The following is a 288,358-nucleotide window of genomic DNA, read 5'->3' as shown; positions in this document are numbered from 1 at the left end:
AAGGCCCGTGGTCAAGGCACATATGAAAAAGCAATCAATGAACAACTAAGGTGTTGCAACGTGCAATGTGAAAAACTAATGATTGATGCTTCTCATCTCTCTCCGTTCCTGTCTGTCTGTCCCTGTCTATCCCTCTCTCTGACTCACTCTCTGTCTCTGTAAAAAATAAATAAATAAATAAAAAATTTATAGAATAGATGAGTGAGGTTGAAATCATGTTGAAAGATAAAATTGTCAATAAATTAAAAAAAAAAAAATTTTACAATATGATGAAAACCTAAAATCTTGAATTGCAAAAAAACCTGTAGCTTACAGAGAAAAGTTAATGTCAGATTTGAGATCAGCACACTTGAATTAGGTAAGAACAAGTATTTTTGTGGATGCAACAAACATTTTGTTCCCCAGTGTTCAGCATATTTGATCAGCAATATATATTGTATATTAACCTATATATCAATATATAAATATGAAATTTAAAAATATATTTTCTTCATTTTTAAATTATTGAAGTTATTATATATGTATAAAACAGTTTATTTAATAAATAGGTATGTATGCATATAGAACTGCTTAAATGATCCAAGCTTTGTACAAATTATTCTAATAATCTTTATTATATGGGGTTTAAGTGTCTGTTTGTCGCCGATAGCTTATTGGTTGCTTGCATAACTGTACTAGCCAATGGGGTGAAGTTGCCATGGCATTCAAATAGTCCCGCCTTCTGGCATGCCACCTCACAAATTGAGGTTAAAGATTGGAGCAATTATTATGCTGTTAAGAAATCTTAACACCAGAAGGGGTCTTTGCAATGGTACAAGACTAGAGGTTCTCCAATTGAAAAATGTCATAATAGCTAAGTCTTTGACTGGCTCCTCTAAAGGTGAAATACATGTCATTCCAAGAATTGATTTGGCTCCATCTCAAACAGGGTTGCCGTTTCAATTGAGACGTAGACAATTTCCTGTAAAACTTGCCTTTGCTATGACCATCAATAAGTCTCAGGGCCAAACGCTTAAGCGTGTTGGCATTTTTTTTTACCTGAGCCTGCATTTGGACACGGTCAACTTTATATTGCCTGTTCAACAGTTTGTGAAAGAACGGACGTAAAATTAAAAATAATTGATGGTCCTCTGCAAGGCAAGCTTAAAAATGATGGAAAGATCTACACAAGAAATGTTGTGTACAAAGAGATCTTTGACATGTGATGAATTAACATTTTATTATTTAAATCACCTTTATTTATTGAGCTAGCTGTGGCTTTTAAGAAATGTACCGCCAGTGGTTTCCTTCATTGCACTCTACTTTAAGCAATTAAGCAAGTAGAAGGGGGAAACCCCATGGGGCAGTAAGCAAAGGGGCGTCCTCGCCGCCTGCCCTGGGTAATTCAGTTTGAATTAGCAGACACCTTCGCACAAATCATTTTAATTACAATTTGTAATATCTAGAACAGCGGTCATTTCGTATGACCGCCAGGCTTTCTAGTTTCTATATAATTTGTTTTGTTTTGTCAAATATTTGATGTTATCTTTCAATGAAGCTCTCACTAGCTAATTAATGTTCCAGTAGGAGCCATGATTTCATGGAAAAAATAGTATTAAACAACATTTCAATTGAACTGATTGTCATTAAGTGGCTTGTATCTAAATAAGTTTTCAATTTGTCTAAACACTCAGTGTTATTTATGGTGCAGGTTTTTTAGTTTCCATTGAATTAAAAGTGATTCTATTCAAAATATTTGTAATATATATGTGCACATATATATTACTTCATTGATTTTATCATGAGAGGAAGGGAGAGAGAGAGAAAGAGAAAGGAACATCAATCTGTTTCTGTGTGTGCGCTGACCAGTGATTGAACTGGCAACTGCTGTGCTTCGGGATGGAGCTTTACCAACTGCGCTACCTGGCCAGGGTTCTATTACTAAAGTTGTTGTTGTTGTTATTGTTTTTTGGGCAAATGTGTTTGTAAAATCTGTATTTTCTGATTTTGCTCACTTTTATTGTTAAAAATGGCTCGGCCCATGTGGGATGACTGATTACCTTCCTGCTTGGGAAGGGACTTGGTTATGCTAATGTGTACTGGAGAAGGGCTTTCGCACCAAAAATTTTAAAAGGAGGAGCTAGGAGGCCATTTTGGGAGAGAGGAGACATGGTCATAGAGAAGGCAGGGAGCAAGATGGTGGGGAGCTAAAGGGGAACTGAGGTGGGGCCTCTGATTCTAGGAAAACTCGAATGAGTCAGTAGCTTTGGGAGCCCTGAATGGAAAGGGAACTGTTTTCCCCCTGTGTGTATTTACACACATGCCGAGTACGAGGCTAGCAATAAAGAAAATGGCCCACCAGTTCTTGGCTCTGTTGTTTCATTATAATCTGTTTGAATCAGATGTGAACCTACATGTGCCAGGAGGCTGTGATGGTGGTCACGACTACTGGCCCTACATTGTTGATTTATTGATTTTAGAGAGAGATAGAGAGAGACAGACAAATATCGAATTGTTGTTCCACTTATTTAATCATTCATTGGTTGATTCTTGTATGTGCCTTGACTTGAGATCAAACCTGCGACCTTGGCACTTCAGGACAATGTTCTAACCAACTGAACTACCTGACCAGAACTAAAAATATTTTTATAATACTTAGATTTTTATATTATCAATATAGATATCATTAACAATCAAATAGAAATGACCATTTAAGACAAAGATAGTCCTTCAGGTCAGATGAAAGGTGGCAATTAAAGTATGATCACATGCCATTTTGTCTGGATTCAAATGCTGTCTTGTCACATACATTTTAAATAATTTTCTGTACTTCAATTTTCTTATTTGTAAACTATGGTTAATGAATTTCTTAAATAAGCTAATAGACTTTTAGAATATAACCTGACACATAGAAAATGCTATGTATTAGTAACATTTTTGTTAATAAAATTAATGTTAATATCTTATCGCTTTGCTCAGTGGATATTCAGTGAGTTTTAATGAATTCATCACACTAAATGGAGGTGACAGTGAAAAGTGGTACTTATTCTTCAGATCCTTGGCTACATACTGACCCCAAGAGCCTTTTCTTTTTCTTCGTTCTTCCTCCTCTTTGGGAAATATCTGCAGTGCCAGCAGAGGGTACAGAGCACTATCTATCCATGGCTACATTTACCCCTACTATGACTTGTCCAACTAAAGTTGCTCTCATTTTGCTTGGTGTCAATTACACAGAGGCTGCAGCTCCCATAACCAGTCCTATGAGGAACATTAATAGGACCTTACGCAGTGGGTCCCCTATGAGGACTCTAGGTCTTTGACACTGGAGTACTGGCATTATATCAGGGGCCTTCTCTTCTCCACTGGGCTTCCCATTCAACTCTTCACAGAGGTGGGGGTGGTGGGCACTTGGTGAAGATGTGGGCTAGACAATGGCTGCTAGATCCTAGCCTAGTAGTGATTGGCATGGACATCAACCAATCAGAAAAATCTCTGGCCACAGTCCTGAAGCAGGGGCATTAACCCTTTAGTTGCTTGACCCTAGGAAGCAACTTGAACTGAGAGGTTCCAAGGAAGGAGCCAGAATGGTCAGGGCTGCAAGGGAGAAAAGAGACTTGTGAGCTTAGGTCAGTGGTTCTTTACTTACAGTCAATGAAGTTAGTTGTTTTTGTTTTCGTAAACAATCATGCTTTCACAATAGTGCATAAGATGGCTTCATACAGAGGTAAACTGTGTTTGAGGATAACAGATATTAATTTACCTTCACAATCCTTTACCATACCTCAGACTATTGAGAAAAACCTGTATTACAGGAGATTTTTAAAAAAATTTTATTGATTTTAGAGAGAGAGAGAAAAATGGATTTGTTGTTCCACTTATTTATGCATTCATTGGTTGATTTTTATATATGCCCTGAGTGGGGATCGAACACACAACCTTGGCATATCAGGAGGACCTTTAAATCAAAAAAATATTTTAGAAGATTTCCACATGGGGCTTAGCCCTGGCCATGTAATCAATATTTTTATAGCTATTATTTTATTATTTATACTTTTAAAATTTATCAACTAAGAGTACAAAGTCTAACAGATATTCTTTTTTTTTTTTTAATTTTTTTGTTTTTGTGGGTTTTTTTTTTTTTTGTATTTTTCTAAAGTTGGAAATGGGGAGGCAGTCAGACAGACTCCTGCATGCGCCCGACCGGGATCCACCCAGCCTGCCCACAAGGGGACGATGCTCTGCCCATCTGGGGTGTCGCTCTGTTGCAACCAGAGCCATTCTAGCACCTGAGGCAGAGGCCACAGAGCCATCCCCAGCGCCCGGGCCAACTTTGCTCCAATGGAGTCTTGGCTGCAGGAGGGGAAGAGAGAGACAGAGGAAGGAGAGGGGGAGGGGTGGAGAAGCAGATGGGCCCTTCTCCTGTGTGCCCTGGCAGGGAATCAAACCCGGGACTCCTGCACGCCAGGCCAACACTCTACCACTGAGCCAACTGGCCAGGACCTCTAACAGATATTCTTTACCTGATTTTAGGCAAGAGGTGGAGACGTGATCTAACAGCTATTAAGCAAAGTTGCTCAAGGTTACAGAGTCCGGTTTTGGGGGAGTATATTTGCATATATGCAGTAGGAGAATGAATAATCTATGCAAATTCATTGCTTGAGGCTCCTTCTCTAAGGCAAATATCTTCTCACAGATATAAGAAACTAAAGCAGGCATGACCAATAGTTTTTGCTCTTGGGCCAGATTAGAAAGAAAATTTTTTTCACGGGCCTGATGAAATATTAAAATTAAAAAATGTTAAATACAAAAACGATTCGTTTAAGTAAACAAAATTTTATTATGTTATTTGTTTATGAATAAATGTGAGTGAAAAAAATTTTATACAATATTTTAATAAAAATATATTTTAATAAAAATGTAATTACATACCATATAAATACCAAACTATCGCAATTAATTGAAACAATATTTAATTAATAGAATGAGCTTGAAGGGGTTATATCACAAATAAAACAAGTATTTCATTTTACATACAGCCTGGACACTTTTTGGTTATCAACTGTAGCTATTTTTTATGCTACAATGCCACTTGATTCAGCACACTTGACCACAAAAGTAACAAATTGTTTGACCTTGGGTGCTCACTGGCAAACTCCGCCTAAAAGAATGTGGGTTTCACATCACCACTAAATGTCAAACAGTTCATATCAAGTACAGACGAGTACAAAAGTTGTAAATCTTTATAACGGAATTTTTTAAAAAAATAAATATCGCGAATCCATTCGACCAATTATTGGAAGTTAACCCTAGATTAGTCAACACGAAATTCTTTTCCGTGTATCACTATCTTCTTAAATATCTCAATTTCCAATAATCAAAGACGCTTCCGCTTCTGAGTAGCTGAGATCTTCAAGTAGCGGAGAATATTAAAAATTTAATCGCAGGCCTCATGAACTCATTACGTGGGCTGGATCTGGCCAGCAGGCCGTATGTTGGCCATGCCTGAACTAAAGTAAGATTCGCTGAGATTTCACTGTGGGTGGAATTCTATTTGGATGTCACCATCACCGCTGAGGATCTTTATCATTTAGTATGCAATTAGAAAAACAAAAAGCACTCTGGTTATTTCGACAAGAAAAGATTTACATAAAGGAATTATTGGTCAAACTTGTTGGGCATTCTGGAAAAGAAGAAAAGGTTACTCAATGAGTAGTAAGAACTACCATTGCTAAGTCGGAGGAGCAAAATCATTAAGCAGAAACCAAGGATGTGTACGACAAAGTTCTGCCTGAGCTACATACAGCCCAGGAGCCTGCAATCCTGGACTGCTGTGGGTCACTTAGCTTCCCTTGCTGCAGACATCTCTACTACTGTTTGTTGCCTCTGCCACCAATGTCATTGCTATCTCTATTCAGATCGCTATTTCAGTCTTTGTTGTTCCACTTGCTGTTCAATACCAGAGAAAACAAGTTCTATCTCCCCTCCACTTGTCTTTTAATTTCCCCTCATTGGCAGAATCTGACCACAAACCAGTTGATAAGTGTAGATTACAGAATCTAATCACTTTGCAATACACACAGCAGAGCAAATACCAGTAAATGTGAGAATGAGGGTTGAGAACAAGTAATAACCAACCTGAGGGTCGTAAGGCAGTTATACCACACAGACGCTAATGAGGTCGAGACACCTTGTCACCTTCCTTGGAACGTTCTCTGAGGAGACTCAGTAAAGCTGTAGAAACTGATTAAGAGTCTTCAGCCCTCAGACACTGAGGGGACTATTAAGGGACAAGGAAACTTCAGACAATTGAAGATTTCCACCTTTGAGCAAAGGATAAGGGATGAAAGCAGTATTGTAATGTTACTGAAAAGGAACTGGCTGAAGCAGGTTTGCCTTGGGCCAGCCTGTCATGTGTGAGTTCTTGTCTTGGGCTGAAAAGCTTTCACAACCCAGGTCCAGGAGATTTTGAGAGTACATTTATTAAAGCTATGGACAGTGAAACAAGGAGCTTAGGAGAGAAGAAGCAACAGGGGAGAGCCTAGGCGGGGCTGCTTTGGCCTCACTAGAAATGTTATGGGAAAGAAGTGAGCCAAGGCGGGGCTGCTGTCAGCTCACTGAGAGTCAGAGAAAAGGAGACTTGGGACGGGTTCAGAGTTTAGCCCCAGACGAGCTGCAGCTGTCTATTGCTGCCCTGGTCGCAAGTCTCAAGGGGACCCTTAGAGTTAAGGAGATGCACGCCTGTCAGGGAAGAAGAAGTAGAAGGGAAAGGCAAGGGTGTGCTCCCAGGAGGGAGAGTGCACCCTGAGCCCTTCCTTTTGAGGGTTTTAAAGGATCTCAACAGAATATTCATTAGCTTTTCCAGGTGTATCCTTTCTGGGTAGTGTTGTCCAGTGATTGGTTGGTACCAGAATCAATAGTCATTGAAGCTGGTCCTGATGTATGTAGCCTGCCTAGTTTTGCTGCTTTTTTGGGCTTGGTGCTGAAATACAACTGAAGCCTAGATGTTATCTCTAGGGAGGAAGAGGTCAGGCAGGGGGCTAAACCGCATGACCAGCCAGTTATATGCCAGGGGAGGAAAGGCCACCCTGAGGGCAAGGTCTAGCATTGGTTTTGCCGGTTGATAGGCACCCTGGGGCTCTCTGCCATGGTGACCTTCTGTATCTGGCTGTAAATTGCTCAGCCAGTTTGTTCAACTATCTTTCTCCATTTCCCCCAATCCACCTGCCAAAGAATTTCCCTAGCTTCTTACTGTCCTGCCTCAGTGTAATGCCAGTGGCCAAGGCCAGCCAGGTCCACGTTGGAGTCAGGCAGACAATAGAAATACAGCGGAGCCAGAAAAGCGTTGGGCCATTTCATTTAATAAAGTCTCACAATGACAGACAAGCACACAGGTTGGGGAAAACTGCCTCTCAGTCAAACAAACTGCAAAATGGCCCCTCACAGTGGAAGGCAGGCAATTCGCCATCCACAATCCCCCATCTCTAATCCCTCTCAAGTGCAAAGCACCTATAACCTTATATATAGCCTATGCACACGCGCCTCTGCCATGTGCTCACGCACTAATCAAGCAACATGCTTACAGCCAGTAAACCCGAGAGCAAGCCTAACACAGCTGCCCCACACTCAGTAAGTTCTAAGTACATATTGTTTTTATAAGTGAATTTATAGGGGGGAAAGGACATGGGGAAAGCTATAACCTTCTTCTCTTGGTATCCTAAAGTTTGTCTCACTGAAATTTTAAAAAAATGCAATCTTTATTAAAATTAAAGTGCACTAGACGTATTGTGATTATTTTTGCAGTGTATAGAAGTAGCAAGTCATTATGTCATACACCTGAAACTAATATCTGTCAATTATACCTCAATTAAAACACACACCAAAATCGGCCCTGGCCGGTTGGCTCAGTGGTAGAGCGTTGGCCTGGCGTGCAGGAGTCCCGGGTTCGATTCCCGGCCAGGGCACACAGGAGAAGCGCCCATCTGCTTCTCCACCCCTCCCCCTCTCCTTCCTCTCTGTCTCTCTCTTCCCCTCCCACAGCCAAGGCTCCGTTGGAGCAAAGTTGGCCCAGGCACTGAGGATGGCTCTGTCTGTAGGTGCTAGGATGGCTCTGGTTGCAACAGAGCAATGCTCCAGATGGGCAGAGCATCACCCCCTGGTGGGCATGCTGGGTGGATCCCGGTCGGGCGCATGTGGGAGTCTGTCTAACTGCCTCCCCATTTCCAACTTCAGAAAAATACAAAACAAAAAACAAAAACAACAACACACACACACACCAAAATCAAACAAATGAAGTACAATCTTGTCCAGATATGACAATTATATTTGAAACTTTAAAACATTATACCATTCATAATACAACAGCGTATATGTAGTGTATTGGGAAAACTGGTGGGTTAGGCTTGCTCTCGAGTTTACCGGCTGCAAGTACTTTGCTTGACTAGTGCGTGAGCACATGGCAGAGGCACGTGTGCGTAGCCTACGTAAGGCTTGCACTCAGCAGAGATTGCAGATGGCGGATTACTGATTGCCTGCCTGACACTATGAGAGGCCATTTTGCTGTTCATTTGTCTGTAGAAGCTGTTTTCCCCTGCCTGTTTGCTCCTCTGCCATTTCAAGACTTTATTAAATGGTAACGGCCCATGACTTCAGGGCTCCACAGTTCCTCTACCATCTGCCCAAATCCAATGTGGACCTGCCTGGCCTTGGCCACTGGCATTACAGAAAAAAATAAGGTATAATATCAAATACTAGCCCCTAATAGAAAGTTCCAAGGGTGGACACTATGGAAATTAATAAAGACCAACCAAATGAGAACAAACAAAGGTTATTTATTCAGAGCTTGCTATTGCAAATGTCAACCACCAGCACTTACGTTCTGGGCAGAAACTCAAAGATATATGCAAGGGTGTAGAAAAGCTCCATAGTGGAAAAAAGGGAAGGCTTCAAATAATGCCAGAATAAAGGCTTTTGGTATAGGGAAACTGTAGTTGGGCTATTGTAAGGCCAGAGGCCAAGGCCAGGGCAACTATCACAGCAGCCTTATGGCCCATGCAGGTTCTCATTGGATTCGGGCAGTCGGTAAAGAAACAACGGAGCCAAAAACTGATGGGCTGTCAGCTTTAATTCTAGCTTGCACCCGGTGGGCAAGTAAAAATACACACTGGGCTCCAAAACCCACTCACATTCAGCGCTCACAAAGCCACTGACTTATCCGAGTTTCCTAGAATCAAAGGTTTCTAGCTCACCAGCCTTATTCACCTCTGTTCCCCATCTCCTTCCTTATCCCAGATACAAACTCTACACAAACTGGCATCTCACTCAGCACTCCGCCATCTTGGCTGCTTCTCCTGGCCTACTCCACGTGGCCTCCTTCTGCTCTCTGCTCTGCTCTCTCCTCTAATGATAATCTCAGGAACCAAGAGCCCAAACTCTCGTTCTGCCCCCATTTTATATTGTAGCTTCACAATCTCTAATCCAATATACAAAATAGGGAAGTCACTTCTCTGAGGCATGATTGGATTGTACCACCTCACATCAAAAAGGGTGGGAAAGGCTTAATCCCAAAACCAAGCCCCAGGCTACAAGGATTCTCAACACACATTAATATCACCTGGGCGACGGCCTCACGTGGGCAGCGCCGTCTTTAACAAAGTGAGCATAATATATTTTATCTGCCCAACAGCTATCTATAAGTGGGACATTCAGAGTCATTGGTTGGGGATACATATATGACTTTTCTAATTGGTTCTAAGTTAAGCTTGAGGACAACAACCAAGGAAACTGTCAGTTATTAATCAAGCCTTGGCCATTTGAGGCTGGTTGTCACTGAGGTTATTGTTTGGTTTCCTGGACTATTACTAGAGATGGTGGTTATGGGGCAGCTGTGTAGGCTTGCTTGCAGGTTTACCAGTGTAAAGCCAGTATCCACGGCCACCATCACAGCTGCCTGGCTCATGCAGGTTCTCATTGGATTCAGACAGATGGTAATGAAACAACGGAGCCAAAAACTGGTGGGCCAACATCTTTAATCCTAGCTTGCACCCGGCGGGCAAGTAAAAACACACACTGGGCTCCAAAACCCATTCACTCAGTGCTCACAAAGCTACTACTTATCCGAGTTTCCTAGAATCAAAGGATTCTAGCTCACCAGACTTATTCACCTCTGTTCCCCATCTCCTTCCTTCTCCCTGCACAAACTTTGCACAAACTGGCTTTTCCTTCAGCACTCTGCCATCTTGGCTGCTTCTCCTGCCCTCCTCCACATGGCCTTTATCTGCTCTCCTCTCTGCTCTCTCCTCTAATGCTAATCTCAGGAACCGAAAGAGAGCAAGCTTCCGGTCTGCCCCACTTTATAGTGTAGAAATCAAAACCTTTAATCAAATATACAAAATAGGGAAGTCTCTAATACAAAGTCAGTTATCTGGGGCATGATGGGATTGTACCACCCCACATCAAAAAAAGGGTGGGAAAGGCTTAGTCCTAAAACTATACCCCAGGCTACAAGGATCCTGCCTGCCCACAGCCCGCCCCCAACACACATTAATATCACCTGGGCGACAGGCTTCCATGTGGGCAGTGCCATCTTTAACAAAGTGAGCATAATATATTTTGTCTACCCAACAACCGGCAACAAGCACTTTGCCTGATTAGTGCATGAGCACATGGCAGCATCATGTGTGTATGGCCTATGTAAGGCTATGGGTGCTTGCGCTCAGGGGGACTGCAGATGCATAGATTGCCTGCCTGCCACTGTGAGTGGCCATTTTGCTATTTGTTTGCCTGAGAGGTAATTTCCCCTGCCTATGTGCTTGTCCGCCATTGTGAGACTTGATTAAATGGAATGGCCCAACCCTTTCTGGCTCTGCAGTTTTTCTACCATCTGCTTGAATCCAGTGTGCACCTGCCTGGCCTCGGCCACCAGCATTACAGTGGTAGTCTGGCTTGTAGCCGTCTTTTTGAGCTGGTTATGATAAATAATAGATTGGTTTCCTGAGCAGGTTGCTTTATGTAGTGAGGAAAAATTTTCCCTCTACCCTGTTCGGTTCAGTGACTGAGCCCTGAGAATTAAGCTGACAAAATACCAATAAAGAGAAGAAAGCACATAAATTTTACTTGATTCTGTTTTTACATTTTAGGGGGACCTTCCTAGAGATGCGAAAACCCCAGAGAAGCAGTTAGATTCAGAGGCTGACAGGCTGTTTTAACCAACGGCTTTAAATTATGTTATGACTAGGCAAGGAAAGGGGTTTGGTTGGGTTTCTATGGGCAGTGAATTTTGGGAAAGTGACTATAAAATATATGAAAAAAATTAATGGAAGATAAGGGTTATTTTAGTAAGGTTTATTTGTGAAGACTCATCTTGGTGTTGATTCTCTGTCTTCGATGATTAGAATGTTCTCACTTCTTCCTGGTACCAAGAGGATACTTCTCTTATGGGAAATTTAGACCTGCTTTTAGGCAAAAAGGGGGAAGGAAAAAAGTTTCTTAATTGCCTTGAGCTCAAAATTATCAATATGCCCAAATGGCATATTAGGTGGCATGTTATAATCCCCTTCATGGGTGTGGGGCAGCTGTGTTAGGCTTGCTCACGGGGTTGCCAGCGGCAAGCACACTGCTTGATTAGTGTGTGAGCACCTGGCAGAGGTACATGTGCATAGTCTGTATAAGGCTATGGGTGCTTGTGCTAAGAGGGATGAGAGATTAGGGATTGCAGATGCATGTGTTGTAAGGTATCAAAAAGCTGCAAATTAATATTGATATTCTAGGAAGAAAAGGTCAGGCTTTTCTGTCCTTTCCTTGGAAAATGGAGGAAAAGGAATGTAGAAGTCTCCTGACTTACAATGACGACTAGGGTCATTTGGTTTTAGGTTCTCTGAAAGGATAAAAGTTAACTGAGAAACTTCTCCTATTTCAATAGGAGGCAGAATTTACATACCACCTTGTACTGATTGTACTTTCTTCCCCTTCTTGGAATCTTGAGAGTAAAGTACCTCTAGGCTAGTGAGGGAAGAGGAACCCTGAAAGATTTGTAAGTATCTTTGATTGTGTTACCTTGAAAGTCTTAATGTTTCTGTGTATCCCCTAGACAAATGTTATAATCTTGTTAATAATTGTGCCATAATGTCATGCTCTCCCCCACCCGCATGTGATCAAGGGTATATAAGCAGCCCCTAAACTATTTTTGGCACTGCACGATTTGGGCCCGATGCCCTGTTGGGCAGTGTTGGGCAGAAAAAATATATTATGCTCACTTTGTTAAAGATGGCGCTGCCCACGTGGATGCCATTGCCCAGGTGATATTAATGTGTGTCTCTGTGGGCTGTGGGCAGGCAGGATCCTTGTAGCCTGGGGCTTGGTTTTAGGATTAAGCCTTTCCCACCCACTTTGATGTGGGGTGCTACAATCCCATCATGCCCCAGATAAGTGACTTTGTATTAGAAACTTCCCTATTTTGTATATTGGATTAAAGGTTATGAATCTACACTATAAAGTGGGGGCAGACCGGGAGCTTACTTTCTCTTGGTTCCTGAGATTATCATTAGAGGAGAGAGCAGAGCAGAGAGCAGAGAGAGGCCACGTGGAGGAGGCCAGGAGAAGCAGCCAAGATGGCGGAGTGTTGAGTGAGAGGCCAGTTAGTGCAGAGTTTGTGCAGGGAGAAGGAAGGAGATGGGGAACAGAGGTGAATAAGTCTGGTGAGCTAGAAACCTTTGATTCTAGAAACCTCAGATAAGTCAGTAGCTTTGTGAGCACTGAATGTGACTGGGTTTTGGAGCCCAGTGTGTGTTTTTACTTGCCCGCCGGGTGCAAGCTAGGATTAAAGATGTTGGCCCATCAGTTTTTGGCTCCATTGTTTCTTTACCGACTGTCCGAATCCAATGCGAACCTGCGTGGGCCAGGCGGCTGTGATGCTGGCCATGGCCACTGGCTTTACAGGCAGATAAAATATATTATGCTCACTTTGTTAAAGATGGCACTGCCCACATGGAAGCCTGTCGCTCAGATGATATTAATGTGTGTTGGGGGCGGGCTGTGGGCAGGCAGGATCCTTATAGCCTTGGGCTTGGTTTTAGGACTAAGCCTTTCCCACCCTTTTTGATGTGGGGTGGTGCAATCCCATCATGCCTCAGATAATTGACTTTGTATTAGAGACTTTCCTATTTTGTATATTAGATTAAAGGTTTTGATTTCTGCACTATAAAGTGGGACAGAGCTGGAACTTGCTCTCTCTCGGTTCCTGAGATTAGCATTAGAGGAGAGAGCAGAGAAAGGAGAGCAGATAAAGGCCACGTGGAGGAGGCCAGGAGAGGCAGCCAAGATGGTGGAGTGCTGAGGGAGAAGCACTTTTTGCAGAGTTTGTGAAGAGAGAAGGAGATGGGGAACAAAGGAGAATGAAGCTGGTGAGCTAGAAATTTGATTCTAGGAAACTCGGATAAGTTAGTAGCTTTGTGAGCGCTGAATGAATGGGTTTTGGAGCCCAGTGTGTGGTTTTACTTGCCCGCTGGGTGCAAGCTGGATTAAAGGTAATGGCCCATCAGTTCTTGGCTCCATTGTTTCATTACCGACTGTCCGAATCTAATGCGAACCTTCATGGGCCAGGCGGCTGTGATGGTGGCCGTGGCTACTGGCCATACATGCTCCATGTCAGCCATATGCAGCCGGCATATTAATAAATCTCCTCCTTTAATAAAACTCTTCAAAATTTATCTGGACTGGGTGTCTCTACATAGACTCGATGAAGTAAGGGACAGTGCCTTTCAGAATCTGGGTGGAGTACTTTATAACACATGGATTGCCTGCCCGCCGCTGTGAAGGGGCATTTTGCAGTTTGTTTGCCTGAGAGGCAGTCTCCCCCATCTGTGCTTGTTTGCCATTGTGAGACTTTATTAAGTGAAATGGCCCAATGCTTTCTGGCTCCACACTTTCTCTAACATCTGCCTGAATTCAATATGAACCTGCCTGGCCTCAGCTACTGGCACTGCATCTGATACAGTGAGCAGGGTTCAGAGCAGATGGGTATGGAGCCGCTGACACCCTTGAAGGGTGAGGTAGAGGAGTAGTCTCTGTTCTCCAGCGTGTGGTTCCCTGTGGCTGTTCTTTTGGCGACTGTAGGGTGAGTGTTTTTTATAGCCCTGTGAGAGGAAACTGAGAGCTCTATGTGAAAGGTGGCCTGAGGTCAAAAGCTCCAGGGTGATCTGGGGACTGAGCAATAACAATGGCATGAGCTGGAACAGTCACTGGAGAAAAAGCTGCAGATCTGAGAATTACAAGTCAGACTTCAGGCTGAGAGCCAGCAATGGCATGAACTGGAGCCAGCTCTGGAGAGGGAGGCCAGCAAGGTCTGAGGGTTGTATTGTGAGGTGCAAGCTGAACACCAACAGTGCCTAGAACTCGAGCTGTCTCTGGAGAAGGAATTGTGGGTTTGCAAGTTGCAGTTTTCCCTGGAAACTGAACTTTGGCAGCGAGAGCTGTTGGAGAAAACAACTGCGGGTTCAGGAGCTTAAGCGTTGGGTTCAGGAGTTCTAGAGTCAGCTTCAGGCTGAGAGCCAGCAGCTGCAGGAGCCAAAGCAGGTATGGAAGACTGAGCTGCATTCTTGCTGGTAGAGCAGCTCCGAGTCAGAGGGAGCAGGCTTTTCTGATTCCTCCTCTTCTGAGGGGGAGGCTCAGGCTACAACTGCTGTCCATAGACTCAGAAACTGGCTGATAGTCACCAAGAAGGCAAAATCCCAGCAACAAAGAGTCCCACAGGGGCAATCACAACCTCCTTCCCAGATAGTGGAGCACTCTGTGGTCCAGCACTACACTCAGGCAGAGCTGATGGAGTTGGGGGTGAAATTCAGGCAGAAATCCACTGAGCCCCTGGTAGGCTTGCTGCGATTGTGGGGTATGTGGCCAGTACCCGAGGCCACCATCACTGCCGCCTGGTCTGTGAAGGTTTGCATTTGATTCGGACAGATGGTAATGAAACAACGGAGCCAAGAACTGGTGGGCCATTACCTTTAATCCTAGCTTGCACCCAGCAGACAAGAAATACACAAAGTGGGAAAACTTTTCTTTCCATTCAAGGTTCCCAAAGCCACTGACTTATCTGAGTTTCCTAGAATCAAGGGTTTCTACCTCACCAGCCTTATTCACCTCTGTTCCCCATCTCCTTCTTTTTACTCAGACTCTGCACAAACTGGCTTCTCCTTCAGTACTCCGCCATCTTGTCTGCTTCTCCTCTCCTCCATGTGGTCTTTCTCTGCTCTCCTCTAGCATAGGCTCCTCTGCCCCATTTTATAGTATAGAAATTAAAACCTTTAATCCAATATACAAACAAGGAAGTCTCTGATACAGTCACTTATCTGAGGCATAATGGGATTCCTCATGAGAGTGCACCACCCCACATCATGCAACAGTCAAGGGTGTGGGGAAAAGCTAACTCTTAGTATTAAAAGGGTGGGAAAGGCTTAGTCTTAAAACTAAGCTTTACCAGGGGTCCCCAAACTTTTTACACAGGGGACCAGTTCACTGTCCCTCAGACCATTGGAGGGCCGCCACATACAGTGCTCCTCTCACTGACCACCAATGAAAGAGGTGCCCCTTCTGGAAGTGTGGTAGGGGGCCGGATAAATGGCCTCAGGGGGCCGCATGTGGCCCGTGGGCCGTAGTTTGGGGAAGCCTGCTTAGGCTATAAGGACCCTGCCTGTTTACAGCCTGTTCCCCACACTCAATGCAAACTATAAGTGAGCAAACATATATATCATATTTACAAACTTATTTTACCAATATGGGGCAAAGGGATGAATGGTATCATGCTCTCTGGAGCAGAGGTGGAGAGGTTGGCCACTGTTGCAATGTGTTCCTCCTTGGGACAGTGTCTTCAGAGCTGTGGTGACAGCAGGGATGAGAGGGAAGGCCTGAGGCCCTTTGTGAACCTAGTTTTCTGTAATGGACTTTTACCTTGGTGACTTGCAGACAGTTGGGCTGTCTATCGTAGACTGACTCTTGAACTGCAACAAGAGGAGGGCACCAGCTCTCCTGTTAGATGGACATGCCACCTTTGGACAGTATGAGAGACCCTGATGGGGGGGCAGCTCCGCTGGACGCCCTCCTGCGCAGGGATGCTGCTCTCACCCAGTTGCAGAGATGCACCAAGGACATTTTTTTGTTTCAGTGGACATGGCCCTGGACTGTATAGGCCCCACACCAATGATGGGTGGCCTTGTTGGCACCATGGGGTGGGGAGTTGGAGGTAGGCCTCCCGTTAACTGCCTGGACAGAGTGCTTAGGGAGACAATGTGAAGGACACCTTTGTAATTGTAATTTTTGGGATATATGTAATGTACCTATTGTGAGGCAAGCAACCCTAAAGGGGTGGAATGTGCGGCAGTTATGTTAGGCTTGCTCACGGAATTATCAGCTGCAAGTATTTTGCTTGATTACAGTGCGTGAGCACCTGGCAGAGGCACATGTGCATATAAGGCTATGGGTGCTTGTGCTTGAGAGAGGTGAGAGATTGGGGATTGTGGATGGCGGATGGCAGATTGCCTGCCCACCACTCTGAGGGGCCATTTTGCTGTTTGTTTGTCTGAGAGGCAGTTTCCCTGCCTGTGTGCTTGTCCGTCATTGTGAGACTTGATTAAATGGAATGGCCTAATGCTTTCCGGCTCCGCAGTTTCTCTACCATCTGCCTGAATCCAATGTGAACCTGCCTGGCCTCAGCCACCGGCATTGCAGTGGGTCAGAATTTTTTGTTTGTTTGTTTGTTGTTTATGGCCTGGCCATTGTCCACTTGTATACTCAGCCTCTGAATTCCAAATTGCAGGTATAGAGTTCAAATTATACTTCTTCTAACATAGACAATTCTATTGAACTTGCCCCAGAATGAAGTGGTAGGAATTTACTTACCTCAGAATAAAGATTCTTCTGAGCAATACTCAACCACTTTGAATATTAATAGAAAGAAAGCAATGTAACCAATTAATTTTCCCTAAGATATAAAAAATATGATAGCCACTTTTAAATCCTTCAAGAGGTATTTGAATTTCCCAATACCTGACATGCCATATGCATTTCTAATAGGTAGTATTTCAAGCATGATAAAATGGAGAATTTTAGCCAATTATTTTTGTGTAGTCCCGTAACTTAAGCTGTTTTAGGACAGAATCTGTAGAAGCAGACCCTAAGCAAAAGATTTCAATGGAAGCAGTTTGAGAGGTGATCCTAGGAAGCATTGATAAGGGATTGGGGAAGTAAGACAGGGAAGAAGGAAGTCTAGACCAGTTACATTAATTAGCAAGTTACCAGTAGGGCAACTGAGGCTCAGTGGTACTATGAGCCTTAGGGAGTTGTCTTACGAGGGAGAGAAGAAGCTGGGTTATTGATCCTCTAACTCAGGGGTCCCCAAACTTTTTACACAGGGGGCCAGTTTACTGTCCCTCAGACCGTTGGAAGGCCAGAGTATAAAAAAAAACTATGAACAAATCCCTATGCACACTGCACATATCTTATTTTAAAGTAAAAAAACAAAATGGGAACAAATACAATATTTAAAATAAAGAACAAGTAAATTTAAATTATTTTTATTTATTTATTTATTTATTTTAGAGGAGAGAGAGAGAGAGAGAGAGAGAAGGGAGGAGCAAGGAGCTTCAACTCTCATACATGCCTTGACCAGGCAATCCCAGGGTTTTGAACTGGCAACCTCAGAGTTCCAGGTTGATGCTTTATCCACTGCGCCACCACAGGTCAGGCCAGAACAAGTAAATTTAAATCAACAAACTGACCAGTATTTCAATGGGAACTATGCTCCTCTCACTGACCACCAATGAAAGAGGTGCCCCGGAAGTGTGGCGGGGGGGGGGGAATAAATGTCCTCAGGGGGCCGCATGCGACCCGCAGGCCAGGCAGTAGTTTGGGGACCCCTGAGAGAGTTAGAGTCTAACTCTTCTCAGTCATTAGCTGAAGATTTCTCCCAAGGTTGTTAACTCCCCAGCACTTAGAATCTACTTTACACCTGGGCTGAGAAAAAAGCCATCAGGCAGTCATATGCTAGCAGTAGGAAACTATCTGCATGTAGAGAACAGTGCTATGGGGATATGAGCATGGTACTACCAGTGTCTTCCACACAGGCCAAGGAAACGAGGACTCAGCTCCCTACCAAGTACTGAGATCTAAGGAAATTTAAAAGTCCTCTGTAGTGAATCTCCATGATGCCTACCTTCTTTCACTCTTTCTTGTGGGTATGTATATATAGTAAATCTCAAATATGTACCATAGGTCTGACTTCATTTTCACTTTTACTCCAATATCAGGCTCTGACCTGTTCTTTTGTTTTTTCAGAATTGATTGTGGCTGGGTTTGGAAAAAAAAAATTATATGTCCCACAATAGAAAACAGTAAAGACAAAATCAAGTATTAAATAGCCTTTCCAGCAGATCTGATATCCTAAGAAGGACTAATCACTTTTGTCACTGTTCAGCCAGGAAAGCATAACTTGAATCAAATCATAAGGAAATATCAGACAAACCTCAATTGAGAAACATTTTAAACAATAGAACAGATTCTTCAAAAATGTCAATGCTATGAAGAGCAAAGAAAGACTAAGGAATTTTTCCCGATTGAAAGAGATTAAAACATAACAACTAAATGCAATATGTGATCTTGGACCTCATTCTCAAAGAAAACAAAGTATATGATTCTATGACTATGATTCATAGAATAAAATACCAATGTTAAATTTTTGAACCGGATACCTGTACAGTGGTTACATAAGGGACTATCCTTTTTCCTAGGAAATACATACTACAATGTTGAAACAAAGGGCCATAATGTATGCAAATGTGTCTATTCTCAAATGTGTCTTCTTTAAAGAGTTAAGTTATTTTAAAACTATTGAATTCAGGATGCTTTAATAAACATTGAGAATTACTGCTTCTCTTGGTGCACACACACACATAAGAATCAATTGTAACAACTTAGCCTGCAGTCTCTGCTTCAGTAGGCAATATGGCAAGGGCATGGCATTACTCTTTCCTCAGCTTTTAAATATAAAACAAAATAAGAAATGGACCCTAGCCCTTGCCTGAAGTGAAGCTCTACCTAACCAGGGGTTCTGCTTTGGGGGAGCTGAAGTGGAAATAGACAAACAGACTTGCAATAAAACTGATTCTTCCTATTAACTGAACCCTAGTACATATTGGCAATCTTTATTGACTGTTGCTCAAATAATATGGTTGTCTGATGAGGTAGCATGATCAACTTTCAGCATTAAAACAGCTAAAGCAAGAAGGGATAAGAATCAGAGCAGGTGCATATGTATTAAGGTGTAGTGGTTAAGCTCTTGGGTTCTTTCAGGTAGACTGGGTTATAAACTTGGCTTTACCACTGACTTGCTGCATGACAGTGAGAAATGCTACTTCCATAAACTTGGTTTCACATCTGTAAAATGGAGAAAATAATGTGCTACTGTCCTATGGTTCTTAGAAAGACTGAAGAGAATAATGTGATTCCATTGAGATTAATGTTGTCTACATATGTCTTAAAACCTAATGTATTAGTCAGGGTTCAGTGAGGGAATAGAGCTACTATATATATTATTGGACAAGGGACTAATTACGGAATTAGAACTTACACAACTGTGGGAGGAGCTGAGGAAGTAAAGATCCGGAAGGGGAAGTTGGAGGAACAGTCACTAAGCAATCCTCCTGAAGTAGTCTTACAAGTTGAAGCTTGCAAGGAAATCTAAGAAGCCAAGGATATTCATCAGCCAAAGTGGGCCTTTGAATGGGAAGCTCCCTGAGCACACTGTGGGAAGTAATGCCTCTGCATAGCTACAACCTCTGTGTCCACTCCATACCACTGCAGTGTCTGGTGGTGGGCCTGCGGCTGTTGTTGATTAGCGGAGCTTGCAGTTGGGAAGAAGAGCCTGGTGTAAAACAGTAGAAAGCAGACAAGCTGAACCCACTGAGCACCTTGGCATTTGCTCATCACCATGTGGGAGGATGAATACCTTCAGAGAGGCATGGCTGTTGTTTCACTTCTGCTTCTCAAATCATGAGCAAATTCCTCTGGTGAACTCTGACCCTGGAGTCATACAAGAAAGGGGATTATGGGAAACATATTTCCCCGATTAGCTAAATTGACAGCAGAACATCCCAGCGTATCCCAGATAATATTGGCTTTAAAAGTATAACTTCTTGGCCTGACCTGTGGTGGCGCAGTGGATAAAGCGTCAACCTGGAAACACTGAGGTTGCTGGTTCAAAACCCTGGCTTTCCTGGTCAAGGCACATATGGGAGTTGATGCTTCCTGCTCCTCCCCCTTCTCTCTCTCTCTCTCTCTCTCTCTCTCTCTCTCTCTCTCTATCATACCCCCTCCTCTCTAAAATGAATAAAAAAAAAAAAAGTATAACTTCTTTTTGCTAAAGAAGCCTAGAGGTAGTCATTCCACAGGGACAGGGGTCTAGCTCTTCAGATCTTTGTGCACTCTGACAGCAGGCAGCTTTTTTTCATTGTTTATGATGAGTAACGGAGCTCCAAAATTCATGTTCTCATTCTAGACAGCAGAAAGAGAAAAAAAGTAAAGTAGGGTTTGTCCATTCTTTATAGAAATACTTCCTGGAAAAGTCACATGGCGGAACAGGATGCTGGGAAATGTTATCCTTTCTTCAGGAAATCTTAAATTCAGCTAAAACTTAAGGAGAAAGCAGGTAGGGAACACATAGCTGTACTTGTTGCAGTTTACTCTCCACGGGTTCCTTTTTTCCTCAGTTATGCCTCCCTTTGAGACATAACTCCAAAGTGGCATCCAGTTACTGCATAAACTCAAAGTCCAGAAGTTCTGAGTGCTGTTCAGTCATCTTCACCATGACAGGATGGGATGTAGCTGCTCATAGTATGGAAACCCCAAAACTAAAAGTTATTTGCCCTACCTCCCCACTCATACTGAACATATAATATTGAAACAAGAATAGGATAACCTTAATTAAAATTCCAATTAGATAAAGGAATAAACAGAAAACTTTTACACAGTGCTCACTGGCACTGCTCCATGGAAATTATCAAACCCTGCTGGACAAACATTGTAAAGACTGCCTGGCTTGGGAGTGAAGTTTCTTAATTAGCCCATCAGACAACCCTTGGTTCTGCTCTCTGTGATGAACGCCTTCACTTACTATTGTTGTTATGAACTAAATTATGTCCCTCCAAAATTCACACACTGAAGCCCTAATCCCCAATGTGACTATATTTGGAGATAGCCATTATGTGTGTGATTAAGGTTAAATGAGGTCTAAAGGATAGCGGCTTAATCCAATATAGCTGGTGTTTTTAAAAGTAGAGAGAGAGAGGGACCAGAGGAAAGGCCATGTGAGACAGTAGCTGTCTACACTCCAAAGAGAGAGGCCTCAGGAGAAGCCAAACCCACTAACACCTTGACCCTGGGCTTCTAGCCTCCAGAACTGCGAGGAAATAAATTTCTGTTGTCTAAGCCACCTAGTCAGTGGTATTTTATTATGGCAGCCCTAGAAGACTAGTACAATCCTTATGGTTCCTAGCTTTGCTGTCTCAGAAGTTTCTCCATGCAGGCAATATAATTCTCTCAAATAGAAATTCCTTTTTATTTACCGTCAGCCAATTCCCTGTACTTAAATCACAGCCAAAGAGGCCCTGACCGGGTGTCTCAGTGGATAGAGCATCGTCCAGGCATACTGAGGTTGTGGGTTCAAACTCAGGTCAGGACACATACAAGAAGTAATCAATGCATGTGCAACAGAAATGGAACAACTAGGTGGAACAACAAGTTGTTGATTCTCTCTTTTCTCTTTCTGTTCTTCTTCCTCTCTCAAGTCAATGAAAAAAATTTCAAAAAGAATCACAGCCAAAGATCTTGGCTAAACAACATTTTTTAAAGCCTGAACACTGGTATTTTGCTTATTAGTTGTAGTATTCTTCCCAACTTCTCTCTCAATTTAATAGAGCTATCTAGAAGTCATTAAAGACAGGTTTGAGTAACTCGGTCAGGGAACATACAAGAAGGAACCAATAAACGCACAACTAAGTGGAACAACAAATGGATGTTTCTCTACCTCTCTCACTCTTTTCTCTAAAATAAATAAATAAAAATTAAAAAAAAACAAAACAGGGCTTGGGTGAGAAGAAAGAACCCTTAATCTACTCTTTGCCAGCTGGTTGATGCTTTTGTGTAAAGAGACACTAGTTTTATCTCCTGCTAAAGCTTCAGCGTTCTAGCCACTGTGCTTAAAATTAACTGCTTCAGTTAGGTGTGCAGAAGCAGTTTTCCTTTTCATCCCACAAAGGGCCAAATGATTAGCTTAGATTGTAGGCCTCAGACAGATAACAGCTCTTTTAGCAAAGATGTAGTCCCTTCCCTAGCTTTTTTTTTTTTTTTTTTTTTTTTTTTTTTGTATTTTTCTGAAGCTGGAAACGGGGAGAGACAGTCAGACAGACTCCCGCATGCGCCCGACCGGGATCCACCCGGCATGCCCACCAGGGGCGACCTCTGCTCACCAGGGGGTGATGCTCTGCCCCTCCGGGGCATCGCTCTGTTGCGACCAGAGCCACTCTAGCGCCTGGGGCAGAGGCCAAGGAGCCATCCCCAGCCCCCGGGCCATCTTTGCTCCAATGGAGCCTCGGCTGCGGGAGGGGAAGAGAGAGACAGAGAGGAAGGAAGGGGGGGTGGTGGAGAAGCAAATGGGCGCTTCTCCTATGTGCCCTGGCCGGGAATCGAACCCGGGTCCCCTGCACACCAGGCCGACGCTCTACCGCTGAGCCAACCGGCCAGGGCCTCCCTAGCTTTTTTATACTGCCTATCTTTAGCCTGTAAGGCTTTGCTGAAAGTGTCAAGAAGCCGCCAACACACACAAAAATCATTAACCTTTCCTATCATTTTCCCTAAAGCTACAGCTTTATTTAGCACATGGTCTGCTTTCAGCTAGGTGTGGGAATACAGCTGAATTGCTAAGGTATTAGGAAGAAGAGAGAAAAAGTGGTATGCCTGCTTTGGTTACACTGCCCACAAAAAGTACTCAGCAGCTGGAGTTGTGCCCTATAGGTAGAAAATTAGTTACTTGGCACAACTCCTGCCAGGGGAACTAGAAAATAAAGGCTTATTCCAGAGAACCAAGTGCCTAGCTAGATATTGAAAGTTTTATTGCTAAGGGGAAGCCAAGAATGGATATCTGGTGATAAATGGTAGTCTTGGCTATGGCATATAAATGATATAGCAGTGTGTGGGTCAAATAAGTTTGCAAATATGATGTATATGTCCGCTTGCTTATAGTTTGCATTGGGTGTGGGGGACAAGCTGTAAGCAGACAGGATTGTTATAGCCTGAGGCTTAGTTTTAAGACTAAGCTTTTCCCCACACCCTTGACTGTTGCATGATGTGGGGTGGTGCACTCTCATGAGGAATAAGTGGCTTTGTATTAGAGACTTCCTTGTTTGTATATTATATTAAAGGTTTTTATTTCTACACTATAAAACAGGGCAGAGGAGCCCATGTGGGAGGAGAGCAGAGAAAGGCCACATGAAGGAGAGGAGAAGCAGCCAAGATGGCGGAGTGCTGAAGGAAAAGCCAGTTTGTGCAGTTTGTGCAGAGAGAAGGAGAACAGAGATGAATAAGGCTGGTGAAGTAGAAACCTTTAATTCTAGGAAACTTGGATAAGTCAGTGGCTTTGGGAGCCCTGAATGGAAAGGGAAATGTTTTCCCACTGTGTGTATTTCTTGCCCGCCGGGTGCAAGCTAGGATTAAAGGTTATGGCCCACCAGTTCTTGGCTCCGTTGTTTCATTACTGTCTGTCCAAATCAAATGCAAACCTTCACGGGCCAGGTGGCTGTGATGGTGGCCATGGCTACTGGCTTTACATTTGGCATAGTCGGCAAGATTCGGTACAAATTGCTATAAAACTTCCACCACATTTAAGCGGTGGAGTAAAAGACTGACTGCTGTTATGATTCTCCATGGTTGTCCTTTTGTGGGCTATAGGCTGGCTGACTTTTACATCCATGCATAAGGAAACCAAGAGCTCTGTGGAAGAGGCTGCCTGGGACCTGCAAACCAAGCAGTGGAAGAATCTGGAGCAAACATGAGAGAAAGAAATGCCAACCCTGGAGATGAAGGAAGCACAGGAGGAGTCTGACCAGGTTCATGAAATTTGCTTAGAAATGGAGCAGCCACTGGAGAAAGAATCACAGGTTTGTGAGTTGCAAATTGCCCTGGATGTTGTGAAAAGCCACCAGTGTCAGGGCTGCAAGGCCCATGGAACAGAAGGGGGTGACGGCCCAGCACTCAAGCCCGGCAGTGGGAGCTGGTGTTTTCAGTTCCTCTTTGGAGGATGAGGAGAATCGGGCTGGAGTTGCAATCCACAGTCTCCATAAGATGAGAGCCCAGCAGCAAGGAGTACCTAATATGCCCCTGGTAGGTCAGCAATTTTGAGACATAGGGGTGAATGCCATCATGCTCTCCAAAGCAGAGATTGAAATGCTGACTGTCATTGCCACGTGCTCCTCTTTGGGACAGTGCAAGACCTGCCAGGATGGCAGGGATGAGGTGGGTGGCTGATTTCCTGGACTACAACCAGAGTGGGCACTGGCTCCTTTGTTGATGGACTTACAAATTTTGGACAATATGGAATACCCTGATGGGGGTGGGGGCGGCTTTACAGGAGGCCCTCCCCTGCCCCGGGAAGCTCTTCCCATGGCTAGAAAAAAGTCCGAGAACATTTTGTGCTTTTGACAAGTGCTTAAAGACTGGTAAAATATACCTTTATAATTATTAAAACTTTATAATTTATAATGTTATAATTTATATAATATGCCTAATTTCCTTGTGCATAAATACCTGTGCTTTAAATTGTAAAGTGAACAAAAGGGATGAAATGTGGGTCAAATAAGTTTGCAAATATGATGTATATGTTTGCACACTTATAGTTTGCATTGGGTATGAGGGACAGGCTATAAGCAGGCAGGGTCATTATAACCTAAAGCTTAGTTTTAAGACTAAGCTTTTCCCCACACTCTTGGCTGTCACATGATGTGGGGTGGTGTACTCTCATGAGAAATCCCATTATGCTTTAGATTAGTGGCTTTGTATCAGAGACTTCCTTGTTTGTATATTAGATTAAAGGTTTTGATGTCTATGCTATAAAATGGGCAGAGGAGCCCATGCTGGAGGAGAGCAGAGAAAAGCCACATGGAGGAGAGGAGAAGCAGCCAAGATGGTGGAGTGCTGAATGAGAAGCCAATTTGTGCAGAGTTTGTGCAGAGAGAAGGAGAACAGAGATGAATAAGGCTGGTGAGGTAGAAACCTTTAATTCTAGGAAGCTTGGATAAGTCAGTGGCTTTGGGAGCCTTGAATGGAAAGAAAAGTGTTTTCCCACTGTGTGTATTTCTTGCCTGCTGGGTGCAAGCTAGGATTAAAGCTAATGGCCCACCAGTTCTTGGCTCCATTGTTTCATTACCATCTGTTCGAATCAAATGCGAACCTGCACAGGCCAGGTGGCTGTGATGGTGGCCGTGGCTACTGGCTTTACACAGTGTTTATCATATAGTTGAAAACAATAACTGTTAATGATTATTTGTGTCAGAATGTGGCCCAGGGAAGACTCTATACAAGGTGCCTTGCTTCACTTTTATTAGGATAATTTTTTTCTTAACAGACTTTATTTTTAGAATAGTTTTAGGTTTGCAGCAAAAGAGAGCGGAAAGTACAGAGAGTTCCCATGTACCTCCTGCCCCCACACATTATAGTCTTCCCCACTGTCAGTGAATAATTTTATGCTCACTGTATAGAAGTGAAACCTAACATTCCACTTACTTTTTTTAAGTTTCTTTTTTTATTTATTCATTTTATAGAGGGGAGAGAGAGAGTGAGAGGGAGGGAAAGGGGGGAGGAGCAGGAAGCATCAACTCCCATATGTGCCCTGACCAGACAAGTGCAGGGTTTTGAACTGCCAAACTCAGCATTCCAGGTTGATGACTCATCTGCTGCATCACCACAGGTCAGGCCTACATTTCACTACTTAATATTCTTCAATTATCACCACCACAAAAAAGTCAACTGATATTCTGAATATGAAGCTGCCTCACTACAACTTGAAGAAATCTTAAGGTGCAAACTATATACATAAAGAAAACTGGCCTGACCAGGCAATAATGCAATGGATAGAGCGTCGGCCTGGGACACAGAGAACCCAGGTTTGAAAACCCAGGGGCACCAGCTTGAGTACAGGCTCATCCGGCTTGAGCATGGACTCACCAGCTTGAGCATGGGGTTGAGCTAGCTTGAGTCCAAGGTTGCTGGCTTGAACAAGGGGTCATTCTCTCTGCTGTATCTCCCTGGGCAAGGCACATATGAGAAAGCAATCAGTGAACAACTAAGGTGCTGCAGCAAAGAATTGATGCTTCTCATCTCTCTCCCTTCCTGCCTGTCTGCCTCTGTCTGTCCCTCTCTCTGTCTCTGCCTCTTATACTAAAAAAAAAAAAAAAAAAAAAAATAGAAAAACTGAAGTGGAATGTTAAGGAGTAAAACCAATGTTCTCTATACTTTCTTAAGTTAATATTATTAGCACATTTCATGAATGTTAAATAATAAAATCAAAGCACAGGTTAGTAATATATTTATTTGTACCTCTGAAGATATGTGCAGTGTAAATAAGTATATTCTGTATTATGCTGTTCTACTTGGAGAGCAAATAAAAGTCGATATTAATTTAATAACACAAATAACAGCATGTTTAACTTGGCTAAGTCTTTGCTAAAAAATATTTAGTGATTCTTTTTTTTTTTTTTAATTTTTATTTATTCATTTTAGAGAGGAGAGGGAGAGACAGAGAGAGAGAGAGAGAGAGAGAAAGGGGGAGGGGCTGGAAGCATCAACTCCCATATGTGCCTTGACAGGCAAGCCCAGGGTTTCGAACCGGCAACCTCAGCATTTCCAGGTCGATGCTTTATCCACTGCGCCACCACAGGTCAGGCCTATTTAGTGATTCTTAATTAATTACAATCACAGGTTAACATTTAGGGGGCCCTGGGAAGTATTCCGCTACTCACTACTCCACTCCTCAAATACTTTTCTCTTTGTCACTCGACATACAAAATTCCTTTGAAAAGAGGTCAAGCCTTTTATTTCATAAAGATTTTTTTTTAATTTTTTTTTGTTGTTGTTCATTTTAGAGAGGAGAGGGAGAGACAGAGAGAGAGAGAGAGAGAGAGAGAGAGAGAGAGAGAGAGAAGGGGGGGAGGAGCTGGAAGCATCAACTCCCATATGTGCCTTGACCAGGCAAGCCCAGGGTTTCGAACCGGCAACCTCAGCATTTCCAGGTCGATGCTTTATCCACTGCGCCACCACAGGTCAGGCCTATTTAGTGATTCTTAATTAATTACAATCACAGGTTAACATTTAGGGGGCCCTGGGAAGTATTCCGCTACTCACTACTCCACTCCTCAAATACTTTTCTCTTTGTCACTCGACATACAAAATTCCTTTGAAAAGAGGTCAAGCCTTTTATTTCATAAAGATTTTTTTTTAATTTTTTTTTGTTGTTGTTCATTTTAGAGAGGAGAGGGAGAGACAGAGAGAGAGAGAGAGAGAGAGAGAGAGAGAGAGAAGGGGGGGAGGAGCTGGAAGCATCAACTCCCATATGTGCCTTGACCAGGCAAGCCCAGGGTTTTGAACCGGCAACCTCAGCATTTCCAGGTCGACGCTTTATCCACTGCGCCACCACAGGTCAGGCAATTTCATAAAGATTTTAAAGAAAAAAATATATTATTATAGACCAAAGATAGAGACTTTGTGAACTCTAAGTAGGCTTTTGGAAATGAGGCTTGAGGGAGGAAAAATAGGATAGTCTTTGAAGTCAAAAGATTATAAACTATATCTGCCCATATTAGGGAAGTACATTCTTTGAGTGATGTCACTGAGTACTGATCTCCAGGTTTATCAGTTGAATAAGCACTAAGCTGGCTGGAAGTGACCTATTATGCGTTTGGTGCCCATCTCAGTCAGGATTATGGCCTCCAACTGCCTCTGCTGAGTAAGTGAGGTTCCCCTTTGGGATCAGAGTTCCTAGTTTTCATTTGACATGAATCAGCATTATTTTACTCAGTTGAGTCTGCATCTGGGTCACAAGCTAGATGCCTAGATCTATTAGATGAAGTTTTTTTAAAAAGTAAAAGATAAATGCAATTAAATCTGGATGTGGCAGACTTCAGTCAAGGTATAACTGATGGTAGATCCTGTCATATTTTTTTTGGAAGAGAGAAAAAAGAAATAAGAACTTCTAAAAAGTTCAATCCTTTAAATAGTAAGTGAGCCAATAGCAATTGTAGATCTGTGACAGTGAGTAAACAAAACCAAGTAGAAATAGGAAGCAGAAAGGACAGTCACTCTCCTATTAGAATATTAGGCATTCAAAGGCCCTGGCCCAATTAAGAGGCAGACCTGAAACGTGGAGATTGTGGTTCGATCCCCCCCTTGGGGCACATATGGGGAGCAGTCAATGAATGCACAACTAAGTGGGACAGCAAATGAATGCATCTCTCTCTTATTCTCCCTTCTTCTCTCTGTCTCTCCAAAAAAAAAAAAAAAAATCAATAGAGGAAGAACAAGAAGGAAGAGGAAGAGGAGGAGGAGGTGGTGGAGGAGGAGAAAAAGTAGAGAAGGAGAAGAAAGAAGAAGGAGACAAAAGAAGAAGGAAGAAGGAGGAGGAGGAGGAAAGAGGCATTCAATAAAAGCCATCTTTCCTGCAGGATGCTATGTTGCCTGAATTCTATCAATAACTTTCTCTTTACCTCTGAGTGTTTTTAGTGATTAAGAATCTATTTTTAAATTATAAATACATTAGGAAGAAATAACATTACTAGAAATTAGCTGAGGAGTGGGGAAATAAAAGATGTTGGAGAGTAGAGAAACTTGAAAGGGATGAAAATATTAGAAATACCAAATGTAAGCTTCACCCAACCCATAACTTTTCTGTACTTAAACTGCAATCTTGGATTACTAGATTTATTTTGCTATAATATGACACAAAACAATGTTTTCAAGTTGCTCAACTATCAGGTCCTACCCTTAATTTAGTATCAGATTAATTTCTTCAGTCACAGAGAACAAGGTCTTTTCTGACGTCAACCCAAGGAGATCCCTTTGTCTCAAAGGAAATTGCTCTTTGGGTTAGATAGTCAGAACCCCACTTCACTTCAGTTGGTGAAAAATTTCTTAAAACTAAATCTTCATATTACTGGGCAAAATTTTCCAAAATCAGCATTCTTTAATGCTCTTAATTTCAAATATATATATTTTTAATCAAGTGAGAGTCAGGGAGGCAGAGAGACAGACTCCTGTATGCGCCCTGAACAGGATCCACCCAGCAACCCCCATCTGGGGCTAATGTTCTACCCATTTGGGTCTGCTGCCCTGCTGCTTGGCAACTGAGCTATTTTAACACCTGAGGCGGGCCATGGATCCATCCTCAGCGCCCGGGGCCAACTTGCTTGAACCTTTGAAGCCATGGTTGCAGGAAGAGAAGAGAGAAAGAGAAGGGAGAGGGGAAGGGGTGGAGAAGCAGATGGTTGCTTCTCCTGTGTACCCTGACTGGGAATGGAACCAGGACTTCCACACACCCGCCTGGCTGAGGCTTTACTGCTGAGCCAACTGGCCAGGGTCAAGATTTTGTTTTTTTTTTTCTTACAAACTTTGTGCTTCAAATTTTAACTGCAACTGAGATTTTTTTTTCCTTCCACTCTTTCCAATAGAGGGTAGCTAGCTCAAAATCCCTTGGGCCTCCATTTTGCAAAAGGATTGTACCTGGACAAGGAAATGTTGTAGGGGTTCTAAAAGATGTAAATTACCACTTATACCAGGAAGATACCAGGATTTTATCTTCAGGTTCATTTATATCTAAATGTGGAGTAAAAGGATAGGGCAGGAAAACTACCCTTCTTCCTCCTTGGAGTAATAAAAGTAAGAGCGGGAACATTGTTTTCCACCTGGTATTTACTAAGTCAGAAACTAGGCTATTCTAAGATCACTGCAGCTTCCTTTTTATTTCTGTTATGGTTTTTCACACTAATTTAGTTCCTGGTACTGACAACAACAAAACTCCTGCAGAGAAAAAAATCCTGCTTCACCAGTTTGTCTTTTTAGCCTGACAGAAAGTGAGACATGGCAGCACCTGAAGGCAAGAAGAGAGGAGGGAGAGCAGGGGCTGGTCCCGAGACGGGGCCCTGTGCCAGGCGGCTCCTGTCCCGAGCAGGGCCCTGTGCGAGGCGGCTCCTGTCCCGAGGCAGGGCCCTGTGCCAGGCGGCTCCTGTCCCGAGCAGGGCCCTGTGCCAGGCGGCTCCTGTCCCGAGCAGGGCCCTGTGCCAGGCGGCTCCTGTCCCGAGACGGGGCCCTGTGCGAGGCGGCTCCTGTCCCGAGACGGGGCCCTGTGCGAGGCGGCTCCTGTGGCCCCAGTGAGTTCTCAACTAGTTTCACACGTTCTGAATTTACTTTTTTTTTTTTTTTTTAACATTTTTATAATTTATTGATTTGGAGAGAGAGAGCCTGACCAGGCGGTGGCACAGTGGATAGAGAGTCGGACTGGGATGCGGAAGACCCAGGTTTGAGACCCCGAGGTCGCCAGCTTGAGCTAGGGCTCATCTGGTTTGAGCAAAAGCTCACTAGCTTGAGCCCAACGTCGCTGGCTCAAGCAAGGGGTTACTCGGTCTGCTGAAGGCCCACGGTCAAGGCACATAAAAAATATATATATATGTGTGATTTGGAGAGAGAGAAACATTGACTTGTTGTTCCACTTATTTATGGATTCATTGTTTGATTCTTGTATGTGTCCTGACAGGAGATTGTACCCACAACCTTGGGGTACAGTAGGACAATGCTCTAACCAGCTGAGCTACCTGACCAGGGCCTGACTTTACTTTCTATGGTCATTTGTCTTATGTTTGCCTCCCAGAGCATGCTAAAGCATTCATGAAGTCGTTGGAGATGGAGATTCATAGTCAGTGATTGGCCTCCTCACTCAAACTGGGCCAACTAATCTATGGAGGATATGCTTTCTGATCCTAACAGTCTATTCCCAGAAGAAAAGAATTCTCTGTATTTAGAAGGGTGCTTAGCAACTTTCATTGTTTTATCCATTATCTTTTCATATTAGCAAGAGCTTCCTGGGGCTACAGACAGGAATGAGGGGAAAAACCCAACAAACTAAAAAGGATTAGCCTATTTCCCCTAGTATATATTTTGTACATGCAGATTCCCTTTTTATTTTTTTTACAGGCATCTATCTTTTATATAAAATACAACATAACTGATCTTTATTGTATAGTTTATATGTTTTATAGAGATTTTTTTTTTCCTGAAGTTGGAAATTGGGAGGCAGTCAGACAGACTCCCGCATGTGCCTGACCAGGATCCACCCGGCATACCCACCAGGGGGCGATGCTCTGCCCATCTGGGGCGTCGCTCTATTGCAACCAGGGCCACTCTAGCGCCTGAGGCAGAGGCCATAGAGCCATCCTCAACGCCTGGGCCAACCTTGCTCCAATGGAGCCTTGGCTGTGGGAGGGGAAGAGAGAGACAGAGAGGAAGGAGAGGGGGAGGGGTGGAGAAGCAGATGGGCGCTTCTGTGTGCCCTGGCCGGGAATCGAACCTGGGACTCCTGCACGCCAGGCCGATGCTCTACCACTGAGCCAACCGGCCAGGGCCTGTTTTATAGAGATTTTTAAAATGTTCTTGAAATAAGATACTAGCAAAGCCTCTAAGGTTTGATAATTAGTTCATTGGCATTCATTTATTAGATCACAAGAATCAACAATTTCAGACTATTCTGTGTGTGTGTGTGTGTGTGTGTGTGTGTGTGTGTGTGTGTGTATGACAAGACAGAGAGAAAGAGAGGAACAGATAGGGACAGACAGACAAGAAGGGAGAGAGATGAGAAGCATCAATTCTTCACTGTGGCTCCTTAGTTGTTCATTGATTGCTTTCTCATATGTGCCTTGACCAGAGGTCTACAGCAGAGCAAGTGACCCCTTGCTCAAGCCAGCGACCTTGAGCTTCAAGCCAGTGACTTTTGGGCTCAAGCCAGCGACCATGGGGTCTGATCCCACACTCAAGCCAGCAACCCCACGCTCAAGCCAGCAACCTCGGGGTTTTGAACCTGGGTCCTCTGTATCCCAGGCCTATCCATTGCGCAACCTATTGACAGGCTCAGACTATTCTTGATAGCAGGCTAGAAAGTGTTTTTAGTTTGTTGTTTTGTTATCATTATTTTAAATCTTCAAGCACAGTTACCATTTTCTTGTTTCAATTTGCTAACTTCAAGCAATAAATTAGCATATATTTCTCTAAACTACATTTTTTTTTTTAAGTGAGAAGCTGGGAAACACAGAGACATACTCCCACATGCACTGGACCGGGATCCACCTGAAAAGCCCCTGTGGGTCAATGCTCTGCCCATCTGGGGCTGTTGCTCCATTGCTCAGCAACTGAGCTATATTAGTGCATGAGGTGAGGCCATGAGCCATCTTCAGTGCCCAAGGCCAACTTGCTCTAAATGAGCCATGCTGTGGGAGGTGAAGAAAGAGATAGAGAAAAAGAGGAAGGAGAGGAGTGGAGAAGCAGATGGTTGCTTCTCCTGTGTGCCCTGACTAGGAATCGAACTCAGGGCATCAGTAAAGCCAGTAGCCATGGCCACCATCACAGCTGCCTGGCCAATGCAGGTTCGCATTGGATTTGGACAGATGGTAATGAAACAACGGAGCCAAGAACAGGTGGGCCATTAGCTTTAATCCTAGCTTGCACCCGGCAGGCAAGTGAAAACACACACTGGGCTCCAAAACCCACTCATTCAGTGCTCACAAAGCTACTGACTTATCTGAGATTCCTAGAATCAAAGGTTTCTAGCTCATCAGACTTATTCACCTCTGTTCCCCATCTCCTTCCTTCTCCCTGCACAAACTCTGCACAAACTGGCTTCTCTTTCAGCATTCTGCCATCTTGGCTGCTTCTCCTGGCCTCCTCCATGTGGCCTTTCTCTGCTCTCTTTTCTCTGCTCTCTCCTCTAATGCTAATCTCAGGAATCCAGAAAGCAAGCTCCCGGTCTGCCCCACTTTATAGTGTACAAATCAAAACCTTTAATCCAATATACAAACAAGGAAGTCTCTGATACAAAGTCACTTATCTTAGGCATAATGAGATTCCTCATGAGCATGAACCACCCCACATCATGCAATCAGTCAAGGGTATGGGGAAAAGCTTAGTCTTAAAACTAAACCTTAGGGAATAACCACCCTGCCTGCTTACAGCCTGTCCCCTACACCCAATGCAAACTATAAGCGAGTAAACATATCATATATATCATATGTATGGCCAGTAGCCAGGGCCACTATCACAGCCGCCTGGCCCATGCAGGTTCGCATTGGATTCGGACAGTCGGTAAAGAAACAACAGAGCCAAAAACTGGTGGGCCATCATCTTTAATTCTAGCTTGCACCCGGCGGGCAAGTAAAAAACACACACTGGGCTCCAAAACCCACTCACATTCAGTGCTCACAAAGCTACTGACTTATCTGAGTTTCCTAGAATCAAAGGTTTCTAGCTCACCAGACTTTATTCACCTCTGTTCCCCAACTCCTTCCTTCTGCACAAACTCTGCACTAACTGGCTTCTCACTCAACACTCCGCCATCTTGGCCGCTTCTCACATGGCCTTTTTCTGCTCTCCTCTCTCTAATGCTAATCTCAGGAACCAAAAGAGCAAGCTCCCGGTCTGCCCCCATTTTATAGTGTAGAAATCCAGACCTTTAATCCAATATACAAAATAGGGAAGTCTCTAATACAAAGTCACTTATCAGAGACATGATGGGATTGTACCACCCCACATCAAAAAGGGTGAGAAAGGCTTAGTCCTAAAACCAAGCCCCAGGCTACAAGGATCCTGCCTGACCACAGCCTGCCCCCAACACACATTAATATCACGTGGGCGACGGCTTCTGTGTGGGCATCGCCATCTTTAACAAAGTGAGCATAATATATTTTATCTGCCCAACATCATATTTATAAACTTATTTGACCAACATTCCAACCCTTTAGCTCGCTTCACAATCTAAAGCACAGGTAGTGAATTAGGCACATTACACAAATTACAACAACATGACAAATCATACAATTTCAACAATTACAAAGGTACACTTCACTAGTCTCTCAGCACTTTGCCAAAAGCGCAAAATGTCTTCTGACTTCTTTCTAGCCATGGGAAAAGCTCCCCAGAGCAGGGGAGTGCTTCTAGCAAAGCCGCCCCCCACCCCCATCAGGGTATTTCACACTGTCCCAAATCCATAAGTACATCCAACAAAGGAGCCAGTGCCCACTCTGGTTGTAGTCCAGGAAATCAGTCCAAGCAAATGGGGCCTCAGCCACACCCCTCATCCCTGCCATCCTGGCAAGTCTTACACTGTCCCAAAGAGGAGCACGTGGCAATGGCAGTCAGGATTTCCATCTCTGCTCCAGAGAGCATGATGGAATCCACCCCTATGTCCCCAAATTGCAGAACTACCAGGGACATAGCAAAAGTAGTCCTTGCTGCTGGGCTCTCATCTTCTGGAGACTGCGGATTGTAACTCCAACCCGATTCTCCTCATCCACCAAAGAGGAACTGGAAACACCAGCTCCCACTGCCGGAATCGAGCCCTGGGCCACTGCCCTCTTCTGCTCCACAGGCCTTGCGACCCCAGCTCTGTCCTCAGCCCCGGCCTCCCACCACTGCTGGCTCTCCACAATGTCCAGGGCAATCTGCAACTCATGAACCTGGAATTCCTTCTCCAGTGGCTGCTCCATTTCCAAGTGAATCTCATGAACCTGGTCGGCCTCTTCGGTGTTTGCTCCAGCTCCAGGGTTGGCATCTCTTTCTCCCACACTTGCTCCAGCTCCTTCCACTACTCAGTTTGCAGGTCCAGGGTAGCCTCTTCCACAGAGTTCTTGGTTTCCTCATGCATGGCTATAAAAGTCAGCCAGCCTATGGCCCCCAAAAAGACAGCCATAGGGAACCATAACAGCAGCCAGTCCTCTACTCCACCGCTCAAAGGTGGTGGCGGCTCCACATCGATCTATATTGAATCCTGCCACAGACTACGCCAAATTTAAAGCCAGTAGCCATGGCCACCATCACAGCCGCCTGGCCAATGCAGGTTCACATTAGATTCAGACAGACGGTAATAAAACAACGGAGCCAATAACTGGTGGGTCATCACCTTTCATTTTAGCTTGCACCCGGCAGGCAAATAAAAACATATACTGGGTGTTGGGCAAATAAAATAAATTATGCTCACATTGTTAAAGATGGCGCTGCTCACATGGAAGCCTGTCACCCAGGTGATTGCTTTGGGATGGGCATGATTGTATTAATGTGTGTTGGGGTAGGGCTTTCTCGCCAAAAGGTTTTAAAGGGAAGAGAAAGACTATACTTTCAGGGATCATTTCTATAGTTTGTTAAAGGGAAGAGAGATCACATTGTTCTGGGAGAAGAGTGATTATGTTCTAGAAGGAGCCCTTGCTGGGAGAGAGCAGAGATAGGAGAGAGCAGAGAAAGGCCATGTGGAGGAGAGGGGAAGCAGCCAAGATGGCAGAGTGCTGAAGGAGAAGCCAGTTAGTGCAGAGTTTGTGCAGAGAGAAGGAGATGGGAAACAGAGGTAAATAAGGCTGGTGAGGTAGACACCTTTGATTTTAGGACACTCGGATAAGTCAGTGGCTTTGGGAGCCCTGAATGGAAAGGGAAGTGTTTTCCCACTGAGTGTATTTCTTGCCCGCCGGGTGCAAGCTAGGATTAAGCTAATGGCCCACCAGTTCTTGGCCCTCTTGTTTCATTACTATCTGTTTGAATCAAATGCAAACCTGCATAGGCCAGGCGGCTGTGATGGTGGCCCTGGCTACTGGCTTTACACTGGACTCCAAAACCCACTGATTCAGTGCTCACAAAACTACTGACTTATCTGAGTTTTCTAGAATCAAAGGCTTCTAGCTCACTAGCCTTATTCACCTCTGTTTCCCATCTCCTTCTCTCTACACCAGGGGTCCTCAAACTTTTTACACAGGGGGCCAGTTCACTGTCCCTGAGATCGTTGGAGGGCCAGACTATAAAAAAAACTATGAACAAATCCCTATGCACACTGCACATATCTTATTTTATTTATTTATTTATTTATTTATTTATTTATTTATTTATTTATTTTTATTTACAGAGACAGAGAGAGAGTCAGAGAGAGGGATAGATAGGGACAGACAGACAGGAATGGAGAAAGATGAGAAGCATCAATCATCAGTTTTTCATTGCAACACCTTAGTTGTTCATTGATTGCTTTCTCATATGTGCCTTGACCGTGGAGCCACAGCACAGCGAGTAACCCCTTGCTCAAGCCAGCGACCTTGGGTCCAAGCTGGTGAGCTTTGCTCAAACCAGATGAGCCTGCGCTCAAACTGGCGACCTCAGGGATCTCGAATCTGGGTCCTCACAATCCCAGTCCGACGCTCTATCCACTGCACCGCCGTCTGGTCAGGCTACATATTTTAAACTAGAAAAACAAAACGGGAACAAATACAATATTTAAAATAAAGAAAAGTAAATTTAAATCAACAAACTGACCAGTATTTCAATGGGAACTATGCTTCTCTCACTGACCATCAATGAAAGAGGTGCCCCTTCTGGAAGTGTGGCGTGGGCTGGATAAATGGCCTCAGGGGGCTGCATGCGGCCCGTGGGTCATAGTTTGGGGACCCCTGCTCTACACAAACTCTGCACTAACTGGCTTCTCCTTCAACATTCCACCATCTGCTGCTTCTCCTGGCCTCCTTCATGTGGCCTTACTCTGCTCTCTTTTCTCTGCTCTCTCCTCTAATGCTAATCTCAGGAATCCAGAAAGCAAGCTCCTGGTCTGCCCCACTTTATGGTGAAGAAAACAAAACCTTTAATCCAATATACAAACAAGGAAGTCTCTGATACAAAGTCACTTATCTTAGGCATAATGGGATTCCTCATGAGAGTGCACCACCCCACATCATGCAATCAGTAAATGGTGTGGGGAAAAGCTTAGTGTTAAGAAGATCTTAGTATGAAAAGGTTGGGAAAGGCTTAGTCTTAAAACTAAGCCTTAGGCTATAATGACTTTGCCAGCTTACAGCCTGTCTCTCACACCCTATGCAAACTATAAGAGAGCAAACATATATATCATATTTACAAACTTATTTGACCTATACTTAGTCAAAGAGAAAAGTGAGTATCGCTAAATGATCAAATAATCCCAACATTATGACATTTCATTAAAAGTATATCCAGAAATCTTTGTTTATTCTGACAACTTAAGTGTTTCCACATACTATTAAACAATGATTCCTGTAAGAATGTTTCTCATATCTCTGTGTGAAAAACTTATCCTTTTTGTGAAAGATCAGCACCTATGCAGAGACAAGAAGAAGGGAAGCCCTGCTGTCTCAAAAGGTGAACCAACTCTTTGACCAAAGGATATCAGAACTGGTATTATCCAGTATCTCCAACGAGATTTTAAGCCATTTAGTATAGAAAACTTGTTTATCCTAGTTTAATATCACAAAGTTTATTATATATAAGAAGTAGTTTAGAAGCCCTAGCCAGTTGGCTCCATGGTAGAGCATCGGCCGGTGTATTGATGCTCTTGGTCAAATAAGTTTGTAAATATGATATATATGTTTGCTCTCTTATAGTTTGCATGGGGTGTGAGAGACAGGCTGTAAGCTGGCAAAGTCATTATAGCCTAAGGCTTAGTTTTAAGACTAAGCCTTTCCCAACCTTTTCATACTAAGATCTTCTTAACACTAAGCTTTTCCCCACACCATTCACTGATTGCATGATGTGGGGTGGTGCACTCTTATGAGGAATCTCCATTTATGCCTCAGATAAGTGGCTTTGTATCAGAGACTTCCTTATTTGTATACTGGCTTGAAGGTTTTGGTTTCTACACTATAAAATGGAGTAGACCAGGAGCATTGCAGAGGAGAAGCAGCCAAGATGTTGGAGTGCTAAAGGAGAAGCCAGTTTGTGCAGAGTTTGTACAGAGAGAAAGAGATGGGGTACAGAGGTGAATAAGGATGCTGAGGTAGAAACCTTTGATTTTAGGAAACTCGGATAAGTCAGTGGCTTTGGGAGCCCTGAATGGAAAGAGAAGTGGTTAGCCCTGTGTGTATTTCCTGCCCGCCAGGTGTGAGCTAAGGTGAAAGGTAATGGCCCACAAGTTCTTGGATGTGTTGTTTCATTACTGTCTGTCTGTAAAGCCAGGAGTCAGGGCCAGGGCCACTATCACAGCAGCCTTCTGGCCTATGCAGGTTCGCATTGGATTCGGACAGTCGGTAAAGAAACCATGGAGCCAAAAACTGGTGGGCCATAACCTTTAATCCTACCTTGCACCCGGCGGGCAAGTAAAAATACACACTGGGCTCCAAAACCCAGTCACACTCAGTGCTCACAAAGCCACTGACTTATCCGAGTTTCCTAGAATCAAAGGTTTCTAGCTCACCAACCTTATTCTCCTCAGTTCCCCATCTCCTTCCTTATCCCAGATACAAACTCTACACAGACTGGCATCTCACTCAGTACTCCGCCATCTTGGCTGCTTCTCCTGGCCTCCTCCACGTGGCCTCCTTCCGCTGCTGGCTCTACTTTCTCTGCTCTCTCATGCTAACCTCAGGAACCAAGAGCCCAAGCTCCCACTTCGTCCCCATTTTATAGTGTAGCAATCCAAACTCTTAATCCAATATACAAAACAGGGTAGTCTCTAATACAAAGTCACTTCTCTGAGGCATGATTGGATTGTACCGCCCTACAGCAAAAAGGGTAGGAAAGGCTTAATCCCAAAACCAAGCCCCAGGCTACAACAATTCTCAACAGACATTAATATCACCTGGGCAATGGCCTCTTGAACAAAGTGAGCATAATACATTTTATCTGCCCAACACTGTCCAAATCAAATGTGAACCTGCATGAGTCAGGTGGCTGTGATAGTGGCCATGGCTATTGGCTACATTAGGCTATTTTATAACTAATTTTTAAAAAAAATGTTTATTGTGTTGATTCCAGAGAGAAAATAAGGGAGAGAGAGGTCAGAGCAGTGACTGGGGATCGAACCAGCAACCTCTGTGCTGTAGGACAACACTCTTTAGCAACTGAGCTATGTAACCAGTTCGTATAAGTCTTTAGAGATCAAAGTTAATGTCTAGAAAACAAATAGCAGTATTTCCAGAGCCATGCAAATAAATTCTATCTGGGGGTATGACAACTCTTCTCTCAAGAGCCAATTTTGCATCTATTTGAAAATTCCTTTCAATATTCCTGATCAATAAATGTCTGTTGTTTGGATTCTCCTTTGGAACTGTTGTATCATCGTACTTGTTTCCTCACATTGATACATGTTATTTTCATATTTTTATGAGAATCATGACTTTATCATTAAAAATATTATTCTTTAATACTAGTAAATAAATCTACAAACTAACATGGGTAGATGAGATTATTTAGGCCCATTTTAAAGAAACCAAAGCAGGATGCATTAGGACCACATTAGGTCTGGAACAGGAACAAGAAAATCTTCAGGAGCTTAAAGTGGTTATTTCACCACCTTTTTCAATCTATGTGACCTTTTATCTCACTTCTCACCTTGCATTTGGTTCATTCTCTTCTCTTTCAGCAGATTGATTTTCTCTACTTTTTTGTGTACATGAGGGAAATACCCACTTAGGCCCAAAGTTACATTCAACAAAAATATGTTATGTATTTACTATGCCAGATACCTCTTGCTCCCACACCACCAACCGATTAACATTTAGTGTTCCCTTACCTATTCCTGGAAGAAAGAATCTTTTTTTCTTTTCAAATTATTAAAGAGAGTTTATTAAAAAGTTAGAGGTAGTAGAAGGACCCTTGGAGCTTAGGAGAGAGAAGGGCAGAGGTAACACACCTAGGAGAAAGAAGAGGCAGAAGGGAAAGGTGTAGGTGTGCTCCCAAGAGGGGAGTGTGCTGGAGGACAGAATCTTATTGGCTCAGCTAAGTCATATGTCCACACTAGTTGTATTTCCAGGGGGAAAAAATCACATAGTTCACTCATGTGGTAGAACAATCCTGAGAAAATAGCTGGATAAGAGCAGCCCAAGATGGCCGACTTGGAGGATCGGGTGTCGGATGAGGAGAAGAAAGGAGAGAGAAGAGAGACAGAGAGAGGAGACAAAGAGACACAGGGAGAGAAGGAGGAGGAGCAGGAAGCATCAACTCCCATATGTGCCTTGACCAGGCAAGCCTAGCGTTTTGAACCAGCAACCTCAGCATTTCCAGATGATTCTGGATCGCCTGTAGCTCCAAGAAGGTTGCTGAGGGCCAGTCAAAAGCAGTGACTCCCACTGGTCTTCGCCAGTTTCCGGCCTGTGAGTTCCAGGGCCGGTACATCCAGCGGCCAGATACAGAGCATCAGCTCAAGACCTAACAACCATAGTTAGAGTGGTATCTTAAGGAAAGGCTCCTCACACCTGACCCAGCTAAGGCAAAGAAAACGTTGTCACAGACAAGTAGCCCACAGCGGATTACAAACAGCTGAAGCCATCCCAGGAAGATTTAGAAATTACACAACTGAAAGCTGGAGTCAGACAACACCAACCCTATACTCAACTACACAAACAACATATTTGAAGGAGCAGTCTATATTGAGACAAAATGGGAAGACAGGGAAGTGCAATTCAAATGAATCAACTAGAGGAATTCCCAGAAAAAGAATTGAATGAAATGGAAATAACTAAAATGCCGGATGCAGAGTTTAGAATAATGATTGTGAGGATGCTCAAGGATCTTAGAGTAACCATGGATAGACAACATGAGCACCTAAACAATGAGCTATCTGACATCAAAAAGGACACTGAAATCATAAAAAAGGATCAGACAGAAATGATAAACACAATGGCAGAAATGAAGACTACACTACAAGGAATGAAAAGCAGGTGGGATGAAAAAGAGGATCGAATCAGCAATTTAGAGGACAAGATAAGCAAAAGCACGGAAGCAGAACAGCAAAAGAAAAAAAGGATCAAAATGTCTGAGAAAACTCGAACAGAGTTCTGTTACAATAGGAAGAGAAACAACATCTGCATCATAGGGGTTCCTGAAGGAGAGGAGAAAGAACAAGGGATAGAGAACCTGATTGAAGAAATCATAGCTGAAAATGTCCCGGAATTGATGCAGGAAAAAGTCACACAAGTTCAAGAAGCACAGAGAATCCCATTAAAAAGGAACCCAAATAAACCTAAACAAAGACACATCATAATTAAAAAACCAAAGCTAAGAAATAAAGAAAGAATACTAAAAGCTGCAAGAGAAAAGCAGTCAATCACCTACAAAGGAGACCCCAAAAGGATGACATCCGACTTCTCAACAAAAACACTTGAGGCAAGAAGGGAATGGCAAGAGATATTCAAATTAATGCAGAACAGTTTCCTACAACCAAGACTTCTTTATCCATCAAGGCTATCTTTTAAAATAGAAGGAGAAATAAAAAGCTTCCCATACAAAAATAAAAAAAAAACCCTCAAGGAATTTATTACAACCAAACCAATGATGTAAGAAGTGTTAACGGTCCTGTTGTAAACAGAACAAGGGTAAAGAGGAATGTAGATTTAAGATTTTAGAAATGCATCCAAATTGAAGAAGATTATTTGCTGATGATATGATATTGTACATAGAAAACCCTAAAGTCTCAGTAAAATAACTAGTTGACCTAATAAATGAATTCAGCAAGGTGGCAGGATATAAAATTAATATTCAAAAACCAGTGGCATTTTTATACACCAACAATGAACTGTCTGAAAGAGAAATTAAGAAAACAATCCCCCCCTCCCAAAAAAAGAAAACAATCCCCTTCACTACTGCAACAACAACAAAGAAAGTACCTAGATGTAAATTTATCCAAGGAGGTTAAAGACTTGTACTCAGAAAATTATAAAACATTGATAAGAGAAATCAAGGAAAATAATCGCATCAAAAATGGGCAAAAGAAATGAATAGACACTTCAAAGAGGACATTCAGATGGCCAATAGGCAAAAGAAAAAATGTTCAACATCACTAATCATTAGAGAAATACAAATTAAAACCACAATGAGATATCACCTCACACCAGTCAGAATGACAGATTAACAAAACAATAAGTGCTGGTGAGGATGTGGAGTAAAGGGAATCCTCCTGCACTGCTGGTGGGAATGCAGACTGGTGCAACCACTGTGGAAAATGGTATGGAGATTCCTCAAAAAATTAAAAATGGAACTGCCTTTTGACCCAGCCATCCCACTTTTATTATAGGAATATATCCCAAGGACACCAAATCATTGGTTCAAAAGAAGAAATGCATCCCCATGTTTATGGCAGCATTGTTTACAATAATGAAGATCTGGATACAGCCCAAGTGTCCTTCAGTGGACGAGTGGATTAAAAAGCTGTACTACATATACACATGGAGTACTATGGGGCCATGAAAAAGAAGAAAATGCTACCTTTTGCAACAACAGGGATGGACCTGGAAACTATTATGTTAAGTGACATAAGCCAGACAAGAAATACAAATATTATATGACTTCACTCATATGAGGAATCCAATGAACAATGTGAACTGAGGAACAGAATAGAGGCAGAGGAGGGATCAAAGGGACCAGTGGGCAAGCGGACAGAGGGAAAGGGGATGAGAGGAGATCAGAGAAGGGAAAGAGCTTGGTGAAATTATATATACATAACAGCATTATAGAGAGCAGAAGAGCAAATCCTGGAGGAAAGTGGGGAGGGTTTTGGGGGAGGGGGCAAGAAGAATGTTGAGGGGAATTCGAGGGTGTGGGAGGATGTATTCGGTGGGACACTTGAATCTATGTAAACACAATAAATTTAAATCAATAAAAAAATAAGAAATCAAAAAAAAAAAAAAAAGAAAATAGCTGGATAAAACAGACAAATTGCCTGACCTGTGGTGGCGCAATGGGATAGGGCATCGACCTGGAATGCTGAGGTTGCCGGTTTGAAACCCTGGGCTTGCCTGATCAAGGCACATATGGGAGTTGATGCTTCCTGCTCCTCCTCTCTCTCTCTCTCTCTCTCTCTCTCTCTCTCTATCTCTATCTCTCTCCTCTCTAAAAATGAAATAAATAAAGTCTTTAAAAAAAAAAAAAAAAAAAAAAAACAACAACAGACAAATTGATAGATAAAATAGCTACTCAGCCACCATCTTTCTTAAGCACAATGCAGGCCTAAAGGAGGAAGAAGGACTTGCCTATTCAGTAATCCTGCTCAGACCTCCCTTGGAGCTGAATGCTGATAAAAAAACAATTGGCTTAGGGCACACAAACAGAAGAAGGGATCTTGCAGCCGCCTTTGCCCGAGGCCCTTTGATGAATCCCTATAACTTCCCCGTCCCTCCCTCAGGGCCACACCCTTTGCTGGTCTCAGTCCAACTGCACCCATGTGTTTTTAAAATAAACTTTTTTTGAACCAGGAACTGCATTATTCCATACGTAGGTGGGACATAAAAGTGAGACTAAGAGACATTGATAAGAGTGTGGTGGTTACAGGGGGGGGGGGGGGGGGGGGGGAGAGGGAAAGGGGGAGGGGGAGGGGCACAAAGAAAACTAGATAGAAGGTGACAGAGGACAATCTGACTTTGGGTGATGGGTATGCAACATAATTGAACGACAAGATAACCTGGACATGATATCTTTGAATATATGTATCCTGATTTATTGATGTCACCCCATTAAAAAAATAAAATTATAATAAAAAAAAAAACCTTTTTTGGAACATACTAGCTTCAATGTTTTTGGTTAGGCCAGCCTTTTCTGCCTTTCACAAATGTGTTACACGTTTTCTCCATACATGAAATGTCAACTATTAACATAATAAAGTGTTAAATATATACATACTCTCTCTATTCCAACTGGAGTAAAATGTAATACAGGTCTTACATTAACCACCAGGAGTTAGTGCGGACCCCTCGGGTTAGGAGTTTAGTCTTCCCCAAACTTTAGTTGCCAGTTAAAGTTGCCAGCAGGTGGAGGTCTTCAATCCCCCAGCAGTTCTGACAGATGTGGCTACAAAATCAAGGGTTTCCATAACCCTCAGTTTTGATAATTCAGTAGAACAATTCAGGAAAATCCTGTGCTTATGATTAGTTTTAATATGGAGGATATAACTCAGGAACAGTCAAATGAAGGCATGAGTAGGGTGAGGTCTGGAAGGGAATGCAGAGCTTCTGTGCCCTCTCCTCATGAATTCCAGGGAAGTTATATGGAGCACATCAATGTGTTCACCAACCAGGAAGCTCTACTGCATTTCAATGTCCAGGGGTTTCATTAAGTAGTCATGACTGATTTAGTAAATCATCAATCAAATGATTAGACTCAATCTACGGCTCCCTTTGCCTTCCTAGAGGTCAGACTGGTTCCAAGTCCCAACCATCTAATTCTCTAATCACAAGCTTGGTCTTACTGGTGACCAGACCCCATCCTGAGGCTATCTAGAGGCCTACCCTAAGTCACTCTAATAGCATGACAAAGACATTTCTCTCTCTTGGGAAGTTCCAAGGGGTTTTGAAACTCTGCCAGGAATAAGGGACACTGTTGGGCAGATAAAATGTATTATGCTCACTTTGTTAAAGAGGCCGTTGCCCAGGTGATATTAATGTGTGTTGAGAATTGTTGTAGCCTGAGGCTTGGTTTTGGGATTAAGCCTTTCCTACCCTTTTTGATGTAGGGTGGTACAATCCAATCATGCCTCAGAGAAGTGACTTTGTATTAGAGACTACCCTATTTTGTATATTGGATTAAAGGTTGTGAAGCTACACTATAAAATGGGGGCAGAACGGGACTTGGCTCTTGGTTCCTGAGGTTAGCATGAGAGAGCGGAGAGAGTAGAGCCAGCAGCTAAAGGAGGCCACGTGGAGGAGGCCAGGAGAAGCAGCCAAGATGGCGGAGTGCTGAGTGAGATGCCAGTTTGTGTAGAGTTTGTATCTGGGATAAGGATGCAGATGGGGAACTGAGGAGAATAAGGTTGGTGAGCTAGAAACCTTTGATTCTAGGAAACTCGGATAAGTCAGTGGCTTTGTGAGCACTGAGTGTGACTGGGTTTTGGAGCCCAGTGTGTATTTTTACTTGCCCGCCGGGTGCAAGGTAGGATTAAAGGCTATGGCCCATCAGTTTTTGGCTCCGCTGTTTCTTTACCGACTGTCCGAATCCAATGCGAACCTGCATGGGCTGGGCTGCTCTGATGGTGGCTCTGGCCCTGATTACTGGCTTTACAGACACAGACAAGGTACATCTTTATTACAATATATCATAATTTATCTTTATTTAAGTTGTGTTAAATTATACAAGAGTCCAGGCACCCACTTCCCATAGCGGGTTACTGGCTGAGATAAAATGAGTGGGCTTTTAGGAATAAAAATTCTAAGAGCTCAGGAGAAGGAGAGGTAAAACAATCCAGATGGAAAAAGATTTTTGATCTATTTGTTTTATTTTTATTTATTTATTTTTTCATTTTTCTGAAGCTGGAAACGGGGAGAGACAGACTCCCGCATGCGCCCGACCGGGATCCACCTGGCACGCCCACCACGGGGCGATGCTCTGCCCACCAGGGGGCGATGCTCTGCCCATCCTGGGCGTCGCCATGTTGCGACCAGAGCCACTCTAGCGCCTGAGGCAGCGGCCACAGAGCCATCCCCATCACCGGGGCCATCTTTGCTCCAATGGAGCCTTGGCTGCTGGAGGGGAAGAGAGAAACAGAGAGGAAAGCGCGGCGGAGGGGTGGAGAAGCAAAATGGGCGCTTCTCCTGTGTGCCCTGGCCGGGAATCGAACCCTCTTTGTTTTAATATGATGTATTGGCAAAAAAAAATAAGTACAATATTTTGGTTTGATTAAAATGAGAGTTTGTATGGAAGATAAGGTGTGAAAGACACCTAGAATTCAGCAGCGAAGGATTGTGCATATCAGACTAATAACTTGAAAATTCATCCTGGTGATAGGAGGTTTTATAAGGAGGGGAGTAAATGTCATAAGGCAATAGTTTAGGAAGATCAGGCTGACAGCAGAATGTAGTCTGAACTAGAAGAGGAAAATTGGACAAGATATTAGGAAATATCAAAGTATAATTTTAAAACAGTATAACTTTAAATATGATTTTAGAAAGGAGGTAGGGGAAGTAGAAGAGGGAAAATAGGAGACAAATGGTGGTGGAAGGAGACTTGACTCGGGTTCCGAACACACAATATCATATACAGATGCTATATTATAGAATTGTACACCTGAAACCTATTTAATTTTATTAACCAATGTCACCCCAACAAATTCAATAAAATTTTTTTTTTAAATATGACTTTAATACAAACAGAGAATGAATATGTGTCAATGATTATTATTTAACTCATCCATGGGTTAGATAGTAAGCTACTTCAAAGGAGCATTAAAAGAATGGAGGATATATAATCATCCCTCTGAAAAAACATAAAAACATTTTCTTGGTTTAAGATAGAATTTTGTGGGTTATTTTTTCTATAGGAAAGATATCATTTGCATCTCTCTCTGAAAAAAAAAATTGTAACTTAATCTGCAACTTCATAAAGTCTGTGCTCTAATCAATAGTAAATATTAAGTTACACAAAAGTATATGCCCTAGAAAATTAAATAATTCTGGTTAGACATTAAAGAAACATGCAGTCATTTCTTGTCTTGTTTTTAAATTTTAGATAATATTTCTTGATAGTTCACCTTATAATCATAAAAAATTCTGAAGAGTAATCTTGATAACATAATTTTAAAAGCTGGGCTTGTAAATTATATTTCAACCTGATTCATTTATGTGCATGGTTTTCACAGATTAAGAATCATAGTGTTTCCTCACAGTAGCTTTGTCATACCAAATAAAATGAAATTTATTTTCTAATATGACACTGATCATGGCCCTAATCAGACAATTAATTTAACTGTATCTTGATAGAAAGTTGGGCAGAGTCTTATGGAATGTAATAAATTACTATTTTGGCATAAAAAATAATGAGACTCAGCAAAACTTTTTTTTTTTTTTTTTGATGGGCCATCACTTTTAATTCTAGCTTGCACCCGGCGGGCAAGTAAAAACACACACTGGGCTCCAAAACCCACTCACATTCAGTGCTCACAAAGCTACTGACTTATCCGAGTTTCCTAGAATCAAAGGTTTCTAGCTCACCAGACTTATTCACCTCTGTTCCCTATCTCCTTCCTTCTCCTTGCACAAACTCTGCACAAACTGGCTTCTCACTCAACACTCCACCATCTTGGCCGCTTCCCCTGGTCTCCTCCACGTGGCCTCTCTCTGCTCTCCTCTCTGCTCTCTCCTTTAATGATAATCTCAGGAACCAAGAGAGGTGCAAAAGTATTTTTTTAATGCTTCTGGGCCAGGGAGATTGAAATAACCATTTAAAGAATGTTTAATTTTAGTTTTTAAAAGCATGGTCTACTCAGGATTGGAGATAGAATTTGAAGAAAGAAAAAAGGTTTTTCTGATATATTCAACAGAAAACAGAACATCATGAGTGATACAGCAACACTGCCTCCAAAATAAATGTCCACTATTAGACCTTCATCAGCAGCTCACTCAGTTCTACATACAGTGTGTTCCACGAGATCTTGGGTTAGTGAATTTTCACAAGTCATGGTTTCTGTTCCAAAAATAATCCTGAAATCACAGTTCAGTCCTCTAATGTAGTCTGACAGGGTGTAAACAATACGGGTTTGGAAGCCTGTACCAATGAGTCTCTTCATTACAGTAATAGAGTACCTAGTAAACTCCTGTTCATGAGGTTCTGAGGCTGCTCTGTGCTGAAGACCCCATTTGTACATGTAGCACGTGGCAAAGCTTTTAGAAGCATAAGAGGAAAGTTAAAATCATATGCTGATATAATATCAAATGGCTTTAATTAATTAGTAACTCTAGCCAATAATATCAGAATGGAAAATAAAATTACTTATAAGATAAAATATAAAACAATTTTACTAAATATTTAGCAGTGTTTTCCTAAAACATGAATATTATCAGGAGCAGTGAGAACACTGACAAATCTTATTCCAGATAAAGTATATATAGTATCTGAAACATATTTATATTGTTAATATTTTATGTGTTCAAAATTAATCAAAGGTAAGGTGTTCAACATCACTACTCATCAGGAGAGTGTAAGTCAAAACCATAATGAGATATCACCTCTCATCTGTTAGAATGGGTACTGTCAAAAAGATAAAAGATAAGTGTTGCACGGATGTGGAGAAAGAAAACCCTTGTACATTGATGGTGGGAATGTAAATTAGCACAGCCATTAGGGAAAACAGTATGGAGGTTCTTCAAAAAAATTAAAAATATAACTACTATATGATCCAGCAGTCTTTTTTCTGGGTATCCAAAGAAAATAAAATCATCACTTTGTGCTCCCATATTCATTGTAGCATTATTCACAGTAACCAAAATATGGAAACAACCTAAGTGTCTGACAACAAAAAAATAAGGAAATATTCATACACACATATACGTTCACACACAAAAATGGACTATTAGCTTAAAAAAAAAAGCACATCATGCCATTTGTGACAACATGGATGAACCTAGAGGACATTATGCTAAGATATAGAAATAAGCCAGACACATAAAGAGAAATGTTGCACGATCTCACTTATATGTGGAATCCTAAAAGATCAAACTCACAATAGCAGAAAGTAAGAGCAGTGGTTATCAGGGGTGTGGAGGGGGAGGATGTGGGAAAATGTTAGTCAGAAGGTATAACAGTTATGTAGGATGAATTAATTCTAGAGAGATAAAATATCACATGGTGACTATAATCAATAATACTGGATTGCATACTTAAAATTTTCTGATATAGTAAATGTTATTCTTCACACATAAAGGTAACTATGTAAAGAGATGAATATGCTAATTATCTTGACTGGAGTAATTTTATTATGTATATGTACATGGAAACATCATGTTGTGCACCTTAAATATGTACAGTTCTTATTTTAAAATTCTTTTAAACAAAATTAGCCAAAAGAAAGTTACATTTCTGTATTGATTGAGAAGTTCTTCCTATGCACCTCTTTAAAAAGTGTTGAAACAATTACAAAATATAAAGCATAGCCAACATTTTTCATTTTTAGCTTTCTCTTTTAATGAGGTAAAAGAACAAATCTTTGTGATTGACAAGGGGCTTTCTAGGAAACCCCTAAGACAGTGTAAGTGTAAAAGACATTGTGAGATTTTTTTTAAAGATAAGATCATTGTGCCCGAGAAAAATTAATGATTATAATTTGGCTACCTATTAATCAAAGTCTTAATAAGGTAATTTAAAATAAACATAAAAGACAATACAATTGCAAAGAACCTTAGCTTTTTCAGAAGTGAGACACTAAAATATAAAAGCATAGCTCTGGTCGGGTAGTTTAGTTGGTGTCATCCCGATAAGCCAAAATTGTGGGTTCAATCTCTGGTCAGAGCACATGAAAGAATCAATCAATAAAAGCATAAATGGATAGAATAACAAATCTATGTTTCTGTTTCTCACTCTCTTTCTCTCCCTTCTTCACTCTCTAAAATTACTAAAGAAATTTTAAAAGTTAAAAGAAAAAAGCAGGCCTTATTGGTTGGCTCAGTGGTAGAGCATCGACCCAGCATGTGGATGTCCCAGGCTGAATTCTCAGGGAACACAGGAGATGCAACCAACTGCTTCTCCCCCTCCTCCTTCTCTCTCTCTCTCTCTCTCTCTGTCTTCCTCTCTTGCAGCCATAATTTGATTGATTCAAGTACGTTGACCCCAGGCGCTGAGGATGGCTCACCAAGCCTCTACCTCAGGCACTAAAAATTAGCTCAGTTGCAAGCATCAGCCCCAGATGGGCAGAGCATTCATACAAGACAGGGGGTTTTGGGTGGATCCTGTTTGGGGCACATACGGGAGTCTGTCTCTCTATCTCCTCTCCTCTCACTTAAAAAAAAAAAAGTATAGCACAAAGCACAGAACATCATTTTGATGAGATAACAAATCTCTCTTATTTGAGAAAAAGGTAAAAAGTAACTTTATTTTTTGCAGAAATAGAAAATTCATCCTAAAATTTACATAGATTCTTTTTTTTTTAAGTATTTTTTTAAGTCTTTATTTATTTATTTATTACAGAGACAGAGTGAGTCAGAGCGAGGGATAGACAGGGACAGACAGACAGGAACGGAGAGAGATGAGAAGCATCAATCATTAGTTTTCCATTGCATGTTGCAACACCTTAGTAGTTCATTGATGGCTTTCTCATATATGCCTTGACCGCGGGCCTTCAGCAGACTGAGTAACCCCTTGTTGGACTCAGCGACCTTGGGTTCAAGCTGGTAGGCTTTTTGCTCAAATCAGATGAGCCCACGCTCAAGCTAGTGACCTCGGGGTCTCGAACCTGGGTCCTCTGCATCCCAGTCCGACGCTCTATCCACTGCGCCACTGCCTGGTCAGGCTACATGGATTCTTAAGGTATCACAGTAGCCAAAACAAGCTTAAAAAGACAGAACAAAGTTGGAAGACACATACTTCCTGATTTCAAATTATTACAAAGCTACAGTAATCAAAACAGTGTGGTACTGGCATCAAGACAGACATACAGACTAATAAATAAAACAGAGAGTCTGGAAATAAATCCTCACATATATACACAAATGATTTTTGATAAGTATGCCGAGCTATTTAATAGGTAAAGAATAACTTTTCAACAAATGGTGCTGGGAAAACTGAATATCTATATGCAAAAGAATGAAGTTGGACATTACCGTACTGAAAAATTAACTCAAAAAAGATAAAAACCTGAGAGATAAAACTATAAGTCTCTTAGAAGAAAACATCAGGGAAAGGATTACATTGGATTTAGCAATAATTTAATTGACATACACCAAAAGCACAGATAACAAAAGAAAAAATAAATTGCACTGTATTAAAATTTAAAACTTCTATGCATCAAAAGAAACAATCAACAAAATGAAAAGGCAATCAATGGAATAGAAGAAAATATTTACAAATCATATATCTGATAAGGGGTAAAAATCCAGAATATATATACAGAACTCCTACAACTCAACAACGAAACAAATAATCCAACATCAGTTTCTGATATATCTCCCATACTCCATGACTCCCCACAAATAAATATGAATAATTGTTTACACTTACCTATGCTTGTATCATATGCAAAACTTAGTTTTAGCTGTTCTACTCAATTACAACTTAGTTATATGTTTTGAAGAATTTATTCTCTGGTCTACGTCAAGATCCTATGTCTTTCAGCATAGAACAGTGGTTAAAAGGCCTGCTTAACTCCTTGTAGCTCTATAATCTCAAAATGCATTAGCCCTTTGGCCTCACTTTCTTCACCTGGTTTTATGTTAAAAGGAAATACAAAATATTCCTTGAGAAAGAATGTTATCCCAGTTCTCCACCACCCCACCAAATTCATCAATCACTAGCCATCAGAAGTCAAATGGTAAGAGACAGTTATCCAGGTAATGGTTCTTACTGTATATAAGACTTACCTAAGGAACATGTTAAAGTCAAGATGCTTGGTCTGATTCTACAGAACTGAGATTAGCTCAGGAGTCTGCATTTTTACACAGACCTCTCAGGAAACTTTTATACATGTGGTCCTTAGAATACATTTTGAGAATACAGATTGAAAACAAGTTTTCCATACCAACTTGTATGCAGGCAGAAACCAAAATAGATCATTGGTAGTTACAGTATCGGGAGGATTTGGAGTTGGCCTGGCCCAAGTGGCAACTATTAAGAAAACAAAATGGGGTTACTTTAGTAATCCAGGAACAGCAGTTGCAGAGATTAACAGAAAAGCACCAGAAAATCAGGTACTGTAATAGGGGTGCTGCCAAAAGATGCTTGACTCCAGGTATCAATGGTTTTAGCTTAACAGCGGGATATGCAAGAAAAATTTGACAATCAGTTTAATATGTTGCTTAATGCATATTTTAGAGAAACTCTGGACCTAACAAAGACTGGTTTCAACCACAATAGTGAAATAATAGGCTTTCAGGCAGTTCTCTAACTTAAGTAAATTTATAAAACTAGAATATCTGAATGAATTAGAGATGAGGAACCCCACTGAAAAGAAACTATAACATCACACCCTGAAGGAAGGCAAATAGGAAAACTTTTTGCAGACTATTCGGTACTGACTGTGACCTGACATACTAAGTGCTTTGGTTCCAGGGCAGCACTAATTTGACTGCACTTAGAGATATCTTATAAGAGAACTCAGGTATGATTTAATGCACAGTTAGCCCAATTAGATTATGAACTCATCCAGAGGTTTTATATATTTATGTATTATAAAAAGTTTTCAATTGATTGATTTTAGATAGGCAGAGAGAGAAAGAGAGGAAGGGAGAGTGAGAAAGAGAGATAGAGGAAGAGACAACAAATTCATCTGTTGTTCCACTTAGTTACGCATTCATAGGTCACTTCTCGTATGTGTTCTAAGCCGGAATTGAACCTGCAACCTTGGTGTTTTGGGTAAACATTCTGATCACCTAAACTGACCAGCCAGTGTCTCATCCTGAGGTTTTAAATGGTCCTTGCTTAAAACACGATGGGTGATTAATTAGTTGGATGGTATGTCTCACACTGTGATTGTCAATCATCTTTGGCCTTGGTCTTCCTCAATGGGCCCATGAGCAAAGCAACAGTGATGGCAGTGAAGGAGGCCATTGTGAGTTTAACACCTACAGTGTGTCCATAAAGTCATGGTGCACTTTTGACCAGTCACAGGAAAGCAACAAAAGACAATAGAAATGTGAAATCTGCACCAAATAAAAGGAAAACTTTTTCTCCCAGTTTCATACCTATTCAGTGCAGTGCGATGTGGGCTCACGCACAGATTTTTTAGGGCTCCTTAGGTAGCTATCCCGTATAGCCTCTACAGACTTGTCACTGACTGATGGCCTACCAGAACGGGGTTTCTCCACCAAACTGCCGGTTTCCTTCAACTGCTTATCCCACCGAGTAATGTTATTCCTATGTGGTGGCACTTCATTATAAACGCGCCGATATTCACGTTGCACTTTGGTCATGGATTCAAATTTAGCGAGCCACAGAACACACTGAACTTTCCTCTGTACCATCCACATCTCCACTGGCATTGCCATGGGCTGCTCCGCTGTATACACGGTGTTACGTCATCATCTGCGCATGCACACATGCTGCCACATCATCCTACAGAAACTGGGAGGGTTTTCCTTTTATTTGGTGCAGATTTCACATTTCCATCATCTTTTGTTGCTTTCCTGTGACCAGTCAAAAGTGCACCATGACTTTACGGACACACTGTAGTTTTCACTTTACCATGGCTAATTCACCTGTTAGCATTGCTGAAGTTATAATTGGCAGCCACAGTGTTCAGTGAACAATTAAGAGAAAAATAGAGAGCCCATCCATACTTCAAGGGAAAAATTATTTACCTGATAAATAATTCAACTTCACTGGGCTCTTCCTGACATGTAGAAGACAATGCTTAGTTCTCACCTAGACTCCCTCTGTTGTATTCATTTCCATGGTTACAGGGTTATCATCTATACACTTATTGGATGTATTATGCACCACTATACCATTCGTCTATGTCTCGAAGCATTCTTCTTAGCAAAAGAAATGAGGCTGAAACTCAGAGTATTTATCATTATCATACTTTCCTGTGCCCACAAGTTGCTCTTATAAGGAAGTGGACAATTTTATTGAAAATTCAATTAGGGTTCTGCTTGCAGAATGTGTGATATATGTTCTGAACCAGTGACCAACATAATACTTTCTCTCCTATGGTAAGGAGTAAGGATCTAGGAGCCCAGCAGTGTACTTGAGAGTGGCATTTCTCATGATCACACCTAATACTTCACTTTTAGAATTTTCTCTTCTGAACCTGAAACCACAAACTTCAGCTCTCACTAACCAAAGAAAAGCTGGGATGTGGTAATAGCAGAAGTAAGTTTAAAGTAGAAATTGCTACCTGGCTATTTCAAACTCTGTATGCCACCAAATCAAGAAGCAGAAAAAGTAAGAACTTTAGCTAGACAATGGGTCATGATTATAAAGGAGACATGAGGAGTACAGTAAGAGCCTGACCAGGTGGTGGCATAGTGGATAGAGCATGGGCCCAGGATACGGAGTACTCAGGTTCAGAACCCAGAGTTTGCTGGTTTGAGCCTGGGCTCACTAGTTTGAGCATGGAGTGACCGGCTTGAGCACAGGGTCACAGGCTTGAGCGTGGGATTGTAGACATAACCCCATGGTCACTGTCTTGAACCCAAAGGTCCACTGGCTTGAAGCCCAAGGTCGCTGGCTTGAGGCCAAAGGCCAAAGGTCACTGGCTTGAATCCCAAGTTTGCTGGCTTGAGCACAAGGTTGATGGCTTGAGCAAGGGGTCATTGGCTCAGCTGGAGCTCCTCAGACAAGGCACATATGAGAGAACAATCAATGAACAACTAAGGTGCCTCACCAAAAAATTGATGCTTCTCATCTTTCCCTTAATGTCTATCTGTCTGTCTGTCTGTCTGTCTCTCTCACTCCCATAAAAAAAAATAGTATAGTAAGAATCCTAGGGAACTCTTGGGGTCATCTCCCATTACCATTGTCTAGAATGGCACCAGAGTACCAGAGACATACCTAGGCAGGATCACAAATGATTCATTGCCCTCAGAATTGAAGATTTGAGTCACTCCACTGGGGAGGTGGGGGTGAGTAGGTGTGGGATGAAAGGGAAGGGAGGAGTGGAATCATACAAGCTCAAGTGCTGCCAGAGGCAAGGAATACAATCTAGGTGAAGGGCGAATTAAGTCATAAATCATAAGTACTAGTTTCTGCCTTATTGCCAGTTACAGACATGAACTTTAGCCATAGCTGTAAAAAATTGTTATTTTTGTGTTTATTAATTACTAACTGTTCTTTTTAAAATTGATTTAAGAAAGAGAAAGAGAGAAACATCAATTTGTTGTTCCACTTATTTATGCATTCACTGGTTCATTCTGGTATGTGTCCTGACTGGGGATCAAACCCACAACCTTGGTGTGTCAGGACAATACTCTAACCAACTGAGCTACCTGGGCAGAGCCTAGGCACATGACTACTTCAAGTCTGCATTCCCTTCTCTCTCTTTAAGCTAGGTGTGTTCATATAACTGAGTTCTGACCAGTGGATTAGAAGCAGAAATATTGTTTGTCAAAGACTTTAAGTGGAAACAGGCAGACATACCATTTTACTTCCTTTTTTTCTTGCTGACTGCTCTTTATTTGAGAATATTCAATTCCTCCATATAGAATAAGATAAATGAGATATTTGAAACTCAAAGTTTTACACTTAGAAACTAGGTAAGCTACTGGCTTATGAGTTTTAGGTGAAATTCATAGAATGTGGTAACTATAGATATTGTGTAAACAAGTGACATGGGCAGAATTTATAAAATGTATAAATATAGAGTTTAAGTAAGTTAGTAACTTGTGTGACATGTTACAGTTACATATAATTAATGGAGTATATGACAGGACAAAATGCTATTTATAGGTAGAAAGGGGTAGAAATATCGAGTCACAAAGTACAGAACACGTATCTAGGCTGACAGCTGTGTCATCCCTAAATTGACTACTATAGTAGGCAGAATTTTTAAGTGCCCCCCCCCCCAAATTTCTGGCCCTGACTGTATACACATCTGCTCTTGTTATTCATTAAACACTAATTTAAGTGGTGTTGTGAAGATAGCTCGGTTGGTTAGAGCCATTGTCCTGAAGCTCAGACGTTGCTGGTTTGATACCCTGTCAGGGCACATACAGGAGCAGATCAATGTTCCTGTCTCTCACTCTCTCCCTTCCTCTCTAAAATAAATAAAATAAACATTAAATGGTATTGTGAAGGGATTTTTCAGATGTATTTAAGGTTACAAACCAGATGGCATTAAGGTAGCAAGACTATTCAGGTGAGCTTGACCTAACCACAAACTCTTTTAAATCTGAGTCTAGAGATCAGTGACAGAAAGCCAGAGATTCAAATCATGAGGAACTGATGTACCATTCCTGCCTTGAAGATGTAGGGGGCCGCATGACAAGGAATTTGACTAGCCTCTAGGAGCAAGGAAAAGCCCTTAGCTGACAGACAGTGAGGAAACAGTAGCCTCAGATCCTGCAGATTCAAGGAACTGAATGAATTTTATCAACAAGAAGAATGAGCTTGTAAGCAGATTTTTCCAGCATCTCAGAAAGAGCTCAACCCAGATGAATCTCGATTTTAGCCTTGTGATAACTTAAATAGAGAATCTGGTCATTCAGAGCCACACTTCAAATCTACAAAACTATCACGAAATAAATGGGTTATTGTTTTAAACTGCCAAATATGTTACATAGCAATTGGAACTAATACAGTTATGTATTAGTGATATTAATAATAGTCCCATTTTGGCCTCACATGTGCTTTACTCTACAAACATAGATAACACTGACAGTTGTTTAGTAGACTAATTAGGGAGCTACAATTTGTAGCAAGGCATACTCTTACTTATCTCTTATTAATAGAGCAAATAAGTGTACCGGTTCCAAACACTTTCTGTCTTCCAACCTGCCTTGCTCAAACTCTAGTTCTGCTCCTCACAATTACACCATCACAGAGGAGGATGGATGTGGTGGAGGGAAAAAGAGGATATGTGAGCACTGTGTATCCTAGGATTCCGGCAGTATGTACCTTCTACTTCTTATGCTATCACATTATTTCCTAAGTGTCTTAACCTTGGGAATTTTTCAGAAGTATTTTAGGTTGACTTTAAAATAGGAAGACTATCCAGGTGGGCCTGACCTAATTACAAAAACCCTTTAAATTATTCTATTTCTTTTTCCTTTTTCAATTGATTTAATAAGTTACATAACTGGAGCAGCTTTATTTGGTCTGCTGGCCTTTTACATGACCTCTGTGATAGCTTGCATGTTAGTATACTTAGAGGCTATTTTTGCATGAAGGTAATTTTCCACAAGACAAATGTACACATAATGGCACCCATCTAGGACCCAGGAGAGGAAAGATCCATGATGAGAATGAAGTACCTTGAAGATAGTGAGACAGGCCTTGGGAATAGAAAACACTTGGTGGCAAACAACAACAACCCCAAAACTAGGTGGCTCAGATGCCAAGTTAAGACCAGGTGGTCAGAAGGAATGCTACATAAGCACTCAAAGATGTTACCACCCCTATATTACCTTCTAAGAATGCAGAAGTAGCTGATCCTATCTCCTTTATAACCACCTACTCCTTAGCACATGGGGTCAGGAACCTATGGCTCGCAAGCCAGATGTGGCTCTTTTGATGGCTGCATCTGGCTCACAGACAAATCTTTAATAAAAATAATAATGTTAAAAATATAAAACATTCTCATGTATTACAATCCATTCATTTCCTACTGCTCATGTTCATGGTTGCTGGTGGCTAGAGCTAATCACAGCTGTCCTTCGGGACAACACCAAATTTTTATTGGATAATGTGTAACATACACGGGTCGTTGTACGGCTCTCACGGAATTACATTTTAAAATATGTGGCATTCATGGCTCTCTCAGCCAAAAAGGTTCTCGACCTCTGTCTAAGCCAGCAGTTCTCAACCTATGGGTTGCGACCCCGGCGGGGGGTCGAACGACCAAAACACAGGGGTCGCCTAAAGCCATGGGAAAATACATATTTATTATACAATACATTTTTAAATAAGATATGTATTTCCGATGGCTTTAGGCGACCCCTGTGTTTTGGTCGTTCGACCCCCCGCCAGGAGTCATGACCCACACGTTGAGAACCACTGGCCTAAGCAGATGTCAAAACTACTGTTCAACATGTGCAGTTGATCAGAGTTTGGCTGCTATATAGCCTTCCTGGGGTGGCAGTAATGAGAATCACCACTATCTTGCTCCCACAGCTGCAGGCACAGAGATACTTGGAAAGGAACCTAACAGAGAGGAGTCACTCAACCTTGAAATGGAAAATTCCGTAAGTCCATTTTTTTTTTAAGCTTGCCTTTTGGAGTAAGTTCCACCTTTTCACTCAAACCCACTTTATCCCCAGTTTACAAAAGCAGCCAAGCAGTGCCAGCCCCAGAGTCAGTTCAGAAGACCTTCATTTTCTCTATGCTCTCTCCTGTGTGCTAGAGCATAAGCTTGATAAAATGTGTCAGGAAATTTCTCGGGTTTCCTCTCTATTTTCTATGTTGGGGAACCCAAAAATCTCAATACCAATAATAATAGAAGGAGAAACAATTTAGAAGAAGCCTGACTTTCTTACAAAAGTAAGGGCTGTGATGGCCTTGAATTGTCTACCTCTGACTATTTCTTATGTTTGAGAGAAATAATCTCCTATCTTTTAAAAGTCAGTATTAAGAAAAAGGAAAAAAACTTATTATTGATTTTCTGTCACTCGCAGCTGAACATAACTATACTTGATGCATTAATGTTTCATGTTTCCTCTATTATTTCAAATAATTGGTTTTCAAAATGTGGTCCAAGGCTTATGAAAATGTTCAGAGCTATTTGTCGAAAATTTAGGGAAGGTCTATGGTGGGGTCTAAGAATCTGTACCAATGATAAGCCTCCTTGGCTATTCTACGCTACTCATATTTGTGGCACTGATCTGTTTGGAATGTTTGTGGTATTTACATTTAGAATTTAATCCAAAGACTAAAGAGTGGTGTTAGTCAAATAAGTTTGTATATATATGTTTGCTCGCTTATAGTTTGCATTGGGTGTGGGAGACAGGCTGTAAGGTGGCAAGGTCCTTATAGCCTAAGGCTTAGTTTTAAGACTAAGACTTTCCCACCCTTTTACTACTAAGATGTTTTCAACATCCTTCTAATATGTACTAAGATCTTCTCAAAACTAAACTTTTCCCCACACCCTTTACTGTTGTATGATGTGAGGTGGTGCACTCTTATGAGGAATCCCATTTATGCCTCAGATAAATGGCTTTGTATCAGAGACTTCCTTATTTGTATATTGGCTTAAAGGCTTTAATTTTCTACACTCTAAAATGAAGCAGATTGGGAGCTCTCACTCATTCTGTTACTGCCATTAGCATTGTTGAGGAGAGGCAGCCAGGATGGCAGAGTGCTGAAGGAGAAGTCAGTTTATGCAGAGTTTCTGCAAAGAGAAGGAGATGTGGAACAGAGGTGAATAAGGCTGGTAGGGCCTTTGAGTCTAGGAATACTCTGATGAGTCAGTGCCTTTGGGAGCCCTGACTGGAAAGGAAACTGTTTTCCCACTGTGTGTATTTACTCGCCCGCCAGGTGTGAGCTAGGATTAAAGGTAATGGCCCACCAGTTCTTGGCTCTGTTGTTTCATTACCATCTGTCCAAATCAAATGTGAACCTGCATGGCGCAGGTGACTGTGATGGTGGCCATGGCTACTGGCTCTACAAGTGGCAAGGATTAAATCTAGATAAATCCCCAAAGGAATATGATATATAAAATACATGGTAATTTTGGACTTAAGGGAAAAAACAACTTTGAAAATTATCCTTTGTACTAGTTTAGCATGGTTATTATTAAAAATCACCACAAATTTGGTGGCTTAAAACAACACGCATTTAGCCTGACCTGGCAGTGGCGCAGAGAATAGAGCATCTAACTGGGACACGGAGGATCCAGGTTAAAAACCCCGAGATCACCGGCTTGAGCACGGGCTCATCCAGCATGAGCATGGGCTCACCAGCTTGAGCATGGCGTCGCTAGCTTGAGTGTGGGATCATAAACATGACCCCATGGTTGCTGGCTTGAGCTCAATGGTCACTGGCTTGATGCCCAAGGTTGCTGGCTTGAGCCCAAGGTCACTGGCTTGAGCAAGGGGTCACTCTCTCTGCTGTAGCCCCTGATCAAGGCACATATAAGAAAACAATCAATGAGCCCTGGCCGGTTGGCTCAGTGGTAGAGCGTCGGCCTGGCGTGCAGAAGTCCCGGGTTCAATTCCCAGCCAGGGCACACAGGAGAAGCGCCCATCTGCTTCTCCACCCCTCCCCCTCTCCTTCCTCTCTGTCTCTCTCTTCCCCTCCCGCAGCGAGGCTCCACTGGAGCAAAGATGGCCTGGGCACTGGGGATGGTTCCTTGGCCTCTGCCCCAGGCGCTAGAGTGGCTCTGTTCACTGGAGGGGCAGAGCGTCACCCCTGGTGGGTGTGCCGGGTGGATCCCGATCGGGCACATGCGGGAGTCTGTCTGACTGTCTATTCCTGTTTCCAGCTTCAGAAAAATACAAAAAAAAAAACAAAACAAAAAACAAAACAAAAAAAAAGAAAACAATCAATGAATAAGCAATCAACAAACAACTAAGATTCCACAATGAAGAATTGATTCTTCTCATCTCTCTCCCTTTCTGTCTGTCCCTATCTGTCTCTCTCTCTGTCTCTTCCTCTGTCACAAAAACAAACAAATAAACAAACAAAAACCCCACATATTTATTTTCTCACAGTTCTGGATACCAGAAGTGCAAAATAAAAGTGTTGGCAGGGAGACACTCCTTCCAGAGTTTATCAGGGAGAATTGATTCCTTGCCTCTTTAAGCTTCTAGTGGCTCTTTCCAATTCCTTGGCAGTCCTTGGCTATTGGTCACATCGCTCTGAACTTTGCCTCTATTTTTGTATTGCTTCCTCCTTTGTGTGTCTTTCTAATTTCTTTCTGCCTCTTTCTGTAAGGATGCATGTGATTATAGTTAGGACTCATTCAAATAATCCAGAATAAACTTTTCCCTGAAGATTTTTAACTTAATCATATCTTTTGCCATAAAAGGTAATATTTACTTTTTGGCCATATAAGGCAGTATTTCCTGGGGCTGAGGATTAGGAAGTAAATATATCTTTTGGCAGAGGGGAGACTTTTTTTTCATTCTATGCACCTTAATATCACTTTTGGATAAAGTGCTTACTCCTATGTATTAAAACAGTTTGAATACATTTATAGCTTTTCTTTATTTTTATATAGTTTTTCTTGTGATCGATTATCTTTAGAATTATGAAGATATGTTTCCTGCATTAAATCTAAGATGTGAAATAAATTTGAACATTGATAATTACTCCATGAATTTATTATTTCATTAAGGGTTGTAAAATAATAATATTAATGTTAAAGTGTAAATCTGATCTTGTCACCCCTCTGCTTAAATTGTTTAAAGTGCCACATCCAAAGGACATAATAAAGTATTACTTTAGATCAATGATCTTCTACTAATGCTTTTCCCTAGAAGAATTTTCTATTTCTGGATACAAAGCTAGAGGTTGATATTACAGGACTTATCCAGAAAGCTACCACTGGGGAACAGAAAACTAACAGGTCTTTATGGAAGTTTTTTGCTGGAGGAACACAATTGAAGGTGTGAAGAGCAAAGATGCCAGTAAGAAAAGAGGAATAGAGAATATATTTTGACATGTAGTTTCCCATTAAAGGCTTTTGCTAAATTCTTAAATTGCACATTTTCAAGCTAATAACTACTGTAGAATGCTTTCAAGAATTAGAGAAGAGTGGTTTTGCAATCTTAAGATGCGGAAGAGATAAATATTATAATTTTGAACTTTCTGGAGGAGGGTTCAAGTTAACATGCCAAGCATTTAATTGAAAGCCCTAAAGAAGTGTACCTTGAGTGCAGAGGTAAAAACAAGGTTAGATAAAGAACCTTCCCTAAATGACAACCTATTTATTAATTGAGAACAATTTGTATCTTCAAAGCAAAAGAAAGGGTATGGAGCAAGGGGAAAAAACAGACAAACAAACAAAAAAACCAAATGGGTCTACATTGCCGCGGACCAGCGCAGCTCCAAATAACGGTGCGGAATTAAGGAAACACACTTTGTCAGAACAAAACCGATGGGACCGGGAGGACTCTTCAAACTGCCTGGCAGTATCTGAGTGCCTCACAGCCCCAGTTCGCTTTATTATATAGACCTATGCAAATCAAGGACCCTGATACAAAGTTGCATATCAAAGGCTAAGACAGAAACTCTCCCAAGGCAAAAACAGGATACATTAGTGAAATTTACAAACATCTGAAACAAACAAAGAGTCAGAGGAAGGGCATGTATATTGCTTCCTGCAACCCAAGGAAGGAAGTGGAGTGGGTGCAAATACTCAGCATCAAAGCCAAATATGGAGATAAAGGGGGGAGAACTTAGCCCCCTGCCAAGCCTCAAATCTATAATGGCTTTTTGCCATTAATGGTCCACAACACTACATCAAACTAAAGGCTTCAGCATAGCAAAGGAAACTTTCAACAAAATAAAAAGGCAATCTACTGATTGGGAGAATATATCTGCAAATGATATATCCAACAAGGAGTTGATATCCAAAATATATAAGAAACTCATACAACTCAATAAAAAACAACAAAGAAATACAGTTAAAAAATAGGCAGAGGAGACAAGATGGCGATGGAGTAGGAGGAAGTACCAATTTCCACCTCTCAGAACCAAAGTGGGTTACAAACTAATTTTAAGAACCATCATCTGGAAAAACCAACTTTGGACTAAACTAAGAGGACTCTTCAACCAAGGAACACTGAAGAAGCCACACTGAGACTGGTAGGAAAAGCAGAAATGTGGAGAGGGCTGCCCAGCTCCCCAGAGTGAACGGCAGCTGGGAGAGACTCCCATGGCAGGAAGTGAGTTTAGCTGAGAGGGGAGGGTCCCGAGTCCCAGGAACAAAGCCCCAGCCTGCAGCCCCAGAGCCTAGAAGAGGCATATGGACAGTATTTAGCTGGAAACAAGACAGGATACTGTTTGTGAGAAAGAGACTGATTTCTCAGACCCAGGATTCTTCTTAAAGGGACCGTGCAGAAAACCTCTTTCACAACCACTCACCCAGGGCTGTGGGCGACAGGGAGAGAGGAGAGGACCAGAGTAGCAGGAAGAGAGTGTAATCTAGGAGGCACAGGGAGAAACACTTTGAGGGACAGCCACCCTAACCCCTGGGACGAGTAACTCCCCAAATCTGAAGTGAATATTTCCCCTGGAAACAGCAATACCAGCAAAGGGAAGTAGGACACCAGCCAAACAAGCTCTCCCGCAGCGCTCAGAGAAGAGTCGCTTAAAGGAGGGAGCTTTCAGGACTACAGTAGTGAGTCTTAGGGTCTGAGCTGCAGCGCCCCCACCCACATGACTGAGGGCTCGCCCGAGGGCGGGGGACAGCGGGACGCAGAAGCACGGTTCTGTCAGCAAGGGTGGAAGCCAGCTGGCCACCACTGAGGCCCAGGTGTGAGCTTAGTCTTGCCCAGCTGGGGAGGAGGGGACGTGCAAAAGTGGTCAAGCCCAGCTGTGGGCTGCCTGCAATCCAGCCTGTGGGGGAAAGGGAGGAGCCCTGGAAGGGGCAGAGACCCACCCTTGAGCAAGGATGCAGGACCACAGCCTTGCACTGCCCGCAGAACCAAGGCTTGTGGCCTGACTTGGGAGCCAGCCCCTCCCGGGGGGGGGGGGTAGAGCCAAAAGCTCAGAACAGGTGGAGTCCGCTACTGAGCATGGGCACACAGTCTTGCCTGGCCCTTGGAGCCAAGGCTTGCAGCCATCCCATGAGCGGGCTCCTCCTACAGGGGCAGGGTGAAAGCCTGGAATCAGGTGGAGACCCGTAGCTGAGCAAAGGTGCTCACCCCTGCCCTCAGGGCCGAGCATAACACCACCTATGGGGGCGGGGCAAAGGCCAAGGCCACCGAGGCTTGTACACCCGAGCATGTGATCACAGCCACTCCTGTGAAGAAGAGGTGGAAACCAAAGCAACAGCCCCAGTGGGCAGGCACCAGCAACGCCCATACCCAAACACCCTAGGCAGCAACAGCAGAGGGGGTGGCGGGCCTGCAGGCAGACCACACCTAGGGAACACAGAGGCCACACCCAGTGGATTTCAGTGGCCAAAACCTTCTTTTACACAGACAAAATGAAAAGGCAGAGAAATGCAACACAAATGAATCAAGAGAAATCCCCAGAAAAGGACCTGAATGAGTCAGATATAACCAAATTACCAGATGCAGAGTTTAAAATAATGATTAATAGGATGCTCAAGGATATTAGAACAACAATAGATGGTCATTACAAACACCTAAATAAAGAGATAGCAAATATAAAAAAGGATATTGAAATAATAAAAAAGAATCAGTCAGAAATGACAAATACAATATCAGAAATCAAGAACACAATGAAAGGAATTAAAAGCAGGATAAATGAAGCTGAGAATTGAATCAATGAGTTAGAGGACAAGATAAATAAAGGCACAGAAGCAGAGCAGAAAAAAGAAAAGAGACTCAAAAAGTCTGAGGAAACTATAAGAGAGCTCTGTGACAACATGACGAGAAATAACATCCACATAATAGGGGTTCCTGAAGAACAAGAGAAAGAACAAGAAATAGAGACTTTGTTCAAACATATCATAGCAGAAAACTTCCCTCAATTAAGGCAGGAAAATGTCTCAAAATTTCAAGAAGCACAGAGAACTTCATTAAAGAGAAACCTAAAGAAATCTACACCAAGACACATCATAATTAAAATACCAAAGCTAAAGAGAAAATATTAAAAGCTGCTAGAGAAAAAAAGACTATCCTCTACAAAGGAGCCCTCATAAGGATGACTTCCGACTTCTCAACAGAAACACTTGAGGCCAGAAGGGAATGGCAAGAAATATTCAAAGTAATGCAGAACAAGAGCCTACAACCAAGACTACTTTATCCAGCAAGGCTATCGTTTAAAATTGAAGAAGAAATAAAAAGCTTTTCAGACAAAAAAAAAAAAATCAAGGAATTCACTACAACTAAACCAATGCTGCAAGAAATGTTAAGGGGCCTGTTGTAAACAGATCAAAGGAGAAAAAGAATACAGCAAAAGAGGAATACAGTTTTAAAGAATAAAATGGCAATAAACAACTACATATCAATAATAACCTTAAATGTAAATGGATTAAATGATCCCATCAAAAGACATAGGGTAGCTATGTGGATAAGAAAACAGAACCCATACATATGCTGTCTACAAGAGACACACCTTAAAACAAAATATGCACATAGGCTGAAGATAAAAGGATGGAAAAAATATTTCACACAAATGGAAATGAAAAAAAAAAGCTGGGTTAGTAATATTTGTATCAGACAAAATGGACTTTAAAACAAAGACTATATATAGTAAGAGATAAAGAAGGTCACTACATAATGACAAAGGGAGCAATCCAACAGGCAGATACAACCGTTATAAATATCTACACACCTAATATAGGAGCACCTAAATATATAAAGAAGACTTTGATGGATTTAAAGGGCAAGAACAACAGCAATACTATAATAGTAGGGGATTTCAATACCCCACTAACATCACTAGATAGATCCTCAACAAAGAAAATTAACAAGAAACAGCAGACTTAAAGGACACACTACATGAACTCAATTTAATACATATCTTCAGAACCTTTCACCCTAAAGCAGCAGAATATACATTCTTTTCAAGTGCTCATGGTACATTCTCTAGGATAGACCACATGTTAAAGCACAAAAGCGGTCTCAACAAATTTAAGAAGATTGAAATCATATCGAACACTTTCTCTGATCACAAAGGCATGAAACTAGAAATCAACAACAGAAAAACTGAAAAATACTAAAGCACTTGGAAACTAAATAGCATGTTATTAAATAACAAATGGGTTAACAATGAGATCAAAGAAAAAATAAAAAAATTCCTAGAAACGAATGATAATGAGCATACATCAACTCAAAATTTATGGGACACAGCAAAAGCAATCCTGAGAGGGAAGTTCATAGCATTACAGGCATACCTTATGAAGCTAGAAAAAGCTCAAATAAACAACTTGACCCTGCATCTAAAAGAACTAGAAAATAACAGCAAGTAAAGCCCAGAGCTAGTAGAAGGAAGGAAATAATAAAGATCAGAGCAGAAATAAATGACATAGAGGCTAAAGAAACAATACAGAGGATCAATGAAACCAGGAGCTGGTTCTTTGAAAAGGTAAACAAGATCAATGAACCTTTAACCAGACTCACCAAGAAAAAAAGAGAAGGGCTTAAATAAATAAAATCAGAAACGAGAGTGGAGAAATAACAACTGACACAACAGAAATACAAAATATTGTAAGAAAATATTATGAAGCACTGTACGCCAAAAAACTAGACAACCTAGATGAAATGAACAAATTTCTTGAAACATATAATCTTCCAAAAATTAATCTGGAAGAATCAGAAAACCTAAACAGACCAATTACAACAAATGAGATTGAAACAGTTATCAAAATCTCCCAAAAAAGAAAAGTCCTGGGCCTGATGGCTTCACAAGTGAATTCTACCAAATATTCAAAGAAGAACTAACTCCTATCTTTCTCAAGCTATTTCAAAAAATTCAAGAAGAAGGAAGATTTTCAAGCTCCTTTTATGAGGCGAGAATTATTCTGCCTGACCTGTGGTTGCGCAGTGGATAAAGCGTTGACCTAGAAATGCTGAGGTCGCCAGTTCAAAACCCTGGGCTTACCTGGTCAAGGCACATAAGGGAGTTGATGCTTCCAGCTCCTCCCCACCTTCTCTCTCTGTCTCTCTCTCCTCTCTCTCTCCCTCTCTGTCTCTCTCTCTCTCCCTTTCTCTCTCCTCTTTAAAATGAATAAATAAAATTAAAAAAAAAAAAGAAAGTAGTTTAAAAAAAAAAAAAGAAAAAAAAAAGAGAATTATTCTCATTCCAAAACCAGGCAAAGACAACAAAGAAAGAAAATTATAGGCCAATATCCCTGATGAATTTAGATGCTAAAATCCTCAACAAAACATTAGCAAACCAGATCCAGCAATATATGAAAAAATACCATACACCATGATCAAGTGGGATTTATTCTTGGGAGGCAAGGCTGGTACAATATTTGCAAATCAATCAATGTGATTCATCACATAAACAAAAGGGAGGAGAAAAACCACGTGATAATTTCAATAGATGCAGAAAAAGCATTTCATAAAATCCAGCACTCATTCATGATCAAAACTCTCAGCAAAGTGGGAATATAGCAAACATACCTCAACATGATAAAAGTCATCTATGACAAACCCACAGCCAACATCATACTCAATGTGCAAAAGTTAAAAGCAATCCCCTTAAGATTAGGAACAAGGCAGGGGTGCCCCCTTTCACCACTCTTATTTAACATAGTTCTGGAAGTCTTAGCCACAGCAATCAGACAAGAAAAAGAAATAAAAGGCATCCAAATTGGAAAAGAAGAAATAAAACTATCATTATTTGCAGATGATATGATATTGTATATAGAAAACCCTAAAGTCTCAGTCAAAAAACTACTGGACCTGATAAATGAATTCAGAAAGGTGGCAGGATATAAAATCAATACTCAGAAATCAGAGGCATTTTTATACACTAACAATGAACTGCCAGAAAGAGAAATTAAAGAAGCAATCCCCTTCACTATTGCAACAAAAAAAGTAAAGTACCTAAGAATAAATTTAACCAGGGAGATTAAAGACTTGTACTCGGAAAATTATAAAACCATTGATAAAAGAAATCAGGGAAGATACAACAAGTGGGAACATATACCATGCTCATGGTTAGGAAGAATAAACATCATTAAAATGTCTATATTACCCAAAGTAATTTATAAATTCAAAGCAATACCGATTAAAATACCAATGACTTACTTCAAAGATATAGATCACATATTCCAAAAATTTATATGGAACCAAAAGAGATAGCCTCAGCAATCTTGAAAAGGAAGAATAAAGTGGAAGGTATCACACTTCCAGATATCAAGTTATACTACAGGGCCATTACTCAAAACAGCCTGGTACTGGCATAAGAACAGGCATATAGCTCAATGGAACAGAACTGAGAACCCAGAAATAAACCCACACTTTTATGGACAACTGATATTTGACAAAGGAGGTAAGAGCTACATTGGAGTAAAGACAGCCTCTTCAACAAACAGTGTTGGGAAAGTTGGACAGCTACCTGCAAAAAAAATGAAACTAGACCACCAACTTACACCATTCACAAAAATCAACTCAAAATGGATAAAAGATTTAAATGTAGGCCGTGAAACCATAAGCATCTTAGAAGAATACATAGGCAGTAAGCTCTCTGACATCTCTCGCAGCAATATAGATATTTGCCGATTTATCTCCATGGGCAAGTGAAATAAAAGACAGGATAAAAAAAATGGGACTATACCAAACTAAAAAGCTTCTGCACAGCTAAAGACAATAAGAACAGAATAAAAAGACAAACTACACAATGGGAGATTATATTTGACAATACGTCTGATAAGGGGTTAATAACCAAAATTTATAAAGAACTTGTAAAACTCAATACCAGGAAGACAAACAATCCAATCCAAAAATGGGCAAAAAAAATGAATAGACACTTCTCCAAAGAGGACATACAGATGGCCAATAGGCATATGAAAAAATGTTCAACATCACTAATGATTAGAGAAATGCAAATTAAAACCACAATGAGATATCACCTCACACCAGTCAGAATGGCGCTTATCAGCAAAACAACACAGAATAAGTGCTGGCGAGGATGTGGAGAAAAGGGAACCCTCCTGCACTGCTGGTGGGAATGCAGACTGGTGCAGCCACTGTGAAAAAGAGTATGGAGATTCCTGAAGAAATTAAAAATCGAACTGCCTTTTGACCCAGCTATAACACTTTTAGGAATGTACCAAAGAACACCATAGCACTGTTTGAAAAGAAGAAATGCACCCCCACGTTTATGGCAGTATTGTTCACAGTAGCGAAGATCTGGAAAAAGTCTAAGTGTCCATCAGTGGACGAGTGGATTAAAAAGCTTTGGTACATATATACTATGGAATACTACTCAGCCATAAGAAATGATGGCATCGGATCATTTACAACAACATGGATGGACCTTGATAACATTATACTGAGCAAAATAAGTAAATCAGAAAAAAACTAAGAACTATATGATTCCATACATAGGTGGGACATAAAAATGAGACTCAGAGACATGGACAAGAGTGTGGGGGTTACGGGGTGGGGGGTAGGAGAGGGATGAGGTTGGGGGAGGGGAGGGGCACAAAGAAAACCAGTTAGAAGGTTACGGAAGACAACTGGACTTTCGGTGATGGGAGTGCAGCATAATCAAATGTCAAAATAACCTAGAGATGTTTTCTCTGAACATATGTACCTTGATTTATCAATGTCACTCCATTAAAATTAATTTTAAAAAATAAAAATAAAATAAAATGTCATGAGATCCCGATAAAAAAATAAGCAGAGGACATGAAAAGACATTTCTTCAAAGAAGACATACGAAAAGACACTCAACACTATTACTTATCGTGGAAATGCAAATCAAAACCACAAGATACTACCTTACAGCAGTTAGTATTGCTATTATCAAAAAGTCAATAAATAGCATGTGTTGGTAAGGATGGGGAGAAAAGGGAACACTTGTGCATTGTTGGTTGGACTAAAAACTAGTGCAGACTCTATGAAAAACAGTGTAGAGATTCCTCAAAAAACTAAAAATAGATATATAATATGAGCCATCAATTCCACTTCTGGTATTTACCCCCTAAAAATGAGAACACTAATTCAAAAAGATATATGCATGCCTATGTTCTTTGGAGCATTATTTATAATAGCGAAGATATGAAAGCAACATAGGTTTACATAGATAGATGAATGGATAAAGAAGATGTGGTGGTTGGCTCAGCGGTAGAGCGTCGGCCTAGCGTGCGGAGGACCCAGGTTCGATTCCCGGCCAGGGCACACAGGAGAAGCGCCCATTTGCTTCTCCACCCCTCCGCCGCGCCTTCCTCTCTGTCTCTCTCTTCCCCTCCCGCAGCCAAGGCTCCACTGGAGCAAAGATGGCCCGGGCGCTGGGGATGGCTCTGTGGCCTCTGCTCCAGGCGCTAGAGTGGCTCTGGTCGCAACATGGCGACGCCCAGGATGGGCAGAGCATCGCCCCCTGGTGGGCAGAGCGTCGCCCCTGGTGGGCATGCCGGGTGGATCCCGGTCGGGCGCATGCGGGAGTCTGTCTGACTGTCTCTCCCTGTTTCCAGCTTCAGAAAAATGCAAAAAAACCCCAAAAAAACAAAAAAACAAAAAAAAAAAGAAGATGTGGTATATATAAGGAGATTTTATATATATATACACATGTATATACATATATACACATACACACACAATAGACTATTATGCAGCAGTAAAAAAGAATAAAATCTTGCCTATTATGACAGCATGGATGTATCTAGAACAGGGGTCCCCAAACTACGGCCCGCGGGCCACATGCGGCCCCCTGAGGCCACTTATCAGGCCCTCGCCGCACTTCCAGAAGGGGCACCTCTTTCATTGGTGGTCAGTGAGAGGAATATAGTTCCCATTGAAATACTGGTCAGTTTGTTGATTTAAATTTACTTGTTCTTTATTTTAAATATTGTATTTGTTCCCATTTTGTTTTTTTTTACTTTAAAATAAGATATGTGCAGTGTGCATAGGGATTTGCTCATAGTTTTTTTTATAGTCTGGCCCTCCAACGGTCTAAGGGACAGTGAACTGGCCCCTGTGTGAAAAGTTTGGGGACCCCTGATCTAGAAGGTATTGTGCTAAGTGAAATAAGACAGGGAAAGACAAATATCATATGGTTTCACTTATATATGGAATCTAAAAACAAAACAAAAACAAACAAACAAAAAAGCACTCATAAAAACAGAGACCAAAGGGATAGTTACCAGAAGGGAAGGCGACATGGTAAAAAGGAGAAGGAGAATATATTCAACAATATTGTGATAAGTTTACATGGTAACAGATGATTACTAGAATCATTAATGCAGTCACACTGTAAGGTATAAAAATCACTATATTATACATGGAAAACAAATATAACCAATATGAGATTGTATGCCAAGTATACTTATATTAAAAAATTTTTTTTAAAGGAAGTGTAAATCTCTGGAGAAAAGTATACTGCTCACAAAAAGTAGGGAATATTTCAAAATGAATATGAAGCAATAAAATATCTCCTCATTTTTATTAGCAGTATATATCATCTAAAGATTTTACAGCTTCTATAAATGATATCTAGCATCTAATCAAGAATTACTAGGCATGCTAAGAGACAAGACCATAAAATAGATAAGTGAAGATAAAATAGATAGAGGAGAGAAACAGATCCACAAGTGATTCAAACATTGAAAACAGCACACAAGGACTTTAAAATGATATGTTCAAAAATATCAAGGTAGAGATGGACAAAAACCCATGAAAATGAAGAATTTAATCATAAAACAGGAATCTATATAAAGGAATCAAATGAAATTTCTAATCACAAACTCTAAAACACAATAACTGACCTTAACAACTCAATAGAGGGGTCTAACAGCAGTTAGCACAGACAATATTATTAGTGAACTAAAAATAAAAAATTCTTTGTAAAGTATGGAAAGAAGAAAAAGAATAAAAAATATAGAAAAGAGCATAAGAGTAATGTTGGCACAATGAAACTGCGCATCTAAATGCTATTCCAGCCTGACCAGGCAGTGGCACAGTGGATAGAACGTTGGACTGGGATGCGGAGGACCCAGGTTCGAGACCCTAACGTTGCCAGCTTGAGCGCAGGCTCATGTGGTTTGAGCAAGGCTCAACAGTTTGAACTAAAGGTTGCTGGCTTGAGCAAGGGGTTACTCGGTCTGCTGTAGCACCACGGTCAAGGCACATATGAGAAAGCAATCAATGAACAACTAAGGTGTCGCAACAAAAAACTAATAATTGATGCTTCTCATCTCTCTCTGTTCCTGTCTGTCCCTATCCCTCTCTCTGACTCTCTCTCTCTGTCTCTGTAAATAAGTAAATAAATAGTATTCCAGAAGAAGAGGAGAAATACTGTGTGGCAGAAGAAATATATAAAGAGATTAGTGGCAGAAGAAATATATAAAGAGATTAATGGCAAAGACTTTTTCAAAATTCTCTCAATCCCTTTCTTCTCTTTTTTTTTTCCTTTTTCTTGTGCTTCAGTTTGGATAATATATACAGACTTTTCTTCAAGTTTACTGATTTTTTATTCTATGTCTAGTTTGCTATTTAGCCTATGCAATAAATTCGTAATTTCAATTATTGTATCTTACTGTTCCAAAATGTCCATTTGCTTTTAAAAATATTTATTTTTATTATTTACATAAATTTTAACCTTTTTTTTATCTTTTTCTGTTTTCCTAGCACATTCATGATAGTAATTTAAAAGTCCTTGTCTTCCAATTTCAGTATCTGGGTCATTCTGTGGGTCTGCTTATAACGACTATATTTTCTCTTGATTACAGGACACATTTTCCTTTATATTTGTATGTCTTGTATTTTTTGTTGTATGTTGAACATTGTATAGTCAAAGACTAATGGGAATTGAAATACTATTTTGCCCCAGAATGTGCATATTTTTTTGTTGTCGGGAAGCTTGAAGGATAACTTTGATCCAATTAGACATTGTTCTTTATTGGGTTTGGAATGCAAGTTTATTTTGTTTGAGTTCACTTCAGATTTCAAACATTTTGAGGGTGACAGTTGGAGTTTTTTTTCTTTGTGTATAATGTACCCATTCTTCTAGTAGGACTTTTTAAAAAATTTTTCCCATTGATTTGAGAGAAAGAGAGATGAAGGAGGAGAGAGGAGGGTAAGAGAGGAAGAGAGAGAGAGAGAGAGAGAGGCATGAATTTATTCACTTAATTGTTCCGCTTAGTAGTGCACTCATTGGTTGCTTCTCTAATGTGCCCTAACCAAGGATTTGAGCCATGACCTCTGCATGCTGGGGTGACACTGTATCCATTGATCTACTTGGCCAGGTCCCCTCTAGCAGTACTTTGAGACTAAGCATTGTGAGACTAATTACATCTTACCTGGAAGCAGAATTCCTACAATGATTCTGCCCAAATTACCACAACCCATGTATTTACAGAATGCATTAATCATAATATTCCAAGGAATATTGCTTCCAACCAGGAACTAAGTTTACAGCAAATGAAATGTGGTTATATGTTCATCTCATAGAATTAACTAGTCTTGCCATATCCCCATCACCTAAAATAGCTATCCGAAATATATGGTAGAATGGTGTTATGATTTACATGCTAATTTATAAAGCACTTATTTTATTTTTAAAGCATTTATTTTACCTTCATTTATTACATTTCTGAAACTCTTCATTTCTTTATGTTGACCCATATTTCTGACCTATATAGTATTTTTCTCACTTAAGAACTTTAACATTTCTTGTAGAGTAGTTCTACTGGCAATGAATTGTCTCAGTTTTGATTTGTCTGAGGACATTTTTATATTGTCTTCAATTTTTTTTGTGTGTGTGTATTTTTCTGAAGCTGGAAATGGGGAGAGACAGTCAGACAGACTTCCGCATGCGCCTGACCGGGATCCACCCGGCACACCCACCAGGGGGCGATGCTCTGCCCCTTCGGGGTGTCGCTCTGCCACGACCAGAGCCACTCTAGCGCCTGGGGCAGAGGCCAAGGAGCCATCCCCAGCCCCCGGGCCATCTTTGCTCCAATGGAGCCTTGGCTGCAGGAGGGGAAGAGAGAGACAGAGAGGAAGGAGGAGGTGGGGGTGGAGAAGCAAATGGGCGCTTCTCCTATGTGCCCTGGCCGGGAATCGAACTCGGGTCCCCCACACGCCAGGCCGATGCTCTACCGCTGAGCCAACCAGCCAGGGCCTATATTGTCTTCAATTTTAAGGATACTTTTGCTGGGTATAGAATTATGGGTTGATTTTTTTTTTCTTTTCAGAACTTGAAAGATATCACTTTATTGTTTGCATAGATTTTTATGAGACATGTTATAATTTTAAGCCTTGTCCTTCTATAGGTAATGTATCTTTTTCTCCAGGTGCCTTCAATAATTTTGTTTGCAGATATTTGGTTTGCAGGTATATTAATGATATAACCAAGATCTGTGGTTTTGATATTTATTCTGCTTGGTGTTTGCTGAGTTTTGTTTTGTTTTGTTTTGTTTTTTAGTGAGTGAGAGAGATACAGAAGGAAGGACGAGAAGGGGAAGAGATGAAAAGCATCAAGTCATAGTTGCTTCACTTTAGTTGTTCATTGATTGCTTCTCATATGTGCCTTGACTGGGGCTCAAGTTGAGCTAGTGACCCCTTGCTCAAGCCAGTGATCTTGGGCTCGAGCCAGTGACCTTGGACTTCAAGCCAGTGACATTTGGGCTCAAGCCAGTAACCATGGATTATGTCAATGATCCCATGCTCAAGCCAGTGGCCTCAGGGTTATGAACCTGGGACCTCAGCATCCCAGGTCAATGTTCTAGTCACTGGACCACTACCAGTCAGGTATTTTTTGAGTTTCTTGAATCTGTGACTTACTGTAAATTTTTAAAAATGGCCATTATTTACTCAACTATTCTGCCTTGTTCTCCTTCTGGGAATCTAGTTATGCAATGTTATACCATTTGATACTGTCTCACATCTCTTGATATTCTGTTCTTTTTTTTAATTATTATTTTGCATTTTAGTTTGGTTAATTTTTTTTTTCATTTTATAACCTTATTTGTGTATCTGTGAACAGATGACCTCTACCCTAGTAGCATTAGCCAGTCTAGGTAATTTCTATTGATCTATCTTCAAAGTTTTTTATTCTTTGCTTACCTGTGTTGAGTCTACTAATTCAGTCAATACAGCATTTTTCATCTCCATTACTGTGTTTTTTATTTTGATCATCTGGGTTTGCGCTGCTTCCTAGGGAGAATCCGTCTCTTATAGCTCTTCCAGCCACATTCTGCTATTAATATTATTTTAAGAATTAAATAGTTTTAATAATAGGTGGTGGGTAAGGAAGGGCATTCTATAATGTTCAGATTAAGTCATAGCTTTAAGTGGGCATTATAAACTTAGGTCTTGAGGTCTGGACTTCATACGTGTTCCTGTCTCTGTTGGAGATGTAGTACTAGGCCTAGCATATCTTCTTGCTCCTCCTTTAGGAGTAAAGAATTTTTTTCTTTTTTTGTCCTACAATTTCTGTTGCTTTTTCCCTTTTAATTAATTTTTGTTTTTATTGATTGATTTTAGAGAGAGAAGAAGGGGGGGGGAGAGAGAAACATTGATTTGTGCATTCACTGCTTGATTCTTATATGTGCCCTGATGAAATTGAACCTGCAATCTTGGCATATCAGGATGATGCGCTAACCAATTGAGCTACCTGCCCAAGGCCTATTGCTTTTTCTACTGAAAATTATAGTGTTTGTTCCCTAGAGGAGAGAGGATAAAGGAGAGAAGAGAGATGGGCTTCAGCAGTGGCTGCTGTTTCCCTCACCCAGCCAGCATTATGAAGGAATTTTTCTCAGATTCTCCCCACTCTTCCTTGTGAGAGCTTGGTTGGATTCCTGGAGGTAATGCCTACAAGAGTCTGCAATGCTCTATGTATCTGTGTCCCTCTTATTTTAGTCCACATCTAGCTATTTGGCAAAATAGAAACCCTAGCTGCATCTTCTTACTGGAATATATGGCATCTGGAAGCATTGCCCAAAGTAAAGAAGTGGTCAGATCTTAGTTTTTCTCTGTTTCTCTCCAGGTTTCAGGCAGGATTTTTGCTCTGTAACTGCTATTCTCATATGGGGTCAAGGAGAGTCATGAATTTGTCCAGCTTATTTTTCTTGTTGTAAGGGCGACACTGTTTTCAGCTTTTTATACCTCTGAAGTCAAACTGGAAGCGAAGAATAGCCTTTTGAATGTTCAGATGTGGTGCCCATTGGATGGCAACATGCTGTGGGGCTGAATATGTTCTCCAGTTTGTAGTATATGCTCTGAGTCAGTGGCAAAACTAGGATTCATAATTCTCAGAATCAAGGGCTGGAAATGAGAGCACCTCCTTTTGTAATTACACTTAAGGTTACACTAGTACCTTTTTTTCTTATCTCACAACTTTGGGCTCTGCTGTTCTGGAGGTATTGGTTCTCAAAAGAAAAATGCTCCACAAATGGACACATTAATTTCATTTAAAAGGAAATTATCTGGCTTTCAGTGTAACTTGTGACAGTGAACCAACCAGCAAAGAGAAATTAGAGTACTGTATGGTGCAATTAATACTATTAAGGGGAAATTGGGTTATCGGTACATAATGACATAAAGAAAAGTATGTCTGGAACACAGAAGATACTCTGGGGATACCTCTCAGTACTCCCATCTTCTATGATAAAGATTAATAGAACACTACAACAAACCAATAAAGTCAGGATGACCATTAATTGCACATACCCTTCAGAAATAAAGGTTTGGATCATCCTATCAAGGTAAGGAAACAACCATTTGAAGGTAATGGTAACATGTAATGAGTAGTAGAGGGCAGTTATAAATACCATTTACCACCACACGATCAATTGTTATAAATACTATTTACAAACATGTGACCATTTTTATCCTATCCTAACACTTATTAGTGAGTCTTCCTTCACTGAACCCAGAATGATGCACTTCTTTACCAGAAAGAATAAGAATGACAGTGGAAAGATGAAACAACTATTGTGAACCACAGAAACTTTCATTAAAAAGTATTATGGACTGGCTGACTCTGTGCTTAACATCTATTATTCAACATCACAATCATACAGACAGATTCAAATTACCAGTCTTATTGTACCTTGGAAACTGAGTATGCTTTATTTTATTTTTTCTAAAAGAGTGTACTTTATTTTAAATTAGGGATAATAACCAGTACATATAATTCATTACAATTTATAAAAGCACCCATGATAGGGCCTAGCATACAATATATTAGTTTCCTTCATTCCTCCCCTTTCTAAAACTATTTCTTTGCTAAATATACACATATATTCATATTCTTCCTTAACATCCTGAAAAACTTGTTATTTTTCTCTAGTTTGTTACTTTCTATCTCTACAAACTTTAAATACAGGTCTCCTTTTATCAGCAAAAAATATTAATTGGGGTCTTATAGACTAGAACATCCTACTGATATGCCAAGGTAAAATGATGTGCCATTTATAGGTTAGAGTCAGGCATCTACACAGAACTTCTCAGCAATTAGTGCTGTCAGGCGGGTCTGGAGTAGCTGGAATCCCAGTTACCTTCATTCTCCCCAGACCATGAGCAGCCTCTTTCATCCACTACACTGTCCCATACAAAAGCAGTATCATCAATTAAATTTGTACTTTGACTGAAAACACTAATTCTACAAAGGGAAACTAGGGAGATTGATTTCTAGACTTAATTTAGTTTTCCAAAAGTCATTTTATCAATACTGATTGGACAAGACTTGCTGGAACATAAAAATTAGGTACAGGATGCTTTTATACTTTTTTTTTTAGACAATTAAATTTAGGGTGACAATACACAGATTTAGAGAAAATATCTCCACATTATTTGGACATTCGATTGTATTGTATACCCATCACTCAAAGTCAAATCATCCTCTGTCACCTTTTATTTGTCTCTTCTTATGCCCCTCCTTCTCTACCTTCTCCCTCTCCCCCCCATCCCCTCCCCCTAGTAACCACAACACTCTTATCTATGTCCATGAGTCTCAGTTTTATATCCCACCTATGTATGGAATCATAGAGTTCTTAGCTTTTTCTGATTTATTTATTTCACTCAGTATAATATTATTTGATACTCCTTTGATATAGCTCTTTTATTGAGGCCATTTTGTTGCTTTAAACATTTGGACTCTGCAATTGTATTCCAGATATTTTATAATTTATCTAATTATTCTATTTTCTACATCTCAATACACAGCTGTTAAGTAAGAGCATTGCTTAACATGTATAAAAGAAAAGAAGTAGAAAGGCTCTACTGTAAGAAATTTCTCCACCCAAAAGGGTAATTACTGCATACATAATTTATTGCAGCGCTGTCCTTTTCCTAGTGATTGTAGAAACTTAATGTTTGTTGATAGGTAGATATTTAATAGTTTCATTCTTTTATCCTATTGTCATATTTATCCTATTTGCTGAAATTATTAAAATTATTGCTTTTTATTTAAAAAATTATTCCTTTTTACTTCTACCAAGCTAATACATTCAGATAGTTTTAAAAATCCAATAGTGCTAACAGTCTTATAATAAAAATAGCACACTCTGCTACCCCTTCACTTGCTACTCCACCCCTTTCTACAAAACCACCCTCTAACAATTCTGAAGCTCTGCCTCTTATTTGGCTACATATTTCTAAGTGACAGTTATATACTCCCATCTCTTTGTTTACCCATTTATTTACTTACTATATGGTAGGTTAGGATTCATCTCATGCATACTCCATTCTTACAAACTATCCTTTTCTTCATTTTCTCAATATAGTTAAAACATTATAAACTCAACATCCAATATTTACATTATTTGAACTAGGTAAATATTACCAAATAGTATCCTGAAATTATATTTTCATTTTTCTCTACATCAATTTTCTTATGGATAGTAACTGCCCTGTTTTTCATGTTTGCTGTTCTTTTTACAAGGATTGTCTTCCCACACTCTCAAACATCCTCTAAAACAGGGGTCTCAAACTCACGGCCCGCCGAACAATTTTGTGTGGCCCACAGACTAATCCACGAAGTTCAAAATATTTTGGATAAAATTAAGTAAGCCTAGGGGCCTACTTGTATTTTTCATTTCTCTAGCATCCTAGCTAGATATTAGCTTAGTTAACAGCAGTTGTGATGCGAACTACAGTTTCTGGTCGTTTTGTGACACTGAGTAAACTGCATGTACGATTGTGCTTGTTGTACTGATTTTTTTTTTGTTTTCAACTGCAGTGAGAAAAGTGTTGCGTAACAGTTGCCTTTTGTAGACCTAGTGCAGCCCGGGGAAAGGCTGTGATCTTGCTCTGCGGCCCACATGCTGAGTTGAGTTTGAGACCCCTGCTCTAAAAGCTGTTTTTTACATGGTACAATGTATCAGATTATCTAAAATTCCATTATTTACCTCTGGAGATGTCTCTCAAACAGTCTCTCCTGTCCTGTTCCCATCACAACTGTTCTTTTCCTTTTTACTTACTCCCCCTCCCCATATTTTTCTTGTTACTATACTGAGATTTTCTTTTTCTTTCATTTTCTTTTTTTTTTTGGTTAATGTCCTCATTGTGGTAGATGACATTCTGGTTAACATTCCTGTGAAATTATATTTGAGAAGTGAAGTTTTAAAAAAATATTTTAAAATTTTCAATTACAATGTTATATTAGTTTCAGTTGTACAACATAGCCGTTTGACATTTATATAACTTATGAAATGATAACTCTGGTAAGTCTAGTACTCATCTGGCACCATACATGGTTACTACAATATTGTTGACTATATTGCTTATGCTGTACTTTACACCCATGTGAGTATTTTTTTAATCGGCAATTTGCACATCTTAATCTCTTCTACTTTAACACCTATTCCCCAAAACCCTTTCCCATCAGACAACCATCAAAATGTTCTCCCTATCTATGAGTCTGTTTCCATTTTGGTTGTTCATATATTTTGTTTTTTAGATTTCACATATAAGTGAAATTACGTGGCATACGTCCTTCTCTGTCTGACCCACCCCACCTACCCTTCAGGTCCATCCATGTTGCAGCAAATGGCAAGATTTCACTCCCTTTTGTGGCTAATATTCCACTGTATACATAGACTATTCCTTTTTTATCCATTTGTCCATTAATAGATAACAATGGTAGCTTTCATATCTTGGCTATTTGTAAACAATACTGCAATAGACATAGGGATACATTAGCCTTTTTGAATGTGTTTGAGTTTTCTTCAGATAAATACCTGGAAGTAGAGTTGCTGGGTTCTTCTTGTCACTTGTTAGCTTTTGTTTTAAAGTCTATTTTTGTCTGATATAAGTATTGCTACCCCAGATTTTTAAAATTTCCATTTGCATGAAATCTTTTTTTATCCCTTTACATTAAGTCTGTGTGTGTCTTTTGCTCTGAAGTGGGTCTCTTATAGACAGCATATGTATGGGTCACATTTTCTTCTCCATTGAGCCATCATATGCTTTCTTTTTTTTCTTTTTTTTTTTTTTACAGAGGCAGAGATAGACAGGGACAGACAGACAGGAACGAAGAGAGATGAGAAGCATCAATCATCAGTTTCTCGTTGCACCTTGCGACTTCTTAGTTGTTCATTGATTGCTTTCTCACATGTGCCTTGACTGTGGGCCTTCAGCAGACCAAGTAACCCCCTGCTGGAGCCAGCGACCTTGGGTCCAAGCTGGTGAGCTCTTTGCTCAAGCCAGATGAGCCCGCGCTCAAGCTGGAGACCTCGGGGTCTCAAACCTGGGTCCTTCCGCATCCCAGTTCGACGCTCCATCCACTGCGCCACCACCTGGTCAGGCGATCATCATATGCTTTCTGATTGGAGCACTGAATCCATTTACATTTAGAGTAATTATTGATAGTTATGCAATTTTTGCCATTTCATTACTCATGATTTTTGTCTTTGTTCTCCCTTTCAAAAATTTTTGTTTTATATTTATTGATTTTCTGGAGAGGAAGGAAGAGAGAGAAAAACAGAAAAATTGATATGTTCTTCTACTCATTTATGCATTTATTAGTTGATTCTTGTATGTGCCTTTATCAGGAATCAAACCCACAATCTTGATATATCAGGACAATGCTCTAAACCAGTGGTCCCCAACCTTTTTTGGGCCATGGACCAATTTAATGTCAGAAAATATTTTCATGGACTGGCCTTTAGGGTGGGATGGATAAATGTATCACGTGACCAAGACAATCATCAAGAGTGAGTCTTAGACGGATGTAACAGAGGGAATCTGGTCATTTTTAAATAAAACATCGTTCAGACTTAAATATAAATAAAACAGAAATAATGTAACTTATTTATTCTTTCTCTGCGGACTGGTACCAAATGGCCCATGGACCAGTACCGGTCTGCGGCCCCAGGGGTTGGGGAGCACTGCTCTAAACAACTAAGACACCCAGCTAGAGGTTTCTGCTTTCTTCTTGAAGAAATCCCTTTAATATTTCTTGAAATACCAGTTTGGTGATAATAAACTTCTTTAACTTTTTCTTATCTGAGAAGCTCTTTATCTGTCCTTCAATTCCAAATGACAGCTTTGCTGTGTAGCGTAATCTTGATTATAGATCCTTGCTTTTCAACATTTTGAATATTTCTTGCCACTCCCTTCTGGCCTGAAAAGTTTCTGTTGAGAAATTGGCTGACAGTCTCATGGGAGCTTTCTTGTGGGTAACTGTTTTTCTCTTGCTTCTTTTAAGAATCTTTCTTTGTCTATGTTGCATCCACCAAGCACGAGAACAAATGTCGGAGACTTTCAGGGGTTTAGATCTTACTTTATTGGCCAAGTTTAACCTGCACAGGGACGAACTCTCAAGGTGTCTGGAGACACCGTACCCACAAGGGGCTGCAAACGAGAGTTGTGCCTGGTGCTTACAACTAGGTCCTTATATAGCCTAAGTGAGCAAGCTATACAGAAGCAGATGTGGCAGTTAGCTATTCGCTAGGGAGGTCACGTGCAGCATAGCAACAGGAGAAGGGTATAGCTCAGTGGAGAATTTCAAACATAAACTTCTGATAAGGGTCTCTGACTCATAGAATGCAGGATGTTCACCCAACTTTGTGCTGAACTCTTTTTTCTTGGCCTCACAGGGACCTTGTCAGCACTTCCCTGTTCCTGTTTTTCTAAGAGTTAGACTCTGGCAGCCACAGCACACTTCCTTGAACCAAACAGTCTAGCCTTTGGCATTCTATTATTGTGTAACTTGGTGTGGGCCCCTTTGGGTTTATCTTGTTTGGAATTTTTTGTGTTTCCTGAACTTATATGTCTATTTCCTTCATCATGTTAGGAAACTTTTCTATTATTTCTTCAAATAGCTTTTCTTTTTAAAATTTTAATTAAATTTATTTATTTATTTATTGAAAGAGATGAGGTGAGAAGAATCAATTTGTAGCTGCTTTCACTGTAGTTGTACATTGATTGCTTCTCATACATGCCTTAACTGGAGCCAAGCCAGTGTCCCTTTGCTCAAGCTAGGGATCTTGAGCTTTCCATGCCAGCAACCTTTGGACTCGGACAGGTGAGTTTTGGGATCATGTGGACGATCCCCAGCTTAAGCCAGTGACCCCATGCTGACGAGCCCACACTCTGAGCCACTGACCTCAGGGTTTCTAACAAGCAACCTCAGCATTCCAGGTTGATGCTTTATCTTCTGTGGCACCACCAGTCAGGCTTATTGAGTTTATTGAAGAGACATTGGTTAATAAAATTATAGAGATTTCAGGTGCACTATTCTAAAATACATCATCTGTGTGTTACATTGTGTGTTAACCACCTCAAGTCAAGTTTCCTTCCATTACTATCTAAGCCCCCTCTACCCGCCTCCACCTCTATCACCCTGTTTCCCTCCTATAGTTCCCACACTGTTGTCTGTGCCTAGAAGTGTTTTTCTTTGCTTAATCCCTTCATCTTTTTCACTCAGCTTCCCAACCCCTATCCCTTCTGAAAGCTGTCAGTCTGTTCTTTTTATCTATGAGTCTGTTTCTATTTTGTCAGTTTATTTTGTCCATTAGATTTCACATACGAATAAGTAAAATCATATGGGACCTGTCTTTCCCTGACTGGCTTATTTCACTTAGTATATTATTCTCCAAGTCCATCCATGCTTTTTTGCCAAAGGTCAGATTTCCTTTTTTTACAACTGAGTAGTAGTCCATTGTATAAATGTTCCATGGCCTTTTTATCCAATCATCTATTGATGAGCACTTGGGCTGCTTCCAAATCTTGGCTATTGTAAATAATGCTGCAATGAACCTAAGGGTGCATATAGTCTTCTAAATTAGTGTTCCAGGTTTATTTGGATATATTCCCAGACGTGGAACTGCTGGGTCATAAGGCATTTCCATTTTTCATTTTTTGTTTGTTTGGTTTTTTTTTTTTTTTTCTAAAGTTGGAAACGGGGAGGCAGTCAGACAGACTCCCGCATACGCCTGACAGGGATCCACTCGGCATGCCCCCCAGGGGGCGATGCTCTGCCCATCTGGGGCGTTGCTCTGTTGCAACCAGAGCCATTCTAGCACCTGAGGCAGAGGCCATGGAGCCATCCTCAGCACCCGGGCCAACTTTGCTCCAATGGAGCCTTGGCTGTGGGAGGAGAAGAGAGAGACAGAGAGGAAGGAGAGGGGGAGGGGTGGAGAAGCAGATGGGCACTTCTCCTGTGTGCCCTGGCCGGGAATCAAACCCGGGACTCCTGCACGCCAGGCTGACGCACTACCACTGAGCCAACCGGCCAGGGCCTCCATTTTTTGTTTTTTGAGGTAACTACATACTAACCTGCACTAATCTGCATTCCCACCAACAGTGCACGAAGGTTTCCTTTTCTCCATATCCTTAACACCTGTGGTTTGTTGACTTATTGATAGCCATTCTTACTGGTGTGAGGTGATATCTCATTGTGGTTTAATTTGCATTTTTCTGATGATTAGTGATGTTGAGCATCTTTTCATAGGTCTATTAGCCACCTGCATGTCTTCTTTGGAGAAATGTCTATACAGGTTCTCTGCTTATTTCTTTTTTCTTTTCTTTTATTTTTTTTTAGTGAGAGAGAGACAGACAGACAGGAAGGGAGAGAGATGAGAAGCATTAATTCTTAGTTGTGGCACCTTAGTTGTTCATTGATTGTTTTCTCATATATGCCCTGACTGGGGCTCCAGCAGAACTAGTGACCCCTTGGGCTCAAGCCAGTGACCATAGGGTCATGTCTATGATTCCAAGCTCAAGCCAGCAACCCCACATTCAAGCTGGTAAGCCCATGCTCAAGCTGGCGATTTCAAGGTTTTGAACCTGGGCCTTCAGCATTCCAGGCTGATGCTCTATCTATCCACTGCACCACTGCCTGATCAGGCTTTTTGCTCATTTTTTAATTGGCAAATAGGTTTTAAATTTCTTGTGCTTTCTCTTCTCCTTCTGCTATCCCTATGAGGTGAAAGCTGGTACACTTGATATTGGCCACAAAGCCCCTTAAACTACCTTTATTTGGGTGGATTCTTCTTTTTTTTTCTTGCTGTTCTGATTGAACATTTTCTGCTACCTTGTCTTCCAAATAGCTGATTTGATCTTCTGCTTCATTTAATCTGCTGTTGATTTCCTTTAAGTATTCTTCATTTCAGTTATTGTATTATTTATATCTGACTGGTTCTTTTTAATGGTCTCTATCTCCATTTTTATATTTCCTATCTCTTTTTTGGATCATCTGATCTACCCCTAAGTTCATTGAGCACCCTTATAACCAGTATTTCTAACTGTGCATCTGGTAAATTGCTTGTCTCTATTTGTTTAGTTCTTTTTCTGGAGTTTTGTCCTGTTCTGTCATTTGGGACATGTTTCTTTGTCTCCTCATTTTGGTTGTTTCCCTGTATTTGTTCTCATGTATTAGGTAGAGCTGCTACATCTCCTGATCTTGGTAGAGTGGTCTTATAGTAGGTGCTCTAAGGAACCAGTGGCACAGTTCTCCTGGTCATTGAGCTGAGTACTCCAGGCATGTCCCCTGTGTGGGTTTTGTGCACCTACTATTGCATTTGAGCCTTGATTGCTGGTGGCACATCAGTTAGAGGGACTGATACTCAGGCTGATTGGCTGTAAGGACTTTCTATGAATACAGTGGTTGAGCTTCTTGTGTAGGGGCTGATTCTATGGTGTTTGATTCACTTTAGTGGGGCTCTGGTGCCTGCTAAGTCTTCCCTTTAGGTGTGTCATCTTCAGAGGTGTTCTGATGTAGTCTGAAGATGACCATTGGATGTGTTGGTTGGTGACACCCTTGGGAGGAGCTCCATGCAGGCTAAGGTCAGCCACTCCCTGTGCCTAGCCCAGGGTCATTTGGTATGAGCTACAAAGTGATTTGCAGATATTTGTTGCTTGTTGCTGGGCTTGGAGGTGCCAGGGGGGAGGGGCTAAGCTGTAAATGGAGGCTGGTTTAGAGATGGCCAACAGATACATGAAAAGGTATACTAATTACTATAAAGGTATACTAATTACGAACTTGGGTTAACCCACAAGTTCGGCGAGATTGGGTTTCAGGGTATCATCAGGACAGGGTGAACAGTGTTAGCCAGGTTGATGAAGATTCAGATATTGGGCAGCCTATCCTGCAGGCTGCCTTTTCATTTTGTTGATAATTTTGGAGTTGTGCAAAGACTTTTCAGTTTGATGTGGTCCCAGCTGTTTATTATTATTATTATTACTTTACTGTTCAAAATCATGTTTATTTATTTGTCTTTCCAATTTACATTCCCACCAACAGAGCATGGGGGTTCCCTTTTCTCTATATTTTTGCCAACACTTATTATTTTTTGTCTTTTTGATAATAGCCATTTTAATAGGTGTGAGATGATAGCTTATTGTAGTTTTGATTTGCATTTCTCCAGTGATTAGTAATTAGTATACCTTTTCATGTATCTGTTGGCCATCTCTATTCTTTGGTAAAAACTGTCTATTAAGATTGTCTAACCATTTTTAAATTTGATTGTTGTATTTTTTTGCTTTTAGTTTTTAATATAGTTTGGATATTAAAGCCCTTATCAAATATATGATTTGTAAATACTTTCTCCTATCCAGGCTTGGGCTAGTGTCAGGCTTGGGCTACTTTGGCAATAAGTACAGGCATGCTCAGGCTAGATGGTGCTTGTAGGGTTTGTGAACCATTGAAAGATATTAGTTAAATTCACAGCATGAGCCAAGACAGTCTTTTTACTGTAAAAGCTACTGGAAGTGGCTTGGGTTAACCCACAAGTTCGGTGAGATTGGGTTTCAGGGTATCATCAGGACAGGGTGAACAGTGTTAGCCAGGTTGATGAAGATTCAGATATGGAGCACGCCTGTGCCTGCATGGTGGGTGTGGAGGAGGGGTTCAACAGTGGTCAATGGGTTCTTCCAGTATTTCTCAGAGAAGGTTACCCCTCTAGTCCCTCCCCTGAATCTAGACAATTCAGTTTCTCTCAGTATATGTCTGTTGCTTTTTGAACTGCTGCTTACACTGGAGCTCAGAGTGAGGTCATACAGTATTTGATTTGTGTGACTTATTTCACTAACTAAAATGCCACCACCAAGGTCCATTCATATTGTCACATACAGAAAGATTTCATTCTTTTTATGGCTTATCAATATTCCATTTAGGTATATATACCACATACTATTTCCACATTCATTCACTGAAGACACTTAGTTTGCTTCCATGTCTTGGCTATTGTAAATAATGCTGCAATGTCCATGGGAGTGCATATATCTTTTGGATTTAGAGTTTGAATTTTCTTTGGATAAATACTTAGAAGTGGAATTACAGAATCATATGGTAGTTCTATTTTTAATTTTTTGAGTAACCTACATACTGTTTTCCAAAAATAGCTACACCAATTTACATTCCCACCAACAGAGCATGGGGGTTCCCTTTTCTCTATATTTTTGCCAACACTTATTATTTTTTGTCTTTTTGATAATAGCCATTTTAATAGGTGTGAGATGATAGCTTATTGTAGTTTTGATTTGCATTTCCCCAGTGATTAGTAATTAGTATACCTTTTCATGTATCTGTTGGCCATCTCTATTCTTTGGTAAAAACTGTCTATTAAGATTGTCTAACCATTTTTAAATTTGATTGTTGTATTTTTTTGCTTTTAGTTTTTTATATAGTTTGGATATTAAAGCCCTTATCAAATATATGATTTGTAAATACTTTCTCCTATCCTGCAGGCTGCCTTTTCATTTTGTTGATAATTTTGGAGTTGTGCAAAGACTTTTCAGTTTGATGTGGTCCCAGCTGTTTATTATTATTATTATTATTACTTTACTGTTCAAAATCATGTTTATTTATTTGGTTGTTTAACCGTTCTGTCCTCCTCTCCCCCAACCCCATCCCCACTCCAAGAATATAAGCTCCAAGAAAGCTGTGGTGTCTTTCCTGACATTCTGCAGATCTTGGCAAAGAGGGAGTTGGCTCTGGAAATTGCAATCCGTGGACACTTGACCCTGTTTTGCCAACTCCCTCTTCCCATGATCAGGTTCTTCCAGTTAATCTGCCTGCCCACAGTCACAGGAGGAGAAAGCTTTGAGCAAGCCCATGACTGTTCCCAGGCCAAAGACCTTAAAGGCACTGTGTTTGAGGGGCTCCCCTTGGCTTTAGGACCCCCTGGGGGCAGTGTGGCATGACTGAGGAGGATGCTAGAGCCACAGTCCCTCTGAAGAGTGGCAGGGTACCACTTGCCTAGGCAAGGCATCGTCCACCCAGAGGGCCTCCTAAGTCATATGGGGCTGGCTTTCCTCACAGAACAAGATAAAGGAAGTTGGAACTGGGGGCTTGGGGTGCCATTGTGGGTGCTGCCAGGGAAAGCTGTTTCCCATGAGCACAATTGATAACAAAAATTACATGAGGCCCTGGCCGGTTGGCTCAGTGGTAGAGCGTCGGCCTGGCGTGCAGAAGTCCCGGGTTTGATTCCCAGCCAGGGCACACAGGAGAAGCACCCATCTGCTTCTCCACCCCTCCCCCTCTCCTTCCTCTCTGTCTCTCTCTTCCCCTCCCGCAGCCGAGGCTCCACTGGAGCAAAGATGGCCTGGGTGCTGGGGATGGCTCCTCGGCCTCTGCACCAGGCGCTTGAGTGGCTCTGGTCGCAACAGAGCAACGCCCCGGAGGGGCAGCGCATCGCCCCCTGGTGGGCAGAGCATCGCCCCCTGGTGGGCGTGCCGGGTGGATCCCGGTCAGGCGCATGCAGGAGTCTGTCTGACTGTCTCTCCCCGTTTCCGGCTTCAGAAAAATACAGAAAAAACAAAAAAAAAAATTAGATGAGCTTCAGCCTTCTGATGGGCTGGCTTCCCACCTGAACTGATCTCCAGTTCTGTCTCAAGCCCCACAATGGTGGGGGTGGCTTTCTTGTTCCTGGGGTCTTCAGATGAGACCATTGTGCCATGGTGCCTGGCCTAGCATTAGCAGAAGGGCAGTTTTCAGCAGCCTCTTCCAGGATGTCCCACGTATTTATTTTTGCCCTTGCTGAATTGCTTTTGGTGTCAAGTCCAAAAAACCTCCGAACTATTGCTAAGACTGATGGCAAGAATCTCTCACCACTTATGTTCCCTTCTAGAAGTTTTATGGTTTCAGTTTTATGTTCAGGTCTTTAATCCATTTTGAGTTAATTTTTATGTATGGTCCTACACCATATGCATAATTTTGGTTCAGTTTCATCCCTTTGCATATGAGTGTCCAGATTTTCCAATACCATTTATTGAAGAGACTATTCTTTCCCCATTGCTTGTTATCTAGGCTTCTTTGTAATAATGAATTAAACATATAGGTGTGGGTTTATTTCTGGGTTTCCTAAACCAGTGTTCTTCAACTTTGTTCACTATTGTTTTATAATATTGAATGAACAGATCTTTCACTTCCTTAGTTAAGTTTTTTAGTATTTCATTCTTTTCAATATAACTCTAAATAAAATTATTTCCTTAATTTCTTTTTCTGATAGTTTGTTATTGGTATATAAAACTGCAACAGATTTTTTTCATATTTATTTTATATTCTGCACCTTTATTGAATTCATTTATTGCTTTGAACACTTTTTTGGTAAAGTCTTTAGGGTTTTGTATGTATAATATATGAAGTCATACACAAATACTGACAGTTTTACTTCCTTTTTTCTAAGTTGAATGCCTTTTATTCTTTTTAATTTTTATTTCTTAGCAATAGTTTGTTTGTTTTTTCAGACTTGACACCAAAAACAAAGCCAACAAAGGCAAAAATAAACACATGGGACATCCTGGAAGAGGCTGCTGAAAACTGCATTTCTGCCAATGCTAGGCCAGGCACCATGAAACAATGGTCTCATTTGAAGACCACAAGGACAATAAAACCACCCCCTCCATCATGGGGCTTGAGACAGACCTGGAGACCAGTTCAGGTGATAAGAAATAAAAGTTATAATTACTGTGGCTAGGACTTCTAATACTATGTAGAATAAAAATGTTGAGAGTGGGCATCTTAGTTTTGTTTTTGATTTTAGAGAAAAAGCTTTCAGATTTTCACCATTGATGATGTTAGCTATGGGTTTGTCATGCATGGCCTTCATTATATTAAGTTCCCTCTCTACCTATTTTGTTGAGATTTCACCATAAATTAATGCTTAATTAAAAAAAATTTTTCTGCATCAATTGTGATGACCACTTTATTTTTATCCTTCATTTTGTTAATATGGTATATCACATTGATTGATTTGCATCATCCTTATATCCCTAGAATAAATTCCACTTAATAATGGTGTGTGATCTTTCTAACTATATTGTTGAATAAGCTTTGCTAACATTTTGCTGAAGATTTTTGAATCTAAGCTCATCCAGGATATTGGCTTGTACTTATCTTTTGGTGTCCTTGTCAGGTTTCAGGTTAATGATGGTTTCCTAAAATGAATTTGGAAGTATTCCCCGCTCTTTTATTTAAAAAAATTTTTTGAGAAGAATTGATATTGGGGGGGAAAATGGCAACAGAGTAAGCAGATGTTACAACTTCCACCTCCCAGAACCAAAGTGGATTACAACTTAATTTAGGAGCAATCATCTTGAAAAACCAATTTTGGACTAAACTAAGAGGAATCTATAACCAAGCATCACTGAATGAACTACACTGAGCTGGTAGGAAAGGCAGAGATGCAGAAAGAGCTGCCCTATTCCCAGGAGGGAGTGGCGGCCTGGAGGGTCTCTCACAGTGGAGTGGGTTTCTGGGAGAAGAGTGGACCCTCAACCCTAGGACCGGAGCCCCAGCCTGGAGCCCCAGAGACTAGAGGAGTTGTATGAACAGTAGTTAGCTAAAAGAAGAGCCGGGTTACTGTTTGCAAGAGAGAGACAACAGAACTCTCAGACCCAGGTTTCATCTTAAAAGGTCTGCACAGAAAACTTTGTTCACAGCCACTTACCCAGGGCTCTGGGAGCAGAGAGCTGAGAGGACTGGAGTGGCAAGAGGAGAGTGTAATCTTGGAGGCACAGGGAGAGACTATGGGGAACAGCCACCCTGATCTCTGTACAGGGTCACTCCCCAAACCTAAAGTTCCCATTCTTCCTGGGAGAATCAAGCCAGCAAAGAGAAGCAATTACCCCACCCAACAGAGACTCTCCTGCTCCAGTCAGTGCACAGAGAAACATAGAAGCAGGGGGTGCATCAGGGACACAGGATTTGAGTGTTGAGGTCTGGGCTACATGCTCCCCCAATCTGCTGAGCACTCTCTGAAAAGCAGGAAGGCCCGGCTTTAAAGGCAGCCATGGCGCTTGGCCCATGCGGCAGTCAGGGGCAGAGCTCAGTGAGGCAGTCCATGCAGAAGTGGCAGGAGACAAAACCTGGAGAGGCCTCCCATGCAACCATAAGGGCAGAGCCCTGCAGGGCAAGGCGTCCCCAGCTCAGGCACAAGGTGGACCCCAGCAGGGTGAGGCATCCTGTGTGCACGCAGGAGGTGGGGCTTGGTGAGGGGTTCCGTGCACCGCAGGGCTGGAGCCAGGTGGCCCACATGGAGATGGCGAGGGCTGGAGCCCAGAGAATCTTCCCATGCACCTGCAGGTGACAGAGCCTGGAGAGGCAGCCCAAGCACCCACAGAGGGTGGAGCCCAGTCACCCATGCTGTGAAGGAGAGGGGTAGAGCCCAAAAGGCATCCCACATGCCCACAGGGGTGAAGCCCAGTGAGGCAAGGAGTCCCTGCACCCACAGAGCAGCCCGAGCTGCGGCCCGCGAGCCCGCACTAGTGCCTGAGTGCCTTAGGATGCAGAGGCATAGGGGGGCTGGCAGAAAGACCTCACATCAGGAATAGAGAGGCCACAAACATTGGCCAAGAGTAGATAAAAGCCAGACTAGGAGTGCAGCTGATAGTTACAACATCATCAGGGCTGAGCAGAGGCAGACGCAAATTCTGTATCACCTGTAGCTCCAAGAAGGTTGCTAAGGGCCAGTCAAAAGCAGTGACCCCACTGGTCTACACCAAGTTCCAGCCAGGGAGGTCCAGGGCTGGTACATCCAGTGGCCAGGTATGGAGAGCATCAGCTCAGGACCTAACAACAGTAGTTAGATTGGTATCTAGTCTATTCAGAGACAAAATGGGAAGACAGAGAAGTGCAATTCAAATGAATCAACAAGAGAAATCCCCAGAAAAAGAACTGAATGAAATAGAAATAAAAGAGATACCAGATGCAGAGTTTAGAATAATGATTGTTAGGATGCTCAAGGATCTTAAAGAAAAAATAGAAGACACAATGAGCACCTAAATAAAGAGATAACTGGCATCAAAAAGGACATTGAAATCATAAAAAAGAATCAGACAGAAATGACAAACACAAGATCAGAAATGAAGTTTACACTAGAAAGAATTAAAAGCAGGCTGGACAAAGCAGAGGATCAAATCAGAAAATTTAGAGGGCAAGATAAGCGAAAGTACAGAAGCAGAACAGCAAAAAAGAAAAGAGGATCCAAAAGTCTGAGGAAACTCTAAGAGGATCTAAAAGTCTGTTACAACATGAAGAGAAACAACATCCTCATAATAGGGGTTCCTGAAGGAGAAGAGAAAGAACAAGGGATAAAGAACCTGACTGAAGAAATCAGCTGAAAACTTCCCTAATGATGCAGGAAAAAGTCACACAAGTTCAAGAAGCACAGAGAATCCCCTTAAAATGGAACCCAAAAAGACCTACACCAAGACACATCATAATTAAAATACCAAAGCTAAGAGATAAAGATTTTTCTTTATCTGCAAGAGAAAATCAGTCAATCACTTACAAAGGAGCCCCAATAAGGATGACATCCAACTTCTCAACAGAAACAGTTTAGGCCAGAAGGGAATGGCAAGAAATATTCAAAGTAATGCAGAACAAGGACTTACAACCAAGACTTGTTTATTCAGCAAGACTGTCATTTAAAATTGAAGGAGAAATAAAAAGCTTCCCAGACCAAAAAAAAAAAAAAAAAAAAAAAAAAAATCAAGGAATTCATTACAACCAAACCAATGCTGCAAGAAATGTTAAGGGGCCTGTTGTAAACAGAACAAAGGGGAGTTGGAATCCAGTAAAAGAGGAATGTAGATTTAAAGAATAAAATGGCAATAAACAACTATATATCAATAATAACCTTAAATGTAAATGGATTAAATGCTCCAATCAAAAGACACAGGGTAGCTGCATGGATAAGAAAACAGGACCCATACATATGCTGTCTACAAGAGACCCACCTCAAAACAAAAGATACACATAGACTGAAAGTAAAGGTTGGAAAAAATATTTCATGCAAATGGAAATAAAAAAAAAAAGCTGGGGTAACAATACTTATATCTGACAAAATAGACTATAAAACAAAGGCTATACTAAGGGATAAAGAAGGTCACTACATAATGATAAAGGGAGCAATCCAACAGGAAGATATAACCATTATAAATATCTATGAACCTAATATAGAAACACCGAAAAATATAAAGCAGATTTTGATGGACATAAAGGGCAAGATCAACAGAAATACTATAATAGTAGGGGATTTCAATACCCCACTAATAGCACTGAATAGATCCTCAAGAAAGAAAATTAACAAAGAAACAGCAAGCAGACTTAAAGAACATACTAGATCAACTGGATTTAATAGATATCTTCAGAACCTTTCACCCCAAAGCAGCAGAATATACATTCTTTTAAGTGCTCATGGTACATTCTCTAGGATAGACCACATGTTAGGACACAAAATGAGTCTTAATAAATTTAAGAAGATTGAAATCATATCAAGCATCTTCTCAGATCACAATGGCATGAAACTGGAAATCAACTACAATAGAAAAACTGAAAAACACTCAAAGACTTGGAAACTAAATAGCATGTTATTAAATAATGAATGTGTTAACAATGCGATCAAGGAAGAAATAAAAAATTTCCTTGAAATAAATAAAAATGAACAAACAACAACTCAAAATTTATGGGACACTGTAAGAGCAGTCCTAAAAAGGAAGTTCATAGCATTACACAGGCATACCTTAAGAAGCTAGAAAAAGCTCAAATAAACAATTTAACCTTGCATCTAAAAGAACTAGAAAAAGAACAGCAAGTAAAGCCCAGAGGTAGTAGAAAGAAGGAAATAATAGATATCAGAGTGGAACTAAATGACATAGAGGCTAAGAAAACAATACAGAGAATCAATGAAACCAAGAGCTGGTTCTTTGAAAAGATAAAAAATTGATGAACCTTTAACTAGACTCACCAAGAAAAAAAGAGAGAGGAATTAAGTAAATAAAATTAGAAATGAGAGTGGAGAAGTAACAACTGACACAGCAGAAATACAAAGGATTGTAAGAATACTATGAAGAACTGTACGCCAAAAAAATTAGACAACCTAGGTGAAATGGACAAGTTCCTTGAAACATATAATCTTTCAAAAATTAATCTGGAAGAATCAGAGAACCTAAAAAGACAGATTACAACAAATGAGATCAAAACAGTTATCAAAAAACTCCCAGCAAACAAAAGTCCTGGGCCAGATGGCTTCAAAGGCTAATTCTACCAAATATTCAAAGAGAACTAACTCCTCTCCTCAAGCTATTTCAAAAATTTCAAGAGGAGGGAAAACTTTCAAGCTTCTTTTATGAGGCGAGCATAATTCTGATTCCAAAACCAGGCAATGACAATACAAAGAAAGAAAACTATAGGCCAATATCCCTGATGAATTTAGATGCTAAAATTCTCAACAAAATATTAGCAAACCAGATCCAGCAAAACATGAAAAAATCATACATCATGATCAAGTGGGATTTATACTGGGGAGGCAAGGCTGGTATAATATTTGCAAATCAATAGATGTGATTCATCATGTAAACAAAAAGAAGGAGAAAAACCACATGATAATTTCAATAGATGAAGAAAAAGCATTTCATAAAATTCAGCACCCATTTATGATCAAAACTCTCAGCAAAGTAGGAGTACAGGGAACATACCTCAACATTATAAAGGCCATCTATGACAAACCCACAGCCAACATCATACTCAATGGGCAAAAGTTAAAACAATATCCTTAAGATCAGGAACAAGGCAGGGGTGCCCCCTTTCACCACTCGTATTTAACATAGTTCTGGAAGTCCTAGCCACAGCAATCAGAAAGAAGAAGAAATAAAAGGCATCCAAATTGGAAAAGAAGAACTAAAACTCTCATTATTTGCTGATGATATAAAACTGTACATAGAAAACCCTAAAGTCTCAGTCAAAAAACTACTGGACCTGATAAATGAATTTAGCTAGGTGATAGGATATAAAATTAATATTCAGAAATCAGTGGCATTTTTATAAACTAAGAATAAACTGTCTGACAGAGAAATTTAGAAAACAGTCCCCTTCACTATTGCAACAACAAAAAATAAAGTACCTAGGAGTAAATTTAACCAAGGAGGTAAAAGACTTGTACTTGGAAAATTATAAAACATTGATAAAAGAAATCAAGAAAGATACAAACAAGTTGACGCATATACCGTATTCATGGATAGGAAGAATAAACATCATTAAAATGTCTATATTACCCAAAGCAATTTATAAATTCAATGCAATTACCATTAAAATACCAAGACATACTTCAAAGATATAGAACAAATACTACCAAAATTTATATGCAATCTGAAAAGAACACAAATAGCCTCAACAATCTTGAAAACAAAGAATAAAGTTGGAGGTATCACACTTCTTGATATCAAGTTATATTACAAGGCCATTGTACTCAAAACAGCTTGGTACTGGCATAAGAACACGCATATAGATCATTGGAACAGATCAGAGAACACTGAAATAAACCCATACCTTTATGGACAATCGATATTTGACAAAGGAGGTAAGAGCACACAATGGAGTAAAGACAGTCTCTTTAACAAATGGTGTTGGGAAAATTGGACAACTACCTTCAAAAAAATGAAACTAGACCACCAACTTACATCACTCATAAAAATAAACTCAAAATGGATAAAAGACTTAAATGTAAGCCAGGAAACCATAAGCATCTTAGAAGAAAACATAGGCAGTAAGCTCTTCGACACATCTTGCAGCAATATATTTGCTGATTTATCTCCACGGGCAAGTGAAATAAAGGACAGGATGAACAAGCGGGACTATATCAAACTAAACAGCTTTTGCACAGCTAAAGACAATATGAAAAAAAAATAAAAAGACAACACAATGGGAGAACATATTCGACAATATGTCTGATAAGGGGTTAATAACCAAAGTTTATAAAGAACTTGTAATACTCAACACCAGGAAGATAAACAATCCAATCAAAAATGGGTGAAAGAAATGAATAGACACTTCTCCAAAGAGGACATACAGATGGCCAATAGGCAGATGAAAAACTGTTCAACATCACTAGTCATTAGAGAAATGCAAATTAAAACCACAATGAGATACCACCTCACACCTGTGAGAATGGTGCTCATTAACAAAACAACACATAATAAGTGCTGGTGAGGATGTGAAGAAAAGGACCCTTCTGCACTGCTGGTGGGAATGCAGTCTGGTGCAGCCACTGTGGAAAACAGTATGGAGATTCCTCAAAAAGTTAAAAATGAAACTGCCTTTTGACTCAGCCACCCCACTCTTAGGAATATATCCCACGAACACCACATCACTGATTGAAAAAAAGAAATGGGCCTGACCTGTGGTAGCGCAGTGGATGGAGCGTCGACCTGGAAATGCTGAGGTCACCGGTTCGAAACCCTGGGCTTGCCTGGTCAAGGTACATATGGGAGTTGATGCTTCCAGCTCCTACCCCCTGTCTCTCTCTCCTCTCTAAAATGAATAAATAAAATAAAAATTAAAAAAAAAAAGTTTAAAAAAAAAAAAAAAAGAAAAGAAGAAATGCACCCCCATGTTTATGGCAGCATTGTTTACAATAGCCAAGATCTGGAAAAAGTCCAAGTGTCTGTCAGTGGACGAGTGGATTAAAAAGCAGTGGTACATATACACAATGGAATACTAGGGGGCCATGAAAAAGAAGAAAATCTTACCTTTTGTGACAACATGAATAAACCTGGAAACTATTATGTTAAGTGAAATAAGCCAGGCAGAGAAAGAAAAATATCATATGACTTGACTCATTTGAGGAATCCAATGAACAATGTGAACTGAGGAATGGAATAGAGACAGAGGTGAAATCAAAGAGACCAGAAGAAAAGGGGACAGAGGGAAAGGGGATGATAGGAGGGGATCAGAGAAGGAAAAGAGATTGGTGAAATTATATGGACATAACACAGCGTTATAGAGAGCAGAAAAACAAATACTGGAGGGAAGGGGAGAGGGCATTGGGGGGAGGGGGGTAAGAGGGATGTTCAGGGGATCATGGGGGAGGGGGATCCATTCAGAGGGACACTAAAATCTATGTAAACACAATAAATTAAAATCAATAAAAAAGAATTGATATTAATTCATCTTTATATGTTTAGCAGAATTCACAGGCAAAGCTGTCTGGTTCTAGACTTTTGCTGTTGGGAGGTTTTGATTACTATACTTCGATCTCCTTACTAGCAATTGGTGTTCAGATTTTCTATTTTTTCATGCTTCAGTTCTAGTAGGTTGTATGTTTCTAGTAATTTATCAATTTCTTCTAGATTGTCCAACCTGTTGCCATATAATTATATGAGGTAGTGTCTTATGATTCTTTGTATTTCTGCAGTATGAGTTATAACAACTTTTCTTTCATTATTGATTTCATTTATTTGAGTGCTCTATTTCTTCATGAGTCTAGCTAAATGTGTATCAATTTTTTTCAAGAAACTGGCTTTTAACTTCTATGTTCTTTCCTGTTGCCTTTTTAGTCTTTATTTCATTTATCTCCACTCTGATATTTGTTATTTCCTTCCTTCTTGCTAACTTTGGGCATTGTTTGGTTATATTTTCTAGTTCCTTTAAGTATAAAGTTAGGCCTGACCAGGTGGTTGCACAGTGGATAGAGTGTCATACTGGGATGCAAGGACCCAGGTTTGAAACCTCAAGGTCGCCGGCTTGAGCATAGGCTCATTCAGCTTGAGTGTGGTCTCACCAGCTTGAGCGTGGGGTTGCTGGCTTGACTGTGGGATCATAGACATGACTCCATAGTCACTGGCTTGAGTCCAAAGGTCACTGGCTTGAAGCCCAAGGTTGCTGGCTTGAGCCCAAAGTCGCTGGCTTGAACAAGGGGTCACTTGCTCTGCTGTAGCCCCAGGTCATTGAGAAAGCAATCAATGAACAACTAAGGAGCTGCAACGAAGAATTGATGCTTCTCACCTGTCTCCCTTTTTGCCTGTCTGTCCTTATCTGTCCCTCTCTCTGACTTTCTCTGTTAAAAAATAAATAAACCATATAAAGTTAGGTTGTTTGATGCTTTTCTTGTTTCTTGGTGAAGGCATTTATTGCTCTTAGAATTGTCGTGGCTGCACCCCAAATGCTTTGATTTGTTGTAATTCTATTTTCATTTGTTTCAAAGTATTTTTAAATTTCTCTTTTGATTTCTCCCTTGACCCACTTGTTCAGGAATCAAATATTTTTATTAGAATGCAATCATTTACAAGTCTAGAATTTAATGTAATTTAGTTAATTTTCAAAATAAATATTATAATTTTTTGTGTTACATAAACATCTACATGTATGGTATCCAAATATAAGAGTAACATGGATGATTTAATATTTCAAAAATTTTCCCCAAAACTTTATATATAAATGTAGAGAATGCTGCAATAAGTTCTGAGTACCCACAGAAACATAAACTAGAACATGCAAACAAACAAGATAATGGAGGCTTAATACTACTGGGAAATGACTTTATTTTGCAAAACTCTATTGAATCTGTACTAATAGAGAAGAAGAATCTGAGTTTACTTTTTCTTAAGTGAGTTATCTTGCTGCTCAAAATTTACATACTAAATTGAGGGTGTATCTCAAACTTCACAGCATTCTGATATTTGCTTTTTCAGGACACAGAGCAAGATATATGGGAGATTCTCATAAACCTTTGAATAATACTGGAACAGATGTTTAAGGTTGTAGTTCCCATTATAGTAGTGCTGAGTGTCAGATTCTGAATGACACACTGTTTCCAAGCTTACTTTGTTTGTTGGTAGAATTTATTTCCTTATGGCTACACAATTGATAACCCTAGCTTTTTTGCTGGCTATTGGCTGAAGTCTACCTTCAGTTCCTAGAAGCTATCCAAAATTCTATAGGTCTTTTGTATTGATAGTATCTTTCCACATCAGCTTCTTCAACATGGATGCTTAGTTCATCAAGCCAGCAAGGAGAATCTCTATCTTCAGTGAAGGCTCAGTTCCTTATTATTTATTTACTTATTATTATTATTTTAAAAATTGGACTTATGGGGTGACATTTGTTAATTAAATTCCATAGGTTTCAGCTGTACCATTCCATAATACACCATCTGTGCACTGCATTGCACACAGTTTATCACCCCAAGTTTCCCTCCATCACCATTTATTTTTTCCTACCTATTCCCAGCCTGTTTTCCCTCCCATAATTACCACAAGGACTTTGTGTTTATGAGCTTTTTTGTTTGATTGGTTTTTTTTTTTGCTTAATCATTTTACCTTTTTCATTCAGTCCCAACCCCATTCTCTGGCCAATTTCTTTTTTTAAAGGGCTTTTTCTAGATTAAGTCAGATTTACCCTAAATAATCTCCCTTTTTGTTAACACAAAAATGGTTTATTTGGGGCTTTAATTACACCTGTAAAATCCATTCACCTTTGCCATATTTATTGGCTAGAAGGAAGTCATAGGTTCTATCCACGTTCAAAGAAAGAGGATTATACAGGGTGCGAACACAAAGGGGTGAAGATCATCTCAGAAGTCTGTTTACCTAAGGTGACCAACTTTTTTACAATGAAAAGGAGGACAAAAATAAATTGAAGAAAACAATATCATAAATAAAAGAAACATTTTACTCATTGCAACAATAGTATGTTATAATATAATAAATGCATAATAAAACATTTGTAATGTTTTATATTATAATTATGCTCACATGCCTATTAATTTTTAATAATTGTAAGAAAAAAGTTCTAATTTAGTAAAACTAAATATCAAACAAAACCACTAATTTGGAGTGCTATTTGGTTGTATTTATCATTTTCTAATTAAAAAACATCTGTTTTATGCAACTATTTAATCAAAATACATTATTAATAGATATAATTTGAGGTTAGATTTCCACTTTAAAACTCAAATTTCAGAAAAATACTTGTAAATAAAATTATACATATTTGGAAATTATTAAATAGATAATGAATTAAGAAAATGTGAATTGTGCTTACCTGTCTATGATTGAATATTCACTGAGAAAGAAATAATCGTGAGTTTACAATGTTGTATGTACCACGTCATGTTTCAGTAATAAGTAAACAAAGCCGTTTGCGCACTTGGCATATAGTGTGCTCTCTCAAGGTCTGTCATGCAGAGAGCATGCATCTCCTAATTGCATCTTGCCTCACTGAACTGATCCTTTACGAATGGTCATGTCAAATACAAATACGTCACATCACATGCAGTGGATCAACTCTGCATCCATCAAATATAGATATTTACAGATTAGTTTTCAAATATCAAAAAGGAGGACATGTAGGAGGACACTTTTTGAGGGAGAACGGAACTTATAAAAGAAGGACTGTCCTCCCTGAAGGAGGTCGATTGATCACCTTAGTTTACCACACTTCCTATCCCCAAAAGTTGTTTCTTGAATTTTTCCAAGTTTGCTTACCTAACATGTCAGTATACTTTTCTGCAAATTAAAAAAATAATAATACAAATTATCAGATAACATTTAATTCATATTCTTTCTTAAAGGCAGCGTAGAATGTTCAGATAGAAACTGCTTGCCTGACCAGGCAGTGACACAATGGATAGAGTGGCAGACTGGGATGGGAGATCCAGGTACAAAACCCTGAAGTTGCTAGCTTCAGCGTGGGTTCATCTGGTTTGAGTGCTGGCTCATCAGCTTGAATGTGGGATCATAGACATGATCCTATGGGTGCTGGCTTGAGCCTAAAGGTCACTGGCTTGAAGCCCAAGGTCGCTGGTTTGAAGCCCAAGGTCGCTGGCTTGAGCCTAAGGTCACTGGTTTGAGCAAGGAATCACTCGCTCTGCTGTAGTACCCATGGTCAAGGTAATGTAAGGCAGTAGGCACAGCCACCATCAGAGCTGCCTGGCCTGGGCAGGTTTGCATTTGATTCAGACAGACAGTAATGAAACAATGGAGTCAAGAACTGGTGGGCCATTAGTTTTAATCCTAGCTTGCACTCAGCGGGCGAGAAATACACACAGTGGGAAAACACTTCCTTTTCCATTCAGAGCTCCCAAAGCCACTGACTCATCTGAATTTCTTAGAATCAAAGGTTTCTACCTCACCAGACTTATTCACCTCTGTTCCCCATCTCCTTCTTTCTACACAAACTGACTTCTCCTTCAGCACTTCGCCATCTTGCTGCCTCTCCTCTCCTCCACGTGGCCTTTCTCTGCCCTCCTTCAGCATGGGCTCCTCTGCCCCATTTTATAGTGTAGAAATCAAAACCTTTAATCCAATATACAAACAAGGAAGTTTTTGATACAAAGTCACTTATCTGAGGCATAATTGGATTCCTCATGAGAGTGCACCACCCCACATCATGCAACAGTCAAGGGTGTGGGGAAAAGCTTAGTGTTGAGAAGATCTTAGTATTAAAAGGATGGGAAAGGATTAGTCTTAAAACTAAGCCTTAGGCTATAAGGACCTTGCCATCTTACAACCTGTCTCCCACACCCAATGCAAACTATAAGCGAGCAAACATATATATTTACAAACTTATTTGATCAACAGTACCCATGAGAATGCAATCAATGAACAATTAAGGAGCTCCAACAAAGAATTCATGCTTCTCATTTCTCTCCCTTTCTGTCTGTTTCTATCTGTCCCTGTCTCTGACTTTCTCTGTCTCTGTCAAAAAAGAAACAAGAAACTGCTCAAGCTGAGCTCTGTACAATGAATATGCTGACAAGTACTGCTACTACTGTTATTACAACTACTATTATTCCTATGATTACTATTACCTAACACGTACGGAAATATTATTATATAACCAGTATTGCTTGAAGTTTTACCAGAATTTAATTTTCATAAAAATTTTTCCTGATAAAAGTTATTTTTATCATCCCCATTTTACATTTCAGGAGCCATCTGCAGAGAATTTTAGAACATGCAGCAAGTAAGAAGCAGAGACAAAATTCAAATTTAGGTAGTAAGTCTTCAAGTACTATGCTAGGCTTTCTCTATATTATAGTTTTTAGAACTTTCAGTTTTCCTTTTCAGTTGTTCCTTTTTTGAGTTTAGGCTTTTTTTCAATAGTTCTATTTTCCTTGTTAACTTTCTGCTCAATTGCTAGAACTGAAAATCATTTATTTATGTTTATTATTTTAGGTGTCTTTGCTTTTTCAAAAATTGTTTTCTGTTAGAAGTATTGAGATCTATTTTTACTCCAGCATCTTTTTCTAGAAGCATATTTAGTCTGTGTAAATAAGGCCACAATGATGAATAAGATGTGGAAATCCTTCAGTACTATTGGTAAAAAGTTGCCCCACACCTGAATACTACTCCCACCACCGAGTATGCGTCAGTCCCTGGCTGGAGAACTCTTGGATCTTTCCACAATCCTCCAACTAGATTAACATCTAACAAAGTAGAGTTATTTATTTATTTATTTTTGGTGACAGAGAGAGAGAGACAGAGAGAGGGACAGATAGGTATAGACAGGAAAGGAGACAGATGAAAAGCATCAATTATTCATTGCAGCTCTTTAGTTGTTCATTGACTGCTTTCTCATATGTGCCTTGACTGGGGGTCTACAGCAGAGTAAGTGACCCCTTGCTCAAGCCAGCGACCTTGGGCTCAAGCCAGCAACCATGGGGTCATGTCTATGATCCCACGCTCAAGCCAGCGATCCCACACTCAAACCAGGTGAGCCTGTACGTTAGCCGGCAACCTTGAGTTTTCGCACCTATGTCCTCTGCGTCCCAGTTTGACAATTTATCCACTGTGCCACTGCCTGGTCAGGCTGTATTATATTTCTTTCATGCTTAGTGTCTGTGTCTACATAGTAAAGATCTCATGATATTTATCTGTATATATGATTCCCCTTAGGAGTCAGTGTCATTTCCTCTGGGCATTTCCAGTGCTTAGAATAGTGTGTGAATACTATAGTAGATACTATACTTTTGAATGAAACAAATTCATCAGTTAGAATCTAACTGTTAGATCAAATCAGCTGGTAGAATGACTATAAATGGTTGAGGATATTTGGGGATTTTCAAATAAAATAAAACTGTCTAGTTTGAGTCTTAGGAATGCAAGTCTAAAATAAGCATATCTAAGAACATTAATCAATTGTTGAGTTTTAATGCTGAATTATTCTTTTTTGCCATTAGCCAAGACAATTGAGAATAAAGTGTTATAAAAATGATTCCTTTTTATTAGCTATAGAGGAATGCAATGGAAAACCTAATGGACTCTATTCTAATTCCATTTCTCTTATTATAGAGTGGAACTTTTAATATCAATATTAATATTTATAATTTAATGAACATTTATTTTATAACTGGCCACCTAGGAACTAAATAAATTATAACATATGTTATAATTGAGCCTCTAAATTAAATAAAATCTTTTTAAGACTTTATTCATTTTAGAGAGAAGAGAGATGAGAGAAAAAGAGAGAGAGAGAAGTGGGGAGGAGCAGGAAGCATCAACTTCCTTATGTGCCTTGACCAGGCAAGCCCAGAGTTTTGAACTGGTGACCTGTGTTCCAAGTCAACGCTTTATGCACTGTACCACCACAGGTCAAGCTCTAATTGAGCCTCTATTTTAAATTTATTGAACACCTCTGTACTATGTTCCATGATACGTACTTTATAAAGCTTAGCAATTCAGCAATGCAATCTAATTGTATTATTTCCTGACTTAAACCTTTTAAGCGATTCCTCATTGCTTTCACAATAAAGTTCAATTTTTTAGTAAGAAGTCTATGAAATCAGTTCTCACATCAATTATCATCTCCTCTAGAAAGGCATTGATTATTCTCCAAGTCTGGGTTAGGTGATCCTCCTAAAAGCCAGTCATTATCAACTAATTTGAGAGGCCACAATTATAAAAATAAGTATTAACCACTTTGCACTAATTTCTTATTACTTACAAACATTTCCTGTTTACTTTTCTGTTTCCTCCACCGTAATACAGATTTCTTGAGGATAGGCACCTAAAATAAGTGTGATTCTTAAATAAATATTAAACAAATAGATTAAGGGAGAAAGTACATTAAAATTTAATAACCATACCTTATGATCTATTTGTCAGGCTCTTCTTGCTTTACAAAACACATTTACTTTTATCCTATCATTCATTCCTCCCAACTGATTTTAACTATAGGCATTATCACCATTTTAGATGTGAAAAAACTGAGTACCACACTTATTCCAAGTAACAGGCAGGTTACCTGAACAAATTGGATGTGAACCCAGACGTCCCAGCAGAGTAGTACCTTCCACTACATCCCACTGGCTTAAGTGTTGTCTCCCAATGTAAAATTGAATAAGAGGATTGCAAATTTTGGTGGAAGTGTATGATTAAGTGCTTTCTCTGGCACAGAACAACTAAAAGAAAAAATGTTTTCCTCATTATCTCATTATTTATACAGTTTAAAGCATATTTTGTGAATTTTTAATATAAATAATGAAAAATCAACATACTCTAGCCTGTTTCAAAAATCTTTCCCACAGCTCTTTTAACTCTCACCTACTTTTTTCCTCCCTTCCTTTTTTTTGTAAGGCTCATAGAGGGCGCTCACAAAGTGGAACTCATTGGTGGAGGGAAGTTAGGCTGAAAAACACACCTCACACTGCAACTGAAAGGCGCAGCGCCACCACCTCAGACGGCCTCTTTTCCAGGCAGGAGGCGGGGCCAATTTCCCTCATTCAAATAAAACTCCGGCGATTTGCATGGGGGCCAGCCATTCCGTAAGCCTATTGGCTGATAGCACAGAGGGCGTGGCCATCATTACATCATATAACCCCGCCCACAATAATTTGCATAATGGCCTCGCGCGTGCAAGGGAGAAGCGGGTTTGTTTTTGAATCTGCGGCGGCGGCGGCGGCGGCGGCTGCGCGGCGACTGAAGCGCGCTAGTCTGAGGCGACAGCATTGGGTTCGGCTGCGCGGCACGGCGCTGTGAAAAGGAACTTTTCTTCCTCCCTCATCTTTCGCTTGGAAAGGTATGTGTGCATCCTAGGAGTGTTATAATCATATTTTCTTAAATTACTATTGTATTTTTTGAGTCAAGACCGCATTATGGCGGCTGCGGGAGTTGTGTTTGCGCGTGCGCGGTTGCGGAGCTGCGGCCGGCGTTGCATGGGAGCACGTGATATTGCGGGGTCGGGCTCTAGCTGCAGTTGTGCAGCCAGCGGGGCGGTGGCTGCGCAAGCGCAATATTCATTTTCAAGATCTAATGTTCTTGTTGGACGCCATTTGGGTTCTAGATTTAATTTTTCTCTTTCTTGAGGGGTTTCATTTTCTGAGCCTCAAATTCTCACATTTTTCAAGAATAACGTTTCTTTTATGTTGTACTTTTATGCCGACCTCAAACTGTTTTCTTATATTTATCCGGGTCTCTGAGAAACTGTGCATTTAATTTTCTGTAAAAGTGATTGTGACAAGGTTCTCGATTATAATTTCACTTTTAGAATTTTGTTGGATTGGAGTTTATATTTAGGACGATGAAGATCAGCACCTAGTGGTGTTCTCACAGGAAGTGCATTTACTGGAACTGCATATTTGCAAATAAATTTTTAACCCTGTTGTTACCAGTACTGTTATCATGAAATGTTTACAAGATAGAAATGACTTAAGTTTTGGAAGTATGGGGGGAGGGGCATTGGAAAGACCTATATAGTGGTGTTTTTTTAACAAAATCTCGATCTCCTTGGGTATTTAGTTTTAGAAAATATTTGATCCTAAGTCAGTGAAGTTTTAATTTTAGTTAGCCTGTGTACCTCTGATCATACATGCCTCTGAATTTTGCATTTTTTCAGCCTCTGTTTACTTGTCCACACTGCTTCAGTTAGATCATTTCTGTTGCTCTCGTAAAATTATTTTCTTAGCATTATGTTATGATATATAAAATATAAAACTTGATAAGTTTTGCTGATAAAGAATATTTAAAGAACTTCCAACTACACTGAGGCATTAATGAAAAAATGAAGTGAACCATCAATAAAATCAGTTGATTTACCAACCCCCTCCAAAACAAAAAACCTGTTCATGTACATGTGCATAAAATATAATCACTTGATTTTTAAAATTGTAAGTGCATTCCTGGTTTTACTGTCTTAAAGAAAGTATAAGTATGTTATTGATTATTTTAGTCTAAAAATGGTAGTGTCACTATATTTAAATCTTATATAACACCCCTGAGGAAGGTTTATATGATTTTATATCATTCTACCATTGTGCATGTTATTTTTTACTGGTCTAAAAACTTATAAATGGTTTTCATAAACTTCATCTGTGATTTATATATAAAACAACTAGTTTCTTGGTAAGTTTAAATCAGTCCCCAGTCAAATGAACTGGCTATTGCTTTGTAATCTTGGTTGCTTTGTGGATGTTTTGATTACTTAATACAAATACCACTAGTAATAAAGAAGATGTAGTTGAAAGGAATGCTTGTAGTTGGTGGATTAAAAAAAAAAACATATGAGAGAGAATGGAGTGTAGGAAAAATTTTTTTTTTTTAAACAGGAAGTTTGTCCTGAGCTTCTGGACAATCTTACACAGAAATATATTTAGAGGGCAGTTGTGCCATCTTCTCTTTTATGCTTCTGGGGTGGTTTATCCAGCAAACATCTCCCCCACCTCCTTTGACATTTTCTCTGGTGTTTTAGTAGTTAAAAATGTGTTGTATTTTCTGTATGTGTATATGTATGTGTAGGAAAGAACTTTGATCTTAGGGCACGGTACACTTTGCATTTCCAGAAACGTGAACTATTTTATATATTCAAGCTAATGTTTTCATTTGAGTATACATACTATTGCCTCTTAAATTAATGTTGAAGATAGTAAAGAGGTATTGAGAACACTGAGGAACATAATGAACAATGTAAGTATTTATTGGTAGGACAGTTTTGTTGTCTAGTTTCTGAGAAAGGCACATATAGTTCTATAAAGTTTAAGATTAATGAGTTGTCAGAACATCCACTGTATCTTCATTGACTCTGTCAGTACAAACTTGTTTTGAAATTTTACTTTGATAGTTATGATAGTATGATAGTTTGATAGTTATGATGCAGCAGATATGAATAATAAAAGTAAGTTACTCCAGGAATGAATAAAAGTTACTGAGGTTATTTTCAATCTTTTTAGTTTTGTGAATTTTAAGCATTATAGAATTGAGTTCAGCAAAAAAGTTTTGATTAAGCACTTCATTCAATTTAGCGAACTTTTAGTACATCCCTGTAAATCAGGGGTAGTCAACCTTTTTATACCTACCGCCCACTTTTGTATCTCTGTTAGTAGTAAAATTTTCTAATCGCCCACTGGTTCTACAGTAATGGTGATTTATAAAGTAGGAAAGCAACTTTACTTTATAATTTATAAAGCAGAGTTACAGCAGGTTAAAGCATATAATAATAATTACCAAGTACTTTATGTAGGGTTTTCGCTAACTTTGGCAGAATAAATCTTTATAAAACAACTTACTATAGTTAAGTCTGTCTTTTTATTTATACTTTGGTTGCTCCGCTACCACCCACCATGAAAGCTGGAATGCCCACTAGTGGCAGTAGGGACCAGGTTGACTACCACTGCTGTAAATAGTTAAAATGCTAAACTAAGCACTGCATTTAATTCAGTGGTTTATTTTATTTACTTGTGTAACTGTCCATTAAGGTTGCTTCATTAAAGCTAATGGTTTTTTTAGGTACCTGCAAGGTATTTAATACTTCTTTTTTTAATTGATTTTATTGGGGTGACTCTGGTTAACATAGTTAAATAGCTTTCAGGTACCCAGTTCTACAGCATATCTCCATTCAGCATATTCTGTGTTCACCCCCACCAAAGATAATTTTTTAAAATAAAAAACATGTTTGGGCCTGACCAGGCAGTGGCGCAGTGAATAGAGCGTCGGACTAGGATGCGGAGGATCCAGGTTCGAAACCCCGAGGTCGCCAGTTTGAGTGCGGTCTCATCTGGTGTGAGCAAAGCTCACCAGCTTGGACCCAAGGTCACTGGCTCAAGCAAGGGGTCACTTGGTCTGCTGTAGCCCCAGGTCAAGGCACATATGAGAAAGCAATCAATGAACAACTAAGGAGTCCCAACGAAAAACTGATGACTGATGCTTCTCATCTCTCTCTGTTCCTGTCTATCTGTCCCTATCTATATCCCTCTCTCTGACTCTCGCTCTGTCTCTGTAAAAAACAAAAAAACATGTTTGGTTTTGCCATAAACTATTAAAATTGTCTTTTTTATTTTTAATTTTAATGGATGATAAAGATATTAAAAATATACTGCTCACAAAAATTAGGGGATCAGGGAACGTGCAGATACTCCAGTACTTTCAGTCTGTTGTATAGTGCATTTTTGCCAATGAAATAAGTTGTTTTTGCATCTCATTTGCATAATTGAACAACTTTCTTTGACTTGTTTGCTTTTCTGATGTTCTTAATAAAAAAAAATCAAATGCTTCGTTTTCATCACTTCATAGTCATTTTGAAATATCCCCCAATTTTTGTGAGCAGTATATTTTACTTAATATAGCACAATGCTCTTAAAATGTGATTTTTGTGAACTTTCTGCGGGCGATCAATTTATCAGTAATACAGTAGTTGATCAATAATATTGATCTGTTTTTAATTGGATCATAATCTTATTTTTGCTCTTTTAACTTAGTGTTATCTACGGCTATTTCCCCATTTTATTCTTTTTTAAAAATTGCTTTGAGAGAGAGAGAGGGAAGAAAAGAGATCTATTTATTGTTCTACTTATTTATGCATTCATTGGTTGATTCTTACATGTGCCTTGATCAGGGATTGAACCTGCAACCTTGGTGTATTGAGATAGAATGCTAACTAAGTTAGCTACCAGCCAGGGCCTATAATTTTTTAGAATGTGTTTTTTAATGATTATATTATACTGTGAAAATGTCCCAAATTATCAAATATTCTTCAAATATGTATTTAAATGACTATATAATATTATCTCTATTAAGAGTGTTCAGTGACTTATAGTGGGGAAAACAGCTGTGTTAGGCTTGCTTGCTGATTTATCAGCTGCAAGCACTGTCTGGTTAGTGCGTGAGCATGTGGCAGTGCCATGTGTGTATAGTCTATGTAGGGCAGTGGTGCTTTCCCTTGGGGTGATTCTCCCAGATCACTCTCCCACTACTACCAGGTGAGGTTTTTCTGATCCTTTTCCCTTCGCTGGGGAAAGCAGGTTTTCTTTTGGGTATTTGCTCTTCCATCTTTGCGAGCCTTCACTAAATGGGTACGGCCCTACACTTTCCAGCTCCGCAGTCTGCCTGAATTCAATGGCCTCAACTACCAGTATTGCACTTACTAAATAATTTTTTTTCTTCACCATTTTGCTAGTTGCCCATTCTCCATTGTAAACAATGCTAGAGTGAACATCTTTGTGCATGAATCATGATCTACATCTTGTAATATTTCTTTGAAACTACTGTCTCAAAGGGCTTTTAAAGTAATTTACAAAATTGATATAAAGTTAGTTTTTTTGAACAGCATTTCCCATACGACCATCAGTTTGTTGGTTGAAAAATAGTATCTCATTAACTTCCTTTTTTCTATAATTAGTGAACTTGAACTTTTTAATGTTTAATATATATGCAGTTTTCTCTTTTTTTGTGTACTAGCTGTGTGAGGGTTTTTGTATATTTTTTTGTGGTAGGTATTTTTATTTGTAACAGCTATTTCTAGGTATTTGTTTTTGCTTTTCATATTTTGTGCATTTTTTTAGTTTATTTTTTAAATTGCTCATGGTTTTATATATTGAAAAATGTTACCTTTTACATAGTCAAATTTACTGGTTTTTTATTTGTGATTTTTTTCCAGGATTTCTCTGCCTAGAAAATACTACCCGTTGTGATACGAACTAAATGTTCATCTATTTTGTTTACTTTTTTCTAGATATTTTAATGGTCTTAACAAGAAAATACATTTTAATATATATGGAGTTTATTTTGATGTATTGTATGAAGAAGGGTTGTTGGTTCTATTTTTTCCCCCAAATATCTAGTTTTCTTAGAATTTTGTGTTGGTAATCTATCTTTTTTTTATTGCTTTGAGTTTTTTATTTTACTTTATTTTTTTATTAAGTGAAAGACAGGGAGGCAGAAAGACAGACTCCCACATGTACCCAAACCGGGATCTACCTGCCAAGCCCCCATCAGGCAATACTCTGCCCATCTGGGGCCATTGCTCCATTGCTCAGCAACGAAGCTATTTTAGTGCCTGAGGTGAGGTTATGGAGCCATCCTCAGTGCCCAGGCCAACATATTTGAATCAATCCAGCGTGGCTGTGGGAGAAGAGAGAAGGGAGAGGGGGAGGGGTGGAGAAGCAGATGGTTGTTTTTCCTGTGTGCCCTGGCTGGTAATCAAACCTGGGGCATCCACATGTGGGTCCAACGCTCTACCACTGAGCCAGTTGACTAGGGCCGCTTTGAGTTGTTTTGATCTTTCATTTTATTTTTTTATTTTTTTAATTTTTCTGAAATGAGAAGCTGGGAGGCAGAGAGATAGACTGCATGCGCCGGACCGGGATCCACCCAGCCAGCTCACCAAGGAGCGGTGCTCTGCCCACCTGGGGTGTTGCTCTGTTGCAACCAGAGCCATCCTCAGCACCCGGGCCAACTTGGTTCCAGTGGAGCCTTGGCTGCCGGAGGGGAAGAGAGAGTTAGAAAGGAGAGGAGGAAGGGTGGAGAAGCAGATGGTTGCTTTTCCTGTGTGCCCTGACCAGGAATCGAACCCAGGACTTCCACACGCCAGGCTGACGCTCTACCACTGAGCAAGAGGGCCAGGGCCAAGTTCTTTTGATCTTAACAGGTTTGTGCTATCAGTTCTGCTTTATTTACTTGCGATATTTAACTTGGTGTACATTGGCCTTGGGGTTCTATAGATAGGCTTAAATAGTTCCTTGTATTCTAATATTATTTGAGCGTGTATATGTACATGTTTTTCTGGGGAAAGAGTTATAGTGTTTATTAGCTTCACCCAGGTATATGTAATATAAAATCTAAAAGCAGGTTAACAACCTCTGTATCTGTGCCTTTTTCATGTAGCAGTACTGAATTGTTTTATTTACTGTAGTGTTATAAACTGTGTAAATGTATACTTATGATTCCTTTTCACAATTTTTTAAGCTAGTCTGTTCTGTTTTTTTGCGAACAAACCATAGATTCATTTGATTAAATTATTTATATTTTTAACTAAAATTATTTTTAGTTTGGTTAAATTTTTAAAAGCCAACCAATTCGAAGTTTTCTTTAAAATTGCATTAAATCTAAATGGAAGTGAGTTAAAATCTTTATAGTGTTTGTTTTTCTTTATTCATGAATGATTTACATCCTGCAGATTCCCAAAAATTTTATTGCTTCTAGGAAGTCTGCTAAAATTTGTCATATCTGTTACTTTTCATTTACTGTTACTGGTTTTGTAATGCTAATGCAGTGTTAATAGGAATGAAATAATAGAGTATATAGGATTACATTTTAATTTCAAAGTTTTTTAAATTGATATTTTTATAGAGAAGGGGGAGAGAGAGAGACATGAATTTGTTGTTCTACTTATTTATGCATTCATTGGTTGATTCTTGTTTGTGCCTCTAACCAGTTGAGCTGCTTGCCAACCAGGACCTACATTTTTATTTTTATCTGCTTTAAGACGTGGTGACATGAAAATAGTGCAAATATGAAGTTAATAGGAAAAATAGGTTTTTTTAGATAAAATGTCCTATAATACTTGAAACTGAAAATTTTCTTTGGTTATGTAGTTTTATTTTTTAAATAACCTCTTTTTTATTAGGTTTTTAAAATTTATTGATTGATTTTGAGAGAGGGAAGGGCGCGACAAAGATGGGGAGAAGCAGGAAACATCAAGTCGGAGTTGCTTCTTGTATGTGCCTTGACTGGGAAAGCCTGAGATTTCAAGCTGGTGATCTCAGCATTCCAGGTCAATGCTTTATCCACTGCGCTCTCACCGGTCAGGCCATAGAAATTTTTTTTAATGGAAGAATTTTGAAAAGTTATTTATTTTCTAGTCAGGATAGAACCTAATGTTATAATAAAGTAAAAAATTTTGTTTTTGTTTTTTGGTAACATTAAGGTATTTCCTTATAAGGATGCTTCTGTGTTATTAGTTTAAATTCATTTGCCATTAAAGCTACTATTTGTACTGATGTCAGTGAAGTGTATAAATCTTGATTAATAGTTATTTATTTCAGTTGCAATTCTAATTTATCATTTTCATAATGGTTGTAAGAAAGAATGTCAGGTTATTTCTAAAATATTTTTATTGAACTAGTTAAACTTAGAATTGATGAAAAGAAAATAAGGAAGATAGAAATCAAGTGGTAAAATACTGTTGGCTTTAGGAATTTAAATCTATGAAATGGGTAGAGATTGTAAGATATTGTTAGCTTCTCTTAAACATTTTTTTTAAGTGAGAAATTCCCATCTTGGATCTTTTTAAAGAAAATCTATTGCAGAAGTTTTTATATTTTACTGTTTTTGTGTGATTGTTGGGCAGATAAAATATGTTATGCTCACTTTGTTAAAGATGGCGCTGCCCACGTGGAAGCCCGTCTCCCAGGTGATAATATTGGTTGCCTTTCTTGCTTGAGATGGACATGATTATGTTAATATGTGTTGGGGGAGGGCTTTCACGCCTAAAGATTTTAAATTTTTATTTTTTATTTTATTTTATTTATTCATTTTTAGAGAGGAGAGAGGGGGTGGGGAGAGAGAGGAGAGAGAGACAGAGAGAGAGAGAAGGGGGGAGGAGCTGGAAGCATCAACTCCCATATGTGCCTTGACCAGGCAAGCCCGGGGTTTCGAACCGGAGACCTCAGCATTTCCAGGTCGACGCTTTATCCACTGCGCCACCACAGGTCAGGTCCACGCCTAAAGATTTTAAAAGGAAGAGAGATCACGTTGTTCCGAGAGAAGAGTGATTACGTTCTAGGAGAGGCCCATGCTGTTGGAGAGCAGAGAAAGGCCACATGGAGGAGGCCAGGCGAAGCAGCCAAGATGGCGGAGTGCTGAGGGAGAAGCCAGTTTGTGCAGAGAGAAGGAGATGGGGAACAGAGGTGAATAGTCTGGTGAGCTAGAAACCTTTGATTCTAGGAAACTCGGATAAGTCAGTAGCTTTGTGAGCACTGAATGAGTGGGGTTTGGAGCCCATTGTGGGTTTTTACTTGCCTGCCGAGTGCAAGCTAGGATTAAAGATGATGGCCCATCAGTTCTTGGCTCCGTTGTTTCATTACCGACTGTCTGAATCCAATGTGAACCTGCATGACCTGCATGGGCCATGCGGCTGTGATGGTGGCCATGGCTACTGGCTTTACAGTGATCTTTGCCTGGATGTGAAAAATTTTGCTAGTTCTGACAAATGATACTTGTTTTTTTCAGGTTTTAATAGATGAGAACTAGCAAATTTGGGACAGGAGAAGTGCTACTAGAGAAATATATATGGATAGTGACAAGAAATGATGGCTAGCATCTTGATAGTATAGGAGTATGAGACTTCAAGTGTAAGAAGCAAGAATTTAAAATCTTAGTTTTGAAGTTATTTACTTCAGGAATCAGTATTCCTAGAGCTGAATCGGTATTTATTATGCAATCATTATGTAATCATTATAAAATCAGTCATCATTATGGTAATTGACCATCTCATTAATGATTCTGAATTACAGAGAATATTTAGTTAAGTTTAACTTTTTCAGGAAGGGAAAGAAGTATATGATTTAGTTTAAAAAGATTTCTGTTACAATATTTTCAATTTTGAGGTATGTGAAAAATTCATATATTGGCATACCTAGTTTTCAAGGGAGTCCTGTGCAGAAAGAATTTTGAGGGTAAAGGTTCCTAACAGTTGCGGGGCATGTTATATCAATAGTTAGAAATTAAGGTGATATGTTAACAGTAGTTACATAATAGATGACAGAAATACTAAGTAGCTTATTGTCCCTGTCAGTTCCCAAGTGTATGTAGAAATGACATATTAGAGGAGTTTCTCTTTTTAAAATTCTTGCTTATTTGATCTCGCTGTGTTCTTTTGAGAATCCAAAACTTTAAAAATTACTTCACAATGTTCTTTCTCAGATTGTCTTACAGCAGGAGTCCCCAAACTTTTTACACAGGGGACCAGTTCACTGTCCCTCAGACCGCTGGAGGGCTGGACTATAAAAAAAACTATGAACAAATCCCTATGCACACTGCACGTATCTTATTTTAAAGTAAAAAAACAAAACGGGAACAAATACAATATTTAAAATAAAGAACAAGTAAATTTAAATCAACAAACTGACCAGTATTTCAGTGGGAACTATGCTCCTCTCACTGACCATCAATGAAAGAGGGGCCGGATAAATGGCCTCAGGGGGCCGCAGTTTGGGGACCCCTGTCTTACAGTGTACAGGGTAAATTCAGTGGTTTCTCCTGTCATGTTTGTTCTGTATAGAAAAATAAATTCCACAAAATTAAACTTTGTTTATATATTCTTCAAGTTGCAGGGTGGAAACCATTTTGTAATGGATACAGAGTATGAGTTCTGGGCAGCAGTTTCCAGTTTTTAAGTTTTGCAAAATGAGACCAGGGTACTAGAGCTTATTTCTGAAATGTAAATGTTTTCAGTTTGGAATTTTTATCATTTGCATTTTTGAGTCTTATTATAAGATACTGATTCAGGAATTTCTTTGACCACTTTCCAAAATGAGTGGCAGGCTTAGATCTATGGGTATAGTTGATAGTGCTTCTGAGACAGTCTTTGTATTTAAAAAAATATATATTTTATTTATTGATTTGAGAGAGAGAGATCTATTTGTTGTTTCACTCATTTATGCATTCATTGGTTGATTCTTGTATGTGCCCTAAGGTTGAACTCACAACCTTAGAATATTGAACAATGCTCTAATTTACTGGTCAGCGAACTGCGTCTGGCAAGCCACATGCAGCTCTTTGGCTCCTTGAGGGTGGCTCTTCCACAAAACACCACGTGCGGGCGCTACCTTAATACGGAATGTACCTACCTATATATAATAGTTTAAGTTTAAAAAATTTGGCTTTGAAAAGAAATTTCAATTGTTGTACTGTTCATATTTGGCTCTGTTGACTAATGAGTTTGCCGACCACTGCTCTAACTAACTGAATAAACCAGCCAGGGATCCCTGACAGTCTTGACAGTTGAACCTATGTAAACATGGAAGTCTGGGAAATGAATATGACGTATTAACTTTACCATCAGAGATGTTTACTTTTTTATGTCTGCAGTTTTTCATTGTGGGAGTAGTATAAAATGTTTTGTGTTATTTTTTGTTTTTTTAAGTTTTTTATTTTTATTTTTTACAGAGACAGAGAGAGAGTCAGAGAGAAGGATAGACAGGGATAGACAGGAACAGAGAGATGAGAAGCATCAGTCATTAGTTTTTAGTTGCTCATTGCGACACCTCAGTTGTTCATTGATTGCTTTCTCATATGTGCCTTGACCGCGGGCCTTCAGCAGACAGAGTAACCCCTTGCTCAAGCCAGCAACCTTTGGTCCAAGCTGGTGACCTCAGGGTCTTGAACCTGGGTCCTCCGCATCTCAGTCCAACTCTCTATCCACTGCGCCACCGCCTGGTCAGGCTTATTTTTTATTTAATAGCTAGTTTAAAAAAATATATTTTTTTCCCTTTTGAGAGAGAAGGGGAGGAAGAGAAGACTTATCAATTTGTTCCACTGTATTCATACATTCACTGGTTACTGTAATTCTTTTATGTGCCTTGATGGGGGATCAAATCTGCAGCCTTGATGTATTGAGGCAATGCTCCAACCAACTGAGTTACCTGGCCAGGGCATGTTTTCCTTTCTTTGAAGTTTGTCCAGCCTTTGCTACTTTGGGGCACTATTGTCTTAGTGGGTAACTAGGCATTATGGTTATAGCACTCTATGGCGCTTTTACATTCTAATAAGAAGTTTAAATTGTATGTTAGAATATTGATTCTCAGAATTGACAGAACTGTAAAAGGAACTCTCTTTGAGTCAGCAATTCTCAAAGATAATATCTTCCATTTTTTAGAAAGGTAAACCTCAGAGGTGGAAAGAAACTCGGCTGTTTTGAGGATGAGGATGAAAAATAGTAAAATAATAATGACTTCACTGCTTCAGCTCATTCTCAGCTAAAGTGCTAGAGTTTAGGACTGTATCTGCCCTGGGAAGTGTAGTACATGTACTTGACTAAAATTAGTAAATTTTAAAAATGGAGAGAAATGGATAGAGAACATCTAGCATTTTCTGCTACAAAAGGAAGGTAGAGAAGTAATCTAAGTAATTTGTAATTTGATAGTGAAAACTTTTTTTGTTTCAAAAATTAAATTTAGTTATAACTCTGTATACCTTCCTTTGAAATGAAATTTTGAGAGCTTCATATTCATGATTTCTGGCTTATGATCTAGTTATTATAAGTATCTTATTTGGTAGTATTCTTACTCTTTTCTTCTTGCCTTTGAAAACAAATCATGATTAATTTCACAAGAATTAAAATTTTAGTTTGTTTTAAAACTTACTGTAATATATTTTTTAAAGACTTGATTTAATCATTTTAGAGAGGAGAGAATGAGAGATAGAGAAGGGAGGAGCAGGAAGCATATGTGCCTTGACCAGGTGTTGGGCAGATAAAATATATTATGCTCACTTTGTTAAAGATGGCGCTGCCCACGTGGAGGCCATCACCCAGGTGATATTAATGTGTGTTGGGGGCGGACTGTGGGCAGGCAGGATTCTTGTAGCCTGGGGCTTGGTTTTGGGATTAAGCCTTTCTCACCCTTTTTGATGTGGGGTGGTACAATCCCATCATGCCCCGGATAAGTGACTTTGTATTAGAGACTTCCCTATTTTGTATATTGGATTAAAGGTTTGGATTTCTACACTATAAAATAGGGGCAGAACGGGAACTTGCTCTCTTGGTTCCTGAGATTAATATTAGAGGAGAGAGCAGAGAGGAGAGCAGAGAGAGGCCATGTGGAGTAGGCCAGGAGAAGCAGCCAAGATGGCGGAGTGTTGAGTGAGAAGCCAGTTTGGGCAGAGTTTGTGCAGGGAGAAGGAAGGAGATGGGGAACAGAGGTGAATAAGTCTGGTGAGCTAGAAACCTTTGATTCTAGGAAACTCGGGTAAGTCAGTAGCTTTGTGAGCACTGAATGTGAGTGGGTTTTGGAGCCCAGTGTGTGTTTTTACTTGCCCGCTGGGTGCAAGCTAGGATTAAAAATGATGGCCCACCAGTTTTTGGCTCTGTTGTTTCTTTACCGACTGTCCGAATCCAATGCGAACCTGCATGGTCCAGACGGCTGCTATGATGGTAGCCCTGCCTACTGGTTTTACACCAGGCAAGCCCAGGTTTTTGAACTGGCAACCTCAGCATTCCAGGTTGACGCTTTATCCACTGCGCCACCACAGGTCAGGCCTACTGTAATATTTTTGAGCCTTCCCAGTTAACTTGCTTATTTTAAAAGGATGAAGAACAGTAGGTAAAATGTGTAACATTTGTTTGGATTGCCTGTTTTAGTCTCAAAATTGAGTATGTGTTTTTTTTGCATTATCTTTTGTTATTTCTTTTTTTCTTTTGTATTTTTCTGAAGTTGGAAAAGGGGAGGCAGTCAGACTCCCGCATGCGCCCGACCTGGATCCACCCGGCACGCCCACCAGGGGGCGATGCTCTGCCCATTTGGGGCATCTCTCTGTTGCAACCAAAGCCATCCTCAGCGCCCAGGCCAACTTTGCTCCAATGGAGTCTTGGCTGCCGGAGGAGAAGAGAGAGACAGAGAGGAAGGAGAGTGGGAGGGGTGGAGAAGCAGATGGGCGCTTCTCCTGTGTGCCCTGGCCAGGAATTATTTCTTTTTTTTATAACTATATATTTATGTAATGTACATTTTCAAGATGAAAAACAGTGATTTCTTTTTTTCTTTTGAAAGAGAGACAGGAAGGGAGAGAGAGAGGGAGGAGGAGATGAGAAGCATCAACTCCTTGCTTCACTTTAATTGTTCATTGAAGGTCTCATGTACATACATGCCTTGATGGAGGTGGGGGACTCCAGCCAAGCCAGTGATGTTGGCCTAAAGCAAGCCAATTTGGGCTCAAGCCAGTGACCCTGTGCTCAAGTAGGTGAGCCCATGCTCAAGCCAGCAACCTTGGGGGTTTCAAACTTGGGACCTCAGCATCCCAGGTCAGTGCTCTATCCACTGTGCCATCACCAGGCATAATTTTGTGTTTTAAGTTTGTATAATTCTCTCCTCTTCAGACTTTTTTTTTTTAATTTTTAAATTAAATTTTATTTTTTTTACAGAGACAGAGAGTCAGAAAGAGGGATAGACAGGGACAGACAGACAGGAACGGAGAGATGAGAAGCATCAATTATTAGTTTTTCATTGAACTTTGCGACAACTTAGTTGTTCATTGATTGCTTTCTCATATGTGCCTTGACTGCGGGCCTTCAGCAGACCGAGTAACCCTTTGCTGGAGCCAGCGACCTTGGGTTCAAGCTGGTGGGCTTTTTGCTCAAACCAGATGAGCCGGCGCTCAAGCTGGCGACCTCAGGGTCTCAAACCTGGGTCCTCTGCATCCCAGTCAGATGCTCTATCCACTGTGCCACAGCCTGGTCAGGCCCCTTCAAACTTACTTTAAGTGATTTAAAAGTTGGAAGCTAGCCTGACCTGTGGTGGTGCAGTGTATAAAGCGCCAACCTGGAATGCTGAGGTCCCAGTTTGAAACCCTGGGCTGTGTGTTCAAGGCACACATGGGAGTTGATGCTTCTTGCTCCTCCCCCCTTCTCTCTCTCTTTCTCACTCTGTCTCTCTCTTCTCTCTAAACTGGATAAATAAAATCTAAAAATAAAATAAAAGTTGGAAGATAAAAAATAAACGAGGAAAGAAAGAATAAAAGACAAAGTATTTTCCTAAAACCAGTTAATAGTATAGTGACGTGGGAAATACAATAATTTTGTACTGGACCTAGGCAATTAGAATCTTCCAGCAGTATTTCTTACATTTGGTGATTCCATCTACCTGCCAGGGTTATTATTAGGATTAAAAGAGATTAGACATGTAAAATGCTTAGCACTTGTTTCCACCCATTTTTCTTATCTGGCTTCAATGAATTGGTGAATCAGTCAGGCATGACTGCTAGGAGACAGCGCTATGCAGTTATAGGGAGCCAGCAGTGCAAGATACGTATATAGAAAATGACAATGTTCTTGATTACTGGAGCTAGAATTTAAATGTATTTATAAAGCAATTTAGAAAAGTAGATTTGATAATACCACTCACAAGTAGGAAAAATAAGCATTTAGAAAATTAGTATATTTGTAAAGATTTGAAAGAGAGTCCAGCTTTAGGACTGATTCATTAAAAATGGTGTTGGGTTTTTTTTTCTTTTAAGCAGCAGTGAGTTGGCTTTATTTGTTTTTGTTTTGTTTTTGCTATTTCATTCTATTTTTGACCAAAGCTTCTCTTTTAGTAGTTTATTATGGAAAATTGTTACACTAAAAAGAAAAGGTCAGGGAACATGTATAAATTGCTAAAAAATTAAACAAAAAGACTGAATGTTTAAAAAACTCCCAAAGAATTAAAGAATTAAGGTTTCTTTTTTTACCTTTTAAAATACTGTACTTATTACTTTATTTTAAAGAAAAAAATGAAAGAGAAACAACATGGATTTGTTGTTCCACTAATTGATGCATTCATTGGTTGACTCTTGTATGTGCTCTGACTGGGGATACAAGCCGAAACCTTGGCTTATCAGGATGATAATCTAACCAACTGGCTACCCGGCCATGGCACCCCAAAGTATTTAAAGAATAGAAACCTTATAAGGTTACTAAGTTCAGTAAGTTTACAGTAAGTCTCTTCATGGTGAAAAAGCATCTGTCGGAGCCCACCTGCTTCTCAAGGGATGGTTTAGGCGATGAGATTCCCAAGGTGAAGAAAGCACAAGGAGCCGGAAGAATATGAGACATGCTGCAATGCTTTACAGGTATTGATTGACTTACGACCTATGCAACTTACGACTATTCGACTTTACGACCACAGTCACTAGCCACGACTGCTCCGCATCTGGCAGTGCAAGCATTGCCCAGCTGGGCATACGACAGTGTGGATACGACAGTATGGACCAGCTTCCGGCAGCACTACCATCTCCGCGTGCACCATTTCAACTGTTATCCCAGACTCGGTACAGCAATTTGTGTTTTGTGTCTGAATATTTTTCATCAAACCCCTCCCAAGTTGTCTACCAAGAGGAAATTGTCTTTGTCTTTGACTTAAAAGATTTTTATAACATCATTTCACAGTACTGTACATATAGCCTACTCAACTTACGACCAAATCGTGTTAAGACCGATCTGTTGGAACCAATCGTGGTCGTAAGTCGAGCACTAGCTGTATTCCTAGCATAACAGGGCCTGAGTGGTAGATATAGTGCGCAGGGATAGTAGTGGCATGGTGCCAACATTACAGTAGTGCAAGGGGTAGAGAGATGATGTCATGGCTTACATAGTAGTAGTTGCTGAATCAGGCAGCCCAGAAAGGCGTGGGAGCTGGATGGCTTCTGCAGTCCATGTTATTAACCAGAGCCTAGATCCTGGATCTTACAGTCATTTCCCCACAGCATCTATTTTTCACATTAATTATTTATCTTCAAGGTTTGTCAAATTTTTTTCAGACAACCATCATTGCCAAAGTTAGAGATAATGTTTATTTGAGTTACTATATACACATAGAATTGTCCCTTTATTTTTGCTTTTATTCTGTTTTCTTGTTTTTGTTGTCTTTTATTAATTTCAGGACGCAAAGTTCTTCCTCTCCCTTTATTTACCTTCCAGCAACAGGACTTGCTGGATGTGCTCACTCAAAATTGAGGCAAAACTTGCCTGGCCAGTGTTGGCACAGTAAATGAGGCGTGGACCTAAACACTGAGGTCACTGGTTAGAAACCACGAGGACGCTGGCTCTTGACTAGAGACTTGTCACCATGAGGTTTCTGGCTTGAGCAAGGAGACACTGCGATGGCCCTGGTCTAGGTACATATGAGAAGATTAATATGCATCTAAAATGAAAGCAATTACAAGTTGATGCTTCTCACCCTCTCTCCCCCTTCCTGACTCTCTTTTTCTCTCTCAAAAACAAAAACATTGCGGTAAAACAAAGTTTCAGTTTTCTCCATAACCTTTTCTGTGGCCAAGTACCTGTCTCTTAAGACACAGATTTAACCATATGTTTGTTTAATAATTTTTGGATTCTTTATTTTGGTGTTTTGTTTGACCATTTTCTTTACATAGGTCAAATGAGGTATTTATATAGAAAGAATCTTCCCTGTTATCTGGTTAACAACATTATATCCATTTGATACGATGTTTAAGAGTTAACTTCTGTCTAGATGTTCTATAAAATATAATAATTAACTTATATACTTTATCTGCTTGATTACAAGGTCAAGAACCAAAAGCCACATATTTTCCTAAATGTGTTTTTACCAGCAATACTTAAAACTATAGAGTTATCATGGTTTCCTAAGATTCCCACATTTGTTAATGTTTGTTGTCAGAAAGTGATAATGTTTATTCGTATTAAAGCTGAGAATCCATAAGTTATAGGAGAAGATACCACTAAATTTATTTCCTGTGAAGACTTGCTAGCCATCTTTTTTACAGTTGAGATATAGCCCTTGTTTCCTGTCATGCCTAATTAAAAGAGATGTTTTTAAAGGTCACATTTCTCTTGTCATGGTTACAAATTTGATTTAGCCAATTTTATTTAGGTAGGATAGAAAACAGATTCTCATTGAAACTATGTGAACTGGTCATGAAAAGTAAAGAGACTCAGTTATCATACTTTATATAATACTTATTGTTTTTTTAAGTATTTTTTAGACAAGGCTAATAAATATATTCAATGATTTTATACAAAATTGTTCTTAAAATATTCTGGTGGTTTATTAACATAACCTATATTAAGATCTTTCATAGGATATTTCTCCCCTAGAATTCTGAGTATATGAAATCAAGATATTATTTAAATTACTATTTATATAAAGCATATCTTAATTAAGAGCTAAATAGAGATTAAAAAGAAAGTGTTTTATGACCATTAAAAATAAAATATTAACCACAATTAAATCACTTCATTTAATTCTAGGTAATTCTTATTTTACTGATCTAGGGTTAAATAATCTATTTAGCACAAAATTATCTGCATTGGATTAACAGAATCATGGAAATTGTGACCCATTCTCTTTACACAGTTATGACAGATACACAATTCATGAAGATAATGTGACTTTATATCAGGACACCTGTACCCATGAGTATATCTTATATATAATAATAGATAAGATGATTTGGCATGTCTTTTTCTAAGGCCTCTCGATCTTTACTTAGAAGACATTTTTCCCCTTAGTTATAGTGGCAGCAGACATATTGATTTTATTTTTATTTCTTGAGTCTCATTGCTCCAGTCTAGCCTAGTTGCTCTCTACATCTTATATACCACTGTCATCTTTAGAATTTTATTCACTATTGTGGGAATTTCCTTCACTTCTCTTCTGTGCAAAACCCTTGTGTCATGTCTTTTTCTTGACTACTACTGTCATTAGGTGGAGGTGACCATATTGTCTAGTAACTTTTTGAGACAGAGTTATGGGAGGTATATTTTTGGAAACTATGTGTCTGAAAGTCATCCTATATTTTTATGCTTGATAGTTTGGCTAGGTATAGAAATCTAGGTTAGAGATCACTTTTCTTAAGAATTTTAAAGGCATCTTGCTTCTGTTACTACTGAGAAATATGAAGCCATTCTGATTTCTGATTTCCCTCTCTATAGAAACTTGTAGAATCTGTTATTAGGCCCCAGTATTCTGAAAATTTATCACTGGCTGCCATTCACCAGGTCCTTTCAGTTTGGTAATTCTTGCCTGAAATTTTTTCTTAAATGATTTCATTGGTGATATCTTCTTGCCATTCTGTCATTCCATTGTGAATTTTTGTTGGGTACTCCAATTTTTTTTATGTTTTTTTCTCGCATTTACAACTTTTTTTTGTTTGTTTTTTGCTCAGATTTCTTCAGCTTTATCATTTAGTTCTTCTATTGAGTTTTTAATTTTTTATCATGTTCTTAATTTGTTTTTCATTCCTTGCTTACAGTACTGTATTCTATTCTTGACCCATGCATGCAACATCTTTTCTTATTTGTGGGTATTAATGGTTTTTTGAAGTTTTCCTGAATAGTCTAGTCTAGCTTTGTGTTTTTTTAAATTTATTTTTATTTTTAGTTTTCTTCTTTGTCTGACTACATAATATGTTGTGGAAGATTTAAAAATGATTAGAATATTTAAACTTGTCAGTTTTGAACTTCAGTGTAGGCTGATCTGAGTGGGCTGTTTTTAGAGAGCTCCCAGGATCTTAAGGTCTTGTATGTTGGGCTTGTTAGATACTGGTAGAGAATAGTCTTCAATGTTCATACATAGAGACACAAAGTCTGATTGCCAGCATCATAGGAGATAAACTGAACAAGAGGACTATGCATCTCGGCACTCTAGCAGTCAGTACTCTCTTATTGGCGTGTTGATTTCATTTTAACTATAAATGTTATTTTCAGACTTTTTCTAGGATTGGGGAGAGCAAGTATTCAGTGGAATATGATAAGGGCATTTGGAGTATCTTATTGTTACACAAACAACTTTCGCTAGTTTTGTTTTTCTTTACGCACACAATTCTACTGTTTGCTCCCTTCACCTCAATTTCCAAAGATACCTAGTTCTTCTAGTTCCTATGTGTTTTGAAGCTCCTGCTATGTGAATCAAATTGGTTCATTTAAAAAATATATTTATTTATTTCTAATTTTATTTATTGATTTGAGAGAGAGAAGAAGGAGAGTGACAGAAACATCGATTTGTTGTTCCACTTATTTATGCATTCATTAGTTGATTCTTGTATGTGCCGTAACCAGGGATCAGGCCTGCAACCTTGGCATGTCAGGACAATACTAGCCAACTGAGCTACCCCAGCCAGGGTCAAATGGGTTTGTTTTAACTTGTCCTCAGTGCAGCTTTGAATATGGTGTTTTAGGAGCTGTTAAGTTAGTCACCAGTGGTTCTGCTTATTATTTCCCAGTTCTTATTTACTTTTCTTCCTGTTCTTGAGGATTTATGCTTCAAATATATTTCTTTAGTGTAGTGTTAATGGGATTTGAGGGAGTTAGATGAGATGTTTTTCAGCTTACCATCTTAATATCTTTCTAATGTGTTTTTTTAAATATGTATGATATTAATTTTTGTTAATTAAAATACATTAATTAAATAAATGAAAAGTGTTTTAACTTCATACCCAACACAGTGAAACCTTTTATATAGATTCTATGGAATTTGTAACATACAAAAAATTTTCTAATCATGTGATGTATATAATATATAAAAATTCTAGTAATTGACTAAAAAAACAGTATAGTAATCTTCTAGTTCTTGTCATTTGCTACTTGTATGACCTCTGACAAATGATTAAATTCTCTGGTCATGAAAATTTGAGATTATAGGACTATTATTTTACATGGTCATTATGAGTCAAATGAAAAAATTATGTGAAAAGTGCTAGTTTTTATTCAGGAAAAGCTAAAACATAAGGTAATTTTGGACATTTTTATTTTCTTTACCAAGTGAGAGAAGGAGAAATAGAGAGACAGACTCCCACATGCACCCTGAGCAGGATCCACCTGGCAACCCCGTCTGTGGCCAGTACTCTGCCCATTTGGGCTATGCTTGCAACTGAACTATTTTTAGAACCGGAGGCAGAGGCTCCCAGAGCCACCTTCTGTGCCTGCGGCCAGTGCACTCAAACCAATTAAGCAGTGGCTGTGGGAGAGAAAGAGTGAAAGAAGGGGGAGGGATGAAGAAGCAGATGGTAGCGTCTCCTGTGTGCCCTGACTGGGAATCAAATCTGAAATATCCACACAGCAGGTGCCGCTCTACCACTTAGCCAACTGGCCAGGGCCAGTCCTTTTTTTTTTTTTTTTCCGTGACATAGGCAGAGAGAGAGAGACTGAGAGAGGGACAGACAGACAGGAAGGGGGAGAGATGAGAAACATCAGTTCTTCGTTGTATCTCCTTAGGCTCCTTAGTTGTTCATTGATTGCTTTCTCACATGTGCCTTGATGGCAAGGGTGTGGGCACAGCAGAGCAAGTGACCCCTTGCTCAAGCCAGCGACCTTGGGCTTCAAGCCAGTGACCTTTGGGTTCAGACCAATGACCATGAAGTCATGTTTATGATCCCACGCTCAAACCAGCTCAACCCCACGGTCAAGCTGGTGAGCCTGTGTCAAGCTGTATGAACCTGCGCTCAAGCCTTATGAACCCGCGCTCAAGCCAGTGACCTCAGAGTTTCGAACCTGGATCCTCCATGTCCCAGTTCGATGCTCTATCCACTGTGCCATTGCCTGGTCAAGCCAATCATGGATATTTTAACTAACATTAGAAATAGCTTCTAAATAGGTTTTGCTTTTACAACTATACAGTGTTTGAGTTTATTATGATTTACCCTATCTGAAAGAAATTTCTTATAATTATGTAATTAAGCTATGTTTTTTATTAGTATATTAAAAGTTAAAGGATAGAGAATATTGATATATAATTTTCTAGACTTTTTTTAGAGTTCAACTCATCTAAGCACAGCACCTCCTATGTAATGATTATAAATACACTAAAAACTGAAAAATGCTGTACAAAAAGTTTTTTTTCATCTTGGGTTTGAAGTGCAGAAGTTTTTAGGCCAAGACTAAAAAGTTAGTTAACTTATTTATTTTTTTTTTTAATTTTTTTTTTTTTGTATTTTTCTGAAGCTGGAAACGGGGAGAGACAGTCAGACAGACTCCCGCATGCGCCCGACCGGGATCCACCTGGCACGCCCACCAGGGGGCGTCGCTCTGCCACGACCAGAGCCCCTCTAGCGCCTGGGGCAGAGGCCAAGGAGCCATCCCCAGCGCCCGGGCCATCTTTGCTCCAATGGAGCCTTGGCTGCAGGAGGGGAAGAGAGAGACAGAGAGGAAGGGGGGAGGGTGGAGAAGCAAATGGGCGCCTCTCCTATGTGCCCTGGCCGGGAATCGAACCTGGGTCCTCTGCACGCCAGGCCGACGCTCTACCGCTGAGCCAACCGGCCAGGGCCTAGTTAACTTATTTATTAGTTGATTTATTCTTCTTCCTACAATGTAAGAGTTCAGATCTTAAATATGAAGGTTTAAAAGATAACAGTTTTCTGAGATATTTGTGGTAGAAGTGAAAACACTGGGAATGCTTTAACTCACCATCTATTGAGTAAATAGACTGTTCCACACTAATGAAGTAAATGGAAAATGAATTAAGATGTGATTTCTTGTCCTTTAGAGACATATATAAATATATAAGTAATGAAATATGGTCTTATGATGGTATGTATAAAAGATCTAGAGAGCCTGACCAGGCGGTGGCGCAGTGGATAGAGCGTCGGACTGGGATGCAGAGGACCCAGGTTCAAGACCCCGAGGTCGCCAGCTTGAGTGTGGGCTCATCTGGTTTGAGGAAAAGCCCACCAGCTTGAACCCAAGGTCTCTGGCTCCAGCAAGGGTTTACTTGGTCTGCTGAAGGCCTGCGGTCAAGGCACATATGAGAAAGCAATCAATGAACTAAGGTGTTGCAACGTGCAGTGAAAAACTAATGATTGATGCTTCTCATCCCTCTTCGTTCCTGTCTGTCTATCCCTCTCTCTGACTCATTTTCTGTCTCTGTAAAAAAAAAAAAAAAAAAAAAGATCTAGAGAGAGCAATTACACCTGGTTTGGGGATGGACATAATGAGAAGAAAGAGTAAGGAAAGGATTGTCAGTGATAAGATTATATAGGTTGGATCATGACTAGAATATGTGAGGGTGCGTTACATAATTTAAATCTTTGTGGAACAGACTTCTAAAAGAATATGCTTCCTCAATATCAGAAATTATTCATTAGGTAGCTCTAAGTGTTTTGGCTTTTTGTCTCCTCATTAACCCAAGTCACATTCCACTACTATGATAATGTGTATTCTGTTCAGATATTTCCCGGTTTGCCAGTGTTTTGTTTTAAAAAGAGATTTGAGCCACCTCTGAGAATCGGTTATATTTTTGAAGAATTAATATGGTTTGGGTCAAGTACAATTTTTTTAAAATAAAGTACTTAAAGTAGTTTTTATATGTTATTCCGTTTGCTTCCTGGAGAATAAATTTTAAGCTAAGTGTTTTCTTTAACTTTTATTATAGAAAATGTCAAATGTATAAAGAAATAGAATGAAATAAGGTGCTTTCTGTGCCCGTCACTGAGCTTGAACAATCATCAATTTATAGGGTCAGCCTCCTTTACCTCTACCCCAACTGCCTCCTTCTCCTTTTTACCATGTTTTAATAAATACCTACATCAAGTGGTGAATAGAGACAGGATAGCACAGGGCAGCTAAATTTTAGGAGGGCAGACCAAGAAGAGAAAAGGAAGAGGTCGATTTTCCTCAGAGATGTGAGCTATCCAGCATACAGGTTCTCTGCTTTGTCTTTCAGTTTTCTTGATGGGTAGGTTACTGCCAAGACACATTTGTTGGGATCACTCTCAAATTTGTCCTGTTAATATACCTACTTTCAGACTGAATTTTACCCTTCTGTTCCTGTTTCCTCCCCCCAGGGACATCCATATTCTTTATATTTATTTGCTTTTCATTTACATTAAAATTCTGGATGTCTGTGGCAGGGCATGACATTTAATTTGCCCTGGGACCAAACACTTATTTGGAGATGTCTTTTTGACCATCTGGATTACAGAAATTGGTTTTTGTCTTTATGGCAGATTAATCAAAAAAAGCTTTTTTGCCATCATAGCTCTAATGACTCTAGTCCCTCCCCAGCAGTTAAATTATTGTCAAGATTCAAATTTTTTATTGTAAGCTTTAACCAGTCTGCTAGTTTTGAGCACTTTGGAGCTTAGCTTCTGGGAAAAATCTTTAATTAGTCTTCTAAAAATGCAAATTAACTATCAGGATTTAAATAATAGAATTTTCCAGAAATTATAAAAATTGAAATTCTTTTGTGATAAAAGTAGTATAAAAGATTTTTTAAAAAGGCCTTGAGCAGAGTTTGACTTTTTTTTTTTTTTCTGGATTGAAATGGAAGCTTTCTTTCAAGCGAATTCCCTGATGTTTGCTGTGTGTGATTTGGCTCCATCTCTGTAACTGCTAATATGTGGCGTGGACTTCCAGCTGTCTGGGATCTGGATGTGGCCAAAGTCTGTATTGCAAGTCCGGATTCACAGGCATTATGTTACAAATCTGGTTTCCTGCCTTCTCTGTTTCTGTGTCCTGAGTAGCTGCATTGTTTGTTGCAGTATATGCATTGGCTGTTGTCCGTGTTCAGTTTCCTGCAGGCTGACAAAGTGGGAGGGGCTTTGTCTGATACATAACTGAGTTCACTGTGTGAGTTCTTGAGTGCACATTGCAGCCATCTTAATTACACTTTAGTGCAACTGAGACAGTGCAGCTGTCTCAAAATGGCTGCTAACCTAGTCTTTGTAGCTGCTTAGGCAGCAACTATGCCAGTGTGGAGAATTGTCACATGCATCAGAACAGAGGTAAGAACCAGTTACTCTTTATTTTTGAAGATTTTAATTGAGAAACATTTGAATTTTACTGAGTTTGTAGGAAGGTGAACTTAGAGCTTGCTTGCTAGGAAGTTGAAATATTTGCTGACAGAACCTTTAAGCGTCTATTATGGAAACAGTGTATAGGGTGGTGAGGTCAAAGGTTAAATTCCTGTAATTTCTCACCATTTTATGTTCTGTCATTGCCAGAACATTTGATCACCTAGTAGTGTTTTTCTGGCTCTAATTAACTTTATATTCCTTCTTTGTTGGATATTTTAGTTTGCTTGATATTTGTAGGAATTAATAACAATGTATTAATCTGAATATATTTTTAAAAAGCTGTAATTAAACCTTGTTTTGCACAAAGTGCAATTTTTCTTGACGTGTGTGTTTTGAAGGTATTGTTTGGTAGCTTTCTGGAAAGAATGTTAATCTCTGGATATAAATTATAGTTACAGAAAGAACATTTTTTTGTAACATTGTTAAAGACTTTTTCTTTTTTGTGCTGTGGGTTCCAATCCTTTCTCATTATGCTGCCTCCTCCTGGCTGTCTAATTCTTTCACGTTTTTAATGGTGCCAACTTTGTATCCTAATTGCTTTTTGCTTAAATTGGCATTCTGATGCAGATTTTGAATTTAGAAATTAGTTCACTTCTAGGTCTGGATATCCCTTTTCTTTATAGCTATGTATTCTAATACAACAAAGCTTAAGTAAGTACTCAAGTATTTTAGTTAATTGAGTAATTATTGATGTTCACTTTGTGATCCTGTGGTATATTTAAAAATCAGTAATATAACTCAATAATTTTAAGTTCAGTTTCAAAATTTTAAAAAAATTTTCTTAATGTTCTTAAGTAGAAACATTTATTGATATCGTAAGTCCACAGTGACCCAAAAAGGTAGAAGAAATTCTTATTCATGTAATATTTCAGATAGAGCAGTTATATTATTAGCATTAATGTATAAATTGTAGCACTTTAATTTTTTTTCTAAATGGGACAGTACTTTTCTCTAGCTTTGTTTGATACAATATTATGAATATATCCCTGACTAATCTGACATAGAACAGTAAGTTTTGAATTTTCTAAATACAGCAACTTTTGCACATTAAATTCTTATGAAGGCTACTGGTATATAAAAGGGGTACATGTTATTTTTGTGTACAACACTTATTATAAGTTTGTTAATAAGATGAGAACATTAGGTTATAGTGAAAATAAAAGTTTGAAACCAGATCACATGTGACAATTATGATCTTATATTAGTGTCAGGATCTAGGTTGCTTATTTGTAAAGCTCCAGGTTCTAAGGGATTGGAATTCAGATTTGAGAGTATTCTAGTATTCTAACACAAATATATATTATTTATGTTCTTTTTTGATTTTCTTAAAAGTAGAGTATTATATCTATATTTATACAATTTAACAGTATAAAAATGCTGCTTTACCACAAAATTGTGTTTATACCTATTCTTAGCTTTTTAAAAAAAAATAAATTGGTTTTTTCTAACTTGATCAGTTTTCAGTGGCCTAAAATGTTTGGAGTCACTCATTCCATCAATATTTTATCACTTTTATTTCACTTTCATTAACTAATTACTTTGTGACGTTGTTGGGAATCTTTTACGTAATGTGGTAGAATCTCATAATCTGAACATTACTTTATGTAGGTCTCCTAAAAGAGAAAAGAAGAAATTCAATACGTCTGAGAGATTCTAATCATCCTGCCTTTCAGTAAGGTTGTACCCTGCACTGAGTACGACGACCTAGGAAAGTGCAGGTGCAGGGACTTTCACTACTGCTTCTCTAGATCCTTTCTTATGTCTCTTATAGTACGAACAACTCATTGTATTTTGAAATTTTCAACAATACAAGCTATTTAATTGTTTTGATATTCTTTACTGCTGGAGAAAAACTGTCTAGGTTAAAATTATTGATCAATTTATGTCAACCTTCAGAGTAGGACCTCAGGGAAATTTTAAAGATGCACTCTTTTTTGCCTTCCATTGTGGACTATTAAATCTACCTTCACTTTTCACAGGATGACTCCCCTGAATATTACTTGTACACAGGGAAAAACCAGCACTCTTGGTAATTCAGAATTTTTTTTTCAGTGCCATGTTGTCATTTTGCAACTATGATCCTAAACTACGCCCTACTGGGATTGTTACTTTGGGGATTAGTCACAGTCTCTAATTTTCTATGCTGAATTCAAAGTTATTTATTATGTTGAGTAACTGAGGGCATAATAAATTTGGGATCTGGATAATTGAGATTTTATGTTACTTTTATTTCTTGTCCTCCTCATGTGTTTACCCTTTTCCTTTCATTAATATAGACCTTTAAGGGAAATGTTGAGGTAGTGGAAAGAACATTGACCAAGAGTTCAAACCTAAATATAAATTCTAGTTTTGCTAACTTTTTTTTACATTGACCAACATATTTCATTTTCTGATGCTTGTTTCCTCATTTATAAGATGGGGGAAATTCCTATTTGGCAAGGATATGCTGAAGATCAGTTTATATAAATTTTCTGACTAGGACCAGGAAATAGTCCACAAATAGCTGGCATGCTAATTTTCTAATAATATTTAAATATTTTTCAATTTATTTGCTTCTCAGATGTCATATGCTTTATCAGATGCAATTGGCTCAGGGAATGTGATATGTTTAAAAAGTATAGGATATTTCTTGTATAAGATGCTCAGAAGCAAGATGTGCTAACTAACATAAGTATATCGAGTTAGTAATATGATATATTCACTACTGGGCACCATTCTGTTGAATAACTTAGCCAGTATAGAATGTTGGCATTACACAGAGGAGTAGGAAAAATGCTTCGCTTCTAATATGGCTGAGTTCTCCAAATATATACGGTGAGAAAAATATTTCTGTAAAGAGATGACTTGAATTCAGGGCCTATTGTTTTCTATATTTAAGTACAGATGAGAATCTTAACAGTGTAGTTAGTTCTTTCAGTGGCCACAAACTGGCAGCCAACAGACTTATTTTATTTTATCCATTAGACACTGTCCTATTTCTCTAGTTGTTTAGAATTAAAGCTGTACGATTTTACACAAATGTGTAGATGTCTCATTTCTTGAAAAATAGAAGATTAAGCAGTGCTAGAAATGTGCTTCTACTTCAGAAAAATAATTTACAGTTGAGTAGTTACTGGCCCTTTCAGATGGGGCCTAGTGTCCTTACATCTCTGGTCCTCTTCTCTTCATTAATTATTCACATTACCTGCCAGGCCCTTAAGCTCCTCCTTTTAAATCCCTATCCTACTTTTTAACAGATTGTTGGTAGTCTTTAAAATCTAAAATACAGCTTCCAACCCAGCAGAAAGTAAAATAGGTAAAATCTAGCCTACTTTAGTTAATAGGAGAGATACCATATGTAAAACCAGTTTATTCTTTAATAGGAGATATGGTACATTTGCTAACCTTTAGCCTTGTGCTAATTTTTATATTGGAGTGCAATTGGCTGATTGAAAGAGATGCAGTGACATCAGCAAGAAAAGAGTAAAGAAATACTAATTAGAAACACATAACTACTTTGAGGGTCTTTTAATATTTTATCTTTTCTTTAAATGTTATTACTTTGTTAAAGTCATCACTGTTTATCAACTTGATGTTCTTAATGATAATAGTAAATAAGAAAAAGTTAAATTATATTCACAATATGCAGTTTGCTGAATAGATAAATGAAATGTATTTTATAAAAGATTTTTGCCTGAATTGGTTGAGCTTTAAGATTTTAGCACTTAAAATAAGTAAGTTCCTAATAGAAAGTTTTCTTCACTGGACCAAATCATTTCAGAGGCTATTATATACTTATTTTTGTTAAAAGTTTGCATCTATTTACATAGCATTCACTATTTCAGCTGTGTGAATAAAAACTACCTTAATGATCCGTGGAACATGATAGTTTATAACCATGATCTGATGTGAATGAATTCAACATTTTTCAGAGTGAAAGTCAGCTTCTTAGCATTCATGTAATGCCACGATAGTGGTAACTCTAGGAAAGAGCTAAAAGAATGTTATTTTTTGGGAAGTGGTTTTCAGATTAAGAGAGAAAACTTTAGTGAAAACTGAAAAAGAAGTTTAATTTACCCAGAAAACATTGACTCCTGCTTTCCTACACTCCCAAAAGAGAAAATGATTTGGGAGAAAGCTTAAAGTCTATTCAAATAAGGGATTTAAAAAAAAATTGCTCAGGTTAGAATATTCACAAAGTGTTTCTTGTTAGTAATTTGTAACAATCTGTTATTAGTCATTAATGTGTGAATATGGAAATGATGAAAACAGTGCTCACTGACTCAGTCTGTCTTTGAGTTTAATGAAAGAGTGAGTTTAACACCAGAGAGAAGACTGAGGAGTCTCTTCTGCATTTGCCTAGGGGCTTCTGCCTTTTGAACTGAAGTAAACCAGACTCTGCTGGTGCCTTTCCTTTGCAGACATGGAACTATCATGGCATGCAAAGTAGAAAGTATTAGGATAGAAGTCAGGAATCAAATTTTTTTTTAAATTCTGGTACTGTTAAGTAAATGTATTGTTTTGGAAAATTATTTATGTTCTTAATGCCATTCCTTGATCGGGGATACAGTTTACCATGCAGAGTTGCTATTGGGATTTAAATGAGCAGAACAAATACAAAGCACCCAGTGCAGTGTGTAGCACAAGTTCAGTTATGAGTAAATATTGGTTGCTTTTTCCTCCAAGGTTCTCTCCAGCACAGATTTTTTTCTTTTTCTGTGCTCCCCCCCCCCCCCCCAAGTCATTATATAGAAAAGGATCTTTAGGGAGAGGAGCCTGGCTGATTTACAGTACAAAGGCCAGAGAGCAAGGTGTTTAAATTTCAAAGTGAAGACTCTAAAGAGCCCAAAGGGGGCAGACAACACAAGAATACAAGAATTATTTGTACTAAGGTAGAATGATAGAGTGAAAACAAAAATGGACTGTGAATTGATCAATTGATTCAACAGATTTAACAAAGGTTTAGTATGCACATATTATTTGCCAGGCACTGTTTTTCATGGTTGGAATACAAAATTCCTGTTCAATGAGTTTATATAGGGCCAGGGGACATGTGAAGACAGTAATTATAAAAAAGGTTAAAATGCTGAGGGGTTGAGAATGCTGGGGGTAGAGTGGACTAGGCAGCCAGTAGCCAGATGAGCACCAGTCATGTTTGTCCTTGTCCTTTCCATCTGCTGCTGATGGAGTGCAGTCCTGACAAGACAAAGTAGTTATTTGAGGAAATCAGTTACTGCTTATCAAGGATAACCCAAGTAACCCTTAGGGTTACCCACTTATTAGAAGTCTACCAATTTCTTTTGTTATATCATTCCCCTAATTTACCATTCCCCTAATTTTAAACCAGTTTCATTTTCTTTAAGACGACTGAAATATTTAAAAATAAGGAGCATATTTGGATAACTCCTAGTTAGCGTGGGAAGTACTTTTCACTTTACTATCGTTTTAGATGTGGCTCTGACCTAGTGACTGGATTATTATTTAACAATAACATTTAATGTATTTATACTCAATAAGTGGGAAAATAGAAGTGGAGATACAGAATTACTTATTAGTTGGCCATAAAATAATATTTAAAAATTTTTAAGGGACGTTATATATAATGACTCAATTCTTGCCCAGTCAGACAGATCTAGCCAATTAAAACAATACATAAAAGTTAACATGCTTGAGTTTGATATTGAGCATATGCTTTAATATTATTAACTAGTGGTAAATATGAATTATTTAACCAACGTAATAGTGATACCTGAAGATGCATTGTCTTATTATTTGGTGAAACATAAAGCACTGTGGTTCTAAAAGCCGATCTACTTAATTGTCATGAAATGATTAGTTAAAATTTGAAAGGTAGCTGTGGAATAAAATGCGGACAGCTTTTAGCTAATGTAAGTTATAATTTTTATTTTTAATGATTGTTAAAAATAGCCATCATTGGATTTATGTAATAATATTTGTCATGTCACAAACTAAGGGTTTTGAATATTTTGGGGGGTTAAACATTATTGGTGTGGTGGAATAGAATGTCAAGTTATATAAGAATTATAAATTGATATTTTTTTATTACCTGGATTTGAATCAGAAATATAACTAGATACATTCTAGAACCTGTTAGTGCCTGTAGGGAACGAATGGGGGAGGGTTTACTCAGCAGTATTCTTTGGTTTGGTCATGAAATGAGGTCTGCTTTATGTAAATCAGCCTTACTGGCGCCAGCTAGCTGTAACTGCAGTCTGCCTGTGGTAAGGCAGCAAATAATATGTGTCATGGATTTTCTGTTTGGAGTGTATAAGAATTCAGCCTTTTGGACTGAAAGAACAGAGTTGATACACTAGCATAGGAGCACTGAGACCTCCATAGTTGACACATGAATATGTGGAATAGTGAGAAGCTGTAGCAACCCTTTTAATTTTTAGTTCTGCTTTTATAGATTTATGCCTATTGATACTATTGGGTAATATGTGGGAGGTACTTCACTGCACACAGTTGCTGCAGACCTAATAGTTGGCAGCATAGAAAGCAGTACAAAAGAATTCCGATTCTAGACATCTTCACTTGCAACAGTCCTGTGGAAAAATGTACTTTGTGTGTTCTGTGAGCTTCATACTGTCTGACATCTTTTTTGGCTTTTGTGGTTAAAAGGATGTTTGCTGCACAAACTACACAACAGATGTGAACCACTGTTTGTTTGAAAGGAATTTTCATATGTAGCCAATCTACTGTATTCCTGTTTTTCTTATGAATATGAACCAAACAAGGAATTTAGGTTCAAGAAGGCTGATCTAGAAATCTGCATTAGCTTTTAATGTTTATACAAATGAACTAAGTAGCAGTGGTTTACAGAAGAGGAAATCCTTTTCAAATATCAAGCTGCCCACAGGTAAGAGATTCAGGTCCTTTTTATGTAATCTCCTCCTCCCCTCCCCCTCCCCCCTATTCCCTCAGGCCTTATATCTCTGTTACCACTGGGAAGTTTTTTCTGTTTTAGTTTTAGTAATACTAGGATTGGTGGGCTGTTTAGTGTTTATTTTTAGGAGATATTGAATGCCATATTTGAATTTGGTCTTTAAAAAAATGATTTCTATGTTCTAATTTTCCTCATGTTTGAACTGAAGTGAACTTAACAGAAGGCTTCATATATGACTATTACTCATTCATATAGTATGTTTATATTACATAGAAATCAGTTTTAGATCCCTTTTCATTACAGTCCTGTTACTGTGTTCTAAATTGTAGTGACACCAACTGGTACATAGAGAGAGATGACATTTTTGACCTTTAACTATAAAGTTTTAGTGTAAACGTACCACTTTGAATTCATTATCAAAATCAGATTGCTTGTGTTTTCACAGGTGGTTCGTTGGTATTCATTACATAATGTATATATTTATACATATAACATGGTCAAGTTTTCCAATACCACCTTTATCATTTCCATATATTTAAAATTATCACCATTTTAACAAAGTGAATTTAAGAGCCTAAAACTAAGAAATGTATTTGTATTAATTTAAAATTCAATTGAACCTAATATTTTATTCCTTAAGCTAGATGAAGGGTATACAGGCATTTGCTATATTTTTCTTTTTTTGTATGCATGAAAAATTGCTTACAAATATCTCATTGAAATAAAGTACTATATAAAATAAAGAATATCTAATCATTACTGTAAAAATATGAAGATCTATATAAAGATATGTGGGTATGATGGTGCATCAGTGTCAGTATGACCATGATAAAATATATTACTGATTGATACAATAATTTTGGGGTAGTGAGTATGGGGAGGTGAGGAATTAGGATGAAGTGAAGAATGGTAGTGAGGCTAGCTTAGAGAAGTGGAGGAAGAAAGGAATTATATTAGGCAGTTCTCTACTCTCTGGCCCCATCTATAGAAGTTATGCAACAGGCTCCTTCTATAACCTGAAGTGTTAGTTTTAGGTGGGACTTCCAGTTCTCTTGCTTCTGAAAGTCAATTGGTCATTTATTAGTACATGGTTGAGAAAATAAAAGCTAGAGCCTAGCTGTGAAGAAGCCACACTTGTATTCCAAGGGCACAGACTGTTTTCTATTGCCTTTTGATATGTTGCTCAAGCTTTTAAATTGTTTATAATATATGTTCTTTTAAACTATAAAAATTTGTATGCTTCTATATGTATTTTTTTCTTAGTAAACAATTTCACTACAATTGGGGAAATGGTGGTAATTGATAATTTTGATTAATGTGCTTGAGGATAGATGGAGAGAAGATCATGCGTCTCTTGGTATGGAGAACACACAGATCTAAAACAGTTGGAATATGTTTTCAGATTTCTCTTGAGTCATTGTTTGGGAGAATGTTGGGTTGGCAAGATAGTTGAGGTGGAGTAACTGGTTTTTATATACAGGTAAAAAGTCAAGAAGTTGTTAGACCAAAACAGAGGAATTTATTGAGTGCTACTGGAATTGGGAGTCATAAAAAAGAACAACGGTGAGGGAAAAATAAGACAGTGGAGTATTGTGTATATAAATAAAGCTAAAAGCATGAAAGACAGTGATAAAAATATAAGCATAAAGATGTATATAATCTTTGAAACTAAAGTTGAGTGTGAATGATTCTAAAATCTGGGGGATAAAATCTGAGTTTTTAGTTTTTGTCTACCTCTTAGGCAACAAAATTTATTTAGTAAGCATTATAGAATTACAGAATCTTCTATGTGAAATGGACCTAAGTGGTCAAGTAGTTCAGACATCGCACCTTGTCCTGGAATCTACTGTTTGGTATTCCTGACAGGTAATTATCTACTTTCTGCTTTAGCGTTTCTTTTCTTTTCTTTTTTTTAAGTGAGAGATACAGAGAGAGATACAGACAGAGGGACAGATGGGGACAGACAGGAAGAGAGAGAAAGGCAAGAAGCATCAGCTGGTAGTTGTTGCACTTTAGTTGTTCATTGATTGCTTTTTCATGTGCCTTGATAGGGTTGGGAGGGTGGCTGCAGCCGAGCCAGTGACCCCTTGCTCAAGCCAGAGACCTTGGGCTTCAGTCCAGCAACCTTTGAGCACAAGCCAGAGATTGTGGGGTCATGTCTATGATTCTGTGCTCAAGCTAGTGACCTCGGGATTTCAAACCTGGGTCTTCTGTGTCCCAGGCTGATGCTCTATCCCAGGGGTGATCAATCTCTTTATACCTGCCGCCCACTTTTGTATCTCTGTTAGTAAAATTTTCTAACCACCCACCGGTTCCACAGTAATGATGATTTATAAAGTAGGGTAGTAACTTTACTTTATAAAATTTATAAAGCAGAGTTACAGCAAGTTAAAGCATATAATAATAATCACTTACCAGGTATTTTTATGTTGGATTTTCGCTAAGTTTGGCAGAATAAATCTTTATAAAACAACTTACTATAGTTAAATCTATTTTTTTACTTACACTTTGGTTGCTCCACTACCGCCCACCATGAAAGCTAGAATGCCCATTAGTGGGCAGTAGGGACCAGGTTGACTACCACTGTACCCACTGCAACACTGCCTGGTCATACTGCTTTAGCATTTCTAATGACAGAAGGGAGCATCTCTAATTTCATAAGAGAGTTCCTTCTTTTGTTGAACATCTGGACAAATTAACATTTACGGTATTTATTTTAAGACAAAGTTGGGCTTTCATTGTGTTTGTTTCTGCTCCTCTACCACATGTATCTGTCTCTCTTGATGTGTATCACTTTTACATGACATGTGCACTAAAGAAAGCCATTAAAAACTCCCTTGTGTTTTCTAGGCTAAATATCCTCCATTTTCCTATTTCTTATGCAACATGTTCTAGTTCATTCTTTAGCCTGGTCATCCTCTCATTTGACCTACTGTTTTTAAAAGTCCCTTTTTACCTCTGATGCTTAGAACTATAAATGTAATACTAGAATATGGCCCTCTTCTCTGTGTACTTCTGTTCTGCCGTTTAACTTTGCACTGACATTTTTGGCAGCCACCTATCACTGTTGAATTTTATTGTTTGCAATAAATTAAAAAATCCCTCAGTCTTTTTTACTTATTTAATATACTTGGATATTTGAGTCAAGTATATTAACTTATTATTATATCTCGTAATTTCTAATATTGCTTATTGTGCTAGCTTTAGATTCTTCTTGCTAAATTTCCCCCCTTTTAGTAGTCAAAACTGGCTGCTGGTTTCAATGATTGCTTGCTGTTTTGAGTTTTCCCTCATAATTTTTTGCTTTTATTGTAATTCCTTGCTTTGGGTTTATACCTTTGCTTCTTTACTTAAGAGTTTGTGCTTTTTATTAACGTATGTATTGTGTGTTTTCCTTTAAGTATCATTTTTGTTTAATTCCTGAGGTTGTATTGTTAATACTTTGTTGTTACTTCACTTATTTAATCCATAATCTAAAAGATTTTTAAAAATTTATATAGGAGGTAGTTTTCCTCTCATTTTATTGCTTACATAACTTGATTATGTTATCACCATTGTGGGGCCTTGTGATTTTTTTTTTGTCTTTGCATTTATTAATTCCTTATCACCACATGAATGCTCAGTATTAATGTATGTTGGATGTATTTATGAAAACATATTCTGGGTTTGTTACATATACAATTCTATTTTTCTAGCATTTTGAGAAATACATTCTTTTTTTTTCTTTCTTGTGGCAGAGACAGAATCAGAGAGGACAGACAGACAGAAAGGGAGAGAGATGAGAAACATCAATTCTTCGTTGTGGCACCTTAGTTCTTCATTGATGGATTTCTCATATGTGCCTTGACCAGGGTGGCGGGGGACTACAGCAGATCGAGCGACCCCTTGCTCAAGCCAGTGACCTTGGGCTCAAGCTGGTGCTCAAACCAGATGAGCCCGTGTTCAAGTTGGTGACCTCTGGGGGTCTCGAACCTGGGTCCTCCACATCCCAGTCCAACGCTCTATCCACTGCGCCACCGCTTGGTCAGGCGGCGAGAAATGCCTTCTTTATATTACTTTTGTTTTCTTCATCTGTAGGTTTAGGAGGAAGTGTGTTAATCTCTAATTGTGGATTTGTTAGTTTTTTTCTTGAAATTCTTAAACTGTTTTTGCTTTATGTGATTTGAAGTGACATTATTTAGGTGTATCAAAGATACATTTCTTGTGGGTTCTACCTTTTATCAATTAGAAATATCTTTTTTTTTGTTCCATTACTTGTTTTTCAATTTGGACTCGTTTTTGTATATTATAGAGGTTTTATATGTATACATTAAAATTAGCAATTACCCAGTGTATACTCTCCATCTCTTAATTTTTAGCCTTTCTATGCTATTTTATTTTAAGGCATGTCACTTGTTGATAGTACATACCTGTTATCTTACCCAGCTTGAAACCTGTTAATTTTACACTGATATATTTTTTTTTAATTTTTGCCCCATATTCCACATCTCCTAAATTTCCATTTTGTAATTGGGATTTTAATTTCAGAATATTTACTTTAAAGATGGTGAATCATTAATTATTTCAACCTGCCCATGAGCTTTGATTGTTTTGGGGGCATTACTATTTCCCTTATTTGAGTTTCTTCTTAGGGTCTTTGCTATCTTGTATCGGTAGTGTATCTGTAAAATTACATTTGAAATCGTCTGTTCCCTTAGTCTTTGCCAGAATATCTTTATTTCTCTATCCTTATTGACTGCTAGTTTTTCTGACAATAAAATTCTAGGCAAAAAATAACTTTTCCTTGAACTTTGAGGATAGTTTATTTTAACAGTCAGTATTGCTGAAGAGAAGTCTGATGTCAGTTTAATTCTTACTTCTTTGTAGTTAAAATTTTTTTACCCTAAGTCATTAGCATTTCTCATACTTTTTTTCTGTTTAACACATTATATCCAGGAGCTAAAAACTATAATATTTTTGCTTGTTTTAAGTTAGTCTGTTTTGGTAATCAGTAGGCACATACTATGGAAAATATATATATTTAGCTCTGTGAAAAGTTTTTTTATTTTCTGTTATCCTTTTTTTCTCAGTTCTTTCTTTCTAAAGCTCCTCTGGAGTGAAAGTTGCTGCTCCTGGGTATGTCCTCTTGTCTGTTGGCTTTTTTGTTTTTCCTTTGTGTAGTATTTTGAAAGAACATTTGTTCTTGATTAACTTAGGTTCTTCAATTGTGTCCATGCAGCTTATATTTTGAATTTCTAAGATTTCAGGTTGATTTCTTTTTATATTTTGCTTGTTCTTATGGGGGAAATAACATCTCATACCCTTTGAGTATATTTGATATACTGTTTTAAAATGTCTTCTATTCATTCTGTTACCAATTAACTAGTTTTTTGTTTGTGAGATTTGGCACCTAATTTTATTTCTAAAAAATGCATTCTTGATTGTACTCTTTTGTATTTGAGATTTCCTATTTTACCTTGGGTGGATGCTGACATAGTGGGTTGTCTCTCATCCAAGTACTAAGCAGGCCTGACCCTGCTTAGCTTCAGACATCAGAAGAGATCTGGCGCGATCAGGGTGATGGGGCCATAGACTGACTCAGGTGATTGTGGAGGGCGGGCAGGTAGTACTTGTTGTTCATGGGTATGCTTGGAATTTGTTTTGGGGATGGTAACCTTTTCTCCCTGTCTCTTTTGGAGCTTAGTGTCTGTGAGGGTCACTATCCTATCCACGTACATGAGTGCTGCCCTGGCTTAGCCTTAGCATGGATTGGGAAAAGTTGAATGAGCTTAAATTAAGATACAAATTACTATATAAATGTATTTGCATTGTAAAAATTGAAACTGGTACATCAAGTTTAAGTGAAAGTGTGTATTTATATTCTCTTCTTCACCCCTAGTGAACTGCGATAACTAACTAGTTTGGCATTTATCCTTCCATACTTTCAAGTATCACTTGAATACCTATATAAATGTTTAGAAATAGAAATTATTTTGTTTTAAAACATGGTAAGAACTGGAAACATTTATTGACCGCTTATGTATGTATTTAAGTACTTTCTATTTATTTTCTCATTTAATTCTAACATTCTTGTGAGAGCAAGCATTATTATAGTCTCAGTTTTATAGATGATGATACTGAGACAAGGAGAGTATAAATATCTTAGACAAGTAACTTAATTAGGAACTGATAGTACTAGTTATTCGTAAAGGTATGTCTGGCTCCAGTGTTTGCACTCTGAGTTATACAGCTGCTGTGTTGTACAGTTAAATTCATGTCCATGGGAAAGATGTACCACATTCTTCTTAGTATCTTTTACTATTTAGTGTGGACGCTCTAGTACTTTTAAAAAACTATTAGTGATGGCCTGACCTGTGGAACGCTGAGGTCGCCGGTTCGAAACCCTGGTCTTGCCTGGTCAAGGCACATATGGGAGTTGATGCTTCCTGCTCCTCCCCCTTTCTCTTTCTCTTTCTCTCCTCTCTAAAAATGAATAAATTAAAATCTAAAAAAAAAAAACTGAAGAAAACTATTAGTGATGGCTGTTAAATTTGTTTGTCTGCTATTGCAGTAGTTAATCCTGATATGTTACCTTTTGAAACATGTTAGTTATCTTAAGATAGATATTTCAAAGTGTCTTTGGTGTGTCAAAGTGATACACAGTTCCTACCTATTTACTCTTGAAAGTGGTTATGGCATTGAAATCTCCTACTGATAGTGTATGCGACTACTCATTCCTGTGTATTGTTGCTAACTATATAGTTGCCAATCTGTCCTATAAAAATATTTTTTTTTTGCTTTTTCTTTCCCTGGTTATTAGTGAGACAGAACTATATATTGTTTTATGAATTGCCTGTTTATGTTAATTTTTCTTTTGAAATGTTTGTCTTTTTTATTCACTTAATAGATGTTCTTTTTTATTTTGGATACTAATCCTGTATTACTATGCTTTTATTCGATTATGTCTCAAAATTTGTGGTTACTTGTACTACTTTCTATGCTTTGAAATTGATATTTTTTTCTATATTGAGTCTTTTGTTCAACACAGCTCTAATATTTTCATACCTTTGAATTTTTTCATATATGTAATGATTTTAGATACCTCTCTCTACTATTCTGAATTAGATGTTTTCTTCTTTATATCTTCTGACTGAGCTCTTACTGCTTTGGTCAGAATATCTAGAATAATGTTGGATGTAGTATTATACTTTTTGTTTTGCCCTTAATGAAAATGCTTATGGTGTTTTACCACTCAAAATGAAGTTTCCTATTGATTTGAAGTCATTATCAGTTTAAGGAGCAATCTTTATGTTCTTAATTTTTATTTTTTATCAATGGATGGATGAGTGTTGAACCATATTGAGTGCCTTTTCAATTTATGTTGAAAAATGCCAGTTAATTTTTGTAACTGTTTAGAGTTGTTAATAAATATCTGAGTATGCTTAACTTTTTATAAAGGTGTTTAAAATTGAAAAACTACAATTTGAATTATGAGATTTATCTTTTCTTTTACTAGTTAACCAGACATGGAAATAAAAAAATTTGAAGAAAATGTAGTTTTTTGTCTCTTGGCCTAAAAGATCCAGGATAGAAAGTATGTTATTTCTCACAGATTGCTCTTCTAGTATCTGTAAGAACTATTTATTCGAGTCCATTGTTATGCTATTAATAGTGATGTGGCTAATCATAATGTCTTAGCTTTTCCAGTAGAATAGCTTCAGAGTCAACATTAAAAGGATGATAAATTTAGGAGAGGAATATAATAAATATTTATAAATACAAAGTAAGGTTCCTCATTTGAATTTGTGAACCCATGCAAGAGCTCGATGACTTAAGGTATTTATAATTGTATTTTGGGGGTATTTTTTCTTTTCCCCTCCCCCTTTCTTTTTTTCTTTTTTAAATTCTGGAGGCACTAGGCTCAGTGAAATATTTTCATGTGGCATAAAGCCAGATTTCCAATAACCCTGAACTCAGCATGTTGCTGTTGCTTAGCAACTACTTGTGAAGTGTTGTGGATATAACTGAATTATAAATAGAGTTTTGAGCAGAAGTGCAATTGAAATTGAGATTGGAAAGAAAAGCATACTCTTTTTTCCCCCTTCCATTTGAATTTGAGTGATTGTTCATGCACAATTTTCAGAACTCTGGTTCACAAAAATTGGTAGTAAGTACTAACTCTATCAAGAAGACAATTAGGGCTCTGTAGAGGTCTTATTTGTAATTACACATTTGAAAGTGTGTTTATTTATTTATTTATTTGTTTTTATTTAGGACTAAACAATCTGTATTGCAGAATGTCAGTTAATAGAAAATAGAGTTTCTTATTTTCATGGTCATTCATGGAGAAAGATACCGATACATTGTACTACTGTTTATATTTCTCTTCCACATTTATATTAAAGTTTACATGCAGTAACACTTTAATTAATGTTAGTCTATATTTTTGTACTTTTGTTCACATTGGTTTTTAGAGGGTCTTAAAAATTATACTAAATTGTGATAATTTGATAAATATTGAATACATGAACATACCAATCTATCTACCATTCCTCAGTTTAGCAGGGTATTTTTGAGTGGAATTTATTAAATTTTTAGATAAGAATCAAAACAAATGATCCTTTCAGGTCTTTTAATAAAAGTTCCATTTATTCCAGATGGAAGACTTTAGATCTAAAGCTGTTAAATGATTTGCCTAGACCAAACCCCCCAAGCTGTGGTAGCCTCTCTTATTATACATATCTAGAAGCTCTTTTTCTTTTTGCACTCATATTTCATCAGTTTACACAAAATTAATTGTATTCTGTAATTTATAATAAAAATGTACAAGTAAATTCAGTGACATACACAACTAATATGAATAGGTTTAATGCAAGCAGAGGAATATGAGATCTCAGTGTATTATCAGTGTATTATTCACTGATCAGTCAATATGTTTAACAAATAGAGAACAGTGGTTCATTTGGTATGATGGTTAGGACAGTAGTTAAGAAAGTTTCCAAAGTGTAATTTTTCTTTTGGTCAGATCCCTGCAGAATTTTTATGTTCTAAAGGAAAAAATAGTGATACTTCTTGTTTTTTTGGATAATGGAACTTATTTTCTTATAATACAGCATATATTTTTTGATATTAGCTTCTGACAACCCAACCTGTGAAACTAAAATCTTAGGAACATTTGTCAGAAACAAATTGGTTGTGTTCTTATGCGATGTTTGCCAGGAAAATTTTAGAATGGGAATATAATTTTTCTTCTTTGGCTCCCTGGGGAAGAACTGGTCTGTGAATTTCAACTGAAGAAAGATACAGATTTATAAATAGAATTAGCTCAAAAAATTTTGGCAAATATAATTTCAATTAGGTCTACAAGGAGGAATAATATACCAGCAGTCTTGCTACAGAAGAGAAAAATAGTAAGAAAATATAGGTACAAAGAGGAATTTGAGTTTCTTCCAGAATATGAAAGAAGATTAGTGTTCTTCCTTTAGTTATAGTTGTTATTAAAATTAGACTTCTGTTCATGTAGGTTAGGGACATGGGACATCTGACTCTCAGCTGACATTTTGAACTCCTGTGGATTCTTAGGGGAGAGCTTAAAGAAGGAAGAGAGAATGGAGAGATGGAAGGTGAAGTTTCTGGAACTACTGAAACTTCTAGAGGGCATTTTATTTTCTGTACTAGTTGTTAATACAAAGGTGCTATTAATTATTCAATCCATCCAAAATTTAAATGAATATGTGATAAGGTGGGTGACTACTTTAAATAATGTTTTGCAGACACATTCTGTACTTTTTTCGGTACTTTTAAGTAAAACTGGTTGGTATAAGTAAAAATGGAAAGAATTATAACTGCTTTAAGTAGTACCTAAGAAAATATGAAGTGTTAAGACATATATTTAAAGTGATATTTGACTTACATATCTGGAATTGTAAAGTAATTTTTCCCACTTGTAGTCCCTTGTTATAAAATTTCACCCATTTGTGTATTCTTCACCACTGTCTGTAACTCAGGTTAATTCATATAACTTTCCTACATGATAAGATCATAAGTTTATTCAGATAAGTAAACAATCTCTGTATATAAGTTTTTTTTTAATTCAGTGAGAGGAGGGAGGCAGAGATATACTCCCACATGTGCCTGACTGGCATCCACCCAGCAAGCCCAGTAGGGGGCAGTGCTCTGCCCATCTGGGGCATTGTTCCATTGCTTAGCAACTGAGCTCATAGCGCTTGAGGTAGAGGCCATGGAGCTATCCTCAGCGCCCAGGGCCAACTCATTCCCGTCAATCCATGGCTACAGGAGGAGAAGAGAGGGAGGGTTGGAGAAACAGATGGGCACTTCTCTGTGCCCTAACCGGGAATCAAACCCAGGACATCCACATACTAGGCTGATGCTCTACCACTGAGCTAGCTGGCCAGCACCCTGTATATAAGATTTAAGTTATCTTAAAGTTGTGAATACAGCCTGGCCTATGGTGACACAATGGATAAAGCGTCGACCTGGAATGCTGAGGTCTCTGGTTCAAAGCCTTGGGCTTGCCTAGGTCAGGGCACATATGACAGCCAATCAACAACTAAAGTGAAGCAACTATGAGTTGATACTTCTCATTCCCTGCCCCCTGTAAAATCGATAAATAAAATCTTTAAAAAGAAAAAAAGATGTGAATACAATACAATTCTAGTTAGATTCTGGATATCCAAGTCACATATCAATATAACATTAAGAGTAATTTAGACAATAAGCTAAGTTACTTTTCATCAGAACAGTGTCTAAAATAACAGTATGTTTCAAAAAGTTTTAAAATCTAGCTATCTTTAAATGTTGATTAAAAGGATTGTTACCCAGTGGATTGCTTATTTGATTTTTCTCCATTCTTCACTGGAGCTCTTTTTGTTACTTAAAACTGTCTGCATTCCTGTCTGTTTTAAAGGTATTGTTTCTAAGCTTTGAATGATTAAATAAGTCCTTTATATATAATTTTCATAATTAAAATTTTAAACTTTCCTACTATTGAGTATAAAATTCATTTTGTATTTTGGATAACCGTTATCAAAGAAAACATTTTAAATTTAATTTACCATTTCATTAAAACAAATTGATGGATGTTGTTGTAAGAAAGGCATAGGCCATGTGCTTTGATTTAATTTTCTAACCAACATTTTATTTTAGTAGTTATACTTTAAATTCTTGAAATTATGAAAAATTTTATTTTTCTTTCCTTTTTTCCCCTCCCCTGATTTGGTCATTTCTTACTGGCTTATAATCTTCATAGTTACTACATTAGACTACACATTGTTTGCCTCAGTAATTTGTTTTACTCACTGACAAATTATTTTAATTTGATTGAGAAAATAATTATGAATGCCTATGTATAGAAGACACTACTGTATACTGTAACAAGTTTGTGTTAAAAATACAGGCATAATCCTCACCTATTTAAAGATCTGCTGTGATAAATTACTTAGTCTTTGTATTTTTAATGCACAGGAGTCTTTTACATGTAACTCAGATTTCCAAATAATTGCAGGGAAAAAGTACTAGAAAAAATGGCAGTGCTGTTCTGATTTTGAGAGATTTCAGATATTAGTGATACTAGAACTGTAATTAAAGTACCTCATTCTCCTGAAAAAAGAAAAATGCTTAAATGTTTATGTACATACACATACATATGCATGTATAAAATAATATGGACAGTGGCGTGTAACTTGAAAGTGCCTACTTACTTAGCTTAACATTCATTTTTCTTTAATTGCCACTTAGTCACAAAAGATATGAAGTTAATAGTTTAGATGAAATGCAAAGCACATTTTTTCCCCCTAAGAAAATAAGAGTATGCAAAGGTTGCCAGTTCGATCCCCTGTCAGGGAACAGCTCCACATTCCTGTCTCTGTCTTTCTCTCCCAGCCTCTCTCAAAAAAAAAAAAAAGAAAAAAAGAAAGAAAAGAAAAAGAAAATAGAGTGTTTTTGCTGGTAGTTTTGCTCTCATAGTCACATCTATTCTGGGATTTATACTAGCATATTGTTTCTATTTTTAGGCTGTTGCCAGGCAGATTTAAAATCTTTCCTCTTATGGTTGTTCAATTTCTAGCTTTCTGATTGGTTATAAGAGCCTGCTTTCTTTAGCCAACCACAGTGACTATGCAAATTGTATTTCAGTTTTTGTTGCTGTGAGAGAACAGATAAGATGGCTTCAGGGGGCTCCATTTGGGGTATGTTTATTATTTAAAGAAGATTTTCATCATTATGTAGTTATAAGCAAAAGTAGACATCTTTTAACTGTTTTATTTTTTGAAATATGAAATCAAACTGTTTAAACAAGTTTTAGAAAGGCTGAAAAATGCCTCTCATGTCATATTTAATTTTAATGATGCTATGTATTGCACTGTCAGAGGCAGCATTCTGTATAAATGGGCATATGTTTTTATTTTTTGTTAGGAGCTAGGGATCCTGACTCCCCAAAGATAGGTTGTCTTTTGTGTGTAAACTTACTGTATATGAACATGCCAGCATGTTAGTTTACAATTTTGTCAAAAATAGTCGATTACTAACTTTGCTTCCTAAAAGAATAATTTAGTTTTCTCATTTAAAAGTTATTTTAGAAGTTATATATGTAGAATGCATCATTCTTTAACCAATATTTACTGTGTATATTATATGCCACACTTATAGCTCATTAATACTATGTCAGAATACTTTATTTTTTTTTTGTTGATTTCTGAATCACATCATAATAATATCAATGTATCTTAAATGGTTCTGTAAACACAACTTTAGACACTTAAAATGTATTAATCTTAAACTAGGTACATTATGATCAGTGCCAAAATATTTTAATAAAGAATATATTTAAGTATAGGTACTAAAGTACATTTATTATAATTATTTCTAAAGAGATGCATTTAAATTACTAGCAAGTATGGTAGCCAGATAAATCACATGAATAAAAACAATATTGGGACCCTGGCCAGTTGGCTCAGCGGTAGAGCACCGGCCCGGTGTGTGGAAGGCCCAGGTTTGATTCCTGGTCAAGGCACACAGGAGAAGCGCCCATCTGCTTCTCCACCCCTCCCCCTCTCCTTCCTCTCTATCTCTTCACTTCCCACAGCCAAGGCTCCATTGGAGCAAAGTTGGCCTGGGCACTGAGGACAGCTTGGTGGTCTCTGCCTCAGACTCCAGAATGGCTCTGGCCGCAATGGTGCAATGCCCTAGATGGGCAGAGCATTGCCCCCTGGTGGGTATGCCCAGTGGATCCTGATTGGGAACATGTGGGAGTTTGACTGCCTCTCCGCTTCTAGCTTCAGAAAAATAAAAAAATAACCCAAAACAAATAATATTGGTAAAAATGTGACTAAGCCATATGTAACTACAGAAAGTTGTGAGTATATCTCACTTTAAAATCAATTTGGCAACATTAATTACATATGAAACCTTTGGTTATAGTGCCAGTTTATAATAGAAAAGAATGCTTCTGTTTCACTTAAGGCTGCCTAGTCCTTCTGGTAAAAGATAGTTAATTGCATTTTCTGTGTGTAGATAACATTAATATAAGAACGTATAGTGTTCATCTGCACCATTTAGCACTGTTTTTTTGTTGATAAAATTTGTTGTGTTCTATATGAGTATCTCATGCCCATTGCTACAATCCTGTGAGATAGCATACTATAGAATTATGTCCCATTTAGGACAAGGGAAAAGAGTAACTATCTTACCTAAGATGAGTATGTAGAAAACAAGACTGCTGTTACTGTACATGTATTCCTTTTATCACTGTTACAAGTACAGATGTACTTGTTGGTCTAGAAATGTAAACTCCCTGAGTATGAATCAGTACTCCGTTCTCTTGGTATAGTTCTATATTTCTGCTATTCCTTTTTTAGAAAAATAACGGGTTTATTGAGATCCCGTACAATTCACCTGTTTAAAGTGTAAAATTCAGTGGTTTGAGAAAACATTCAGAGTTGTGCATCACTGCAGTTAATTTTATAACATTATTAGCCCATAAAGAAAAACTGCCCTTTAGCAGCCACTCTCCATTTCTTTTCCAACCCCCCAACCTTAGGCAGCTACTAATGTGCTTTCTGTCTTCATAAATCTGCCTTAGAAATTATATTAAATGACTTCATTTTCAAAGAGAGAGAAGTTGTTTGTGGCAAATATTATACAGTTGTTATTGCTGATAAGAATAGAACAATCCCCCCCTCCCCAAAGAAGAGAACACCCATGGTAGCAAAATTTAAAAGCTGAAATGCATAAGAAGGGTGCTGATGCTAGTAAAAACAGCTTCATGCGGAACTGAGTGTCTGTCTGGTTGACCTTACTAAGTTAAAATTATTATCTGTGTAATGAAATGCATGATAGCAGCATGGTTATTGATGTTTTAATTCTGATCATTTGTAAATTTGAAATTATACAGATTGTCATTTAAACAAGGGAAGAATATGCCTTGGTATAGTGTATGGCATATAACTGTTCCTTGATAAGTGTCAGTTAAAAACATGGCCTTGTGTAACTTGACTCATTGTCAGCATAGATGATAGTTGGGAGTTTGGTAAGTGAGACAAGCTAGAAGGTAGGTCCCTAATGAATAATTGGCTAATTTTTCTCAGAGGATGTCATTTGATAAATGTATTTTAAAATGGCCTTTTTTTTTTTTTTTTTGATCAGGCCAATTCATTTTAATTTGCCTATATAACAGAATAATCCCATAATCCCAAAAATATGCTTGGAGAAGTGATTTTAAGGTCTCTTGAATTTTTTCATGTAGATTAACCTAGGATTTCTTAAAACAAAGTAATGAGGACAAGAAATTAGTATAACCATTCTGCTTTTGATATAACCAAAACTTCAAGAGCATGATTTGCTCCTGTCTTGTCCAGGGAATTGTTGATAAAGCAAACTCTATTTCCTTCATTGTTGATTATTCTGAAAAATTTAGTTAGGGGAAATTCCATTACACATTTTGATACCCAGGTAATATTAGTTGATGACAGGCAAACGGGTTATTTGTTGAAATGTAAATATCAGGATCACTCAATACTCAACTGAATTTCTGAGTTCCCTGGGTCCTCAAGTAAATATTGCTACTGCTTTGTGAGTGACTAGAAAAGAGAACATCCATAAAGCAAGAGAACATGGAAACATGATGAAACAGAAGTAGGGAAAGTAGTGATTGTGTTTTACACACATTTTAGAAAAATATTTATTAACAGATGATATATCCAGTGTATAAGATAAAAATTTGGAAGTCTGTATACTAAATTTGAACAACCAAGTGTCAAAGTTGATGAACCCCATTGTATTATCAGGTTCACCAGTCTCATTAATGGGCCATAAACAGTAAATCAGATTATTAACATTTATTGTGCAATACACTGATTATTCTTTAGTGTTTTATTTTCAGGACTATTGCAATATTCTCAAAGTTGAGAGCTGCAAAATAAAATCACACAGTTCTTAACTAACAACTTTAAAAATCTAATAGTTATATATCTAAAGAGTTTAGAAATGTCAGTATGAAGTGATTAAGAATAGGCCATTATTAGTCAGGTCTGTTAACTAATATGTATTAAGCCATTTAATGAAAACCCAGATTTGAATAAGAATTATTTTTATTCATAATAATGTTATACCAGTGTCAGCAACATGAATGGAGTGCCTGTGTAAAAGACATAGTGTCAAGTCCACTTAAATGATTTTGCTTAACATTTTGTAAGTTTTTGCTAAGTTTTATTTGTATACTTCACAGGTATCCATACCTTTGAGTTAGTATAGTATTTGTATGTGTGTGCATTTTGAACCATTAGTCCTACCTAGTACTTCCTATTGTTTTGTCATTTAGGCTGCTTGGAAAGCAGTAGTACAGACTGTGTTGTTTATTTAATTAAAAATACTACTTCAGAACTGTTATTCAGACATAGAATCTGGGCGTATGTTACAAATACGTTTCAATGTCATTTTTCATATATATTTTTTGCACTATTTGGATTCATGGTTAAATACTTGCCCGCATCTGCTTCCCCTGTTGCTGGGCAAACTTCTGGAGCTTATATCTGATTGGTTTTAGGCCACAAGGCTTTGAGCCAATCAGACAGTGAATTTCTGGTCTCTCACAGGACTGAAGCATTGAAGCAGCTGCTGATTTATTTTGCCTATGTGGAGATTATGTAAACTAAGAGTATGGCTCCAGCAAGCTCCCTCTTGGGTATGTTTTGAAAAATGACAAGGTTCATCTGTAACTGAAGGAGAAAAAAATGAGGTTTTCTAAGAAAATTTGACAATGAATTTAAGAAATAATCTTAGGATGGATTTCCTATTTTTATTTTGCAATTGTACTTTTAAAGAATGTAGAATTATATAATATATGAAAAAAATCCCTTTAATTTACATGAATGTTTATTTACTGTATAATCTACACATTTGCTTTATTGCTTCCAAAGGGGGGAGCTTATATAACCTTTTTGTAACCTGCTGTGAAAGGCAGTTAGGAAAGAATTCTCTGCTTACAACATTTAATATAACACAATATAAATTACCAAGAAGAAGACCTCTACAGTGCAGTACATAACAAACATTATAATACTGTATCTTTAGTAAACCTTTGAGTCCAGAACACCATTGAATTTTGGAATTGGAAAGCTCAAACAGCATGATAGGTGGGTATGAAAATAATCTTGTGGATTTTAGGATTTGCTGGTTTTTTAGTTATAGATGTTTTATAAATGTTAATGACTGTATTTTTATAAATAAATTTACATTTGAATTTTGCAGGTTCTAACCCGTTGTGTCGAAAAGTATGCTCTTGTTATGTATTGTCCATGTTTGACTCTGCCTGGGTAGGGAATTGATTTGTATTTCTGGAAACATTCATGAACATTTAAAAGGAAGATAAAATAGCATAGAATGTGTAAATCTTATTTATTTATAGGGTATATTTAATGTATTTTATGTGTATTTAGGATTTTGTGCACTCATGTTCTAGATTACTTATATCAGACAAAGAAAAAGAACCTCACTGAAGTATTGCAGGTCCAGATTTTAACTATGTTTCTCTGACCTTATTGTCTGTCTCCTGTTGCTGGGCAGAAATCAGAATGCTGGCTACTGATTGGCCGAGTTTGTGAGCAGCTCTTGAACAGCCACTTAAATTCTTGAGCTTTCTGAGCAGGCAGATTGTAGGCTAAGACATTACAGCTTTTGGAAATACTTCCCTTTGTTGTTTCATAGCTGTGATCTCTTTGCTAGAAAGAAGAGTGAAAGGAGTGGGTGGAGGGGGATGAAGCAGAGAAGAAAATTAAAAGAAGAGGCTTATTGGGCTTTCCTTAAAAATAATTGACCCAAAATTTGAAAAATAATTCCAAGCCATAGAGACTTATTTGCAGGTAACACACCCTTCTTGGTTATTTAAATATAAATTCCTTTGGTGAAGGTGAAACTCCTCTTAATGCTATTCTAAAAAAATTGTTAGTGATGGTATTTCCCCAGAGTTTTTGAAGCTAAATATATGTAAGGTCTTAAAACCATTTTTAATACTATCTTTTTCATGGAAATGTATTTTCCTTCAAAACATTTTTGTTTTTACTGCCTTCCTCCTGAAAAATATTTTTAGCAGAAAGTTCATCACATTTTACATATTTACTTATAGATATGGCAGTCATTTTCTACTGTCAAGCATAAATACTTTTTCCTGGGAAGATGAATTACAGACATGTGAGAGCTTCATGATTGTAGTGTTACCGCCTAAAAAAAGTAGTATTTCTTTTGTAGAATAGTTTTGTGAATGGCTACTCAATTACAGATGACGGTATTTAAAATAATCCTTAGAAATGTTTTGCTCCGGTAATACAGCCAAGGAGACTTGTTTGCAGGTAACACACCATTCTTTAATGTGTGTCTTTCTTAAATATACTTTGCTTATGCAAAATAGATTTTTAAAAACCTACTGCTGATTGGTTTGGCCAGATATGGCTGAACTAGTTTGAACTGGTTGTTCATGCTACTTACTTCCTTAATGCTTTGTGTGTTTTTCATTATACTTAGAACCCATGAAAGATCTGGTAAATGGCTGTAGTGTGCTCCCTTGTGGGTATAGATGGTAATTATTCTGTAATTCTTTGTATAGTACTTTATTATTTCTGAATTGAATGGCAATTTTGGTGATAAACCCAGCTTGCTTTGATTATATTTATTTTTATTAAATGTTATTTGGTGGTGGCAATTTATTAAATGTTATTTGGTGCTGATGTTTGCATGTTGGATTTTCTAATATACAAAATAAAAGTATTTAAGAGAAATTTGTCTCTGATTATCTAGTTTATGCCTTGAAACATTCTGAATATACATAGACAATTAAAATAGTTTTGAGTGCTTACTGCATTCTAAGTGCTTAATGTATAAAATCTGATTTAATCATCACCACAGCCTCTTTTGCAAGTACTGATACTCCCTTTTTAAGGTAGCTGACACTAAAAATTGAAATGTTAGGTAACTTACCCTGTGTCAAATGGAAGAGCTGGAGTTCAAATCCATGTTTCTCTGTCTGCAAAATTTGTGTCCTTGAATGGGGTTACTAGAAATTATGAAAATACACTTTTTTTTTAGAGGAATGCTTGCTTTTAATGCTAACTATTCATATAACGAACAAGAAATGTGGATATTATGAGTTCAGAGTCCAAAAGAATTACAGTTTAGTATTTGAAAATATTTAAGGGGTAACTGTATTCCTTATATTATAAATTTAGTTATTTTGTATCTTCTTAGTCAGCAGAGAAAATAACTACAAAATTTACATTGTATCTTTGCAGTAAATTTTTTCAGTTAGTGTAAGTTTGGAATGGGTAGTGGATGGAAAAAAAAGTTTAAATTTTAGACTGCTGTTAATCCTTAAAATAGCACCTATGATCATTTTGTATTCAAGTTTCTGTTCAGTTGTAAGATAATTTTTCTGAAGCGTTTGATTCATTTCCATAATTTAAATTAAAAGGCTAGGAACTAATTTTCTTTTTATTTATTTTTTATTTTTTTGTATTTTTCTGAAGTTGGAAACGGGGAGGCAGTCAGACAGGAGGAACTAATTTTCTTTTTTTTTTCTTTTTTTATTTATTTTATTTATTTATTCATTTTAGGGGAGGGGAGGAGCAGGAAGCATCAACTCCCATATGTGCCTTGACCAGTCAAGCCCGGGGTTTTGAACCAGCAACCTAAGTGTTCCAGGTAGACATTTTATCCACTGCGTCACCACAGGCCAGGCCGGAACTAATTTTCTTAATGTGACCAAACGAATGCAAAATGTATCACAAACTAAAGTACTGTGACTGTGACAAAGTGGTAGGTTCTCAAGTTGTATTGGCCTCCAGCAAACCCGTTAGGCCATCGTTGAACACCAGGAATACACCTGTAATTGAATAAACTGGGTTTATTGTTTGTTGCTTTGAGGGAAAATGTTTACCATGGGGAAATTGTGAGGCACCTTAATAAGAGGGTATTAGTAAACAAAAAAATCTAGTACTGTGTAGCAGTGGTCTCCAACCTTTTTTGGGCCACGAACCGGTTTAATGTCAGAAAATATTTTCACGGACCAGCCTTTAGGGTGGGACGGATAAATGGACAAAATAAAATTATGTGACCGGCATAAAAACTGTGGTATTTTAAAATATAACTGTTGAACTTACGAGACAAGTGTCAAGAGTGAGTCTTAGACGGATGTAACAGAGGGAATCTGGTCATTTTTAAAAAATAAAACATCATTCAGACTTAAATATAAATAAAACGGAAATAATGTAAGTTATTTATTCTTTCTCTGCGGACTGGTACCGGTCCACGGACCAGTGGTTGGGGACCACTGCTGTATAGGATTTGATCTTTGGTTGGGTTATTTTGAGGAGGGTTTGAGGAAATAAGAATTTTACTCTGGAATGGGTGGTGTCAGGAAGTGGGGCTATTCTGTGCTTGGGTATCTCAGTGAATGTTATCTATGGTGAGGACAGACTATTGTGAGGTTAATAATAAAGCTGCAATTGATAAAGTAGCCATCGCTTATTTTTAGCCAGAGAGGGAGATGGTTGGTATTTTATGGGTTGCATGGTGACCTTAGTTAATTTGAATGTAACGATGATTTCATGTCCAACAGAGGAACAATGAGGCTTAGCTGTAAGCATCAAGTCAGTTATATAATAACATTAAAGCCTACCTATGAGCCTCACATAAGTTCTAATACCTCAGAGGCTGCTTTTTTTTCTTTTTTAACTAAAAGAAGTGGTTTTTTCCTTTACCAATCATTTCTACTAAGTAATAGAATGTGAAAGCATTATTCTTGCCCCCTGTACATCTTAGTCTTTAAAGGTATTTTGTTTTATTCCACTATAAACTGGTGACATTGTCTTTCTCTTAGGACCACTTCCTTGCACTAGCCAGAAATAGCATCATTATCTTGGTTCTGATTTTATTTTACCATCAAGTATTTTGTAGTTTTATTTTGTAGATAACCTTTATTAGACTTGAGTTATTTCTGAAAGTTTTAATTATCAGTCAGTGTTGAATTTTGTCAAATGAATGAATATTCTGTATGTGTTGAGATATTTTACCCTCTATTCTCTTTATGTGATGAATCACGTTGCTTTTTTCCCCTTAAATAACAGGTGTCTCTTAGTTTTGGAGGCTAGAAGTTTGAAATCAAGGTGGTGGCAGGACAATGCTCCCCTTGAAGGAGCTAGGGAAGGATCTATTCAGTTGCTCCTAGCTGTGGCTTGTAGTAGCCTAACTACAATTTTCACATGGTGTTCTTCTATGTTTATGTCTCTGTACAAAACTTCCCCTTTTTATAAGAGCACTGATCATATTGGATTAGGACTCATGCTAATGCTAATGACATTATTTTAACTTGGATATCTCTGCAAAGACCCTATCCAAATAAGGTCACATTCTGAGATACTGGTGGTTAGGGCTTTAATTTTTATCAAGTGGACACTTAGGTTGGGCCTGAAAAAAAAAGCACATCAATGCTTTATGACTCACTTGTTATCTGTGTTGCTTGGTTTTTGAATATGAAACTAACCTTCTTGTTTTTAAATGAGTTTCACTTGGTCATAATGTATTACTTTTTAAAGAAACATACTTCTAAATAACTCACAGATTAAAGAAATTAGAAAATATTTGAACAGAACAACAATGAAAACATAACATTAAAATGATATGCAGCTAAAGCAGTGCTTAGAGGGAAATTTATAGCTTTACACACATACCTTACAAAAAGGAAAGATTGAAAAGTAATGATTGATATTCAACCTATTGAGGAACTGCCAGATTGTTTTCCAAACCAGCTGCACCATTTTACAACTCCATCACTATTGTTTGAGAGCTCCAATTGTTCACACCCTTGCCAATACTTGTTTTTCTCTTTGTAGCTAGCCAGCCAGCAGTGTGTGAAGTATTATATCATAGTGGTTTTCATTTTAATTTCTCTGATGACTAAGGATGTTGAGCCTCTTTTCATATTTATTATCATTGGCTTATTGATTATTTGTATGCCTTTTAGAGAATTGTCTGTTTCTAAATGCTCCCCACCCCCTTTTTTTTTAGCAAGCAAGAGAAGGGGACAGACTGGAAGGGAGAGCGATGAGAGCGTCAACTCATACTTGTGTCACCTTAGTTCATTGATTGCTTTCTCGTGTGTGCCTTGACCAAGGGGCTCCAGCTGAGCCAGCGACCACACACTCAAGCCAGAGATCCCAGGGTTTCCAACCTGGGACCTCAGTGTACCAGGCCAACGCTCTATCCATTGTGCCACCACCTGGTCAGGCCTTTACCTATTTTTAAATTGGATTTTTTTGTTGTTATTCTAGATCAGCGGTCCCCAACCTTTTTTGGGCCACGGACCGGTTTAATGTCAGAAAATATTTTCACGGACCAGCCTTTAGGGTGGGACAGATAAATGTATCACGTGACCGAGACAAGTGTCCTGAGTGAGTCTTAGATGGATGTAACAGAGGGAATCTGGTCATTTTTAAAAAGTAAAACATCGTTCAGACTTAAATATAAATAAAATGGAAATAATGTAAGTTATTTATTCTTTCTCTGCGGACAGGTACCAAATAGCCCATGGACCGGTACTGGTCCACAGTCCGGGGGTTGGGGACCACTGTTCTAGATGCAAGTTATCTCATCAGATAAATTATTTGCAAATATATGATTTTTGCTCCCCACCCCTCTATTTTACTCACAATAGAGTATTTCCCTCTATTGTGTGAGTTGTCTTTTCACTTTCTTGATGGCAGTCTCTTATTAACCCTTTGAGTAGTGAGGTTTTTGTTAACCCTTTGAGTGAGGATGTACATGAACATTCGTACTACTCAAAGGACTAATATATTTATAGTTCTGTTAATTTAGTATGCTTGGTTACAAGTATAATCTTATGTGTTTTTTAATTTTTGTCCTTTCTTCATCTCTTTACTTCTTTCCCATTTCCCTATTTCTGTTCTCTTACACTTTTATTTTTCTCCATCTACTTTTTGACTTTTATTTACTTCCTTAAGCTTTTTGTATTACCATCAACTGAAAATGAAAACTAAAAACTAGTCACTTTTTTCTAATACTGATAATTGATCTTTTGTGGACTGTATACCTATTGTCAATTTTACAGGACATAAATATATAAATTAATACACAGCAAGGATTATTATGCTTTCTATAGGTCATTATTTCAAACTTACTTGAAGTGCTGCTTTTTATAGATCAGTTTGCAGTAGTCTATAATTAGGTGTCTTCTGTTTCAATTAGTAAACTCTCTCTCTCTCTCTCTTTTTTTTTTAAAGATTCAAAATGGATAGTATAGAAGAACCTCAGAAAAAAGTCTTTAAGGCTCGAAAAACAATGAGAGTAAGTGATCGTCAGCAACTGGAAGCTGTGTACAAGGTCAAAGAAGAACTGTTGAAAACTGATGTCAAACTGTTAAATGGCAATCATGAAAATGGAGATTTGGACCCAACCTCACCTTTGGAAAATATGGATTATATTAATGACAAGGATGAGGTGAATGGCATTGATGAACTTTCTTTTAACCCTGAAAAAAGTAAATCAGAATGGAAAGAAACACCTTGTACCTTAAATATTAATGTAAAAAAGAAGCCAGATGATGATTTAAAGTGTGAACCTTTGTCTCCTAGTAATATAACTCCTGAACTAACCTCTATACTGACCACTGAACCAGCTCCTGGTGATCCAGATTCAGGTGATCTGGCTATTGGAGCTCTTCCAGCCTCTGGAGATCTGGCCTCTGAAGTATTAACCTCTGGTAATCCCACCTCTGATGAGTCTGCCTCTGGTGATCCTGTCTCTAGTGATCCTGTCTCAGCTGAATCGGTCTCTGAGGAGCCGGTCTCTGGTGAGATGGTCTCTGGTGAGTTGGTTTCTGCTGAGACAGCCTCTGGTGAGGAAGTCTCTGGTGAGCTGGTCTCTTGTGATCTGGTCTCTGATGAACCCGTCTCTGGTGAACTGGTGTCCAGTGAACCTGTCTCTGATGAACTAGTCCCCAGTGAACCAGTCCCTGGTAAACCGGTCTCCAATGAAGCAGTCTCCAGTGATCTGGCCACTGATAATTCAGCCTCTGATGATTTAGCCTCTGGAACACTGGCCTCTGATGATCCGGGTTCTGATGATCTGGCTTCTGGTGACCCAGCCTCTGATGATATGTCTTCTGGTGATCTGGCCTCTGCTGATTCAGTCTCTGATGAACTGACTTCTCATAAACCAACCTCTGAATCCACTTTTGATCCCACCTTTGAATCAAGTTCTGTACCCATTTGTGAGCCAGTTCTCAATACTGACAGTACGGAGCCTTGTAGCAATAAAGGCGATGATTTTCTTGAGAGAAATGGGGATGATGAAAAATTAGATGACATTTTTTCATTTGATGAGAAAAATAAAGCTGATAATAATATTGATGCTGATGAAGAAATTTTAGAAGAAGGTGATACAATTATTTGTTCAGATCTACCTCCTGAAAATGAAAAGAAGGCAGAGGAAGATGATGTCACAGAACCTGCTCTTGGAGAAGAGGCTATATCTAGCAGTATAGAAATCAACCAAAGTGAAAAGAATGAAGATGAAAATTCTTCAGACTTCGCAGAAGCCATTAGTGAAAATATTATAAAAGATAACAAAAATGAGAGTATCTTAGAAAATACAGACTCTATGGAGACAGATGAAATTATTCCTATTTTGGAAAAGCTTGCACCTGCTGAAGATGAACTTACTTGCTTTTCTAAAACTTGTCTTCTTCCCATCAATGAAACAAATCCAGATTTAGAAGAGAAGATGGAAAGTTCTTTTGGTTCACCATCTAAACAAGAAAGTAGTGAGAGTTTGCCAAAAGAAGCCTTTTTGGTCCTTTCTGATGAAGAGGATATTTCAGGTGAAAAAGATGAGTCTGAAATTATACCACAAAATGAGATATGCTCTCCAGGTTAGCATATTTTTTAAATTTTTGATTAACTTTAATAAACTGTTTGATAAAACATTCTCATAAAGATTTAAAGATTTTCCTTTAGTTGCAGAGAAAGTTGAGAATGATGGTGGCTAGGGTGATCTCTTGATTGATTCTTAATTTCACAGAATTCAGAATGACAAAATATTCACTCTGAGTGGCATTGTGTGAAGAGCTTAGTAGGGAGATAGAAGAAAATATGGCCCTTGCCTGTAAAGTATAGTCTAATAAGAGAGATGGGATGGACAGACATAACACCGAGAGTTAACAGTTTAAAGTCAGTGCATAATTGATCCAAGTCCCAGCAATTGTTCTTGCTATCCCTGAGCAAACAACTTAAAATATAAAAACCTACTAGTTTATTTGATTCAAGTGCTGCAAATCACATTTAATAATTAATTTTCCCATTGACATCTGATTTTTTTAACATTCTTTGGGGAATGACATCATCATTGCTGAAAGCCAAAAACCTTGAAGCCTAGTTATCTGTTTGATAAAGACCATCACCCCTGTGCTTCCTTAGACCTCTTGATTTTTACCTGACCTCCTCTCTTCCCTCTCATCTTCTGAATGATCTCTCTATAACCCAAATCTCTAAAGAAAAGAGAGAAAACGAGAAAAATCCTACTTTGATTTCATGGTCAGATTCAAATATTCCTAGATGAAACTTTCTCAGTTCCTTTCAGAAGGGCATGAGCACCTTTATGTTCTTATTGTATCGCATTCTGTTAGAGCTCTCAGAGAAGTGACCTCATAGCATGAAGCACAGCATCTGGTTTCTAGTTTTTCAAAGAATGAAAACATGAGGCTGGAAATATCACATTACCAATAATACCATATTTTATCTATTTTTTGCAGTTTAGAAACTTTATATATTTAATGGACACGTATTTCATTATCAATAAATTATCTGTTCATCTCCTTTGCCCATTCTTCTAATGAATGTATTGTCTTTAATTAATCTATAGGAAGTTTTTGTTTTGTTTTAAATGTTCTCAGAGTCAGGAATCTAAGGCAATCTGTGGCCTGTAGGCCTTTTCTGTTTTTGTCAATAAAGTTTTATTGGAACCTAATCAGACTCATTTGTTTACATATAAAAAGTTTGCCAACCCCTGATCCAAAGCAACAGTTTTGTCCACATTTCCTTGGAGTTAAGTTCTACAAAGGGTAAATCTGAAAATGGGAAATTGAACTCCATGATATAAATTCTGACTTCTAATCCTCTAATTAACTTGCTTTTTCTACCTTTATTTAATGGATTCTTATTAAAATAACAGTTACCAGATAGATATTAAACATCTTTATCTCAGCTCTTTCCCAAAGATTTTAGGATTACTAAAATTACAAGATGAGTTATCTGCTCCTAGTGAGCTTTCCGTCTAGTCTGATTGAAAGAATACCACACTGTATATTAAAACACAGCAACTTATAATTACCAGAGGAATTATAGCAGAAACTATCTGCTATATAAATGAAGACAGATTTCACCTAAGCATTTCAGATGAGTTTCAGAAGTCTCAGGCACTACTTGAAGTTATATATAAAAATATACGTGCATGGGCCTTTGGTTATTACTCTGGGTTGAAGCTGGTGCTCTCGGATTCTCTTGAGACTCTGGGAACAAAAATATTATAGAAATATAGGGCCCTATTTCTTTCTGTAGAATACGTTAATAGCATTTTTCTTATCCAGAGTTCTTTCCGTTAAATAAATCTCAAGTATAAGTTTTAATTCTGTGTGTTCTAAAATCCTAATGAGTATTTTGATTTAAGTGTTGAGAAGCCAGTCATACCCTTTAAGCATGTTTGGAAAATGGAAATTGTGTAGTAGGAAGAGGTTTTTGAGAAAAAAGAAGGAACCTTAAACTAAGCTTGATACATCTGTAAAACAAGAAGGAGCTAACACATGTGTAGAAGAGGCAGACCAAACCAGGACAGTTGGCTCTGCTGCGTTCTGGATTATCTGGCTGCAGCGAGCGATACCCCAACTGGAGTTATAACTAATTTTGTTCTTTGGGTGGCATGACAATTTGGTAAATAAAGATTATTGTCTCCCATCCAAGTACTAACCAGGCCCGACCCTGCTTAGCTCCTGAGATCAAACGAGATCGGACATGTTCAGGGTGGTATGGCTGTAGACAATAAAGACTACGTTAACCTCTATTTCTTACAACCCAGTTACTCTGTGTTTCTGAAAACTCTGGGGACTAGGAAACTCGGGAGTCGTCATTTTCAGAATTAAAGTCAAGATTTGGGAAACGCTAAGCTATATAGAAAAAATGCTTTGTAATAAGTTTGCAGTCTACAAGGGAGCAAACCAAATTTTCATTTAATTGAAACGTGTTGAGGAATGAGATCTTAAAAACATTTCTAATGAGCATAGGCTAGTAATGGGAAAGTTAATAGTCTAATACTCATTTATTTTAAAGTTTAAAAATAGTTTTTGTGTCTTTATATATACTGTGCTAGCTTTGTTTTATTTAGTTATGTTTTACTATAGTCACATTTTACAGCTTTATGTTTTATCTTAGTGTGGAGAATATATTTGCTAGTGCCTTAATTGGTTCTTCAGTGATCCTAGTCTCAGCCTATTTTCACCTAAAAGTTCTTTTAAGTTTTGTTAACCGTGACTTTCTACCATCGGGGCTTTTGCTATTAAAACCATGTTGTTTGGATAAGAAATGCCGTATCAAAAATTTTATGTAGTGCTATATACCTTGTGATTTTTTGGTTGCAGAATGTAATGAAACAAACATGCCTTATTGAAGCCACTGGGGAGCTAGTTGCAGTGATGAAAGGGGAATAAAATAGAAACCCAAACGTATTCATGATTTGTTCTTGTCCCCCATTTAATGATTAAGTTAATTGATGAGATACAGATTGATTGGCCAGTGGCTATTTCTGGTACCTCTGGAATTTGTTGTAGTAATGCAAATTATGTAGACATTTTTTAGCAATATTTAGCACTTTTAAATTGTTATATTTTAAATGCCTTTTGTGAAAATAACAACCTTTCTGAACATTACTTTGCTCATCTGTATTCAGATAAGGTGCCAAGAAACTATAAAACTTAGCATTAGCAATGCCGTTTTAAAGAGGACAAGTCAGGGCTCTTACCGCCTCCTTTCTGTGAAGAAAGGAAAGAGAAGAATGCAGGAAGAAGGGCTTGCAAGGGCAACTGGGTCAGCTAAGTCATAATGTAGCTACAGAGCAAGGAAGATGGAATTTACCCGGGAATCTCTTCACTTCTCTTTTCTTAAAAGCCTTTAGGGTGTAGCAATGTTCTCCTTTTGATAGGTCCTATAGATAAATGTTACAAGGCAGTAAAATTCAGTGAGCTTGTTAATGAGATTAATGACTTTTGTACCATGCTCCCCTCCTCTCAAGCCCAGCCATTATATAATTTAGTCTTTAAAAAGGGGCCTCAGAGCTGTGGTAGGGACTGCAGGATTTGGGTTTGCCCTAACCCCCTGTAGTCGCTGGTCCATAAACTCCTCAAAAATTCATCTGGACTTGGTGTCTTTATGGAACTCGCTGGTCACTTGACAACAGTATTACTGTAAAAATACTGTTTATAGTGTAAGATTATATTTGAAGATATGGAGTAATATATGTTAAGCACCTCACTTAGTTGTTGGCACTTGTATCACAGTAGCTATTAGTCTTAAGTAAAACTTCCATTATAGCTTTTCCATTCCTCTTTTATGAACTATCATAATCGTTGAATAACAATGATTCAAGCTGTCTGGTCAAAATATTAGGTGTTTTGACTTGTAGTTTGCCAGTAATTTATAATTGTCACTACTGCTATTTTAGTTTTAGTAATTGAATGTAAGGTATCTAAGTGCTTTATGGTAGCTGTTTAATCTATAACAGTAAATTACTAAAGAAGAGTGTTTTAAAATAATCCATACCATTAGTTTTTTTCCATGTTAATAATTTATTGTGAATTGGCAGAAACATTTAAAAGTGGACTTGGTTATTCACCTCTACCAGTTAATGCTTTTTCCCCAAATTTTACATTTTGAAACTCTGATTTTGTAAAAAATTATTAACTGGATAGTTACACAAAAAGTGTAAATTATAATGTGCTGTTATGAATTCTAATGGAAGTAAAAGTTCCTTTTCTTTTTTTGTTACTGAAGTAGAAAATAATGAAAAGGACAGGAAACCAGAGGAAGAAGAGCAAGTTATACAAGAAGATGAAAAACCTGAGAAAAGTAAGCATGTACACAACATAACTGAACTAGTTTAAAAAATAGTAAATCATTGATTCTACTTTTAAGACAGAGAATATAATTTTCTGTCCATGAGATAATTATAAAATTTTGCAATTTAAGTAAGCCACCATTAAATCATTTTGTTGATGGCTAACCCAAGGATCTTTGAAAGTACTCGTTATTTTATAAACTTAGTATTTTATTTTCTTTATACTTTTAATTGTTCCGCAAGAAAAATTTAAGCTTAATATTTTGTCAGGTACTATATGAATATCTTGAAATTGTTTTAGATTTTATGTGTAAAGCATGGGACTATAAGACTATGTCTGGGGTGATATAACATGTTTCTTGGTCTACTTAAAGTTCTTAAGCTTCATGGGAAAAGGAAATGATGGACTGAGTGTCACTAGGTTTCTAGGAAGATCACTTGACCAGAAGTCAGGAAACCGAAAACCTGATACCTCTCTCCCTGGCATACTGTTCTTCATGTATGACTCTTAAGTTTGATTGTAAGAGAAGTCATAGAGTAGACCTGGTTTTAACAAATAGGCATGTAGAATTGATATCGAGTGAAGTAGAGAGAGATAGGTATGGTAACATAAGGGCATTTGCCTTTATTAAGTGTGAAGACTTAGTGTTTTTAATTTCTATGTATTGAAAAAGAAAACATAAAATTTGCTTATAGTCTCATGAATGTTGCCATTATTTGTAATAGAAATTTTGTAAGTGAAGATCTTTGAATATATCTGTTTTTTTTACCAAATTTACTTTTACGGCAAAGAATTAAATAAAGCTGTGTACAGTTGTTACGAATCTGACATGAGAGTAAATACTGCATTTTGTCAGAGAATTAATGTTCACTATAAAATTTAGCAAAGGAAAGGAACATGAACTGATTGCTTTATAGATGATATTTCATTTTTAGGTGACTCTGCATTTTATTTATTTATTTATTTACTTTTTAGAGAGAGGATAGAGAAAGAGAAGTGGATGGTGGGAAGCAGCAACTCATAGTAGTTGCTTCTCGTATGTGCCTTGACCAGGCAAGCCCTGGGTTTTAAACCAGCAACCTCAGCGTTCCAGGTCAATGCTTTCTCCACTGTGCCGCCATGGGTCAGGCATGCTTCTCCATCTTAATACAAAGATTTCAAGCATAGCATATTCTGTGCTTACATTTTACATTCCTTAGTCATTAGGAAGTTCTTTCTTAGCATATTGAAAATAATAAGTTTAAAACTAAAAGCTATCTGTGTACTTTTCTTAATCAAAAATAATTTATAAAATGATTGAAAATGCTATTGTGATAGCTAGAAATAATGTTTCTGAGGATGGTGAATAAACATTAAAGTCTATAATAAAAAACACTTGACTGACAATTATGCTTTTTTGTTCTCAGTTGAATTTTCCAGAAGAAAACGTTCTAAATCAGAGGATATGGATAATGTACAGTCCAAACGCCGTCGATATATGGAGGAAGAATATGAGGCAGAATTTCAAGTAAAGATTACAGCCAAAGGAGATATTAACCAGAAGCTACAAAAGGTGTCATAGATTATAACTTAAAAATCATCTTAAGTAAAAGGCACCACCATCTTTATTCTTCTAGATTTTTGAAATTTTTCTATATTTTTCATATGAAAAGAGAACTTGAAGAAAGTATTGAACTTATTATCCTTAATAATTTAATTTTAAAATTTCTTTTTTAATGCCACATTTTTTAGATATGGTAGTAATTATCAAATTGGAAGAGAGATGTGATGATGCCTGTTACTTGTTTTAGTAACAAAACTGAATATTAGTTTTCAGATTTTATTCTTTTATATTGAACTTTTTTCTAATAGAAACATTAGAGTCTTATATGTTAATTTTTTAAAAAAATTTTATTCAGTGAAAGGAGGGACTTTCACAAGTACTCTGACAGGGATCCACTTGGCAAGCCCACTAGGGGACAGTGCTCTGCCCATCTGGGGCCACTGCTCCATTGCTCAGCAGCTGAGTTCTTCTTAGCATTTGAGGTGGAGGCAATAGAACCATTCTCAGCACTCGAGGCCAACTTGTTCCAATCAAGCAATGGCTGCAGGAGAGGAAGAGAGAGAGAGGGAGGGAGAGGGATGAAGAAGCAGATGGGTGCTTCTCCTCTGTACCCTGACCAGGACTCAGACCCAGAAAATCCAGATGCCGGGCTGACGCTCTACAACTGAACCAACCGCCCAGGATATGTTAATATTTTAATCTTTATAATAAGCTGGTTTCATGGTTATAATGTCCTATATTCTAAAAATCTTTATGTATTACTATTAAAAATGGTAGAGACAAGGCTTTCAAAGGACTAGAGAGAAAGGGAGTATTTTAAGTATGGATTTTGAACCACCACCCACCACTGCTCCATCTGCTAAACTAGGCATAGAACTGAAAATATGTAGTATTTATATTTTTCAAAATGTTTTCACTAATGTTTATGACAAATTCCTTTTTTAAGAGAATATGAAACTAAGGTGAAAATAATTTTTGATGTCTTACCAATTTAATAATAAAATTATAGATAATCTAAGTTTTAGACCAGTATTCTTCCACTAAGATATGGTATAAATATTCACACTAGAAGAAGGAATAGTGAGGCAGTAAAAACCAGTGGCTTTTGTTTTTCCAATATTTTGGTCATATGGAAATAAATAATGTTTATTACTATTTCTTGTAAAGCTTTTGGAAATGTGAAGATAGTTATGTGTAAGAATTTTGAAAACTTTATGTGTACTGAGAATTTTTTTTTTTCTTTTTTTTGAGAGAGAGGTAGGGAGAGAGAGACAATTTGCTCCTGTATGTGCCCTGACCAGGGAATCAAACTGGCAACTTCCGTGCTCCGGGTCGATGCTCCAAGCAACTGAGCTATCTGTCCAGGGCTTTGATTTTTTAGAGAGACAGAGAGAGGAAGGGGGGAGAGAAAGGGGAGGGGGCAGCAAAGCATTTGTTTTTCCACTCTGTGCATTTTTTTGATTGCTTCCTGTGTGTACCCTGACCCGGGATCAAACCTGCAACTGTGTTGTTTTGGGACAACACTCTTAACTCACTGAGCTAACCAATCAGGGTCAGAATTTGCTCTTCTTGAACAGTGTCATTCAAGTGTGGTCCATGGACATGCACCATGTGTCCTCTTTGTTAGGAGTCCATGAGGAGATAAATATGGAAATTGTAAGTGGACATTTAAAATTGTTTCATAGAAATTTTATAGTGCAGTGGCATTCTTGATGTTTCACAACAATATCATCTGGGACAGATAAAAAATTTAAAAATATGGTTCTTTTAACTGGTTTCTTTTAAATTATGATTGAGTATAGGAGAAAAAATATTAAAATTTCCATTTTAAATTATTTGTCAATTTCACCATCTGGAAAATTTCTGTTTTGCATATATTCTTCTTTGTGGTAGATATTATATATGTAGAAGTGGTGGAGGCTTTCAGCAGATAGCGTTGTGTTATGGATGCCAGCATGCTTTTTTCATTGTCTGTTGTACATTAGTACTTAAGAATTCAGCTGCTTGCTGAAATGTTTTCTTTACTGTAACAAAGAACTATTTATTTCTTTAGGTTGTACAGTGGTTGCTGGAAGAAAAACTGTGTGCACTACAGTGTGCTGTATTTGACAAGACTTTGGCAGAATTAAAAACACGAGTGGAAAAGATCGAATGTAACAAGAGGCATAAAACAGTTCTTACTGAACTACAGGTTTGTACACTGACTTGAATTGTATACCCATTTTATAACTTATTTTTTATAGTACGGTTTTTGAAATTGACAATACAATACATTTAACTTGCAAATTTTAGAAGTAAGAGGAGCCTCTACTAGTTTCCTAGGGCTGCCATAAATTGGTACTATAGCCTGGGTGGCTTGGACAACAGAAACATATTGTCTTACCATTCTGGAGGCTGAAAGTCCTAGACTGAGGTGTAGGCAGGATTGGTTTTTTCTGAGGGCTGTGAGGAAGAATCTGTTCCATGTGTCTCCTGGTTTCTGATGGTTTGTTTACTGACAGTCTTGGGTGTTCCTTGCCTTATAAACGCATCACCCTGATCCCTGGCTTCATCTGCACGTGGCGCTTTTCCTGTGAGTGTCTGTGTCTGAATCTCCGCTTTTTACAACGATACTAGTCATATTGGATTGGGGCCCACCCTACACCAGTATGACCCCATCTAAACTATCTCTGCAACTACTCTATTTCCAAATAAGATCATCTTCTGAGATACTCGTGGTTCAGATGTCAATATGTGAGCTTTTGAGACACACAGTGTAGCCGATAACACAGCTTCAGAAATTATGTAACTTAGTGGCTCTTTAAATGTTTTTTAGTCACTGAAGAAAGGCTGAAACTGTTTCATATGTCATGCATAAAATATAATATTTGTTGTAATATATTATTGTATATTAATCCACTTCCTGCCATGTTTTAAAGATGTTAGATTTCTAATATGTATTAATAATTAGTACTTTTGTTTTTTATTAAATATAGTTATATATTAACATACAGTGTCAGAACTTCTAATTGGTTGAAACGAGCACATGATAACATGCTGTAGTGATCCATTTTATTCCAACACTAAAAAAACTGGAAGTTTTTATTGGTTTATTCAGTCATAAGTGAATGTGTGGCTTCTGTTAGGCTATCAGAAATATGAGAATAGTCTACAGATGCTGAGTTGCAAACCACTTTTAGAGGCTTATTTTACAAATGAGGTAAAAGTGCTCCATGAAAATACAGTCACTGTTTCCCACTTATAAAAACAATTGCAAGCAAATATGACTAGAATTTATGTATTATATTTTTTAAACTAAAAGTTATTTTCTTGGTTTTGTATTGTTAATTTTGTTTGAAATGAAACTTTATTTTTAGTAAGATCTTTGTAGTAATTATGTAATGCACTATTTAGAATAACACTTATCCTGTTTCCTACCTTTAACAGGTCTTTCTATTATTAAACTTAATTTACTACTACTGTTGAGAATTTTGAATTAGAAGTTGAAAATGTCTAAAGATTTAATTAAGAATAATTTAATTTCATTCATGTTTTTTTTAGTCCAACGGCTACCACTATGATTTTATATATATATATATTTTTTTTTATTTTATTTTTTATTTTTTTGTATTTTTTTGAAGCTGGAAACGGGGAGAGACAGTCAGACAGACTCCCGCATGTGCCCGACCGGGATCCACCCGGCACGCCCACCAGGGGCGACGCTCTGCCCACCAGGGGGCGATGCTCTGCTCCTCCGGGGCGTCGCTCTGCCGTGACCAGAGCCACTCTAGCACCTGGGGCAGAGGCCAAGGAGCCATCCCCAGCGCCCGGGCCATCTTTGCTCCAATGGAGCTTTAGCTTCGGAAGGGGAAGAGAGAGACAGAGAGGAAGGAGGGGGAAGGTGGAGAAGCAAATGGGCACCTCTCCTATGTGCCCTGGCCGGGAATCGAACCTGGGTCCCCCGCACGCCAGGCCGACGCTCTACTGCTGAGCCAACCGGCCAGGGCCTGATTTTATAATTTTAAAACCTGAAATTTTTACTTCTATATTCTCACTTAAGGTACAGATCTCTTGACATTTAATATAAAGCTTTGCACTTGGATGTTACTTTGTAACCTCAGTATCTGAATCTAACCCCAAACCATTCTTTTCTTCTGTTAAGAAATCTCCCTTATTCAACAATTCTTGAGTTCTTGGAAAAATCGAGGAATATCTTTCCTTTGTTCTTCTTATCGACAGTTTTTGAATTTTTGGAAACTGATTTCTCTCTATCATTTCTCATGTACAGTGAATTGCCAAATTATAACTTTTATTTCTTTTTAAAAAAATTAAATATATTGGTGTGACATTGGTTAATAGGATTGTATATGTTTCAAATTACAACATTTTTATTTATTGTAAAAGGCTGTCTTTTGCTTCCTCTTAGTTTACACAAGGCCATTGTTACCTATTTCCTTAATTGCCCTTTAAGTTCTTGCTGGTCCTTCCCAAGCATTATCCTCATCTTTCTAAAATACTGCTGGTTTCATTGCCCTATGTATTTCTCAGTTGTGTATTATTTGAAATCAGTATTCATTTTCTGACTTTTTTTTGTATTTTTTCGAAGTTAGAAGTGGGGTGGCAGTCAGACTTCCGCATGTGCCTGACCAGGATCCACCTGGCATGCCCACCAGAAGGCGATGCTCTGCCCATCTGGGTCATTGCTCCATTGCAGCTGGAACCATTCTAGCACCTGAGGCAGAGACCATGGAGTGTCCTCAGCTCCTGGGTCAACTTTGCTCCAGTAGAGCCTTGGCTTCGGGAGAAGAGAGAGAGAGAGAGAGGGGGGGGGGGGGGAAGGAGAGAGGGAAGGGTGGAGAAGCAAATGGGCGCTTCTCCTGTGTGCCCTGATCAGGAATTGAACCTGGGACTTTCACATGCCAGACCAACACTCTACCGCTGAGCCAACTAGCCGAAGCCTTCATTTTCTGATTTTCAATTGATCTAGTTTTAGATCTACTTTTTCTAATACCAAGCTTCACCACTGCCCTATAGAATATCAGTGTTCATAATATTTTTGATGTTAGACTTCCAACTTTAAATTATTTCTCTCATTCACTAATGGAATTCACTAAGCCCAGCTTAATTTCTGGCTCTTCCTGTGTTGTTCTGATATTTAGTTTTTCTGGGAGTAAAATTCAGATAAAAACTTTTAAAGTTTACAATTCGGTGGCATTTAGTACATTCACATTGTTATGTAACTATCATTTCTATCTAGTTCCAAAACATTTTCATCATGTCAAAAGAAAACTTGTGCTCATGACACAGTCACTGCCCATTTCCCCTTCTCCCTAGCCCTGGACAACCACTATAGTCTGTCTACTTTTTGTCTTCTCGATTTACCTACTCTGCATATTTTGTATGAAGAGAATCATACAATAGTGAACTTTTGTGTCTGGTCTCATTCTCTTATGTTTTCAAGGTTCATGAGCATTATAGCATCTCAGTACCACTCTTTTATTTTATTTTTTTGAGAGAGGGAAAGAGAGAGGGTGAGAAGCTTCAACTTGTAGGTACTTTTACTTTAGTTGTGCATTGATTGCTTCCGAGAGAGGAAGGCGAGAGAGTGAGAAGCAACAACTCATAGTTGCTTTCACTTTAATTCTACATTGAGCTTCTTGTACATGCCTTGACGGAGACCATGCTAGTGTTCCCTTGCTCAAGTCAGTGACCTTGGTCCTTTCATGTTAGTGACTTTTGGCCTTAAGCTGGCAAGCTTTGGGATCATGTGGACAATTCCCTTACTCAAGCCAGCAATCCTACACTGACAAGCCAGCGCTCAGAGCCAGTGACCTTGGGGTTTCGAGCTAATGATCTCAGTGGTCCAGGTCGATGCTTTATCCACTGCACCACCACCGGTTTGGCTGTACCATATATTTTATGACTAAATAATATTTACTTATATTTGTATACTATTGAAAATATTTGTTGTATATTTTTGAAAATAAGTGGGTATTAATTTAAGATGTTAAGTGTAATCCCCAGAGTAACCACTAAGAAAAAAACAAATCTATTCTGTATAGGTATGTATAATATAATATAATATATATATATATATAAAATGGACACACACACATGTCTTGTTTATGCATTCTTCCACAGTGGTTGTTTCTACCTTTTAGATACTTTGGCTAGTGCTGCTGTGAGCATTCATGCACAACTGTTTATTTGAATATGTTTTCAAATCTTTTGGGCATATACCTAGGTATGAATTATAGGTTGTATAGTAATTCTTTGTTTAACTTATTGAAGAACTACTCAGTGGTTTTCCAGAGCTCCTACCCCATTTACATTCCTATCTGTAGGTGTAAGGATTTGCCTACTTTGCTAAACAAGGCCCAATGTGTCTGAATTCCAAAAGTGGTGTGACTTATATTTAAATAGCTACCATTATGCAATTATCAAGAAATTACAGATGTGCCCTAAGGAAGGAACCAAAAGCAAATGAAATAGTAATAAAAAATATAACAATAGAATATAACTTTCCCAAACTATAAACAAAAATGAATGTTTATAAAGTTTTTAAAAAATCTCATAGAGTATTTGCCAAAATAGAGACCCAATCTTGGACATATGATGGTAGATAGTTTGAATTACAACTTTGAAAAAATTGTACAGTTTTGTAGATTAAAAGAACAGAAGGGCTGTTCTTTGATTGCTTTTTAGAATATTAAATGCTAAAAGACAGTAAGTCACTGTTCAAACTTTGGTTCTTTTCTTTGCTAGTAGTTTAATTTTTTTTTTTTTTTATTTCTTCTGAAGCTGGAAACGGGGAGAGACAGTCAGACAGACTCCCGCATGCGCCCGACCGGATCCACCCGGCACGCCCACCAGGGGCGATGCTCTGCCCACCAGGGTGCGATGCTCTGCCCCTCCGGGGCGTTGCCCTGCAGTGACCAGAGCCACTCTAGCGCCTGGGGCAGAGGCCAAGGAGCCATCCCCAGCGCCCGGGCCATCCTTGCTCCAATGGAGCCTAGACTGCGGGAGGGGAAGAGAGAGACAGAGAGGAAGGAAGGGGGGGGGTGGAGAAGCAAATGGGTGCTTCTCCTATGTGCCCTGGCCGGGAATCGAACCCGGGTCCCCCGCACGCCAGGCCGAGGCTCCACCCCTGAGCCAACCGGCCAGGGCCACTAGTTTAATTTTTTTATGTGAAGAATATTTTTTTGAAAAGTGAATACTGCACATATTTATGATATGAAAATGAAGTCCTTCTGTTTATATTCTCCCTCATTGTTTGCCAACCCTAGACTCTAGAGCAGGGGTCTCAAACTCAACTCAGCATGTGGGCCGCAGAGCAAGATCACAGCCATTCGGCGGGCCGCACTAGGTCTACAAAAGGCAACTGTTACGCAACACTTTTCTCACTGCAGTTGAAAACAAAAAAAAATCAGTACAACAAGCACAATCGTACATGCAGTTTACTCAGTGTCACAAAACGACCAGAAACTGTAGTTCGCATCACAACTGCTGTTAACTAAGCTAATATCTAGCTAGGATGCTAGAGAAATGAAAAATACAAGTAGGCCCCTAGGCTTACTTAATTTTATCCAAAATATTTTGAACTTCGTGGATTAGTCTGCGGGCCGCACAAAATTGTTCGGCGGGCCGCATGCGGCCCGTGGGCCGCGAGTTTGAGACCCCTGCTCTAGAGGTAACTACTTTTGTTGTTCTAGACCTTCTCTCATATATAACGAGTACAAAAGGATTTTTAAATTTTTCATTTTTAAGTAAAAACAATATAGTAATACTATACATACTATGCAATTTATAGAATACCAACCAAATAGCCTGACTACAGAAAAAAATAAATGATTCTTACATAAATTGGGGTACAAAACCACCTTTCCATATAGCTTTCTTGGAAAAATTACTTGAAATAATTTAGTCACAAAAAAAGTAAATCTGTATTGAGACTATAAAATTATGCTGTATATCCTAGTGTTAATATTTATAAATAAGTCCTGAAGAAAATATTTATCTTGGGAATTATAGGTGATTGATTGCCTAAGCTTTATCAGTGGACTTAAACACATTGGAAGTTTTTGGGGTCTCCTTTAGAAGTGACCACTTTTTGAAAGAAACTTTAGAAATAAGTAATACCATTTTTTTTTATGATACGATATGCTTATATTAGATAAAGGGAATGTTTTGTAGGAGCTCTTCCCTAGGCAGGGCTCATGGATACACTCAAGTTTATTTTATAATTTTTGAAAGTATATTTAACATTAAATGGCACTGATAGTAAAGTTAAAAAGATTGAATATCACATCTATCCCTTTGTATAAGACTTAAAGGAAATACGAAGAAAATATGCATGTGGTGATGTGATAATTTTTCTATTTTTTTGTTTCTATTCAGTTTTTATTTTTCAGACTTCTTGAAATATGTATTTGGGCAAAATATGTGACCAGGCAGTTTATTTAAGCAGTACAAATGATTAATAAAATAATGTCACTGAAAAATATTATCACTAACAAGGTAACACTTTTGTCAGATTATTAAAGAGTAACAAAATGTGAAATTAAATGTTTCAAAGAGTAATATTGTGAGTTTCCATATAACTGTATTGAAAGTACAAATTAGCAAAGCCTTCCTGAAAAACATTTACACAAGGATCTTAAAAATATACTCTGACTCAGAAATGCTGCCTCTGTGAATTGCCTAAGGAAATAAACTGAAAGAACAAAATTATTAATTGTAATGTTATTTGTAGCAGTACATTGAGAAACATTGACATATCTACCAGCAAAGTGGTATATATATATGATTTAATATATATTGTACAAATATATACAAAATCAATGGTGTATATTAATTCAGTAGAATACAGTGGTCCCTCATCTATCGCAGGGGTTAGGTTCCAGAACCCCCCATGATAGGGGAAAATCCGCAAAGTAGCGACCTTATATTTATTTTATTGTTTATATATATTTTAAGGCTTTATAAACCCTCCCTACACTCTTATAAACCTTTCTCACAGTTATTTTACCACACAAATAATCAAAATAATAAATATAAATACCTATATACCACAAAATCCTGCAATACAGCGAAAAATACACGATACAAAATTAGATATATATAATTTTTAAATTCGTGATACAGTGAGACCACAAAAAGTGAACCGCGATATGACGAGGGATGACTGTATACCCATACGCACAATTAGCAAGGGATCTTTATGACTTACAGATATGCTTAGTATTACTTATTATTAATGCTACATACTCCTCTGTGAGAAAGTAATGTGTGGTTACAACTGCATTGAAAAAAGTCATACATATTTAGAAATGTACTGACTGGTTCGTGAGCAAACATCCATCGTTCTGGGGGGAAAAAGCTAATCTTTGAAAATTAAGAGTGTTTACCTGTGGGTATTAATTTCAAGGGTAATTTTAGTTTTCATTATGATTTCTCTATTTTCAAAACATTTTACAATTAGGTTGCTTTATTATTATTATTATTGTTATTCTTAGCTATCTTTTGAGGATCCTGTTATCTGTGAATTTTTTGTTATGTATGCATGGGTTCCATTTTAATGCCATAATTTTACTTACTTTGTTTCATTTTTGCTTTTTTTAGGCCAAGATAGCTAGGTTAACCAAACGCTTTGGAGCAGCCAAAGAAGATCTTAAGAAAAGACAAGAAGTAAGAATTTCTCTTCTTGAACAATTAACATTTAACTTTAAGTGATAACCTCAGGAAATGCTGAGTTAGGAGGAGACTCTTCTTTTATTAGAGGAATGAAATGTGCTTTCATACTCTGTACTTCCTGCACATTGCTTCTGGCACTGCAATTCTAAAACTAATTATTAACCCTTTTCATGTTTTGACATATTGATTAATTTTATGTGATGGCATTCTATGCACCTTTGAAATGATGTCTTTGGGATTTATCTTACCATGTTTCTTTCTTTTTGCATTCTTGCCGGCATCCTAGTCTAGACTCTTATCCTTTCCTCCAGAGTGTATTAAGTATTCCGCTGCCTCCAGCTGCCCTGTTCTCCCCTTCCTTTCTGACGCTGGGTAGCACAGCATGAGCCCTAGTTTCTAGCTTAGCTTTGCTTTTTGTTGTTTCCTTAGTTATGTTGTAGTACATATATTTAATATAGCATTTGTGTGTTACTTTATAGTTTTCAGTTGAATTTCTTTCTCTTCTTCTTGACTTTTTCTCCATTTTACATTTTTTTATATCTAGATAATTCCATTTTCTGCCACATGATAATTGCCAATAATAATTATTTCAGTAATAATCACTATTCCTATGGGATTTTTCTGTCTTAATTTATTTTCATATCTTCTTTACTTGACTTTAAAAAAATTATTGTGTAATAAAGGTAGTCACACAGAAAATCACAACAATACATAGTTATACATGGACTTCTATGAACCAACCTTTCACCCAGCTTTTCCCAGTGAATAAATGTTCATACACACACACACACACACACACACACACACACAGCCCCCCCCATTTTTCACTCCATAAGACGCACATGACCATAAGACGTATCTAGGGTTTTAAGGAGGAAAATAAGGAAAAAATATATTCTAAACCAAATGCTGTGTTAAAATATTTAATAAAATACCATATTTTTTGCTCCATAATACACACGGGCATTTTCCCCTCCACTTTTGGGGGGAAAAGGTGCATCTTATGGAGCAAAAAATACAGTAACTGCAGTATATCAAAACAAGGAACTGATACCATTATCTAAATTAGTTTATAGATCTTACCAGTTTTCACCACTTTTTACATGAATTCATTGTATGTGCATGTGCTTGTAGTTCTTAATAATTTGATCCTGTGTGTAGATTTTTATATAATCCCACAAAAATATATAGAACTGTTTATCAGTGTAAAGGCAGGCACTCTCATGCTGTCCTTTTACAGTTTCAACCTTAAACTGTCCCACCCACCAAACTCCCTGTCCTCTGGCAACTAATTATTTGTTCTCCATCTCTTAAGTTGTTTTTTATTTTTTATTTATTTTATTTGTTTAATTTTTTTATTAAAAATTTATAAAACTCTTCATTTTAAATAGGTGAAACTACATAACAGAATTTACCATTTTTAGTTCTATAGTTCAGTAGTATTTTCTATATTAACATTGTTGTATAACAGATCTCTAGAACTTTTCCATCTTGCAAAACTGAAACTCTGTACCCATAGAACAACAGCTCCCTTTTTTCCCTCTACATAAACCCTGGGAACCATCATTCCACTTTCTATTTCCATGATTTTGACTACGTTAGAAATCCTCTAAGTGAAATCATACAATATCTATATTCTGTGTGATTGGCTTATTTCACTCAGCATAATGTCCTCAAGGTATATCTATGTTGTAGCATGGACAGGATTTTCTTCTTTAAGGCTGAATAATATTTCATTCTATGTATATACCACATTTTCTTTACTCATTTATTGGTGGATATTTGGTCTGCTTTCATCTCCTGGTTCTTATGAATATGCTGTAGTGAACATTGGTGTGCCAGATACCTCTTTGAATTCCTGGTTTCAAGTCTTTTGGACTTGAAATATCCAGAGGTGATATTGTTAGATCATATGGTAATTCTACTCAGAATTTTTTGAGACGCCTCCATAGTGGCTAAACCATTTTATGTTCCCACCAGCCAGGCACAGATGATCCAGTTTCTCCACATCCTTGTCAACACTTGTTATTTTCTGTTTTTGTGAGTATGGCTATCCTAATGGATGTCAGGATGTATCTCATTATGGTTTGTTTTGCATTTCTCTAATGATGTTCAGCATCTTTTCTTATGTTGAGCATTTTGCATATCTTCTTTGGAGAAATGTCTGTTCGGGTCCTTTGCCCGTTTTTAAATTAGGTTACTTTTTTATAATTAAGTTGTAGGAGTTCTTTATATATTTGGGATATTAACCTCTTATTAGATATATGATTTCCAATTATTTTCTCCCCTTCTGTAGGGTTTTTTTTTTCATTCTGTTGATTATTACCATTGATGTGCAATAGTTTTTAAGTTGCATGTAATCTTTGTCTATTTTTGCTTTTGTTGAGTGTGCTTTTGATGTTATATCTAAGAAGTTATTGCCAAATCCAACATCATGAGTGCTTTTCTCCTGTTTCCTCTAGGAATTTTATAGTTTTAGATCTTATGTTTCAGTCTTTAATGCATTTTGAATTAATTTTTGTGTATTATGTAATGACTTGATGGCATATTTTGCATTCGGATATCCAGTTTTTACATCATTTGTTGAAAGACTGTCCAACACTGTGTAGCCTTAACACCTTTGTCAAAAGATCATTTGACCAAATACATGAGTTTATTTTTCGGCTCTCTGTTCTGTTCCATATGTCTGTATGTCTGTCTTTATGCTAGTACCACACTATTTTGATTCCTGTACCTTTGTAACATATCTTGAAACCAAGAAGTATGAAATCTCCAACGTTTTTCAAGATTGTTTTAGCCGTTCAGGGTCCCTTGAGATTTCATATGAATTTTAGGTTACTTTTATCTATTTCTGCAAAAGAATTTTCTTTGGGATTTTGTTAAGGATTACATTGAAACTTTCATCACTTTGGGTGGGTTAGCCATTTTAACAATATTAAGTCTTCTGATCCATGAACATGGGATATTTTTCTATGTATCTGTGTCTTTAATTTCTTTCAACAGTGTTTTTGCAATTTTCATTGTAAAGGTTTTTTGCCTTCTTGGTTAAATTTACTTTTTAAGTATTTTATTTTCTTTGATCATATGGTAATAGAATTATTTTTTTACTTTTTTAGATTGTTCATTGTTAGTATATAAAAATACAGCTAATTTTTGTGTGTTGATTTTTCTACCCTGCAACATTGCTGAATTTATTGGTTTGAACATTTTCTTGTGTGTGGACTCTTTAAGGTTTTCTAAATATAAGATCAAGTCATCTGCATACAGATAATTTGACTGCTCTTTATTTCTTTTTCTTGCTTCATTGCTTAACAATGCCTTTCCAGTATCATGTTGAACAGAAGTTGGTGAGGGTAGGCTATTTTGCTTTATTCCTGATAGAGGAAAAGCTTTCATTAATTCACCATTTGAGTATGAGCTTCTGGATTTCTGTTTATTCCATTTTAAAGTTTTTATCTCTTTGTTAGTGTTCTCATTTACTTCATGCATCATCTCCCTAATTTCATTTAGTTTTCTGTTAATGTTGATTTAAAAAATTTTTTTGTTAGGTAATTATACGTCTTTGTTTCTTTAGGGTCAGTTGTTAGAAATTTATTTCTTTGATTGGGTTGTGTTTTTTTGTTTCTTTGTATTTCTAGTTCTCTTTTACTAAAATTTGGGTATTTGATGAAATAGCCACTTCTCCTGTCTTTTCCAAGTATCTTTGTACTGAGGAAGACCTTCACTAATCAACCCAGGCAAATAATCTGGAGTCTGTCAAACCTTTTCTAGAGTTGCATCATCTCATGTGTTTCTACTTAGGAGTTCACCCTGGTATCTGTCTTCCATATTGCAGTGTTGGTTTTCTTTTTCTTTTTTTTTTTTTATTTTCTGAAGTTCGAAGCAGGGAGGCAGTCAGACTCCCACATGCGCCTGACTGGATCCACTTGGCATGCCCACCAGGGGACAATGCTCGGCCCATCTGAGGCATTGCTTCTTTGTGGCTGGAGCCATTCTAGCATCTGAGGTAGAGGGTATGGAGCCGTCCCCAGTGCTTGAGCCAGCTTTGGTCCAGTGGAGCCTTGGCTGCAGGAGGGGAAGAGAGAGATAAAGAGGAAAGAGAAGGGGAAAGATGGGGAAGGAGATTGGTGCTTCTCCTGTGTGCCCTGACTGGGAATCGAACCCAGGACTTCCACACACCAGGCCAATGCCTGGCCACTGAGCCAACTGGCCAGGGCTACAATGTTGGTTTTATAAGCCATGGTTTTGGAAATCCACCCGCTGTCTGTACTGTAATTTTTTTGTTGCTGTACCAAGCTGCAGCTTTTGTTCTCATCTGGACCCTAGACATTCAGTGTGTGCCACTTCCTTCAGGTTAGGTGGGACAGAAACCAGTTCCTTGGGAAATACCCCCTAAAGCCTGACTATTAACATGCAATTTCACTCTATCTTGAATTAAAAGCTACAAGTAGGGGAATTTTCTCTTGATTGTGCCACATTGTGTTAGGAGGAGGGGGTTGGGTTATGGTGGGTAAGGCCAGTAGACCTTACTACCCACTCTAGTGTACCTTTTCTTGGTCTTGCTTTTCCTTAGAGTTCTATAACCTGTCAACTATTTCTAGGGTTCTCACAAGGGACATTTGGACTCTATATTGTTAAGTCATTATCTCCATAAGGGATAGAAGGTATAGGGCTTTTTAGTCTGCCATTTTGCTGACATGCCAAACTGTAGTGCTTAAGGTCTTCTAATGACCATATACTGTATTCTAAGCCAGTTGCATTTATTACTTTATTGTGCTTTTACTGCTCTTTTTTCTGTTTTTCTTTCTGAAATGTTCTTTACCTTCATCTTAACTATTTTGAGTAGGCTGATTACTCAAAGCCCTATTTAAAGATACATTTCTTTCCCCAAAAGCTTTTTTTGGGAAAAAGAAAGTTTTTGACTTTGGGTGATGGACAAACAATGCAATATACAGATTACATATCCTAGAAATGCACACTTGAACCCTATATGATCCTATTAACCAATGTCATCCCAATAAATTTAATGAAAAAACGTTTTTCCATTTATACTACACTGTTGTTTTAATTTGCTTCCTATTTGTTTGAAATGTCTTTGTGTCCACAGGCAGATTTTAAACACTTTTAGAACAGTTTATTTTACTTTTCTCTGTTCTGTATTTATATACACAACTAGTACAGTGCTATACTGGTTGTTTAAAATATCCCTTTTTTTTTCTATAAAAAATGACATTTTCTGTTGAGAAGGGAAGAGTGATTAGTGGTATCTGTTGTGATCTTAAGCACTTACACTTTTGGTTTAACATGTATTATTATTACACTTAAGTCTTGATTGGAGTTATTTTGTTTTTCTCAATTTAAGAAATAAATGATAATAGTGTCATTACTGATGGAGGCCCAAGTAATGGTAATTAATATGTAGATATAGTTTCATTTCTGTATTCTCGTTTTTTGGAAAAAAAGGCTAAAATTACTTAACTTCAGAATTGAGACATATTTATGAAGTCACCCAGCAGTAAGTGGTCATTTTTAAACAAAAGTTGTAAAAATATATTTTTTTGAGAGAGAAAAATACAGTGAGAGACAGAAAAGGAGAGTAATAAGAAGCATCAACTCATAGTTGTATCACTTTAGTTCATTGATTGCTTCTCATACATGTCTAGATTGGAGGTGGAGGATTTTCAGCTAAACTAGCAACCTGGGGATCATGTCAATGATCTGATGCTCAGGCTGGCAACCTTGGGGTTTTGAACCTCGGACCTCAGCATCCCAGGTCAACATTCTGTCCCCTCAGCCACCACCAGTCAAGCTAAAACTTGTACAAATAACTTTGATCTTAGACCTAAGATGACAATTGATAATCCATTGCTTCTGAGGAAGAATAAATTTATACGTTGTTGAGTTTCTGATGCCTAGTGTTGTGTATGTGGACATTCAGTAGATGTTTACTGTATGATTGTGTCTGGTTCATTATTTGTTTTCTTTTTTTTTTTTCTGAAGTTGGAAACGGTGAGGCAGTCAGACAGACTCCCGCATGCGCCCAACCAGGATCCACCCGGCATGCCCACCAGGGGGCGATGCTCTGCCCATCTGGGGCGCTGCTCTGCTGCAACCAGAGCCATTCTAGCACCTGAGGCAGAGGCCATAGAGCCATCCTCAGCGCCCGGGCCAACTTTGCTCCAATGGAGCCTTGGCTGCGGGAGGGGAAGAGAGAGACAGAGAGGAAGGAGAGGGGGAGGGGGTGGAGAAGCAGATGGGTGCTTCTCCTGTGTGCCCTGGCCGGGAATCGAAACCAAGGACTGCTGCATGCCAGGCCGATGCTCTACCACTGAGCCAACGGCCAGGGCTCATTATTTGTATTTTTATTGTTAACATTTATTGAACCCTTACAGCATGTAAGCCATTTTTATATTCTTTATTTACTCATCTCAAAAAACTGAGGTATAACAATTATTGTATTCATCTTTCATATGATAAGCAGTTATTTCAGTTGTGCTTAAGACAATAAATGACAACTCTAAGGTTCAGATACTTAGCTCAGTTATTAATATTTTTCATTGTATTATAGAAGAAACAAATAATAATTGATAAAGTACTTCAAAGTCTTATTTTTAAAGATTTGGGGCCCTGGTCAGTTGGCTCAGTGGTAGAGCGTTGGCCTGGCGTATGGATATCCCAGGTTCAGTTCCCAGTTGGCACACAGGAGAAGTGACCATCGGCTTCTGCATGCCCCCCCACCCCCTTCTCTCACTCTTTCTGTTCTCATCCTGCAGCCAAGGCTCCACTGGAGCAAGTTGGCTCAGGCACTGAGGATAGCACCATGGACTCACCTCATGTGCTAAAATGGCTCCGGTTGCAATGGAGCAATGGCTCCAGATGGGCAGAGCATTGCCCCCTAGTGGGCTTGCTGGGTGGATCCCAGTAGGGTACATGTGGGAGTCTGTCTCTCTGCCTCCCTGCTTCTCACTTAAGAAACACACACACACACACACACACACACTACAAAAAAAGATTTGTTGTATATTGTGTTTTATTTTACCTTGGTATTTTTCTCCCTCAGAATCCACCAAACCCTCCTGTGCCTGTATCACCAGGAAAATCTGTAGTTGATGTCAATAGCAATAACAATGTGCCCTACAGGTGAGAATAATAAACAATCTATTTGTCAAGCTTTTAGTTTTTATATTCCCCTGTTTTTCTGACTTACTTTTTTTTTAATTTAAATTGGTTAAACTAAAAACAAAAAACAATTTACTCATTTCTCCCACTTTCCAATCCCGACCTTTGGCAACCACCAATCTGTCTCTGCGAGTTAAAAAAAAAATTTTTTTTAACTTTCACATATAAGAGAGATCATACAGTATTTGTCTTTCTCTCACTAATTTTTCTTAGCATAATGTACTCAATAGCCATCCATGTTAGTACATATAGGAAGATTTTATTCTTTCTAATGACTAAATAATATTCCTGAGTGTGAGCACGCACACGCACACATGTATGTACAATAGAAGAGCTTTTTTATCCCGTTCATTCATGGAAGTACATGTAGGTTGTTTTTATATCTTGGTTATTCTGCATAATTCTGCAATGAAAATGAGGGTGCATATATCTTTTCTAATTAATGTTTTTGTTTTCTTCAAATAAATATCCAGACATATAATTGCTGGATCATATGGTAGTTCTATTTTTAATTTTTTGCAGAAACGTCTTACTATTTTCCATAGTGGCTGCCCCAGTTTATATTTTTACCAACAGTGTATAAACAAGTCTGTCAAGTTTTTAGGAGAAAAACGGTCTGATTTTACTTTGCAGAAACATCTTGAAATCTAATCTTATTTATCTGTTTAGAGATACGTGTTTGGTATACTGGATTAAGTGTATTTCCTTATTTTTTGCTTTGTTATAGTTGTTCATCTGTGGATATTGCTTTTGCTAACTTATTATAACGCTTTCTTTAGCCATTGTAGATTTCCTTAACCACTTGTACTAAATAATACTCTCTCAAGTAATTGAGAAACGCTTTGGTCAGGGGTGATTAAAGCTAATGTCTGCAGATATTAGGACCTACATTTGTTTTTTTGGTGAAAGTATTGAGGACATTAGAATATAAGAGGAAGACCTCCCTGATGCAATTGATCTCCCGTCTTTCACCCCAGCATTCTGTGTGTTAGCTTTCCCTCAGTGCATCTACTTGCAGCTTAGGGCTGCAACCCCTAAGTCTGACCACTCTTTTTTCCTATTGGCCACTGCTTTATCTATCTAATTGATGTTCCTCAGAATGGCATATCGATGACTGACTATTAGTGTGCATGTATATTTCATAGAAATGCAGGTACAGTGAGACAGTTGCTGGAGTCCAAAAGAAATGTAAGCGAGAGCACACCGTCATCCTTTCAAACTCCTGTGAATACAGGTAATAATATTCTTTCACTGAAATACATTTTCTTAGTAACTGAAGACTTTGGTTTTCTTTTCATATTCTTTTGAGGATGAATTTAGCATATAGATCTAAAATTGGGTGCTAAGTATAAAATTTTATTTGAACATTGAGATTACACATATGCTTGGAAATAAAGAATTGAAATGCCTACTATAGTGGTTCTCAAACATTCTGTTCACCAAATCCCTGTATAATCTTTAAAATTTATTACGAATCTCAAAGTTTTTATGTCAGTTGATATTTATTAAAAATTAAAACAATCTTTAAATGTTTGCTTTTTCATTAAAAAATAATTTACCCATATTATATAACATAAATAACATGTTTTAATAAAAAATAGCTATGTTCTAAGCTTAAAAAACGTGAAAAGAGTATAAATTTCTCTTATGTCTCACTTAAAACATTGAGATGGCCTATGAAATCTGGATTCTTATATCAATATCTGCAGTCTGTTGTAATTTGTTGTTTTGGTTGAAATATGGAAAGAAAATTAACAGCCTCATACAAATACGTAGTTGGAAAAAGGCTAGCCCTTTTAAAGAATTGTGGATATTTCCTTTGAAAGTCAAGTTTATTAAACTCTGAAACCATGCTAGTGAACTTTTCTAACTTTTTAATTAAAATCCATTTATCTGTCTTACACTTAGACCTTTTACTAATACCATTCATTAATCATCTGGAAAATGCTCACTAACTTAATTCTTCCAAATATTGTCACAACTCATTAATAATTTTAATTACATTAATTTTTTCATTATTGATTCTCCTCCGAATTTTTAAAGATTTAGGAAGTTGCCATGCTCTCAGTGGCAGATAAAATTTTTTCCAAAGTTCTAACTTTTGTTTTTAATAGTCAAATTTTATTATTGCCAATAAATGCTGTTGGTTCTTCTCTTTGAAGTGGCTGCCTTACTTGATTTACTTTCAAGAAATGATTTGCCACATACCAATGTGAGTAGCCACAGTATGTCTCTAAGGCACCCTTTAAAGTAAAAATGGACTTCCATAAGAAGCTGTTAGCTCAGCCTACAGCTCCGTCATACCAGCCCTTTTCTTGAGCCAGCATCCTACTCCGGCATGCAGCAGTAATGCTTGATGTGTACTTCCTATTTCTTCACTCAAAATTTTAAGACCTGTACTCAATGGTTGAGATTTATTAAAATTAATATTTATTATGTTATCGTAGACATTAAGTGGAACTAATTTTGTTTGCTTTTTACTATAAACACATGATTGTAAAAAATGTAGTGCTAGTTTGGTACTATTACATTGATTTTTGTACTGAAGCCTCAAGTTTTACTCAACATTGCTTTTATTCCGTCAGCACAAATAACTAATGGTGTAAAAGTTAAGTAATGTTTTATTATTATTATGAAAATAATTTTGACATTGCTAGCTCCTGAAAGGGTCTCAGTTATCCCCAGGGGTTCTTCTGGATCACACTTAGCGAATTGCTGCTCTTGTGTGCCTGTGGTTTTGGAAGAAACACTACAAATCAATGAGAAAGAAACTTGGTTATCTATTTCAAACCTGTTTAAATGAGAATAAACACGAACCAAAATTTAACCCTGGTGACCATCATTTTGTTTTTATCTGGTCTGTGGGATTAGCTCCCGTGGTTCACCTCCCATCTCCACTCTGCTCTCCTATATCACAGAATGTCGATAGAGGGTCAGCACAGGCAGCTTTCTCTCTCAAGTTCCTCTCCCAGGCAATTCAATACAAGTCCATCTACAGATCAGGTCTCACCTGGTCCAAATGGTAACCTATGTGACCAAGTTTACTTATTATTCATTAATAGTGATGGCACTTAGTAGATTTTCTGTTTGAGTTTATATATTGCCAGTGTCCTAAAGCATTTGTAAATTTTTAGTGTAGTTTCAAAAATATCTATACAATCTTACCAGATTTTCAGTGATATTAGTTTTTTCCAGTTACTCTGAAGTGATGATAGTGATTTTCAGAAACTTTTGATAATGAGATAGCAGTCTTTCATATTAATCATAAACCCTGTGATGTTTTCATAATGTACCAATCAAAGATGCAAAAATGTTTCTACAAATTTAATTCTAAGAAGTTCAAGAATACAAATCTGGAAAAAACTTTATTATAATGGACTTGACTGTATCTACTACAATGCATTAAGTTTGTTTTGTGCTTTATTATCCTGGCTAGTAAATGGAGATAGCCATTAAAACTGAGACTTTTTTCTTTCTGTAGTGTCTTCAGCCAATCATGTCACTCCAACAGTTGTCAGCAGTCAGCCTAAATTACAGACTCCAGTGACTTCAGCTTCTCTGACAGCAACATCAGTTCTTCCTGCACCCAACACAGCTACAGTAGTTGCTACTACTCAGGTGCCTAGTGGAAATCCCCAACCTACAATCTCTTTACAGTCTTTACCAGTGATTTTGCACGTACCTGTTGCAGTATCCTCCCAGCCTCAGCTCCTACAGAGCCATCCGGGGACTATAGTGACTAATCAACCATCTGGCAACGTTGAATTCATTTCTGTACAGAGCCCACCTACAGTGAGTGGTCTTACCAAAAATCCAGTATCCTTGCCATCCTTGCCATCCTTGCCAAACCCCACTAAACCAAACAGCGTTCCTTCTGTACCCACTTCTAGTATTCAGAGGAACTCTCCTGCCAGTGCTGCACCATTAGGGACCACACTTGCTGTACAGGCTGTTCCAACAGCACATTCTATTGTACAAGCCACAAGGACTTCTCTACCCACAGTAGGCCCATCAGGACTCTACAGCTCATCAAATAACCGAGGTCCTATACAGATGAAAATTCCAATTTCTGCTTTTAGTACTTCATCTCCTGCAGAACAGAGCAGCACTAGCACCCCAAGAATTGGTAAGTCATTGTGCAGGTTTAATAGAAATGAAAGCGTTTTAAAGACTTATGGATAATTGAAGTTTTGTGTTTGTGGAAGTGGTTAGTAATTTTGGAAGGACAGAGTAAATACAATGTCCTGGAGTCTGTTTTTAGTAAGTTTTTAGTTACATAGGAAATGATATTATTAAAACGAGATTTGAGACAGTTTATTTTGAGTAAGAAGTTAGCATTTGTATTTATGTTTTAGGAATTTTTATAATCTGGGTGAATTTTTAATTTAGACTTTGCAACAAGAATTATGAATTACTTTTATAATACATTTGCCAAGAATATCTGAATAGAACAAATTTATTTTAAAGTATTCATTTGACATAATTATATGCTTATAAGAGGAAAATACAAATCACTTGTTCCCTATCCATATGGAAAAATCCTTTTTGTATTCATCACTTACATATTCCAAATTTTTGAATAGCTTAACAATAGGTTCTGCCCTCTAATTTACTACAAAGTGATTGCTTTGTTTTCTCTGTTGTATATTTTCCCCTGTCACATACGACATGATTGTTTGTATATATCTATGTACTTTGAAGTATTGCAAAAAGGGGAGCTTGACTGTATCTGCTTTTAAAATTTGTTAAGTCTTCCTTGTTCTTAGGAAACAAACATTTGGTGTACATTTTTTTTCAGTTAAGTTGACATTCAGTGTTTTTTATATTAATTTCAGGTATGGCATAGTGGTTAGACATTTGTATAACTTAAGAAGTGATTCCATCTCTAAGTCTAGTACTCCACCTGGCACTATACATAGTTATTACAATATTATTGACTATACCATCTGCTATACTTTGCATCCCTGTGACTATTTGTAACTACCAGTTTGTATTTTTTTTTCTGTTGATTGGGTGGGGGGAGAGGGAGAGAGAGAGAAGCATCAACTCATTGCTCCATTTAGTTGTGCACCCATTAATTGCTTCTCATATATACCCAGGCCAGGGCTCAAACTGGCTACCTCAGGGTTGAGCAGGTGGCCTCAGGATCAAGTTGGCAATTCCGGGATCAAGCCAGTGACCTCAGTACTGCAGGATGATGCTCAATCCACTGTGCCACTGGCCAGGGCCAATCTATATTTCTTCATCCCTTACCATTTTCAACCCAGACTCTAAAACCTCCTCTCATCTGGCCACCATTAGTATGTTCTCTGTATTTATGAGTCTCTTTCCTGTTTAGTTTGTTTTTTTCTTTAGATTCCACATATGAAATGAGTGAAATCATATGGTATTTGTCTTTCTCTGTCTAACTTATTTCACTTAGCATAATACCCTCTAGGTCCATCCATGTTGCTGCAGATGATATGGTTTCATTCTTTTATATGGCTGAGTAATACTCCATTATGTCTATGTGCTATATCTTCTTTATCCAGTCTTAATGGATGTGTAGGGTGCTTCTGTATCTTGGCTACTATAAATAATGCTGCAGTGAACATAGGGATGATATATATATATATCTTTTCAAATTTATGCTTTGAATTTCTTCACATAAATACCCAGAAGTGGAATTAGTATGTTGTAAGGTAGCTCCATTTTTATTTTTTTGAGGAAACTCCATACTGTATGCCACTGTGGTTGCACCAGTTGCATTTTCACCAACAGTGCACAAGGATTCCCTTTTTTCCACATCTTTGCTAACACTATTTGTTGATTTAGTGATGATAGCCATTCTGGTAAGTGTGAGGTGATACCTCATTATAGTTTTAACTTGCATTTCACTGATCTTTAGTGATGTTGAGCATCTTATATGTCTGGCCATCTCTATATCCTCTTTGGAGAAATTTCTATTCAGGTCCTCTGCCTATTTTTTAATTGGGTTGTTTGAGGATATTTTTTTCTTTTTGGTGTATGAGTTTGTGTGTGAGTTATAAAAGTTTAATAAATTTTGCATATTAAACACATCGAATATATCATTGGTGAATCTCCTCTTTTAATTAGTACATTGCTGTTTTGTTTTGTTGATGGTTTCCTTTGCTTGCAAAACCTTTTTAGTTTGAGATAGTAGCCCCATTGTTTTCTTTCTCTTTTGTTTCCCTTGCCTGAAGTTTTATGGTTTGGGGTCTTACATTTAAGTTTTTAATACATTTTGAGTTTATTCTTGTATTTGTTATATAAAGATGGTCTGTGGTTCCATTTTTTGCATGTAGCTATCCAGTTTTTTCAATATATAGAGCCTTTTAAAAACATTTCACATGTGGCCATTAGAAGTATACTTGCCCTCTGAGTACATTTCTCATACAGAATAGTGTTGGTATTTCATAGAGTAGTTGAGAGAGTAGTAAATGAGTGGCAGATCAAATAATGTTGGACTGAATCTTAATATCACCCTCATATAATTAACATCTGGGATGTGAGAGCAAATCTGAATTTTTTTTTAAATTTTTATTTAGACAATTAAATTTAGCAGAGAGACTTTGGTCAACTAGAGTACATAGCTTTTGGGCAAATACTATATCTCCACATCATTTGGGTGTCAATTATGTTGTATATCCATCGCCCAAAGTCAGATCATCCTCCATCACTTTATATTTGTCCCTTTTTATGTCCCTCCCCTCGTCCCCCTCCTTATCCCCCCTCACCTTCCCCCTGGTAACCACTGCACTCCTACTTATGTCCATGAGTCTCAGTTTTGTGTTCCACCTATGTATGGAATCATACAGTTCTTAGTTTTTTCTGATTTACCGTATTTCCCCATGTATAAGATGCACCTTTTATTTTTGGGGAGGTTTTTGATAGTTGTTTCTGTTTCTCCCTGCTTATGGGTCTATTTAAGCTTTTCACTTCTTGATGATTCAGTCTAGGAAGATTGTATAGTTCTAGGAATTTGTCCATTTCTTCTAGATTGTTGAATTTGGCTGCATATACTTTTTCATAGTATTCTACAATAATCCTTTATATATCTATGATATCTGGTCATTTCTTCTCTTTCATTTCAGGTTTTGTTTATACAAGTCCTTTCTTTTTTTTCCTTAGTGAGTCTTACCTAGGGTTTGTCAATTTTATTGATCTTTTCAAAGAACCAGCTCTTTGTTGTATTAATTTTTTCTATAGTTTTTCTGTTCTCTATTTTTTTTCTGCTTTAATTTTTATTATTTCCTTTCTTCTGCTGGTTTTGCATTGCCTTTGTTCTTCTTTTTCTAGTTCCTTAAGATGTGATATTAAGTTGTTTACTTGGGCTCTCTCTTGTTTTTAGATATAAGCCTGTAATGATAATGAACTTCCCTCTTATTACTGCTTTTGCTGCATCCCAGATATTCTAATGTGTCGTGTTGTCATTTTCATTTGTCTATATATATCTTTTGATCTCTGCTTTTATTTCATTTTTGACCTAGTCATTTTTTTAGAAGTATGTTGTTTAATTTCCACAGTTTTGTGGGTTTGTTTACTTCTTTTTTGCAGTTGAATTCTAGTTTTAAAGCTGGATGGTCAGAGAATATGGTTGGTATAATTTCAGTTTTTCTGAATATGTTGATGTTAGCATTGTGGCCCAACATATGGTCTATTCTTGAGAGTGTTTCGTGTACACTGGAGAAAAATGTATACTCTTGACGTTCTGGGATGAAATGTCCTGTAGATGTCTATTATATCCATTTGTTCTAGTGTTTTATTTAAAGCCAATATATCTTGATTGATTTTCTGTTTGGATGAATGATCTAGAACCATTAGTGGTGTATTGAGATCTCCAGGTATGATTATATTTTTGTCGGTTTCCATTTTTAGATCAGTTAGTAGATGTCTTATATATTTTGGTGCTCCCTGGTTTTGTGCATATATATTAAGAAGTGTTATGTCTTCTTGATACAGTGTCTCCTTTATCATTATGAAATGACCATCTTTATCTCTGGTTACCTTTGTTGTCTTGTAGTCAGCATTGTCAGATATGAGTATGGCTACACCTCCTTTTCTTTGGATATAATTTGCTTGGAGAATCGTTTTTCAACCTTTCACTTTGAATCTATTTTTATCCTTGTAGTTTAGATGTATCTCTTGAAGGAAGCATACAGTTGGGTTTTGCTTTTTGATCCAATCTGCTACTCTGTTCTTCCTTACTGGTGAGTTCAACCCATTTACATTTAATGTAATTATTGACACTTGAGAGTTTCCTATTGCCATTTTATATATTGCTTTCTAATAGCTCTGTGTCTTGTTTAGCTCTTCTTTTTGATTTTTCTGTCATTTCTTTTTGTTTGGTGGTATTCCATATTTCTTTCTTCTGTTCTTTTTTTAAGCTATGTGTTTCAGTAGTGGCATTTTCAGGGGTAGTTACCATTAGGTTATTAAAAGAAAAACTATCATATTCATTAGAGTCCATTATCTCATGAGTGCTTCTGCACTCCATTCTCCTTTGCTACTGCGGATCTTTATCCTCTCCCCTTTTATGTTATTGTTGTCACAGATTATCCTTGTTTTTATTGTGGTCTTGTTGGAGCTTTTACTTGTAGTTTTGTTTTCTTCTTTGTATCTGGTTGGATAACCTCCTTTAGTATTTCCTGCAGTGGAGGTTTTCTGGCGATAAATTTCCTCAGCTTCTCTATGTCTGTAAATGTTTTTATTTCCCCTTCATATTTGAAGGATAGCTTTGATGGATATAGTATTCTTGGCTAGTAGTTCCTCTCTTTCAGTACTTTAAATGTTGAGGTCCACTCTTCTGGCTTGTCAACTTTCTGCTGAGAAATCTGATGATAGCCTAATGGCTTTATATGTTAATATTATTCTTCTCCCTAGCTGCCTTGAGCATTCTTTCTTAGTCACTGATTTGTGATAATTTCATTATGATGTGCCTTGGATTAGGTCTGTTTGGGTTGAGGTAATTTGGTGTTCTGTTTACATCTTGGATTCAAGGCTTTCTTTCCATAGACTTGGGAAGTTCTCATTAATTATTTTTTTGAATATGTTCTCCATTCCCTTTTCGCTCTCCTCTTCTGATATACCCATTATTTTTATATTGCTGCTTTTTTGTGTGTGGCAGAGACAGAGAGAGTCAGAGAGAGGGACAGACAGGAAGGGAGAGATGAGAAACATCAATTCTTTGTTGCGGCTCCTTAGTTGTTCATTGATTGATTTCTCATATGTGCCTTGACCGGGAGGCTACAGCAGACTGAGTGACTCCTTGCTTGAGCCAGCGACCTTGGGCTCAAGCTGGTGAGCCTTGCTCAAACTAGATGAGCCCGCAGTCAAGCTGGCGACCTCGGGGTCTCAAACCTGGGTCTTCCACGTCCCAGTCTGACGCTCTATCCACTGCACCACCGCCTGGTCAGGCTTATATTGCTTTTTCTGATGGAGTCAGACAATTCTTATAGGGCTTTCTCATTTTTTAAAGTTTGTGAGTCTTTCTCTTCTCTCTTTAGTGTCTCTAGTTGCCTGTCTTTACTGTTACTAATTCTCTCCTCTGTCTGGCCTGTTCTATTAGCTAAGCTTGTTACCTCATTTTTCAGTTTATGTATTGAGTTTTCATCTCTGTCTGGTTCTTTTTTATAGTTTTAGTTTCCTTGGTGAAGCACTCTTTTTCATTAAATTGTTTTTTGAGCTTACTAAATTGCCTTTCCGTGTTTTTTTTGTATCTCATTGAGTGTTTTTAGAACTTTAATTTTGAATTCTCTGTCATTTAGCTCCAAGGTTTCTATGTAATTGAAATTGTTTTCTGGAGATTTTTCATCTCTCTGAGCTATATCTCTGTGTTGTGTATCCACAATATTTTCTTTTTTCCTTGATGGTGTTTAAGAGTGGTATTATTAATAACATTAACAAGAGATAAAAATATAAAACTAAAAATTAAAAAAAATACAGTGAAAAAAATGAAAATTCTTTAAAAAATGATACGTAGAACAAACACTACAGAGAATAAAGAGCTGGAACTGAGAAAATATGAAAATAAGGAAAAATGAAGTAAAAAAAACCAAGCAAAACGCCACAAAGAAAAGTATGATTTCAAAATATAATTTGACAAAAAATGACATTCAGATGAGAGAAAAAAAAAAGGAAGAGAAAAAAATATAAACGAGAAAGTGTCAGAAGTGAAACCCTCACAAAAAATAAGAATAAACAATATAACAATTTCGGATAATGAAGTTCCATGCAAAAAAGGAAAGAAGAATAAATGAGAAAAAAAAAATTTTTTTTTCAGTTTGAGAGGTAACTTTTTCCAGCAGGTAGTGCTATACTACAAGTTTTGCCTCTTGAGATTCTAGGGCAGAGTTCTGCTGATGCATTGCTGTCCTAATGATATAGGCAGGGCGGCAGTCGCTTTGGTAGGAAGCGCTTGTTGTTAGGGCTTTGCAGTTATATGGCTGAAGCAATGACCTTCTCAAGTCTTCTGGCTCCTCTCTCCATTTCTCAACAGAGCAGGGGATCAAACACCTGGCACCTATGTCTCTCATAGGAGCAAGCCGCCCAGAGACTCAGCTGTGGGGAATTCCCTACCGCTACTATTCAAGTGACCAATTTGAGACTTGGGATACTGAGGGAGATACAAGTGGGGCCCTCCTCTAATACCACTCAAAGTGCAGTCCTGCGCAGGGCAGGCATGCCACGAGAAGTGGACGTGCCAGCTTCGGGACGGGGTGGGGGGCAGATTTCAGATCAAGCATGCCCCTGTGTCACGCAGGCCAAACTCTATGGGCCTTGCAGCGCCCCGCTGTCGGATCCCCACAGGCTATTCCCTGGTGGATCTCAAGAGCGTGCTGCAGGCTATTTTTGTGTGCCCAGCATCTGCCATCGCAGATAGAGCCCTGCGATGCAGGCAGATGCCAGGAATAGCCGTGTTCCTGCTCTTGTTTGCCTGCCTGTCTTAATTCAGCTCTTTCCCCTCTGCCCCTCATTCTCTCCACTTCCCTCCCTCAGATCAGTGAGGAAAGAGAAAAACTGTCCTTTGGCTTTTTCCTCCATGAGTGGATTCTATCTTTGGCCCACCATCGCACCTAGCATACTTATATTTGGTGTGTGTATATTTTTGGTGCTCCTGGGGTTTTTTCCCTGCATATAGTTGTTGGGTTTGTTGAAATTTCAAGGAGGGAGATGGGGAGTATCTCTCACGCCGCCATTTTTCTGATGTCCGAATCTGAAATTTTATATAAAAATAAAGTTATTAATATTAGTACTTAAAATGAAATGTTTGCATAGTACAGTAACAATATCTCTTAGCATTACCTGCTACGGCATTATTCCTTAAACTCTAATTTGCATTTGCAGCACTGAAATACACTTTTAACTATTGGTGAATTTTTAAATAAATCAAGTGGAAGATGACTTAGCATGGACTTTTTTTTTTTTAGCGTGAACTTTTTTTATGTAATTTTGTAGTTTTCCCTTTTTATGAAATATTGGGCCTAAGTTGACTTTGTTTTTAATTCATAGTCACAAGATAAAATATATTCTTAAATATAGAACTTTTTCTGGAAGACTATGGCCTTAAAGGAAACAGGTAACTCACATATTTTGTTTAATGTTATGAATGCCAGTACCCTAAATACTTCTGTAAATATCAGAATTATAATACATTTTATTATTCTGTTCTCTTAAAATTTTTATGAACAGCCTGACTGGTGGTGATGCAGCGGGACCCAGGTTTGCACCCCAAGGTCACTGACTTGAGCACAACCTCATCTGGCTTTAGCACAAGCTCACCAGCTTGAGCGCAGGGTCGCTGGCTTGAGCCCAAGGTTGCTGGCTTGATCATGGGGTCACTGGCTCAGCTGGCACACCCCAGTCAAGGCACATATGAGAAACAATCAGTGCACAATGACGAGTTGATGCTTCTCATCTCTCTTCCTGTCTCTCTCTCTCTCTTTCTCTCTCTCTCTCTTGCTGATTTAAAAAAAAACAAAACTTTTTTATGAGCCGTTTTTGACATAAGGGGAATATTTTCCCAAAAGTTATCTAGCTAATGCACTCTTCTTATGTTATCAGTGTCAGTCTTTTTGCATTTATTTACTTGACGTTTTAAGTGATTTTTACATAAAAATTTCACAATCATAAATTAGTACATTTTATTTTTGTGATAGTCTACATTTATACTTACATGTAAAATTTTCTGTTAACATATTTATTTTAAACATTTATATTGCATTAATATATAAAGTATATTGAGATATTCATCTCAAGTTCTATTTAGAATGTTCATATATATTTGAAAAAATTATTAGATATTATCCATAGATGTGAATGATAGCTTTGTTTGTATGTCACTCATAATGTTAATTAGAATGAAATCCTATGAGATGGTATGTTCTGTGATCATCCATAATTTCAGGCATATCATAAATGACATTAATGTAGGCATTTAACTATTTAGGCTTTCCATAACCTAAGCTGAAGCCAAAAGGCAAGTTTTGGCTTAATATGAAGGTTGAAGCCAAACTTTAACACATATAAAATGTGATAAAAATTAAAAAAATTTTAAATCCTGTGGGTGTTATTGACTTAATGATGACATATGCTATCTAACCAGATTGCATGCATTTGTATGCATTTTATTATAGGTTGTATATCCTCATAGAGTATGTCAGTATTTTCTGTTTATAGTAAAGTAAAAATCATCATAGAGACTACTTAGAAATTTAGGGTTTAAATTATAGTTCATGTAGGGGAGTAAAGAGGGACAAATATATATTCCATAAAGGTGGTATATAAAAACAGACTCAGGGACATAGATAAAAGTGAAATGGTTACCTGGGGAGAGGGGAGTAAAGGAGGACATATATATGGTGATGGGCACACAATGCAATCAACATTTCAGATGCTATGGTGATGTTCACCTGAAACCTATGTGCTCTTACTGATCAATGTCACTCATTAAATTTAATTTAAAAAAAATTTATAGCTCTTGTCAGTCATTCATGAAATACTGAATGCCTGTACTGTTCTAAGTCCTGCAGATAACACCACAATCTACAAAATATTCTCTTTTCTCAGGAAGTTCATAATCAAGTAGGAAACTTGGCTCTTAAATAAGTAATTATAAATTAAAATAAGTAGTTATAAATATGTTGAATTAGATATGCAGGTGGTTTTTGTTTGCTTTAGAGAGAGAGAGAAACAGGAAGGAAGAGAGAGGGCGAGAAGCATCAACTCGTAGTTGCTTTCACTGTAGTTGTACATTGATTGTTTCTTGTACATGCCTTGATCAGGGTGAGCCAGTGTTTCCTTGCACAAGCCAGCAACCTTGACTTTTTTATGCCAGTGATCATGCTGGTGAGCTTTGGGTTCATGTAAACAATCCCCTGCTCAAGCCAGCGACCATGTGCTGATGAGCTTGTGCTCAGAGCCAGCAACCTTGGGGTTTCAAACTGGCGACCTCAGAGTTTCAGGGTTGATGGACATCCATGACCACTGGCTGCAGTGAAGGGAATGATTTCTATTAGAGGGGATACAAATAGAGTATGGGAGACCAACTGGGAGACTATTGTGATCTAGGTGGGAGATAATGTGAAAATAATTTAAAAGTTTTGCATTCCACTCATTTTCATAACAGCAGTTGTCCAGCGTACCTACTAAGGGTCACTACTAATTGGCAGTCCTATAAAACCCTTTTATGATTATTGTCAAAAATGCAATGTTGGTTAAAAATAAAAATAATGAGCTAGAGATATTCCAAAATGATAAAAGGATTTTGAGGTATGAAATTTTTTATTTCATACCTAATTTATGGATTGATAGATTAATTTTATAACTTGTTTACTTTTAGAAGTCATCTAAAGTAGATTATTATAGTAAAAGTAAACAAAAAGATACAGTGAAACTGTAAAATGTTACATTAACAGTGAAGAAAGTCTGTAACAAGAAGGCAGGGGAGTATTAATTGAAAATCTAAATTGCAGAATAGTATTATAGTTCCTTGAATAATTAACTCTTGGCCTTGAGACAGTTAGGTCAGAGAATCATGCTGGATAACAAAACTCTATAGTTATTTTAAAAATGTATGTTTGTGTGTGCATGTATAAATATATATAAACATTTTATTTAGCAGTCTAAATATTTTCTGAGTGTTGAATTTTTTGTATGAGGATATTTCAACAGGAAATAAAAATTAAGTTCCCTCCTTTGCTTTACTAAAGTTGTCTTTTTTATATTTACTTAAAAATGAACAGGAGTTTCAGATCTAAAAGAACGTAGTAAATTACTGGCGTTTTATACTGTCATCAGTGTATTTTAATATTTTGCCATGTAGGATGAGTAGTAACCAGGGGGTCATTTTTTATTTAAATAGTATTTTAGGAACTCCATAATCCAACAGAACAGTTGCTGATTCACTATAAATGAAGTTAAAGATATTTTTTAAAAATAAATAATATATATTTTTACATTCTTTGTACATATCATAAGAACTAAAATAATTCAGATAGGGTAGGGAAAAATGTAAGAGCCTCTCTTTTTTTTTTTTTCTTTTTTTAATTTTCCTAGCCTAGAAAAACCTTTTCTAACAGGTGTTTATTCTGATTTTTTAATTTACAGGTGTGTGTGTGTGTGTGTGTGTGTGTGTGTATGTATGCAAGTACCTAGTACTATCTCCTATTTCGTTTTTTTAACATAAATGATTTACAGTTGTCCTTTACCATATTGCGGTTCACTTTTCGCGGGCTCACTGTATTGTGGATTTTAAAATTGTATGTATTTCATTTTGTATTGCAGATTTTTCTCTGTATGGCGGGGTATTTCATTTTGTATTGCGGATTTTTCTCTGTATGGCGGGCTTTTGCAGTATTTAGATATTTTTAGATATTATTTTAATTGTTTTTGCGGTACAATAAGCATTTTCTAGCCTAAAAAATTGTAAACAATATAAGAAATATATTAAAAATGTTAATAAAACATATTAAAAGAATATTAAATTGAAATAAAATACGTAGCATATAGCAGATGAGTAGACAAAGACTCACACATATGGAAAACACAGCTACGGCCGCTTCAGCTTGAGCTAGTTTGCCCACATGAGATCATACATGGCACACTATTGGCTGATGGATGGGAAGCAACCAAGCAGAGCACTGTGTTCTGTACATAGAAGTAATAAAATAAATATAAGGTCGCTACTTCACAAATTTTCACCTATCACAGGGGGTTCCGGAACCTAACCCCCGTGATAGACAAAGGACCACTGTACTGTATGTGCTTCTGAAGATCTGCAAATGAAAGAAGTGCCATATTTTAATGTAATATTTTATCTACAGAAACAAGGATGGAAAGTTTGAACATTAGAAAACTACTATTAATGTAATTTTCACTAAGGAGAAAAAAGTAAAGTAACTATCTACTTTTTACCTCAGTAGAGTAACTATTTCTAATAAACTTACTATATTTTTGCCATGTCATCAATTTTTTCTAAGGGTGTATTTTGGAAGAATACTACTTTATTTAACTGTTCACTCATGTTAGGACATTTAAGTTATGCACATCTTAAATTATTTCTCTAATGTATTTCTTAGGATAAGAGTTAAGATTTCTGGGTCAATAGGTATGTAAACTTTACGTGTATCTGTTGTGAATTTGCCCTTTTGAAGGACATTGTGGCAGTGTCCTATGAGGGAGTTCATTTACAAGTGTGACAGGTTGACAGACAAAAAAGAAATTGGAAAAAATTACATGCATTGTTGTATATAAAGCAGCCCACACTTTCACAGTTTTTGGTGCTTTTAAAAATGGCTGACTTTTTTTGTGTGTGTGTGTTTTGTTTTGTTTTTGACTCCTCAGAAAACCAGACAAACAAAACAATAGATACATCTGTTAATAAGAAAGCGGCTGATAGCACATCACAGGTAAGATTTTTCTTGTCTTAAATTAAAATTCTAATTATAATTGACAAGAGGATTTTCATCAGTATTCTTTAATACAATAAAAAATATTTTAAGTGTGTTCTTTATAATTCTTCAAAGATTTTTAAACAGCTTCTCTGTAATATTTTACAAGAAATTAATTTTTTTGCTTAATAATTCTTAGAGATAATATTAGTATATTATATTAACTAACTGCTTGGTTTCCATAATTGACAGTCTAGTTGTTTGCCTTCATAAATTGTAAAGAGTCAGTCTGTACTTGCAGTTTCCTTCTGCCCATCTTTTTCAGGGTCTCACTTCCTGCCTGCCTTCCTCCTCCCTCACACACACTCCCAGCATATGTTGCAGAAGCACCCTTTAGTTTCTTCAGAGCTGATCAGAAGTAGCTTTTTAGAAAGAAAATCTTGGTCCTTCCTTTCTTCCTTCCTCCCTCCCTTCCTCCCTCCCTCCCTCTCTCCCTCTCTCCCACGAGAGAGAGACAGACAGACAGACAGACAGACACAGGCAGGCAGGGAGAGATGAGAAACATCAGTTCTTCATTGCAGCACTTGAGTTGTTCATTGATTGCTTTTCATATGTGCCTTGATGGGGGCTTTGGCTGAGCCAGTGACCCCTTGCTCAAGGCAGTGACGTTGGGCTCAAGCCAGAGACCTTGGGATCATCGGTGACCCCGCACTCAAGCTGGCAACCTCTGTGTTTCATATCTGGGTCCTAAGCGTCCCATGCCAATGCTCTATCCACTGCGCCACTGCCTGATCAGGCAGTTTCATCTAAATTTTGTTTCTATGTGCTACTTTTGCTTTATTTTGTGTTAGTCTTTTGTGTTTTTTTTGTTTTGCCTTTTTAAATATCTTACCTTAATATTTTAAGAATTTTACCTTAATTCTCTTTCCTATCTGTTTCTGTTTTTGAGTTTCTACTTCTTAATTGAACATTTATTAATATATTTTCTTTAATTCCTTGAACATATTTTTAACAGCAACTTTGCTGTCTTTGCTAAATTCAACATCTGGCTTTTTACTTGGACTAATTTTTCATTAACTATCTTTTGTCTTCAGTTAGATTTTACTTTACTGGTCTTTGCATTTTCTTTAATTATTTTTTATAAATTTAATATTTAGTAAATTTTGAAAAGTAGATCTTAGAAGTATTTGTAGTAGCCGGATTCTGTTACATTCTCTGAAATTTAAGTATTTTTTATATAGGGGTTCCTTGGGTTACTACACAGTTCCATTCCTACTTCAGTGACGTAACCCAAATTTTAGTGTAAGTCAAAACACACCTTAGCCTAAGTCACTTATCTATGCTAACACAGTTGTAAAATCATAATCTAAAAACACAACTAAGCCACAGAGAAAGAAATACTGCATATTCTTCCACTGTGCACAGCCAAACTAGTTCATCCACGTGGTCAGTAAGTATAATGCTAACAGCATAAACTGAAGCACTAATGTCTTAGTTTTTTTTAGTTTTTATGGGAGTGAGCATCATAAACTTGAAATGTTGTATGTCAAGACTATCGTAACCCAAAGACCTACTGTGTTGGATTTTACAGATTTGTATTGTTTGTTAACAAGTCATTTTCTATGAAGTCATTGTCGTAAACAGATTTATAATTATAGGACTCAGAATTGATATCATTTTGGGATTGGGCCTGAATTTTCTAACCTCAAGGTATTATTTTCCTTAACTTCATGAAATTTGAGTTTTGCAGAGGAAAACTTTATTCTAGTTAATCTGAAGTGTATAGTATATCATAAAACAATTATGATTAACATGGTCATGCATCACTTAACAACTGAGAGACCTTCTGAAAAATGCATCAGTAGGGGACTTCATCGTTATGTGAACATCACAGAGTACACTTTTATGTACCTGGATGGTCTAGCCTATTACATATCTAGGTTGTATGGTGTCTCCTATTGCTCCTAGATTAGAAGCCTGTACAGCATTTTGTTATACAAAACAACAAAGAAAATGTTGCAGTCATTGAACCAGGCTATTCAATTATCCTCATTTCTTCTCAGTATTATTTCATTTTCTCTTTATGTTTGCCAAAGTTTCTTTTGCAAATGAAAACATTTTGTTTTTCAGAGTGGAAAAGTCACAAGCAGTGATTCAGGTGGTGTCATTGATCTCACAATGGATGATGAAGAGAGTGGAGCTTCACAAGGTATTTAAGTATAAGTAATCATACTAAGTGATGCTTTGATATCATTTTTTTCTCAATCCAATATAATATTCAGTGAAGACAGTTTATGCTCGTGTATTTGTATTCTTTCTAGAATGAGAATTTTTTAGATTAGAATTACAAAATGAAAATCAAATCTTGAGTGAATGTGTAAAGACAGAGAAAAACAGTAACTAGGAGACTAAGTTATGGAACACCTCTCTTTTTATGTTATTTCAATTGATCCTTACAAAAACCCTGTAATGCCCATTTTAGACTTGAGAGTAGATTCATGAAGTACAAGTACTAGTAAGGGAAGTAGGAATTCAACCTATGTCTTCTACATGGTGTCCGTGTGTGTGTGTGTGTGTGTGTGTTAAGGTGGGTACTTTGAAGTATATATACATTTAATTTTGATTATTTGAATTAATTTCACTTAGTATTATTTACTTAAATTTCATTTATTGATTTTAGAGAGAAGAAGGAAGGAAGAGAGAGAAACAGGAACATCAATCTTTTCCTGTATGTGCCCTGAATGGGGATCAAACCAGTAACCTCTATGCTTCAGGACAATGCTCTAACCAACTGAGCTATCCAACCAGGGCTCCTTTAGTGTTATTTTAATAGAAATGAAAGTAATGTTAAAAAGCGTGCACACTCAAAATCCTCACTATTATTTTGAGTTATTATATATATTTAACATCATCCAAAATATATATATTTATTTATTTATTTTTCTGAAGTGAGAAATAAGGAGGCAGAGAGACAGACTCCCATGTGTGCCTGACCGGATCCACCAAGCATGCCCACCAGGGGGCGATGCTCTGCCCATCTGGGGCGTTGCTCAGCTCCAACCAGAGCCATTCTAGTGCCTAAGGCCGAGGCCATGGAGCCATCCTCAGCGCCCCGGTCAACTTTGCTCCTGTGGGGCCTTGGCTGAAGGAGGAGAAGAGAGAGAGAGAAAGGAGAGGGGGAAGGGTGGAGAAGCAGATGGACGCTTCTGTGTGCCCTGGCTGGGAATTGAACTTGGGACATCCACACGCTGGGCCGATGCTCTACCACTGAGCCAACCGGCCAGGGCCTTGAGTTATAATATTTAAATATAATATTGGATAAGATATTAACTAATATTTCAAATTATTCTTTTGTACTGTTAATAGACATTCTATGAGTAAAATGTTTTATGTTTAAATATGCTTGGAAAATGCTTTACTAAACAAAATTGTTTTTTTCTTAAGGCAGACTTCTCTGAGCCTTGACTCAGCTAATTTATAATTCTCAAAAAAATGGTTCAAGATATAAAGTATTTCTCAAATTTATTTGATTGTACGATATAACTTTGTTTACAGACATATCTGTAAAACTCTGTGGTAATAATTATGTGATGCATGTGGAAAATCCAGTATGATTAGGGTACTAAGTTAATTATTACTTTATGCCCTGGCTGGATAACTCAGTTGGCTAGAGCATCATCCAAAAGCATAGAGCTTGTTGCCAGTTCGATCCCCAGTCAGGGCACATACAGAAACAGATCGATGTTCCTGTCTCTCTCTTGCTCCCTTTCTCTCTCTAAAATCAATAAAATAAACATTAAAAAATACTTTTTTAAAAATTATTATCTTAAAAACATTAAATTTTAAAAATCCTAAATATTTAAAGCATTGTATTTTAATAAGGAACATAGTTCTTTTGGTTTTAGGAAAACAAAATTAAATAACTACAATTGATTATGAGACAGTAAAGTTAGTTATTTTTGGTAAAATTGGAAGATTTTACTATCAGTGCTCTTGCCGTTTCTCTCTAGCATTTCTGCCTTACGAGGTCTCTCCATTGTTTCCTTTTCTGTACCTTACATCTTATTCTAAAGTGCATTGATCTCTGTCAGCACCCCATTAAATGTTTACTTGCTGAAGTTTTTAACTTTATTTAGATTTTAGAATTCTACAGGACAGAATTCAGTGGGGATCACTTTGGATAGAAAAGCTTTCGGTTTACACTCTTTGTATTATACCATATAGTGGTGCCTATTTTCAAGAGCTTTTTCTGAGATGCAGATATTAATTTCATAAACATTTTTTGAGATAGATGCTCTATATGTATTTTATTTTATTATTACGACTATTTTTTTAAAGTGAGAATAGGGGAGATACAGAGACAATCCTGCATGCACCCCGACCAGGATCCACCTGGCAACGCCAATCTGGGGCCGATGCTTTGCCCATCTAGCACTGCTGGCAACTGAGTTCTTTTTAGTACCTGAGGCAGAGGCTCCACTGAGCCATCCTCAGCACCCAGGCCAGTGTGCTCAAATCAGTCGAGCCATAACTGTGGGAGGGGAAGAGAGAAAGAGGAAGGGAAAAGGGGAGAAGCAGATAGATGGTCGCCTCTCCTGTGCGCCCTGACCCCACATGCTGGGTCAACACTCTACTGTTGAGCCAACCAGCCAGGGTCTATTTTATTATTTTTTAAATTTATTGTGTTAACATGGTTTCAAACATCTCACTTAATATAACAGCCTCTACACACCACATATTTGTATTTTATTTAAAGACTAGGTAATGTAAATGAACAGGTATCTGAGCTATTAAGCAAAACAATGTAAACAACTAAAGAGTATTTGGAATTCAAGATCTCTGATGAAAAACTCATCATTTTATACGTATTTGTGTAGGAAAATGTTCTTGATATAACTACATAGATATATAGGCATATATTAATGTAGGAAATAAAATTATTCTAATTGACATGGTATTGAATTCAGAAAAAGAATTATTTCATAAAATACAAACAAAACATAAAATTGTATTTCTGTACATGTGAATTAGAATCTGTGATAGACTTGGTTTTCAAATTGGTAAATACACAATTAAAATAGAAAAAAGTTGTTCTCTGAGTGATAAATGTGACTTAGTGACAAGCAAAACTAAAATTAGCCCATCAAGGAAAAACCTGTATTTTTAATTTATATCTACCTATAATTATAATGTCTCATTTTTAATTTACAGACACTAAAAAGCTAAATCACACTCCTGTGTCAGCTGTGGGTTCTTCTCAGGCTGTGTCTCGACCATTGCAGCCCATCCAGCCAGCACCAACTCTTCAGCCGTCTGGGGTGCCAACAAGTGGACCGTCTCAAACAACAATACATTTACTACCTACAGGTAAGTTTACTGAATCGTTGAACTGAAGCTTTAGTTTTGTCTACAGTGAAATATGACTACGGAATCAAGTAGGAAGATTAGACAGAAAATTCTCATTGTTATGTGTTTTTGAATGTAATGTACCTTAGTTTTCCTGACTGTCTTAAGTAGCAGCACTTACATAGAATGGCTATATAGAAGACTTAAACTATAAGCCTTTGTCATCTGCCAGTGTAAATAACAGAAATGAATACCATTCTCTGGAAGGGATGGGTGTAATGACTCATTCTGATTATATACTACTCACAAAAATTAGGCGATATTTCAAAAATGAATATGAAGCTATAAAATATCCCCTAATTTCTGTGAGCAGTATGTATAATCTTTGTAATTAACTTATAAAATAAGAACTTTAAAATAATTCTTAACTTGAACTGGTTTTAACTGACCTAACTAAAAATAGGAGATGCACATTAATATTGTCTTTGTACCTCTCAAGAAGCTGCAAATCAGGTAAATTTTCAAGGTGTAACTTACATCTCCTAAGCTGTTTGGAAGCTACTCGAAACAGTTTTTCTTCATAAAATGGCCTGTTGCTTAGAAATATATCTGCCAAATACTTATGTAAACTCACTTCTCATTAAGGAAAACATTGAGTTCACATAGAATTGTATCCAGTGAAATTAAAATAAGTCACCTAATTTAGATAATATAGAAAGAAATGTCATTATGCAAATCCATGTGCAGTAGAGACCGAAAGGGGGAATAGAGATGAGGGGCTAGTGTTCATCCTTGTGTACTTTCTTCCATTTTCTAATTCATGTTGAAAGTTAGAGTATGTCAAGACTAAGGAGTCTTTAGTAAAGAAGCTTTTTTATCTTTGTTATACCCAGCATTTACATCCAAATTTATTTTGTATTTGGAACCCATTTTTTTCATATGGAAGGAGATTTCTTATTGTTTTTTATTATATAGTTAATATGTGGTTATTTGTAAAATGTAATTCTGATTCAGAGAGTTTTTAAGAAGAAATTGTAAACTCCTGAAATAGTTATTATAGTTCCATGCTGTGAGTGAACTTCTAGGAATCATTTGATAAATGTCTATTAACATCACTCAAGGCATTAATGCCCTCTGTACCATACGTTAGGAGGAATGCCACCATTAGAGATGGAAAAAGTCTGTGTTTTAATAGTTATTTTATTGTTTTGAATAAGAGATGGTTTAGCTCACCTGAAGAAAATGTCAGTTACAATATCCAACCATTTTCTTGAACTATCAGTACAAAGGTACTCTTGTGGATTTATACTCTTTTGTAGACAGTCTGGAGAGCCTCAAATTCCACTCTGCTACAAACAGTTGAACATCGAAGAGGGAAAACCTGATCTTTTAAGTCATTCCTATAAGGTTGTATTCTCGAGTCTAAAACTTTTTTTTTCCCCTGCTCATTACCTAGTCAGACTAAAAAGTGGAGAGGGCATTGGACACGGTTAAGGTGCTCTTCGTCTGAAGTTTGGATTGTGACAATTCAATTCAATTTTGGTTGGCTCTATCAAGATTACAAAAGGAAACTGTTGTCTCTGTTTCTCTCTTTATTAGAGTTAATGCAAAGTTAATTAACATTTAATACTCTTAATTTAACAGAGTGTACCGTGTTCTTAATGTATGTTTCTGCTTTTTATTAGCTCCAACCACCGTGAATGTAACACACCGTCCAGCAACTCAAGTGACCACGAGACTTCCTGTACCAAGAGCTCCTGCAAACCCAGTGGTCTATACAACGCTCCCTGCGCCAGCGGCTCAGGCACCCCTGCGGGGGACTGTCATGCAGACCCCTGCCGTTAGGCAGGTCAATCCCCAGAACAGTAAGAGACTCCTCCTTGCATATGGCTCCAAGTTGCATGCAGTTCTTTAGCATTTAGTGGGAGGACCTTTTATTGACATTAGATATAACAAAACGTGTTTTTAATATATAAAAACTATTAATTCATTTTTATTCCATTAGGATAGTTAATCAGAAAAATTGGACATGCGTTTTATATGATTTGAGTTCTGCGTGTTATCTTTAACTTTAGTTATTTATGGCCTGTATAATGATAGTGCACTTTTTGATGTTGGTCTCCACTCCATTCTATTAAGAGATACCTTGCCTAATTAAAGTGAGACTGCCTGACTTTGACTTAGCCCAGATAATGGAGTGAATGGTAATTGATGCCCTCCAATGAGAGAGGGAGTCTTAAAGGTATGGAAGGTGGCTGAGAAATAAAAGATGGGCAAACGTTAAAGGAAATTTGTTTCCCTGCCTTAAGATTTTTTTTACTTTATGTGGAAGTGGTATGCATTCATCTGAAACCATACTTTGAATTTTGAATTTTAATCTTTCCCGAGCCAGTGATATGCCATACAGTAATCTCTCCCATCAGCCTCACGGTCATGGGGGGTGAATAGCCGATACTTGATGGTTTCTGTGTTGCCAGTGTTTTTCGAAAGTGCATGTTGTGTTTTCTCATGCCACCATGTTTACAAAATGCCCAAGTGGGTCTCCTTCTGGTGTGAAGAAGAGGGAGGCAATAACTCTTGAGGTGAAACTCAAGATAATTGCCAAACTGTAGGCTGAAGTAAGTTCTCTGAGCACGTTCAGTAGGCTATGCTGTGATGTTCAGTAAATTAGATGTATTAAATACACTTTCAATTTATGATAGGTTTATTGGGACATAACCTCATCATAAGTTGAGCATCTTTATATATTTCTTTTAGTAGTAAAATAACATCATTCAAATACATTATATATTTATATAAAAGATACAGTTAATGTTTAAAATAAAGTGACCACCGATGAACGCCCCATCAAGCTAAGGAATAGAGCTTTATTGGTGTCCTACAAGCCCGTAATATGTCGCTGCCTCACTGTGTCCCTCTCCCTTTGCATCAGACATAACCATCATCCCTACCTGGTGCTTTTTTCTGTATGGTTTTGCCACTTACATAGGTATCACTGGAAATGCTTGATTTTGCAAAATTTAATAGCAGGGACAAATGTAGCTGTTCAAAGATAATGCAATAATGCCACTATTAAGTGATGGCTTTGAGGAGAATATAAACTAAGCAGAATTTTGATTCATAGTCTGGCTTCAACTTTTCCAAATTTATAAGAGCTTTCTCTGGGGAAATCAGTTAAGAGGACCCTGAATGAGTTCTGAGAAACGGGGCTCAGCACCTGGCAGAACTGTAGCATGGCCAGGTACTGAATATATGGCAGCAGTGCAGTCGGGGGAGTAGCTGGCACTCAATTTTCTGCTTCTGTTGCCCTGGTGTATGTCAGAACAGTCTCTGTTGGATGGAATGAGTATTCTCAGTGATCAGCAGGGGGCGTGGAGAGAAAGGGCGGATCTGCGTAACACAAGGCAGGGATAACTTAGTGGAGTTTTTTTCTGTTCTAGTTTTAAAAAAGAGACAGCAGGGATCTTGGTGAAGACAGCTTCATTTTTCTCTGTCTTTAAAGCCTCACTGCTCCATTTGGCATGTTTGCCTTCTACATGTGGTGTTTACCACTGAGTATTCCAGATACTTGCTCATAGTCTTTTTGGTAGGGAAGCATTTATTTCTCTCCTGTGCTGGCTCTCCTGTTCCTTATAGCTCGTGTTTTCCTCTTTCATGGATTTTCTTTCTTATATTTGTGGCAGCATCCTCCAGTGGCTCCTTGAGAGGCAGATTTTCTTTTTTTGGGGGGGCGGGTTGCTTGCTTATGTGAAAATTTCTTTGTCCTGATGCTGGAATAATGCTTTGGCTGATTGTAGACTTCTGGGTTAGAGATATATTTCCTTTTTTATTTTGAAAATATCATTTTACTGACTTCAAGTGTTTAATCAGTGTTCTACCAAATTTAGAATAGAATTGTAATTTATTCCTTAATTTTCTTTGGCAGGTGTCACAGTTCGAGTGCCTCAAGCAACCACCTATGTTGTAAACAACGGACTCGCCCTGGGCTCTGCCGGCCCTCAGCTCACGGTGCACCACCGGCCGCCACAAGTGCACACTGTAAGTGCTGGTGCTCATTGCTGCCGCTTCTCAGCTGGGAAGCTGTCAGATACTGTCACAGCTGACATTTTTTCTCTAAACTAGGTATAGCAAAAGGAAATGACAGGTCTTTTGTTTTTCCTGCAGATGTTTGTTAAAGAGAATAGATCTTCCCATTATGAACAAACATTCCTAGAGATGATGGTCGGCAAGCATCACTGAGCTTGTGGTGGCTTACAGGGTACAAAGAGTCCACCGCTGGGTCATGTGAAGCGAAAGAGATTGACCATTTTAACTCCTGGTTAAATTAAAAGAATATTTTTGTGCATTAAAAAGCATGTTTTAAAACCATTTTTTGATGCTTTAACTTGATTCTTTTTCTCAAATGCTTTTACCAGTTCTAACTGCTACATTGCAATCGTTTTATTGTTTTTTAATAACCCAGTGACATTTGGAATTTATTTGTTCAGAGATAATAGAAAACCAAAGATTTATTTTTAGATGTAACCTCCAAAACAACGCTACATTATTCTGTGACATGACTATAACAGTGTTTAGGATAGTGTACCTTGTATGTGGAAATATTGGCTGTATGAGGAGGGGGGAGAGTGAGGCATATCACTTCTTACCAAGCAAGGCGTCATGTTTTTATTACACGTAGTAATGGTGGCATTGCTCAGGGCTTACTATGTCAGACACAGCTAATATACTTGGTCCTCACACAGGAGGACTCTAGGATTCGTCTCTCCTCTTTCGTGATATGGCAACCAATGACAGGAGGCTGACTCACTAGCCCAGGGCGTGCCTTGTGCAAACCCATGCTTAGCAGGGGTCCCCAAACTTTTTACACAGGGGGCCAGTTCACTGTCCCTCAGACCATTGGAGGGCTCCCACATACAGTGCTCCTCTCACTGACCACCAATGAGAGAGTTGCCCCTTCTGGAAGTGCAGCGGGAGCTGGATAAATGGCCTTAGGGGGCCAAATTGCGGCCTGCGGGCCGTAGTTTGGGGACGCCTGCTCTAGGAGGGCCTGTGCTCTTAGTAGCTATTATTTTTATTGTCCCAGTACAATGAAAAAAATTAATATTAATGAAGCACTTACTATAGACAGTACCAGCCACTCTAATAAGCACATGTATTTTTTTAATCCTCACAACTTTATGAATTATTATTAATTTATTTTTGACAGAAAAGGGTGCTGTGTCGCAAAGGTGTTAAGTGGTTACTCAGTGTTATTACTCAGGCTGGTGTCAGAGAGAGCCATTTTAAAACTCAGGTTGCCTGTCTGATCTCAGCACCTCCCGAGCGTTCAGTGTTTCAGTCTGGCCCTGTGAGGGTACGTGGCAATATACCACTACTATTGTTTGTATCTGCAAATAATGTCTTTCATTCTATAGTTTTTCAAAAAGTATATAGCAGAACATTGCATTTATTCCGTAGTTTTGCAAATTGGAAGACCCATCAGGTTTTTTTTTCTTTTTCAATTGTTTGTGGCGTCTTTTTGTTGTTTTTTAACCAGATTCCATCCATGTGTATTGTCTTAGAATAAACTATCTCAAAGGAAGATCGTTCTTTGAATAAAAAAAAATTTTTTTTAAAGTAGCAATTTTCAAATGTATGTAAAAGTAGAGAAAACAGTTTTGCAATTCCTGTATACCCATTGTCCATCTTCGACAGTTACTAGTGCTTGGCCAGTCTTATTTCATCTGTGGTGCCAGCCACTTATTCCCACAACCGTGTGTATTGTATACCAGGTTATTTGAAGCAAATCCCTGGTACGATATTATTCGTTACAGACTGGAGGTCTGTTAGCCTTCAGTAAAAACAATTGCAATAGCAAAAACAGAATAACTCAGTCAACTGAATTAGCTTAGGATATAAACATTTAAACCTTGGAATTTTAAGAACTAGAAGAACGCCATTTTTAAACTATTGTCAGACTTCTTAAATTTCTATGCTCTCTCCAGTCAAGTTCATGACTTCAGTGTTCTCTTAGGTTGTTAGCTATATGTTTTTTTAATGTTATTTATTAAAATGATTAAGTCATTTTAAGAAAAAAGACAATTTAGATAGGAAATATAGCAACACAGCCAGTATTCAGATCTGTTCTACTTCTTCAGCGTTCAATGTTTTCTCTCTTTAAATTTGATTTTCTTTCTTCTAGCTTTATATTTATTTTTGCTTTTTCACTGAGACTGTCCCTTTTCCCGGACACGTGTATGGATTTTTCCCACTAGGCATATGAATGTCAGCAGATTTACATTCCTTGAAATTACTGAGCACATTCTTTCTGAGCTCCTTGTACAGGCTTCAGGTACTAAGCTTTGATACGGCATGAAAATTAAAAAGATAGCATCAGACCATCACCGAATTCACAGTTCAGTATATGCAAATAATCATTTTAATGAACTATATATTAGAACAGTTTTTATTAAATGAATTTCAGTTTAAAGAAATCTGGTTTCAAGTCAGTGAGCAATGATGCTTCCTTAGGAGGGAAAAAGATCACTCATATCTCTCTTTCCTGGCTCTCGTTTGAATCTTTTTTTTTGTAAAAATTATAACTGTAATCTTAAAACCCAGATATAATAATAATAGTAATGATGAAGTCAGTGTTAGATAAGTGAATTTTACTTTTTAAGCTTATTATTCATTCTTTTTCATTGCCTGGCTTTAACCTACCTTTCCAAATGTATCTTTTCTTTTTCACATACTCTGTATCTGAGTGAGTTAACACTGGTTTTGCCCACAAACCCCCCCATGCTTCTGTTTATCGTTATCTATTGGCAGAAAGGTATAAAACCTTTCTATCTTTCTAAATCCTACCTTTTATGGCCTAAGTAATTTTTATTTTTTTTTTGTATTTTTCTGAAGCTGGAAACGGGGAGAGACAGTCAGACAGACTCCCGCATGCGCCCGACCGGGATCCACCCAGCATGCACACCAGGGGGCGACGCTCTGCCCACCAGGGGGCGATGCTCTGCCGCGACCAGAGCCACTCTAGTGCCTGGGGCAGAGGCCAAGGAGCCATCCCCAGCGCCCAGGCCATCTTTGCTCCAATGGAGCCTCGGCTGTGGGAGGGGAAGAGAGAGACAGAGAGGAAGGAGAGGGGGAGGGATGGAGAAGCAGATGGGCGCTTCTCCTGTGTGCCCTGGCCGGGAATCGAACCCGGGACTTCTAGACGCCAGGCTGATGCTCTACCACTGAGCCAACCGGCCAGGGCCTTTTTATGGCCTAATTTAAATGCCACCTTTTCATGCAGCTTGACTAAGAACATAATATACAATCATTAAATGTGCTTATTTGTAAGAGTTATGTTACTGTCTTTATATGGAACAACAGCTTTAAAATCAAAGTACAGTTGAATACTCAAATTTCCTATGATAAACTGTCACACGTAATATATTTAAATGTTACATTATACTAAAATAAGATGTGGTGTAGAGAATTAAAGCATAAATTATTTTGTTGGAAGTAGATGATTATTTCAGTTTCTGTCAAGATCATGTTCATCAAAGGCTTTTACTTCCGAAAGAAAAGTCAGGTAGTCTAGAGAAAGTGTAGTAGGGTTACCTCAGCCGCAGTGTTGGGACATGACCGATTACAATTCAACAAATAAAACTTGCCAGATGTAGTAGTATTGTACTTGGTGTTCCCCTGTAGTCTTGATATGAAAGGATCTTCAGGATGTGTTCTCTTAGAAACAGCCCTTCCCTGGTCATAATAAGTCAACACGGCTTTTCTTTTGTTAGGAGCCCCCACGCCCTGTGCACCCAGCACCCTTACCTGAAGCCCCACAACCACCACGTCTGCCCCCAGAAGCTGCCAGCACATCTCTGCCTCAGAAGCCACACTTGAAGCTAGCACGGGTTCAGAGTCAGAATGGCATTGTACTGTCGTGGAGTGTCCTGGAGGTGGATCGAACCTGTGCCGCTGTTGACAGCTACCATCTCTACGCATACCATGAGGAACCCAGCGCCACTGTGCCCTCACAGTGGAAAAAGATTGGAGAGGTAAAGGCACTTCCTCTGCCCATGGCATGCACTCTCACCCAGTTTGTATCTGGCAGCAAATACTACTTTGCAGTACGGGCCAAGGATATTTATGGACGGTTTGGACCTTTCTGCGATCCTCAGTCAACAGATGTGATCTCTTCTTCCCAGAGCAGTTAAACCTTGGAGCCTTTATCGCTTTCTGCTTGAATAGTTCCACTTTTTGGTCTTGTTTTAATCTTGTGCATGATAGTCATTGTAAAATCTACATTGTGCAAGATTTCTTGGACAGATGTATATATATACACTACATTTGTTTATAATCAGAGTAAAACTCAGCCCATAAAGCAAGAATCTTTTCCTGAACAATTCAAGCTTCTAGGTTTTGAAATGTAAATGTGCACCTTCCTTTAGTTTTGAGGCTGGGGAATTTGCTTGGTGTCTGTGCAGGGGTTTTCACCTCTATTTATATGTTAATTGCAGTGGAAGCTCTCATTTTCATTCTCAAATTTACCTCTCTTCTAGTAGAAAGTAAGTAGATCAAAGGATCTGAGGTATGTAACTGGCATGATTCTGCTTCTAAGGGATCTGTAGGTTCATAGTTAAATGATTTAAACAGAATGCAAACAAAACTCAAAAGAAAAAAAAAATGATGAAATAGTTTAAAATAGGCTAATTTGAACACAAGAAAGGATCCATTCATCTTTTTTTTTTTTGGTCTCTTCTGGGTTGTTAATTAGGTGAAAAACATCTGCAGTGGCCCCTCCCTTTTCTAAGCTTAGTTTTACATTTATTTTGTGCCTTAACGATTAACTGCAAAAATAAACATGGCCATTACTCTTCTTTTTCAGCTTTTAACCCTTCATTTTTCCTTCATCTCCACAAAATATAGCACACTCCCTTAAGTAAATTTTAAACCAAGAATTTTATATAGTCTTACAGGGTCATTTACTACATTTTACTCCCAAGAATTTGACTTGCTGTGTTCTTCTAAAAATATAAATGCTTTTATTTTTGGTTACTATTTAAATTAACTTTATGTAAAATGGACCAACAAAAGACTGTATTGTGTAAGAAACTTATCCTTCAAACATATTTTAGTATTTATGTTCACATTGTGTTAGAAATAAGCAATTCTAGTTTATCACCCAAAGCATAATATTCTTTCAAAGGAAATAGTCAAATTCACAAAATGTAGTGAGCTGAAATACTAAAGGGAAAGACCCATTACCTCTGTATTCTCATATCATTCTTTCGTTAACTTTGTTTTGATGGTGCCAAGTTTTGTCTGATTTACCCTGTGTCAGTTTTGGATAGAATTTAAAGTATATCTTTTGGGGTCATTTTATATAACAATTAGATATAATTTACTGTGCATCTCTTTTCCTCTCCAGAGTTAGTCATTCAACTTTGGTCCTTCATTTCAATACAAGTGTCAGCTCTGTCGGTATCAGGTACTATAGTTTGCATGTAGAGAATTTAGGTCAGGACTGCTGGGTACAGTTGGGGATGAGAATGAAGTTGGGAATATTTTGAAAGGAATTCATGGAGTTTGTGAAATAATTTAACAAGTCATCTTCCCTTACCATATTTGAATTCAGATTTCTACCTTCTCAGATAATACCTCCTGGAATTATAGGAGGAAGCTAGTCCTTCTGTTAATGCTGTGTTGTTTGCAGCTTTGATGGCTTGTAATTGGAAGCATTCTAGTTGTAAAGTCTTCAGAGTCTTTCACCAGTCAGTGTTTGTCATGTTAGGTGTGAAGTTTGATTGATATTGAAGAAAGCCTACAGACTGCCAAACTATAAAAGCTCTAAAACCTTCCTTTCACTTTCAGAAAATAATATCACAATAAGAATTAAAGTTTCCCAGAATCACATTTGCCAACCAACTATGTAGATATTCAAGGACTAAGGACGATGGTAAAGAAGTTGCTAATGTCATGCCAATGAAAATTTCAGAAGGGAGATATCTTCTAGATGTATATGAACACCTGCCTGTATCTGATGTATATATGTTTCTACCTGCAATGGTTGCAATGTTGATTTTATGTTCAAAATCATTCCTCTCTATGGAATAGAAAGCTCACAATCAAAATTGTTCTTTATTGGCGAGTTTTATGATCATATGGTAACAATTCGCTTACTTAGCCTAGAAAAAGTTACCTTAGTGAATGTTTTCATTTATATTCACTAATCCCTTTTTATAAAGCTTTTGTAATGTATAATCGTGAAGAAAACTCAGTAGAATGAAAATATTTCATTATTTTAGCCTATATTACGTTTTCTGTCAAAGAAAACAAAACTCAAAATACTAACCCTAAAAATAAATTTACTACAGTAAAATAACTTTATTCGAGACAGTGGAAGGAAGGTACAAAGAAAGATTATAATTATTTGAGGGAAAGTATATTATAAAACAGTCTCCTCAAATTAGTCTGCCATGGGATTTATAGGCAACAGCTATGTTGGTTAACTGAAAGGTACTAGGCTAGAATTCTAGTCTCTTCCTAGGGGCAGGTTTTAATGTTGATGCACACTTTTTATTCGGTTTGTTTTTTTCAGGAGAGAAAATAGAGGACTCCACTAGAAATAGCTACAATAGCTACTGATTAGACTTTTTGTAGCAGTTCACAACCTATGATACCTTTTTTATTTTGTGGTACCTTTTCATAAAGTATTACAAAATAAGCTTATTTATCCCATTTTGAGAATGCAAGTTTAGTAACTTTTTGGCCTGACAATACTTGTGTTAAGTATTGCTTTGTTGGAAATCCTGGAAATTTCTGATATTTTAACAAAAAATATAGAATGTTTATATGGCATTTAAAGGTAATAGTGATGTATGTTGTTACTTTTTTTTTTTTTAAGCTAAAGAGACAGAGAGAGGGACAGACAGGAAGGGAGAGAGCTGAGAAGCATCAATTCTTCGCTGTGGCACCTTAGTTCATTGACTGCTTTCTCTATGTGCCTTGATTGGGCAGGGGCGGGGGGCCTCCGGTCAAGCCAGCCACCATGGGCTTAAGCCAGCAACCTTAGGCTTCAAGCCAGCGACCATGGGGTCATGTCTATGATCCCACGCTCAAGCCAGTGACCTCGGGTTTTCGAACCTGGGTCCTCTGCATCTGAGGCCCACACTCTATTCTCTGTGCCACCACCTGATCAGGCTGTTATTTTATACTTTGCACTTTTTTAGACTACTTTTTACCCTGTTTTAAATGTGAGAAAGCCTCTTTCCAAAATTATATTATTGCCAGTAAATTTATAAATTACAGAGATAAGTTAACAGTGAACTCGATGAGGTAACTAGATCACTCTATTTCTCCGGACTCACTTTTTTAAAATATGCAGAATAATGTGTACTGTTTAACACAGTAGAAGTTAATGACAAAAGTGAAGAGGAAAACCTTCTTCTTTGAAAAGTAAGTATTAGGGTACCATTTGCTTCACAGCAAGATGTTTCCCACTCTTCTCACCTCCAGAGAAATGAAAGGTACATCTCTGCAGAACTCCTCAGATAGGCTGCACCATACACTTCTCTTACTGTATTGCATAAGTGTTTACTAGGTTTTTATTGTTAGTTCTTTTGCTTCTATTTTCTAAATTATTATTTATGCAACAAGGTGAGTGTTAATATCGCATGACATGCATTTATCTTGTTCCATGAATTTTCCAGTACTGTACCAGATTAACAAAATAATGTCTGTGGTATCATAATATCCTCCTCTCTTGCTTTTATATATGTGATCTTTACAAAGACCTTCCAAGTGTTTTTGCAGACTTTCCCTTTTGGGCTATTTCAGTATCTTATGATTCATTTGTTATTTTAATTTTACCATTGATTGGTTGTTGTCGTTGCCCTGTTTCATTCTAATTTCCAGAGAAAACATATCCCAGTGTTAGATAATTACAGATGACTTGATCTAAAACCAGTGTATGATTCTGCCTTCCTTACTGAGCAGATAATGTCCCCTTCCCCTCTTTTTTTTACATTGTGGGACAAAGATTAGAACAATACTTACGAGGTGTTTTGTTACTGTGAGAGACATGTCATTCCTAAAGTCTACTTCTCTTGAGTCGGCCAACGGGGAGGGACAAGACAGTACAAATAGTGTGCATGCTAAGTTTTTTAATTTGTAGCGTCAGCTAAATACCAATCATTTATATTTAAATGGTGTCCTTTTTTTTTTTTTTGTTTGTAAATAAGGTAACTGGGCAAACACCTTTTGGAGATCCTGGCTTTAGTATTCCATCAGCTATTTCAAAGTTACTTATAAAAATCAATCCTTTGTAGGAGACTTGCATTCTGATTTTTTCTTTACTGCAGTTGAAAGTGTAAATAATAAGACCATGTGAGACCTTCCTAATGTCTAATATAAATTGGGCTATAGTAAGTTGCCCTATTTTTAATTAGGTTTTAAAGGTTTTTGTGTTGTTTTTTTGTTTTGTTTTTTTCTTTTCTAAATGTACAGTAGACTAGTGTCTGTGTAAGTGTTAACTGTAGTGGAATTTTGTCCGGCAAGCCTGAAATTTCTACTTTGAAATAAACTACTGGGTTTTTAACATTCTGAGTACTCTGATTCATTCTGATTATTCTTGGCCCTTACGTTTCTTTTTCTGAAAGTCTCTCACCTTATTAAGGATTACCCATTAGACCATACAGTATGTATTGAACCTGTATGACACACCACAGCACTAAAACCACACAGTTCTTCAACTTGGAAACGAAAGTTATGCAGTTGCTCCCAGATTAGATATGCTGCTTTTCAGTAGTGGAAGTCAACATTAACGTGTGCTCTATCGCGTGTCCAGCCTGCACCGCACAGACTCAACTGCTATCTGTTAATGCCCAGAAAAATCACTCACTGCATTTCTATTAGAGCAGGGGTCAGGAAACTCTTTGGCCGAGTCCTGAATGCCACATATTTTAAAATGTAATTCCATGAGAGCCATACAATGACCCATGTACATTACGCATTATCCAATAAAAATTTGGTGTTGTCCCGGAGGACAGCTGTGATTGGCTCTAGCCACCTGCAACCATGAACATGAGCGTAAGGAAATGAATGGATTGTAATACATGAGAATGTTTTATATTTTTAATGTTACTATTTTTTAAATTAAAGATTTGTCTGGGCCCTGGCCAGTTGGCTCAGCAGTGGAGCATTGGCCTGGCGTGCGGGGGACCCGGGTTTGATTCCCGGCCAGGGCACGTGGGAGAGGCGCCCATTTACTTCTCCACCACCCCCCTTCCTCTCTGTCTCTCTCTTCCCCTCCTGCAGCCAGGGCTCCATTGGAGCGGGGATGGCCCGGGCGCTGGGGATGGCTCCTTGGCCTCTGCCCCGGGTGCTGGAGCGGCTCTGGTCGAGGCGGAGCGGCTCCCTGGAGGGGCAGAGCATCGCCCCCTGGTGGGCGGAGCGTTGCCCCTGGTGGGCGTGCCGGGTGGATCCCGGTCGGGCGCATGCGGGAGTCTGTCTGGCTGTCTCTCCCTGTTTCCAGCTTCAGAAAAAAGGGAAAAAAAGATTTGTCTGCAAGCCAGATGCAGCCATCAAAAGAGCCACATCTGGCTCGCGAGCCATAGGTTTCTGACCCCTGTATTAGAGGTTCCTTTGAAAACATAGCTCACCCTTTCTTTCGGGCTTTGTCTGGAAGTGTATTCAGCCCAGGGATGGCAGGGCATGGGTTCTTAGGGACTAGTCCTGAAAGTGGTGCCCATCTCAGATTCCATTGGCAAGGACTCCATCATGTGACACAACTTCCTAGGACCTGGGAAGTTCCTTACACGTGTGTGTGGCCACATGTTAAAAGAATATGGATTTGAGCCCTGGCCGGTTGGCTCAGTAGTAGAGCATCAGCCTGGCGTGCAGGAGTCCCGGGTTCGATTCCCGGCCAGGGCACACAGGAGAAGCGCCCATCTGCTTCTCCACCCCTCCCCCTCTCCTTCCTCTCTCTCTCTCTCTCTTCCCCTCCCGCAGCCAAGGCTCCATTGGAGCAAAGTTTGCCTGGGCACTGAGGATGGCTCTGTGGCCTCTGCCTCAGGTGCTAGAATGGCTCTGGTTGCAACAGAGCGACACCCCAGATGGGCAGAGCATCGCTCCCCCCCCCCCCCCCCCCCGTGGGCATGCCGGGTGGATCCCGGTCGGGTGCATGCATGAATCTGTCTCACTGCCTCCCCATTTCCAACTTCAGAAAAATCCAAAAAAAAAAAGAGAATATGGATTTGGATGAGCAGGGGAGCAGTTTCTGCCATATCTTCTTGTAAGTTTGTATGCTGAAGCCTGGTATTGTTAATCATACTTAATGTTTCCTCTACAGTGCTTGCTATAGTGAATTCCTGTAAACTACCAACAGCAGGATAAGATTAAACTCAATACATTTTATTAAGACTAATTTGAATGGAAAAACATAGCTAAAATAGTGCCTTTGGTATCTTATTTGCAGCTTTCTCATTACCTTCTGTTTCCTCATCTCCCTCTGTCTCATTTTGTGTCAAGTGTCAAAATTGGTTTCATCTTAATAAAGTCAAAGTCATAGGCCTCTGGCATGCCCTCATGGAGAGTTTTGTTGAAGCGCTTCCAGTGAAAAACAGGAAGGCCACCTTGTACTGTAGGACCGCTGATGGCATGTGCCGTGTACTCTGATGCGAGGAAGATATCAGCCACCTGGAAAGAGAAGAAAGGGGACATTTTAGAAAAACCATTTGGAAAAAAACCTGGCTAAATCCCTATGTTTTCTCCTTTTTTTTTTTCCTGCTCTTTTTCCAAAGTTACACTATTAGCCCCTTTAAAACAACATTCTTGCAAAGCTTCCACAATACAGTTTTTTGTATTCATTGGCCATTCAGATGTGAATTGACTAGTAGAAGGGTATTAACACCATAGCCAAAAGTGTGAGATAATGTAATCAAATTACCATCAAAATTCTAGCTCTAAAATTTACTGAAAAAAGAACCTCCATAGGACTCAGTTTCCTCAGTAGTAAAGTCAGCTAATAACCCTGCGTCCAAGAGAAGTTGTCGTGAAGATGAATGAAAGCAGGTGCGTGGCACAGTGCCAAGAAAATACTACTTCCTCAAAAGTTTTTATTAGTATGATAACACGAGTTAGCAAGTGTAACTCAGTATCAGAAGGTGAGGGCCATGGTTCTCATAAACACCTAAATACTGGGTAGCAGCAGCTCTTGAGAGGGAAAACAAGAAAATGTCTCATAACTTCTGATTCTCCCAATATTCAAAATGGCTCAAGAGAAATATTTTTAAAGTATGTCCTCAACAGAAACTTTTGATGAAAAATTGACAGGCTCCTGTTTCCAGAAGTAAAACGACAAATGGCAGGTCAGCTTGGATTCTCCTAAGCAAAGCAGCAGAGGTAGTTCTCTTTTGTATATTCTGGAATGGATATAACACGTGATACAGCTGACGGAATGTTCGTAAATATCATTAAAAAGAAATTAATACAAAAATATTCATTGGGCTTCAGCAGCATGCCAAGCTGTGTGTCCACTAACTTTGTGTACATTATATAACATACTGGAAGTCATTAAAGCTAAAGCTTTGCCATCATCACATAGCTAAAAAGTAGCGTGAGTTGGAACTCAGACGAAGCCATCTCCTATTTAGGCATTATACTGATAGAAAAAATCATGAGTGCATGTGTATGTGTGCGTGTGTGTGTGGGGGGGTGTTAACATTCTTACAGTTTCAGAGCTTCTGAAGACAAGATATTTAACTCCTAACAGATTTCTTCTAGAATTCAGGGCTGGAGTTGCAAATGAAAATACACATGCCCAAACTGAAAGTGTGAAAGGATGTGGTTCTCTTCAACTAAATGGCTAGCTCATAACCTTCGCTACCCCAAACCCAGGAGTGTCCAGCTACATTTTTAACAAGCTCTTTGAGGGGGAAAAAGGGGCCTTGATTTGTAGTGTTTGCCGATTTCCATGGTGTAACTACCTATACCTTCAGCTAAATTAAATTTCTATTTAATGTAAAGTCACACTGCTCTCAATGATATGTTCTTTGGACTTTGGGCCAGCCTGGTAAAACTTAAACATTGACATTATCACCACCACCATCATCACTGGGTACATTTCAAATAACCCACAAAATACTGTACTAAACATTCTATAGGTATTAAATGTTTATTCTTCACAACAACCCTATGAGACAATTACTGTTATTTCCATTTTACAGATGAGGAAACAAGCATATTATGTGATTAAGTGGCAGAGCAGGGACTTCAAGTTAGGTGATGGCACCTGTCAGCAGGTTATCTGAAAAAGCTGAAACCTGACTTGAGTAAATGATTAGAAACTGTGATTTATGCCACCAAAACCTTTGCAGCTATGCCTTTGAACAGGTGTAGGTGCTGGTGGAAATGAAATTTAAAAGCCAGTAGTCTGGTCTGACCAGGTGGTGGCGCAGTGGATAGAGCGTCGGACTGGGATGCAGAAGATCCAGGTTCGAGACCCCGAGGTTGCCAGCTTGAGCGCAAGCTCATCTGGCTTGAGCAAAAAGCTCACCAGCTTGGACCCAAGGTCGCTGGCTTGAGCAAGGGGTTACTCCGTCTGCTGAAGGCCCGCAGTCAAGGCACATATGAGAAAGCAATCAATGAACAACTAAGATGTCACAACGAAAAACTGATGATTGATGCTTCTCGTCTCTTCGTTCCTGTCTGTCCCTGCCTATCCCTCTCTCTTTCTGTCCCTGTAAAATAAATAAATAAATAAATAAATAAATAATAAATGCCAGTAGTCTGTTACCTTTGTATCATAGCAACCTCCAGGACTTGGGTCATGTGGGTTCAGGTCCTCACGGCAACAGATGGTATTGCATGGGTCGCCCCTACTGTAAGGATCCTTCTTATAATCTAGGAAACAGATGGGGACAAGAGTAAGTACTGGCTATTCTGAGATAACAGTGTTCCACAATAAGCTTTTTGGACCTGTTAAAGCCTAGGTACTCAGTATATATCCCCAAGCCTCCACAGCCCAGCCTGCTGGCAGGATCGGAAGTGTCCTTGGGCTTGTACTATGAAGGGACGACTAAGTTCCCTGCCCCAGGCCCCGCCTGCTCTCCAGATCCTTGCACAATGAAGAGTGGATGGAAGAGACATTAACAGGATAAATGTGCACCAATTTTTCAATGGAATAAACATATTTGACTGATTAGTGTTCATCAAAAATAAAGTAATTATGAATAATTTTTGTTTTGTTGGGGTTTTTTTTGTCCTTGGAAAGGAAACTGTCTTTGGTGGAGGAGGGGTGGTAATTAAGAAAATTCTGGCCCTGGCTGGTTGGCTCAGTGGTAGAGTGTCGGCCTGGTGTGCAGGAGTCCCAGATTCGATTCCCAGCCAGGGCACACAGGAGAAGTGCCCATCTGCTTCTCCACCCCTCCCCCTCTCCTTCCTCTCTGTTTCTCTCTTCCCCTCCCACAGCCAAGGTCCATTGGAGCAAAGTTGGCCCGGGTGCTGAGGATGGCTCCATGGCCTCTGCTTCAGGCACTAGAATGGCTCTGGTTGCAACAGAGCAATGCCCCAGATGGGCGGAGCATCGCCCCCTGGTGGGCATGCCGGGTGGATCCCGGTCGGGCGCATGCGGGAGTCTGTCTGACTGCCTCCCCGTTTCCAACTTAAGAAAAATACCAAAAAAAAAAAAAAAAAAAAAAATCCCCATATGGGTCATTTCTAATTTATTTCACATACAATTTTTTCAGTTAAAAAATCTGTAGACTCTTCTCCCTGACATTATATAAAGGGGGACAAAATTTGATTTGTGTATGAAATATGTATAGTATTAATTGAATACTAAATATTTGATTCAATAACTTCTCATAATTTGTAATAGTACAGAGATGATAAACTTACATGGATTCTTTATCCATGAGGAAGTAAAGGGGTTTTGAAGAATGATTTAAAAAAAATTTTTATTAACTCATTTTTAGAGAGTAGAGAGAGAAGAAGGGAGGAGCAGGGAGCATCAACTCCCATATGTGCCTTGACCAGGCAAGCCCAGGGTTTTGAACCGGTGGCCTCAGCATTCCAGGTTGATGCTTTATCCACTGCGCCACCACAGGTCAGGCTGAAGAATGATTTTTGAGATATGTGCTACGTACTGTTGTATCGCATGATACGTTTCATGGATGCCATATCAGTCACACTCCCTTGGTCACGCCGGAAGATTTTAGCTCGTGGAGCGAGATCATAAGAGTAGTCCAAACCCAATTCCTGAACTAACATTGGATAGCCACTCCAATTGTAGACTTTTTCATGGAAAGGAATGTTGTAGGAGGGCCAGTATCCTGATTTGGAAGGGTGGGAATGAGGGAGAAAGAAAAGGAAAAAGAAGGAACAAAAGAAATGTTATTAATGACGATTTCTTTTGAAACCTGGCACAGGTAGGTAATTACAAAATGATATTATATAGAATATAAAACTTTGTGAACCTGGCAGTCAAACTGCTCCTTGTAATTTACAGAATTGGTATACCTCTAGATTATTTCATTAGGAGGAAAAGAGCACCAAAACTTTTTGTTTTTCACCCAAAATTCTTAAAGCAATCTATTAACCAGAAAATAACCTTAGTGTTTATAGATCAAAATGAAGTATAACACAAAGTGGTCTGGGGAGCTCATTTCAGTGGATTTGAGTAATGAAATACAAAAGGTGGTTTCGTACTGTGATCCTGACAGGAAAGACACCAGGTGCCAGGCACGGGAAAGTGGAAGGACACGGTGGCACAGTCAGAAAGCCTGAACGCTAGGCTCCAGGCTGAACGATGAGGTCTTAGGCAGTTAACCTCTTTTTGTTGTTGTGACTGGTTTTTTTTTTCAGCAGTGGGAGGAAAAAGGAGAGTTCATAACATGAGGGGGTTGGAGATGATCTTTAAGGTTCCAGTAGGCTTTCAACTGCATTGACTCTATTCATCAAATCTCAGCTTCACTCAAAACTTGGTAGTGTGCCAAGGCCACCAGTCACTAAGCGTCAAACATGTAACCCAGCTGTAGTAAAATCAACATTTCAGGAACATCCCAAATTATAGTGGCCTGGGTTATTGCTAGGGGACAGTCAACATAGGGACATCTCCACCACTCAGAAATCTCTCTGAAGGCACGCCGTTGTTATCAGGTTCCTAGCTGACAATGGACAAGCCTTCAAGGTCAGACTATGAATTGCCATGCTAACCTAGAAACCACCAAATGACTTGACTTCTCAGGTGAATTTTCCTCTTGGAAAAGGAAGTAGGTCTACTACTTGCTAGTATCTGATCTGCTTGGCAATTGAAGTTTCCACCTTAATTCTGTTTTATGTAAATATATTAAGTACACTGTCAGTGTGAGCCATTCCTGCTGAGATGGCTCACTCCAGGTGTCATTACAAATTGATTTGGAGACCTAGGGAACTGAGGACCATGCTGTGGCCCCTCTCCCAGGGTCCATAACTTATCGTGGTTCTGTTCCCACTCATCGATCAGCCCATCTATTTCAATTGTTTCCTAACTCTCTTCTCTCTGACCTCCAGTCTATATTCTTCCTTCTCAGAAACTTCCACGTGCTAAAAGATAAAGGCTAAACTGCTTAGCAACATACACAAGGCTGATGTTTTCTGCTGACCACCTAGCTCTCACTTCACAACCTTCCCGTTAGCTGTCTTGAGCCAATAGTTTCTCAGTCACACCAGTTTTTCATTTTCACTTGTCAAATTTTGGGCCTTTCAACCTCCACTCAAACATCATCTTCACTTTTATTTATTTTACAAATATTCAGTGAGCACTTACTGTGTGTGCCAATAAAGCCAGCAATATGCTCAAGAATTTACAAGAATTTTCTCAATTAGCTTTACACCCTGTTCAATTGTGAAGGTCTACACCCCCAGATCTAAAAACTCTTGAGGGCCAAATGTGTTTCAGAATTTAGGGCTTTTTTTTTTTTTTTTTTTTAATTCTTTGAGAGAGAGAGAGACAGGGACAGACAGGAAGGGAGAGAGATGAGAAGCATCAATTCATAGTTGTGGCACTTTAGTTGTTCATTCATTGCTTCTCATATGTGACTTGACCAAGGGGCTCCAGCTGAGCCACTGACATATTGCTCAAGCCAGAGACCTTGTATATTCAGGGCTTTTTCAGATTTTAGAACAGCAATGGAGTGCTTATATTATACAAGCACCTTTTACTCAAAAGATACAGATATTTCTGTAGTTTAGTGTATAAACAGTCTCTCTAGAGAAGAGGAGATAAAGATATAAATAGTTCAAGTTAGTTCTTGCTACCAAATGAGTTCAGATCAAGTCATAGTTTGCTATCAAGTGAGCAAGGACTAAAACCAGAAAACAAACAAAAACCCCCAACGAAATAAAAAGCCTTTCGCTCTTAGATTTCGAGGTTTTGAGAATTCAGATTTACCAGTGACTGTGGACCTGTCCCATTACTGTCGTGTTTTATGGATGAAGAAGGTGAGAGTTGGAGAGAGGGGAGAGTTTGCTGAGATCTTGAGAAGCAGAAATTCAAACTGAGGCAGCGTGGCTGCAGAGCCTGGGCGTCCGTGTCTGGGCTGCATTCTCCTCCCCCAGACCCACTTTCCCTGAGCCCTCCCACTGGTGACAGTCCCTTCGGTTTCACCGCTGGGCTTTGGGAAACCTCTGGTTAAACCAGAGCTCATCACCCATCTCTAGTTTCCCGGCTCTGTAACGGCTGCCCCCTGGGCCTTGCTCCCCTACAGCCCATGAGTCCCTGAAGCTCAGGGGTGCTGTACCTGCATTGCGCTTTCCTAGTCCCTGGGCCAGTGTAGCCCTCCATGAATCGTGGCTGAATTGAACTGGAAGCTTAACTCTGGCACCCAGGAGAGAGGGTACTATGTGAGCCATGGAAGTAGAAGATGGTGAGTGCCCAGCTCTGTCCCAGTCTACTTCAGAGCCTGACGTGCTGGTGTTACATGTTTCTCTGGCTTTACACAGTGCTCAGAACCTGGATTCTGTCCCAGTGTAACTCGCGATGGCGTTCCCATCCTTTCCTCCCCAGGACACACTCCTATGTCATACACTCACACAACACACGGTCCCCGCCGTATACTCACACACACAGACTCATGCTCCCGACTCCTGGCATGCAGAAGGTACCTTTGCGGAGTACATCAGTTTGTTCAGAACACGCCACATATGAAGGAATCTGCTCCACAATGTACAGGGTGCCTGTGTCGAGGCTGCGTCTCAGCTTCACCTTCTTCAGGTCCAGAACCATGTACTGATTGTTATAGGTGCCTGAAATAGCGGGAGAGGCACGAAGCAGGGCATGGGTGTGGCTTTACTGGTTAACTCGAAATCTAAAACATCTATAGGTACCTGAAAGTTACTCTGTCGGGCCACTTACCGGAGTTGTATTTTGAAAATATCTCTGCCCACTGCCTGCCATCCCTGGCCATCATATTGGCCACACGGACTCTCTGCCAGGCCAGGAGAGACTGGGGTGTGATGAGCTTTAGTAGGGTTTTATTATAAACGCTGTTTGTAGTCTGCAGCAATACCAAACCACTGCTAAGAATGTAAAAGTCGTCGAGAGACTCTAAAAACCCTACAGGAAAGACAAATAGGCAAATCAGCACACGTCTACCTGGAATACTGATCCATCACTATTAGCACAGAGCTTTGCATACACGATGCATTTTGCAAAGCGTATCGTTGTGATTACCGTCCTGGACCTGCGGTATTCTCTCCAGGCTCACCTCTGCTGCTTCTAAGGGTGCCAGTGGACCCCCATTCCTGGATTCACCATTGAAATTTTTTTATTTTATAATTTGGGTGACAAAAAAATATATTAAATCATGAATATTCCAATTTCCCAAAATGCCGAACAGAGATAGATCCCCACTTGCTAGGGTTTTGCAGGACAACTTCCAGTTAGAGATCGGAGCAGGGTTCGAATACGGGTGCCTTCTTTTCTCTCTCTCTCTCTACTTTTTTTGTGTGTTTTCCATATTTTAAGTAATGAGTCTAAATGATTTTTATAAACACAAAAAAATCTACATTGATCAAAGTGAACATGGTTTTGTAGTTTAGGATATTGATACTCTGGATCCATGCCTTTTATAAATGATGAAGGCAACACAGGAAAATCAGTGAAGCCGTAAGTCCTTTTTAAAGACCTATTTTGGGCTTGATACTGTGATGAGTGTGGTGACGATCAAGGAACATCAGACCCAGCTGTAGCACGGAGCGAGGACAGTGCGGGCACACCATCACGCTAACAAACTCACGTGAGAGAAGGCCCCGGCGACCGTCCGATGTGGTGAGTGATGAGTTCCTCTGGGGCTTCACAAACTTCCAGCACTTAATCACCACCTTATCACTTTTGTCACCTCTGATTATATCTGCACTATTGTTTACTTAATATTTGTCCTTAAATCAACTCTCTTTTCAAACTTGAAATATCTAGCCTTGTCACATATAATATCTAAGGAATTGTATGTGGGTTTAATGTTTTGGGTTTTTTTTTTCTCCCAAATTAATACATTTAAACAAATTCCTTTCTACTAACTTGCCAAAAATGCCTGTCCGTGAACCACTTAATACCACCTGACCAGCACTGTGCATGCCACACACTGAGCAATGTAGTCTGGCGCTCTTGTAATTGCGAAGAGTAAGATGAGGCTCAGAGGGGAGAGGGCCTCTATTCAAGATCCAAGAGCCACCTCCTGGCAGACCCCGGGTGCAGGCCCTTGATCCAGGCCCGTGCTCTTTCCACTAAGTCTGGAGGAGGAGCGCTTTATGGAGGAAGTAGACCTGGACTGTGTTGACCAGGTAGAGAGCAGTGAGCATTACAGGTAGGAGCAATAATATGAACAAAGGTGGATGGTAGGAATAGACATGGCATAAGAGAGTGGAAGTTCGGGGACGTGGGGGCAAAAAACATTAGAAAATATAGTTGGATAGTCATTCACTCATTCACTCGACAAGCACCTGGACAGGTAGTGTGGGTCAAGTACAGGGATCATCGAAGCTGAAAGTAAGACTTCCGAGTATGGCCTGGGAGTCAGAAGGCCTCCCTAACCAATCTGGCGCATCTCACTTTGCCTCTCAGTTCCTTGATACTTTCCTCTGATAACCTGGGACTAAGCGCTATCATTCAGCTCTAAGCGTCTAATTTTAATTTCTGAGTAGGAAAGTGGCATGTTAAGAGCAGTCTACAACTGACTCATGAACCTCCACAAGACTGTACAGAAGTTGGTATAAAGGAGAGAAGGTTGCACACTCTAGGCGGTGCAGATGGCAGGCACCCTGGAATGATATTTCAATGGGCAACCCCCTCTGGGAAGGTCCAGCCTGGACATAGGACACATAGCTTGACAAGCAAAGTGTGGATAAATTTCAGTGACCATTCATTCACCTCTTGGGCTGGGGTTGTTCTGCAGTGTTTAAGTTATATGGCCGTACTCGGCAGCCGTGCCTGAGGAAGCTCTCCAGTAGAAAATCCCTGTAGGGTGGAATGCTGTGTTTCTGGCATGATAAACTTGCTAATTCACTCCTTATTGTAGCAGTCTCTACAGACACAAGAGGGCAGGCGTTCTTTAATAGTTTAAGTGAATAATACTAACATGTAAGAAGTAGTCTGTCATTCAAGAGCCAGACTGCTTTCTAAAGATGGAAAGTTATAGGCCACCTAGAGTTCTAGAAAAAAGAGGATGAAGTGGCTTTTAAACCCTCTAGTCAAGGAGTGCAATTCTGTAGTATACTGTTTAAAATTTTTAAAAAGGGGAAGGCCCAGAGAAGGGACAAAAGCCTGAAACACACTGCATTGTGAGAAACAGATATCCTTTGACCATATACAATTGTATTCTTCTTTCAATCTGTCATTGACAGTTTTAGAAGGTAATTATTTTATTTTTTCTTATTAAATGTTTTTCAATTGCAGTTTACATTCAGTATTATTTTGTACTAATTTCAGATGTACACCAGAGCAGTTAGACAATCATATACTTTACAAAGTTTTCCGATATTTCCAGTACCCACCTGGCACCATACATAGTTATTACAAAATTACTGACTATATTCCCTATGCTGTGCTTCACATCCCCATGACTATTTGTAACTACCAATCTGTACTTCTCAATCCCTTCACCTTCCTCACCCAGCGGCCCAACCCCACCTCTCTGGCCACCATCAGTCTGTTCTTTCTATCAGTCTGTTTCTGTTGGATGGTAAACAATCTTAGATTAGGAGGAAGTGAAACAGTTCCAGATAAAAGCCACCCTGCAAATAACATTTCATAGTAAACTTCTTGCTTAATTTAATTAAGAAGTTAAAGGGAATTCTTCTAGTTAATAAATCACACTTCAAAACTTTAACAAGCCTGACCAGGAGGTGGCGCAGTGGATAGAGCGTTGGACTGGTATGTGGAGGACCCAGGTTCGAGACCCCAAGGTCGCCAGCTTGAGCGCGGGCTCATCTAGTTTGAGCAAAGCTCACCAGCTTAGACCCAAGGTCACTGGCTAGAGCAGGGGTCAGGAATCTTTTTGGCTGAGAGAGTCATGAATGCCACATATTTTAAAATGTAATTCCATAAGAGTCATACAATGACCCGTGTACATCACACATTATCCAATAAAAATTTGGTGTTGTCCCAGAGGACAGCTGTGATTGGCTCCAGCCCCCTGCAACCATGAACATGAGCGGTAGGAAATGAATGGATTGTAATACATGAGAATGTTTTATATTTTTAACATTTTTTTTTTTATTAAATATTTGTCTGTGAGCCAGATGCAGCCATCAAAAGAGCCACATCTGGCTCACGAGCCATAGATTCCCGACCCCTGGGCTAGAGCAAGGGGTCACTCGGTCTGCTGTAGCCCCCCGGTCAAGGCACATATGAGAAATCAGTCAATGAACAACTAAGGAGCCACAACAAAGAATTGATGTTTCTCATCTCTCTCTCTTCCTGTCTGTCTGTCCCTATCTGTCCCTCTCTCTGACTCTCTCTGTCTCTGCCACACACACACAAAAAGACTTTAACAATAGAAAAACACTTGAATCAACTACCCTCTGAGGCCATTTATTGCTCAGTACCACCCAGAAATGTTTACCCTTATCAGCCTATGAAGTACATTTAAAATGTACCCATTGGCACACCTCATGCACTAACTGCTCCAAAGCTCCAAACACACTTCTTTCTTCCAAAAGAGTAGATTCAGCACTGACCAAAGACATAAGATACAGTACAAAGCAGGGTCAGCAGTACGGATCATAACTGCAAGAACAGCTGAGCTGCATTTCTTCACTGCTCCCTTATCCATTATCCAATAAAAATTTGGTGTTGTCCCGGAGGACAGCTGTGATTGGCTCCAGCCACCCGCAACCATGAACATGAATGGTAGGAAATGAATGGATTGTAATACGTGAGATGCTGCAATGTGACTTTGCAGCATCTCCATCAAGAAGTGTCATCTGTTTCCCCATCTTTTAAATCTGGGCTGAATTTAGAACTTCCTCTATCCAACAGAACGTGCTCGTTCTCGAGTCTAGGCCTCAAGACTTGCACACTTCTACTCACTCTATTGTAACCGTGTTACCGCCCTGTAAACAGCTTGCTCTAGCCTGGTCTCCAGAACGAGAGACCACAGAGGGAAGGACCAGTCACCGCAGCCAAGGCCAGCCTCTTGCCAGCCAACCCCCGAATGTGCAAGGGAGTTCATTCAAGAGCAGTAGAGCTGCCCACCCCACCTACAGCCAACCACAGATGCAGGAAATGTGCCAATTTAATTCTCTAGAAAGAACCACTTAGTGATCCTGTGGACCCAGAAGCAATAATAATCACATAATGTTTCCAGCCACAAAGTTTAATAGCTAATATACACGATAGTAATCCAATTATACAACATTGTTTTAAAATGTCTTGCTGACCTTTGATTTTAATACAGAGGGATGGGACACTTTGGGAACTCTCTGTTCTTTCTTTCCTGTTTTTAAAAAAGAAAAAAAACAAAGTAACTTTGCATCATACTCTTCTTTCCGCTCAACTTCTTCCCACTGTAGAAGAGAAACATACCACCTCTTAGACCTGTGGAAAGCACCAACCTGTGGTGGGCTGTCTGATTTTCTCTAAGCCGGTCTGACAGTCAGTCAATAAATGTTTCTGAAACACCTACTTGACCCCAAGCACTGTGCAATGGTTCCAGCCCAGAGACTAGATCAGAATTCCCCTGGGAGCTTTTTTAAAAGGCCCAGACCGCCATCCCTGCCCACCTCTGCTTTCCTCCGTGTTTCCACCAGAACCCTGTTCTGACATTGCTGTCGGCATCAGGAGAACCTTCTGCTTTCTCACTCTAAGAAAAGAAAGCCTGTGGCGCCCTGTTATCCCAGGATATGAAATCCTACAGCCATTTATTTCAGCTGCTCTATAATGAATGGATTAGGATGCCTAATCCCGCCTTCTAGGATGCCATTTATTTGCTTATCTCCCTGCCAATCAATCCACACTTCTCTTTCCAATGATTATTCTTCAATCAATAAGTATTTATTGAAGACAATTCTCCTTAATCCTGCTGTAGGAAGGTGATCAATGGAGGATTCATGCTATTATGTATTCAAGCACATGAAGCCCAAGCTGTGGTGTCTGCATACCCTGCAGTGGTCCACTACAAGAAACAGCAGGACTCTCCAAGGTTATATGAAATAAATATAAAGAAGATGGGTGTATATTCAACATTCTGTTATTATCCACATCAAAATGAAATTTGTTTTGATAAATAATAAATTATCTTATTTACTTATATTATTTATTTACTATTTTCTATTTCTTCCATAGCATGTAAGCTCCATCAGGAGAGGGAGTTTTTCTGTCTTGTTCACTCCAGCCCAAAGAATAAAAAGCTAACACATAGTCGGTGCTCAGTAAACCACTGTCAAATCTAAAGAAGAGGGTGGTGGTGACCAACATTTATTGTGCACCAGCTTTACCTTGCTCTGGATGGATGGATACCATTGTTTGATGAGCTATTTAGAAACATTTATTTAGGCCCTGGCCGGTTTGCTCAGTGTATAGAGCATCAGCCTGGCATGCAGATGCCTGGTCAGGGTACATGTGAGAAGTGACTATCTCCCCCCACTCTCTCTCTGTTCCCCTTTTGCAGCCAGTGGCTTGATTGGTCTGAGCGTTGGCCTCAGGTGCTGAGGATAAGCTTGGTTGATTCGTGCATTGACCCCAGACAGGGGTTGCCGGGTAGATCCCGGTCGGGGTGCATGAGGGAGTCTGTCTCTCTACCTATCTCCCCTCTTCTCACTTAAAATACATAAATATATATTTAGCTATCTAAAGCTAATAAACAACATTATCAGAAATAAATCTAAGACCAAAACTCAACACATTCCTTTCCCACTATGCCATATGCCTGACAAATATCTTGGGAACAGATACGTAGTCATGTAAGTGGCCATGACACACATGGTGGAGCAGTAGAAGCAATTAGCAGAGAGTGAGTCATGAGGAGTTGCATGTTTAGACAGGGTGGAGTAGGAGAAAATCACCTTATGACCAGTTAATCAAGAAAAGTATGGAAAATAATGTGGGATTTCTGGAAAGATAGAAAAGAAGAAGCTTCCTGAGCTAGGTGGGGAAAGATGATCAGGCAGGTGTGCCCTGGCCGAGTTATTAGTGACCTGGGATGGTGCCAAAGAGGACACAGAGAACGATAAAAAGATACTTAAGAAAGCAGGAAATTAATTGCTATGAAATCTATCTATAATCCTTTGGAATAAGTCCTCTAGTTTACTCTTATTTCTTTTCCTCCCTTGGTTCTATTTTTTAAAGGTGGAAGACATGAATCTTGGCATGTTACTAATTTACAGATTGTACATATTTCAGCTTTATGTCTAAAGTATCTAAGATAAAAGAAGTAATGTGAAATTAATTAAGAGTAATAGTACATTAAAATGTTTACAACATCCATAGGCACTTTTATAACCTATGAAAGTAATAACATTATGGATTACGAAGGAGACTATTTTTTCATCTTCCTGTGCACCTACTTTCAAGTATTTGAACTTCCAACAGGAAAAGGCTGAGCAAAGTCTTTGCTACCCGGACCAGGAGGGCTGCTGGAGTTGGAAAGGATGTTACAATCACCCAGGACCCTTGTTACAAATGCCCCGGTCTAGATAAGCTGAATAAGAATTTCTACAGATAACACTTAGGAATCTGCATTTTTAGCAAGCTCCACGGGAAATTTTCAGTTTCCTAGCTGAGTATATCTGTGTGGAGGAGGTGAGGTGATGTCTGGATGTAACGCAAAGGAGCAGCGTGGGCATGCTTGGTGAAACACACCACGTGCGTCCGGGAAAGCCTCGCTAACAGACAGTACGCTTGAAGCCTGGGTCTCAAATGGATCTTCATTACTGGAATCCTCAATTAAAACACTGAATAAGTTATAGCTTTTGTTCCCTTGCAAAAGCTCCACCCACCTGGTGTGCCTTTGAGTTCATGGCTTTTTTAATCATTTAACTTAAATGCAAACTAAACCACTTCCGGGGGGAAAAAAAGCTTTATAGTTATATTGTGTTTGATCCCAGCCCCCAACCTCTCGGCAGTATGATTTTGAGCTTGCTATTTAACTTCTATGAACTTGTTTCTTTATTTGAAAAATGTATATACAATACCCTCCTGGTTAGGTTTTTTTTTAATGAAAATTAAACGATATATTATTTCCCATTGTTTAGTGAGGTGTCAGTCAGTCACAGTACCAGGAACTAAACAAATATTAGGTTTGCTTTTTCTTTTAGTTTCAGTAACAAGTGAGCACAAACAAGTTTACAGTAATTGATTTAAAACTTGGGTGCTGCCTAATTTCCATAAAATTAGTTCGGTTCGATTCATGTCATTTATAATCAGTGTGACTACAAAGAATTAGCTTCAAGGACCCACTCTTGTGCTGAACAGATAAGTCTGAGTCTCATAGGCCTTGATGGCTATTATTGAACATTTTAGACTTGTTTTCAAATCAAAGGGAGAGAAGGGAAGGCAGCATGAGTAGAAAACAGTGAGGTTGTGACAGACAATGATGCCTTTCACTGTTTCCCCTCTTTCCCCTTCCAGTTCCTCATGTCCTCATCAGAGCGAGCGGGTCACCCATGATCCGACTGCCTGTCTCCTTCTTTTCCTTTTTTCTTCCCATTTCCTTTTTTCCTTCCTTCCTTTCCTCCTTTTCTCCTTAATATTTCTTCAATGATTACAATGTGCAATGCTCTGCGCTGGACCAGGGGAAGTGGACATGAATATGGCATATAGGCTTGGAAGAAATTAGGCACAGGGTACTAGGGAAGCTCAAAGGAAGGATCGCTTACTCAGCCTGAAAGTTAGCGATGGTTTCTAAGAGGAGCTCTTACGATACCTTTTGTTAGTATGGAAAGCATTTGAGTAAAAAATTCTAAATGGCAATAAAAATGCTCATACAAAAGCTGAGTTTTCCAATAATGCCAGCACAAAGAAATTGGATGATTTCTCCCACAAATAGAAATTATAACCACTGTATAAAATTATTTAAAACAAATAGATGGGAGTACTAGAAAGTGACCAAAGGCAGGGAGAAACTGAACACTGGTAGTATTAGTTAGGAATGAGTGTGTGGGAGATGGAAGGGGACTTGAGGTGGTGAACATTACAGTGCAGTATACAGATGGTGTATTATGGAATGGTACACCTGAAACTTATATAATTTTATTAACCAATGTCACTCCAATAAATTCAATTTTAAAAAAAGATTATAAGTATGTGGCTTCCTTGCTTAAATAAATGTACTTCCTACCCCTTTTCCCTAGCTCTGGTGGTGGAAAACTATAACCGTAAAGACTTGAGGTGGCAGATGTCGGAGTTCAGTGCTGCAGAACAGCTGAGGATTTAAGTGGGAACTCTGGGGGAGCAAGAGAAAACTGCAGAATAGCAGTGATTCAAAATCTGAACATAAATTTCCAATTCTTTGTTGACTGACTACTAACTACGAAAGAATGTGAGAGAGGCCAAGAATTCTGTAGTAAAAACAGAAAGCAGTGAGATTTACCCTTGTAAGACCAGAGGCAGATTAAAGTCAATGGAGGCCCTAGGCATAGAAGAAAATATTGGACCCCTTAAAAAAAGAGAGACAGGGAAAATGCAAATACAAGTTAACCATATTTTAAAATAAATAAATATTATGTACTATTAATGTTAAAATTGCACATATGAAACCAAACTTGGTGTCACTAGGAAAAAGATGTAAACTTGGGATTTTGTGAGGCCCTTCAGAAGTCGAGGCCCAGGGCGCATGCCTGGTGCTCCTGCCATTAAATCTGCCACTGTGTAAGAGCTTTGTAATTGTTCCCGCTGAGATATGCGAGTTTGCTACAACTTTGATAGAGGCTCATCCCCAACTCATATATAGCTCAGCTTGCTCAACTGTCAAAAGACAAAATTCAAAGCTGGAAGAACAAATGGAAATTTAGAGGAAACTTTGAAAACAAGTATACCACAGAAAGAGTTAGCTCTAAAATACGTTAAACTCTGCCAAAATTTGTACTTGGCTGTCTACTAAACTAGGTGCAGGGGCAATCTCCAAAGCACCAGGTTGAAAAAACAGCGTCCAGAAGTAAAACAAAACATTAGCTGCTGCACACTGCATGGGAAATATATTTTGAACTCTGAATACAAGCAAAGTAGTTACCTACTATAACAAAATACCAACAATCCTCAGAAAAACAAAGTCTATAGTCACTATAATGTATGAATCTTCATTGTCCAATTTACAACCAAAAATTATTAGACATGAAAAAGAAACAAGAAAACATGACTCACACTAAAAAGAAAAAGAAAAAAATTAATAGAAACTGTCTCCAAGTAGGCTTAGATATTGGATTTAGCAGGCAAATACTTTAACGCCAAACAGTTCAGAAATGGAAAATATGGTATTAAGTTACCAGAGAGAATATTAACAGAGAAAGGGAAACTAAAGAAAGAACAAAATAAAAACTTTAGACCTTGAAAAGTACAATAACTGAAATAAAAATTTTACTGGATGGTTTTATATAATTTGAGATGGCACAAGAAAGAATCAGTAAACTTGAAATAAATCAATGAAATTATCCAATGTAAAGAAGACTAGAGAAAGACAAAAAAGATAGAAGAAAAATTAACAAAGCCCCAAAGTCTTGTGGGATAAGATTAAGCATTCTGACATATACGAAATTAGAATCCCAGAGAGAGAGAGAGAAGAGAGAGGAAAGGGGATAGAAAAAATATTTGAAGCTATAACTGCTGAAAATTCCTAAATTTTAGGAAAAATTGATTTACAGATCTTATAAACTCAACAAATCCAAAATAGAATAAACACACAAAAAAACACCTAAAGTTGATTATTAGTGAGAAGTTTTTGCTAAAGATATTTATTGCCTTGGCCAGGTAGCTCAGTTAATTAGTGTTATCCTGATATGCCAAGGTTGTGGGTGCAATCTTCAGTCAAGGTTCATACAAGAATCAACCAATGAATGTCTCATCTTCTATCCCTCTTTCTTTCTCTTTCCTTCTCTTCCTCTTTTCTTCTCTAAAAATCAACTTAAAAAGAATTTTTAAAAAATAAACAACTACATTAGGAGACTTGACTTGAGGTGAACACACAATACAATATACAGATGATGTATTATAAATTGTACACCTGAAACCTATATAACTTTATTAACCAATAATACCCCAATAAAATTAAAAAATAAAAAACTATAGACCCTGCAGTCATTAAAAGGTTAATAAATCTATTATAAATAACTTTGTCAATAAACATGATTGCTTAGAAAAAATGGAAAAATTCCTTGAAAGACACAAATTTTCAAAATTGACTCAGGAAGAATTAGAAAACTTAAATAGTCCTATATCATTAAAATAATGGAATAATTAAAAACTTTCCCAAAAAACAAAATTCTATGTCTAGATGGCTTAATTGGTAAATTATATTAAACATTTAAGAAAAAAATAATACCAGTCACACACAAACATTTCAGAAAACATAGAAGAAAAAAGTAATTCCAGCCTGACCTGTGGTGGTGCAATGGATAAAGCGTCAACCTGGAAACACTGAGGTTGCCGGTTCAAAACCCTGGCTTGCCTGGTCAGGGCACATATGGGAGTTGATGCTTCCTGCTCCTCCCCCTTCTCTCTCTCTCTATCTCTCCCCCCCCCTCTCTAAAATGAATAAATAAATTAAAAATTAAAAAAAAAGTAATTCCAAATTCAGATAATTAAGAACAAGTTTACCCTGATGCCAAAATTATTGCAAGAAAAAACCCCACAAATCAATATCTCTCATGAATAAAGATGAAAAAACTCCTTAACAAAATAGCAGTAAGTGAACAAAAAAAAATTTTAGTTAATATATTATGACTAAGTGGAGGTTATTCCAGGAATGCCAGGTTGATTTGACATCTGAAGATTGATCAATGAAATTCATCATATTAATAAAGGAGAAAAATTATATTATATGATCACTTTAATAGAAGCAGAGAAAGAATTTCACAAAATGCAACATTCATTCATGATTAAAAAAAACATTAAGTAGGAAGAAAAGTGATCTTCAAAGGGGATCTACAAAAATTCTACAACAAACATCATACTTAGTGTTGAAATACTTAATACTTTTCTCTTAAGATCAGAAACCAGGCAAGGATTATCATTCCCTGCTAGTCTACATTGTCCTGCAGATCTTATCCAGTGCAATCATGCAAGAAATCAAAGACACACAGGAAAGAAGTGAAATTTTCTTTATGCAGAGATGGCACAATTATGCACATAGAAAAATCTCAAGAAATTTATAGGAAATCTATTAGAACTGATAGATGAATTTAGAAGGTTCTCAGGAGAACAAAGTAAATGTACAATAAATATATTTCTATATTGTGGTGATTGTTATATTTCCACAAATTTTTTGACTGTGGGCTGATCATAATAATGTGCTTCTAATGAATAGAATGTGGTGGAAGTGACAGTATGACTTCTGAGACTAGGTCATAATAGGCATTGCTGTTTCTGCTTTGTTCTTTTGGATCACTTGGTCTGGGGGGAAAGCTGGGCACTTTATCATGGGGATAATCAAGCAGTCCTGTGGAGAGGTCCAATTTGCTAGCCCACCTTTTCAACCATGTGAGTCACCTTGGAAGTTAAGCTTTCAGCTTCCGTTAAGTTACAGAGAATCCAGTCCTTCAGATTGTGAATTTTCAACTGGAGACCCAGATATAGTGAAGAAGAGACATGCCATCCTCACTGTGCACTATCTAAATTCCTGATCCACAGAAACTATGACATACTAAATGATTATAGTTTTTTCAAGCAACTTTTGGGGTGACCTGTTATATAGCATTAGATAACTAATGCATATATACAAGCTATAAACAATTAAAAAAGGAAGTGAAAGATAAATTTGGATTATAGGAGCATTAAAAATTATTAAGAGTTCAAATGAATTAAAGGTATGCAAAACCCATATACTAAAAACCATAAAATACTGCTCAAATAAAAGAATATCTAAATAGTTAGAGATTATATTCATGGATTGGTAGACTGAGTATTAGTGACACTGAATTTCTCTGAATTGATTTAAAGATTCCATGCAATTTAATTCAGTAGACCTTTGTATTAAGAGTCTTCATATAGTGGCATTCACTACCTTTTCAGTGCAGTCATTCCCTATGGAATTTCTCTCCATGTCTTACTTACTATCTTAGCTCTTGACTTGCATAGCCAAATCAACACTTGGCTGTGTACAGTGTCCTGAGGTAGGGTTAATGTGGTTTTTTTTTATCTTCTTCAGCCTTATCAGTTAGGTAAAATAGACCATGACTATTAAAACCCTTGTGAGGGATGGAAAACTTCCAGAACAAGGTTATCTAGGGCCACCTTCCTAAGAGTTTTCAGAGCTTCAGGCAACTATGTCTCCCAGGGCCTCTGCCTATATAAACAATTAGATTAAGAAATGTATTCCAGCCTGACTGGTGGTGGCGCAGTGGATCAAGCATCGACCTGGAACGCTGAGGTCGCTGGTTCAAAACCCTGGGCTTGCCTGGTCAAGGCACATATGGGAGTTGATGCTTCCTGCTCCTCCCCCTCTTCTCTCTCTCTCTCTCTCTCTCATCTCTAAAATGAATAAATAAATAAAAATAATTAAAAAAAAAGAAATGTATTCCAAAATCCATGAACCCAAGTGAGATAGTGATTTATCAATGAAGATTTAGAATACTGGGTAGAATATAAATGTATTTGACTAATCAGCACATGTGAAGATTCTTTATAGTGTCCAGGTGCCATCTCTCTGTTATTTGTTATCAAATGCATTGTTCTTGTATAATTTTATATCTCCCACCATCAAAAGAGGTAGCAATACTGTTATTACTCACAAAGCCATGATTCTGTAATCTGCTTTGTATCGAAAAGCATGGTTTTCTTTGCCTCTGCAGTTCCCTAACACCATTTACTTAATGACTCTGCAATATCTATCTCACCACCTGAGGGTTCTGGCTGCTTCCTAGAGACTCTTTCAAAGACCTTTACTGTGATTTGTTAATGATGACAGCAAATTCAAGTCTTACTCAGACTGTAAAGAGAAATGAGAATGATAATTTATTTACGGTCAATAAAGTTAAACTCAGAATTTTATTGCATACACATAGATCAGCATATTTTCCAGCTCTGCCCTTGGACTCCTTCAGCTGAAACCTTGCATTCCGAGAAGGTGATCTCTTTCCACAGTGCCACCTTTCCCACGCCCTCCCAACCCCCGTGGGCACGATTAGGGGAGAAGCGGGTGGCAGAGCCAGAGGAGTAGTCCCAGCCGCACAAGGACTATCCAAGCAGTGCAAGACTGGCCTGTGACCATGGGAAGCCAACTCATTAACTAAAGGCATTGGATCTGTTGAAAGGCCCATTTGTATTGTGAAGCGAGGTCCCCATGTGCTGAAGCCCAAGGGTAAGCATGGCCCTCAATAGCTGAGAGCCCAGACACGTGCTGTGTCTGACAAGAGAGTCACTCAAACTCATCCTGTTACTAACATCCTGCCAGTCAGTGATGTAGAAAATATACTCCGAGGGCCACTTAAAGGATCTACTCACGGGACTGCCTCATAGGCTTGCGTCCCAGAGCTCCCATGGCATCTCGCTGAACTTGCCTGTGGGTGTGGGCAGAGGAAAAAAGCTCCCCCAAATGAGAGATATGGGGATCAGGACCCACAGGAGTCCTATCTGTGCTTGGCCTCACCTGAGTGGCGCTACCATGCTGGCTGGTCTTGGGCATTGGAAAGATACTCAGAAAATTTCTGGAAAGGTGCATCCTGAATCAGATATACCTGAGACACAGGTCAGGGTCAGGTGCCCCAGTACTCCCAGTCTGCCTGTCTCAGCATGCTGGGTGGGGACTCAGGGAATTTTGAGGAAGGCACTTTGAAGCTGGGAACTCACTGCATGTGCTTAAGGGTGGTGCGGAGATTATCAGCACCTGGTATGCTTTTGACGTCCTCAGGACATGTCATGTTAGCATCTTCAGGCGAAAAAAAATTCCTACTCTGTTTTTAAAAAACAGACTAGCTCTGGCCTGGTAGCTCAGTTAAGAGTGTAGTCCTGAGACCCCAAGGCTATGGGTTGATCCTTGGTCAGGGCACATATAAGAATCAATCAATAAATACACAAGTAAGTGGAACAACAAATCAATGTTTCTCTCTCTTTCCCTTCCTCTCTCTTTAATATCAATAAGTCAAAATAATTTTTAAAAAAACAACAGACTAAAAAATACTGAGCTTAGGGAGCTACCAAATCACTTAATCTTTTCTAGAGTAAGATGGGGGTTATTTCATTAATGCACTTCCTTGACTTTACCACCTTTGTTTGTATGAAGTCAGCTGGGGCTCCAGTGCACACAGAGTGTGAGATGAATCTGGGTGTGCTGGGCACTGTAACCCTTTTGTAGTACTGATGAATGTGTAGTGAAGGATTACCTCTGTTCCCCCTAGCCTCCTGTGCTGGAGAACAATTCTAAAAGCACTCTTCTGGTCATTCTTATGGGAACTGACCCCTCAGGCTGGGACAAAAGGAGCACACCGAAAGTGAGGATGTGCTACAGTAATTCAGCAGTCACTTTTGACATTTTGTTTTCTGCTTCAACATAGACATCAATCCTCCATCCATCCATTGATGGACCTTCTATAAAACATGTGGTTTGAGCCGCCTGAATCACTGTAGCAGCCTTCTAATGTTCTGCTGGCAGCCTTGCTGGTCTTCCTTCCATGGGCCGGATCTATTAATGCCACCACTACTTGCTACTTTAATGGTCTTGTATTGCCCTTCATTCTCTCTCTTTGGCCTTGCTCACACTTCTCTTTACCTACAGGCCTTTATACATGCTGTTTGTTCCACACAGAACATTCTAGCACCCTACTTCCCCAAGGATCTGGCTAATTTATACTTGTCTTTTGTGCCTCGACTTAAAATTTACTTTCTCTCAGAGTCTATCTCAACATCCCCAAACTAGTCTTTCCTATAATTTATTGCACAAATCACACTTTATTATCATTGCTTTTTTATTTGTCTCTATTTTTTACCAGAATGCAAATTTTGTTAAAGTAGAAATTATATGTCTTGTTCTCCATTGTAAATATTTTGCCTAGCACAGCAATGTAACAGAAAATTGTTGACGAATGAATACATTATATAATGTTTACAACTATATGAAGTAAACATTATATTCACCTGATTTTACAAATAAGAAAGCAAATTCACCGGAATAAAACAGTTGGACTTCAAATGTTGAGGAACAGTTTTAACAGCTGTCCATGCTCCACATTTCTCCTTTTGGAAACCTCAAGAGAAAGGCCATCATGTCTTGAAGTTTGAGAGTTTTTCATGGCAGTCATTTTGGTGGTCAGAATTTGGCAGGAGGGTCACAGTGCATTAAGCATGGGCAGGTACACACAAGATCTTCAGTGAACCACACGTTTGTATGATGGTATCTGCTCCACCCCAGTTATCATTGCTTTAACATGAGCCTCAGCCAAGTCTCGAATGTTTCATGACTTAATATGTCTTTTATGACTCAGCAATTCTTTTATTGTTTTTAAAATTGTATTGCTTAAGTTTAGAGAGAAAGAAAAACATCCATTTGTTTTTCCACTTATTTATGCCTTTATTGATTCTTATATCAGGATGATGCTCCAACCAACAGAGCTACCCAGCTAGGCCCCAACTAAGCAACTCTTAATATCCTTGTCCATATCATGAAGAGCCTCCAGGTCCTGCCGCCTTCAATACGAAACTAACGCCCCACTTCTAATTCACTTAATCTACCATGGCACTCCTCCGCCAAAGAAAAACAAACAAGCCATCCAATTTTGCTCTGGGATCAACAGCTCCCACAGCATGACGTTTGTGGCAAAGCTTAGTTTCATACCTAATGGATGAGTCTGGTGTGGCAGTTCCCTCAATCAACTCTTTGTTATATAAATAAGAGTCTACATGTAATTCATGTACAATGTTGAGAAAAAAGCTGTCTAGTTAGAGAAAACAAGAACCACATTGCTCCATTGGCTCCTGTTAAAACATATTGGGATAAAAAGAAAAAAACTAACTCTTGTTCTGTTTCAGTTTAATTGCTCTAAAAATTTCTATTATCTATGTATCTATTTATTCTGAAAGGGTACAATGTTAACAGTCATGAGTTTCATAGGAAACCCCTCATGTCCTTCCTTATCAGTACCTTTGGGATCCAGGACTGTTAAGAATACAGACAAACACTATTCTCCAGAGATTTCAAAGCAGTGCATGTAACATTTGAACATTGCATTTATCATAAACAAGAGAATGAGTAAGAATATTTGATGGGTCTCAGTCTCTTGTTATCCTTAAATTTTGGTCTGAAGGAACACAAAAGAATCAAGGCACAGAGCAAGGAGTCCCCCGGACCCTCTCAATACTAAAACAATTAAGCAAATTATGACAAAGATGAAATCAAAATAGTCTCACGATAAAGGTCAAGTTACAGGACAGAAAAATAATGAGTTATGCCCTTTGTCAGCATTCCCAATAAGGTGGAGTTAATACTATCAGGAGCAATAGTGCCAGAGGGGGCAAAATACTGTGAAAATGATCGATAGGTATGCCAGGTGATTGGTATAACCACCCTTTAAGTTACAGATATGTAATTAAAAGCCAAAAGTGCCCACATCACATCCTCCTTAGACTCTCAGGTATTTGCTAAAAATTTCCTCCTTGCCTTTGCTCATTATGTTTCTCCTAAAGAGGCTGCAAACCTCCCACTGAGGGGGCAATTCTAGCTAGCAGACATGGTTTCCTGGGTTCACACAGTGGAGGATCTAGAAACACTGATCTCCACATGGTTCATGACAACGGTCAGTGGGAGCTGACCAGTTGGCCTCCTTTCAATGTGTCATGTGTTTGCTATAGTTGTTTCCACTTCCATTTTTTTACTGTCCCCCTTTCTTCATCTGCACCATCTGCCTGTCTTTTTTTGGGCATAGGAGTGTGCAACCTCTCCCCTGTAGAAACTCTCCTTTTCATCCATCTGCACCTGCTCCAGTCCTAGTCATCGTTTGCGGTTCATTGCAAATGACAACCTCTCTTTGCTTTCCCCAACAGTCTGATATGAGCTCTCCCTCTTTCTGTAGCATACACAGTACCCAATGACAATGTCATTCTTATCTGTATTGTATTTATCTTGTTGGTGTAACATTTATAAGCTTCCAGGTTCATTCATTCATTCATTCATTCATTCAGCAAAAACGCATTAAGTACTAGGTGCTGCACCTTAGGTTAGGTGCTGTGGATATAGCAGCGAATAAGAGAAACAAACAGGCCCTCAAGGAGAAACTAGGGGCAGGACCTGTCTTGCTCATCTTTGCTTCCACAGCAAGGCATAGGAAAGTGGCTTGTACTTAATTAAATAGCTTGGCTGCATTCGTTGAAGTGAATTTTTGACAACTCTATTAACTAAGTTTATGTCATCCTATTTAAAAAAGCATCAGAGCATATTTCTTCAAAAAGCATTTTGAAAATTAAATGTAATTAATTCTTACTAACCACTTTTCCCATTCCAGTTATGCTGAATCACCAGGGTTTCATCCTGAAACAGTACTCAGAGTACTTGGATGTCCCTTTAAAGTTATTTACCTGGGTAACTGCTGAAAGAGAGGCGACTACTGCTGGTGTCTTCATCTTTGATGTTGAAGTCCCAGTGTTTATATATCCTGAGCATGGCTGCATACGTGTACCAGCTTGAGTGAGCAAAATAGATGTTCTCAAATCCAGGAAGAACCTATAGCCAGAATCACAGCGAATATTGGCAATCACTGACTACAAGGGATATATCAATATATATCAGACATGATTAACACTGGGACGCAAATCAACACACTTACTTCAGTGAAGTTAAGTTTAATAGGACGATATATATATATAGATAACCAACCACAAGTGAAGTAAGCGTACAGAGGTTGTATCAATTCAGGTGTCTAGTGCTTATTTATTATCAGGAAATTAATCTTTAATGTGCACAAAACAGATAGACTCTATCCTAACATGCAAAATCGAAGATTCTAGAAAGTGGGAGTGGCAGGTGATACAGCATGGGAAGAATGATGGAAGAACCAGAAGTAACATCATGTACATCCAATTCCCTCTATCAGTTCCTTCTAGTTCTTAACGTCTACCATACAGGAACCCGTGCGCTGATCTATAACCTTAGCCGGGGAGAGGAGAAGTTGCCATACTTAGGTGTCATATGGAAAAATCAAGTGTTCCCACACTTGGGTGTGGTCCGGAACCAGAAAAAAGATAAAGGCTGCTGTGAGTCTCACCTTAATAAGAGCAGAGCAGTGTCCCATGTCCCATCTCTTAAAAAAGTTCAGGCTGAAGTTTTTTGTGGGTGAAAGTGAAGGAATCAGATCCAACAGGTCCCCAACAGCATTCAGGAACTGGACCTGGAACAGGGTCATGGGCTGGGGAAGAGAATGCACTTAACGCTGACTTGTGACAGTGAGATGTCATCTATTGTGTCTCTTGTTAGGGATTCATTGCGTTATTCCTTTGTAAAGGACTCCTAACATAACAGATACACTAGATTTTATTGTAATTGATAAAGTAATTTTTAGCATTTTTTTTTTTTTTTTGTATCTTTCTGAAGCTGGAAACCGGGAGAGACAATCAGACAGATGCCCTCGTGCGCCCGACTGGGATCCACCCGGCACGCCCACCAGGGGGCGTCGCTCTGCCGCGACCACAGCCACTCTAGCGCCTGGGGCAGAGGCCAAGGAGCCATCCCCAGCGCCCGGGCCATCCTTGCTCCAATGGAGCTTTGGCTGCGGGAAGGGAAGAGAGAGACAGAGAGGAAGGAGGGGGGGGTGGAGAAGCAAATGGGCGCTTCTCCTATGTGCCCTGGCCGGAAATCGAACCCGGGTCCCCCGCACGCCAGGCCGACGCTCTACCGCTGAGCCAACCGGCCAGGGCCTAGCATGTTTTAATATCCACAGACTTGGGGAGATTCCGCTACAACAGCATGCCTCTTCAGGTTTTCTCAGTCTCAGCACTCGTGGTATGTTGGGCCAAACAATTCCTTCTTGTGGAAGCTGTGCGTTGTAGGATGTGTAACTGCAGCTTGGCCTCTGGCCACTAGATATCAGTAGCACCTCCCAGTTTTGACAACCACACATGGCTCCAGGCACTGCCAAATACCCTCAAGAGGGAAATCACCCTCTTTAAGAATCACTTTCAACTAAGATGCTTTTGATTTTGATAGTGCGTCAGGACTGATTGACTCAGACAGCGTTAACCCTGGAGCAGTTGTCAGACTTGAACGAGAACTTTGCTAACTAGATAAGCATGACTTCAGCAAGATTCAATCCATCAGAGCAGCCCAGGGCTGGGCATCCACATACAAAGTGGTTTTCAGGTACAGGTGGTGGGAGGACCCGCACCAAAGACATTTTAATCAAAAATAAAAACAAAAAACCCCAAACTAATTAATTAACTGTAAAACTAGTCTTTATTTCATTGATTTTCCTTCTACTGAAAATCTTGAGATCCAACATACACAGTGGGGCAAAAGGTTTACAGTTGTTTGTATGGAAAATGGTACAACTTTTAATAAATAATAATACAAGAATAACCTCTGTGGCCCTGGCCAGTGTGGATGTCCCGGGTTCAATTCCTGACCAGGGCACACAGGAGAAGCGCCCATCTGCTTCTCCACCCTTCCCCCTCTCTTCCTTCTCTATCTCTTTCTATCTCTCTCTTCCTCTCCCACAGCCAAGGCTCCATTGGAGCAGTTGGCTGGGGCGCTGAGGATGGCTCCATGGCCTCTGCCTCAGGCGCTAGAATGGCTCTGGTTGCAGCGGAGCAATGCCCCAGATGGGCCGAGCATCGCCCCCTAGTGGGCATGCCAGGTGGATTCCGGCCCAGCACATGCGGGAGTCTGTCTGCCGCCCCCCACTTCTCACTTCGGAAAAATACAAACAAACAAAAAAGAATAACCTCTGTTTTGAGTACTCACAGTTGTTAACTTACTTTTGCTCACCGTGTCTTTACTTATTTTCTCTATCCTATTTATTGTACTCTATCAAATTTCAAAATAACAATACCATTATTATTAAGATTACTGATATTAGTTTAAGGTTGTTTTGTTTTGTTTTTGGTTTTGGTGATCCTTCTTGTCCTTAGGACCTGTCCCACTAAGGAGATGCAGAATGACTGTTTTAAAGTCACTGGCAATAACTGCTCTTTGTGTGGTTATACCACAAGCTCGATAGATAAATATGTTTGTGTCAAATTGTTTTTAGATTTCAGGGATTGCGTTTCTTCTCTGTGATTAAACGTTGCTCTATAGTTATGAACAGCATTTACCTGGTTCCAAAGTCAAATGTATAAAGCAAGTTACATTCAGAGGAATGTAGCTTTCAACTCTGTCCTCTCCACTTTCTTTTCTTCTTCCTTTTATAAGTAATCACTTATTTTTTAATTTTTGGTTTATTCTTTGATTGTTGTTTCTTCTTGAAAAGATAAGTAAATTTGTCTATCTATCCTTCTATCTTTCTTTTTATTTTCTTTTTTTTTTTTTTTTTTTTTTTCATTTTTCTGAAGCTGGAAACAGGGAGAGACAGTCAGACAGACTCCCCCATGCGCCCGACCGGGATCCACCCGGCACGCCCACCAGGGGCGACGCTCTGCCCGCCAGGGGGCGATGCTCTGCCCATCCTGGGCGTCGCCATGTTGCTACCAGAGCCACTCTAGCGCCTGAGGCAGAGGTCACAGAGCCATCCCCAGCGCCCGGGCCATCTTTGCTCCAATGGAGCCTTGGCTGCGGGAGGGGAAGAGAGAGACAGAGAGGAAAGTGCGGCGGAGTGGTGGAGAAGCAAATGGGCGCTTCTCCTGTGTGCCCTGGCCGGGAATCGAACCCGGGTCCTCCGCACGCTAGGCCGACGCTCTACCGCTGAGCCAACCGGCCAGGGCTCTTTTTTTTTTTTTTTTTTTTTTTTTTTTTTAGTTTTCCCAAGGTGTTTATTTGAGCAGACCAGGGGACTGAGAGGTCCTGCATCTAAAAGAAGGTGTTGGGCCTCTTGGTGGTGAAGCATGGCTTGTGCTGGAGACAAAGGACCCGGTGAGGCAGTGGGAACTTGATCTTGGAGTCATGGAACTGCTTGACTGCTGGTCGGCGGCACTTGCTGGCTGCAATCTCCTCCACCTTCATGATCTGGATTGAGTGGGCGCAGGCACAATGTCGGGCCCCCATGTCTCGGTAGCACTGGGTGACGGCGCCTGCAGTGGTCAGGTCCCGGTATTCCCGATACATGTTGTGGGTGCCACTGCGGGAGTCGTAGCGCAGCCAGATACCAAAGTTCTTCACCCGAAGAGGGGATTTTTCAAACGCCTGGCCACAGTAGACAATTTCCCCTGAAGATTTCTTCATCTTCTTCAGTTGAGACACAAAGTACCAGAAGCGGGACTTGGCAACAACATGGTTAGGTGCAAAGATGCGCATGCAGTAGAGGGGTGGTGTGTGGCACTTGGGGGTGGGCAGGCAGCGCCCTACCACCTTGTACTCTCGCAGCGTGCCCGAGGCCTTCATACTGTCTCACTCTATCCTTCTATCTTTCTATCTCTCTATCTATCTATCTACCTACCTACCCAACAACCCACCTACCCACTCACCTCTATTTCTTATGTAAAAGGTAGCACAGGATAGACAGTGTCTGCATTTTTTACACTGAGTGATCCCGGAAGTCACTCCATAACAAGATATGGAGATCTACCTCATTCCTGTCTGCAGCTACATCATTTATGCAGCTAGTCTTCTATTTATGTGTGTGTGTGTGGCTATTCTAAATCTTTTGCTGTTACAAATTATCTGCAATGAATAGGCTTGTATTTTTGCCAATGAACCTTTATGATAATCCTGGAAGTGGGATTACTGGGTGGAAGGGTAAATGAGTTTGTGATTTTGGTACAGAGAGTCAAAATTCCTGTCTAGAGATATATCACTACATATTCTTCCTGGTATTTTAGGAAAGTTCCTTTTCCCCCACAACCTTACAAACAGAGTATGCTTTCATACTTCAGAACTTTCCCCAAACTTACAAGTGAAAAAGTATGACTCACATGGTTTAATTTGTTTTTCTAATCTATGAGCAAAGCTGAGCTCATACGATTTACAATTGTTTGCATTACTTTTCTGTGAACTGTCTCTTTGTATATTTTTATCTAGTATATGTGTACATGTTTGTATGTATGTATGCATGTGGAGATATATATATCTATATACACATATATGTCCTACCAACAAGATCTACATAATTTCATTAAATTTTTTAAAATTAATTAATTAATTTATTTATTTTTAGAGAGAGAGAAACATGGATTTGTTATTCCACTTATTGATGTATCCATTGGTTAATCTTTGTATGTACCCTGACTGGGGATTGAACCCACAACCTTAATGCATCGAGATGATGCTCCAACCAACTGAGCTACTTGTCCAGGACTCCGTAATTTTGGAAGCATATTGAATGCTACCTTTGAATCCTCAATGATTCAGCAAAGTTTTTAAAAAAAATCATATGTACAACGGTAGAGTGTCGGCCTGGCATGCAGGAGTCCCAGGTTCAATTCCCGGCCAGGGTACACAGGAGAAGCGCCCATCTGCTTTTCCAACCCTCCCCCTCTCCTTCCTCTCTGTCTCTCTCTTCCCCTCCCGCAGCCGAGGCTCCATTGGAGCAAAGATGGCCCGTGCGCTGAGGATGGCTCTGTGGCCTCTGCCTCAGGCGCTAGAATGACTCTGGATGCAACAGAGCGACGCCCCAGAGGGGCAGAGCATCGCCCCCTGGTGGGCATGCTGGGTGGATCCCGGTCGGGCGCATGCGGGAGTCTGTTTGACTGCTTCCCCGTTTCCAGCTTCGGAAAAATGAAAAAAAAAAATATATATGTGGGCACATGTGTGTGAGTGCATGCATGTTGTGGAGGATGGGAAGCATAGAATGTGTACACTTAGGCATTTTTGTTTTAACAGTCACATTGTATAAAACACTAGCTTTATTGGGTTATTTAGATAGCCAGTAAGTACATTTATACCAGGCTCTTTCACCTACTCCAGAGGACAGGATAATGAAAGAGACTGAGAAAAAGCAGGAACAAGTAAGCTTGAATTTTGTGTCAGACAGCGAGTCAGGATAAATAAGATGGTATTTGTGTGCAAGAAATTTATATTTTAGTCCTAATTTAATCTGCTTCTAAACTGGAATGTAATTTTAAAGATCATTTTTATTAAGTTCTTAATAAAGTAATGTCTTAAAAGTCTTACCTTTACGCCTTTTAATTTAGCTTTCTTCATTGCTCCTAGGTACAGCCCGTCCATTTGTGCCATCACATAGCCTGTATGTCTCCACAACGGATCATCCTGGTAATCTCTGATGTTATCCCGCGTCCACTGTTCCTGCTTCCTGAAAGAGAGTTAGATTTGTACTAGAGGCCTCTGTGGTTGCTCATCGAAAGCTAAATTAAACCCAGGCGTTTGGAGATAACATATTCAGATAATTACGGTAAAATTAAATTAAAGTTCTGAATCTCGTAATATTCCAATCACTTTGAAAGACTCCAGGGAAAATCTGAAACAATTTTTAATTTCTCCCTAGGACTATGACTCTTCCTTTACAGCTTCCTCCATGCTCTACCTGGAACCAAAGCACAGGTGTAATGTTTACCTATGATTCCAAGACCTAAGAAAGTCAAGGATAGGCGGTCTAAGTGCATTCACGTTAAATGATAACGTCTAACTAAATCAGTAAGGATAAGTTGATTGACTTTACTTTTGTATGTAGAAGAGGCAGTTGAAAAATATGAAAAAATAAAAACTCTTAAGGGCAAGATCGCTTGTATATATTTATACTTCATTCAGATCATTTTTATAGTTTCTGGTTCATTATATTTCAATTGCTGCTAATAACTACCTCAATGCCTCTGTCCTAGCATGCTTAGCAAAAAAATTGTTTTTCATAGTCCTTTCTTCTTGTCTCTTCTCTTTCAGTTCTCTGTGCTTCATAGGGGTTGATTTGACATAACTGTGTACTGAAACTCATTTCTGATGTGTTCAAGCGATCTCTAGATCAATGTTATCATACAATGTTATTAAACTCATGGGATCTAGCCCAATGGTTTTTAACTGATGCTCTGTAGGACGTTAGCATTCGATGAAGAGGTTCTTTAGTGTATAATTTGGAAGGCCAAACCAAGAGCTCTTCTATCCTCAAATTAATCTCATAATCTGTCATCCCACAAACATATAACAAATTTTCTGAATATTGAGAATTATTAGTCTTCAGAAAATTTTATTAGAGGTATTCTCAGAGGATGTTAAGAATTATGATTGTTATGCTCTAACAATCCAGCTAGGATTAGTTTACCAGGCTGGCAAAAAGGAAGCACCTTACAGAGGGAGGTGGAGTGAGCCCTTGCAGGAAGGACAAGGCCTCCCTGGGAGGAGGGTGTGACCCAGGGATTTAATTTTGCCTGCTTTCACTGATGGTGTCCTCCTCCAGCTTTGCCAGCAATTGATAATGTGATATTCAACCTGACTCTGAAATTAGAGAGCATGCTATCTGCAACCAGTTTTCATGCCACTACCAAAAGCTGCTATACCTCACTACAAGAACAACTCTAGAGTCCTGCGGAGAGATGGGAAAAGAAACTGGCAAAAGAAAAATCACTGTTTGAAATGACATGTTCAGGCCCTGGAGCCTCAATGACAGTAAACAATGAGAAGAGAAAAGCTGTTATACATACTCCATGAACTTCTGCACTTTATCCACGACGGAAGGTTTCGTAATCAGTTGTGGGTAGAGGTTTATGAAGTGGTCATACATGTGTCTGAAATGACAGATCAAAACTGTTACATTTCTATTTTTCTTGTTGTATTTCTCCATCAATTACTCAATGTTTGGGTGAAGATATCCCCTATTACAAACTTTTGCTAGCTTATATATATATATATGTAAATCAAACACACAATTTAAAAATTGGGCAATATTGCCAGCATAGACTATAACAAATACCCAAGTGTCCATTATATAACTATTATATCACTCACTCTCTTTTGCCATATTTGCTGCATATATATTTTTTCATTATGTAATTTACTTTTTATTTTCATATTTTTTGTTGAATTTATTGCTGCATGTATTTTTTTAAATAAATAAACATTAGATGGATTTGAAGGCCCTGTGTATAACTTCCTGACATTAATTCCTCTCCCTTCTTCCCAGAGGTAACTACAATCTTGGGCCAGTGATTTATTATACCATCATATTTATATACCATCACTGCATATATATAATATTTAACTATGAATAATGTATAGTATTATTTATCATGTTTCAGAACAAAGTATAAATAAGAGCATATTACAAATCTTGATCGACTTATGACCTATGCAACTTACAACCATTCGACTTTACAACCACAATCGCTAGCCAGGTCTGCTGCCACAACTGCTCCGCATCTGGCAGCGCAAGCATTGCCCAGCTGGGCGAACGACAGTGTGGACCAGCTCCCGGCAGCACTACCATCTCTTCGTGCACCATTTCAACTGTTATCCCAGACTCAGTACAGCAATTTGTGTTTTGTGTCTTGGATATTTTTCATCAAACCCCTCCCAAGATGTCTACCAAGAGGAAATTGTCTTTGCAAATATTAAACCAGTTGTACTGGTAATGCAGTTTTTTACTTAAACCTGACAAATGTAAAAATAAGAAACAAAATGGTGTAGAGATGATACAAATGGCATAAAATGAACAAAGAAAATTATGATATATAACAATAATGAAAGAAAATTATGATAAAATATGACTTAAAATTTTTTATAACATCATTTCACAGTACTGTACATATAGCCTACTCAACTTACGACCAAATCATGTTACGACGGTCTGTCAGAACCAATCGTGGTCGTAAGTCGAGCACTAGCTGTATCTGTCACTTTAACTTGTTTATTTCTTTCAACATTACATTTTTTAAAGAAATATCAATGTTATCATCTGCACTTAAATTTATTTTTTGCATCTGCTGATACTATTTCATGGTGTGACTACTATAATAATTCATGTATATATACCCATGATGGACATTTAACTGGTTTTTTATTTTTTACTATCATAATGCATTGTCATATATTGTTGTAAATGTTTCTTTTTAAAGACTTGAATGTTCTTCTGGATATATTTAATATATAAAAGCAGAATAGCTGGGACATATATTATTGATATATATTGATATATAAATATATATATTTATATATATATTGACTAGATATTGCCAAACTGTTCCCCACAGTGACTGTACCAATTGACATTCCCACCAGCTACTAGACTTCTCCTTGCTCCACATCCTCACCAACACTTGATATGGTCAGATCTTCTAATTTTCAACAATTTGGTGGATTTTAAATGGTTTCTCATTGTTTTAATTTTCATTCCCCCCAGGATAATTGGCTATTTGGGATTCCTGATTTTAAAATTTACTTTTAAAAAGTTAAATGTGCCCTGGGCAGGTGGCTCAGTGGATAAAGTATCCACCCAGTGTGCTGAGGTCACAGGTTCGATCCCCGGTCAGGGTACATACACAAATGGCAAGTTGATGCTTCTTTCTCTCTTTTTCCCTTCCCTCCTTCCTCTCTCTTTCTCTCTCTCTCAAATCAATGGAAACATTTTTTCCAAAGTTAAATGTGTCTCATATGTTGTACAGTAAACATTTTTTTTTTTTTTTTGTATTTTTCTGAAGCGAAACGGAGAGAGACAGTCAGACAGACTCCCGCATGCGCCCGACCGGGATCCACCCGGCACGCCCACCAGGGGCGATGCTCTGCCCACCAGGGGGCGTCGCTCCGTCGCGACCAGAGCCACTCTAGCGTCTGGGGCAGAGGCCAAGGAGCCATCCCCAGCGCCCGGGCCATCCTTGCTCTAATGGAGCCTTGGCTGCGGGAGGGGAAGAGAGAGACAGAGAGGAAGGAGAGGAGGAGGGGTAGAGAAGCAGATGGGCGCTTTTCCTGTGTGCCCTGGCCGGGAATCGAACCCGGGACTTCTGCACGCCAGGCCGACGCTCTACCACTGAGCCAACAGGCCAGGGCCCAGTAAACATTTTTATTGAGATATAGTTGACACATAACATTATGTAAGTTTAAGAGTTTAAAGGATTCCCGGCCAGGGCACACAGGAGAAGCGCCCATTTGCTTCTCCACCCCTCTGCCGCGCTTTCCTCTCTGTCTCTCTCTTCCCCTCCCGCAGCCAAGGCTCCATTGGAGCAAAGATGGCCCGGGCGCTGGGGATGGCTCTGTGGCCTCTGCCTCAGGCGCTAGAGTGGCTCTGGTCGCAATATGGCGACGCCCAGGATGGGCAGAGCATCGCCCCCTGGTGGGCAGAGCGTCGCCCCTGGTGGGCGTGCCGGGTGGATCCTGGTCGGGCGCATGCGGGAGTCTGTCTGACTGTCTCTCCCTGTTTCCAGCTTCAGAAAAAGAAAAAAAAAAAAAATTTAAAAAAAAAAAAAAAAAAAAAAAAGAGTTTAAAGGATACTACATGTTGATGTGACCCATTTATATTTAACAATATGAATACCGCTGTGGTGTTAACTAACACCTCTATCAGGTCACATAATTATCACTTTTATTTTGTAGGGAGAACAATTAAGATCTAGTCTTCTGGCAACTTGGAAGTCTATTAACACCGTATTGTTGACAACAGTCACTGTGCTGTGCACTAGATCTCCAAGACATACTTACCTACTAGTTGCAGGTTTATACCCCTAAACAACTTCTTCCAATTAAACACTTTAAAATTTTTCCCATTAATTTGAAAGAGTGATTGGAAGAGAGAGCGAGGGGGGGAGAAGGGACAAAGAGAGAAGCATGAACTTGTTGTTTCATTTAGTTGTTACATAGTTGTGCTCTCATTGATTGCTTCTCATATGTACCCTGAGTAAAGATAGAACTTGTAACCTTGGTGTGCTGGATCGACACTTTATCCACTGAACCACCCAGCCAGGGCCTTTAACATTTTTTAATTGATGAAAATAATCCTTTTATATTTATTGTAATTTTTATATATTTGGATTTATTTCTAAAATCTTTTTTGTTTTCCATTTTACTATCTTTTCCTTTAACCCCCTCTTTTGCTTTTTATTTAGATAACATTTCATTATCTTTCTTTTTACCTCTGCTGATTAGAAGCTGTAAAATGTATTTCTGTTCTCCTAGTGATCATTAAAAAATTTAAAAAACATTTACAACTATTCATTTCCTTATGAAGTCTAAGTGAGTTTTATATTTCTCTTCCCCTTTAAACAAAATGCATATTTATTAGCCAGCTTTAACTGTCTATCGACCTCCCCTATTATATCACTGTTCAAAACTTAAAACAAAGTTTAGTTTTGTTTTTTCTAATAAAATTTTTTCTATTTAAAATTTTTCTAATTTTTAACTTTTACAGTCAAATTTTATAACTTCTTTGGTTAATGCAAGTCTGTGGGTGGTCAAACATTTTACTTTATATATTTTAAAGTATCCTTTTGTGACCTTGCTCTTGAATGATTTAAATGGTGATAGAATTCTAGTTCTTTTTCCCCAGTGCTTTTAAGATATTATTACCCTCCTATCTTCTGCCTCTATAGCTGCTGTTGAGCAGTATGCTGTTGGTATGGTTAGAATCCCTCTGTAGTCAATGTTTTTCCTTTCTGATAGCTTTGAGGAGTGTTCTCTTTATTCTCAGTTTTTCGTAGTTTCATCCACTATGCTGTAGCAATTTAATAGTCTATGTCTTCCAACTAACGACTCTTCTTTTTTTCAATTTTGTTCATCTCTCAACTATTACTCTGGCAACTATCACTTATCTGCAATTCTCTCCGGTTTCTCAAACCCCTCTATCTAATAACAGCTGTCTCATTATTTTTACCCCTTTATCTCTTTGGGCAGCATATTACGTAAATCAGTCAATGCTAACCTCTGATACAGAATTTTTTTCTCAGTCCAGGGTGTGCCCATTTATCAATATTTAAAAAAATTAATTTTCATAATTTTTACATATAATATTTCAAATAAGGTCTTTAAAAATACCTACATATCTTATTTCTTCTTTTCTGTTTCATAAGTTTCTCAAGTTTTTCTTCATTTATAACTTAGAGTGTCATAAGCATATTTAAAATCTCTGTTAAAACATTCTATTGAATATAAAATTAATCTGAAGTGTATGCATGATATTATTGCTGATTTTGTTGACTTTTTCTTAGCATTCAATTTGTATATTTTGGAATTTCAGTGTGCAGGTATTTTTAAAAATTTATTTAAGCTCTCTCTGTCTGTCTTTTCCTGCAACGCACAGGTAACCCCCCGCAGCAAAGAATTCAACCCCAAATGTAAATGGTACAACAGTTGAGAAACCCTGAAACAATGAACATTAGTCTTGACTGGCGGACAGTAGCTGAGGCTGTGCCCGTACCAGGAGACAGGACAGATGGAGGTATGAGAGGGTAATGGAGCTACAACTACCAACATTTTTTCCTTTTTTTTTTTTTTTTTTTGGCAAAGACTAGATTTTTCAATTCTGACATTGAGAGCAGGGGGAGAGAGACTTCTATTTGAGACCAAAAGTGGAGGCCTCGAATAATCCAGCTCAGTCCGGGGGCCCTGAGGAATACAGTCCACTTGCAAGCTCCTTGGGTTGAGGCCCTTCTCTGACCCCTCGGCCTGGGGTCCTCCACCTTCGTGTGGTGGAGCAATAGAGTTCAAAGTACAGGCTTTCAATTCTGAGTAAACCTTGACTCCACTACTTCTAGGCTCTATGACCACATACAAGACTGCTAATTCCTCCACATTCTGAATTCTCATCAGAGCTAACACTAGGATCTGTGTCACAGATGCGTTGGATTTAGTTTCAGCTCCTATGGTGTGTAAAATCCGTAAATTCCCTCCTCAGTTGGCTGAAACTTTGCTCACCTCTACATCTCGCACGGAAATTCTCCTGTGAGAATAATAAAGACCATGTCGCCCCACCTTCTCCTGAATCTTTCTGCATTAAGTCATACCACATTATGTGGCACTCACTCGTCATCTGCTGTCTCCTGCTGTTTTCTAATTGCTTTGATTTCCTGAGTCAGAGACTACCTTGGGTTTCTTTAGTATTTCCCATGGTGATTATTCCATTTGAGTATGTGTGTGTGTGTGTGTGCGCGCGCATACATGTGTTCACATGTGCATGTGCATAAACTCTGTAATTAGATAGCCTGGTTTCCAACCCTAGCTGCGCTTACTAGCTTTGTGACTTTTCCATCGATAACATGGAGGTAATGCCCTGACCTCCATGGGGGATAGCTCAGTTGATTTGAGCAGCATCCTGATATGCCAAGGTTGTGGGTTCGATCCCCCATTAGGGCATGTACAGGAATCAACCAGTGAATGCATGAATAAGGGGGAAGCAAATTGATGTCTCTCTCTCTCTTCCTCTCTCTCTAAAATCAGTAAGTAAGTTTACAAAACATTCAACAATATGGAAATAATAATGATAAATACCTCATAGCATTGTGGTAAATTAAATAAATTAACATATGTAAAATACTTTGAACACTGTCCGGTATTTTTTTATTTTATTTTATTTTATTTTATTTTATTTTTTTACTGTGTGGTATATTTTAAATGTTTTATAAGCACTAGGTATCATCATCATCATTGTTTGGGTCATGTTAAGTTCCAGATAATTACTAGTTCACGGGTCTTCTGATATTTTTGAGGCTGAGACTGTGTCTTGCTTAGCTTTCCTTTGCCCACAGCCTTGACATGGAAATATATTCAGTCTCTAACAACAAGAAAGGCAAGTTCGGGGTGTGGAAGAGATTTTTGAGCTATTTCTTGGCAGTAGGCCAAACACACACACAAAAGTATCATCATTGACTACTTTCTCTACTTGTGCCATAATTTTGATAACAACTTCTTTTAATCATAGTTTTAGCAACTGTTCTGTCAACATATTGACTTCAAAGGAGCCGTCTTTGAAGAACATACTTAGGAACTAACTCTCCCCGCAACCTTTCTCTCTGTCCCCAGAGCCTGGTACCGGGCGTGTGGCAGGTGTTTGTTGCACTGAACTGGCTCGTGCTCTCTGGGTAATTCCAGAGGTCATTTCAGCAGCCACTTCATTAAAACTAGAGCAGATCGGCTGCCCATACCCTTCATCATTCTCCCCAGAAAGGTTTCATGACTCATTTTATTAAAAATCAATCTATGACAATTTATATTTAGCAGCTTTGACATCTTCAGTGATATATCAGAGACTCCGAATTTGCAACCCTTAGGTAACCACCCCATAGAGTTAAAAAAAAACAACAACAACAAAGAAAGAAGCTCCAATTTGTCAAGGTTGCTAGAACTTCAATACATGGCAATATGCACCCCACACTTTGGATTCATCTCTGATGCAAGTGGAACAATAACAGGACTCAATTTAACGTAATAAGCATGTAATTAACTAACTGCTGGGGTAGAAGCACTGGGCCAGGTGTCTGGTGGGGTATACAAAGATGAATAGGATAGGGACCCTGCCTCCAGGCACTAACAGGTGGTGCAGGGCAGAGCTTGAGCTCCAATCCAGTGGAAATGGAATCAGAAAAAGCTTCATCAGGATAGTGTCTGAAATGGGTCTAGGACAAGCATGGCCAACATACGGCCCACAGGCTGGATCCGGCCCACGTAATGAGTTTATGCGGCTTGCGATTATATTTTTAATATTCTTTAAAATCTCAGCTACTCAGAAGCGGAAGCGTCTTTGATTATTGGAAATTGAGATATTTAAGAAGATAGTGATACTAGGAAAAGAATTCCAGGTGTGACTAATCTAGGGTTAACTTCCAATAATTGGTTGAATGGATTTGTGATACTTCTTTATTTTTTTAAAAATTCCATTATAAAGATTTACAACTTTTGTACTCGTCTGTACTCAATATGAACTGTTTGACATTTAGCGGTAATGTGAAACCCACGTTCTTCTAGGCGGAGGTTGCCAGTGCGCACCCAAGGTCAAACAATTTGTTATTTTTGTGGTCAAGTGTGTTGAATGAAGTGGCATTGTAGCATAGACAATAGTTGCAGTTGATAACTGAAGACGTGACCAGGCTGTTTGTAAAACGAAATAATTGTTTTATTTGTAATATAACCCCTTCAAGCTCATTCTATTAATTAAATATTGTTTCGATTGATTGTGATACAGTGTGGATATTTATATGATATGAATATTTTTATTAAAATAATATTGTATATTAAAATTTTCACTCACATTTATTCATAAACAAATTACATAATAAAATTTTGTTTACCTAAATGAATTGTTTTTGTATTTAACATTTTTTAATTTTAATATTTCGTCTGGCCCATGAAAAAAATTTTTTCTAATCTGGCCTGGGGGCAAAAACTGTTGGCCACGCCTGGTCTCAGAGGTTGAGCAATGTTTCCATTGGTGGCAATGGGAGAAGCAGCATCTGGAGCTCAGGAAGGTGTGTGAGGGGCAGAGGGGAAGGGGCGTCACAGCACAGCCCAGGGGCCCACCTAGAATCAGAGTGTTTGCGTGGCCAGGTTAACAGCCCGCATGCAGTAAGTGACTCCACAGGAGATGGGTGGGGGCAGGGACAGTGGGAAAAGAGGGAGAGAAGAACAGAGCATGAGGAGGGGCAAGACGAGCGAGTGAGCAAAGCCTCTAAAAATATCTAGTGCCTACTCCACGCTGTGGCACAGCCAACCTGCCGCTGCCGCGTAGGGGGAGATACCTGCCCGGAGCAGCACAGGCAGCTGGCCCAGAGCTTCATGAAAAGTAAATCAAAAATAAAGGTTAACCAAGAAACTTCTTCTCTTTCAATGGGAGACAAGATTTACATACCACCTTACATTGATTGTTGTTCCTCCCCCTTCTTGGAATCTTGAGGGTAAAATACCTCTAGGCTAGTGAGGGAAGATGAACCCCGAGAGATTTGTAAACATCTTTGATTGTGTTACTTTGAAAGTCTTAATGTTTCTGGATATCCCCTAAACAAATGTTATCAGCTTGTGCCATGATGTCATGCTCTCCCCCGCCCGGTGTATGATCAAGGGTATATAAACAGCCCCTGGTATATTTTTGGGGCTCACACATGATTTGGGTCTGCTGCACTGTGTCAGCTATATGTGGCCGGCATATTTAATAAATCTCCTTCTTTAATAAAACTCTTCAAAATTCATCTGGACTTGGTGTCTCTACGTAAACCGGATGGAGTGAGGTACAATACTTTTCAGAATCTGAGGTACTGTACTTTATAACATGTGTAGCTGAAAACAAGCCAGCAATCAAAGAGAAAAGCCCAGCCTGTGACTTGTATTGCTTTTCTACTATTGGTTTTTTGGCTACAGTCACAGCTTCCAGATGGTTGACATTTAAGCTCTTCCCTTGTGCTTTGCTCCAGAGAATGCTGGGTACCTTTGCTCAGAGAGAGCCACACTGTCCCTCCCTGCTCAGTCCAGAGGATGGCTGTGCAGCTGACTGCAGCAAGTCCTTGCTGGTGCCTTCAGTCTGGGAGTCACTACCCCATGAACCCTTCCAGCATCCCCTCTGTTCAGTCTCTCTGCTGGAGCTCTTGTCAGTGTGAGCCCAGCTTTTCAACTTAATTTGGCATTTCTTCTTCCTTCAAAATAAACCCTTGGGAATCAGAATGTATAATAAGCCTTCATCTCCTGGACCATATCAGAAGAGCAGGAGGGAAATCGATAGCCTCCTCCCTCTCTTTGCTCTTCCCCAACTCATTGTCAGCAGTCCGTTTTAGCATGCTGGGTCATATCCCACTAGTCTGACTCTTAGCTAGGCATAGAGCAAGTCCTTTAAATGCTTGCTGATTTGGAAATGCCCCTACTTATCTGACTTTTCAGTAACGCATTTAGAATGACCACTTCTGAAAAACTGCTTATGGGAAATGACCTTCTAAAGAGAATTTTGATTGTAATTCTCCCTCCCTCCCTCCCTCCCTTTTTTCCTTCCTTCCTTCCTCCCTCCTTGCCTCCCTCCCTCCCTCCCTTCCTTCCTTCTTTCCTTGCTTCCTTCCTATCCTTTCTTCCTCCTCTTTCTTTTCTTCTTTTTCCTTATGCTTCTCAAAATATACAAATACTGACTTCTCTCTTCCAGCCCCTTCAGTTCTTTATCATGCATCTTCCTGCTCACCAGTATCTCTCCCTGCAGAACTGTCGTCCCTCACTCTTGGTTCTATAAACATATATGGGAAGCCCATCCTTGAGCAGGTAGGGAGAATGACCATAGTCATGAATACAATACAAAGATGAACAGAGAGTTTGTCTTTCAAATTCAAGGAACTTCTGAACACTCTATGCTTGAAATAGAGGATGACGACCATCGAAAGGGCCTCCAAAGCTGTCCATGATATGGCCCCCATTTGGCTTTTTAAACCTGTTGCCCTCTGCTGGCTCAATCAGAGCCTCTACTCCTCGCTCACTGTAAATGCAATGTATTCATTTCAGACTCAATGCCTTTTCCCAGTACTCTGTTCTGTTAGTCTCTGCCCAGAACAATTTTTTCCTTCTTCCCAACCAAGCCAAATGGTTCTCATCTATCAAGTGCCAGACCCACAACTCACTCCTTCAACAAAGCCTTCTTTGACTGTGCTGGCCCACAGGGTGACTTGCTCTCAGACTCCTGAGGTACTTAGGATTAAAACCCCCTTTTTAGGTTGTTCTGTGCAGCAGAAATGCTGTCAAAAGTTTCCCGACTCTTCCCTAAAGACAAGCATTAACTGAGATTGCTAGACTGGTCTCTTCCTCACTCCAGATAGTTCACCTGTGGGCTGCTGCTACTGGCCTGAAGGGAAGGCTGACTCAGTTGCCAGATCTTCAAAATAAAGATCAATATGCAGGGAGTTATTTGTTTTAATTTTTAATTTATTTATTATTTGTTTTTACAGAGACAGAGAGAGTCAGAGAGAGGGATAGACAGGGTCAGACAGACAGGAATGAAGAGATGAGAAGCATCAATCATTAGTTTTTCGTAGCACATTGCTACACCTTAGTTGTTCATTGATTGCTTTCTCATATGTGCCTTGACCGTGGGCCTTCAGCAGACCAAGTAACCCCTTGCTGGAGCCAGCAACCTTGGGTCCAAGCTGGTGAGCTTTTTGCTCAAACCAGATGAGCCCGCGCTCAAGCTGGTGATCTTGGGGTCTCAAACCTGGGTCCTTCCGCATCCCAGTCCAACGTTCCATCCACTGCACCACCGCCTGGTCAGGCTGTTTTAATTTTATAAGACTGACTTACACATGTGGAATTTTCTTCGAAAAGAAATGGCAAAGGCAAAGTAAACAAACAATTACTGAATAGTAGCTAAGTGTCATTTTTTAAGAAATAAAATTTAAATAATTTTTACTCTAAATTAAAAGTATTATTATTAAAAAAGTTATCACAGAATGGCTCCTTTTGCTATGGATGTTCTTGGCAAATGAATAAAGTTCATCAAGGATAGGTCCAAGCTTTATATTAAGAATAAGGGTGGCCTGACCAGGCAGTGGCACAGTGGATAGAGTGTTAGACTGAGATGCAGAGGACCCAAGTTTAAGACCCCGAGGTTGCCAGCTTGAGCGCGGGCTCATCTGGTTTGAGCAAAAGCTCACCAGCTTGGACCCGAGGTCTCTGGCTCGAGTAAGGGGTTACTCGGTCTGCTGTAGCCCCACGGTCAAAGCACATATGAGAAAGCAATCAGTGAACAACTAAGGTGTTGCAATGCACAACGAAAAATTAATGATTGATGCTTCTCATCTCTCCATTCCTGTCTGTCTGTCCCTGTCTATCCTCTCTCTCTGTCTCTGTAAAAAAAAAAAAAAAAAAAAAAAAAAAGAATAAGGGTGGTTTGACCTGACCTGCGGTGGCACAGTGGATAAAGCATCAACTTGGAATGCTGAGGTTGCCAGTTCGAAACCCGGGGCTTGTCCAGTCAAGGCACATATGAGGAGCAGCTACTAAAAGTTGATGCTTCCCGCTCCTCCCCTACTCCCCTTCTCTCTCTCTCCTCTCTCTAAATAAAATCTTTAAAAAAAAAGGAATAAAGGTGAAATGACAGAAAGTCATCCCCAAAAGTGAAATGTTAAAACACATTTTTCTGAGACCTAAGTATATCGGAAGTGCCACTTTTGTCAAAAGCCTTCTCAGTAATACTCCTGAGCTCTCGAGCAGGGAATACCAGTATCTGAGGTAGACATGCTTCTCTTTACAACAGTCTCAGAGATTAGAGTTGCTGTCTTCAGATTATATAATTTCCCTGAATAACCCATTTTGCCTGGCATGCTCATAAAAGTTCATCTAACGTAACTTATATTCATACACCTCAGTCTAAATTTGCAACTCAATTTAAATAATGCAATCAAATGAATGGATACAAAATGGATCAAGATTTGGAGTGAAAGATGAAAAGTTAAAAAAAGAAGAATATTAAAGTAAATAAAAAGAAGCAAAAAATAAAAATGCAAAGTTCAGATTGGTACATGTATACTGTAACACAATTTTAAATATGTCTTTAAAATCTTAGTTTATCGAGACTAAGACATGGACAAGAGTGTGGTGGTTGGGGGGGAGAGGGAGGGAGAGGGGAAGGGGCAGGGGTAGGGGTAGGGGTACAAAGAAAACTAGATAGAAGGTGACGGAGGACAATCTGACTTTGGGTGATGGGTATGCAACATAATTGAATGACAAGATAACCTGCACATATTTTCTTTGAACATATGTACCCTGATTTATTGATGTCACCCCATTAAAATTAATAAAAATTAAAAAAAAATCTTAGTTTATAAAGTTTTATACATCTCTGAGTAGTATCCTATAAGAAGGGATGCCAATGGTAGGGTAACAAAAATTTTATATAAAAATAAAAACAGGAATTTCTAGTTTAAATTTAAAAAGAGCAGGTCAATAGCTAGTCATTCAACATCCGATATGATCTTCGGAATGCAGATACAGATTAAGATCGCACCACATCTACTATGACTAAGGTGGTAGCAGCGCAAAATAAGGTTTGGCTAAACTGCACTCAACAATCTGGGTCACAGAGAATAAAAAAAGAAAGTCAACTCATCAAGACACTTCATGTCAAAGAAAGAATGAGCCTTGATTAAATGGATTGCAACTTTCTTTTCCTTAAAGGCCTGAAAAGGATGGGTCCTGACTGCATTACTATGAACTACATTGGAGTTATTTTTATAAGACAAAGGAAAGGCACAGGAACAAGCAATAATAGAACCAAGAGGTACATATTTATATCAGACATTAAAATGTCAATTTCTTTACCCATTTGAAAGTAATGTTCTAAAACTGTAGGAAATAAACACTCGTATATTTTATTTTTAATTCATCTTCTCTGTTTTGTAGTTCTCAAAGAGTCACTCCACCTCTCACTTGCTTTCTACCGAACAATAAATATCCATGTAGTAGGATGAGACGGTTTAGCCCTCTCTCAAAATAGTTTCAGGAGAAGGAAAAGATTTTAAAAAGGTAAGTGCCACGAGAATTGAATAGTGCCACAATTGGAGGTTTTGTTCTTTCTAAACATAGCCAGGTACTGATTATAGGTACAAATGTAAATCTGATACTGTTTCTATTGTATGCGAAGGGCCTCAGCTACTAACGTACAATGCCAGAAAGACAAGAGCTACACTGTTGGACAAAGCAAGAGACAGAGGTTGCCTCCTAGTTCACCATGACTGGGGTACTTACGGAGCAGTGAGGTAGCCCTCCAAAAAACCGGCCACAAACATGATGAGCTCGTTGCTCAGGGACTGGGATCCATACCCCGCTTTGATCTCCAGGATGCCCCAGCCAGTGCTGTTCACAGAGTTATTATAAAAGCCATAAGCATCCCCGTTCGTGTCCAGTGTGTCTGTGACATGTATTGTCTTTTCAGTAGGTATCCAGTATGCAGTTGCATAGTAGACTCCTGGAAGAAAAGAAAAGAAAATAATGATAGAATGCCATTCAACTGATTTAACTGATGCAAATTTTTTTCTATGTAACCAATAATCCCAATGCATGTGTTTTTTAAAGAATTCTATACTATTAGAACTGGGAAATCTGCCATTATAGTTTATCTTTGTGGCAAGGGGAAAGAAAACCATGAGCCTTGATCAAGGGGGATGAGCCCATAGCAAAAGTATCCGTTAAACCTAAGGGAGCAGTTAGAACATCACAGAGGTGGGCCTAAGAGCTCCATCCTTAGAGATGGGATTCTGGGCAAAGCCAGGGCTGGGTGCCTGGCCCACCTCTTCATTCAGCCAAAGAGAGAATTCACATCCCTGGTCAGTAAGGCTTTCCATTCCCCTCAGCAGCTGGACCACAACATTCATATTCTCTGGCTCCTTATCTTAGCTTTCCTGCTTAATTCTTACATATGACATTAGGTTCCTATTTCATAGAAAAATTAGAAAACTATCACCTGTGATCCCCTCAAGTTCTTGATAATTTTATAAATTCATCGTCACAAATTCTGTACTGTATTCATTTCTCTCTTCTTGTTCACTTCAGTCCCCCTACCCATGCTACCCATGCAAGCTCTGGATCCCACCACTCTTACTTGCTTTAGAAACTTTGTTCCATCCTTTATCTTCTTGCTGCTGCACTCCTAAAGTGCTCTCTCTGCAGTGCCCCCTTTAGTAAATTGACAGGCTCCATTGTGTCGCAGATCCAAGCAAGCCCATCACAGAAGCTCTCTCTCTGGATCCTGTGAGCAGCCTTGGTTACTGCTAGAATCTCTCCCTTCATAAAATTACTACATATTGTAGACAATGCGCTAGATCAGGGACTCTGCTGAGACTCTGCTGGGTGCCACAATGACGGGATCAGTTTTAGGTCCCATCCACTTCACTTACTCATTTTCCTCACCTCGGCCTGCATCCAGCCCCACCATGCTGCCGGCACTGCTCTGGCTGGGTCACTAATGGAGTCCTTGAACCCCAATGTTACATGAAGGTTGTTGTAAGGTACCAAAAAGCTAAAAATTGATATTGATATTTGGGAGGAAAGGTTAGGCTTTCCTATCAGGCTTTCCTGTCCCATCCCTCCTTTAGGGAGGGGAGGGAGAAGAATGTAGAAGGTTCTAGCTTGCAAGAACAATGAGTCATTCAGTTTTAAATCTAAATAAAGGTTAACCTAGAAACTTCTTCTCTTTCAACAGGCCGCAGAATTTACCACCTTGCATTGATTGTAGTTCCTCCCCCTTCCTAGAATCTTGAGGGTAAAATACCTCTAGGCTAGTAGGGAAGATGAGCCCTGAGAGATTTGTAAACATCTTTGATTGTGTTACCTTGAAAGTCTTAATGTTTCTGTGTATCCCCTAAACAAATGTTGTCAGCCCATGCCATGATGTCATGCTCTCCCCCGCCCGTGTGTGATCAAGGGTATATAAGCAGCCCCTGAACTATTTTTGGGGCTGCATGATTTGGGCTTGCAGATGCCTTGTGTCAGCCATATGTGGCCAGCATATTAAAATTTCCTCCTGTAATAAAACTCTTCAAAATTCATCTGGACTGGGTGTCTTTACATAAACTTGATGAAATGAGGTACAGTGCCGTTCAGAATCTGGGGTGCAGCACTTTATAACATATGGGGGCTTGTCCGGGATCTGGTGTTTAGCGTCACTGGATCGAGACACCCTGAATCGAACAAACTCTCTGCCAAGCTGCCCGGCCCCACTTGAATTTCGAGGAGAGGTGCCACCTGAGACTTTTCAGGGTTCTCGGTCTTCCTGTGGGGTCTGGACTGTTCCTTGATAGATGTCTCCTGGTTCCCAAATTCGACAATTTGGATAATTTGGCAGAGAAAATTGAGGAGGTAGGTAGAGCAACTCTTTCTGCTTTACTGAACTTTCTGGCTTCCTTTTGAACTCTTGCTTTCGCTTTTATGTTTGTAACTAGTTTGTAGTCTGTGTCAGACTAGAATATAGGTAGAGTGGATTTGGGGGCTTTGCTGAGTTGGGACTCCGGGGATGTGGAACCCCGGTGGAGTAAGTAGGGCTTTCAAAACTGCTTTGCTAGTTGTTACTAGTCTATAGTTTTTATGTTTTGAACTGGAATTGCTGCAAAACAGACCAGACATGGTTGTAAGTTTGCACAGGCTCTCCAAAACTGAGACGTTGATGGAGAGTTTCAGTGGCCCTGCTTTGGGTTTTGCTAGGAGGGACTTCTGGTTATACTCTGGAGGGACGATTGGTGAGGACTGAGCCCTACTTTAGGCTCCAGGGGATATATGCTCGTACTTTAGAAGGACATTAATGGGAACTGAGTGAACCAGGTCCCCCAGTTCTACAGCAGGCCTTCAGAGATGTCAGTTTCTCTGAGAGGTATTAGTAGGAACTTCATCCTGACCAGGACTTCCAGAGGTGTCTAGATGAGTCTCTCAGTAAAATGCCAAAAGTGGGTTCATTGCATCTATCTCTAGGAAGGCTAATTGGACGTTAAGTCCATCCAGGATTAGTCAGTCTCACATTGCACTGAATCAGTGGAGGCTGAGCCAGCCTGGATTGATTAATCTCGACCAAAGACTTCCAAGAGACGTTTCTGTGTTTGTCATGATCTCAGTCTTTATTTTAATGTTTCTATCGCTAAAACCCCTGGTTAAGAAATCTGTTGCCAAGAACTGCATGCACTTGAGAGGCCACAAGGGGAGCTCTTCCCTCGTCTATGAGGCTTTGTCTTTGTTTATCAAATTATCCGGTATTATTTAATTGAAATAGGTGCACATTGTTTGTGTATAAGTCCTTTGTTCAATGTCTAAATGTGTCTGTTTGAGTCTTTTATGTCAAGATTGGAAACTTCTGACTAAAAAGCAATCTTAAGTAGTGAACTATTATTCTCTTTGTTCTCAAATTAGGTCCGGGGTGCTCTGTAGGGTTGTTTCTTCTTTGAAAAAAATCATTCTCTTCAGTTGGCTTCTTCCTTTTGTCTTGTGTAATAATATCCCTGTAGTCAAACACCCTCTTATTCTGGGTGCTAGTTAATTATCTATCTTATATTTCTTGATAGTGCACTAATTCTTAGATTCTCCTGAAACAAGTTTCAGTTTTGTAATAAGTAATAGCAACCAGGAATTCTAATCCCTGGATAATAAGGACAGTCTGGAATATAGTAATTGAGACCCAAGGTTGTCCCGATCAGTTTCCATACATTGATGGGTGGCTAAATTTAATAATGAATCCACCAAAGTGGCTTAAAAGCTTGCTCAATACAAAAAGGGCTTGCAATTGAGCGATTTAAATTAAAAAAAAAAAGTGGAGCCCACAAATTGAAAGGGTTTCTCCAAACTCTGGAGCAAAAGGACTAGCAAGTAAGCAGTTTGAGTGAGAGAAAAACCAAGCCAGTCTGCGCAGTGCGCAGAGAAAGGGGGTTGGGCCACAGCCGAGGAGAAGGAAAAAGTACAAATGCCCCCTCCGTCCTTGTCCTTCCCCAGTCTCCACGGTTCTTCACCCAAGCGAGTGGAAGGCAAACAGTAAACAGCAAACCAAGAGACAAGCCCTGTCGCCTTCAGGCACACCGTTAGGTTAGGATTCAGCTTGCTGTGTGCAGGGTGACTGGAAAGAGCAATGAAGTAAGGATCAAGTAACTAAAATATAGAATAAAAATTAATTTCAAGTATCTGCCTACTGACCAAAAGAGGTTTTGCCCATTTAGAAATTACAAGGTATGAATAGTATTAAAAATTAGGACTTTGCTTTTTAAAAAAATCTCTAAGGAGAGAAAAAGAATTTAGAAATTAACAAACCATAGGTGTGGACCTTGCTAGTTAATTGGCAGTTTCTTAAATTAAATTGCAACTCCAGAAGGAGTGATAGAATCATAAGTAATAGAATAGTAATTTAATTGTGGGAAATATTGGAAACCTCATATAGGCTAAAGCAACTCACTACTGGGAAAGTAATTTTGTGAAAATTGTATGTAGCTAGCTGCTCAAAGCAAGGCAGTTAGTTTACAGGTGGCAAATTGGTTCAAGTCCTGCTTAGGAGAAGCCCCATTGTCTTGCTAAGAGGCTTGGCTACAGGACAAACTGCAGGAAAAAAAAAGGCAAAAGTGGCAAGCTCTCAGTTCTTGGAGTCTGCCTCTCTCTCAGGCATCCACCTGCCCCTCATGCAAAAGAAATTTAATATCTCACTACCAGCTGAGTAGCTTATACCAAGAATCCCTTATTATATAAAAGTATTTTCCATGTTAAAATGTATATATTGTTTAAAAGACCTTTTGTTAATTCTTTTATTTGCTGTTTTATAGCCCTATAATATTGAAATCTTAGTTTAAATATTAGGAATTATTAATAATGTCTTCTATGTAATGTTTAGTTTATTATTATTTTGAAACAATATTATTCAATGCTAAGTCATATCTTGGAACTCCTACAAATTATTTTTATCATGCTTTTGTTAAAATTTCTTTTGATTGCTAATGTACTGAATTATTTAGCAGCAAAGAGACTCTGGAATTCTAAATGAGACACCCAAACCTATTTTTCTTGAATTGATCCAGCTAATAACATTGTTTTAGTCTTTTTCCAAAAGTTTATGTAAATAGAAAAGGGCTCTCAAGCCCCTGAGCATGGCTTTTAAAGTCTATAATGACCAAGGTAGTAACAGAAAAGGCAAATAAGGCCCAAAAGAGATCAGGAAAATACCAGCTATTGGCATATACCCTTTAAAAGGCTCCAATGCCCCGAAGGGCTTCATAGGATTCCATCAGGGCCTTGCATCAAGAGTGGAAAGAAAGGTCATTGAACTGAAGCCTGCAGGCTTCTCGGCCCCACTGGGAAACACGTCTGTGCTGTGGAAAGAGGGACATGAGAAGGTAAGCTGCCCCCTTGCTCCATGGAGAGAAGGTTCAGTCTCTTCTAGTCCTGCTCCAGCTACCTGTGACCTGACCTTGCCCAGCATACTGGGATTTGCCACTGAAGGCTAAAAGGTGCCCAAGGCTGGCCATTGGCCCCATCTCACGACATCGTTCACGAGCCTAAGGTATTTCTTCCAAGTAGCAGGTAAATTGATCTCAATTCTTGTGAAAACAAGGGCTATTTACTATGCCTTGTCTGAATATTTGAGTTTTATTTATCCCTCAAAGATCTCTACTGTGGGTATTGACAGTCTAATTTTGTTGCTTTATTTAATGTATAGTATCTCCTTTATTCCTCTTGTCTCAATGCCCCATGCCTATTGTAGGCTGGGACCTGCTCCTAATTCCAACTAGAAGCAGTGGTCGTTAGGACTTAGACTCTAGCTGCAAAGTATAGAATGTGACCACAACTCCAATTCCTTGTGGATTTTTCCTGAATATGTGTAACTCCTGTTCTTTATGACATTTCTTAGACTAAAGTGAAATTAAGTTACACTGGCAAATAATATAAAGCAGTAATAGTGTCAGCATAGACTTAGTAAAATTACGTTAACATGTTAAGAACATTTGTGACTGTAAGAATTTTTTTTTGTGACTGTAAGAATTTTATTTTGAATCCTGTTATATTAGTTAGAATTTTATTTTTGTTTAATAATCTAGTAGGCTTTAGTCACTTTATTGTATTAAGACGCTTGTTATAGTATTTGTTAACATTAGCTATTGAATTTTATTGTTAATTGTAAATTTTTCCAGTCTGCCTCAAAATCGGAACATAGTAATTCAAATGAATAGATGCCACCCAGAACCAGTGGGGCCTTGGGACCCTTATTGCCAAAGGTTTATTCGAAACCAATTAGAAAAAGAATTTGGCCAACAGAAAAGGGATATAATTAGAAAAGCCAAACTTAGAATCTATTACAGAAGGCATAATATCTGAATGTTTAGTTTATGCTCAAGTGAATACTAGGCAAAATAAGGAAATTATAGGAAAAAACAGGGAAAAAGAATTTTCCCAAGTAAACACTTAAAATAGACTTTAATAAAATAATTGACAATTGTTAGGAAATTGTTATATAGAATTCTTTCCAGGTTTAGCTTGCCCATTCTGGTATTGGACCTGCATTTGTGTCCACAGTCTCAAAGCAGTAGGAAAGAAACCCAATATTAATTAGAAACTAATTTGAAGCTACATCGTGCCCACAGGTACCCAAAGGTTCAAGGAGAATAAATTACATGAATCAAATAGTAAAAGAAACATAACCACCCTTTCCCTAAGTACTTGCAGGATTTACAGGTTACTCAGCAAACTGTTCAAAGACTGTCCAAGAAGCGCTTCCTGAATTACCAGGAGATCCAGCATTACATCACCAAGGACTGACTTTCACATGGACAGGTCCACACACTGTGATCCTGACAACTCCCACAGCTGCTAAGGTAGAAAAACGGCGTGCCCTGCTCCAACCACAAACCAGAAGCTGGTTGGTCTATGTACGGCGAATCTATGAAAAACTCACTAAGGACTCCTTTTTATCAGACTTTGGAAAAAGGGATACTAGGGTAAAACGAAAGCCAGTTTAATTGTCACTAAAGGTTAAAGGTTTTAAAATTAAGAGTTCTGACTAGAAAGGAATTGTATGGTTTTGATAATAGAAGGTATAAGGTATAGAAATACTTTTGAAAGAAAAAGGAAAAAGTAAGTTGTTATGAAAGCCAGTTATTTCTGGACAAGAAAGTTTATGAAAGTTGATGGTTTATGTAAGTTGCAGAAGGTTTGTGCAGGTTGTAGGAGGTTTGTACAGAGAAAAAAGAAATTGAACAGTCAGAAAACTGGTTTTCAAAGAATGTTTAATTAGTCACCCTAGCTAACAATCCTATTGTCTGCGGCGATTAGTCCTCTTACTTTAGTATTGTCTTGTATCATGTTTAATCAATTTTATAGCAAGGTTTGTTCAAGAAAAGGTAAATTGTTATAAAGGCCAATTAGTTTTATATAAATTGCAAAAGGAAATTGTACAGTCTATAGGAAATTAATTAGTAATATTTGTTTCTTTAGTGAACTGTATTGCTATTAATGCTGTCTGTTAAATTATCTGCTACATGTTATAAGTTAAAATCGCTAGACAACAGCCTCATACTCTTCAGAAAATTAAGTCAAGAATTTGACTTAAGAAATAGAACCAGTGGGGATTGTTGTAAGGTACTAAAAGGCTAAAAATTGATATTGATATTCTGGGGGGAAAGATCAGGCTTTCCTGTCCCATCCCTATTTTAGGGAGGGGAGGGAGAAGAATGTAGAAGTTGCTGGCTTGCAAGAACAATGGGTCATTCAGTTTTAAATATAAAATAAAGGTTAACCTAGAAACTTCTTCTCTTTCAATAAGAGGCAGAATTTACATGCCACCTTGCATTGATTGTAGTTCCTCCCCCTCCCTGGAATCTTGAGAGTAAAATACCTCTAGGCTAGTGAGAGAAGATGAACCCTGAGGGATTTGTAAACATCTTTGACTGTGTTACCTTGAAAGTCTTAATGTTTCTGTGTATCTCCTAAACCAGTGGTAGTCAACCTGGTCCCTACCGCCCACTAGTGGGCGTTCCAGCTTTCATGGTAGGCGGTAGCGGAGCAACCAAAGTATAAATAAAAAGATAGATTTAACTATAGTAAGTTGTTTTATAAAGATTTATTCTGCCAAACTTAGCAAAAATCCGACATAAAGTACTTGGTAAATGATTATTATATGCTTTAACTTGCTGTAACTCTGCTTTATAAATTTATAAAGTGAAGTTACTTCCCTACGTTATAAATCACCATTACGATGGAACCTGTGGGTGGTTAAAAAACTTTAGTACTAACAGAGATACAAAAGTGGGTGGTAAGTATAAAAAGGTTGACTACCCCTGCCCTAAACAAATGTTGTCCGCTCATGCCATGATGTCATGCTCTCCTCCACCTGTGTGTGATCAAGTGTATATAAGCAGCCCCTGAATTATTTTTGGGACTGCACGATTTGGGCCTGCAGATGCCCTATGTCAGCCATATGTCGCTGGCATATTAAAATTTCCTCCTGTAATAAAACTCTTCAAAATTCATCTGGGCTGGGTGTCTCTACGTGAACTCGATGAAGTGAGGTACAGTGCCTTTCAGAATCTGGGGTGTGGTACTTTATAACAAGGTCAAAAAAATGTTAGACTCTGGTGACCACTTATTCTCAAAACTGTTTCCTCTCTTGAGTCTAGGACAACACTCTTCTGAATCTCCTCCTCCTTTGCCTGTTTGTACACTAAACAGCACACTTGGTAAAAACCATCTGGATGAGTCCATAGGTGCTAGAAATTCAAAATATTTAAAACAAAACCTATACTCTCTCCCAACCCATCCTCCATCTTCGGTGATCTCTGTGATTTTTCAGCCTGAAACCCGAGTTCATGCAGGACTCCACGCTTTCTTGCATAACCCATGTTTAACCGAACCTTCTGAGTGTCTCTCCCACCAGTCTTTAGCTCTGTGTCTCTATGCTACTTTGGGTATCACAACTAGCCTTACCTTTAAAGACACCATTTCAAGGTCCATCCTTCATGCTCTGCCAGAGTGACCTTTCTAAAATATAAGACTGATTTGTTTACTTGACTACCAAAAATCTTCAGTGTCTTCCTTTTCCTAGAAATAAACTTCTGCTTAGACCCTCTGTCTTCATCACCCGGATTGTACTCCTCATCCAGCTGTACCCTCACCCCATGCCCTCTGTGATCTGGAATCATTACACACCCCTCTCCAACCTGCCGTGGGTGGGTCCCGCACTTCTGACTTTGCATATGCTCTTTCCTCTGCCTGAGAGTTTCTCTCTTGTTAACCACCTAGTGATCTCAAAATTGCTATTTAAGCCTCAGAAGACAGCACTTGAACCCCGAAGGGGCTGACTTGCTCTACAAGCTCAATGTACTTTGTATATGCATCTTCTATAGGTCTTATCACTTTGTACCATAACTTACATGTCTGCCCGTGCTCCTACTCTGTGAACTCCTGGCCCCAAACTGCTTCTTCAACCATTAGTGGTCCATTACAGATACTCAATAGATATATATGAAAGGAAGAGAGACTTGGGAAAAGAGAACAGATAAAAGAAGTGGAGAAAGGAAATGGTATATAATACATTCGCTTCTCTGCCTATGAAACTACTGCACCGCTGTTTAGTAAAGACAGACTTCACATTCAGGTCATCAGAGGTGGGAAGAGGCCAGTATGACTCTCAGGGCTAGGCCGAGACTCAGCAAATGAATGTTGTGTCATTTACTGAGAAAGGGAGCAGGTGAGGAATAGTTCACAGAAGAGATATAAGTATAGTTTTGGACATACTGAATTTTTAGTAGTTAAGAAACTACAAATTTTAATCAGATTACATATTTATACACATATATAAGGTTACCTGTAGTCAACATTCAAAAGTGACTCAACATTTTGGGTTTTTTGATGCAACGATTATCTATCAAATAAGTGTTAAAAGTAAAATCTTAATCTTAGAGCATCATGACCACAATGGTAGACTTTCTTTTAAAATGGTCAAGTAGAAGTAATGACATTGATTATCATAAGTAGTGCAGAATACTTTGGCAATAGACTCCCGATGCCAAAGAATCGTTGAATTGTTAATAAAGCTACATATCAGCCACAATTTGACAATTGTGGGCTGTATCTATAGAGACTTCTTTTTCCTCTCTCAAATATAATAAATAAATATGCTTTTCGAATTAATTTTTGGACCATAAATACCTCAGCTCTTCCCAAGCCTTTCTCACAGACTGTCTTTGACCTTCCTCTCCAGTGAGTATTACCGGGAAATGAGAAAGCATGCATGGCTGACTGAATAAACAGCAGCCACAACTGGCCACAGCATGGGTGGTGTCATAAAAAGGAACTGCAAGAAAAGGAAGGTAGACTAATCAGTCTTTTTTCTTTCAGTTCCTTTTTTTTTTTTTTTGAGAGAGAGAGAGAGAGAGAGAAACAGGGATAGACCGGGACGGACAGACTGGAAGGGAGAGAGATGAGATGCATCAACTTATAGTTGTGGCACCTTAATTGTTCATTGATTGCTTTCTCATATGTGCCTTAATGGGGGGGAGGGCTGCAGCTGAGCCAGTGACCCCTTGCTCAAGCCAGCCACCTTAGGCTTAAGCCAGTGACCTTGGGCTGCAAACCAGTGACCTTTGGGCTCAAGTCAGGAGTCAGGGACCATGGGGTCATTTCTATGATCCCATATTCAAGCAAGCAACCCTATGCTCAAGTTGGTGAGCCCATGCTCAAGCCAGTGACCTTAGGGTTTCGAATCTGGGTCCTCAGTGTCCCAGGCCGACGCTATTCACTGTGCCACCAGCTGGTCAGGCTCTTCTCTTTCACTTCTACCCACAAGCATGGTTTTAGCTATGTTGTCATTTCTCATCCAGCACCCTGACCTTCCCTTTCCCTGTCCTTTCACAATGCACTTTGGCAGTCTCTTTTGCCATAAACTTAGCTTGCTCTCAATCTAAGGAATCAAGGGCTGTGTTCTCATTGTTACCACTACTTCCTAATTTCCTGACTACAAATAATACACTTCTGCAAATCTATGCTTTTTTGACATCAATGTGCATGCATGAATTTAATGATAAAAATTTACTGCTAACAGGCTGACCAATTTAGCAGATGCTTTCAAAATTAAGCCAAAATCTGAATTTCTCAACTCACCCTTGACTGACGTTCGCCATTCCTCAATGTTTTCTCCACATATCATTTCTTTCTGGTTTTCCCAGAACCACACTATTTTTTAAATTTTTCTTAAATCCGCCTGATCAGGCGGTGGCTCAGTGGATAGAGCGTCGGACTGGGATGTGGAGGACCCAGGTTCGAGACCCCGAGGTCGCCAGCTTGAGTGCGGATTCATCTGGTTTGAGCAAAGCTCACCAGCTTGGTCCCAAGGTCGCTGGCTCAGTCTGCTTGAAGGCCCACGGTCAAGGCACATATGAGAAATCAATCAATGAACAACTAAGGTGTCGCAACGAAAAACTGATGATTGATGCTTTTCATCTCTCTCTGTTCCTGTCTGTCTGTCCCTGTCTATCCCTCTCTGTCTCTGTTAAAAAAAATTTCTTAAATCCTTTAATGGCTTTTAAATCATTATAATTTATTTATTTTAAAATAAACACTCTATATTGGAAGCAGATGGTGTAGAAAATATAATAACAAAAAGGTAGGAAAATACTACCTAATTCTAATCTTAACCTTGCTTCACATGAAGCTCTGTGAAGGCAGGGACTGCTTCTGCTTACAACTGCATGTTCTAGGGCCCTTGTGCCCGGCACAGTAATGTATCCGTGACTCTAGTTTAATTGTGTGTGGGTCCCTGAACCTGTCTGCAAGGCCCCCTTTTCTCTGACTTTTCAGTGAGCCAACAGCAGCCCCACCTTGGCTCACCTCTGTCACTGTGACTTTTATTTCTCAGAGAGCCAAAGCAACCCCCCAGGCTCTCCTGTTGCTTCTTCTGTCTTCAGCCCTTCCTTGTTTTACTGTTTGCAGCTTTAATAAACATGCTCTCAAAGTGAAAAACAAGAACAAACAGAAAAAAATCAACTAATGAGTGAATAAGTGGAACAAATCAATCAATGTTTCTCTCTCTCTCTCTCTACCTTCCTCTATTTTTAAAATAAATATAGTATATTTTAAACATATATATATATAACAGCTTTAAAGCAACAAAACACCAAAGCAGAAAAATGCTGGAGATTTGCTTGAAACTGGAACGATCCCTTCGTTTCCTTCTCCTTTTCGAAACAAGCCTATTCTTCACTACTGGATTAAATCAGAGTTCTTGCTAAATGTCCTACCAAAAGAAAGTTAACTTTGACCATCCTAATTTGGCTCTCTTAGCTCACTCCGCATCTAAATTTCTCTTTAGTTATGTATATTTGTATGTATTTATTCACATAAGTTTAATTTTAAGGTCCTTGAGAATCAGTATAGGTATCACATACCTTACTGTATCAACTTCCTTGGACCTAACACAGCTTCTGTGTTGATTACCATATTTTTCGCTCCATAGAACGCACTTCCCTCCCCCCAAAAGTGGAGGAGGAAATGCCCGTGCGTCTTATGGAGAGAAAAATACAGTATTTTATTAAAATTTTAACACACCATTGGGTTCAGAATATTTTTTTTTCCTCCTTAAAACCATAGGTGTGTCTTATGGTCAGGTGTGTCTTATGAAGCGAAAATACGGTATGTGCCTAAATCCCAAATTTTCACACTAGCTGCAAAGATCACACTCAGAGACAAATTTGTATCAAGTCTGTAGTATATTAATTCTTGATTTCTAATTGTGAATTAGAATTTTGGTATCTTAGGTTTGCAAATGCTGATTTGGATAATCTGATACTACCTTATGTTGGAATTGACCTTGCTTTGCAAGGCTAACTGAACCAATTTCAGAGCCAGCTTGTGCTTTTCGATCAAGAGACTTTCAAAACTTCCCATCAGAAAATGGTATCTGTTGTTTGTTCAGACACAGAGTTTCAAGTTTTAGACTAAAATTTCCTAATAATTTCACTACCTCTAGTAGTGTCATTGTTTACCACATTGAGTAAGTTCCTGTATTGGAGCAGTAAAAATGAGGCAGGATAGTAAGCAGTTAGAAAAATTCCTTGGCAAGTGGAACGGGGAAAATGAGACAGCTGATTCAAACTGCCCCACCCCACCCCACCTACCTGCCTCCTTCTCCCTTGCATGGTCACTCTCTTAAGCATTAAGTCCTGAGGACAATGGGGTTCTGAACAGCATCAAATAATCTTAGGAACAAAGCCTCAGGGTCTGTTGGCCACAGAGGTGGAGTTTTGGTCAGACTAGAGATAATATCTAGACACCAGTTATATATCAGCACCAGGCCCAGAAAAGCATCAAACCAAAGTGAGGCCATGGCCAACATCAGGACCAGCTGCAATGACTAATGACCTCTCTAACACTAAGCAATCAATAGGGACCGTGATCCTGAACACACCCAGAAAGCTGATGAATATTCTATTGAGATCCTCCTCTGAGAACTCTTCCAAAGTCCCCACCTTTAAAAAACATATAAAACCCTTAAGGCAAGGGACCCAGCCTGCAAGTGCTCTCTCTCCCTCTTTCTGAAGCACGCTCTCTCTCTCTCTCTCTCTCTCGCTCTCGCTCTCGCTCTCGCTCTCACTCTCTCTCTCTCTCTCAGACCTGAACCTTTACCCCACCCTCTTTCAGGTGCATACCTTGGCTTCCTTTCTCCTAAACTCCAAGGGATCTTGTTTTGCCTCCGTAACTTGTCTCCTGAGCCCACACAGCCCAGCTGGCTCACTTCTCTACCTCTGTGACTTTCTAAGTAAACTTTGTTTTTCACTAGAGTTCTTGGCTCTGAATTCTTTCTTAGTCAAACTCAAGGACCGAGGTCTACATTTGCCGCTAAAACAAAGAAACTACATAATAGCTTAATGTATTTTCTAGCCACATATTAAAGCTAAGTTTTGAAAAGATTGTAAAATATAACAAGGAGCAATTGGAACCTTCTCATTAAAAAAAAAAAAGATGAAGCTTAAATGCATTAAAAACCTTAAAATACGGAACAAAATAAACCTTTTGAGGTTCATTCCATTATTGGTGCTGCTACCTCATTTGCTATCTCAATAGGTAATGCTTTATAATTTGGAATCCAACAACGCAAAAGATAACAGGTGACAAAAGTAAAAATAATGCCTAAATAAGTATGAAAGCAAAAATTTCCGTTCTGCATGTCAGAACAAAGTTCCAAGATGAAGATCACATGATTCGTAGTTTATATATTATGACACGTAATCACCATGAAAAAAAATTTTTAAATATTCTCCTTCGATTTAAAGACTGAAGGAGGATTCTTTTTAATTTTCTTTTTGAGAAAGTTTTTGATTTATGCTATCAGATTCACATTTCCAGAAGGACAAGGAAACAGGTTCATAATCAAAATGAATGGGCACTTCTCCCAGAAGTTGTTTTGGAATTTATCTTTTATACATTTTTTATAAACAAACTGATATAGGGAGAGCACAGGAAAATGTTTGAGCTCATAGAGAGCACTTCTTTTAGTCTGAAACATCAAGACAGTGGGGATGAGCAGTAGGAAGTCTTAGTGAGGCTCAGAAAGACAGAAAAGAGTTGAGAAGTTCTAAAGCAGCCATGATTAAAGTAATTAAGGTGATTTCAGTCAGACAGGTATAACCCAGAAAAGTGACCATGGACACTGCTTACTGTATTCTGAAACAGCAGCTTAATGAGTGTACCCCCAAAGTCCCCAAAATTCTAGGCTGTGACTAAGGAAAAATCCTGATTGTGTAAGTTATTACATCACAGCACACAGATGGTCATCTGCAATTGATAGGGGAGCCCAAAAGTGAAAAATTTGACTTCAGTAATAGTAGCTTTTAGTTGTAATGAATAGGTGATATGTAAGGGTTAGGAAATAGTTAATCTGCTTGCTGTTGTAATGAATAGGAAATAGTAAGGGTTAGGAAATAGTTAATCTGCTTGCTGTTGTAATGAATAGGAGATATGTAAGGATTAGGAAATAGTTAATCTGCTTGCTGTTGTAATGAATAGGAAATAGGTAAGGGTTAGGAAATAGTTAATCTGCTTGCTAGTCTCTTTTAATGGCTTCCTGGCCTTTACTTCCTAATGTAGTAAAAAGTTTACCTTTGTATGAATGTCGAATGTCTGTCGGGAAAAGTTTACATTGGGGAGGGACCTGACAATTAGGGTAGTTTAAATCACAATAGTTTTTTGTAAAAGCCTAGCCACAGGATTTACTGTAAAAAGTTAAGGTCTATAAATTAATTAAAAATTTAGTTCACCAATCTTAAATATTTACTTTGTATCCTAAGAATACAAGGAGTCTTTGTGTGTGTGTGTGTGTGTGTGTGTGTGTGTGTGTGTGTGTGTGTGTGTGACAGAGACAGAAAGTCAGAGAGAGGGACAGATAGGGACAGACAGGCAGGAAGATGAGAAGGATCAATTCTTCGTCACAGCTTCTTAATCTTCTTAGTTGTTCATTGTTTGCTTTCCAATATGTGTCTTGACCAGGGGGCTACAGCAGAGCAAGTGACCCCTTGCTGAAGCCAGCAACCTTGGGCTCAAGCCAGTGACGCTGGGCTTCAAGCCTGCGACCTTGGGCTCAAGCTAGCGATCATGAGGTCATGTCTATGATCCCACGCTCAAGCCAGTGACCCCACACTCCAGCTGGTGAGCCCCTGCTCAAGCCAGATGAGCCCGTGCTCAAGCTGGCGACCTCAGGGTTTCAAACATGGGTCCATCGCATCCTAGTCTGACACTCTATCCACTGCACCACTGCCTGGTCAGGCATAAAACAAGGAGTCTTTTCACAGATAATTTCCAGAGGTGCTAGGTCCTGGCTGTTACTGGGAGACACCTGCCTCCAGGTGTCTTAAAGATTTACAGAGGACACCAGATAGGATCATGCTGATTAGGCCTGTGCTACATCAAAAGAACTTGCAGAGGAAATGTTTCTGCAGCTGAACCCCCACCTCCTGCACATTGTTACTGACTAACTGCATGGGGTTTTTACTTTGATTTCTTTTCCCCTGAACCTTATAAAAACTGCTAACACCAGGAGAGTGGGGGGGGGGGGGGCAACTTTGTGGACAGGACTCCCTTGCCTTCCAGGGTACCTGTACGTATTTCTGAATTAAAGACACTCTTATATACTCAGTCTGGTTCATCTCTTTTGATTGGCTAAATGCCACAAACTGCCTTGAACCCACAATCTTGTATCTTTATCAATAGATCCATGATGCCTTTTCAAAGAAAAGCAACTTCAATGGCCAGTAACAACTGCCATTCAATTACAGTCATGCATAGCTGAACAGTGGAGATACATACTGAGAAATATGTCAATAAGTGACTTGGTCATTGGTGGAATTTCAGAGTTCAGTCACGGAAACCTAGATGGTATATCTTACTATACATCTATTACCCTGTAGAGAAGAAAAAATAATTTTTTCTGTTCTTCTGGGTCTTTGACTGAGCCATCCCAGAAATAAAAGACAGATTAACAAGAGAAAATCAAACAAAAGTCAAATAACATGTATATTTCCTGTATACATTGGAAAGATCCAGGAAAATCAGAGTAATTCACTAAAATGGCTGAAGCAACCACCTTAAATACCATTTTCCACTGAAGACAACAGATGTTGGGGGTGAGGAATTCAGTTATGGAAAAGCACAATAAACAAGTAAGGTTGTTGTGCAGACTTTAGTTGTTGCTTTCTGTATTGATGAAAATTTCTAGAGGTAAGGTCATTCCCTTCTTGCTGGTACAGTGAGGGCACCCTTACAAATGGAGATTTCCCTTATAAATGTAAATGCCTTTTAGAAAAGGCATTTTGGCTTTCACAAGTCTCCCATGCCTGCTGTTTCTTCAATTAACCAACATAAAATAATCCGTATGCCAAATAGATATGTTTTGGGATGACAAATTCGGTACCCCTACAGCTCCCAGACTATAAACCTGTACAGCATGTCACTGTGCTGCAATTGTAACACGACAGTCTGTGTGACGTGCTGCACTCTGAGCTACAATGACTACGATATCACTAGGCAGGTGCAGGACCTTTTCACCTCTATAATAACCTTATGGGACCACCACTGTATATGCAGCTGACTAAAATGTCATTATGCGGCATAAGACTGTATATCGCGGTCCCTCGTCTATGGTGTGGGTTAGGCTTCAGAACACTCCCCCACATCCCATGATAGGTGAAAATCCGCAAAATAGAGACCTCATATTTATTTTATTCTTTATATATACTGTATTTTAAGGCTTTATAAACTCTCCCCACACTCTTATAAACCTTTCCCACACTATTGTGAACCTTTCTCACACTCTTATAAACACTTCCTATGTATTTTCCATACGTGTGAGTCTTTGTCTATTCATCTGCTGTACGCTACGTATTTTATTTCGATTTAATATTCTTATAATATGTTTTAATTAATATTTTTTATATTGTCTTCAATTTTTTAGGCTAGAGAATGCTTATTTTATTGCAAAAATAATTAAAATAATAAGTATATAAAAATACCTATATACTGCAAAATCCCTCAATATAGTGAAAAATCTGCAATACAAAATTAGATATATACAATTTAAAAATCTGCGATACAGTGAGACCGTGAGGTACGACTGTATAGCTCCTACTGTATATAGCCAGGCACTGTTCCTCACACTTTATGAGAGAGATAGTATCATAATATCCATTTTACAGATGAAGAAACTGAGGCTTAGAGAGATTAGATAATATACTTAACATTGCACGGTATGTATTAGAATCGGGTTTCAAACACAGGCACTCTGGTTCCGGTGTATGTTTGCAGAATTTGATACGACCTCTCTAACATTATATTTCAAAAAATGAAGAATAGCCATAGAGTGGACGTATGGAGCAACCAGTTTAAGCGAATTTGTAAATAAGAATGCTCTCAGAGTTAAAGGATCATTTGAGATTGGTCTCAACCAAAGGTCAGCTAAGTCATGGTAAGAAGACTGAAAGACTCCCAGAACTGTAAACTCCCCGACAGCCACGGAAAGGTATTACTTATCTAGAGGGACAATCTGTTAGTCTCAACTGGGCACTGGTGAGCCCTAGAAGCCTGGAAAAGGCAGTGAGCGCTGTCCATGGAAGACGCACCAATGAGTTGATTGAAGTGTCGAGTCCTACTGGGAGGCAGGTGAATCAGCTCCCCATCCTGAAAACCCCTCATATTATCTATTCCATGTAGTCTGAGTACAAGAACCTGCCTGGAGCAGGCTACACAAATAGCCAGTCTGCTAAAGATTAACAACTAGCATTTTGGTGAACATACTTTGTGTTTATCAGGGTGAATCAACTTCCTTATCCCCGATTAGCTCTGGAGCGCTAGAAAGAATGTACAATATCTGGAGTCTAGCCATGCAAGTGTGAGAGCCAGATTTGGAACCAGTTTTACCAAGGTTTATGCCATCTTATAAGTCTCTTGGCCTCGAACCCATCCGTTCCTAGTGACAACCTGACTGCACTATGCAAACAGCTTAGAAAAATTATTCAAGACATCCTAAAAACAAATATGGGGCTTTTCTTCTGGAAAAATAAAAGCAATTTTCTTACACATCTTAAAGTCTATAATAGTTTGAAGTCTTTCTGGATTGCTGGGTGTAAGGTTGGCAGAACGGCTAGTAGCAGAAATGACCTCATGCTCTGCCTTGACTCCCAACCCACTTGGCATGGAGTCAGCTTATTTATCATTTGAGGAACTCAGTTTAAGAAGCAGTTTCTAGGCACTGGCCAGGTAACTCAGTTTCTTAGAGTGTCATCCTGACACACCAAGGTTGCAGTTTGATCCCCAGTCAGGGCACAATAGGAGAATCAACCAATGAGTGCCTAAATAAGAGGAACAACTAACTGATTTCTCTCTCTCTCTCTCTCTCTCTCTCTCTCTCTCTCTCTCTCTCTCCTACTCCCCCTTTTTCTATAAAATAATAACAATAAAAGTAGTTTCTTGCCAAGTGATAGCTTCTAGAATAGACAATGTCTCATCTTCAGAAAAGTCTCTTCCTCACTCCTCAGGCTGCCCCAACTCCCATCTACAGAAACATTTAAAACAATCCCAATCATCTAAAAGAACAGAAAAGTGAGAAAAGTTTCAGCCAGCATTCCAGACATAAAACTCCTTTCTATATCTGGGGCCCTCTATCTTGTCTCAGGTGTGTGAATGAACAGTTTCCCTGGGGCCAAAAGGTGATGTCAATGCCATCTCCATCGTCCTGGGAAAGAAAGAATGTGTGGGTAAATCCAGCATCTGGAGCCTGGAGGCCTGGGCAGCTTAAAAGAATGGAAAATTTTAATAGTTACAAGTGGGCTAGCTGTGAAAACCAAGGTCCTGAAATAGGATGGAAGGTGATGTAAGAAGAATCAGTACGCTCATTTGAGAAAGGGACGGACGGACGGCTCTCTCTCAAACTCCACCTTATTCTTATGCAAGGTCAACATAGAAAAGGGATTATGAAATAAAACAAACTGGATCCTCTCTTTATATTACTTCTGAAGTCTTCCAAATTTCTTTAGTTAATGTTGGTTTTACTCATTGGGAGTGCAAGTGACAAATCCAAGGTCGTTTTTCTGGTTGTTCGTTTGGTTTTTGCAAAGGGTACATACAGAGAAGTGTCAATACATGTAAAGGTTAAAACCTGTTTTTCTCAGGGAAGTAGTTAAGTAAATGCCTTTTAACATTTTAGCTCTGCTTTCATATGCTAAATTTCTCTTAATCCCAAATATTCTCATCTGCAGAATGGGGATAATAATCTCATTTAGATGATCCTATAGTGAGCGTTTTAAGATAAAACAGAAACCCCTTTAACAAGCTGACAATACCAAGTTGCACTTCTTCCCATTTTATTTTTTTGTTTGTTTGTTTGTTTTCTTGTTTTTGTTTGTTTGTTTTTTTGTGTTTTTCTGAAGCTGGAAACGGGGAGGCAGACTCTCTCGCATGCGCCTGACCGGGATCCATCCGGCATTCCCACCAGGGGGCAATGCTCTACCCATCTGGGGTGTCGCTCTGTTGCAACCAGAGCCATTCTAGCGCCTGAGGCAGAGGCCATGGAGCCATCCTCAGCGCCCCGGCCAATTTTGCTCCAATGGAGCCTCAGGTGCGGGAGGGGAAGAGAGAGACAGAGAGGAAGGAGAGGGGGAGGAGTGGAGAAGCAGATGGGCGCTTCTCCTGTGTGCCCTGGCCGGGAATCGAACCCGGGACTCCCGCACGCCAGGCCGACGCTCTACCACTGAGCTAACCGGCCAGGGCCCCCATTTTAAACCAGTCATTGACAAAGGTGTGGGGCGGGGTAAGGGAATGGCATACTGGAATCATACCTCCCTATGATGTGAATAAATATATTTAGATGTCCTTTGGCTGGCGCTTTGAAGACCAGCCGGGGCTCAGCAAGCCAAGCCGTGCAGGAACGAACCGATTTGTCTGCCAAGATTTCTGGCCAACACTTTGCAAGTTCGCGGGAGCACACCCATGCCCTTCTCGCGGACCGTCCCGGAGCCACAGCAGCGCCAGGGCGAAACCCCGTCAGTGCCCGCAGAAACGCGCTCCTTGCGCCCCGCCCCTCGCCCCCGAACCCGGACACCCGCTGGACACCCGGGCGGCGACTGGCGCGGCGAGGGGTCTGTCCCGGGCGCGCTCCGCTCACCTGCCAGGCTCTGCGGCACGGCGGCGGCCAGGAGCAGCAGCAGCAGCAGCAACGGCGACGGCGGCGTCGATGGCGCGGGCAGCCGGGGGAGGCGCCCGTCCAGGCTGCGGCGGGACATGGCTCTGCGGCCGCGACCTCCGCTCGAGCGGACCAGGCTGCCGGCGGTGGCGGCTGTTGAAAGAGCGGCTCGTGGGCCGGCAGCGGGGCGCCGCGGCTCAGAGTTGGAGCGTCCTTAACTTTCTTCTTTCATTAGTTCTGCTGGTTTGGGGCTTTTGATGGCGAGGAAGCCTCACGTGGCCCTGGGAACAACCTTCGCCCCGTGGTGTCCCAGTCTGGGAAAGGCGGGTCCTTTCTGACCCTCTAGCGCCCAGTGGGCCGGGCTGGGGAAGCTCCTCAGCTGCACTTCTGGGACTTGCCGACGTTACGCGCCACTTTCTCTGCACTCGTCCGGCAACTCTGCAGCCCTAGGTTTGAACAAATCAGTTCACTTAGCACCACTTGCCTCTGTGTGCAGGGCCAGCCACTCCAGTCAGCGGAGGTGAGGCACCCTGAGCGATGGGGAAGAGCATGCCCCTGCCTACACGCAGCTCTGATTCTCTGCCGTCCCGGAGACGTCTTTACCTGGCCTTTGTCCCGCAAGGATCAGAGCCCCTCCATCCCAGGCTGTTTAACCTAAATCCACGTGCTACAACTGGTGACTTTTGATCCTTTGTTTTTCTCTTCATTGGCTGGAGCCACCAACGGAGAGTGATTGAGACCCGGCTGAGAAATCCCCATTTCTGTGAAGTCAGTTGAAAGAGACATTGTGAAGTAGGCAAAACTATGTCTTGGTTGACATTGTGAAGTTGGCAGAGAGTGCCCTAGGTGACATTGTGAAGTAGACCAAAGGTATTTTATTCATTCAATAAGCCCACCTTGTGGGCCAGGTACCAGAGGTTTTATAAAGACAATAATAGCATGCCTTACTACAGCCAAGAAGGGCAGAGCCATATAAATCATATAAATGTACTTGGAAGTTGTCATTAGTGCTATAAAAGAGCTACGCTGAAGGTACATTGAGGAACCAGGGCGCACACACCATCACACGCTGAGGGCCTGGGCACTCACTCTTCTCTTGGTCTTTCTTCCAAGCTAAACTGAAGTGGTAAGGGGAGATGGGAAGGGGGAGTCACCTTTCCTACAGTGCGAAATGCATTTGTAATTGTTAGATCTAATGAACAAAATAAAGTAACAAACACCATATCAACAGACTCATAGAGAACAGACTGACAGCTGTCATGGGGAGGGGAGTCGCTGGGCGAAAGTGGTGACAGGATTAAGCAAAAAAAAAAAAAAAGGCAGGCAGGCAGGAAGGAAGGAAGGAAAGAAGGAAGGAAGGAAAGAGGGAGGGAGGGAGGGAGGGAAAAGGAAAACAATGAACTCAAAGACACAGACAGTTATATGATGATTACCAGAAAAGAAGAGGGTCAAGGGAGATAGGAGAAGGTAAAGGGAGGATAAATAGAGACTTGACTTGGAGTGGTGAACACACAATACAGTGTACAGACAATGTATTATAGAATTGTACACCTGAGACTTATATAATTTTATTAACCTATGTCATCCCAATAATTCAATAAAAAAGTTGTTAGAACAATTATAGCAAATCTCTGTGCAAACTGTAAATACAAGTCCTGAGTCATAATTTTGTTCAGTGACAGCACCTATCATAGTACCTGGATAATAATATTATTCGGTGAATGAAGGAATTGAGGACATTGTAAAAATTACACAATTTCCTTCAAGTTAGAAAATAAAAGTGAAGGAAAATGAACATTTGGTTGTGCCATCTTGGGGAAAGACCTGCATCAGGGCATTGAAGAAAGTTGTTCCATCTTAATATTGTAGTCATGCTACTCTCTACCACCCTCCACCTTACTAACCTTTCCAGTCCCGGAGCCAAGTGTCCAGATGCCATCGTTTTTATGACACCTGATGTGAACTACAAGACAATTCATCAATTATTTAGTCATCAAATATTTGTTAACTATCATGTCCCAGGCATAGAGAAGTAAACAAGATGAAGCAAGATGAATTCCCTGCACTCACAGAGCTTGCATTCTAGTGGGGGAAGCAAATTATACATATAAACAAAATAATTGAACCAGGGTTTCACAGCCTCAGCACTGTGACATTTTGGCCCATACAATTTTTTGTTGTGGGGGGTTATCGTATATATCCCCTGGCCTCTAACCCCAAGTTGTGTCTACCAAAAATGCCTTCAGATGTTACCAAATGTTCTGCTAAAGGGCAAAATTATCCTCAGTTGAGAACCATTGCATTAGATGATGATGAACCTTGGCTTCTTTAAATTGTGCAGGGCATATATATATACATTTATATATTCAGAGAGGAAATGAGTGGCAATACTATACCAAAGTTAAGAGGAAGAAAAGAAGGTGTCGACTGTGAAATGCTTTTATTACTTCTATAGTAGGCATGTGTGATTTGGGGCTGCTTACCATACATTATCCTATTTTTGGTACCAATTTTTCATGAATCTGGACTCCACTGGTTTATTTTATTTTATTTTTTAATTTATTGATTGGTTTTTAGAGATCGAGGGAGAAAGAGAAAAAAATACATCGAGTTGTTGTTCACCTATTCATGTACTCATTGGTTGACTCTTGTATATGCCAGATTGAACCCACAACCTTGGCATATGGGGATGATGCTCTAACCAACTGAGCTACCCAGCCAAGGCTCCTTGAGGCTGACCACAGTTTCAAGGGGCTTATGCAATAACCTGGTATTGGACAAGGGCATCACTCTGAATCATCCTCTCTGCGTGGTGGCCTCACTGAAATGCAGCTTCTTTCTTCTGGTCTTCATTGTGGTGTACAGGAATCCACTGTTGACGCCTGCAGCTCTTGGCCTCCGGTCTAGATTCCTACATACTCTGTGTATTAGTTAGGGTAATGCTAGTGTTAACAAGAATTCCAAAAGAAACTAAAAGAGTTTTATTCATATATGATTATCAAATCAGAGAATGTAGCCCCCAGTATGAATTAGACAGCCTCGGAGAGGGGAGGGGGAAAGAGGGGAGAACATAGTTTTAAAAGCAATGTTGCTAGGGAAACAAGGTTATAAACTTACATCATTCGTTTCTGATTGGTGGGGGTGACTGAACTTTCAGTGACAAGAACAACGAGTAACATATGATTGAGCACTTATCAATGTCCCAGTTTGGGTTTGAGTTCACAGAATAAAGGCTTTTAGTCCAGCAGTTTCAGTACAGGGGGTGTTGCTTATCAGCTGCACAGGAGGTATGATTTATCAAACAGTACAATCGGGACAAGGGGACTGCTTACCCTGTAGGTGGTTTCAAAGCTCAAAAAGGCTAAGTTATTCCTTGTAAGCAGCTTCAGAACTCAAGCTGCAAAATTCCAAATGTTGGGCCATAAGTAATTGTTTTAATAGTTCTTCTAGGCCCTGGCCGGTTGGCTCAGTGGTAGAGCATCGGCCTGGCGTGCAGGGGTCCCGGGTTCGATTCCCGGCCAGGGCACACAGGAGAAGCGCCCATCTGCTTCTCCACCCCTCCCCCTCTCCTTCCTCTCTGTCTCTCTCTTCCCCTCCTGCAGCCGAGGCTCCATTGGAGCAAAGATGGCCCGGGCGCTGGGGATGGCTCCTTGGCCTCTGCCCCAGGTGCTAGAGTGGCTCTGGTCACAACAGAGCGAGCCCCCGGAGGGGCAGAGCATCGCTCCTGGTGGGCGTGCCGGGTGGATCCCAGTCGGGCGCATGCGGGAGTCTGTCTGACTGTCTCTCCCCGTTTCCAGCTTCAGAAAAATACAAAAAAAAAAAAAAAAAAATAGTTCTTCTAAATCATCACTAGCTACCATGACAAATTCTAAAAGTTCAGTGGGTTAAGGCAACGGAAATTTATTTCTGGCTCATATACCAATCAATGTGGGAGTTTCTAATTGGTAGGTGGCTTTCCTACATGCAGAAATTTTGGAACCCAGCCTCTTTTCATCTTGTGGTTCCACCATTTCCTAAAGCAGAGGTTTCTAGTCTTTCCTGGTTCATAGAGCCCTTAGAGTCTCAATAATATGATATATTCTTGGGGTTGCAGCCCAGAAGAAATATTTAACAGTTCCTTTAAGTAGTTAGGGACAAACCGATTTAATTTTAGTAGAAATTTGCCCAGTGTCCTGGAAAAACTTATAATACCCCTTTATCTGTGGTTTTGCTTTCCATGGTTTCAGATACTTGCAGTCAACCATGGTCCACAAATATTAAATGGAAAATTCCAAGAAATAAACAATTTATAAATTTTAAATTGTGTGCCATTCTGAGTAGTGTGATGAAATCCCATGCCATTCTGCTCTGTCCTTCCCAGAATGTGAATCACCCCCTTGTCCAACATGTCCATGCTGTATAGGCTCCCTGCCTGTCAGTCACTCAGTAGCCTTCTCAGTTATTAAATTGACTGTTGCACTATTGCAGTTCTTGTGTTTAAGTAACCCTTATTTTACTCAGGAACGGCACCAAAGTGCAAGCAAGCCTAATGATGCTGGCTGTTTGAATATGTCAAAGAGAAGCTGTATAGTGCCTCTTCTAATTGAAAAGGTGAAAAATCTCAACTTAATAAGGAAAGAAAAAAACACATGCTGAGATTGCTAAGATCTATGGGAAGTACAGATCTTTTATCTGTATAGTCATGAAGAAGGAAAAAGAAATTCATGCTAGTTTTGCTGTCACATCTCAAACTCAAAAGTTACAGCCAACCCTGGCTGGTGGTGCCACGGATTGAACATCATTCCGAAGAGCTGCAGTCACTGGTTTGATCCCAGGGTTGCTGGTTGGAGCCTGGGTCAGGGCATGTATGAGAGCAATCAGTGGATGCACAACTAAGTAGAACAACAATGTAATGCTTCTCTCTCTCTCTCTCTCTCTCTCTCTCTCTCTCAGATCAATGTAAGAAAAAAGTTACAGCCACAATGCATAATACGTGCTTAGTTCAGATGAAACAGAAATTAGATTTGTGGGTAAAAGATATGAACAGAGTCCTGGCTGAGTAGCTCAGTTGGTTAGAGCATCATCCTGATACACCAAGGCTGCAGATTCAATTACCAGTCAGGGAACATACAAGAATCAAGCAGTGAACGCATAGATAAATGGAACAGCAAACTGATGTTGCTCTTGCTCCTTTCCACTCTCTCTAAAATCAATAATAAAACAGAAATGAACAGAAAATATGTTCTTATTGACGGTATCGTGTTGCACCAGAAAGCAATGAGCTTATGCAAAAACTTCAGCAAGGAATATTCCCTGAAACAAGTGAACACATTCACAAAACCTTTATTATAGTATATTATTATAATTGTTCTCTTTTATTATTAGTTATTACTCATCTTTTACATGTATAGGAAAAAACATAATGTAGAGAGGGCTTGGTACTGTCTGCAGTTTCAAGCATCCACTGGG

General features: G+C 38.9%; 2 protein-coding genes and 1 pseudogene across 7 annotated transcripts; 1 reads left to right on the top strand and 2 right to left on the bottom strand.

Annotated features, from left to right (window-relative positions):
- The first annotated feature begins 104,154 nt into the window (after positions 1-104,154).
- ATF7IP (activating transcription factor 7 interacting protein) lies at positions 104,155-215,762 on the top strand. Of its 6 annotated transcripts, none has more exons than XM_066355335.1 (16): positions 104,155-104,307; positions 157,683-159,280; positions 163,497-163,571; positions 164,968-165,113; positions 167,158-167,295; positions 174,705-174,770; positions 181,837-181,916; positions 183,101-183,189; positions 185,437-186,081; positions 197,799-197,863; positions 199,976-200,054; positions 200,526-200,573; positions 203,057-203,212; positions 204,877-205,056; positions 207,117-207,229; positions 210,961-215,762. In XM_066355335.1, exons 2-16 carry the CDS (start codon positions 157,690-157,692, stop codon positions 211,378-211,380), a joined length of 3,891 nt encoding a protein of 1,296 aa, XP_066211432.1. In that variant the 5' UTR covers positions 104,155-104,307; positions 157,683-157,689; the 3' UTR covers positions 211,381-215,762. The 6 variants fall into 6 exon arrangements, with proteins under 6 accessions (XP_066211432.1, XP_066211414.1, XP_066211389.1 ...); XM_066355317.1 differs by having other exon boundaries at positions 157,683-159,331; positions 163,500-163,571; XM_066355292.1 differs by having other exon boundaries at positions 157,683-159,331.
- Positions 214,048-283,679, bottom strand: PLBD1 (phospholipase B domain containing 1). Its single transcript, XM_066355348.1, has 11 exons — positions 282,893-283,679; positions 262,486-262,705; positions 249,510-249,593; positions 248,032-248,170; positions 243,041-243,181; positions 242,355-242,499; positions 224,559-224,759; positions 224,309-224,449; positions 221,311-221,496; positions 219,960-220,066; positions 214,048-217,861 (listed from the first exon to the last, which is right to left on the bottom strand). The coding sequence occupies exons 1-11, from the start codon at positions 283,008-283,010 to the stop codon at positions 217,679-217,681; spliced, it is 1,665 nt and encodes a 554-aa protein (XP_066211445.1). The 5' UTR covers positions 283,011-283,679; the 3' UTR covers positions 214,048-217,678.
- LOC136389340 (large ribosomal subunit protein eL20 pseudogene) lies at positions 245,716-246,309 on the bottom strand (annotated as a pseudogene).
- Positions 283,680-288,358: the final 4,679 nt, after the last annotated feature.

This window comes from Saccopteryx leptura, chromosome 1 (genome assembly GCF_036850995.1).
Source record: "Saccopteryx leptura isolate mSacLep1 chromosome 1, mSacLep1_pri_phased_curated, whole genome shotgun sequence".
Lineage (NCBI taxonomy): Eukaryota > Metazoa > Chordata > Mammalia > Chiroptera > Emballonuridae > Saccopteryx > Saccopteryx leptura.
This window is presented reverse-complemented; position numbering and strand designations above follow the sequence as displayed.

Bases quoted from the DNA above. Each gene is read 5' to 3' on its own strand.
- ATF7IP (XM_066355292.1), top strand. From the start codon at position 157,690: ATGGATAGTATAGAAGAACCTCAGAAAAAAGTCTTTAAGGCTCGAAAA. The intron at 167,296-174,704 runs GTTTGTACACTG...TGCTTTTTTTAG, and splicing joins CAGTTCTTACTGAACTACAG to GCCAAGATAGCTAGGTTAAC. The intron at 207,230-210,960 runs GTAAGTGCTGGT...TTCTTTTGTTAG, and splicing joins GGCCGCCACAAGTGCACACT to GAGCCCCCACGCCCTGTGCA.
- PLBD1 (XM_066355348.1), bottom strand. From the start codon at position 283,010: ATGTCCCGCCGCAGCCTGGACGGGCGCCTCCCCCGGCTGCCCGCGCCA. The intron at 224,450-224,558 runs GTAAGTGGCCCG...CCGCTATTTCAG, and splicing joins ATTTTCAAAATACAACTCCG to GCACCTATAACAATCAGTAC. The intron at 217,862-219,959 runs GTAACAGACTAC...TTCTCTTTCCAG, and splicing joins GAGGTTGCTATGATACAAAG to GTGGCTGATATCTTCCTCGC.